The 288,358-nt window shown below is 35.1% G+C and overlaps 3 protein-coding genes across 3 annotated transcripts in view; 2 read left to right on the forward strand and 1 right to left on the reverse strand.

The window, feature by feature from the left end:
- The first annotated feature begins 83,104 nt into the window (after window positions 1–83,104).
- On the forward strand, window positions 83,105–208,464 carry LOC148952675 (uncharacterized). Its single transcript, XM_089087351.1, has 6 exons — window positions 83,105–83,244; window positions 88,491–88,708; window positions 97,421–97,550; window positions 127,623–127,774; window positions 192,205–192,439; window positions 207,906–208,464. The coding sequence occupies exons 1-6, from the start codon at window positions 83,160–83,162 to the stop codon at window positions 207,974–207,976; spliced, it is 891 nt and encodes a 296-aa protein (XP_088943477.1). The 5' UTR covers window positions 83,105–83,159; the 3' UTR covers window positions 207,977–208,464.
- Window positions 208,465–251,031: 42,567 nt separating this feature from the next.
- On the reverse strand, window positions 251,032–251,868 carry LOC148952676 (protein CFDP2-like). Its single transcript, XM_089087335.1, has one exon. The coding sequence runs from the start codon at window positions 251,866–251,868 to the stop codon at window positions 251,032–251,034; it is 837 nt and encodes a 278-aa protein (XP_088943461.1).
- A 15-nt stretch (window positions 251,869–251,883) lies between these two features.
- LOC148952677 (small integral membrane protein 8) overlaps window positions 251,884–288,358 on the forward strand; it is a 51,520-nt gene continuing 15,045 nt past the window's right edge. Inside the window, exon 1 of the mRNA XM_089087336.1 lies at window positions 251,884–251,913. Within this exon, the coding sequence (XP_088943462.1) occupies window positions 251,884–251,913 (30 nt within the window). The remainder of the gene's footprint in view (window positions 251,914–288,358) is intronic.

The following is a 288,358-nucleotide window of genomic DNA, read 5'->3' on the forward strand; positions in this document are numbered from 1 at the left end:
CACCCCAGATATGCAAACAAGTAGAATCAGACATGCAAACAGAGAAAGATAGGCACTTTAGATATACAAACCAACAAAGACAAATACTTGGACTTGCAAACACGAACCCAGACATGCAAACATATAGAATCAGACATGCAAACAGAGAAACATAGGCACTTTAGATATACAAATCAAAAAAGACAAATAATTGGACTTGAAAACCCCAACCCAGGCATGCAAACAATCACAATCAAACACACAAACACAGAAACACATTCACTTTAGATAAACAAAGCAATAAAGACTGATACTTGGACTTGCAAACACCAACCCAGACATGCAAACAAATAGAATCAGACATGCTAACAGAGAAAGATAGGTACTTTAGATATACAAACCAACAAAAACAGATACTTGGACTTGCAAACAACAACCCAGACATGCAAACAAAAAAATGCGGGGGCCCAGGGGCACTTGGGGCGGGGGGGTGATGGTCATTTGGGGGTTTTGGGGCATTTGGGTGGGTTGGGGGCCTTTGAGGGCTCGGGGGCCCTTTGGGGTTGGGGTAGGGAGGCCCTTTGGGGTTGGGGTAGAGGACCTCACAACACTGTTCAAATGGAACTTGTGTATTATAACGACCACAGAGTTTCACCCTCAAATCATCTTCTAAATCATCTTCTAAAATCATCTTCTAAAATACATCAAACGGTTCCGCTTAAATCATCTTCTAAAATGTCTCAGAAGGGTTTGGCCCAAATAATCCCTAAACGTAATTTCTGCGTGTTTCTTTTGTTTTGGCATCCCTAAGCTGTCACATTTGAAATTCCTAAGAAACCCTTTCCCGCGTTAATCTCTTCATCTCTAAGATCAAAACATTCTTCCCACCATTAATATGCATGTGCAAACTTCACCCGGAGACAATTCTCCTGGACGAACACCAACAAATCAATCAACCTTGACATTATCCATCATACATTAATAAACTTCGCCCGGAGACAATTCTCCTGGATGAACACCAACAAATCAATCGACCTTGATAGCATCCATCGGACATTAATAAACTTTGCCCGGAGACAATTCTCCTAGACGAACACCAACAAATCAATCAACCTTGACATCATCCATCAAACATTAATAAACTTCGCCCGGAGACAATTCTCCTGGACGAACACCAATAAATCTATTTCTCAGAAATCCATTTCCCCTAGGGAGTCTATGCCCATATATGGTGTTCGTTCCGGAACTCATGAGGTTAGGTTAGGTCATGCAATCAATTTCTCGGAAATTTAGTTCCCCTAGGGATTCTATGCCCATATATGGAGTCCCGTTCGGAGATATTAGGTTAGGTTAGGTTACGCAATCAATTTCTCGGAAATCCATTTCCCCTAGGGAGTCTATTCCCACATATGGAGCCCCGTTCAGAGATATTAGGTTAGGTTAGGTTGCGCAATCAATTTCTCGGAAATTTAGTTCTCCTTCAATTACGCAATCATTTTCTTGGAAATCCATTTCCCCTAGGGATTCTATGCCCATATATGGTGTTTGTTCCGGAACTCATGAGGTTAGGTTAGGTAACGCAATCATTTTGTCGGAAATCCATTTCACCTAGGGAGTCTATGCCCATATATGGTGTTCGTTCCGGAACTCATGAGGTTAAGTTAGGTTACACAATAAATTTCTTGGAAATTTAGTTCCGCTAGGGAGTCTATGCCCATATATGTAGGTTAGGTTAGGTTACGCAATCAATTTCTCGGAAATCCATTTCTCCTAGGGAGTCTATGCATATACATGGGTGTGGAGTCAGAGTTAGACTAAATTATAGATGGCAGCACGCAGTGTAACCAGGAGATATTAGGTCATCCCTACTCATTAGAAGTTTCAGTTTCCGTTGGAATAAGCCCTCTCTCAATATTATAGGACCACTGGGTCGATAAAATCACCCCTGGGAAAAAACAAATCAACACGCATTCGTGATGTTTCTTATGGTAAAAAATTAAAAATTCTACATTTTTCTATATAGGAGGTTGAAACCTTCATAACAAGGTTCTCTGATATGCTGAATATGATGGTGTGGCTTTCATTAGGATTCTTCGACTTTTACGGGGTGTTTTACCCCTTTTTCGAAAATAAGATAGATTTTCTCAGGCTTGTTGCCTTTGATGGGTAATACTAAATTTAATGAAACTTATCTATTTTGAATCAGCATAATAAACCAATTTTTTATATATCTATTTGTATCAAAATGCCTTTTTTTTAGAGTTTTGGTCACCAAGAACTTCTTGAAGCTTTATGAGCAGTTTCAAAATTAGTACATTTATAGATCTAGGATCAGCAAATAAATAGAAGATTTTGTTGTTGGATATATTATTAAAATTTAGTTTTTAGAGTTTCAGTTTCTATTGAGAAGGGTAATTTTTCCCTTTCAGTTTATTACCACGAGCAACTTGATCCAAGACTCTCTTAAATGTGAGGGAGGCTACTTCATTACCTCGTTATTGACCCCATCCCTCCATAAACCCCGTTTAATAAATTTACCTTTAATATTCCCATAACAAAGCTTTAAGAATAACGAATTCAAAATCAAATTTCAAAATTCTAAATTTATCAAAATTCAAATTTCATTGAAAATAAAGCTTCTGGTAGTTGCCCCCCCCCCCTCCTGAGAAGTTGCCCGGCGCAGCTCATGATGCCCCCAATCTACCGACCTTTTGTTTTGATAAGCGTAGGAATGTAGCCTTTCGTGTAACACATAGTATTTTTCTGCAATACAAGGGGAGCAATCACCCAACAGCTGCATGCTACAGGATCAGCCAAGGAATAATACCGGGAAAGAAGGGACATTCAATATTAATTTAAACCCAGCCTCATTCTTCTTAATTTACTCACCAAGATTTAGACATTTTCGGCAAAAAGCGCAATTTAAGATTCAAGTACACTACCTCCATCCCTCCCTCCCACCTCCCCTATCTCCGCAAAAATTTACTGGTCCTCCTAATGTCTGATCGCTGTACATATTTGAAACATATCTTGATTTAATCAACTTAGTTAAATGAAACTCTAAAATAAATGTCTTTTTTGACCGTCTATTTTATATGAAAAAACTGTTAGGAATAAATACAGAGCGACGTTTATGCCTTTGAAACTTGGAAGCTTGTTATATGAAATTTTTGGTTGTCTTTTATCTATTTGTTATCTTAAAACTTGTTTTTTTTTGCCACCTTTGGGGCGAAGTTGCTGGTTTTGCTACACTATAAGGGAAAATGACTTTCCCGTGATACAATCTCTTTTGTTACTGAAAATGAGCACAAACCTTTAATTTTTATTTCAATGAGTCTCCTCCCGATTTTCTAGGATTATCTGTTCAATACAATCACACTTGGGAAAAAAAATAAATGAACACATATCTTGGGTCATTTTTTGGAAAGGTTACAAAATTTTTTATTTGATCATGGGGGACTGAAACCTCTGCAATAGGCTTCTTCGATACGCTTAACGAGATAGTTTAATTTTCATAAAGCTTACTCACCCTTTTGGGCTGTATTGTCCCTTTTTAAAGATCATCAGAAATCAGGCATATATTCTCAGGCTCTTAACTTTTTCTGGTATCTTTAAACTTAGTTTAAAGATAGTCTTATATATTTGGATTCACCATAGTTCTTCTGATACGCGGATAAAAACTTTTTTTAGAACTTAGGTTACTATCGGCACCAGTCACTCCTCATTTACAGTTCATTACGAATAACTTCTTGATAAACTGAATCAACGTCTTGGGCTGGACATAAAGAAGGCATGCATAAGCTTAATACTGATGTGTATTCAACGAACAAATCTTAGGGATATTTGAAAAAAATTAAAATGGCAAATTTGACTCACCCTATCAGAAACCAATTGTTACCAGCTATGGGCTTACGGTTCTGGAAAAGTCTTGGATAAAACTAGTTTAGGGGTTAATAACAGTTCAATGTTGACAAATAGGATGTAATACGCCATTTAGACGCCCTTGATGTGGTTTTGCCTTGAACTCTTCATGTCAATCATAAAAAAAAAGGAAAAATAATGGGACCGACAGTGTATCTTTTCCCTTAAAAAGGCGTCGATTCTTGAGTTTGACTGGGAACCTTTAGTGATGCTCGGAATAGAACAAGCGAAGCGTGTGCGCATGCACTGGCCTCGAGTGCGTTGGTGTAGCGATGATTTGGTAGCGGTATTAACAGTCTGAGCTTAATGATTGTACATAATTCAAATTACATTTACCAGAAATTTTAACTTGAATCAGTGACAGAAATATGTGATTTTTAAATCAATGAAAGTCCCTTAATAGCAGTCCTGAAAGTTAAACTTTTTTGGAAAGTTGAGTCGCGGATGAAATTCTGATTTTTAGACGTGACTTATCTAACTAGATTTGTGGAAAAATCTCCGCTCTGTCGAGTAAGCAAAGGGATGAAATTAAAAGTGAAATCATAGCCTAGAAATCGAGTTTGCTACAGAAATGTAATTTCCAGGATTTGAATTTCTTTACCGTGCTGTCTTCCCAGAATAAATCAATATAAACTTCTGTACATCTCACCTCTTGCAAAACTTCAGTATAAGGTGCTCTTAAGAATTACTAGAAACATTACTAGGAATACGAAAACTTCTAGGGACTATCACCACTATAAGGAAACCTTTGTTTCTTATTTGCATGTGTCCCAAGAGGCTTAGAATTTACAAAATGGTCGATAAAGCAAGATTATTTTGAAAGATAGTAGACTCCTAACCAAGAACCTTGATTATGGGAGGGGGTTTCATCAGAAAGAAACAGATGAGCTACTTGTAAACTGTCTTTTGACTCAAAAACTGTGTATTTACTGCGAAGGAACACAGGATAACAAATCAAGTAGTAAAAAGACTAGGTTATTTGAATCTCCTTTTCCAACATGCACTGCACTTCTAGTGGCTAAAAGAGTGGTCACGACGAGTGGCAACCGATCTTGGGCCATGCACCACTTAGGCATTTTCTAAAATGCCTCCCTCATAATATTGAAATCTTGCTATTCAACGTGTACGTGTATTCACCAGAAGGAAGCTTAAAAGGCCATTAACTTTTTTTGGTATCTTTTCTGGGGTCGTCTTCGAGGCATATTTCATATTAGTGAAAAATATTGTCAAAATACAACACCTTTTATGCAATGTATAAGATCATTGTCATACTATCATGTATCTTTTTTATCCTTTAAATACATTTGAGTGTGAATGTCCTGGCCATGACGCACCAAAATATCGCTCTGCCCCCCCCCCCACGATTGGAATTACATAGCCTACGATGAAGGCTTTTATATATTGACTTTTATTGTCACTTGTCTTCTTACCGAGGCTGTTGTCCCAGTGGATCAGCAGGTTAATTTACATCATCATCCACTTCTCGCATTTTCATGCAATCTATGCCATACTTGTTTGTTTATAGCAGTATTTTTTCCAAGAGACACGTTAGATTACGAGAGATCCCATAGTTTACAGGATGTGTAAAGCGTTCTTCAACAGCTTCATTGGGGTCTAAAATGTACGTTTGGCATTATGAAGGTGGTCCAAAATCATATTAAGGGGTTTGTGATGGTTGTGCCGCTAAATTGTTTTAATGAGAAATTGTTCCAGCTTCTTAGAAGCCGAAAACATTACGACTATCAATGGTTCGATTATTACTTACGTTGAATGAAGCCAAAGTAAAACTTGATTTCATATTATATATATATATATATATATATATATATATATATATATATATATATATATATATATATATATATATATATATTATTAACCCAAGTTCAAAAAAAAGTTTTTATCCGCGCATCAGAAGAACTATGGTGAATCCAAATAAATAAAACTTCTTAAGTTTAAAGATACCAGAAAAAGTTACGAGCCTGAGAATATTTGCCTGATTTCTGATGATCTTTAAAAAGGGACAATACAGCCCAAAAGGGTGAGTAACCCTTATGAAAAATTAAATTATCTAGTTAAGCGTATCGAAGAAGCCTATTGCAGAGGTTTCAGTCCCCCATGATCAAATAAATTTTTTTGTAACCTTTCCAAAAAATGACCCAAGATATGTGTTCGTTTATTTTTTATTCCCAAGTGTGATTGTATTGAACAGATAATCCTAGAAAATCGGGAGGGGACTCATTGAAATGAAAATTTAAAGGTTTGTGCCCATTTTACGTAACAAAAGAGATTGTATCACGGGAAAGTCATTTTACCTTATAACCAGCAACTTCGCCCCAAAGGTGGCCAAAATAACAAGTTTTAAGATAACAAATAGATAAAAGACAACCAAAAATTTCATATAACAAGCTTCCCAGTTTCAAAGGCATAAACGTCGCTCTGTAGTGTATTTATTCCTAACACTTTTTTCATATAAAATGAACGGTCAAAAATACATTTATTTTAGAGTTTCATTTAACTAAGTTGATTAAATCGAGATATGTTTCAAATATGTACAGCAATCAGACATTAGGAGGGCCAGTAAATTGTTGCGGAGATAAAGGAGGTGGGAGGGAGGGATGGAGGTAGTGCGCTTGAAGCTTAAATTTCGCTTTTTGCTGAAAATTTCTAAATCATGGTGAGTAAATTAAGAAGAATGAGACTGGGTTTAAATTAATATCGAATGTTCCTTCTTTCCCGGTATTATTCCTGGGCTGATCATGTAGCATGCAGCTGTTGGGTGATTGCTCCCCTTGTATTGCAGAAAAATAATATGTTACACGAAAGACTACATTCCTAAGCATATCGAAACAAAAGGTCGGTAGATTGGGGGCATCTTGAGCTGCGCCGGGTAACTTCTGAGGAGGGGGGGGCAACTACCAGAAGCTTTATTTTCAATGAAATTTGAATTTTGATAAATTGATAATTTTGAAATTTGATTTGGAATTTGTTATGGGAATATTAAACGTAGATTTATTACACGGGGTTGATGGAGGGATGGGGTCAGTAAAAAACAAGGAAAAAGGGCAAAAATTAAAAAAATCAAGGGGGAGATTTTTTGTTTACTTGAACTTCACGTCTGATCTTTTTCTGCGCGGAGAAATCGAAAAAAGAAAGCTATGTTGTTTTATCGCTGGACATGGTTCTATTTTCCACTTTAGCGGGGGAGGGGAAAACGGGATCCTCGAGAGTTGTGCGATATGGCTGGTCAAAATGCTACCCCCAAAGTTTTTTGACTCGATGAAATCAAAAAACATGGCAGTGTTTTCACCGTAGGGGAGACTCGAATCACATTTGATTCGTTGCATCTGCAACGAATTACATTTAGTAGATGAGGCGGAGTAGGTCAAATGTCTGTCATGATCGGAGTGAGGCGGCCGTCACGTAATCACGTAATTACCAACCCCAGTCTTTCGGGTTGAGATCTGACGCAGTATTATGCCATCCTACTACCTGATAGAAGACGCTGTAACGATGAAATTTCACAGCCGATGGCTGTTCAGATTTTCAAGAATTACCCTGTACTTAGCTTTGCTGAGGCCCTCTCCTTTCTTAGCCTTGTAGAAACACAGAAAAAGATTTTTACCGGCTTGCTGGACTTCTTCCTTCGTAGAGTGCGGATTAAGGAATATTTCACAGTTATTTCTAAATTCTTCATGGCTTTTTAGAACCAGCTGGACATCCGGCTTTCCTATTCCAAAGAAAAAACGGGACGACGTGTCGCAACCAAGAAGAGCATGTCCAAAAAGAATATAGTGACAGACCTATCCCAGTGATCTTTTGATAAAGTTGATGTGCCAGTATTTACTTGACAGCGCTCTTGAGTTGGTACTGGTTTCGAAGTAGAGATCCCTGGCTTCCGGAGGCAGGTGATGGAGGAGAAGGATCAATAAATCAATGTCGTTTCTGACTTCTGCGGTTACCCTTTCCTTGGCCGCTTAATACTTTTCAATGAAATCAGAACGTCCGCATCTCTCTCTGCATGAAGGACAGTGAGAACAGCTTGGACAAGCTTCTTACCAATAGCTCAAATAATGCTCTGCTTATTGTTGAGATTCTGCAAGAATTCCTCCTTCTTCTTTGTAGTTTCATGCTCAGTGTAAAATTTACGGTTGGACACTGGATGCCTTTCGTTCGTCTAACCTGGGTGACATCTTTGGTAGACGGACCTGAAGTGTAACCATCAAAAACGACGGAAGCATTTGAATACTTGTGTGTCACGATTGAAACGTAACTGTAGCAAATCTGTTCGGAATTATTTCCTGTTTTCCATGGAATATGCTGGAGCAGCCATACGGCATCGATTATGTAGTTTTCCGGCTCTTTTGATAGGACGTTCACAGGTTCTGCCTTTGTTCCAAATAGCTTTGCTAGCTCCGCTTTATCTGGCTGTCGCGGAAGACTTGACGATTCGAAAAGGGTAGTCGGATAGCTTGGGGGTTCGAATTTGTGAGTTTCTTCCATATTCCCTCCGGCTGTAATTGCCGCTGCTGCAAGATGTTGGAACAGAAGACTTGTGTCAATTTGTATGTCTTTACAGTCAGCTTCGGAAATGTTGCCATGATAGGCCATCGTAATCGCTTTGTTTTTACGTTTGAAGAAGTAGCAATCGGTATCAGCGTCGTATATTAACTTCAGAATTTCTTTTCCTATCATATTTGCTGCATCCGCGTTGACATCCCTTGCTGCTGTCATACCTTTAGATATGATGAGCAATTGAGTGCAGTTGTCGTACGGACAGGACTGTACAAAAAATGCTACTAAAGCCTTTACGTCCTTTCTATTTCTTTCAATCCGAGCTGATCTTGCTGAAACTCGCTGGTTAGATGACACGTACTCAACGCCGGTGAGTGACTGCATAAGCTAATTAATTTCAGCTTGCACTGGCATTGACATTGTCCAGATCTACCTTTGTGTCTCACTCATTCCATTTCCTCTCGTGAGTCCCCCGCTGGTTTTAAATGACCTCATCAGTACTTGCTCAACTACTAAGTCGGGAGAGAGCCCATCCCAACATCTATCGTTTCTTCGAAGGACAAACATCCCATCGGCGATTATCTTTATATAGCTTCTGGTTACTTTCTTTCAGCTCTTCCATTTGCTAAAGAAATATTATATAGGGATCATATAGGGATTATAGGGATCATAGGCAGAAAAATAATCGACAAAGCGATTTTGTCTGACCCATGGTGAATTGCTTGCATGAATCCAGTCTATCCAACCCGTTTTATGTCATGTATCCAGCTTGCATACCATAGTAGGTCCATACAATTAATCTTGTCGTCGAAGGTAATGGTCGGGAGGGGTTTTACACCAGACTGTTTTCCTATAGGCTTCTGTTGTAGAAGAAGAAATGCATTTGTCCAATCTGCTGGAGTACTTCAAGGTTTACAACTAATCTTGGGATTATGATTGGAAATTTGGGTAGCCTTTATGTAGTAGCAGCTAGCATACCCATCCTATGGAACGTACCTTTTCCGTCGATAGTGCAAATGTCGTGGTTGACATTGTCGCCAATGAACTGTATGAGAGTTCTAGAAGTCATCCCTGGAAATCCTGTACCATGAGTTACTACGGCAGAACGCTCGAATCGAAGCACTTCAGAATAAGAAGTAGAAAAACCTAGCCTATTCAGCTGGTCGATGAGAAAACGTGAGCCAGACAGGTGTTGTAGCTGGACTCCAAGGTATACTTGTAAAGGAGCAAGCAAAGATCAGGAACAACAAGCCTGCATTATTGGTTGGCCAATTGAACCTACCAATAGGTCCTTGTCTGATCCCACGATTAGCAGAGAAAGAAGGAGCCTCAGAGATTGTGGCAAGAAGTTCACAACTATTTTCCTTTTCTTCTATACTGCTCAGGCTCTGGTAATCAGAGTCTGTCCACTGCACTAATTTAATATAATTCGTAATTAATTTGGCCACTGTCTCCATCATGAACTTCAGCTGATCTTCTTCAGTCGGGTGTGGATTTCTGTACAAATCACGAAGGATCTCATGCGCTGTTTGTCGGAAAGTCACAACACAAATCTGTCGGCCTATGTCAGTTATAACAATGTTGTCATCGTAGGTTTCATTAAGGAGTCGTTTTATATGTTTTGTGGTGTTAGGTGACTGGTCTGGTCCAAGAAAAGGCCTCATCTTTTCTGCAATATCTTTCACTGTAAACTGTTCATCTTCGAGTTCTTCGAAATAATTAACAGCTTCAATGAATGCATCTCAATTTCTACTCTCCTGTGGCCTTCTAGCAGCTTCCACCGGATCAGTTGTACTAGAGTACCGCTTTGGAGTCTCTCTTAGAGTTTCGAAGTTACTCTAAGAGAGATTCCTTAGAGTTTCGAAATTAGATGATACACTGCATCAGCTGCATGCAAATCCAAGCTAATAGAATTCAGCCAGCCGCAGATAGCGTTAGCCCAATCGTCCTTTTATCTTGAATCACAGCACTGAAGAATCGAATTTTTCACTTCAATTATGGTAACTTTTTGGCACTCGTCATTTGTGGCTTTCTTTTGTCTCAGACGGAAGGACTAGCTTCGTATTTCAAAAGATACAGTTTGACTGCACATCGTTTTCGTCTTGACTAGATCTAGTGGATCTGTTTAGAGAAACTTCAGTATCATCGGAATCGTCATTCTTTCTTTTTACGAGACAAGCTACTGACGTCGGACGGTAATAGTCTTTTCTGCACTGACTGTGTACTTTTCCCCCGTCTTCAACCGTTATCTCTTCACCCCGTTGAACTGGCCTTGTTGATCTGAAGAGCTACTTTGTTTGTGATTCTGACACTTTTGCCACCGGTAGAGATGCTGAGACTACACAGCTTGCAGCGTTCATCTTCTTCCTCCGTGAATAGGGTGTCATATGAAAACTGCAACCAAAAATATATTAGGCAAGAAAGAGGAGCTTTTTGCACGAACCACATTGTAGTCACACTTGTGGCTAAACTCAAACCTAAGCCCTGTTTCGGATACGAAAACAATCTACAAAGTGAATCTGTCCATAAGATTTGTGAGTAAGACACCTCTAATCAGCCTCAAGCCAGGAGGGGAAGTTAAGAATTTTGACCAATTAAGTGGCGCTCAGACATAGGACGTAAAGTGAGGAAAAAAGGTACCTTAAGTTGCAGGCAAGGTTTACCGCTCGTTAACACGTAAAAATAGAATTTAGGAACTATACAGCCAACGTCTTCAGTATGACACGTCGCACTTTCCAAGTAAAACAAATTATTTCCTTCTATTTCTGCTCTACCTCACAACATAAAACATTTGAAAACAGCTTGAGCTATAAGGAAAGCTGCCGATTTTCACTAGAGTTTGAATTCATTTTACGATCTTAACGACCACTTTAGATCAATGCGGGAATGTACTTTAAACATTATAACCGGTCGTAAAGTGGACTTAAAGTACTTTGAGTCCTGCGTCTGAGCGCCGTTTTAGAGAAATCTTTGAAGGGAGGGGCTAGCGCAAATTTCAAAAAATAGGTCACTAGTCTGAAGTTGTATTCGTATCCAAGGCACTGGATATTTTTATTTCAGATATTGTAAATTTTTACTTTATATCTCCCCCCTGGCATAGTAATGGTAAGATAATTCATAAGTTTGATGTCCCTGATATAACTGCAAAGTTGGCCGTGCTGCATGTAAGGTTGTCGGAATTAGGAATCCTTTGGTCCGTCTGTTCGGTTAATCTCATTGTAGTGTCTTTTTTATATATAGTGTATTTTATTTGCAGTGTATTTCATTTTATTTTTTTTCCCTTGTGTTACTTTACAAGTGCCATAATTTGTTTTGATGTGGGTTATAAATAAGTTTTTATTATTATTATTATTATCTGTATTGGGTTTAGCCACAAAAGTGACTATAATGTTGCTCGGGTGTTAGTCCATTAGCCATCTCATGGTATAATGCAAATCATCGTCTTAATGACGAAGAATCTCAGTACCATCTACCAAAAGCATTGTATTTTTTCACCTCATGCCGCTAGATTTAGCTGCAAAATTAGGTAAAGGAAAACCCTGTTACTGACTTTGTCTGCGTATTTGGAACTCTCTTCCCACAAACCTTCCCTTTTCTTTCTTTGAACCTTCACTTTCTTCCGGAAGTTCTCGTTGATAATTATAAAAACAAACTTGTCTTACCTTTATGATCAGTAAAATGTGTCCAATGCTTAAGTCAAAGCTTTCACTAGGTGGCAGCATGTGTATGCACTTAGACTTATGGCGCATTCACACATAGCGGAAATCCTAGCAGATTGTGAAACAAAGCCAATTTTCCGACCGGGTTTTTGCTTGAAATTTTTCTGTAGCTTTGGGCTAGAAAAAATTTCAAGTACAAAACCGGTAAGAAAATTGGCTCGGTTTTCACAATCCGCTCGGATTTCCACTATGTGTAAATGCACCATTAGTGAATTTCCAGCAAAAAGGAAAAGAGAAGCACTAGGGAAAATGATATTAAACTCTCGTCAAAACATTGCTAGAGGGTTTTAAAACCGAGTTGATAGACCTTTGTCTCCTCTCCAAGTTCTGTAGAGCCGTTTGAATATCTTTCTTCTTTAGAGAATATCTTGATTTCCCCCTCATTTACCATGTAGCTGGAAAACAGAGGAAAGGCTAATAGCAGAGCAATTAAAGTAACATATTTATTCTTCTCGTACAGGGAAACAACAGAAAACAAGTCTTGCAGAATCCTATACAGGATCTTTATTTCCCCCTCTTTTACCCCTGTAAGTGGGAAAGCGAGGGAACGACTTCTTACACAGCATTAAAAAAACGCATATTTGATCTTTTTGGACCCAAGAGCATCAGGAATACTATTCTCAGCATCAAAAACTACCGGTCATAGATTTTAAAGTTTTCCCCCGGAGTTTCTCCTTTCTCCTCTTTTTTTACCTTGTTCTGCCACAGTGATTGTTGGGAACTTTTAGCATGTTGTACAAATTTTTTCTCTACAAAATGGTTTAAAAATCATTTATATTCTAACTTTGTACCAGATGGTCGATTTTTTCCGTAGATTTACTGGACTAGTATTACTTCTCTCTGACTTTCCTGTTGTCTTAGTTTGATTGGAATCTGCTAAGCTGTCAGGAGTGATCTAGCAGTCCTCGTAGCATTTTTCTTACTTCTTCTTCTCTGATAAAGTAAAATTCAAATCAATTAGTAGTCTTCATTAGAATAAATTTGAAAATGGACATTTTCAGTGAGCGGTTGTTGTAGATAGAATTGCTTATTGCCATCAAGTTTTACACTGGCATCTACACTTTCTACGTTGAAAAGACTTAGAGATGAGGTGACTGAAGGGCGAGATTCTTTATGTGGTAGATAAGCCATCTTAGGAAAAAAAATCCTTTTTTGGATCTTTTTATTTTCTTTGATGCTTTACGCTCCCCGACTGATTTGAGACGGATGAGTGATGAGATCTCTCTCCCTCTTTTTAAACCTTTCCCCCATTGTTTCAATCGCTTGCCGAGGGATCGTGCGCTCGGCCTGAGATTTTGCGATACACTTTCTTGAATATGTTTCTCAGAGCCCCAATCATGTAATGTAGAGGACGCAAAATCCGCTGCAACCTTTACAATATATTTTATAGCCAAGGGTAGCGCAGAGCGAAAAAGCTTAAAGAACGAACTGCCGAGACCGTACCCGGACATTGACGAAAGACCCCTATAATAGTCAATTCCATGCCCCAACTGGCGTTGTCCAAGATTAGCAACAAAGCCATCTATATCAGGACATACAAACTGAGTTCTATTAGCCATTTCACTGAATGGGTCGAAAATGACATGTAATACCAGCCAAACCTTTTTTTATTGCGAGAGGATCACCCAATTTGCTTCTTGATGTTAACTGACAGAGCTCCAATTACGAAGTGTTGATTGGAACGTATTGAAAGTACTTTATATTGTAGTGATGAATATGGTCATTAGAGGTTTTTCGTTCAAGAACACGTAGGAGGGGGACATCGGTGTTACCAACTCTTGATCCCTCGATAAAGGATGCATAAAGAAATATACAACTGTCCGAAGAGAAGGTGGGTGCATAGTCTGCATAGATAACATGGTCATTGCCAGTGAAATTTTCTGTCTTAATAATACGGTTGTTAAAACCAAGAACCTCACTTAAATTCTCATTGAGTCAAATTCTTTCATTCTCAAATGGATTGGTCATATTAATTCTCCTTTGTCCCGTCGAATAATTGAATTTAAAGGCACCATTTTTACGAGCGGAAAATTTTTTGTTGATAGCACGACACAGCTCGTGCATATTATTGTATTCCCTGTTGGGTATGGTAGCAATAGGGTAATCGTTAGAGTACTAAGTTGCCATTGCACCTTCATCACCGAATTCAAAAGGTCGTATTTTATTATTATGTGTACGATCCTCTTTTAGGATATCATATATGTTTTTAAGAATACAATCTACAATAGCCACTTCATATCTTCCCTCAAATTTAATGGCCGGGAAAAGTTTTGTCCAAAAATCGCTAGTCTTATTCAAATTGGCATATAGAGGATCAGAAACATTGGACATGAATGTCACATAAGAACCTTCAGACATTATGAACGTCTTCAGGAGGTATCCACGAATCAAAATCAGAGCTGTATCCTAGCACGCGAACAACCAACTGTCACGTACCCTTGCGTGTACGAGTCTTTAATACCTTTTCAATTTGACCCATTCCACTATTTCAATTTTTTGTGATTCATAATCAAAAGAACCGCCAAGAATCTCTTCAATTTTCATATAACGAACACGATATGTCGTAGGTTTAGTATCTAGGATTTTTGACACTTTAAAAAGTTCAGTAGACCACAAGTAGTTTCCCTTTTTTCTAAAACATTTTTTGTACAATTGGTTCGAACAGAATCACCAACATTAAATTTATTCTTTCCTGCTTTTTCATTAGAATATTGTTTAAGGAAGTGTGTACTCTCACTATAATGAACTTCCTGAAGGCTAGTACTGAACAAGGACCGAATAGGACGTTGATTGTGTATTTGCATGATTTTATCTAAATCATGAATAAATGCAGCTGTATTTTTCAATGTACAATACCTTGAAATTAAAAGTCGAATTGTTTGTATTAAACGTTCTGCCATTACCGCTTTTATAGGACTATGATTATGATATATGAGTATTGACTATGAGTATTGTATTATGTTTCATTAGTACTTTTTAGACATATGGATTAACAAATTCACTTCCACGGTCTGTTTGAATATTTTTCGATGAGGACGTTGGTTGTATATTTGCATGATTCTATCTAAATAACGAATAAATGCAGCTTAATTTCTCAATGTACAATACCCTGAAATTAAAAGTCAAATAGTTCGTATTAAACGTTCTGCCAATGCTGCCTTTATAGGACTATGACTATAATAGAGTATTATATTTCATTAGTACTTTTTGACATGTCGATTAACAAATTCACTTCTACGGTCTGTTTGAATTTTTTTATATGAATTTTGTTCAAAGATGGATTCAAGGGATGTAGCAACTTCATTACCTCTCTTTGACTGCAATGGAACTGCATATGTATACCAAATAAACACACTTATTATGAGTAAAAGATACTTGTACGGTTTATTATGACGTCTTTGAATCACGTCTAGAGTCAAAAGATCTGCTTGTAGTATATGCCGAGGGTAAAAGGCTTTAGTTTTTCGATAGCCACGACCCCTACTTCTATGATTCCGATGAAGAGTAAAACTGGATTCCTTTTGCAAATAATCTTTTGCTAGCTTCTTTTTAATCTCGGTAACCTGTGTAAGTGTAGTGGGGAAACTTAAACTTCTTGTTTCTCCAATGTTTTCATAAGCACCTTTTAAATCTTGATCCATATTGATCGTAACCGTCCGCTAGCCTTGTGTTTACTACCGGGTGAATCAATATGTCTTCGCTTTTGTCTAGTTACCGGTTTCAAATCTCCACTAGATGAGTATTCCAAGAAAGATTTAAAATCATCTTCTACCTTTAATGGACTATGTTCTCTTAGTTTCTTTAGAATTTGCTTATTACCAATAAGACTTTTAGGAAAACTTGATGGCTTTAAAAAATTATATAAATGCTCGTCAAAGGATTTGACTCTTTTGCGATTTGCAATCAGGTCAGAAAAAAAATCAATTAAAATGTATGGCTTGCCCTGGATTAAAACTTCATTCTTTTTCTCATCAATTTGTTCATTTTCAGCGAGATACGTCAAGAGTCTTTTACTTTCTTCACGATAGGATTGAGGCAACAAGTCTACAACACTTGTTAATAAATCTTCCTTTATGGTGTTTCACTGTTTTCAGAAGGTTGATCAATGACATTGACTTTGAGCGGTTTTTCACGATAAGGTTTTTGTTTGTTGACATGACAAAGGGCACTTCGAAGCAAAATTAGTTTTTCATCATTAGCGATTGTTTCATTGTTAAGAAATTTATCAAGATTACCTTCAAAGTGCTCTTTGGGTGACAGAGCAAGTTCAATCGGTGTCAACATATAGGGTTTGGCCATTTCTGAATTATAAGAATTATAAGAGAACTGTTTAGAATTATAAGAGAACTTGAATCGCGAATAACTCTATAGATGATATAGAAGGTACAATTCCAAGCAAGAGTTCACCTACATTTACTCTGATGAAAAAGATTATGAAGAATGATAGTTACAGAAATTTTGTCGTGATGAGACCGAACAGTAAACAATTGTAACATTTTCCACGACCATTCTTCAATAGATTCAGCTAAATCGTCAATAATTAGCCACGAGTTTGGCGCGATACTAGTAGAGACGCCAAGTCTTTGTATAAACTTTATGCTTGGATCAATCCTCTTTATTTTATCATAAGATTCTTGCCATATACTATAGCAATAATAGATATTTTTGGGGTTCTCTAAAAACATTTTGTCACGGTTTTGAATGATTTTTGTTAAAAGTGTCGTTTTGTCAGAAATGGACGGTCCGCAAACAAATGATCTGAAGGGTGTTTTAAATTGACACATACTCTTCCAGTGCCAAAATGAAACTAACCTATCATAACCTCAATCTGTTGAATAAATATTCAAGAGGAAAAAGAATACATGGTTTCTTTAATTCACATAAAAATATATACAACATTTACAACATAAACGTTTTATCATGACCGGAGGACGATCAACGATAACGGTGGTCGGACCGGCACCCGTTGCGGCAAGTGGAGGGTACCCGCGACGGTCGAAAGGTTCCGCGGTGGGTTAGTAATAAGCGCTTAAAAATACAACACAAAATAAACACTTCAAAATTACTGCTTTGCGCAATGACTAGATAAAAAAGGGCAGTGCCGAGCTTGTGACGGAAAAATGACTAGATAAAAAAGGCAGTGTTGAGCTGTTGACGGAAAAGGCCCTCCCTCCCCCCTCCCGCTAAACAATAGAGCTTTCTCTAGACCGAGTTACCTTCTAAAATCTACCCATTCAACTCGATGTTAAGTAAGGTAGTAGCCATGTGATAGTACTTTCACACCGCTCTTGAGTACATAGACTTTGTCCGATATGGTGGAGTTTTTGTATTTTAAAGAGTGAATGGCCTTCACAATCGCTCTTGGAACTAAATTTTGTTGTATACAGTTCCTATAAACACTATTGTTGGAATTTTCTTTTACGTAGTTTGATGGCACCCCTTTGCAGACTTGTTTGGTAGTCTCATTGTGCGTTTCCATACAGTACACCTTCGGACCGGGAAATACACCATGCGATACCAAATCACTTCTTGTTTCTGATTTTAATTTTAACAATGGATTTGGGGCCTGGGTTTTCACCAGCTCCGGATAGCGGGACTCATCCCAGTTCTTGTAGTCCATCCGAGAGCAAATGAACTCTTTATTTTCCAAATTTTCGAATAAATTATTAGTTTTGACTTTTAACAATAAAAAATCGGTATCTCCATAAAAAACGTGTCCCTTACTCGGCCACTGGCGCTTACATACATTGTAATAAAACTCCAACATTAGTTTCTTTTAAATTTCTAAAATGGCACTGCCAGGGGCAATTTTTTATTTAACATTACGTATCTTTTCTTCTTATGTAAAAGGACCATATTGGAGTCTATGATCGTGAATGATGTGAGGTTTGGATCCACAATGATTCGGGAATATTCTTTTTGGTTGGTTACAATGCCACAACGACTCCTGTTTCGCACACTCTCACACATCTTACCAAAGGCCAAATTTAAAATGAGCTTAGAATTTTTTTTCGACCTTTGTTTTTGCTTCAGAGTGTTTGTTGACAAAAGTATCAGCAAACATCTTCATGTAAGGTTTTTGGTCGAATTGGAGGGGTCTATGAATCCTTATGACATTCAAACCTTTGGCAAGCATCCTCCGCAAAAGAACGTGATGTACAACAAAATTCGGTTTCGGCTCTAGGTCGGCAATAAGCTTTTAATTTGAAGGTGTCCAATGCGTGCGTTTATTGTCTAATAATGATAAGTTGTAGGGACTCAGCGAGTCCCTATGCACCGGTCTATTAATGCAAGGGAAAACAAAGTCTTTTACCGAGTCATGAAGTTCCAGAAGAATTTCACAATCAATCTCGAAAAAACATCCTTGTGGTCCATTTTCCTTAACAGTGTGAATATTGGGCAAATCAGGAGGAGAAGGATTGTCAAGCCATTAATAATAATGCACGGCAAATAAAAGTGAGACATTGCGGACGGATAAAGGAAATTCATATCCAAGAAAACGGCATCCGACTTTTCACCGGTGCGTTGTCCAGTCGGGTCAGTTTCAAGGATACGATCCCCGTTAAAAAGATACCCTCCCTTCATAGATCTTTCTACAAACAGGTGCTGATCCACGTTGGCGATCAGACCTATTTTTGCTCCACTGATCTTAATAACTAAATCCATCACCAAATGAGTAGTGGAAAAATAATATCCCAAGTCCAACCCAAATTCTTCATGAATTTTTTCCGTTTTTTTTTTACAGACAAAATCCAACAACGTAAATATATTACTTGTCTGTTGCATTTAATAAGAATCCCACCCATTTTCACATCCTCCTTTTTCCAAAACACTATTTGCAAATTCGTAATTGGCAGTGGTGCATTGACGATAGCGAAGTCAATCATAAAACTCTGCGATGAGCGGTAATTTTTCTCCACCTTCGAGGCAGAGCTGTAGTACTCGTACGGGTATATGCCCTTACACGTTAATAAATTATACATTTCTTCATCTGGAAAGTGCTGTTTAAGAAGGGGGAAACTGTTAAAATCGTCGCTTTTTTGTACTTGAATGAGCTGACTTAGGGATTTAGGGAAGAAACTAAAAGAATCAAGGAAACAGATTTTATTCCAACTCGCATTGCCATTTTCAATTGTTTGCCATTTAAATTCTAAGACTAACAACTTTTCAGATGATTTTGATATGATGTTATATGAATAAGAACCATCTACCCATGCGCTAAATTCAACTTCACCTTTCTGCAATCGTGCCAACGCTGGTAATATGAATTTAAAATCACAGTCGGAATTGTGCATGTAAACCGGTAAAAGTATTGTTGCCTAACATTGAAATTACACAATTTATGAGGGACCCCCGAAAGTTACTTCCCCTTGATGAAATCTCTTTGTTTATAGGATCATGATCGCGGGTTTTTTAATTGCCAACTTGTCCTCTGGTGATAGATTTATTGGATAGTGTGTATGACGCAGCCGTTAATTCGCCTCATTTGCTGTTTTAATGAGAGTAACCATGGCTGTGCCAAAACAATCTTTTCCACCCAACGTCTCACAAAAATCTACCAATTGCATGGTATTACTTGAATCTCCCCGCGGTTGCGCAAAAGAGATCGCAATAGCTTCATGTTTTTTCACATGATTCGAATTTGACGGATACGACACGTCCATTAGAGCAGCCTCAATGTCCAATGATACCTTGTTGCTCTACAACAGTGTGTTCTGAAAGCTTTTGAACCGCAAGATAGCGTAGTAATTTGAAACCGTTTCCACAGACTGGTAACCATGACGCTTGCAGTGTCTCAAATGATTATTTAATTTTAATTCACTGTGAAATCCATATAGACACATTCGGCAGTAATGGCAGGTACCCTTCCCCCTTTTACCTTCACTTAAAATCCTGCTAATATGTGGAATTGGAAAGAAATGTTCAATTGATTCAGGATCTTTGGCAGGCTCGTATAGAAGCCATACCCAGTGTTTCACTGAGTCAACGGACATTGCCCTTACAGAATAAATTACCCCTCTTGTATCACTTAATTCCCCGTCTTCAAATTCTTCGTCAAACTGTAAAATTGTTACCCCATCTCTTAGGTCTTCATTGGCCCTTTCGAAAATATCAATCCCTTTAAGCGTTACTAGATAGTGCCCTCTTAAACAATTAAGATCTACTTTTGGAAAATCAGAACCCTCCTCGCCGCCATTTACCGCCCAATCGTCTAACATTGTCTTACTGACATTATCTCTCTCGGGCTTATGACCGGCGACAAGGACGGAATATTTGAAATACTCCAAGCCTGTTTCAAAACTAGTGTCGTACACCTTTAGTAGCTTTTAAATTACTATTATATTTTTAAAGTTAGGTTTTCCGCTCCCCCTCCCACCCTTTAAAGCACGTTCGCTTTTAAATTTAGGGATATTGAATTCTAATTTTTCTAAATATAATATTGGTAGCCCACTCCCATTCTCATTATACCCCTCCATCCTATTAAAAATTTCACCCACCAAATCTGAAATCACACCCTCAAAATTGTGCAGGTCTGGGTCTAGTGTCTGCATTCTTGTTTAAATATGATGATCGTACAAAACACCAAAATTTGCATAAAAAATAATTTTAAACACCATGGATGCTTTTAAAGAATCCCGCCCTCCCGCTTCTCTTAAATGTTTTTCGAGAAGTGCCCGAATCATGCTGACGTAAAGGTGGGCGGTTTCTATTGCTTTTCAAAACATTTGGACTGGAAAGTTCTTGTTTAAACCAAATTTGCATTGTCGAAACCTTTATTCTTGAAGTATCGTGATAAGAAAAAAGTGTTTTGGTAGATAAAACTTTGAGATTTAATGTTCGTATGAGGAAAACCTAGCCTGCCAGACTGAAGTATTTATTCTTAGGCATTGAAAAAACAATAAACTTTACAGTAAAGAGTAGATCATTCTGAGAGACGGAAACCCCCTCTGTTACCTATAGGAAGCTTTCCAGTAATTCTGGATCAAATTTAATTTGGAAAACAGATTTGTTTGCATTTACAGAGTTTTCGTCTGAACATGAAATATAGGTCTAAAAGTTGTTGTTAGACAGTGCTAGAGATATATTAGCAATTCGACCTCTTTTCTTGAAGTAAGTTGGTAATTAAATATTGAGCCTGAAAATAAATAATATAATATAAATTTGTAGAGACTTGTTAATACAATTTAATTTAAAGAGGCTACTGGATATGCTTCTTAGGCAGAGTCTAAGGAAAATTAATCAAAATTCAAAACTTTTAACTACCCAAATTTGTTAAACTTTGTAGTTTCAGTTATATTGGCTTATCTAGAAAATAGTTACGTCAACAGGCCAAGGAAAAGACTAAAATATAAATTAAGTTTGTTCAGTTTGTAAATTGAACAAAATTGAAAGACAATATGTAAAAAAAAACTTACAATTACCAGCAAGTCTTATATATGTGTATACTGTCTTTAAAAACGAGGAATAATTGTATATATATATATATATATATATTTATATATATATATATATATATATATATATATATATATATATATATATATATATTATTTATATATATATATATATATATATATATATATATATATATATATATATATATATATATATATATATATATATATTATTATTATTATTATTTTATTACCCATTATTAAACATACAAAATGTTGTAAATGGAGTAAAAGAAAAAACAGTAACATCAAAAAACAACAAAATATCTGAAGAAAACTCAACTACATAAAAACAAGATTAAGAACATTCCTACGACAAACAAAAAAGACAAATTTAAGTTATTGCGACATATAATAAAGAGAGGCTTGGTTCAAACGCCTTTGCAAATCGAACACGGCGATTCAGATATATTCGAATTCCTCATCCAAACTGAAAGACGAAGCGGATACTTGCCATAGCTGTAGAAAACAGAACCGAATATTGCGGCGATCAGACGAGGTAAATATTTTCCAAAACGGAGATAGGGTTAGCACATGTGGCAAAACAAAAGCATTATACACCGTTGCAAGTAGAAAACGGTTAAAGTGGCACTTCATTGAAATTAGAATTCCATAAGAACTGCGTGTCTTTACAGCGAACAACGAATCAAGGCAATCGCGGGTTTCTTTAAGATCGTTACAAATTGGAACCCCAAGGTACATAATCTTAGGCGAAGACTTAATCGTATAAATTCCGAAAATAACATCAACTGGTACACTATCTTTAACGCGGCTATTAATTACGAGAACTTCACTCTTCTGGGGATTGAAAGAAAGACCTATGTTACCATACTCCTTACTCAAAACACGGAATTTCTCTTTGATGCCTATAAGTGTTCTACTCGCGTGCAAAATGTCGTCGGCATAATCGATCAGCGAAACATTGAGACCTCTAAAGATACATGTAGACTGAACCGGTTCTTGCGATGAAATAATACTATTATTGAATAGCGATGGTGAAGTAAGTGCTCCTTGGTGAATTCCCTTCTCTACGGGTATAAGACTAGAAGATAGGGTTAAAGCATTAACACAAGGTACATTTACATACGCTTTTAAATTACTATACATATTCCTCAGTGCACGTATAATAGACTTATCCACGCCACGTTTTCAGGCCGACAACAATATCTGAGGGTGCAAACCGGAGTCAAATGCGTGGTTGACATTGTGACCGGCAAAATACAAAGTCTCATTTGAATCATCGGCGTCAATCAACAAATTAGCAATCAAATAATGCGCGTGTTCTCTACTCATTTCCTTCTAGAAACCAAATTGGTTATCCGGCGTGTTATATGTAGTACTAAGCCTATTTACAACAAGCAATTCAAATAACTTGCACAGTATAGGCGCGACAGTTATCGGGCGGTAAGAAGAACACTGCCCCCCGTCTTTTCCCTTTTTTAATACACTAGTAATTATACCCGTGCACAATAGGTCTGGAACAACCCTAGCATTAAAAATCATTTGGTACAGTAGACAAAGGTGCTCGACAAGGTTCAGACTTTCCGCTTGCAGATGCAATCCGCATAGGTTATCTAACCCCCTCGACAACTTCTTCTTCAGTTTCGAGAGTGCTTCACTGACTGACGAATTAGACACAACAAAAACAACTTCCCGTTCACATTCCGCAAGACTCGCATCGAGCTCAATCGAAAATTTATTTTCCAGATCAGCATTAGGTGATGAAAACTCGTGCATAAAATATTTAACCCACTTACTCTCACTGGGCAGAACATCAACTGACTCTTTACGTTTCTTCTTTCTTAGGAATTTCCACTTGCGATCAGGCTCTTGCTTTATATATTTACTATCATATTCAATAATCATAGCACGATATATAGCAAGCGTTTTTTGCGAACCTTCGCTTAATATATAATCGGATGGAGTTCACTATACCATGCCTTGGTCGGTCATTATCTATCCATATTCTTAACTAGAATTTCACGTCCGCACAAGCATTTACAAGATCCGAATTATCGGACCAGTGGGGTATTTTTGAGCCAATCCGAACACGACAAATCGGTACTGCAGCCTTTTACGCACACTGCAGAGCATGAACTATTTTGCTGCGGTATATATTGACCAGTACTTGTTTATCACTTACTGCAACTGAAGAAAATTTATGAAGTAGATTGTAAGGGACGTGAATTCTTGCTAAAATATCGTCACATACCTTCTGGTACAAAGGGGTGTTAATTTTATCCCACATAACTTTCTGCTGTCATTTTGTTCCACTGGGTAGATCAGGGTTGTAGTTCAAAGATGTACTAGGAGGGAAAACATAACTTAATGGTAAGTGGTCAGATGCGCTGATAGACATATCCACATGTGACTGGCAAAGGGGAACTGGTTGATGAGAACACATTATAAAATCAAGAGATGAAGTTGCCCCAGAGTTTGAACATACGTGAAATCGAGATCATTTTCTATTATGTTTAGACCAGCGCATGTAGTCGAGAGTACTTGGGATCTAGGGATTTCCGGATTCAACAAATCAACATTCATATCTCCGGCAACAATATACGACAAATCTTGGGTGCGACAATTTGTAATAGCGTTTGCTAATTTCCGACAAGCACTAACGAACTTGGAATATGATCCTTATTATTTGTAGTCCGTTGGCATATAAACTAAGAAGATTATTGTCCGTTCAACCTTGATAGCAATAAAATTATCGGAAACTTGGAAAACTGTCGCGCGTAAAGACTTTGAAGCAAGGATTGCGATACCACCTGACGGCCGACCACTACCAATCGATTTCGCACCAACAGCAAAAAGATCGATTGAATCACCCATATTTAAAAGTTCAGTCCCTTCATTAATCAGGAAATGTTCCTGGAGACAAACAATGTTATGATTGCGAATTGGGTTTTTGAGGATAGGCAGTTTGTTGATTACACTTCCATTAATGTTCCAAGTAATCAGATTTAATTCGCGATTCATTTCTTAACTGCAAGTAACTTTTGCGCTTCCAGACAGCTGAAACTGTAACAAGGATGCTTGTCCGAACCACAGAGTGCACATTTGATCGGTTTGCTGCAAGGGTTGTCCTTAGTGCTACTGTTGTTATCCCCACATCTAGAACACTTGGCTTCGTTCTTGCAGAATTTGGCCGCTTGACCAAATGCTTGACAATTGAAACATCTCATTGGAAGAAACAGAAATTCAGAGATTGGGATGCGTTCGTAATGAATCACTGGAGGTGTTTTACAGGCATTTTCAAGGTCCAGTTTGGAAGAGAACTGAAGTTTAAACGACCTAGAATTACCCAATTGCAAAGCTCTCAATTAGTTTGGATTAATCTCGCAGAGTTATTCATCGCTCATATCTGCAGGAACGTGGCGTGCTATTATGGTTGTTTTACTTTTGCCTCGACAGATCTATCGTTAGCACATAACGCCAGCGCAACTGCATTGGCAGACTTCTTATCGGCTAGGACCACGCGCCACCCACTTTTCAACGCTCGGAGATCAACAATGCTAGAGGAATTGTGACCACTTACCTTATCCATGTATTCCTTTCTCATTTCTGGGTTCCTCAAGTATTGAGAGGGGTTCTTTAGAACAACTCCGTAGGTCGGCTGGGGTGTGGGGGAAGGCCCCTGAAACGAGGATCCAGGTCCGCTGAGCGGCCGCTGAGCAGGGGGACGATCACGCTCGATAAAACTCTCTGGCTTGGAACACATTTCGTTTACTTTCCTAGTAATAACAGCGCTTACTTCCCCAGGAACAATGGGTACTTCATTTGGCTCATCGATGATGTATTTAGGCAGGGTAATTTTCTTTTCGTCGCAATATTTGAGCAATTTCAGAATGTCAGAGATATTTTCAGTCATAATAACTTTCATGCTCATACGAGTACTAATATCAGAATCCCTCCATATTAATTCTTTCGCCACTTGCATTTCATCTTTCTTGAATAATTCTGCCGCTGTTTTCGCAATCTCATCAGACCGATTACCATATTTCAAAGCACGAGAAACAAAATTCAGTAGCGGGTTAAGGACAAGCTTATTACCTACCATCACTTGTGGTTATGTTCGTGGATGCGCTCATGCGGGCCGTAACATCAGGTTTTTTACGCCGAGGAAAAACGAGGGAAGCGTAGATCCCCGCTACATATTCCCCGCAATTAAAGGGTAAAAGGACCCAGCAGGTACCTCTACGGCCGTTGCAACAGGTGCCCTCCCCTCTTCTGCTCGTTTTCCTCCCAAAAATAGATATGCGTGAATATCGCAGAAAATGTGCAAAAACGGCTGAGACAAAAGGATCTGTGGCAATGAAATTTAGCGTCTGGCAACTGTGCGCTATTGATAACTGCTAATTTGGAAGAAACAGAGTCACTTTGAATATAGCCTGTTAATTGTGCAACAAGAACAGCAATAGAGCAACGGCAACACTTTAAGAAATTTACAAATAAATTTCTTGTGAATTATTATCTCGATTTATCAGTAGTTGTACCGAACCAATCGTGCTCAAAATCCTCCCCAGGGCCATACTGTGGTGTTTCTTTTGTGGATGGTGAAGTTTTTCCCCACAGTAGAGTGCAGATGGTCTGTTATCATAGTAATATCCTTTCTTGTTTAGATTAAAGCTTATTCCAATAGGCAATGCATAGAACTCCCCCTAAAAAAATTCCCCCCAGATCCCACCCCAAATACTAATGAAATTGATCCCCATCTTCGCTAGTCAAGCTCAATATTACAAAGCTCACATAATAGCTCTAATTCTGAGAATAGGTCAATGATCAGTATAGGGGCTAATATCACTATAAATGATGATAATGGGTTTCAAGAGGTCCTTTCTAGAAGCTCCAAAAAAAGGAAAAAATCTCCCCAATCAAAATTATTCCCCCACCCCCTGCCAAAGATTCTCCCTTCCAAAACTTAGGAATTTACCTCAAAATTTCTCCTAATACCCCCTTTGAAATAAAAAAGATTACTGCAATAAGAGTTGCAATTTTCAAATTGTTCAAATCAATGTTCTCTCTTAACATTCACCTTGATGGATCTTTGCTAATAGCTGTCCAAGATCAGAGATCAGCAGATACAATAATTAATCTAAAATCTCTTCTGATTACCCAATTAATACATCTAAATGGAACCCAAAACAATCCCCAACAAAAATAGTAGTTTATAATGTTCCCCCAGAAATACCAATTCAGGATTTAAAAGAAGGGCTCTCAGATAGGGCTGGAAACACAATCCTAGTTTAAGATATTACCCAACTTGGTAACCCTAGCTCTAATGGCCTTGGATCAAGTAGATCATTCTTATTTATACTGAAGGGAAAAATTAATATCCCAGAAAAGTCATTCCTATTTGGGCAAATCAAACCGCACAAGGAATACAAACCAAAGCCTATCCAGTGTCAGAAGTGTCTCAAACTAGGACACACAACAAACAAATGCAATAAAATTCTCCTATTCTGTAGTAATTGTGAAGCATCCCATCCTAAAGAGTTGACAAATTGCAACAACACTCAGCCTACATGTATCAATTGCAAAGACCCACATGAATCTACCAATAAATCACTATGCCCTGCATATAAGAAAGAAACACTAACACTCCAAATAGGAACAGAGAAGGCCATTCCATACCCCTTTGCAGCTATGGAAGCAAATGCTGCCCAACCATACCCAATAAAGCCCATAATGAAACCAACCAAAACTCCCAAGTCAAACACTCCCAATGCATCAAGTACCCCTTATAAAATACCATCCTTTAAGCCCCCTAGCTCACATCCCTATCATTAAGAATCACCAAGTCAACAAGCCTCCTTGTCCAGTGAGATGTGGTCAGCCTGGCCCCCCTCCCAAGAAGAAACAAACCAGAAACCCTACCAGGAATTAATCCCTTAACTGACAAACAGGATGCACAACTAAACATGCAATCCCCAAATATATGCTTATTCATTCTAAACTGTAATGCAGTTCAGGCCATGAATATACATCAACTACAGAAAACAAAAATCATTGAAGAATTAGCAAAAATCTACATCCCTGATCATATGCTCATTCAAGAAAAAAAGATCTTGCTTTACTATTAACAAAGCTAAACATTGATACACAGTCACATGAAAAATAAATCAACAACACAACACATATCAATACTCCAGTGGAACGTAAGATCACTCACAGAAAATAAGTTAAATGAACTAATATCTTGTATGAATAATAAATCCATCAATATTTCTTGCCTCCAGGAAACTCATCTAACCCAAAATCAACAAATTAAGTCTCTGGATATACTATCCTGAAAAAGGATAGATCATCAGAGAGAAAAGGAGGTGGAGTAGCTTTAATAGTTAGAAATAATATAAAAGTATGTGACATCAACTTTCCAGATTTTATAAATGATGTTGATGCAGTTTGTATCAGTGTTTGGATGAATAATACAAAAGCTTACATAATAAGCTTTTATAACCCTAATGGGTCAACTACATATGCCATGGATTTCTTCAGCTATATAAATAATTCTAATATGTTGAAAAATGTCATTATTTGTGGAGAATTCAATGCTCACAGCCTTTTGTGGGGGAATAAACAAGAAAATAAAGCCTGTAAGTTCATTGAGCGTATGACTTCAAATAATATTGAATTAGCTGCTGCTACCCCTCCAAACCTGAATACATATTTCAACCTCAAAAGCTGCAGTTTCTCTACAATTGACCTACAAATTGTGTAATTAAATATTTTGAATAAAATTTATATAAATCAAATTGATAGTCTATGTACTGACCACTTTTCCATAGTTTGCTCCTAAACGAACCTGCTGAAACCCTATCACATACCTCCAAATATATAAACACTAAATCAAATTGGCGTATGTTCCAAAATAAGCTAAATGATGAAATTACAAGTTTCACCCAAAATTCATGCATTTCAAACGCAACAGCTGACACACATGCTGAAGTTTTGGCATCTTTACTAATAAATACAGCTAATCATGCTATCCCCAGGACAACACCCATGAAAACCTTCCCTAAACACATTCCCAAAGCATGGTGGACAAACGAGTGCCAAAATAAATGGAGAACAAAAAAGGCAGCTAGGAGAACATTCTTAAAAAAACCATCACCTACTTCATATTTAAAAAAATTACAAGCAGAATCTAATCTAAAAAGGACCATAATAAATGCTAAATATAACTACTGGAATAAATTTGCAAATAATCTCTCCAGAGAAACACATGAGCCAATTATCCATAAAGTCATAAGCCACATCTGTGGGAAAAAGACTTCCCCCAACCCACTCCTGTATGAGCTTATACATAATAATACCCATTATGACAAGGATAATGAAAAAGCTAAGCTATTTGCCACTCTCTTTGTTAATAAGCTAACATCAAATAATTGTAGCAAAATGTCCCCGATACCTATGAACCCAAGTTACCAACCTCGCCCAGGATCCGACTATATAACTGGCCCATTTTCAATCCAGGAAATGAATAATGCAATACATCATATTAGGACCAAAACTAGCGGCAGCTATGACAATATACACCCTACATGGATAAAGAATCTCACCCCTTCATATAAACAGGAACTTCTTAATTGTTATAATCATGCTTGGAATTCATCTATAATCCCCAATATCTGGAAATGTTCGTCCCTCCTACCAATCCAAGAAAAATAAACCCAAAAAAACCCTGAGTCTTATAGGCCCATAATGATTACTCCTGTGATGGGGAAAATAATGGAGAAATATGATCTATTACCGACTCCTCTGGTTTGTTGAAAAGTATAATATAATCCCTCAAACTCAAACTGGTTTCAGGAAACACCACTCCTCAACAGATGCTTTCATATTGGTAACAAATGCAATAAATGAATCATTCTCAAAAAATAATGTCCTAGTTGCAGCTTTCCTAGATTTTGAAGGGGCATATGACAATGTGAACCACCAAACCCCTTTGAATAAACTTTCAAACCTTGGACTACCCCCCAAGCTAGTATCTTTTATAAAATCTTTCATAGAATTGCGAAGTTTCATTGTTTGTGTAGGTTCAGCCTCTTCACCCTAAAAGACAACAGCCAAAGGCCTTCCTCGGGGAGCAGTCCTCAGCTGCCTTCTCTTTGCCCAATATCTTTGAGACATGAACCTCCCCCACCCGAATCTAAAATATGCTGATGATCTGGTACTATGTTCATCTTTCAACACCTTTGAGATTGCACAGTCAAAGCTGAAAAAGTCACTTTTCCAATTTGAAAATTTTTCTCAACATTCAGATTTACCCATTGCAACTACAAAGTCAAAAGTAATACAATTTCACCGAAAGCGAGATCATGTTAATGCGAGACTAACTCTAAATGGAACAACTAATCCAGAAGATAATCATATTAATTACCTAGGTCTCATGCTTGACCAAAAACTTAACTTCCACCTCCACATTTCAAACACAATAAAAAAATGCTATAGAAAAATGAGTATACTAAAAAGACTTCTTTCCACACCCTGGGGTTGTAAGGAGAAAACCTTACTCCAGTTTTACAAATCACATATAAGACCCCATATTGACTATGGGCTTATCGTCTGTGGTGCATGTGCAAAGACCCAGATGCAAAAAATTGAAACAATACAAAATGATATAATACGTCTCATATTTGGTCTTAGGAAACCCACAAGCACCAAGTTTCTGAATATGGACAGTGGATTAACAACAATAAGGGAGAGACGTAGCTGTCTCTTGATAAAACATCTTTCAAAAATTGAATCAAATAGCTCACATACCCTACATAATTGGTTAAGAAATCCAGCCATGTATAGAGGCATTGCAGATGAGTATGCCAATATTCAGAAGAAGTTCACTGTACTAGCAAAGTCCAATGCACCTACTTTCCCCCAATCCCCTCCATTGAATTGGTCAATCCCCATAATAAATACTGATTACTCAAAGTGGAATAAAGATTTAACCCCCATTGCTTTTGTCCAGAAAAAATTTGCTGAACTTAATACAATTACTTATAAAAACCATTTCCAATTCTTTGTTGATGGGTCCAAAATGAATGAGAAGGTAGCAATTGGTGCTTTCCTTCATCACCTGAGGAAGGACGTGGCATAAGAACTGATCTTCAGTATATTCCTAGCCACTCTGGTATAAGTGGTAATCATCAGGTTGATGAAATAGCAAAAAATGCTATAAATATTGACCAGTCAAGTGGGAGACCAATCCCAATTAGAGATATTTACCAATGGAGACTATCAGATATTATGTTTAATAAGAATAATCCTATTCTTTCCCCCTTTCCCAATAAGTATTTTTCTAAAATTTATCATAGAATTCGTTCTGGAACAAATGGACTAAATTTTCTTGCATTATCGTACCAGTTTCCTAATTCAAGTGGTTCAGTTCCCCTGTCACCTCTTTGCAGGTATTGTAATATGAATAATGAAACAATTGACCACTGCCTATTTGATTGTAATATGCTGACGTCTGCATAACATACCTTGCTTTGTGAACTGTTAAAATGCTTCAAACACCGCAAAATCTCACTATCAGCCAAGAGCCTAGCCAACTATACCAGCACACAGAGCATAGAAATTGACCCCTATCATCTTATATTTGAACTCCTTGAGTCGAAAGATCTACTGAAAGATATCCGAGAATATCTAATAAATAAGAGGCAACCAAGCCAGTAGCTCTGTAACCCACAGAGTGAAGCAAAACGAAAAGGGCTAAATAGTAACTACTGAAAAGCCCGCCTGCTGTGAAATAGAAGAAGAAGAAGAATTGTGTTTACAAACAAAAACAGCTGTTTTTTATTTGTTTGAATTAGAATTGAACACAAAAGGCATTTAATGGATAGTACTTAAGAAGCAAACATTAATTTAAAAGCAGTAGTCTTTTACTTAAAATTGTAAATTCATGACATTTACATAGTTTCTTTGACAATGAGTTTTTCTTTTTTTTTGCCCGGGATTAACAGTTAACGAGTAGAGCGAAACTCGGAAAGCATGTTTCACCTACAAAACCTATTTTTTTCAAATTATGAGGAACTTGAATCCTGTTAAAAAAAAGAAATAATAATGACATCAGCAGGAAAACCATCAACCGTGAAATTTCCATCTTAATTACGAGGCAAGCATACTTAAGTGGAATGAAGCACGGCCAGCCTTTGGTACTTTTTCACCCTGGCGAGAAGCGGAAATACAGCCCCCGTAGTCATTGAAGTATTAATACAATCTTACTTAAAACTTGAACAAACATATGATCGTTTGCAGATGTGGTATTATTATTTACCTTTCCATAAATTATATTTAATTTCTCTGATGAGAAGGTTATATGCCTTCTCTTCAAACAAACAAAACAAGAGAAAGAGATAAAAAAGAAAAAAGATAAAGATAAAACTAGAAAAACTCATAAGAAGATAAAACCAATCAAGGGTGATCTTCAGGCAGTGCAAAAAAAAAATATAAAGAATATGTCTTAACAAAGATTCCACTAAGACTAGTAATCGTATGAAGTTATTAACTAGACAAATCTAAAAATGAAGGTTGTAAATTTTTTTACTTAGCGTAAGTACTGAAACTCGATTGCTTTGATTTGGGAAAACACAAAAGTTATCTCACCTAAAACTCAACTAAATTGTAAAGTCTAAGTTTTCAATAATTGACGACAGTAATCTGAACTGTCGTCATAGACTTCTCCGAATGGGGTTTTGTTAAAATATGATGAAAACCAAATGGGGTTTTCCTAAAGACATAGTATCCTACTATGAAGAAAACCTTAGGTGAATTCACCTTGCAAGTAAGATTTACTATCCTCTCCTCAAAAGCCAAATTGGTGCAACTGAAAACATTAACATGCTTGATACAAGACCTAATTTTTTTGAGATAACAAAAGTTATCTTCGGTTTGTCTAGTATTATTATTTATTTGCCGATATATCAGCCCAAGCTCAGAATGGAGCTTTCATTCTGACATAGCTAATGGGCATAAAATGATTGTTTCTTCATAGTAGGATACTATGTCTTTAGGTTTAGGTATGTCTTTAGGAAATAGATCTATGGATTACTTTATGACTGTAGTGGGAAATATTTGAATGGTTCTTCATTCTAATAACCGAATAACCATATATATACCCATATCCTCAAATATATCTAATAACCATATATCCCCAAGTGAAAGTTTATGTTGTTTACGAGTGTCAACATGCTTACTTTTGTGTTTTCACAAGGCGTAACAATAATATTGCTAAATCTAATCTGGTAATGGGATTTCCGAAAAAAAGAAAATAAGAAATGGATAGCTATATATATAAAAAAAATAGCTTTATAAAAATAAAAAAAATAAAAAAGTTTCTGCTTCAGGCCCCTCGGTGGGTCAAGAATAGGTACATCGTTTACCGTTTTGGTGTGGTGGAACCGATTTAGGCCGGGGATGAACAGCTTCAGAAACTGAACAGTTAAATAACTTTTAATGAAAAGAAATAAACGAATGAAAATAAAAATTGAAACCAACAGAAATTTTCTTGAGTACTAAGCCCCATTCATATTAATATATTGCTAATACCGAGATTCAGCTAGCGCCAACTTGAGCCAATGAGAATTTTCCAACCAATCATAAAATTCTATTAAAAATCGGATTGACTCAAATTAGCGCTAGCTGAATCACGGTATTAGTGAAATCGCTTTGTGAATACGGCTTTGGGATAACTAACATCATATAAACCTTCAGCTTCTCATGCTGAAGTGACATTGTTTTCTACATCTTCGAAATGCTCTTTTACAAAAGAAGTGTAACAAAGAAGAAAAAGAAAAAATATAATAAATGACCAATAAAAAGGATATTTACTATTTACTTACGTAACTCATCACTAGTTATATATATATATATATATATATATATATATATATATATATATATATATATATATATATATATATATATGATATAAATGAATGCTATTTATTACCCATCTATAAAAAAAAAAAAAAAAAAAAAATGGAGTGCAATAACAGAAAGAAAAACAAAACAAACATGTCATAAAGATGTCATATATATATATATATATATATATATATATATATATATATATATATATATATATATATATATATATATATATATATATATATATATATATATATATATATTATATATATATATATATATATATATATATATATATATATATGTATATATATATATATATATATATATATATATATATATATATATATATATATATATATATATATATATATATATATATATATATATATATATATATATATATATATATATATATATATATATATATATATATATATATATATATATATATATATATATATATATATATATATATATATATATATATATATATATATATATATATATATATAGCTCGTGGTCATGTATTATGTTTTTTTCTTTTCTTCTTTGTTGTACTTCTTTTGTAAAAGAACATTTCGAAAATGTAGAATATAAAGTCACTTCAGCGTGAGAAGCTGGAGGTTTATATGATGTTAGTTCCCCTAAAGGTGTACTCACAAAACGATTTCACTAATACCATGATACAGCAAGCGCTAATTTGAGTCAATCAGATTTTTCATAGAATTTTCTGATTAGTGGGTAAATTCTCATTGGCTCAAATTGGTGCTAGCTGAATCTCGGTATTAGCAATATATTAATGTGACTGTTAGTGCTCAAGACAATTTCTGTTGGTTTCAATTTTGATTTTCATTCGTTTATTTCTTTTCATTAAAAGCTATTTAATTTTGGTAGAGTGATTCCCATGCAGGCTCAATTCTCACAAAATTATCAAAGAATCACTATCAAAAAGTTCTCTTAGAAACACTGTCTTTCCTTCAGGAAAGATATATTTCTTAGTATATAACTCCTTTCCTATACCAATACCAATGGTAACCGTTTAATTCTTTTCAGAATGTATGAGTAGTAATGTATCTAAAGCTTTGACACCTACAATACCATGTATCTAATGCTTTGACACCTACAAGACCATGCATCTAAAGCTTTGACACCTACAAGACCATGTATCTATATATTTGACACCTACAAGACCATGCATCTATATATTTGAACCCTACAAGAATATGCTCAAAAGTGTAATAGATACGAACCCTACATTCAAGCGTACATTAGCGCCTACAAGAATATGCTCAAAAGTGTAATAGATATGAAGCGTACAAGAAACTGGTTTTTTGTTATTGATAAGAATTGCACAAGGAGTTGTACTTCAGTTTGACGTAGACATTTTTTTTTAAAGCTGGCACGGTATAAAGTGGTCCAACATGTTATGGGAGTATAGTCGAAATTATATAACTCAACCAGACCATTTTTATAGCCAACATCCATTTTTTAAGAACCAATCAGAGACATCGGTGGTTGCTCAATATACGATAACTCGAGTGGTGATTGGTTATAAATAAAAGGACTGATTTTTTATTCGTCCTTGAGATTTTGTATAAAATGCTCTTACCTTACGATTTAATTTTCATAATGATTTAACATATCAGAGATAGTACACTAAGTATTATTAACTTTAAAACAATGGATTCCTCAATTTTCAATGTGAGCACAGTTTACTGAATTTCTTAATTTATTTCCAAATAAAATCATCCCACTAGTAAATTCAAATTTCAGGGGCATAGGCCCCCTCCCCTCCAACAATACAAATCCTACTATATGATGAGTATACTCGCTAGAAAACCCAAAGTACGCTCTTTTTCCACTATGTAAATAAAAACCCTCCCCCACTGCTCTGTTTACGAGCTTATTTCATAAGTTTTAGTTATTTCGTTCAAAATGTCCTTTTCACAATTATAAAAAATAGAGTTTCCGGTCTAAAAAAGGCATCTGTGTCTTATCCTTGTTAGCAAGAGTGACAATTTCCAAACAACCTTTTACATGTTGATTATCTGGAATTATTATTAATACCACATGTTTAAGGACAGTGCCAATGGTTTCCTTGAGAAATAGATTCTTTTGTTGGTCAAATTAGGCGTGAGTAAAGCCTTTGAAATGCGATGCTTGAGTGATATTTGAACAATGTTTTCTATTTAAAATAGAGTCTGGCGTTATGGTATACTAAAATATCGATACTAAAATTATTAATTAAAGAATGCTATACTAAATCCAGAATTAATTTTAGGGGGGTATTTTATATCACGGAAAGATGTTGTTGAAATCCCCCTTCCCCCCAAACTCAAAATTTTCCAAAATTTTACTTTAGAAGCTTTTTTTTAAATATTTCTAAAGTGCTAAGAAATAGTGCATTATAAACATCAGAATCGACTTTAGGGGGCAAATTACATCAGGGAGAGTTTTTTTTTAAATATCCCTCCCACCTAAATTCAAATTTTCACAAAATTTACTCTAGCCGCTTTTTTGAAATATTTTTGAAGTGATATGACATAGACTATAAAAAGCTTTAGAGTAAAGGTTAAAAGACACAATATATTATGACAGGATGTGTTTCAAATCTCCTATCCACCACAATTCAAAATTTCCACAATATGTACTTTAGAAGCTTTTTTGAAATATTTCTAAATCGCTAAAACACAGAGCGCAAAAAAAATTAGAATCAACTTTAGAAGACACATTATGTTATGGCAAGATGTTTTGAAATCCCCCTTCCCCCCAAACTCAAAAAATTTTCCAAAATTTTACTTTAGAGAAAACTTTTTTCAAATATTTCTAAAGTGCTAAGAAAGTAGAGCGCACTACAAACATCAGAATAAACTTTAGGAGGGCAATTTATCTGTAAAGAGGGAGTTATTATTTCCTTACTAAATTTTTCTATCTCTTTTAAGGAGGAGGTGGATCCATACAATTACTCTCCCCCGAAAAGAGACCAAGATGAAACGATATCACATCGATGCACGCTGCAGGGCCATCCATTACAAGTTCTCTGGACCAGCCAAGGCCCTCTCGTGCCAGTTTAAGCTCTGCAGTTACCTCTACGCAATCTGGTAGAAAAGTTCAAAGCGAATTAATACTTTTTCATAATGCATCGGTCTTGTCTACTCAAGATCGTGAGAGGGTCCCCCTTCATGCTTTGTCAGGTCCTTCGGAAACACAAGTGCAGTCTCATTTTGGAAATATAGATATTTTATCTCTACCCTATGCACGATTATTTACTTAAAAATACTATGAGGAGAAGGAATTGAGATTTCTCGGTGGTGTATAAAATTGGTAAGTATTAAATATTCGGGTAAAAATACAACTATAAAAATGTTTCACTATAAATAAGGCTATTGTGTCTTTCTGAGCTATCTGTGGGAGGTGGGGGTAAGTATTTACTTTAAATAATTCTAGGAGGAATTGAGTTTTGTGGGTGGTGCAGAAAAATGGTACGTATTAAATATTCGGGTAAACATACGACTAGAAAAACGCTTCACTATAAATAAGGCTATTACATATTTCTGAACTTTCAAAAGGGAGGTGGGGGTAAGTATTTAGTTTAAATAATTCTAGGACGAATTGAGTTTTGTGGGTGGTGCGAAAAAATGGTACGTGTTAAATATTCGGGTAAAAATACAAGTAGAAAAATGTTTCACTACAAATAAGGCTATTGTGTTCTTCTGAACTTCCTGTGGGAGCTGGGGGTAACTATTTAGTTTAAATAATTATAGGAGGAATTGAGTTTTGTGGGTGGTGAGGATAAATTATATATATTAAATATTCGGGTAAACATACGACTAAAAAATGCTTCACTTCAAATAAAGCTATTGTGTTTTTCTGAAATTCCAGTGGAAGCTGGGGGTAACTATTTAGTTTAAATAATTCTAGGAGGAATTGAGTTTTGTGGTAGGTGTGGAAAAATGGTATGTATTAAATATTCGGGTAAACATACGACTAGAAAAAATGCTTCACTATAAATAAGGCTATTGTGTTTTTCTGAACTTTCAGTGGGAGGTGGGGGTAAGTATTTAGTTTAAATAATTCTAGGAGGAATTGAGTTTTGTGGCTGATGCGGAAAAATGGTAGTTGTCAAAAATTCAGGTAAACAAACGACTAGAAATAAAAATGATTTTCCAACTTGATGAAATAATAGTTATTGCACATCGATAATACACCTTTTTTCAATATACTACTGAAAAATCAGTGCCATCATCATTGACCCATGAATCATCAAAATATACTGAACCTGAACAAATTTTGACATCATAACTTAAGTTTCAAGACGAACCTACATTATTTCTGGACAACAAGGAGTGACATAGGGGTTTCCTCAACGATTGTTTCGGAGACATGGTCAGCCTAGATGATTTAACTAGTGACATTGACAAGATGCAGGAACTGGAATGGGTAGAAAGATTAATGCGTGAACATTTAGGGGGTGTTAGTAGTGCATCTAAACCTGGTCCTCATATAGAAATTACGTCACGGGATAACACGGGATGACTTGATCAGCTATCCCTAAACACATTGGAATACGTACTAACAGGCCTAGGGGACTTCATGCCATCTCAATCCATTGCAAATGAACAGACTGGGGGTGGTGCTATTGACAATTCTATGTCACCCCCACCATTCCACTTAATGATACACCTAGTGGTAGTAATAGTAGTAGTAGTAATACAGCAACAACAACATCAGTACCCCCTCGTCCAGATTTTTTTATTTCCAACTCTGCCTTACACCGCACAAAGGTCTAGAGCGCCAAATTCGGTGACCCCTTTAACTCTCTAGTGGCGAGGTATATAATAACCGATCCCTCGGCTATTACACATTTAGATACTAATAATATTCGAGCCATTCTTGAACAACAGATGGGGGTATGGGGGGTGGGGGTCAGTTTAAAAGCATCAATAGCACTAAAAATATTTTTTTAAATGAAAATGTGGGCGAGGTGTATTCAAAATACTTGCACACAGAGATGTTGGCAATTCGCCCGCATTTATCAAATTATGGGGAGGTTTTTCTAAATTGGGCTAATAGCATTCAAAGTAAGTGGGAAAATTATAACGAGGGGGGTAGTGGGTCGGTGGTTTTATCTATTGAAAGTTTAAACGTTAATATTTGTAGATTTAAAAGGATTTTATTTTAAGAGGTGGGCATGGGAAGAGGGCAATTGAATTAAAATATCATTCAGATTTAGAGGGATGTAGGGGGGTACAAGAAATCTGTTTTCGATATGAGGCTACAGTGTTTCAAGTATGCATTTTTAATTGCTGCATACAGACCTCTTCGAAAAAATGTATCTAAGAAAAAGTTGGATAAAATGGCAGTTAATGGTAGGGAGGGTTCAAAGTTCCCCAAAGTAGATTTTAATTGTTTAAATGGTCAATTTCCCGTGACACTAAAAGGAATAGATATTTTCGAGCGGGCTAATGCAAATTTAAATATTGGTGTCACGGTGTTACAGTATGGAACAGAATTTGAGGAGGGTCACCATTCTGATAAGAAGGGGTATTATTTCCAGTGCGGGCTCCTTCAATTGAATCAGTGGAACATTGGGTGTGGCTTCTATACACGCCACCCACAGAACCCGATTCAATTGGTCATTTTAATCCAATTACGGATATTAGTAGGGTTCTAAGTGAGGGTAAACATTGGAATGTACGTTATTACTGTCCAACATGCCTCTCAAGATTTTGGAGTGATTTAAAGTTAAAATATCACATGGAATCCTGCAAACATCGTGAATACCTAGCTTTGGAGATGATAAGTAGGGATAGAGAAACATTACGTTAAAATTTTCAAAACAAACTCCTAACGAGAAATAGGATCTTTTTGGACTGCAAAGCAAACTCAGGGAAGTGTACGATCCGTCAAATTTAAATTTTGTTAAAATACATGAATCCATAGGGGTCCCTTACGCTCCCGCGGAACGAGATTCCAATAATACCATGCAAGTGTTGTATGTAGTTGAGAAATTTGTTGACAGTGAATAATGCCTATACTTGGAAATGGTCAGTCTAATTAACACAGCGAACGCAGCATCTTCATATCTTCATTACATAGATTATCCTGTGTTCCTATCAGAAGGTTATGTAGCAACCATTAAAATAGTTACATGTCAGAGGGTTGCAAAAAGGAATTTATGTAGTACTGTGGATCTAGAAGATGGACAACATGGATCGACCTTGATCTTTTGAGGAAGGAGATTATATCAGAAGGGAGTAACTTTAGGGGGGTTACACATAAGTCGTGCATTTTAAACATTAGACAGCAATATTTCTTGGCTATTTTTATACACAATTACAATTACGACTTAAATTTTGTTCTACCGGCATTGTCCCACATTGCCAAGGGTGGAGTTGTAGATGACGCATGGATAGATGGTTCTTTTTCATATAATATCATACCCAAATCATCGGAGAAGCTACTACTGCTAGAATTCATGTGGAAAACAGTTGACAAGGGTAACACGTGCCTGAATAAAATCCGTTTTTTAGACTCTTTCAGCTTCTTCCCCAAATCTTTAAGTCAATTGATTCAGGTACAGAAAAGTGACAATTTTGATAGCCTCCCTCTCCTCAAACAGCGCTTCCCCGATGATGAAATATATGATTTATTAACATGTAAGGGTATATATCCATAGGACTATTACAACTCTGGCTCGAGGCTAGATGAGGTGTCACTACCGCCCATTGAAGCTTTTAACAATTCTCTTCCCGAGAGTGAGTGCATCACTAGTGACTACGAATTTGCTAAGAGGGTTTGGGCAAAGGGCGGATGTAAAAAAGGGTGGGATTATTGTAAACTATACTTGGCCAGTGACGTACTCACTCTTCTGGACATTGTTGACAAAAATACGGATAAAATCTATGAGGAATTTGGGTTGGATTTAGGTTACTATTTTTCCACTCCTCATCTGGTAATGGACTTGATACTTGTAATCAGCACAGAAGAAATAGGTACGATCGCCGATGTGGATAGGCATATGTTTTTGGAGAGATGAATGAGGGGTGAGTGTTTTTTTTACGGGGATCGTATCATGAAAACTGATCTGACCATAAAGTCCACCGATAAAAAGTCGGACACAGTTTTTTTAAATATGAATTCTCTTTAACCGTCGGCAATTTATCACTACTGTTTGCCATTTGGCAAATACAAAAGGCTTGGCAATCCGTGTGCTTTGAATGTTCCCGACATTGCTAGCGTTGAGGAGAATGGTGCACAGGGAGGGTTTTTTGAAATTGACGATGAAATACCCATGGATATCCATGACTCGGTAAAAGACTTTGTTTTTCCTTGCATAAATAGACCGATGGGTAGGGACTCTCTGAGTCCCTGCAATTTATCATTAGTAGAGGATGGGAGTATGCACTGGGTACCTTCAAAACAAAAACTAATTGCCGACCTCAAACCGAAACAGAATATCGTTGTTCATCACGTGCTATTGAAATGGATGCTGTCCAATGGTTTCAAGGTCGCAAAGATTCATAGAGCCCTCCAATTTGATCAAAAGCCTTACATAAAAACGTTTATTGACAGCTTTGTCAGTAAGCGTTCACAAGCGAAAACGAAAGTTAAACTAGAAGTATATAAACTCATTTAGAAATCAGCTTCCGGTAAAAATGGCCAGTGCATACGAAGCAGAATACGATGCGACATTCTAACCATCTCCAAAAATTTTGCTCGAATCCTTATAGACCCAAACTTCACATCGTTCACAATCACTGACTTTAATATAGTGCTCCTGCACCGTCAGAAAAGAAGCATGGTTTTAAAAAAAAATGTTTCAGGGGGGAGTGCAATTACTGAAATATCTAAGAAAACCATGGTGTCATTTTATAACATGGTATGCAAGTTACAATAGCAAATTGAGGGACACGTTCAAGTGTATTGTGTGGACACTGAATCATTCCTGTTATAAGTCAACACTGAAAACCTATTGAATGATTTGGAAAATAGTGAGTAAATTAGCTCACGAATAGACTACACTAATTGGGATGAATCTTTCTACACAGAGCTAGTGAAACGCCAGGCTCCAAATCAATTGTTAATTTTACAATCTTAAACGTGTAGCGATCTGATATCTCGTGGTGTGGTTCCTGGTCCGAAGGTATACTCCGTGAAAACACACAACAAAGGTAAAAAGCAAGTTTTCAAGGGGGCACCTACCCATTGTCTAAAAACTTATTTTGACATTAGTGCTCGTAGAAACTGTGTGGAACGTAGTTTTGTCCCAAGAGTGAAAGTAATGGCAATTTACCTTTTACAATTTCAAAACTACACAGTTAAAGTTGAGAAAAAGGCCATGTCAACCATATTAGAAAAATTTCATTTAATTGTGGTGGGCTTTTTATTACTACCTCATGTTAATTATTTAATTTCAGACCGATTTTAATTTATATATTACATAAAACAAATTGGTATTAAAGAGGTTGCTTAAATTCATTAAAAAAAAAGTACAATTTAGATTGGAGGGGTTTTTGGGTAATGGGTGTTTTTTTAAATTCTTTTTTTTTCTATATCATAAACAATTCTTCAATGTGTGTGTGCAAGGCAGAGCAATTTCCACCATTTAATGCCCTGGCCCGGGCCCGCCGCAGCGGGCTCCCGCTTCCCGGCCCGCGGCGCTTCCCATGGCACTCCCAGTGCGTCCCAGCGGCCGCAGCGGCCGCGCCCCGAGGGGCTGGGGTGGGGGTTGGGGGGATCCCATATCCAAATGCTGCAAATAAAAGTGTTTGATATTATTTCAAGTGCATTATTCTAATAAATGTTGTATTTTTTCTATAAATAAACAAAAAAAAAGTGTATTTATTTAAGTGTTTTTTCTAGTGTCTATGTAAATGTTGTATTTTTTATCATAAATAAATTTTAAAAAAAGTATTTTTTTCATGTTTAATGTGCTTTTTTCAATGTAATATTTTTTAAGTGTTGTTACTTTTTTATGTTTAATAAAAGAAAATGTGATCCTTTATTCGTCTTCTTCTTATTATTCTTGAACGGAGCAGTAGTAATAGGGAAATTATTTAGTCGTTAGATAGCCATAGCCTACAGTTAGTTGTCTGGGTGAACTATTGAAGGTAACATGTATCAATTTAAAACACCATTCACATGGTTTCTTTGTGGGCCGTCATTGTTAAGCAAAACAACACGCTTAACTAAAGTAATTAAAAATTGCAATAAAATGTTTGTGGAAAAGCCGAAAAAAATCTACTACTATTACAGCATTTGGCAGGAGTCATACAATAAAATAAAAGCAATTGCCACGACGGGATTGGTGCAGATACAATTCATACAGGGACTTGATGTTTTCACCATTATTGAACCAAACTCTTGGCTGATTATTGACGATATGGCTGAATCTATTGAACAATGGTCCCAGGAAATGCTACAACTGTTCACTGTTCGCTCTAATCATGAACAAATTTCCGTTACTCTGGTTCTACACAATCTCTTTCATCAGAGCAAATATATGCGAACAGTTGCATTGAACTGCACCTACTATATCATCTACAGAGTTGTTCGTGATTCTAGCTCGCTAATAACTCTCAATAAACAGATATACCCCGGCGCCCCTAAATTTCTGCTCTCAGCATACAATCAGGCAACTAATAAACCCTACGGCTATATCCTATTGGATCTTAATCAAAATACACCCGAGGATCTGCGTGTAGTCACACATATTTTTGACAATGAAATTACAGTATATCTCCCCGTGAACACTAAAAAGACCTATTAGTTGCTATCATGACACTGAAGAATCTACATGAAAATAGACATCTGTTTTCAGTTCTTAGCACTTCAAAACCCTCGCTTAGGAAAGCTATACTCGAACATGGTATTGACAATGATTTCATTAATATAATATCTGAACTTTCTTTAAATTTGACCGAGGGTAATGTTCAACTGCCAGAAGTAGCTAAGCAACAGGCAAAGCAACATCGTTCCTTTGTACGTAAATTGGCCTCTAAAATTAAAGGAAAGAATTTTAAAAATAAACGACTTCTTCAGGCGGGGGGTAGCTTTTTCACACTTTTACTGCCAATAATTACAGGACTTATAAACAGTTTTCTCTAGAGAATGGCAAAACCCTATAAATTGACTCAAATAGAACTCAGTCTCTCACCCGTGGAACACTTTGAGAACAATCTGAGCAAATTCCTTGACAACGAGAATATTGAGGATGATAAAAAACTACTTTTACTTCAAGATGCACTTCACCGAGGGGACAAAGATAAGCCCTATCGGTCGAAGGCCACTAGTATTGATCACAAAAAAGAATCATCTCCTCAGGATTCTGCTGTTGCTGCTGGAACTCAATTAAAGAAGGAAGAATTGGATTCAATTGTATTGAAAATTGGAAATCTAATGCCCCACTCATTTCGTAAACAAAGTAAACGACTCCTAACCTATCTCATGGAAAGTGGTCAAGATCATATTCAGGTTGATAGCAATGGGAAAGGGATTATAATTCAGGGCAAGATCTATAATTTACTTGATTCAATCTATGATATGGTTACAAATCGTAAAGGACTATTATCATTTGACGGTCATCTATACAACTTTCTAAATACATTAAACTTCCCCAAAAGTTTTATTAGCAATAGACAAATTCTACAAAAATTAAATGAACATGCACCATCATTATCATCATCATCATCAAAAACACCATTAAAACATGAAGAAGAAGACGAAGAAGAAGAAGATTTTAATTCAATCTTGGATAATACTAGCACACCTAGTGGAAACTTGAGAATGGTGGCGAGGAAAAAGCGAAAACGTATCATGTCACCATCACCAACCACAACTAGTATACAAAAGGGTAGCGGACGTTACACAACGTGTTTACGTTCAAAATAGTTGAAGTTCTGAAAGGTGTTTATGGAAATATTGGTGAGGCGGGGAGTTTAAGTTCCCCCACCACTCTTTCCAAAGTCACTGGTGTTCCCACTAAAACTGTACAAGACTATCTCCAAAATGAAACAAGTTACACTCTGCATAGAAATAATAGACTTCGTGCTAATCAATATCGAAAAACTAAAGCCTTTTTCCAATTGCATATAATGAAAGCAGATCTCCTAACTCTAGATGAGATTCAACGACGTCAAAATACACCGTACAAGTACATTCTACTTGCAATCAGTATTTATAGTCGTTATGCATATGCAATTCCATTACGGTCAAAGAGAGGTGTTGAAGTTGCTCAAGTCGTTGAATGTATTCTTGAAAAGGATTCATATAAGAAAATTTCAACGGATCTTGGTAGGGAATTTATAAATACCCAAGTCGCATAACTACTAGCAAAATATAGTACATTGCTTTATCAGAGTCAGGGTCCTATAAAGGCTGCATTGGCCGAACGATTGATAATAACTATTCGACTTTTAATTTCATGTTATTGTACATTGAAAAATACACCTGCTTTTATTCGTGATTTTTAGATAAAATGATATTGATTTATAATCAACGACCCCATCGATCATTGTTCAACTCAACCCCAACGGAACTTCATCATTCTGATCATGATGCAATTGACACTTTTCTTAAACAATATTCCAATGAAACGATTGTGAAGAAAAAAAATCAATTCAATGTTGGTGATACTGTTCGAATTAATGGAACAACTAATGTTTTTGAAAAGGGGAATTACTTGTGGTCCACAGAACTTTTTAAAGTGGCAAAAATCCTAGACACTATACCCATAACTTATCGCCTGCGCGATACCAAAGATGAAGAGATTCTCGGCGGCTTTTATGAATATTAACTACAAAAAGTTAAAAATAATAGTGAAATCTATCAAATTGAAAAGATATTAAAGACACGTACTCGCAGGGGTAAGAAACAGTTACTTGTTCGGCGGCTAGAATACATCTCTGATTTTGATTCTTGGATCGGTGTTGAAGATATTGACAATGCCCAATGATTTCTATGTAACGTTTATGTCCAATGTTTCCGATCCTCTCTACAACGACTTGAATACGACAAGTGATTTTTGGACAAAACTCTCTCCCTCCATCAAATTTGACGGTGCGTATGCAGTGGCTCTTTTCGACTGTGTTCTCAAAAATACCTATGTCATCCTTAGAAAGGATTGTGTGTACGATATGAAAGTTATACCATTCGACTGGTCACTCTTTGTCGACTATGAATGGGTTAAAGCACTTAAATCTAGTGAATATCCACATGCCAAATTGAAATATATTGAATACGATAATATGACAGATTTGTGTCGTACAATCAATAGAAAAATCTCATATCATAGGAATGGTAAATTCCATTTTAATTATTCATTGGAACACGATAGGATTTACATTACCTCACCTGTTGACACTGAAATCCTTATTCTCAATTATAATCTGAGAGACGTTCTTGCCCTTAAACAGAATATAATCAATGGGGAAAATGCTGGTACCGTTTACGGGAAGAACCAAGTTATTTTTGCTGATTATCCACCTGGTTTCGCCTCAGAATCTTGCATATTTCTCTATGTATCCTTTGTGGAAACATCGAGAGTGGGTAATTCGAATGTACCCCTCCTACGTGTTCTTGAACGAAAAACATCTCATGAACTTGTTCATCGCTATAATATAAAGCATCTTCAGTATGTTCCTGTAAATACTTCGTATTTGGAACTCTGTCAGTTAACACTAAGAAGTGAAGTGGGTGATCCTCTAGCAATAACAAAAGGCTTAGCAGTGATTACATGTCATTTTCGACCAATTTACGGCAACATCACAATCACCTAAAATGAAAAATATAAAAATTTTATTTTTCAGTCCCGATATTTATTGTTATGCTGCTGCTCTCAGTCCAAATCAAATAGGCAATGGATTGAACTACTAAAAGGAATGTACTACAATGTCTGGCTTGGTCTTGGTAGCTGGTTTGCTACGCTATTTTGTTCTGCACTACCCCTTGCCAGAAAATATCTTGTACCTGCTGCATCAAATTTTGCTGCCTCCACATTACAGGACTGGGGGTTGGGCAAGAAGTTCAAGGATAGTTTTAAGGAAAATATTAGATCTTCAGCAAGAGCCGTTGGTGAGCACCTAAAATCTCGATAAAATGGGGAGGGATTAAAAAGGATCCGTGCGCGTCATTCACTCATCAGTCTACATCCAGGCGGGAGGCGAAGGACATCAACAAGGATTTTGAGGAATAAACCAAGGAAGACCGATAAGAAGAGGAGGAAGAAGAAGAAAAAAATTGTTAGATCAAAGGAGGACTTCTTCTCTTAAGATTACTTATCTCCACCACAAGGAATCATATCCATCAATTAGTTCCTCATTGAATCTATTCAATGCTGAAAATGTTGATGTCAGTGTAAAGTATGGCTACTATGAGCAATTTCACCCCCAACAACCCCTCTCGGAAAATATACAATTCAAATATTTTCGAATGAAGACTATTTCATTGATTTGTCATCAACATTTATTGATTTAAATGTTTCGGTGAAGAAAAAGTCTGATAATGCTAATACAAATTTTGCTAATGGTCTCACCTTTGAGAACTGTATTCTGCACAACCTGTTTAAACAAATTAAAGTATTTATTAATGGTACACTGGTGAGCACTATCAATAATTTATCAAACTATGCAAGCTACATACAATCTATGATGATGACACCAAAGGCATACAAGGAGTTGAGAGGACAATCATTGGGCTATGAATATCGATCAGTTGTTGACACTGATGGCGAGTTGACTACTGCAGTGACCCAGGAGTATCATCTGGTTGGAAAATTAAATCATGAGATATTCAATATATCCCAATGGCTACCCCCAATTTTCAAGATTGTCATAAAGTTACAACTGGCCCCATCAAATTTCATTTTGAGAAAAACACTTCCTGCAGCACCCGATGCAAATGTCATTATCACATCGGCAATTCTCCACGTCCGAAAACAACAGGTTATGAGCCCTGTTGCATTTGCAGTGAAAAAGCTAAGAGCCAATGGTAACAACATTAAACTTCTTGTCCCCCATACAATCACCAATCAACGTCAAATTGCCACCGGCTCTCGTAGCTATAGCGATTCATCATTAATTAATGGAGAAATCCCATCAAAATTGGCTTTGGCCTTTGTGAAGAGTGGCAGTGCCATTGGGTCCTGGACTGAATCCCCCAATGATTTTCATTTTTTTTGTCTATCTAGCCTTGTTTGCAAGGTTAATGGTATTCCACTATACACTCTATCATTTCACAAAAAATCCTATAGAACTCTGTACGAGTTGACCATGCAATCCCTAGATCATGACTCTCAGTTATTTGAAAATGGAATAGCCGATTCAATGTTTTCAAAAAATCATGGGGTAATTGTTTTGGACTTGTCAGGGACTCAGGATATGAGTAAAGTACAAACAGGGAATGTACGTTTAGAGTGTACATTTGCCGATGCTTTGACTGAGAGTATCACGCTAATATCACTGAGTCAATTTGAAACCCATTGGGAAATCACACCCGACGGCAGTGTTCTACTAGACCTAGCACCATGAACACAAACCAAATAATCAACGTATTTAGTATGGATCCATACATGTCCCAGTACAAGTCCTATTGTATACCATCGGACTTCATTGAAAAAATTCTAAGTGTTAACAATACCTTGATCGTTGTTAAAAGCAGTCCATCGACTTTGAAGAATGGCAATTGGCTATGCATCTTTCAAACAGCGAAGAATATTGAATTTTTTTATCCTCTTGGCCTATCGTATAAATTCTACACGCCATATATCAGCAACTTTATTGAAAGCAGTGGGAAAACCATAATTCAAAATCAACGAAGAGTACAGGATTAGAGACTAAGACATGTGGCTTTCATGCACTACTCTTTTTCATATTCAGATGTTGTGGTCATACCTACAACCAGTTTCTCGACATATAGGTTGACTTACCTCGATTGAACAACTTTCTAGTGGAGAATATACTTACAAGCTTATTTAATATTTATTTTAGTGCCATACTAATTAAATTTTCTAAAATTTTATGTTAAATTTTTTATTAATAAATGATAAAAATTTATATACACGATAAAACACGACTTTTCTACTCTTTAGATTTCATCTACTACTAGGTATTTCTATTTGTCGACAACAACTAGTGCAGGTAGATTATCTGAATTCATGGTATATTGATCCTGATGTACTGCAATGTCAGGGTCACATTTTCTACAGTAGAGTGTAACTTCACTCTTGTCATATCTCTTTGTATAGTCAACGATACTATTCTCATTCATTCTATAGAAATCACATGTTTCAATTTGCTTATTTGAAGCAATTTCACAAACAGTATCCTCAAGTGTCGAATCACATTCCGCCACAGCCAAATAAAAATCAGTGGGCTTATAATCATAACACCCATTGTCTTCACAACGATGACGTAGAAACCTTATTCTTTTGATGTTCCAACAGTTGAATCGCTGACCCGGCTCCTCATCCTAGAACAATCTAAAACCACGACGATACCAATCTCGTAGCAATAAACTAAAATCACGCTTAGGATTCTTTCCAATCATACCGGGATATGTATTCTCCCACTGATTACATTTATCATAGTGACAATTGGAGCATAGGTGGCCTCTAGGATGAGATTCGCAGACCTCTTCAAGACAGGAATTAGAACCTTTAATTTGTACAGCACATCCTCTGTGCAATTTACACGGGTTGCATAATCTACACTTTTCATCATACTCATCAATCATTGTGCAATTCTCACATGATGACCAGCTGCCCAGTGTGTACATACATAGCGGACATGTATGGAACATTTTTTCATGTGTTGATACTCTCACTGCCACAATGAAACTGAGCTAGCAACAACAAAAAATTGTCTGAGATAAAGAGAGAGGAATAAATCATCCTTGAATGCCATCTTTCTCATGAAAAAAAGTCCTAAATTTCTAAACTAATGTTTAAAAGCATATCCACAATATCATTTTGCTGTGTCGTGATCAATATATCAATAAATTGTGTAAATGCATTTGGACCACGATGTAGAAGCTTCATACAATAGTCTAATGATGGAGAATCAGTTTTCATTATATTGACAAGCATTCCCCGAGAAAATATCTTCCTTTGAATAGACAGCTCTAGAAAATTGTCATCTAGAATCAAACGTTTTTCCATAAGCACTAGATTCCCCATGATTCGCTCTTTCTGAAATCTATCCATTTTTTAGAGTCCTAATTCTCTCACAACCATCTTCAGACTAACCAGAATTTTTTTCTACTCTAAATAATATATGCTAGTCTACTATAGAAAAAAAAATACCATTGATTTAGAAACAATTCTATTGAGCATAGTTACAACAATACTATTCACTGATGCATTTTGCTCTAATCAATGTATTTCGATAGCCCATCTAATGCTGACCGAAGTTTATTTATATGCACAATATTCAGTTTCGCAGCAAAACATAGTTGTTCCTTCTGCTTAAATTTACTTAATGATATTACGTATCTAGCATACATATCGTCCCATTCAAGGCATAGTCTACAGCCACCGGTTATTTCCACAGCCACATTGGGTACTCGTATATCATTGCTGCTGCCGGCTCTATCATCAATCTCCAATAATGTAAATGCACCACTCATTTTCTCTACTAATATCCTCTCAAATAAACTATTCTCTCTGAATTCAATTCTCTTACTAATATGAATTGTAATGAAAACCATTCCTTTTATTCAAATCCAATCACCAATCAATCACACAATCACACAATCAATCGTATATTGAGCAACCATCCCTGTCTCTGATTGGCTCCTAAAAAATGTCTACGTCAAACGGTACAATCTTGTGCAATTTATATCAATAACAAAAACCACTCACTTTGCCAACTTTTTAAAATGTTCACGTGTAACTGTAGTGCCTCAGGCGTGGTTTTTTTTGTAGGGATCAAATATATAGATGCATGGTCTTGTAGGTGTCAAAGCTTTAGATACATGGTCTTGTAGGTGTCAAAGCCTTAGATACATGGTCTTGTAGGTGTCAAAGCTTTAGATACAGGGTCTTGTAGGTGTCAAAGCTTTAGATACATTACTACTTGTATGCTTTGTTCTTAAAATCTTTTAACTTAAACAAATAACTATACATGTTATTAATTTATAGAAGAATTTAACGCATCAAAGTGGGATATAATTTTTCTCTTGAAAAATTTTTTTAATGAAAATATCATTGCACCTTCCGTGGTTATTTGTGCCAGAGCCACACTTAAGGTACCAAAGAGCCACATGCGGCTCTAGAGCCACACTTTTTCGACCACTGGCTTAGATGACATATCTCATTAGTTTAAGCTGAACTGAGGAGGGTTATCTCGGATTCTTATGTTAAGTATCTAGTCTAGAAAATAGTTTCACTCATTTGTTGGATGATAATTTGTTTTAATTCTCCAAATTGCAGTAAGCTGTTCTCAAAAGGATGATCCACGGGCTAATATATGCTCATTCTGACTAAGAATATATGACTAAAAAAAATATATCTTATCGGTCATAGCACCAATTGGTATCATAGCACCGAAATGGAGCTTCAGCCCAAAATCAACAGTTCAGATTACTGTCGTCAATTATTGAAAACTTAAACTTTGCAATTTAGTTGAGTTTTAGGTGAGATAACTTTTGTGTTTTCCCAAATCTAAGCAATCGAGGTTCAGTACTACGCTAAGTAAAAAATTTACAACCTTCATTTTTATATTTGTCTAGTTAATAACTTCATACGACTACTAGTCTTAGTGGAATCTTTGTTAAGACATATTCTTTATCATTTTTTTTTTGCACTGGCTGAAGATCACCCTTGATTGGTTTTATCTTCTTATGAGTTTTTCTAGTTTTATCTTTATCTTTTTTCTTTTTTATCTCTTTCTCTTGTTTTGTTTGTTTGAAGAGAAGGCATATAACCTTCTCATCAGAGAAATTAAATATAATTTATGGAAAGGTAAATAATAATACCACATCTGCAAACGATTATATGTTTGTTCAAGTTTTAAGTAAAATTGTATTAGTGCTTTAATGACTATAGGGGCTGTATTTCCGCTTCTCACCAGGGTGAAAAAGTATGAAAGGCTGGCCGTGCTTCATTCCACTTAAGTATGCTTGCCTCGTAATTAAGATGGAAAATTTCAAGGTTGAGGGTTTTCCTGCCGATGTCATTATTATTTCTTTTTTTTAAAGCAGGATTCAAGTTCCTCATAAATTTGAAAAAAATTAGGTTTTGTAGGTGAAATATGCTTTCCAAGTTTCTCTCTACTCGTTAACTGTTAACCTCGGGCAAAATAAAAAAATTACAAAAACTCATTGTCCAAGAAACTATTTAAAAGTCATGAATTTACAATTTTTAAGTTAAAGACTACTGCTTTTAAATTAATATTTGCTTCTTAAGGCATGTTTAAGTAAGTACCGTTTTGCGATTCCGCCGCCACAGCGCTAAGGTCATCGTTCTGCGCATGCACGCTGGTTACCTACATCTCTTGTCTACGCACTGACGCCATTACAGTCTGATTCTTAATTGTATATGTTGTTTACTGAGTGTTTAAGATGCCTCCGACAATAGTGAGTCCCGCCGATTGTGAAGTACGGGCGGTTATACGATTTCTTAGTGCTAAAGGCGTAAAACCGATTGATATTCATCATGAGATCTGTGAAGTTTACGGACAAAACATTATGAGTGATGGAATGGTAAGGAAATGGGTGAGAGCATTTAAAGATGGCCGCACAAATGTGCAAGATGAAGAACGGAGTGGGCGTCCTTCGGTCTTTAATGAAGATTTGGTGCAAAAAGTGGAAGAAAAAGTGAGAGAAAACAGTCGCTTTACAATTTCATCAATGTGCGACTGGTTTCATCAATATTCTCGTAGTGTTTTGTATCGCAGTGTGACTGAGAACTTGAATGGCTGGGAAGTGTATTCAGTTTGGGTTCCGAATATGTTGATGAATTTACTCAGAATCCCACCTTTAGGTAGGGCACTGACTTTCCTTGAGCGATACCATAATGAAGGTGAAAATGTTTAAGACCAAATTTTTACTGGTGACGAAACATGGGGGGCCTACGTCACACCAGAATCAAAACAACAATCCATGGAATGGCGACATTCATCATCACCCAAAAAATTGAAATTTAAGCAAACAATTTCTGCCCGGAAAATCATGTGCACAGTTTTTTGGGACAAAAAAGGAGTATTACTAGTAGACTTTCTGCCTCGTAATAAGACAATCAATGCAGCGTCTTATTGTGAGACATTGAACAATCTGCGTCGTGCAATCCAGAACAAAAGACGTGGCAAGTTGAGTAAGCGCATCATTTTGCTGCATGACAATGCCCGTCCACATGTGGCTAATCGGACCAAAGATCTCATCAAATCTTTTAAATGGGAAGCTCTAGATCATCCTCCATAGAGCCCTGATCTGGCACCCAGTGACTACCATTTGTTCCTGCCCTTGAAGAAACACCTGTGCGGTCAGCGTCTTCAAGACGATAACGAAGTCAAAACAGTTGTGATACAGTGGTTAAGAATTCAGGCGGGAGAATTCTATTAGGAGGGTATTCAAAAACAAGTGCCTCAATATTCACGGAAATTATGTAGAAAAGTAGATTAAGGTACAGGCTTTCATGTAAAAATAAAATTATTGCGATATCTTTGCACGTCTTTTTTTAATTCCAAAACGGTACTTACTTAAAAAACAACCCTCGTACTATCCACTAAATGCCAGACCTTTCACATCATAATGCATAACTTTTGATCCGTACCTTATTAGGACGCATGTATTTGGACTAAGCATAGAATATGGGTGCTGAGAAGGGGTCGTACAACTCTTCTTTTACTACGGTAATAATTTTTTGCTAGAAATAAACAAATTTGATATAAGAAAATTACAAAAAAATTTGGAATTATGCCAAAAGAAATTTCTTACCTCATGTTTAGAAGAATTTTTTTTAGTGGGCAAAATGAACATGCGAAAATCAGTCCTTATTCTCGGAACATTTCTATGCAAAATTTGAACTTAAGCATGTAGGGCGTGGCCTTTAGAATATACATCACTTCAACTTTTCAGGTTTCTGAATATTGAGTTAAAAATGGTAAAAATTGAATAACTTTTAATAAAAAAATATAAACAAATGACACAAAAAATTGAAACCTACTGAAATTGTCTTGCGTATTAAGGGCCATTCACATTAATATTTTACTAATACCAAGATTCAGCTTGCGCCAATTTGAGCCAATGAGAATTTTCCAACCAATCAGAAAATTGTATTAAAAATCTGATTGACTCAAATTAGCGCTAGCTAAATCATGGTATTAGTGAAATATATTTGTGAATACGGCTATAGGATAACTAACATCAATTAAACCTCTACCTCCTTACGCTGAAGTGATTTTGTTTTCTACTTCTTCGAGAATAAATGCTCTTTTACAAAAGAAGTGTAACAAAGAAGAAAAAGGAAAACATAATACGAGACCAATAAAAAGGATAATTACTAGTTACTAACGTAATTAATTACTAGTTATATAATATGGGTACTTGTGCATTATATATCAGCCACTGCTATATACTGTACAAGGAACTACTACAGGAAACCAGACAAACGGGTACTTGCTAGATAAATGGATGGCAAAGCGTGATTTAAAATTGCGTTTACAGTATTTAAACTGTTTTTTGGGTGGTTTAGGGGGGAAAAGGTACCTAGGTTCGGTATTTCATATATGCTATGCATTACAACCCCCCCCCCCAAAATGTAAAAATATATAGCCCAAATTGGTTTCTAAACTGTTATATATTCATCCTATTTTATTTTATTTCATTAGCATTAACCAGGCTTGACTTGCTTCGTGGGTACCGTATAATGCATAAGTACCTATTTATATATATATATATATATATATATATATATATATATATATATATATATATATATATATATATATATATATATATATATATATTTTTATATATATATATATATATATATATATATATATATATATATATATATATATATATATATATATATATATATATATATATATATATATATATATATACAATTATTGCTCGTTTATAAAGACAGTATATACACATATAAGACTTGCTGGTAATTGTAAGTTTTTGTTTACATATTGCCTTTCAATTTTGTTCAATTTACCAACTGAACAAACTTAATTTACATTTCAGTCTTTTTCCTTGGCCTGTTTAAGTTACTATTTTCTAGATAATCCAATATAATAGTTGTTTCTAGAAATTGAAACTGCAAAGTTTAACAAATTTAGGTAGTTAAAAGTTATGAATTTTGATTAATTTTCCTTAGACTCTGCCTAACAGGAATATCCAGTAGCCACTTTCAATTAAATTGTATTAACAAGTCTCTGCAAATTTCTGTTACATTAATTGTTTTCAGGCTCAAGATTTAATTACCAACTTCCTTCAAGAAATGAGGTAAAATTGCTAATATATCTCTAGCACTGTCTAACAACATATTTTAGATCTATATTTCATGTTCAGACGAAAACTCTGTAAATGCAAACAAGTCTGTTTTCCAAATGAAAGTTGAGGCAGAATTATTAGAAAGTTTCCTATAGGTAAGGGAGGGGGCTTCCGTCTCCAGAATGATCTACTCTTTACTGTAAAGTTTGATATTTTTTCAATGCCTAAGAATAAATACTTCAGCCTGGCAAGTTAGGTTTTCCTCAAACGAAGATTAAACCTCAAAGTTTTATCTATCAGAACACTTTTTTCTTTTCACAATACTTCAAGAATAAAGGTTTCAGCAATGCAAATTTGGTTTAAACAAGAACTTTCCAGTCCAAATGTTTTGAAAAGCAAATGGTAAATTAAAAATTACAATTACCTGTTTCTTCGTATATATATATATATATATATATATATATATATATATATATATATATATATATATATATATATATATATATATATATATATATATATATAGCTCCAAATTGCTCATTATTTTATTATACCGATAGTAAGCTATAATATGTTATTGAATATCCTTCATCTTTTATTTTTTGCATAGGCTTGCATAGCGGGGTATCCAAACTCTTTACCTTGGGGTTCTTGGTATGGGAAAAACATTTATTTGTTTTATTTTTGTTTAAGTATTATTTGGCTCATATCAGCCTAAACGATACAAAAAAAACAAAAAAACAATACAAACTATACTTCTGAAGACTCCCTTGACAAAAAAAGACATTTCTTCATTTTAAACTTAAGGGACGCGAATAGAACAGATTCTTAAATTTGTTCTGGTATCCAAATGTGAACACCAAACTCTATGTGTCCAAATGTAGCCAAACTCTTGTTTGTATATTTTTCAATTTGACTTGTGTTTTAATTTAAATTTTTACTCGTTTTAAAATTTATTTATTCATATATATCTGTATGTGTTGTCTTTATACTTGATGTGATTATTATTTTAATAACTGTTTGTTTTAGGTATATTCTTTGATAATAATTTCTGGTCTTTAAAGTTATAATTATTATAGGATTTTATTTCTGCTCATCCAAAATTTTAAGCGTCCAAAGCTTTAAGCGAGCAGCATATAATATAAGTTAGCAGCATTCATAAAAACAACAAAGCATCATCCTAAGCGATACAAAAAAAAAAATAATACAAATTATACTTCTGAAGACTCCCTTGACCTCTATTATAAAAAATCCTTATTATAGAACCCTTATTATAAAATCTAAAGAAACCTTATTATAACCCTTTTTGTATGGCAGTGTTCAAGCACCAGCGAATTGCTCAGTTCAGAAGAAGTAAAATAATGACAATAATCTGTTGAGCAAAAAAGTAGATGCAAAATGAACTGGTCCTTTGGTGAAAGGTCATTCACAATCTTAAAAAGAAAAGAAAAATCTCTTGGGTCATGAGGGATTTTATGTCCAGGAATTTCCCTCTTCTCAAAGATTTCTCTGTGGAATAAATATCAAAAATAAAGCTTAACTACTCTATTTTTAATTGTCTTGTAATTTTTTTATATTTTACACCTAAATGAGCTTGCCCAAAGATGACATCCATCTTTAATACAACTCTCGAATAAAAGCAAAATTATAATATTTAGATATTTATGTGGAGCAAAATTTTTTATCCTAAAAAAAAAGACCTACACCTCTCAAAATTTTGACTGATAAAGCTTTTTCATGCTGCTTCCAAGACAGGGACTAATCTGAAACCCTGTCAAGGTACTGAAACTGACTAAATCATTCAACTTAAATAATATTAAGCTTTCAAGTATATCCTGAAAAAGAATTTAAATTTTGAAATCTTATGTACGTTGTTTCAGAAATACGGAAAGAAAGACAATTGCATTCAGATAGAGAAAGATGGTTGCATTTCAAAGAACACCCTCCATCAGACTGTAAAGTCAGGCTATCAAAAAAGCACGAAAAAGAAGAATCATATAATCAGGATAACTTGTTAAACTGCAATTTGTTTGAATCCCCAACATCGGAGACGTAAATAAGAAGAAAAAGTGGCCTTACTGTTGATCCCTGAGGGGCTCCTCAAGTTATTTAACATTTTTAATCTAAGATTGAAACTCTGTGACCTCCCATTTAAATGTGAATAAATCCATCGTGTGATGAAGGGAATAAATTTATTTTTTTCAATTTATGGAGCAAAATTTTGTGGTTAACAATAAAAAACAGTCCACAAAAAACGCAGATGGCAAAAGGCCTTGATCTGAAAACTCCTTAATTTTAATAACTAGATGGGGAATGGCATATTCATTTAAATGATCTTTCCTAAGACCAAACTGACCTAAAGACAATGATTCTTTTTTTACCTATAAATTCTGACGTTTTTTATGAATTCATTTTTTCAATTTTTTTGTAGAATATTACTAGAACAAAAAGTAGTCTATATATATTCAGAGATGTTTTTTCTCCTTTAAATAATTGTATCACACGACCTTTCTCGCCAAGGGACTATACAGGTGGGAAAATGACATGTAAAATGACCATGAGCACTGACTTTAGATCTCACTTCAGAATTTGGTCAGTTTCTATAGCCTCAAAGCAGATCGAAACCTGATATGATCTAGCAGAGCCATCATCTGGCTCCAGCTGCTTAGCAGAATCTTCTAAAAAATTCATAATAATGGCAGGCTGCTGCACACCCAATTATTTCAAAATATTAGAAGCTATTTCAAAGAAACATTTACAAAAAAACTATTTGCTATCAGAAAATCCAACTGATGACCTTCTTTATTTTTCATGATATTTGGTACAATGTTTTGCTATGAGTCTTATGACGTGAAAGTATTGTGTTAATTATTCTCTATGCTTGTCTTGTATAATTTTTTTGCGAGGTTAGCAGTTGAAACTAATATTTTGTTTTCCTTTGCCTTTATCGTCCGTTACTAAACAATGATTTGATTCATATAACTTATTAAACTCATTAGATGGGTGTTTTAATTTTATTTGTATACAGCTTGTTCTTAATCTTCAGCATATTTCTCAATTCACTAATTCAGCCAATATGCGTCTATTCTTTTACGGTGATTACCTTCCCAATAACTTCTGCAACATGCATTTGAACCCGCAATTATATGCCTTATAAAAGTTGAAAATCCATTTTCAAAAATCCTCTGACTCATAAACAACATCCAATAAACAGATCAAAGAAAAAAAAATCTTTTGGTTATTTTTTTTTGGAAAATTCAAATGGGTTAAGTTATTCTACTTTAGTTATTCTTTGACGCCTTGAAATTTAGAGTAACCTCTTTCTTTAATATTTAAAGTCAGAAAAACAAAGAAATGATCAGAGCCAGGTGCTCCGAAAATTCCAGAAGACTTAGAAACTGCATAAAATATTCCAGGGGCAAAAACGTTACCAATTAGCGTTACCGCAGTTAAAGTTAAACGCGAATATACATTTAGTCGGTGACAATCATGTGGCAACATTAGGTTTAAAATATTTAGTTTTGGATCCTCTTCAAATGTCAGACAATGAAAATTAAAATATACAGAGACAATACACGGAACAATCTAACGTTTCTAAAATGGGCATACTAAGCGGTTTATAAACACATGTAAAAAAAATTTTAAGATCATCGTTGGAACTTTAAGTAACTAGGTACTAGAAACTTCCTCGCAACAAACACCGAAATGTGTTTCACCCTTATTAGAAAAATTCCCCTTTACACAGGTAGCTAGACCTCATCGCTAAAGATCAATTAAGTTCTGAAGACAATTCAGTTCTATAAAAAATCCCTATTTCAAACTGAGACAGAATCAGAGAGAGAATCAGTGTCAAATCAAACAGTAAAGTGTCAAACTCATCAGAACAAAAATCCGACTCCTTCAAAGGCTAAAATAGCGCATCAAATGCAGACTGCAATCCCTGAAAGTTATATCAAGCAAAAGCAAAACTTAAAGCTAGGTGGTATACCTTTAGTTCGCTTGGACATTTGTATTTAGAATTAGAGATGGTAGATGGTAACAAATAGCTAAAATCGACACAACGACAGATCTATGTGGAATTGTTAGGCTGATTACAGTTCGATTACATCAGGATGGTCTTTAGTGGTAGAACCTTAGCCTTGTCTTTGACCAGTACAATCTCTTCACCAACTTTTATAAAACTCTACCTTAGCTGAACCAGGGATTTCTTACACTGCCACTGTTCTTAGAACCGTTCGGCAACTGTTGCCGTTTTCTTGTAAAACGTTCATTATCTAAACAGAGGGTTTTCCTGAGTTTTAAGGATATATTTAAGATTACAGGAGCACCAACAGAGGTCCTAAGACAGCTTTAAGGGGTAGCATATGACTGGAAATGGCCTTACCTAGAATTTTCACGTCAGCGATGTCATTGGACGAAGTAATCAGAAGACCGAGAGCACCAGTGAGTAAAGTAACTAAATTATCTCGCTGGATTCTGACATTCAGAGAAACTTATTGGTTTTATTGGTTACAAAATGTAGCAAGTTGTCCTTTATTCCTTTTCTGGTTTTCATATCCCCATAAAAAAAGATAAGGAACTTCTACCCAGTAGTTAATTCACTCAACAGTCATACAATTCATCAAGGCAAATTTACGTATTTCGCCAGAGCAAAGTTGCCAGGCTTCATTTCCAGTGTGAATCATACTTGATACTTGAATCCAGAAATATACGCTAGAAGCGCTCTTGTAATTCCTCACAGTGAGCGATAAATAATATCCGAGAGAGTAGCTGTAATTTATATGTGCACATATGCTACGCTTTTTGTTCTTTAATTCGAATTCATGAACAAGCTAATCAATTGTATGTTGGCATTTTTTCTGGTGAAAAACAAGTCCGAATCTGTCTTATCTTCATAAAAGCTCTGAATAGAATATAATCTGAAAATAATATTAATCTATTTCTAACTCACTAGGGAAGCAAAAGTGCGGTAAAGAAGCACCTTTTGGCTAGTTCTATGATATATGAAAAAAATCTATGCTCAATCAAGTTTCTCGTTTCATGTGTTTTTCTCCACATTAATTGTGTAGTCATTTTGATCGAGTCTTCCTTTCTGGAGTCACTAAAAACTTATGGCAGCTCGCATCACCGGGAGTCAGTATCTGTTAAGTTTTTACACTTGTTCATTGAATACTTTTCCTTTCGGTTCCTGGAGTCATCTCGACATTTAAAAACCGAAGAGACTTTAAAAAGGATCACCGTCTTTACAACCATCATCGCAATTTCTTCGATAACCTTTGGTTTCTCGGCTGTAGCAGTAGTAGCAGCAGCAGCAACAGCAGCAGCACATAGATGGACCGAATGGCAAATGCTTTCCAAAAGCTTTAAGTTTGTTTATTTTTGATGTTATGTTATAAGTTGTTTTACATTTCCTTAGGTTATACTACGATTATGCTATCTTAAGGAGGATTATGCTTGGATGCTTTTGTTTCCTAATTTTGCTACGTTCAGCATAATTATACTACATCTGGGAACACTGGACTTGATTCAAAAGATGGGCGTAAGTGGACTATCTGATATCCTTAATAGTACATAGCGTGCGGATCATTTCAAGTAGATAGCAGGTAAATCAATCAAAATTGCAGGTACAAATGACGCAGCGAATATTGGGGGGAATGGAATAGATGGCGAGCATTTGTTTTTTGTTTTACTTGAAAATGGCCATTATGATGCTTTTGGAGGAATTGGATAAAATACTGGAGTCAATAGTTCCTTTGACACTAGTCCAATGCGAGTTTTAACTAGCAGCATGTAAATCTGCCCCTTTAATCAACTAATTTATTCCTGGTGAGGAAGTTCACACATTCACTAATCTGAAGGGTATTACAGTTTATTAATAAAGGATAGAAAAACTGTTTAAAGTCTACTTTGTTTTAAGTAACACGCAAATGACACTCATTTATGGGATTTGTGAGAGCAGTAGCCTCAAGAACATAAATTGAAAGTATAACTACATCAGAAATAACAAGTATTACCGTAAATAATAAGATGAAACCTAAACCAAAGAGAAAACAAAATAACCAAATATGTAAAACTTAAAATTAACACATACTTCTATGAGACCTAAGTGAAAATGAATGAGAACGAATAACGAATTAAGACATAAAATGAACCGAAACTACAATGCATGAATATATGAAATGTGGGAGGCTTTGAATAGATCAAGCGGCATGGTGCTGCAGTGAGTTGTTATTAGTAGTAGTAGTTAGTAGAAAGCTATCTTATAGTCGTGACAGCACACCATATATGGGCATATTGTCTCTAGGGAGATGGTTTTCTCACTGAGAATGAAAAAACAGGATTTTTCTCACTTGAAAAACAGGAATTTTCTCACTTTTATGGATGTTTCTTGGACGGTTATGAGTGTCGGTCAATTTATTTGATGTTTTTCATGAATGTCAACCTCAATTTATGTCTGTTTTATGGTTTTTGTCAGTGAGAATGGAAAAACAGTATTTTTCTCACTTTGATGGATGTTTTCTGGATTATTGAGTCTAACGGGGACAGAGTCAATGACCTCTTCTTTCAAGGTCAATTGATTGTTGTTGTTGTTGTTGTTGTAAGTGTATGCTCGGGGCGAAGCTTAAGAGTTTCAAGGAATTAGGAAACAGTTAGATCACGTGTTTCCTTCTCAGCCAATCAGAGACTCGGTTACATATTAGCGGCGGAGGATTGCAGAGAATATGAAGAAAGGATTTTTACTATAGTTTTATTAGTCTCTGAAGTGAATTCAAAGGGGTGAGAAGAGGAACAGTGAGAAGAAGTTTTGACTTTACTAATACTGATATATATTTGTGTTGATGAGTGGAATGTTTAACTTATTAGAAGTGGACAGTGGAGTTGATGGCAATAATACACGAGCACCTAACATTGTGGTAGAAATCGCAAAAGGATTACGACTTCGCCTGGAATTTGATAAAGGATGTTCAAGACCTACAATATCGTTGTACAAACTTAAAACAAAAGGACATTTATGTTCCACCTCTAAGGTTGATATAGGGAATGTAAACAGAATTCAACATGCTCTTAGTGTATTAATGACACTTATTGAAGACAATAAACACCATCACTAATTGTACATGCTTAGTATTATTGTTGTAATTATTCAATAAAATTGTTTCGAAATCGAAAATGTTCCCTTTCTTCTCTGGTCAGGTTAGGCTATGGGCTAAAGAATCAGGGTCAGTCTAGAGTCAGTAGTCAGAGTGAAAGGATGTAAAAATGAATAAATTTGAGAAAGAGAGAATTAGATCAAATCTAGTGTATATGGAAAAACATTTGATTTTGGATGATGATTTTCTCGAGTTATCTCTTCAACGCAGGATATTCTCTCGGGGAACACTTGATAATATAATGAGGACTGATTCTCCCCCATTGGACTATTGTATGAAACTTTTAAAATGTGACTCAAGTGCTTATACTCATTTTATTGATATATTAATTGGATCAAAGCAGAATCATATCGTGGATATACTTTTGAAAACATTGCCAATGGATTCAATGTAGATGGCTCCACCATTCGAAAGAGGTAACGTCACAGAGCTACTCCTCTCAACATTCCTCCACCTTGAATTTATCTTTTGCAAGGATGATCAGTTCCATTTTAGCCGTGAGAGAGTGGATATTGGAAACCTATTATGCTCTATACATGTCCATTGTGCATGTAAACACTTGGCAGTCGGAATCAATGTAAGAATTGTAAAATTATTGATGACCATAGTAAAAAGAGTAAAATATGTAATCCTTGTAAATTACATTTAGGCTATGCAGTACATATTAAAGGATGTAATTCATGTCTTGAGAAGGTGTGTGACTCTCACCCTAGAGGGCACCTGTGCTCCAATTGTCACTTTGATAAATGTGATCAGTGGGAGAATACTTACCCCGCTATGATTGGAAAGAATCCCAAACGTGATTTTAGTTTATTTCTACGAGATTGGTATCGTCGTGGATTTAAATTATTCTGGGAAGAGGAATCTGATCTACGATTCAACTGTTGGGGTAACAAGACAATTTGGTTTCTATCTCATCGTTTTGACGACACAGCCTATTATGACTATAAACCAAAGGATTTTTATTTGGCAGTTACCGAATGTGATTCATGATTTGAAAACACTATATGTGGATATTGCTTCAGATAGACAGATTGAAACTCGTAAATTTCATAATATGAATGCAAATAGTATCATTGACTATACAAAGAAATATGACAAGAGTGAAGTTACATTGTACTGTAGAAAATGTGACCCTGACTTTGCAGTGAATCAAGATCAATATACAGTGAATCCAAATGATTTACCGGCATTAGTGGTTCACGACAGTTGCCTATACATCGAAGAAGAAGAAGAAATCTAAAGTGCAGACTTAAAGACATTGTTGTATGTATATATATATATATATATATATATATATATATATATATATATATATATATATATATATATATATATATATATATATATATATATATGCATTTTATTAATAAACAAATTCACAAACATTTTTTAAGCACTTTACTCTTAGGGCACTGAAATCAATACTGAATAGGTCTGAGAGGATATTTTCCACTAGAAAGTCCTTCAGACGAGGATTGTCACTATAAATGTGGAGAAACTGCTTTTAAGTATAGCCGCGACATCGGAACACAAAATATAGTAGTGCATGGAAGCCACAGCTTTTAGTCGTTAGATCCTTCACCCTCTTCTGATTCTGAATAATAGTTTTCCCACTGCTCTCAATATAGTTGCTGATGTGGGGTGTGTAGAATGTGTAGGGTAGACCAAGAGGATCAAAAAATTCAATCGTCTTCATTGTTTGAAAGATGCACAGGCTTTGACCCGTCAGCACAGTCGACGGACTGCTATTAACAATAATCAGGGTATTGTTGACACTTTGAATTTTTCCGAGAAAGTCCGAGGGCAGACAATAGGATTTGTACTGGGACATGTAGGGGTCCATATTAAATACATTGATTATTTGACTGGTGTTCATGGCGCCAAGTCTAGTAGAACACTGTCTTCGGGAGTGATTTCCCAATAGGTTTCATGCAATTCGCTCTCTACAGTATAGAAATTATACTGTGAGAGTGGAAAAAAATGCAATGTCATGTATATCTGACAAAGTCTATGTGCTCAAGAATGGTGTGAGTGTCCTGCCTCATGGCCACTATCGTATTTCAGACCGAGTTGAATGCATAGACTTTCGCAATCAACTTGGTCTGGATAAATTAACCTAATCTGACTAACCAACTAACTACTCAACCCGCTAATAAATTAACTAACCACCCAACCCGTTCATAAATTAACTAACCATCATAAGTAACTCAACCACTAACCTGTAGCAGTGACAACAACTATTGTTGTACAGTTTTTTTCCACCGCGGTTCCTGGGGGGTGGGGGCCCTTCCCGCGGCCGGCTCCGGGGGGTGGGGGGGTGGGGTGGGGGGTTCCCACCCGCGGCCGATCCCGGGGGTGGGGGGTCCCGCCCGCGGCCGGCCGGCCTTGGGCTCCGCGGCCCTGGGGGGGACCCCACTTTTTTAAATTCATAATGTTCAACTGTGCTAGTTCAATTTTCAAGTGTTTTTCAAGTGTTTTTGTTGTTGTATAGAAAAGTGTGTGTTTGCTACTAATGTACATAAAGTGTTGTTGTTGCTCTTGTTCATGTTGATGGACAAAAAGTGTTTAAAGACAATAAGTGTTGTTCATGTTGATTGACAAAAAGTTTTTAAAGACAATAAGTGTTGTTCTTGCTGTTGATGGACAAAAAGTGTTTTTTTTATGTTGTACATAAAGTGTAATTTTTATCGTTGTTCATGTTCATGTTGAACAAATAGAATTTTCATGTTGCCAAAATAAATGATCATGAAATATTGTTGTCAGGTTCTTGTTGAACATAAAGTGTTATTTTTAGCATTGTTCATGTTGAACAAATAGACGTTTTCATGTTGTCGAAATAAATGCTGCCATGAAATATTGTTTTTTGTTGTTGTTCTTGTTAACGTACTAGACAGATCTATGGGAAAAATATTGCTACTACTACTTATTCATTAGACACATATGATTTACAGTTAGTTATAGTCCAACTGTTGTCAGCAGCAGCAGCAGCATGTATCAATTTAAAACACCCTTCAGATCGTTTCTGTGTGGTCCCTCAATGTCGGGCAAAACAACACTTTTAGCTAAAATAATTCAAAATTGTAAGAAAATGTTTTTGGAAAGACCGAAAAAAATCTGTTATTGCTATAATATTTGGAATGAGTCCTATGATCAAATAAAAGCTATTGCCACAACCATAGCAATACAATTCATACGGGGACTTGATGTTTTCAATAGTATTGAACCGAACTCATGGTTGATTATCGATGATTGGGCTGAATCCATTGAACAGTTCTCACAGGAAATGCTACAACTGTTCACTGTTCGCTCCCACCATGAACACATTTCCATAACCCTAGTTCTACACAATCTGTTTCATCAGAGCAAATGTATGCGAACCCTTGCTTTGAATTGCACTATCTATATTATCTATCGAGTTGTTCGTGATTCTAGCTCGCTCATAACTCTCAATAAAGAGATATACCCCGGCACTCGAAAATTTTTGTTGTCAGCGTATACTCAGATGACTAACAAGCCCTACAGTTAAATTTTGCTGGATCTTAATCAGAGCATACCCGAGGACATACGTGTAGTCACCGACATTTTCGATAATGAAATTACAGTATATCTACCGGTGAATAGTAGAAAAGGCTATTAGTTGCCATTATGACACTGAAGAAACTACACGAACAACGGCATTTATTTTCCGTGTTAAGCACTTCAAAACCCTTGCTTAGGAAGGCGATACTCAAACATGGTGTTGACAATGATTTCATTAATCTCATATCTGAACTTTCTTTAAATTAAACTGAGGGTAATGTTCAACTGCCAGAAGATTTTATACAACAGACAAAGCAACATCGGTTCATTAAACGCGCCTTGCAATTTAAAAACATGGGAAAATTTTTTTAAAGAATATGCCCCCTTCAAGCGGCTGGTTGCCTTTCCAAACTTTTACTGCCAATAATTGCAGGACTTGTTAACAGTTTTCTCTAGAGAATGGCTTAACCCTATAAACTGACACCATTTGAACTTGTCCTCTCGCCCGTCAAACATTTTGAATACAATCTAAGCAAATTCATTAATGATGAGAATATTGCCGATGATAAAAAACTGCTTTCACTTCAAGATGCATTGCGACGTGTGGACAAGCATAAACCTTATCGTGAGAGACCCACCGTCGCTGTCGCTGATCCCTCTAAACAGGAAACGTCTCCTCAAGATTCTGCACAGCATCAAAGGAAAAGGAATTGAATTCAATTGTATTGAAAATTGGGAACCTATTGCCACTGACCTATCACGAACAGAGTAAAACAGTATTATCTTATCTCATGTTGGAAACTGGTGGTGATCAAGTTCAAGTCGACAGCACAGGGAAACGAATTATAATTCAGGGAAAAAGTTATAATCTAGTTGATTTAATTTGCGATATGGTGACGAATCGTAAAGGACTTTTATCCTTTGACAATAATCTATACACCTTTCTAAGTGTATCAAACTTCCCAAAAGGTCTTATTGGCAATAAAAAAATTCTAAAGAAACTAAGAGAATATAGTCCTCCAACAGCACCAGCGCCAACACCAACACCATTTACAAAAGAAGAAGAAGATTCAATATTGGAAAATACTAGCAACAGCAGCAATGATTTTACAACACCTGTGGCTGCTAGTCAAAAGCGAAGACGAATTGATTCACCCTCCAGTGTGCAAATGGGGAGTGGACATTACACTACCTGTTTATGCTCAAAATGGATGAAGTTCTGAAAGGTGTCTATGAAAATATTGGTGAAGCGGGAAGTTTAAGTTCTCCCAAAACGCTGTCTAAAGTTGTCTCTGATACCAAATTTAAAAAAGCAAAAGAGTATCTAGAGAATGAACCGAGTTAAACATTTCACCGGAATCACAGGCTTCGTGGCAAGCAAAATCGGAAAACTAAAGCCTTTTCCCCTCTGCATATAATGTAAAAGGATCTTTTAACTTTAGACGCATTTCAACGACGTCACAATGCACCAAACAAATATATTATGTTGGTAATTAGTGTCTTTAGTCACTATGCCTATGCCATTCCATTGCGGTCAAAGAGAGGTGTTGAAGTTGATCAGGCCATTGAAAGTATTCTTGAACAGGATTCGTATAGGAAAATTCAATCGGATAGTGGCAGTGAATTTGTTAATCCCTATATGCAAAAGGTTCTATTGAAATATAATACAACACTATATCATAGTCACAGCCCGATAAAGGCTGCATTGGCAAAACGATTAATAAGAACGATTTGTCTATTAATTTCAAGATAATGTACACTGAAAAATACACCGGCTTTTATTCATGATTTAGATAAAATCATGCAGATATACAACCATCGACCTCATCGATCTCTGTCCAACTCAAGCCCTCGGGATGTTCACTGAAGTGAAAATACAATTGATGCTTTTTTAAAGCAATACTCCAATGGCGAAAAAGAAAAAAAAATGTGAAGAAGAAATTCAACTTTGGTGATACTGTTCGAATTAATAAAACCACCAATAGTTTTGAAAAAGGGAATTGTTTATGGAGCACTGAATTTTTTAAAGTTTCCAAAATCCTAGACATCGAACCCACGACATATTGTCTGTGAGACACTAAAGATTATGAAATTCTCGGTGGTTTTTATGAATATGAACTGCAAAAAGTTAGAAACACTAGTGAAATTTATCAAATTGAAAAGATATTAAAGAGTCGTACTCGTAGGGGCAAGAGACTGAATATGAACTGCAAAAAGTTAGAAACACTAGTGAAATGTATCAAATTGAAAAGATATTAAAGAGTCGTACACGCCATGGTAAGAAACAGTTGCTTGTTCGCTGGCTAGGATACAACTCAGATTTTGATTCTTGGGTCAGTGCTCAAGATATTAACAATGCCAAATGATTTCTATGTGACTTTCATGTCCAATGTATCTGATCCTCTCTACAATGAATTGAATAGAATAAGTGATTTTTGGACAAAACTATCCCCCACCATCAAATTCGACGGGAGTGGAAAGTATGAAGTGGATTTTGTCGACTGTATTCTCAAAAATACCTATGACATCCTGAGAAAAGATCGTAAATATGAAATAAAAATTAGACCCTATGATTGGCTGCCACCATCCTCAGGTGATCAAGAACAAAATTCAAAAAAACAAATGGATGGATTATCCATATATTGAATTACCCTACGAGGAACTCACCTGTATGAATGATTTATGTCGTTCTAAAAATAAAAGAATTTCCGCTCGTAAAAAAGGAGATTTTCATTTCAAATGTTCAATGGAGGAGGGCAAGATCTACATTAGTTCACCTATTGCCAGCGAAAAGGTTTTTCTCAATGATAACCTAAAGGATGTTCTTGGCTTTAAGCTCAATATAATCAATGGTAAAAGTGCCGGAAACACTAATTTCATTTTTGCTGACTACCCACCTGCCTTCTCCACAGACACTTGTATATTTCTCTACGCTTCATTTTGGAAACATCTTGGGTTGGTAATTCAAATGTTCCCCTCCTATAAGTTCTTGAACGAAAAACCAATCAAGAGCATATTCACCTCTACAATATAAAGCATCTTCAGTATATTCCCGTAAACACTTCCTATTTAGAACTCTGTCAGTTAACACTAAGAACTGAATTGGGTGATCCCATAGCAATTTCGAAAGGTTTGGCTGTGATTACATGCCATTTTCGTCCCATCGTTCAACAGCAAGATGTCTAATAAAAAAGTGGTATTCACTTGTCCTGATATTGACTGCTATGTTAATACTCTAGGCCCAAGACAACAGGGCAAAGGAATGGACTGTTGCAAGGGGCGCTCGTCGATGTCTAGCTCTGATCTTGGTAACTGGTTTGTTAACATCTTTCGGTCTCAATTTCCTCTCCCTAGAAAATATAACGTACTGCCTGTAATAGATTTTACGGTCTTTACACTCTGAGAGTGGAGTTCTGGCAATGATTTAAAAAAAAATGCTTTGGAAAATCTTAGGTCCATTGCGCGAACCCTTGGCGAGAAATTAAAACAAAATGAAAAAGGTTTAAAAAGGTTGAGAAAGCAATGCATCACTCATCAGTCTCCACTCAGGTCGGAAGCGAAAGACATCATCCCTCTTGTCAAAGAAAAGAAGGAAAAAGCCGACACGTAGTGTAAACAGAAGAAGCCCCAGGAAGAGAATGTTAGATAAAAACTAGATTTCTTCTCTTAAGATGTCCTACCTACCGCATAAGGATTCTCAACCTTCAATCACCGCCTCATTGAATCTATTCAATGCTGAAAATGTTGATGTGAGTGTCAAGCATGGGTTACTATGAACAATTTTATCCACAACAACCCCTCTCTGATAATATCCACTTTCAAATATATTCCAATGAAGACTACTTTATGGACATGTCTTCAACATTTATAGATTTACAAATGAAAGTCCGGAAATCCGATAGTACAATGCCAATTCGGGCCGATGGAATATCCTATGAAAATTGTATTTTACATAATCTATTTCGTCAAATCAGTGTCTACATCATTGGCACACTGGTAAGCACAAGCAATAATCTCTCAAATTATACAAGCTATACGCAGTTTATGTTGATGAGACCCAAGTCATACAAGGAATTGAGCGGTACCTCCAATGGATATGAATATATTACTGATACCGATAGTACAGATGCACTAAAAATGCTACAACTAGTGAATTACATCTAGTTGGAAAAATATATAATGAAATATTTAATATACCCCAATGGCTGCCGCCCAATGTTAAAGTGGATATAAAACTGACGCTTGCACCCTCCAATTTCATATTGAGAAAAGAACTTGCTGCCAATTCTGATGTAAATCTCTCCCTCACCTTGGCAATACTTCATGTACGCAAACAACAGGTCATGAGTTCTGTTGCTTTGGCAGTGGAAAAACTGAGAGCCAATGGAAATAATATTAAACTACTTGTTCCTCATACAATCACCAATCAACGTCTTATTGCAATGGGCTCACGCACCGTCAAAACTCTCTTTGGCACTTTTAAAATGCGCCAGTGCAATAGGTTCGTGGACTGGATGCCCACATAAATTCGAGATGTTTGGAATTTCATCTCTTGTGTGAAAAGTAGACGACTTCCCACTCTACAATCTATCTTTTGATAAATCCTATAGAACATTGTATCAGTTGACCATGCAAACCTTAGATGATGATTCGCAACTATTTGAAAATGGTATAACCGAAGAAAAGTTTGCTAAAACACATGGTATCATTGCATTGGATTTGTCTGGCACACAGGATATGAGTATAGTACGTACGGGGATTGTGCGTCTAGAGTGTACATTTGCCGACCCATTGGCTGAGAGTATTGCAGTAATGTCACTAAATCAATATGAAACCTATTGAGAAATCACTCCCGAAGGCAGTGTTCTACTAGACTTGGCACCATGAACACCAGTCAAATAATCAATGTATTTAATATGGACCCCTACGTGTCCCAGTACAAATCCTATTGTCTGCCCTCGGACTTTCTCGGAAAAATTCAAAGTGTCAACAATACCCTGATTATTGTTAATAGCAGTCCGTCGACTGTGCTGACGGGTCATTGGCTGTGCATCTTTCAAACAATGAAGACACTTGAATTTTCTGATCCTCTTGGTCTACCCTACACATTCTACACACCCCACATCAGCAACTATATTGAGAGCAGTGGTTAAACTATTATTCAAAATCGGAAGAGGGTGCAGGATCTAACGACTAAAAGCTGTGGCTTCCATGCACTACTATATTTTGTGTTACGATGTCATGGCTATACTTACAAGCAGTTTCTCCACATTTATGGTCACAATCTACGTCTGAATGACTTTCTAGTGGAAAATATCCTCTCAGACCTATACAGTATTGATTTCAGTGCCCTAAGAGTAAAGTGCTTAAAAATTGTTCGTGAATTTGTTTATTAATAAAATGCATATATATATATATATATATATATATATATATATATATATATATATATATATATATATATATATATATATATATATATATATATATACAACAATGTCTTTAAATCTATACTTTAGATTTCTTCTTCTTCTTCGATGTATAGGCAACTGTCATGAACCACTAATGCCGGTAAATCATTTGGATTCACTGTATATTGATCTTGATTGACTGCAAAGTCAGGGTTACATTTTCTACAGTACAATGTAACTTCACTCTTGTCATATCTCTTTGTATAGTCAATGATACTATTCGCATTCATATTATGAAATTCACGAGTTTCAATCTGTCTATTTGAAGCAATATCACATACAGTGTTTTCAAATTGTGAATCACATTCGGTAACTGCCAAATAAAATTCACTTGGTTTATAATCATAATAGACAGTGTCGTCACAATGATGACGTAGAAACTAAATTGTCTTGTTACCCCAACAGTTGAATCGCAGACCAGATTCCTCGTCCCAGAATAATTTAAATCCACGACGATACCAATCTCGTAGAAATAAACTAAAATCACGTTTGGGATTCTTTCCAATCATAGCGGGGTAAGTATTCTCCCACTGATCACATTTATCAATTTACAATTGGAGCATAGGTGCCCTCTAGGGTGAGAGTCACAAATCTCTTCAAGACATGAATTACATCCTTTAATTTGTACTGCATAGCCTCTATGTAATTTACAAGGATTTCATAATTTATACTTTTCACTATAGTCATCAATAATTGTACAATTCTCACATTGAGTCCAAATGCCAAGAGTGTACATGCACAATGGACATGTATAGAACATTTTTTCGGTTTCCGATGTCACCTCACTCACAGCTAAAACGAAACTGATCGTCCCTGCCGAAGATAAATTCAATGTGGGGGAATGGTGAGAGGAGTAACTCTGTGAAATTACTTTGCTCAAAGAAGGAGACATCTACACTGAATCTATTGGTAGTGATTTCAAAAGTATATCCACAATATTATTCTAATTTGATCAAATTAATATATCAATAAATTGACTCTAAACACTTGAGTCAAATCTTAAAAGTTTCACACAATAGTCCAATAGGGGAGACTTACTCCTCATTAAATTATCATGTGCTCGCCGAGAGAATTTCCTGTGTTGAAGAGATAACTCAAGAAAATCGTCATCAAAAATAAAATGTTTTTCTATTGACACTAGATTTGATCCTATTCTCTCTTTCTAAAATTAATTCATTTTTTAATCCTTTCACTCTGAATACTGACTCTAGACTGACCCTGATTCGTTAGCCCCTAGCCTAACCTCACCAGAGAAGAAAGGGAACATTTTCGATTTCGAAACAATTTTATTGAATAATTACAACAATAATACTAATCATGTACAATTAGCGATACAGTTTATTGTCTTCGATATGTTTCACTAATGCACTTAAAGCACATTGAAGTCTATTCACATGTGCTATATCAACTTTTGCGGCGAAACATAATTGATCCTCCATTTTAAATTTGATCAAGGATATCACATATCTTGCATATACTTCATCCCATTCCAGACAAAGCCGTGATCCTCTCGTGATTTCCAACGCAATGTTTGGTGCTCTTGTATTATTACCATCAACTCCACTATGAACTTCTAAGACGGTAAACATTCCACTCATCAACACACAAATATATATCCAAATGAGTAAAGTCAAACTGTTCTTCTTCTTACTCCTTTGAATTCTATTCAGAGACTAATAAAACTATAGCAAAAATCCTTTCCTCATATTCTCTGCGATCCTCCGCCGCTAATATGTAACCAAGTCTCTGATTGGCTGAGAAGGAAACACGTGATCTAACTGTTTCCTAATTCCTTGAAACTCTTAAGCTTCGCCCCGAGCATGCACTTACAACAACAACAACAACAACAATCAATTGACCTTGAAAGAAGAGGTCATTGACTCTGTCCCCGTTAGACTCAATAATCCAGAAAACACCCATCAAAGTGAGAAAAATACTGTTTTTCCATTCTCACTGACATAAACCATAAAACAGACATAAATTGATGTTGACATCCATGAAAAACATCAAATAAATTGACCATATATGGGCATAGAGTCCCTAGGGAGATGGTTTTCTCACTGAGAATTAAAAACAGGATTTTTCTCACTTGAAAAACAGGAATTTTCTCACTTTTGTGGATGTTTCTTGGAGGGTTATGAGTGTCGGTCAATTTATTTGATATTTTTCATGGATGTCAACATCAATTTATGTCTGTTTTATGGTGTTTGTCAGTGAGAATGGAAAAACAGTATTTTTCTCCCTTTGATGGATGTTTTCTGGATTATTGAGTCTAACGGAGACAGAGTCAATGACCTGTTCTTTCAAGATCAATTGATTGTTGTTGTTGTTGTTGTTGTTGTAAGTGCATGCTCGGGGCGAATGTTAAGAGTTTCCAGGAATTAGGAAACAGTTAGATCACGTGTTTCCTTCTCAGCCAATCAGCGAGTCGGTTACATCTCCTTTCTCAGCCAATCAGAGGCTTGCTTACATATGGTTTTCCCCGTTACATAACAATTCACCCTTGAGATTTCGTATATAACGGACATGCATAATGATTAAATTATCAGAAAGTTTTGTGACACAGTTGAAAGAACTAGAATGGATATTATTGATGAGCTTGAAGCCTTGGCAGCCACAATTAGCAATGTGAGTACATTTTCATTTTTATTTTCAAATAAAATTACTTTTCTTGGTCACCCTCCAGTATATTTAGGTAAGTCCCCCCTCCCCCCTCCCTCCAAAACACCACCGTGCTATTTTTATACTCACTAGAAAACATAAAATATGTTCTTTTTACCACATAAACCTAACCCTCCCCCATTGTTTTACAATGATAATTCTCGCAATAGAAATAATTCTCTTTTTCGATAAATTTTGGCTTTTCTGTATTGTAATCTTTTCTCTACCTGAGACATCCATCGCTCTGTTGTTATTAAGCCGCTCTGGTTTTGACATAAGGCTCTCTAACGCGAGGTTAAAATTAGCTGTCACCCTTTTTAAAGCACTTCCTGTGAAAGGTTTCACACATCCAAAAGGATTGTTCCTCCCGTCAAATTAAAAATAGTTTCGAGCAAAAAAAAGATTGCGATAATTAAGCTAGGCAAACGCAACTTGTATTTGGAGAACCGGTGAAACGAGTTATTTTCAAATTAAGGTCTAACAATATTTTTTAGGACATTGCTGAAAGGGTGGGGGGGCATGCCTCAATTCTATCGCCATCATTGTAAAATGAAAACAAACTGTTTCTTCGCATGAAAAGTAAGGGGGGATTCGTTGTGTAGACATGTACACCCTTTGACAAAAAAACTTATTTTTAAATATATGCGTTGCGTCTCCAGGCATGTTTCTAATCTATTTCAAGCTTTCTTTCGATAAAGTTTCTTTTATATTCCCAGGAGGGGTGCGTGAAAACTATGGTTTTTAACTTGGATAGTGCAAGGCTAGAAAGAAAAGTCTTTAGGAGTTGCATGAAGCTTATATTATGCGTAAATTGAATAGCATTTAACCTATGTTTGAAAAATTTAGGCCTATAGGCTGCTGGGTTAACGATATTTTTTTATCTAATTTAAAGCCTATAGACTGGAACATTTAATTTTTTTCTAAATGGTAAAAATAGAAACATTGATTTCTATCCTAAGGCTATAGACTACTGATTGTCATGATTTTTTTTTCACAAGTTGTGTAATAAAAACGTTTGATTTCTGAGTTTAGTATATTTTTACTTTTTGCTTTACTGAAAATGCTGGGGGGAGGGTTTCTTAGTGATAAATGCTTTTCTAGACAAAATTATGTGGATGAGGGTACTAATTTTCTTTCTGTAAAAAAAGGGGGAAATTATTTTCCAAACTAACTTTTTTCTCTTCTTTAAGGCAAATTGTGAAGAATGCCCTCTGCCACCAAGTAAGAGAGCCAGGGGTAAGGCAAATTGTGAAGAATGCCCGCCGCCACCCAGTAAGAGAGCAAGGGGTAATAATGCGCCCCCTGCGAAGGCGACAGTTGTCTAATATGGTCGCTGGACGAAGCCTCATAAACAAGTGTTACCTGCCCAAGCCGCAGCCCAATCTGCGCAGGATTGTGACATTGCTGGTCCATCCACTAGCAGGAAATTCAAAAGTGAATGGGCAGCTTCCTACATGATGGCGAGTCCCGCTCCAGGTAAAGTCAATGCCCCACCAACACAAGGTCCGCCGATGGTACAGTATGCTTCGCCTGGGACTTCGGACAGACATATACACCCAGAATTTGTGAATGTGAGCATTTTTTCCTACCTATCTTATAGAAATATCTAAATACAAAACTATTTTTCAACCTAATATAAACTTGTCTCAGAGATATTAAAATATTAACCCCTCGCCCCCAACCATTGTTTTAAATTTCTCTGCTCCCCCCCCCCCCCCCCTTTCAGCAATGTCGTAAAAAATATTGTTAGACCTTAATTTGAAAATAACTCGTTTCACCGGTTCTCCAAATACAAGTTGCGTTTGCCTAGCTTAATTATCGCAATCTCTTTTTGCTCGAAACTATTTTTAATTTGACGGGAGGAACAATCCTTTTGGATGTGTGAAACCTTTTACAGGAAGTGCTTTAAAAAGGGTGACAGCTAATTTTAACCTCGCGCTAGAGAGGCTTATGTCAAAACCAGAGCGGCTTAATAACAACAGAGCGATGGATGTCTCAGGTAGAGAAAAGATTACAATACAGAAAAGCCAAAATTTATCGAAAAAGAGAATTATTTCTATTGCGAGAATTATCGTTGTAAAACAATGGGGGATGGGTTAGGTTTATGTGGTAAAAAGAAAATATTTTATGTTTTCTAGTGAGTATAAAAATAGCACGGTGGTGTTTTGGAGGGGGGGGGGGAGGGGGGACTTACCTAAATATACTGGAGGGTGACGAAGGAAAGTAATTTTATTTGAAAATGAAAATGTACTCATATTGCTAACTGTGGCTGCCAAGGCTTCAAGCTCATCAATAATATCCATTCTAGTTCTTTCAACTGTGTCACAAAACTTTCTGATAATTTAATCATTATGCATGTCCGTTATATACGAAATCTCAAGGGTGAATTGTTATGTAACGGGGAAAACCATATGTAAGCAAGCCTCTGATTGGCTGAGAAAGAAGATGTAGTCGACTCGCTGATTGGCTGAGAAGGAAACACGTGATCTAACTGTTTCCTAATTCCTGGAAACTCTTAACATTCGCCCCGAGCATGCACTTACAACAACAACAACAACAATCAATTGATCTTGAAAGAAGAGGTCATTGACTCTGTCCCCGTTAGACTCAATAATCCAGGAAACATCCATCAAAGTGAGAAAAATACTGTTTTTCCATTCTCACTGACAAAAACCATAAAACAGACATAAATTGATGTTGACATCCATGAAAAGCATTAAATAAATTGACCGACACTCATAACCGTCCAAGAAACATCCATAAAAGTGAAAAAATTCCTGTTTTTCAAGTGAGAAAAATCCTGTTTTTTCATTCTCAGTGAGAAAACCATCTCCCTGGGGACTCTATGCCCATATATGGTGTGCTGTCACGACTATAAGATAGCTTTCTACTGTAGTTTGGTAGAAACCGAACTTGGTTTTGGTGCTGCGGTGAGTTATTAGTGTTAGTAGTAGTAGTAGTAGTTGTATCGGTGTGTAAAAGTCACATTTTAATTAAAAAGTTGAAGAGTGAGAGGTTGGTAGTCCCCTTCATATCTAGGATAATCCTGAACATGGTACTGAAATATCACAAATTAAATAAAAAAAACACTGTTTATGAATAAAGTAAAGAGTGACATTAAAACTTAAAACAAACAAAAAATATCCTGCATAAGGGAGGGACTCCTCCCCCTTGGCTTTCCACTTTTTAAGCTAAATTTTAACTTTTTTCTTAATATTTTAAGAAGGAACGCTCTAGCACAAGTTTGATGGCAATAGAAGTGAACACACATGTAACAAAACCAAAAGAATGGAAGGGGTTACTGATTCACATTTGATTTGAACAATAAAACGCTCGGCTCTAATTTTCGGAAAGAGTAAATAAAGTAAAAAACTTGGAATAAATGACTGCCTTCACTCGTGGGACTGAAAATACTTTTAGTAAAGCTCTCGTAAAACCTTAGCATAAACAGCAGGGAATTGTGGGGGGAGGGCATATAGATAATAATTTCTGTTCATTTTAAGTTTCAATTTTGCTCTTTGCAGTCATCTGAAAAAATATATAATTGAATCCCAACACTAGAGGGGCATAGGTGACAGTTTTCAAAAAGGACAACTAAAGGAAAATTACGAAAAACAAAGCTCCCAGATAGTATAAGCTCCACCTCCATTTTACATATATTTTTTCCAACTTTTCTTTCTTTAAATTCCTCAACCTTCACTCTCTAAAACACTCCCTCTGTAGTGCATCGCCACATGTACATACTTCTCAAAATTCCCGTCCAATCCTGATCCGTACACCTTAATGGAAAACTAATCTTATATCCTATGCTTGAAGCTTTGCCCTCCTCATTGATTTGATGTAATCTCATTTGCTATCTAGAAAAGTTATTTAAACTTTTAATTTTGTTTTTAAGAACCCTCTCTCTATGATCTAGGACTACTAGTTTGATATGATCACCAATGTAAAAAAATCAAATAAACACACATCCGTTACCATGTCTCTCTAAAAAGAATTACAAAATTTCATACTTTTTAAAGAAGGCTTCACATTCCTGGAATAACTAAATTTGTTAAATTTGCTAAACCTACTAAATTTGATGGTGTGGATTTAAAATGGTTTGCAAATTCAATTTCCATGCGTCTTCACTTTCAGTCGACATAATTGCTAAACTATTTAATCTATCCTTATTCATTGTCAATTTCAGACAGTTTTTTTTTATTAGTTTTAGCATGGAAAACTATCTCCCTACAGAAGCAACGCTTACTGGAATTGTCAAGAATATTCTGAGAGCAAAAAACAAATTTGGAAGTGCTATTGCTCGACATTATACGATAAAAATTTGAACATTTTAAATGGATTTTCAAAAATTTCTCAAGGAAATATACATTTCAAAGCTGCTACTTCTTCAACAAATATTTTTACGTCATTATCTCCTATCGTTAATAGCAATTTGCTTTCAATTTCGATTATTTTTTTCATTTTGTTGGTAACACGAGGTCCCTTTCAAATGCGGAGCCTGATTGGGCCCGCATCACCCTTTTTCCGGACCTGGTTACTATTGAGCCGTGTCGCTCCTTACCTATAGTTTGTTGCCACGAACTATTTAATTCCAAATATATAAAATTCATTAAGTATAGTGTTACCCGTAGAAAAGCTACATGCCTGAGAAAATTTATCTTATTTTCTAGAAAGGGGGGAAACACCCCCAAAATGTAAAGCGCAGATTCAGCATAGAAGACAACCTTATAGTATATCTTAGAAGCTCCTCTCTACAAAAATGTGGAATTTTGTATTTTTTTTTCAAAAAAAAAATATCAGGCATACTTGTTTATGTGTTCGCTTTTTTTTCTCCAGGGGTTATCGTATCGCACCAATGATCATAGAAGATTGAAAGAAGACTCATTTGAATGGAAACTAATAGTTATAGTGTCCTTTTTAATTGACAAAAAAATTAGAGTGCAACTAGCCCTTTTCCCACTCCCTTTTCCGTCACTGATATCTGATTAATTAAAAAAACTTTTTCCACAAAGAAAACTAAAGAACTCCATTAAACAAAAAATGAGCAAAAATAAAATCAAATAATCTACCAAGCGTGAAGCTACCACAAATCAGCATCGATAAGTAAATAAAAACCAAAAAGAACAGAAGTTTCAATAAATAACCGAGTCAAACTAAAAAAGAGGAGAAATTAACCTAAGTTGGGTGCAAAACCCCTATGCCTTTCCAAGGCCAGAACAAAATTTGCACTTTACTAAAAAAATATAAATGTTCTTGCTTTTAGAGCTTTAATAAATCAAATAAAATTAGCATTTTGATTACTAGATATCAGTATATGTATATTAAACTGACAATGCACATTCATTTGTATTTTTTCAGTAAAGTGCAAATTTTGTTCTGGCCTTGGGAAGGCATAGGGGTTTTGCGCGCAACTTATATAAATTTCTGCTCGTTTTGAGTTTGACTCGGTTATTTATTGTAATTTCTGTTCGTTTTGGGTTTCATTTATTTATCGATGCTAATTTGTGGTAGTTTCACGCTTGGTAGATTATTTGATCCATTTTTTGTTTAATGGAGTTCTTTAATTTTCTTTGAGAAACTTATTTTGTGGAAAATTTTTTTTTAATCAAATTTTGTTCGTTTTATATTGATATAGTCTTTTCAGGGAAAAAGAAAACAATACTTTAAATCTTTTCGGTTTTTAAGACTTTGTAGTTTGGCCTGTTATTTGTATGCTGGAGAAAAATTTGTATGCTGGAGAAAAATTGGCCTGTTATTTGTATGCTGGAGAAAAAGTAGCCCCAAAGGTTTGAACATAATACCGTCAGTCATTCTTGGGATACTGCTGATATGCCTTATTGGGAATTAGCATTATCACAGTGCATTTTGATTTAATCTTATGGCAACATTTAGATTTTAAACATAATGGGCAAATGGAAGGGGGGCGTTTGAGGGTGGGAGTGGAAGAGGGATTAGTTGCCCTTCAATCACTTTCGACTATTAAAAAGGGAATCAGCCCTTTCTATTTTCAATCGAATGAGTCCTTTTCGAAGTTCCCAGGACAACTCCTTCGATACGAAGTGCCCTGGTCTAAAAAAAAAAAAAAAAAAAAAAAAAAAAATCACTAATCACTTTTGACTATTAAAAAGGGTACTATCCCCTTGAATTTCAAATCGAATAGGCCCTTTTTCTAGTTTCTACGACAAAAATTTCAATAAAAACCTAATATATCCCCAGGGCATAACTCAAACTCCTTGCACTGAGGGCTGCGGGGGATTAACCTCCTCAAAAACATATTTTCTGTCTGGAAATCAACTACGTTGAACAAAATGGATGTATCAACATTTTTATTGGATATGTTTGGGGGAATGATGGGCGGGGGGGGGCTAGTTTCCTTCCAATCACTTTCAACTATTAAAAAGGGCACTAGCCCTTTGAATTTCTAATCGAATGAGCTTTTTTTGAAGTTTATACTACAACGCCTTCTATAAAAACCTTATATGCCCTCAGTGCATAGCTTAAAACCCTTGCCCTTAGGGTTGTGGGGGAGTATCCACCTCAAATACATATTTTCTATTTGGAAATCAAGTACGCTGAACAAGATGGCTATCACAAAATTTTGATTGGATGTGTTTGGGGGAATGATGGGCGTCGGGGGGGGGGCTATATGCCCTTCAACCACTTTCGACTATTAAAAAGGGCACTAGCCCTTTGAATTTCCAAGCAAAAGAGCCTGTTTTGAAGTTTTTACGACAACATCTTCTATAAAAACCTTATATGCCTCCATGGCATAACTTAAAATCCTTGTCCTGAGGGTTGTGAGAGAGTGTCCTTCTCAAAAACATATTTTCTATTTGGAAATCTACTATGCTGAACAAAATGGCTATCTCAAAATTTTGATTGGATGTGTTTGGGGGAATGATGGGCGTGGGGGGGGGGGCTAGTTGCCCTCCAATCACTTTCAACTATTAAAAAGGGCACTAACCCTTTGAATTTCAAATCGAATGAGCCTGTTTTTCAAGTGTTTATGACAAAGCCTTCTATAAAAACCTTATATGCCCCCAGGGCATAACTTAAAACCCTTGCTCTGAGGCTTGTGGGGGAGTGTCCTCCTAGAAATATTATCTATCTGGAAACCAACTAAGCTGAACAAAATGACTGTTTCAAAATTTTGATTGGATGTGTTTGGGGAATGATGGGTGTGGGGGGGGGGCTGGTTGCCCACCAATCATTTTCGACTATTAAAAAGGGTATTAGCCCTTTGAATTTCCAATTGAATGAGCCTGTTTTGAAGTTTCTATGACAACACCTTCTATAAAAACTTGTATGCCCCCAAGGCGTAACTTAAAACCCTTGCCCTGAGGGTTGTGAGGGAGTGTCCTCCTCAAAAACATATTTTCTATTTGGAAATCTACTACGCTGAACAAAATGGTTATCTCAAACTTTTGATTGGATATGTTTGGGTGATCGATGGGCGTGAGAGGGGGGGAGCTTGTTGTCCTCCAATCACTTTCGACTATTAAAAAGGGAACTAGCCACTCCAATTTCCTATCGAATGAGGCCTTTTCGAAGTTCCTACGACAACTCCTTCGATACGAAGTGCCCGGGTATGGAGGAAAAAAAAAATAAATTGTACCCACATCGTTCTTTACTTAGGCAGCGCTATCGCGCTGCCTATGATCACAATTTTGAGAAAACCATTTCATTTAGTAGAGTCGGTAGGTCCAATAACTATGCCTTTGGGTATGACACGATCCCTCAGAGTCCCCTGGGAAAGGGCTGCAAGTTATGCCATTTACTCATTTTTTACATGTACTATCTGTGATTATGAAATACACAGGCATTTTTTTGGGGAATTTTCTGCGGGGAGGGGAAATTTCGCACGGTGAGATTTTCCTATGGAGAGAAACGTTTCTGGGGGAATTTTGTGGTGAAAAGTTTATATCGGGGGGAGGCAGTAAGCTATGCAATTCGCCCCTTGTTTTACTTATATTATTTTATATTGGGAAATATAAGATTTTTTTAGAGGAAATTTCCATTGGGGGAATTATATGGGGGAAATTCTCCGCGGAGACAGGCGGATCTCTGTCTTGATCCGAAAAACCATCTACTACTATTACTAATATTACTAACAACTCACCGCACCACCAAGCCGCCTGAGGACAACACAGCCACGCACGCTCCTCCTCCATCCCAATCAATTCAAAGCCTACCTTTTCACATCCTCCCAGGAAGTTCCTATTTCCTTATAAATCTTTCTTTATGGCGTCTTCTCACCCCAGACGACGACGACCTACTTTCCGTTTAACCCTAGATGGTAGGCCGAAAAGGACAATCTTTGGCAATCTGTCATACTTCATTCGCACAACGTGCCCTAGAAGCCTCAACCTTTCTTTCATTATAGCCCTAGAAAGAAGGATTGAACCACATTTTTCGTATATCCTACTGTTTGAAATACGGTCAGTCAGCCGGCGACCCAAAACAATCTGGAGTACCATTTCTCTGGAAAACATTTAGCAAATCTTTATCCGCTTTTCGGAGCGCCCATGCTTCAGAGCCATACTTGACCTTGACCTCTTTCATAACTGTAGCTTCTAATATTCTAATTTTGGTTTGCAGACTTATCTTCCTACAATAATCAGAAATCAATTAAAAACACAAGTTTTTTCAGCTGAAACTGAGGAGCAGCACTGAAACTTAAAACTAACAGACAATATTCCATATAAGGGGGCTGCCCCTTCCTCAGTCAATCACTCTTTATGCTGAAGTTTCTCTTTTTCCCAAATTCTTTAAGAAGAGCTCCTGAGAAACAAGGGCTGTAAAAGAGTCTTCAAGAAGCTTTCTTAAACTACTAACAAACTTTAGCGTAAAGAGTGAGGAATTTAGGAGGGTGCAGCACCTCCTCTTATATGGAATAATTTATGTTTGTATTAAGTTTCAATGTTGCTCCTTACTTTCAATCGAATTTTTTTTTCATGTAATACCCATAAAAACATTCTTCGACGAATAAGTTGATATTCCTTAAGATTTTTCTAAAGGATCTTATCTGTAATTCTACTTCGTTTATCCATCTCATAATGTAACTAAGAAAATTATTTTGATAAACGTCTCTAGAACACTGAAATACCCTCTTCTGCTTGCACCCCCTAATGTAAGTTCCTCTCTTAGACGCTTGAGCTTGATTTATTTTCTATACTTTAGATGCATTAGCTTAATAAGAAGTAAGATACTATTACTTCATAATAATATAATGAGAACCGAGTCTTGTTCACACACTTCACTACGGCTGTCAACACTTGGAGGAGTTGCTTTTACTTTTGAAATTCATCGGAGCTGATGCGCATCTGATTTAGACTCAAAGGCATGATTCTACTCCAATATATTTCAATTTCTTGTTTCATTTCGGAGCTGTTCAGTTCCAAAATCCCTTGGAAAAGAAGAGAGAGTACGAGAGTGATATGTATCAACTAGATGAGAGTTTATATTTATACTAGGATTAATATGATTTCTAAAAAAGTGATAATTAGCAGTTGGTGTTTCCTCTTCTTTAGTTTTGGTAAGCTAAGAAGTCTGGTTATTAAAATTATTTACTGAAGCCTTACTTTAGTTATTTACTTTAATTAGTTACGTCAAATATATTTTTTTTTCTACTTAATAAGAAAAGTAGCACATTAAACCAGCCACAACCAGCCACAACTGGAAGTGCAACATTTTGTGTCGTAGGAGTTTATGAGGGGTCAGCAGGTTAGGATCCTCAAAGGTCGGAAAATTTTTCATATAAACGAAAATAACATAAAAACAAACAATAACAATAAAAAATAATACTTAGCAATTAAATCGTTTCCTTTTTAAATTATACTTGACTTGCTCACACGACAGTTTGACTCCGCTTATGACTGTATGGAAGATTGCCCGATGCCTCGTATGTAAAAATTTAAAGAAAAAAAATTAGAAAATTAAAACAGGACTAGCTTTACTTATATGTGCTGTGTTTCAGAATTTGACAATATTCACTTGAAAAATACACTTGATATTTTATGATAGTTATACGTTATCATACTCCTTTATATTCACACTTTTCCCTAGACTTCAAGCCTGGAACTGAAGTCCCAAATTGTTTGGGAAAATAAAAATAGTAACCCAAATTAGCCTTGAACTAGATTATAAAACTGAATGAATTTGTAAGGGATAAAGGGGAGAAGTCGAAAGTAGAAGTTTTGAAAGAATTAAGATGAACAAGGAGTATTCACCACTTATTCAGGCAAAATAAAGTTTTTTTTCAACGTCATATTGTCAAGCGGCTTAACATAGTTCTAAGTTGTAATATATTGTATTTCGTGGAGTTTATGTAGCTCCACATTGAATAAAATCTGCAATGACTGAAACGGAATTTAAATAGTTAAAACATAACTAATAGCCTAGGAAATAGTATCAGATCACAGGTAGGTTTACCTTCCATTTAAGACTACTAGAAAAAATTAATTGTCCTCGTTTTCTTCCTTTCTTCGCGTTTTTTTTATTTTATAAGATTACTAGAAAGTTTTATTTCAGCTTTTAAGTCTCTGTTGGTGCGGCTTGCCATCCTACCTATGGTTATACAAACAACACAATTAATCGGCTTATACAGTACGTGCATACTTTTCTATGCGAAGTGTTAAGTAACGTCGCGTTAAGTGTAAACATTCGCAGTTAGATAAGTCCTTTCACGCTCTTATAAGAATTATAATTATCGTCTAAAGTCATCATAATCATAAGTAAACTATTAAAAATCAAAAATGTGTAATAACGGACATTCAAGCTCCGATGAAGCGTGAAAGACATTATAGGGAAATTAAGCTTTTAATTAAGTTAGTAATTAACTAAAAAAATTTTAAATGCTCAAGATTTTGTTGCTGCTATGTTAACGTTTCCATAGAGCAACATAAACCTACCTAATTAAGAATTTTATGTAAGTTTAAGTCTATTTGGATCTGCCTCAGTTATGGAAAAAAATTGTTCCGTAAGATTGAATAACATGACATAAAGTCACAAGTTATGCAAGTATAAAAGCCTCTACGATATGGTCTGAAAAACATTAAATCTACAAAGATTTGGTTCATTTTGTGTCTGACTCGGTCTTAATTTTTTTTTTTACTTTTTATCACTTTTTTTTGTTCATTATTTCTTTTCTTTTCTTAATTCATTTTGTTTTTCTCGGTAGTTTATAGTAGGCTTATTTTAGGGAAATACTCTTTTTGTAACTTTTGTTGCTCAGTAAATCATTATACATTCCTTCTATCCAAAATTGCCAGTTCTTATTAAAATTTGTGTAATACATATTAAAAAACACGAAAGACAAACTTATGTTTAAAAAATAGCTTGAATTATTTGTTATGCAAAGTTGATTAACTATATTTACGATAAGGCAACAATTATATTTTCAAGAATACTTAATTTCAGCATTAGCGATTAAGATAGACGGAATTACAGTACCTGATTTAGCACTTGTTGAGGCTAATACACAGCTCTTATTGATATTAAATAAAACATTACTACTACTACCACTAATAAATCACCGCAGCACCCAGCCGCCTGAGGCCAACACAGCTAAATACGCTCCTCCTCCATCCCAATATATTTAAAGTTTCCCTCTTTACACCCTCCCAGGAAGGTCCTATTTACTTTGAATCTTTTCTTATGACATCCCCCAACCCCAGCCGAAAGCAACCTGTCATCCTTCATCCTTCATCCTTCAACTTTTCTCTCATTATAGTCGTAGAAAGCAAAATTAAACAACACTTTCCAAAGCCTATTGTTTGAGATTCAATAAAAAAGCAAGTTTTTTCAACTAAAAATAAGAAGTAACATTAAAAATTAAAACGAAGTGAAGTTATTACGCATTTGAAAGGGGTCACCCTCTCCTCAATACCTCGCTCTTTACGCTAATGTTTAATTTTTTGTTCCAGCTATTTAAGAATGACTCCTGAATTACAAATGCCGTTTAATTATAATATTAAGCTTTTTTAAAAGTTCCAAGAAAAAATTTAGCGTAAAGAGCAAGGTATTGAGCAGAGGGTGACCCCCTTTATATACGTATTAATTTCTGTTCGTTTTAAGTTTTAATGTTGCTTCTTACCTTTAGTTGATAAAACTTGTTTTTTATTTGATTTTTGGTCATTTTTCAAATAGTGCTGGGAAGTCTGGCTTCCTCTCCATGTAAAATACCCTTCCCCCGTCGAAAATTTGTCCATGGAAAGATCCCCCTTGTACCCTTAACCCCTCCAACAGAAAAGTACCCCCTGAAAAACGTCTGTATACTTCCCAAAAACCAACACTCTATGTAAACAATGGGCCAAGTTCCTAGCTTGCAGCCTTTTCCGCGGAGACTTTGGTAGGGCGGGGGGGGGGGGGTAAAGTCATTCTAAAAGACATAGTTCTTAGATTTTTGGACTATGCTGAAAAATAACTATTTCAATATTTTCATCGGGTGACTTAGGGGAACAAATGAGCGTAGGAGGGGGCTAGCTGCCTTCCAAAATTTTTGGTCATTTAGAAATGGCACTAGAGCTTTTGACTTCCAATCAAACGAGCCCCCTCCCAATCTTCTACGATCACTCGTTCGATGCGATTATCCTTAAAAAAAAAAAACAACAAACAAACGAATAAACACGCATCCATGATTTTTCTTCCAGCAAAAAATACGAAATTTCACGTTTTTGTACATAGGAACTTGAAACCTCTACAGTAGGGTTACCTGATATGCTGAATCTGATGGTGTCATATTTATAATAATCATTTGATGTTTTGAGGGTGTTTTCCCCCTTTTTGAGAAACTGGGCAACTTGTCTCGGGCTTGTAACTTCTTATGGGTTCGATTAAATTTGATGAGTTTTAAATAATTTGAATAAGCATCAAAATGTGATTCTTTTGATGTATCCATTGTTATAAAGGCTTTGTTTCTTATTGTTTAGTTTACTATTGAACCGCATCGTTCCTTACTTGAAGTTCGTTGCCATGAACCACAGTTCATGTAATTATCCAGTAAGGTTATCGCAGATCATTTCTGGTCTTCGTTCTCGGTGCGAACAAAAAGCTCCTCCCACTTATTTCTGCATTAGCGGGAATGCAGGTTAGTCTGTTTCCGATTGTTTCCAACAAAGTGCATTATTCGTAATAGCGGGTTTCCACTTGTTTCCAATTAGATCACAGTCTGACTTGTCTACCCATGAAAAGATCTGACTTCGCTTATGTTTATATCTGCAAAAACGTTCTCCGGAGCACTCGCACCCCGGTCCGGGTTTTTATAATGGGTGAGATAGAGAATGATCATACTAGATAATTATATGAACTGTACCATGAACTGTTTGATACGGTCAGTCCATCAGTCGGGTACCCAAAACAATCCGTAGGCAATTTATCTGGAAAATATCTAGCAAATCTTCATCTGATTTTCGGGGTATATCCGTTTTTGGTATAAAAACTATGTTTTTTAGATATCCAATTTCTACTGAAAAAGGTTGCAGTTTACTGACGGTTTCCTGTACCACGAGCCTTTCGTCAAAGGCTCTTATAAATAAGAAGAAGCCTACTATTTCCCCTCCAATTCACGTCTTTTAAAGTTATTTTTAATGTTCGTATAACAGTGCTTTGATAATGATAATCATCCCTAAAAGAATACACCCTTCCAAATATTAATTAGGACGGAGTCTGAAATACAAAAATAACCAAAGGATCATTATTCCTGTGGTGTGCAGGGCGGGTTCTTCTAAGAATATTTTCATAGGGATATTTCCCATGGAGACCAGCAGGGGGACAGGAGAGCATTGGCGCCCTTAAGCTGAATTTTAGGGTGGGCTTAGTTGGTCTAATCGGCACTTTTAATGTTGTATAATAGAAATCTCAAAACAAACATACAAAAATATAAGGCAGCATCATTCAGCCAAGGGGGGATGGATCTCCCTCTGTCCCCCCCATATGGGTTTCCATTCAGGAGAGCAAGCCCCAAGGAACAGAAAAACATTAAATTTATTTAAACAAAAAGATACAATATTCTCACGTATGTCTCGGTGAAAACAAAGCTCCTAGTGGGACCCCCTGGAAATTTCCTATGGCACTCATAATACCCTACTTCTTCAACTCCCTATCTTTTGTAAGGGAAACATGTTAATGTAATCTTTTACCTTATACAAAAATATATTTTCTGCAACAAAAGGGGTGCTATCAACCTGTAGCACCCATATTACATATATAGTCTAAAAGCGTTCCAGAAATCAAATTTAGCAGAGTTTAAATTCTACAGCCTCACCTCCCTCCATAAAAAACATTCTTCTATATCTATCTGAAAGCCCAAAGAGAGCTAGGAAATTTGCGCATAAAACCACACTTTTTGAGGCTTCAAATATACTCCCTCCTCCGGTGCTCCTTAATGGTGGCTGATGCACAGGTTTACACCGCGGTACACAATTTTATGAAACTCCAAACGAATCAACTAAGCTAAATAAAGCTTTAAAACAAATGTATGTTTTTTAGACTACATGCATCATTAGGAATGAATGTCCCGTTCCGCGGCATTACTACTTCTGAAACGGGAAAGCAAAACTTATAGTTTTTGGACAGTTTCAAGTCGATTGACTATCTCAAAATGCTTCCCGATATGTGTCTGTAACCCTTTGAGACATAAATATCACAAAATTGGGCAAAAAAACAGGCAGAAAGCAACTTATGAAGGACACTAGAACTTTCAAATTTCTTTCTAATAACCCTTCTCCCGAAGCTCCAGAGCTATATGTAGTACTTAATATTTTTACTTATACATTCTTTTAGCATCAGCTGTTAGGATAGACAGAATTGAAGTGCCTGACGCAGCACTTGTTGACACTGATGTGCAACTAAGATGCCACTACAGTTTGCCTAAGGCAAATGATAGATCTGGGAGACTCTATGCCGTGAACTGGTACAAGGGTCAACTTGAGTTTTACAGCTACAAGCCTGGCCGAGTCCCTCCTGTACAACTGCATCCCTGGGCTGGCCTGGAGATTGAAGTAAGTCTGTTGCTGTTATCCACCGTTATTTTTCAAGTCTATTTATCTTATCTTTTTCTTTAATTTAAGACGAAACGTCATTGAATTATTTTCATCATCTCGGTACATAAAAAATAAAAGTTTTGGGTGACCTTAAGCAAGAAAATAACTTACTTTATTTTCCAGTAGTTAGAAAATTGCCCATTCTGTAGTCTTTTCCGAATTTCAGTTTTCTAATAGACAAAAAGTAAAACATCCAGTCAATAGATGTCTTTTCCAGGTACACACTGTTAGAACTAACAATTCTGTTACCTCAGGAGAGGATTATGTTATAGGCCTTCTAGTTCCAAAAATTTTTCCGCATTTTATAAAAAGGATAATTGGGTTACTAATTCTATCTAAATACAAAAAATGTATATAATTTATTATTACAATATCAAACAGCTCGTCGTAACGAACTGTAAGTAAGGAGCGACCCGGCATAATAGTAACCGAAACTCTAAAAAACGGGATTTTGATACCAATAGATACCTCAAAAGTATTAGATTTTAATACTGATTTCAAATATATAAATTTTATCAAGTTTAGTCCTACCCATCAAAAGTTACGCGCCTGAGAAAATTTGGTTGATTTTCGAAAAAAGAGGGAAAGACCCCCTAAAAGCTTTAGTACCTTAATGAAAATCACACCATCAGATTCAGAGTTTCAGTGAACCCTACTGTAGAGGTTTCAAGCTCCTATCTGCAAAAATGTAGAATTTTGTATTTTTTACCAGAAGAAAGATTATGGATGCGTGTTTATTTGTTTGTTTTTTTTTCCCAGGGGTGATCGACCCAATGGTCCTAGAATATCGTGGGAAGATTCATTTGAACAGAAATTAAAAGTTCTAGTGCCCTATTGGGAAGTATACGGACATTTTCAAGGGGTATTTTTTCTGGTAGTGGGAGGGGGGCAGGGGTTATGTGGGAGGATCTTTCCAAGGAGGAAGTTTTCACGGGGGAAGGGGCATTGCTAGGAAGGTGGCGCCAGATTTCCCAGCATTATTTAAAAAAACGATCAGAAATTAAATAAAAAAATAAACAAGTTTTCCAACTGAAAGTAAGGAGCAACATCAAAACTGAAAACAAACAGAAATTATTAAGTATACGATTGGGTTCGCCACCTAGTCAATACTTCGCTATTTAAGCCAAAGATTTCTTAGTGCTTTCAAAGGAGCTATTTATTCTAATTAACGGCCTTTGTGATTAAGGGGTCATTTTTAAAGACCTTAGACCCTTAGACCTTAGATCCACCTGTGCCTCTAGAGGCACCCAGGGCATCAAGAGGGAGCCGCCAATATTCCCGCCGGTTTGTTTCTGCAAGTATGTCCTCCCACTGAGGGTGGATTGATGCGTCTAGGATACAGAGATATGTCTGGTACTTTGAACGTAGGGTGTCTCTTGGTCTATCCCTGTAGCGTTGACCCGATGGCTACCACTAGAATACTGCATTTGGTAGTCGGAAATTGTCCATACGTAGTACGTGGCCAAGGTATCTCCATCGGCGGACTCTTATAATATGTGTCACAAGAGGCTGGCCAGTCTTGTCACGGATGGATTGGTTTGTTATTCTCTGCTGCCAACGGATGTTGAGAATTCTTCTGAGACATGTATTTTCGAAAGAAAGTATTCTTAGTTCTTGTTCCTGGTTCAGGTGCCAGGTTTCGGCAGCGTAAAGCAGCTCTGGCATAACATTGCTATTGAAGAGTCGTAGCTTTAGCCGTATAGAGAAGCTTTGGGACCGCCACACTTTCCGTAATCTATTGAAGGCCCCATTGGCTTGGCCGATTCTTGTGAGCACTTCTTTTGTGGTCGATCCGGTACTTTCTATTATGCTTCCCAAGTATTTGAAATGGACAACTTGCTCTATGTGTTGGTCTCCGCAAGTGATGCTCTGGGGTGAATCTGTGGTAGCCATGCATTTTGTTTTCTCATTATTTATTTTTAGGCCGACTCTCTCCCTCACTTTGTCAAGGAGTTCTTGGAGTCTTTGCTTGCATGATTCTAGGACGGCGATGTCGTCAGCGAAGTCTACATCACTGAGGCGTGTTTCTGGATTTAGCTGGATTCCGTCTGTGCTTGTACTTCGCAGTATGTAATCAATGACAATTACGAATAGTAGTGGTGACAAGACGCAACCATGCTTAACTCCTGACATAATGCAGAAGGAACGGGTTTGGCCATCTGGTGTCTTTACACAGCACTCGCTATCTTCATAAAACTCAAAAATCAGTGAAACTATCTTTTCAGGGATTCCGTAATGCAGTAGGATCTTCCACAGACTTTGGCGGTCTACTGAGTCAAATGCCTTCTCAAAATCAATGAATATCATATAGATTTTGGAGTGCCATTCTCTGCTTTCTTCCGTCAGTAGCCGTAGGGTAAATATCAAGTCTGCACATGGACGGTTCGGTCTGAATCCATGTTGCTCGTCGCGAAGATGTCTGTCGAGCTGCGAGCTGATTCTCGGCAATAAAATGTGCGTCAGCAATTTGCTAGGTATGGACAGCATGCAGATTCCTCGCCAGTTGCCTGGGAAGGACGTATCGCCTTTCTTAAAGATAAAAAGAATTGGAAGAAAATTCGAACTTTAGCGTAAAGAGCGAGGTATTGACAAGGGGGTGAACCTCCTAATATACGTTTTAAAAATATATGGATATAAAAGTTCGTTGCGTAAGTTAATTCGTAAGTTACGTATATTTATTTACTAATAAAAACGTTCGTAAATAAAATTAAACAACTTTCGAGAAACCCATTTAACCAAATAAAAGTAAAATTAATATGCACATTTTTTTTTTAAATATTCATGTACAGTGGACCAAAATCCAAACCTCCATTAATTCAAAAACGTTCAAAAATTAAATAAAAAAAACAAGTTTTTTTTAACTGAAAGTAAGGAGCAACATTAAAACTTGAAACGAATAGAAATTATTCCGTATATGAAATGGACTGTCCCCTCCCTAACGCCTCGCTCTTTACGCTAAAGTTAGACTCTTTCTCACAACTCTATTTTTTAAAGCTATAAAAATTTTTAGCGTAAAGAGTGAGGCGTTGCGGAGGGGACGGCCCCTTTCATATACGGAATAATTTCTGTTCGCTGTAAGTTTTAATGTTGATCCTTACTTTCAGTTAAAAAAAACTTGTTTTTTTAAATTTAAATATGTTATTAAAAGTGATGAACAGTCAGGCTTACAAATTGGTCGAGATGATCACTATATATTAAAAATGAGGGAAAAAAGTGGCATTCTTATATACTGCTTATTAAAACATACTGCATACTCTTAACTAATACTCTTAACTTTTTTCAAGTCTAAGTAAAAAAAAAATATGTAATTTTAGTTCTTATTTTGTAAATTTAAATTGTGTAAAAATTGTAAGGTTAATGCCACCTTTTATTTAATCGATCTTCAGAAATTTCACGAGTATAGGCGAACAAATTTACATATAGAATTCTTTCTTTTTGTTGACGTTATATCTTTTGAATCTTCTGAAAAATATCCCTATTTGGAATCTTAGTAACTAACTATGATGAATTTGTTAAATTTTTGCTGACAAATTTGCCCAATTCAACATTATTAGTTTTTTTTTGTAACTGCAGGAATATGCCTTCTAGGTAAGCTCCGCAAAAAAACTGAAACAGCCTTGCGCTTCTGTGTCGGACTCCGGTAACTCTGTACGGCCCTGAGTTGTTATTTTTCTGCAAGTGACTAAAGCATTATTTACTTTAATAGTAAAGAAAAATAGAAAGAAAAAAAGGAGAAAAATTAAAGTGAGGAGTTGTGTTAGAGCATAACTCAGTGCTAAATTATCACATATAAGAAAGAGGATGCTTCCGCTAATCATTATGTTGAACTTTAACTTGGGCTTTATAGAAATTAAATAAAAAGAACAAGTTTTTTAAACTGAAAGTAAGGAGCGACATTAAAACTTAAAACGAACAGAAATTATTCCGTATATGAAAGGGGATGTCCCCTCCTCACCGCCTTGCTCTTTACGCTAAAGTTTTTTATTGTTTTAAAAAATAAAGTTGTGAAACAGACCCAAACTTTAGCGTAAAGAGCAAGGCGTTGAGGAGGGGTCAGCCCGTTTCATATACGGAATAATTTCTGTTTGTTTTAAGTTTTAATGTCGCTCCTTACTTTCAGTTTAAAAAACTTGTTTTTTTTATTTAATTTCTGATCGTTTTTTAGTTAATGCAGCTTTTATTTGCATACAAATTTTACTTTTCTTTTGCTAAATGGATGTCTTTACAAATTAACTTACGTAACTAACTTCTATATTCGTATATTTTTCTTCTGGCAAAAAATACAGAGTTGCAGATTTTTGCAGATATGAGCTTAAAACCTATGTAATAGGGTTTTCTGATACGCTGAATCTGACGGTGTGATTTTCATTAAAATTCTTTCACTTGTAGGGGATGTTTCCCCCTCTTTAAAAAATCGAGTAAATTTTCTCAGGCTCGTAGCCTTTGATGAGTAATACTAAACTTAATAAAATTTATATATTTAGGATCAGCATTATAAACACATTCTTTTGATACATTTATTGACATCAAAATTCCGTTTTTAAAAGTTTCGCTTAGCATTGAGCAGTATCGCTTGTTTTTTATTGTTTTTTTTATTACGTATACGTTATTACGAATATGAAGGGGTTTTCCCCTTAGTCAATACGACGCTCTGTACTTTAAAAGTTAAAAAAAATTTCTTATAAACAAACCCCTGAATAAAAATGTCCTGTTATCTAGAATATATAGATCTTTTGAAAGCACAAAAAAAAACTGTAGCGTAAAGATCGTGTTATTGACTTGGGGGAGAACCCCCTCATATACGTTATAATTTCTGTTCGTTTTAACTTCTAATATTCCTTCTTACATTTCAGTTGAAAAAACTTGTTTTTTTTTCATTTAATTTCTGATCGTTTTTAAATAATGCTTGGAAATCCGGCACCCCCTTCATAGAAATGTCTCTTACCCCAAGGAAACATCCTCCATGGAAATATTCTCCAGAGTAACCCCCTCCTCTAGCCCCCCCCCGCCAGAAAAAATCCTTCCTGAAAATTGTTGTATACTTCCCAATAACCAATAAATAATGCTTGCAAGTCCGGCGCCCCCTTCTTGGAAATTTCCCTTCCCCCATGAAAACTTCATTCATGAACAGATCCTCCAAAATAACCACCGACCCACCCTTCCCTCCCACTACCATAAAAAAAACCTCCTGAAAACTTCTGTATACTTCCCAATAACCAATACTATATGTTAACATTGGGTAAAGTTCATAACTTTTAGCCCTCCCTCTGGGAACTTCGGGGATTAAGTCATCCTAAAAGACATATTTATCATATTTTCGACCATGCTGAACAAAATCGTTATCTCAAAATTTTGATCGGGTGACTTTGGGAAAAAAAGCGTGGGAGGGGGCCTAGCTGCCCTCCATTTTTTTTGGTCACTTAAAAAGGGCACTAGAACTTTTAATTTCAGATCCAATGAGTCCTCCTAAGATATTCTAGGACCACTGGGTCGATACGATCACCCCTGGGAAAAAAAAAACAAAAAAAACAAACAAAAAAAAAAAAAAAACATAAACACTCATCCGTGGCCTTTCTTCTGGCAAAAAATGTAAAATTCCATATTTTTGTAGATAAGAGATTGACACGTCCACAGTAGGGTTCTCTAATATGACGAATATGATGGTGTGATTTTTATTACGGTTTTATAACTTTTAGGGGGTATTCCCCCTTTTTTTTAAAATCAGCCAAATTTTCTCAGGCGCGTAACTTTTGATGGGTGGCACTAAACTGATGAAAGTTATATATTTGAAATCAGCATTGAAATCTGATTTTATTGATATATCTATTGGTATCAAAAATCCGTTTTCTAGAGTTTCGGTTACCATTGAGCCGGGTCGCTCCTTACTTACAGTTCGTTACCACGAACTGTTTGAAAAATGATAATTTCTATAATCAGCGTTGTGAGTAGGGGACTTATAAGGTGGCAGACCCACTCATTCATGAGATAGCTTTTCTTTGTTTTAAATAATAACGTCACCAATTACTTTTCTTTTGAAGAAATTGTTTTCTTATTCAATTTTAGTCTTATTTTAATATCATGTTCAGTGAATACTTAATACGAGGCTTAAAATACAAAGAAAAAAGAAACATGTTTTTAAAATGATGGTTACCTTTAAAAAAGCTGCACTCTTAAATTTTGCGCGATTGGAGAGGTAGGCCTACTCTACAATTGCGAAAATGATCTTTTTGGTCGTTGCTTCTAAATACATCAAGGGAGGGAGAGAGTATATTTGACTAACATAACTCCTGACTAACATTAAGTTAATTCTTGGAGGTATATAAGGTTCTTACGGAATCTGTGGTCGTATTAAATTCAGATAGGTCCCATTTGATTTTAAATTGGAAGTTATAGTGTTCTTTTTAAGAGTCAAAGTGATTTGAGCTAGTTGCCCTCTAATCTTTTTGGTCACTTAAACAAGGCACTAGAACTTTTATTTCCATTCAAATGAGCCTCCTCCCAATGTTATAGGACCTTTGTTATAGGAACGATGTTATAGGACCGATTTTATAGTAGTAAGAATACTTTGATGAAATCGTCCATTTATTTATTTATTTGCGTCCTCGTCATAAAAATACACAAGACGGAGCAAAATAAAAGAGAAATAGGAAAAAAAAAGAAAAGTTAACATATATGAAAAAATATAAGACATAGAAAAGACCACAGAGATGAATGAAACAAATTGCCGTTTTAATACTCGCACCCACTCGTTTTGGCGAACTTCCACTTTGCGATTATGTTCCTCAATTCAGCTAAGAACTGAGACTTTGGAATCTACTACTTTGAATTTAGTTACAATTTGTGAGTCCCTCTACCACGGAGGCAGGCAAATTAGACAGCGTACTTCGCAAATCGGAAGAACATCAAACCTATTTTGAGCTGATCAGTTTTTGTTAGCAGTTTACAAAACGGACTGGCGTACAGAATGTGAGGAAGCTCAATGGAATAATAAAAGCTAGCAACAGCGCTGTTGACATGGAACAATTGTACAGTTTTTGGTACAATTAATAAAGAAAATTCCAATGTAAGTAAGGAGTAATATTCAAACGAATAGAAGTTAATACATATATGAAGAGGGTCGCCCCGTCCTCGATGTCTCGCTCTTTACGCTAAAGTTTGACTTTGTGTTCCAATTATTTAAGAAAGACTCCTGAAATAAAAGGCCGTTTAGTTAGAATAATAAGGTTTTTTAAAAGTTCTAAAAAAAACTTTAGCGTAAAGGGCGAGGTATTGAGGAGAAGGTGTACCTCCTCAAATACGTAATAGTTTATGCGAATTAAGCAAATATCATACTTTAGCCCCTAGAACTAATCGATTTACTTTAGATGAGTCAAGAGGGTGACATTTAAAATTGAACAAAGGGAGCAGATACATCCTGCATGATAAGGGTTTCATGACTTCTTCCTCCCAATACCCAAACTTAAATTCACCGATTGTCTTTAAAAATATCTGAACTGAACTGTTTTACTGTTAAAGCAATTTCGGGTAGATAAGCCCTTCTATTCTCTAGGTGTCTTCTGAAACATGGATAAGCGAATAAACCGATCGTCATAAAGTAAGGGGAGTGGGCCCTCTTATACAGAAATTAGGAATTCTAATCTTGTTTTTAGGAATTGGAAGTGATTGGATGGCTTAAAGGCTCGTCTTGCCCTTATCACCCGTGCCCCTCTCTGGCATAACATTATGGTGAGATCGGAAGTCAAAATAGTTCTTTCAATGATACAAATTGAAATATACAATATTTTCTTCTTGAAGCGAACACTTCGCATTACTTTCTATTTATTTCAAAGTATTTTGAATTATACAAATACAAACAGAAATCACCGAAAATATATTTTTTTTTCGAATAAAAGCAAAAACAGACATAAAAACTGAAAACAAGCCAAAATCATACTAATATGTGGGGTGGGCTGCGCCTCTCCTCAACTTCTTACTCTTTACACTAAAGTTTGACTTTTTTCAGGAATGGTTCCGAAACAAGTTCTTTAGATGCAAAAACTGTCTGATAAAAGTTTTTTATAATGCCTAGAGAATAGAAGGGCTTATCTACCAGAAATTGCTTTAACAGTAAAACAGTTCAGTTCAGATATTTTTAAAGACAATCGGTGAATTTAAGTTTGTAGTCACCAACAGCCTTTATTTTTCACGTTATATTTCTTTCAGTTGATCACTAATTTAACTGTAGGGCAAAAGTAAAGGACTGGAAAGGGGATTTAATGTCACCCTAAATTTTATAATTATTTTTGTTGATTTTATTTGCAAAAAGTACCACAAATTGGTATACTTCACCAAGCAAATAGGGGCATTAATTAACAAATGTGCAGGGTGGGGGATGTGCTAGTATTAAAAAAATTATTTTTAATGAAAGTAAAAAGTGGTGTTTTTTAATATCAGGTGGAGGAATAATTTTTTCGCGTTTCTTTTAACAAATATACCAAAAACTTATTTTGCATAATTTAGGGGGTGGGACTCTCACCGTGGGAGCCATTGTATTTTCCGCAATTTGAGAGCCTGAATGCAAACTAATAGGTTCAGTGTTTACCACGCGAGGTTAAAAAAAACCCTGAAAAATACTAGAACATTAGAAAGATGGAAACCCAATAAAAGATTAACTCAGTTTTTTGCTCTCAGGCTGATGGATTAACTCCTGGGAGTGTAAGAGTGAAACGGATTACAACAGATGCAGGAGGTGTATACAAATGCGAAGTTCTCTCTGAAACCTACACAATGGATATGGTGGAAAAGAATATGACCGTTGTTGGTAAGCTGCTTTACTGTATGGATTATATTTTAAAAGTTATCCTTTAAATCACACAAAAAGGGAGAGTTTACGATTAGAAAATGATATGACTAAAAAAGATTTCAATCTCTTTACTTGTTTAAAATTTCATTGAAAAGAACCAATAAGGTGTCGAGTTCCTTTTACCGGACGGAAATTTCACGTAGCAATAACGGGTACACAATAACGCAGTAGCAATAATGTATCAATAAAACAAAAAAAGGGTAAAGATGACAGGGTTATTTCGTTTCTCTTTTTGATATGCACATATGGAATAATGTGAATGTAATCCTATTATTAGAAACAACGCTGTAGCGTTGCCTATAGTAAAGGGTCATAAGGGTTCAATGTATTTTTATGATATATTATTCCCAGAGACACTTCAAATGGAAGTGGTAGTCGAATAAATTTTGGAGGAGGCTCATTCGATTGGAAGTCAAAAATTCTAGATACCTATTTAAAAGTAAAAAAGTGATTATAGGGCAACCAACCCCCTCCCTCGGTTTTAAGTCCAAGAACCTCAGACAAAAATTTCAAGATAGCCATTATGTTACAATAGCCCCATGGTTAAATAACCATACTTTTGGGATTGAAATTACCTTTCCCCCTACTACCCCTGGGACAAGGGCTGTTAGATATGCATATTGCCCGGTATTTCAATTTAAGTTTTTTCATTGGGGATAAAGATTGATCTTGGGTTCCAAAAAAGGCCTTGGGTATTAAGGTAAAACCTTAAAAAAATGTTGAGAGGGGTGTCGAAAAAAATCAAAATACACTTTATGTGAGCTGGCTGTCAAAAGGGAGTATCAGCAATATCTAAGGGTCGGCTGAGGGTGTTAAGTTGAGACGTTCATGGCATGTTTAGGGGACGATGAAAAGTGATCAGAGGGTAAAGCCCCCTTGCTTTTTTCAGATGCCACCTCTCCTCAACACTAATCTACGTTTTTAAAAAGCTATTTTTTTTTCAAAATACTCAAGAGGTCTAATAGCTATGCCTCCAGTGATACAATGCCCCATACAGCCTCCAGGGTGAGAATTTGCTGATTGTTTTCATTCAGAATTTTTCATGGGGGAAATGTTTTATTTTGTGTGTGTCCGAAAAGACTAAGGGTATTAAGGTGAAGCTTAGGGGAATGTTGAGGAATATGTTGAGCTAAAAGGAAAAACCCTATCTGCATACAGTTTTTCACAAGGTGTATCTGCAATATCCTGAGAAGGGCTGAGGATATTAAGTTGAAAATTTCACATTGAGGAGGATGTTAAAAAATAGTCGGAGCCTAACCGGTCCCTACAATGTGATTTTTAGCTGCCTCCCAAAGATATTCGATAAATATTTTGAAATAGTCATCTTGCTAAGAATTGTCTAGAAGTCAAATAGCTATGTTTCCGCGGATGATACAATTCGCCACAACCCCTGGAGTAAGAGCCTTAAGATACGCTAATTGCCCATTCTTTATATAAGGTTTGTTATTAAGAACGGGGGTTTGTCTGATCCTGGGTCTCTAAAAAGGCTTAGGCTGTTAAAGTAAAGCTTTCATGAAATTTTTAGGGTATGTTGAACATAATCAAAACACATTTTCAGGATGGTTGTAAAAAGGGAACATCAGCAATATGTAAGGAACGACTGAGGATATTAAGTCGAAAGTCTCAGGGTATATTGAGGGGGACGAAGAAGAGTAAAAGGAGAACAACCAGCCCCCTTGCCCTTTTTGATTGCTCCCCTCTCAACAATAATCGAAATTTTGAAAAATAATTTTGTTGAAAATAATCTAAAGATTTAACTATTATGCCTCTAAGGATACCACATCCTTCAAAGCCCCCGGAGCAAGAAATGTAAATTGTACGATTTGTCCATTTTTATCACGCAGGATTTATCATAGGGAAAGAAGGAAGATTTGATGCTGAGTGTGTCGGGAAAGGCTAAGATTATTGAGGTGAAATTCCGGGAATATTGAGAAACCTGTTGAACTAATTCAAAAGATTTTATGTACATCCAAGTTATATAAAAGGCGTATCAGCTACATCTTAGGAATTGGTGAGGGTATTAGCGACAAACTTTATAGGGCCATTACTGCTGCTACTACTGCTATGACTGCAACTTTGACTGCTACTGCAACCACTTGCGACCCCAACTAAGACCACTTGTGAAGGTCAAGACTTACAACTGAAACATACTTGCGAGTTTGACTGCAGCTGCTTACGACTGCGACGGCAACTACACGCTACTGTGACTGCAACTACGTGTGACTTCTACTACCTTTGCTTGCGACTACTTTTGTGACTGTTTTTATATGTTTAATAAAAACGAATCGAAAAAATGGTTTTTGAAACAGTGTCCCTAAGAAAATAAAATCAAATTAGAAGTAAAAAATGTAATTGTTTTGATAAACATTTTTTTTCCTGTAATCAAACAGTTCGTGGTAACGAACTGTAAGTAAGGAACGACCCGGCTCAATGGTAACTGAAACTCTAGAAAACGGGTTTTTGATAACAATAGATATATCAAAAGAATCAGATTTCAATGCTAATTTCAAATTTATAACTTTCATCAAGTTTAGTGCTACCTATCAAAAGTTACACGCCTGAGAAAATTTGGCTGATTTTCAAAAAAGGAAGAAAGACCCCCTAAATGTAATAGAATCTTAATGAAAATCAGACCATCAGATGCAGCGTATTAGAGAATCCTACTGTAGAGTTCTCAAGCTCCTTTCTGCAAAAATTTGGAATTATTTTAGCCAGAAGAAAGATCACGGATGCGTGTTTATTTTTATTTTTTATTCTTCCCAGGGGTGATCGTATCGACCCAGTGGTCCTAGAATATCGTGGGAGGGCTCATTCGAACGGAAATTAAAAGTTCTAGTGCCCTTTTTAAGTGACCAAAAAAAATGGAGGGCAACTAGGCCCCCTCCCACGCTTATTTTTTCCCAAAGTCACCCGATCAAAATTTTGAGATAGCCATTTTGTTCAGCATGGTCGAAAATATGATAAATATGTCTTTTAGGGTGACTTAATCCCCTGAAATTCCCAGAGGAAGGGCTAAAAGTTATGAACTTTACCCAATGTTAACATATATTATTGGTTATTGGGAAGTATACCTAAGTTTTCAGGAGTTTTTTTTTATGGTAGTGGGCGGGAAGGTTAGGTCGGGAAGTATGTTGGAGGATCTTTTAATTATGGAATTTTTCATTGGGGAAGGGAAATCTCCATGAAGGGGGCGCCAGACTTGCCAGCATTATTTATTGGTTATTGGGAAGTATACAACCATTTTCAGGAAGGATTTTTTCTGGAGGGGGGGGGCTAGAGGAGGGGGTTACTCTGGAGAATATTTCTGTGGAGGATGTTTCTTTGGTGTAAGGGACATTTCTATGAAGGGGGTTCCGGATTTTCAAGCATTATTTAAAAAACGATCAGAAATTAAATAAAAAACAAGTTTTTTCAACTGAAATGTAAGAAGGAATATTAGAACTTAAAACGAACAGAAATTATAACGTATGTGAGGGGGTTCTCCCCAAGTCAATACCTCGCTCTTTACGCTACAGTTTTTTTTTAGTGCTTTCAAAAGAGCTAATCTATTCTAATTAAACGACTTTTGTTATTCTGGGTTTTTTGAATCAATTTTTTTTAAATTTTTATTGTAAATTGCGTGGTATTGCCTACGTGAAGAACCCCCCTCGTATACGCAATAGCACATACGTAATAAAAAAAAACAATAAAAAAACAAGCGATACGGCTTACTAGTAATAAAAACTTTTAAAAACGGAATTTTGATGTCAATAAATATATCAAAAGAATGGGTTTATAATGCTGATTCTAAATATAGAAATTTTATTAAGTTTAGTATTAGTCATCACAGGCTACGAGCCTGAGAAAATTTACTCGATTTTTTAAAGAGGGGGGAAACATCCCCTACAAGTGAAAGAATTTTAATGAAAATCACACCGTCAGATTCAGCGTATCAGCAAACCCTATTACATAGGTTTCAAGCTCATATCTGCAAAGATCTGCAACTTTGTATTTTTTGCCAGAAGAAAAATATACGAATATATAATTTATTTACTTAATTTAATTTGTAAATACATCCATTTAGACAAAGAAAAGTAAAATTTTTATTTAAATAAAAGCTGCATTAACTAAAAAACGATCAGAAATTAAATAAAAAAACAAGATTTTTTAACTGAAACTAAGGAGTGACATTAAAATTTAAAACGAACAGAAATTATTCCATATATGAAAGGGGCTGTCCCCTCCTCAATGCCTCGCTCGTTTCGCTAAAGTTTAACTCTGTCTCACAACTTTATTTTTTAAAACAATAAAAAACTTTAGCGTAAAGAGTGAGGCGTTGAGGAGGGGACAGCCCCTTTCATATACGGAATAATTAAATTTCAACTGAAATGTAATAAGGAATATTAGAACTTAAAACGAACAGAAATTATAACGTATGTGAGGGGGTTCTCCCCCAAGTCAATGCCTCGCTCTTTACGCTACAGTTTTTTTAGTGCTTTCAAAAGAGCTATCTATTCTAATTAAACAGCCTTTGTGATTCAGGGGTTTGGGGCTGTCCCCTCCTCAACGCCTCGCTCTTTACGCTAAAGTTTGACTCTGTCTCACAACTTTATTTTTTAAAACAATAAAGAAATTTAGCGTAAAGAACGAGGCGTTGTGGAGGGGACAGCCCCTTTCATATACGGAATAATTGCATTTCAACTGAAATGTAAGAAGGAATATTAGAACATAAAACGAACAGAAATTATAACGTATGTGAGGGGGTTCTCCCCAAAGTCAATACCTCGCTCTTTTTGCTACAGTTTTTTTAGTGCTTTCAAAAGAGCTATCTATTCTAATTAAACGGCCTTTGTGATTCAGGGGTTTGTGAATCAAATTTTTTTTTAACTTTTAACGTAAAGAGCGTGGTATTGACTAAAGGGAGAACCCCCTCATATACGTAATAACATATACGTAATAAAAAAAACAATAAAAAAACAAGCGATACGGCTCAATAGTAATCGAAACTTTTAAAAACGGAATTTTGATCTCAATAAATGTATAAAAATAATGTGTTTTTCGTGTCTATTCAAAATATATAAATCTGATTTATATTAGTAAAGCTCATCAATGACTACGATCCTCGGAAACTGTATTCTATCTTTTAAAGAGTTGGGGACTATCGCCTCCACTTAAATTAAATTTAATTATAATCCCGACATCAGATTCAGCGTATCAGCAAACCATATTACCTATGTTTCCAGGTCATATCTGCAAAAATCTGCAACTCTGTATTTTTTGCCAGAAGAAAAATATAGGAATATAGAAGTTAGTTACGTAAGTTAATTTGTAAAGACATCGATTTAGCAAAAGAAAAGTAAAATTTTTATGCAAATAAAAGCTGCATTAACTAAAAAACGATCAGAAATTAAATAAAAAAAAACAAGTTTTTTAAACTGAAAGTAAGGAGCGACATTAAAACTTAAAACGAACAGAAATTATTCCGTATATGAAAGGGGCTGTCCCCTCCTCAACGCCTCGCTCTTTTCGCTAAAGTTTGACTCTGTCTCACAACTTTATTTTTTAAAACAATAAAAAACTTTAGCGTAAAGAGCGAGGCGTTGAGGAGGGGAGCGCCCCTTTCCTATACGGACTCATTTCTGGGCGTGTTAAGTTTTAATGTCGCTCCTTACTTTCAGTTTAAAAAACTTGTTTTTTTTTATTCTAGATTAGGATCGTGATTTACTTCTTCCTATTTTTAATATTAATCTAAACATACTGTGTTCAGTAAAGTACAAAATATACAAAAGACTCTTAGTGGGTTTGAGAGTATGAAAAAAAAATACTCCCTCTAGGTAGCTTTGTAAATGTCGATTGGCATTGTGATTATATTTCTTAGCTGTGTTGTTCTCATGGGCGTAGGCAGCATTAGGCTGCATATTATCTAGGGGGGAGTCGATAGTGTGAAGGAGTTTTATCAACTGCTTTTTCCAAACCATCTGCTTTTTCAGCCATATCTACTGTGAATGTGAAGGTCTAGGGGGCCGCTGCCCCCCTGCCCCCCCTACACCCATGGTTGTTCTTGATATTATCAAAAACAAAACATACACTACTTGAAACGCAAAATATTTCAGCAAATTACAAATGACACCCTAGCCTTCAGAGAGTTAAAGGGTACACCCCTTAACTCTTAACCACTCATATTTGTGACAATTCCTGTTTGTTTTAAATTTTATCACTACTTTTACTTTCTATCCCTTTATGTTTCATCTTTTCATCCGTGGTTGTATCTGTAATTCTAGGTTTGATGTGATTATTCATTTTATTTTCCAATATCCAAAATTTGATGGTATACTTATTTTAATCGAGAAAATCTTTTGGGGGGCGTTTTGTCACTTTTTCTAAAGTCTGGCATCTTAGGCTCGCAACTCCTCGCAGGTAGATTATACCTTATCGATTCTTGCATGTTTTTGGATTACCATAAAAAGCCAATTCTTTATGTGTCTTTATTGCTATCAAATCTCTATTTAGTGGAGTTCCTATTTACCACTAGCACTATTTGCTCCTTACTTACTAGCTGTTCCACGAAAAGTTTGATTTACAATCTTGAAAGAAACCAAAAATCTCTCAAATAATCTATAGAATACCGTGAAACCAGTAATTTTAAAGTTTTTCATCATATACTAGATTCAATTATGACTCTAGCCGTGGAAGAAAGAAACTTGTCCATGTGGAAACATTGAAAGCTAGGAGACAGCCGCTAAAACGGAAGTCTAAGGGATATTTTAGTTGGATTTTGATAGATCGTAAAACCACACATTATACTAGGCTGATTGGCTGGGTAATCGAAAGCTATCTTTTCCTTCATTGTGTTTGCAAATAGAAATTAATTTTTGATATATTTTTGTCGTGCCTGAACCTATATAACTGACAAAACGATTTATTGTAAAAATATTGTGGTTAAGACCCAAAGTATTCCAGGGCCTTGCTAATCCTTTGCAGAGTTGGAATTGGACTGTATTATACAAAACGAACAAAATAAATACAAGAAGAATGTATTTGATCATTAAACATAGTTTTTCTTTTTCTGGTTCACAAAAGACATGATAGGTTTTCCACTCTGGGGCACAACCCCTTTAATATTTTTGTTATTTCACATTTTTATTATATTTTAATGTTTGTTTATATGTTAAAAAAACTTAAATTTACATTGGATCACTTTTTCAATTTTCAAAAGATCTGTCTTATACAGGTAAGAAGATTTGGGTGTAGTGTTTGTGTTAGGCTACACGTGTCGTGTTGTTTTCAGCAAAGTGATGCCGAGGGCTTGCAAGGTTGTCTTCAGTGCGATTTATGACAATATGGCCCATGATGATAGTTGATAATATGAATATGCGTAGTACCTTTTGATTTAGTTTTACACCCCTCCAGTGTAAACTTAAGAATAAAACATAAGAAAATTTTCTGTTCTGAGACATTGTATCTATGGTACTTTGACAGCCAGGATGCAGTTACACTTTTAGTTTAGTTCAAGCAGTAGTAGCAAGGGTAATAGTACTAGCCCTGAGAGTGTCAACTTAATACCCTAAGCTGTTTCTGAGAAATTGATTTTACTTCCTTTTGACAACTAAGCAAACAGCTGCAGAAATGAGTATTTGTTTTAGTCAAAGTCGTGTGCAGTCGCCATCGTAGTTTCAAGTAGTCACATGCGTTGTCACGAGTAGTTGGTGTCATATTCGCAAGTAGCTGGATTTTTGATTTGTCGCAATTGGAAGTTTTCGCAGTCGCAAGAAGTAAAAAAAACAAGTAGTTACAAGCAATTACAGTAGTAAATAGTTGCAGTAGCGGTAGTAATACAGTAGCATCAGTGATAGTTGTAGCAGTGGTAGAAGTAGTTTCGATAGCACCAGTAGCATCAGTGATAGTTGTAGCAGTAGTAGAGGTAGTACTTGCAGCATCAGTAGTCGTTTTAGTAGCCCAGAAAGATTTAATTTCGTACCCTCTTGTTTCTAAGCTATTGCTAATGCGAGCTTTTTACAGCCTTAAAGCAGTCCCAGTCGTAAGTAGTAACAGTTGCAGTTCCAAATCGCCACATTAGCTCTTATAAGTAGTCGCGATCTCAAATAATCACAATCACTATGTCAAGTATTTGCAGTCAGATTAGCAAGTAGTTGCAGTCACAGTCGTAAGTAACTGCAGACGCAATCAGTGGTGCATGTAGTCATATTTGCAGTTGAAATTAGTCGTAGGCGAAGTCACAAGTAGTTAAAGTTAGAGTCACAACCGTAGTCACAAGTATTCCTAGTAGTAAATAATCACAACTGCAAACAGTCACAAGCAGTGACAGTCGTTAATAGTCACAGTAGAAGTAGCTGCATAAGTAGTGGTTGTAGTATCCCTGATAGCTGCAATTTAACACCCTTTGCCGTTCCCGACATATTGCTGATACGCCTTTTTGACAACCTGTATACATATACTGAGTTATGATTTTGCTCAACAGACATCCCAACATCCACTGAATGTTTCGCTTTAATGCTTTTAGCCGTTTCAGTGATATTACAGATAAGCCCTTCTATCATGCTTAATTAGTTAAACATCCCCCCTTAGCATGCCCTGAAAGTTTAGTCCTAAAACTTTCATACGTTCCTAAGATATCACTAATACTGCGTAATGACTGATTTGGATCGACATAGCGCCCTTTGATTTATATCAGCATCCCTAATAAAATGTTCTGAAAATTGTAACGTAACACACCTAGCTGTTTCTAAGGTATTGCAAATGGGCCCTTTTGACAATATTGATACACATAGTACCTTTTGAATTAAGTTTACTCCTCTCCCCTCCAAATTTCAGTCAATAATTAAGTTCATACCTAATTATGATCCCAAGACATTGTATCAATGCCACTTTGACAACCTGGATGCATTTAAACACTTTCGGTTTATTTCAGTAGTAGTATCAGCCTTAGTAACAGCACTAACACTAAGATTTTCATCTAAATGACCTAAGCCGTTCCTACTATATTGCGTATACATTTTTTTAACAACCAGTCTGCACAGTACTTTCTAATTTATTTTCGTACTAAAATAAACTTTACCTGAAAGTTTCTACTTTAAACCTTAATCCAGTTCTAGGATTTTCCGCCTATGCCATTTTGACAATCGGAGTCAAACTTGTTTCAGCAAAACATCGAAGCAAAAAAAAAAAAAAAATACTTGGTACAAAACACAAAAATTTTAACAACACTCCATATGTTTCTTGTAGAATACAAAAAATTCAAATATATTCCAAAATAATTTCTACAGAACAGAAATAACTTACAAAATACAAACATACTTTAGACCATTCTAAAGTAGTTTTAACAGAACAATAAATAGTTGCTGACGAACACAAAATACTTGCTACAAAACACAAAAATTCAAACAGTATCCCAAATATTTTTTTTAAACACAATAAATTCAAACATAATCCGCAACAATTCCTACGAAACAGAAATGACTCTTACAAAATACAGAAATTACTTCACACAATTCAATAACAGTTCTAACAGAGTGAAAAATACTAGGTGCAGAACAAAAAAGTACTTGCTAAAAAATATGAAAAATTCTAATAATACCCCATATACTTCTTATGGAATACAAAAAAGTTCAAACATAATGTAAAGTAATTCCTAAAAAACAAAAATTATCCTTACAAATTACGAAAATTACTTTGCACAATTCTAAAACAATTCTAAAAGAATGGAAAATAGTTGCTGCAGAACACAAAATACTTGTTACAAAACACAGAAATTCTAAAATTATTCCAAATACTTTTTATAGAATACGAAAAAGCTCAAGCATAATCCAAATAATTCCTACAAAACAGATATAACTCTTAAAATCAAAAATACTTTTAACAATTCTAAATAATACTAACAGAACAAAAAGTGTAGGTCTTGAACACAAAATACCTACAACAAAACACAAAAATACTAACAAAATCCCACAAAATTCTTATTGAATACAAAAAATTTCAAACATAATCCAAAATAATTCCTAAAAAATCAAAAATTATTCTTACAAAATGCAAATTTTTTTTACACAATTCCAGAATATTTCTAACAGTATGAAAAAATAGTTGCTACAGAACACAAAATACTTGCTTCAAAACGAAGGAATTCCAACAACATCCCAAATAATTATTATATAATACGAAAAAGTTCAAGCATAATCCTAATAATTCCTGCAGTACTGAAATAACTCCTACAAAACACAAAAATACTTTACACAAATCATAAATAATTTTAAGAGAAGGAGAAATTGTTGATCTTGAACATAAAATACTTGCTACAAAACAAAAAAATTCGAACAACACCCCCATACCCTATTACAGTAGTAAATAGTTGCAGTAGCGATAGTAGTACAGTAGCATCAGTAATAGATGTAGCAGTAGTAGAGGTAGTACTAGTAGTACCAGTAGTCGTTATAGTAGCCCTGAAAGATTTTATTTCATACCCTCTTGTTCCTAAGCTATTGCTAATGCGCCCATTTTACAGCCTTCAAGCAGTCCCAGTCGTAAGTATTAACAGTTGCAGTTCCAAATCGCCGCAGTAGCTCTCATAAGTGGTCGCGGTCTCAAATAGTCACAATCACTGTGTCAAGTATTCGCAGTCAGATTAGCAAGTAGTTGCAGTCACAGTCGTAAGTAACTGTAGACGCAATCAGTGGTGCATGTAGTCACATTTGCAGTAGAAATTAGTCGTAGGCGAAGTCACAAGTAGTTAAAGTTAGAGTCACAATCGTAGTCACAAGTATTCCTAGTAGTAAATAGTCACAACCGCAAACAGTCACAAGCAGTGACAGTCGTTAATAGTCACAGTAGTAGTAGCTGCATAAGTAGTAGTTGTAGTATCCCTGATAGCTGCAATTTAACACCCTCTGCCTTTCCCGACATATTGCTGATGCGCCTTCTAGACAACCTGCATACATATAGTGAGTTATGATTTTGCTCAACAGACATCCCAACATCCACTGAATGTTTTGCTTTAATGCTTTTAGCCGTTTCAGTGATATTAAAGATACGCCCTTCTAATATCCTTAATTAGTTAAACATCCCCCTTAGTATGCCCTGAAAGTTTAGTCCTAAAACTTTCACCCGTACCTAAGATATCACTAATACTGCTTAATGACTGATTTGTATCGACATAGTGACCTTTGATTTATATCAGCATCCCTAATCAAATGCTCTGAAAACTACAACGTAACACCCCTAGCTATTTCTAAGGTATTCCACATAGGCCCTTTTGACAATATTGATACACATAGTGCCTTTTGATGTAGGATTACTCCTCTCCCCTCCAACTTTCACTCAATAATTTAACTAATACCTAATTATGATCCTGAGACATTGTATAAATGCCACTTTGACAACCTGGATGCATTTTTGACAACACTTTCGGTTTAGTTCATTAGTAGTAGCAGCCGTAGTAACAGCACTAGCACTAAGAGTTTCATCTAAATGACCTAAGCCGTTCCTTATATATTGCTTATAAATTCTTTTAACAACCAGTCTGCACAGTACTTTCTAATTTTTTTTCGTAGTAAAATAAACTTTACCTGAAAGTTTCTACTATAAACCTTAATCCAGTTCTAGGATTTGTCGCCTATGCTGTTTTGACAACCGGAGTCAAATTTGTTTCAGCAAAATATCGAAGCAAAAAAACACCAGTAATAGTAGTGGGGCATAATTTATTTCATGACACACATATCCAGGACTCCCATCACACAGCTGGATTCCCGTGACAAACCCTGGAATCTGGAAGAGACGCCCCTGGATTCCGACGACACCCCTGTTTTAAACAGTCAGCAGGTCTTGGGGGAATCAAGAGACCTAAGTATTAGTTAAGTCAATGTTAAAATTCGGTTGCTACGTAATTAGAGTTGAGGGTAAAGCAATAGTGTGTGAATTTATAGATTTTTTTAATTCACAAAATCTTGTGTGACATGGTAGATTTATTTGGAATAACATAATGACGGTCGACACGAGGGTTTTACGTAATGACGGCACAAACACGAGTGTTACGCAATGGAAACGCGCACATGAGTGTTACGTAACGGCAGCATACATGCGGATGTGATGTAATGGCGGCGCACACTTGGGGTGTCACATAATACCTTTTGAAATTTCATTTTCTTTTAAGACGTAATTTTATTTTCTAAGAGACGTTCAAGGCGTTTTTTCCAAGACGTTCTTCAACATTTGTTTAGTTCTTATGTAATGGTGAATGTTTTAAATGAAGCATTCTAACGTGAACTGTTTCCTCAGAAACCGTGGAAGACCCGATTGTAACAAAGCACCGACACACACGCGGGGGTGTTACCTAATACTTTTTGAGATTTAATTTTTTTTTCTCAGAGGACCATTATATTCTAATGCCTTATGTCCTCATTAGGACTCAAAACGTCATTTCCATCCAATGGAACAGTGCCCCAGACACCCGGGCCAGCAATTTATATCCAATATTCTGTTTCGAGGAATCTAAAAAGACACAGGCCATTGTAAATAAAAGTCTTATTAATTAAATAACAGAAAAAGCAGTTAAAACATCACAAACATAAAAGCAAAACACGAAAAGACCTATTAAGGATAAAAAAGCTTTAAAATACTGAAAAAAGGCATCTAAAACACGAGAAACGAAAACAAAACGTGAAAAAGGACTTATAAAAGGATGAAATATAAGTAAAACATGCGTGAATTAAAGAAAGGCATGGTCCTAGAAATCATTTCTAGAGGATGGGGTTGATATTAGAGTTAAATTTAAGCTCTATTAAGAGCTTTTAACGAAAATGCACCGTTTTTTTTGGGGCAAGACTATGAACACCCCCACCTAGTTGATAAGTGCACATTTGAATAATATTTGAATGCACATTTGAATAATTCTTAAAAATAAAAAATAAATCCTAATAGATCACAAATTCTTCCTAAAAATACGAAGTAATTATTACAAAATAAAACATTGTTCTTATAAAAAAGAATACATTCTAAGAAATCTCAGATTCTTCTTACGAAGCAAAAATAATTACTAGAAAACGAGAAATATTCTCCCAATAATGAGTCTCCTAAGTTGTATAATGAAATGTCTTTATCACATTCCGTTATTAAGAGCTTATCTGATGAAACATTTCCCGAAACAAAAACAGCTTGCACACCAAAATAACTGCGTATTTCTCGAATTTCTTCTTGTACTTTTTGTTTCATAACCATTTTCACTGTATGGCCTTATGATTTCATCATAAAAACCACTTCGATTTATAAAATTCAATGTTCCAAACCATAGTTTTTTTTATTATACTTGACAATATTGTACTTGAGATTCCATTTATAGCTATGAACTTCACAACATTGTTCATCTAACAATTGGAAGCTTCAAAATGACACCACACGAGGAGTGTTTCAATACGATATACTCTGAATTAATTACACCAAACATTATAATATCTCTTGAAAAAAAATGAGTTTTGACAAACTGAACTCATTTCAATACTGAAACATGTAAATCGTAACATCTATCAAATGTTGTCTCCTTGACCTTCAAAACTTGATTTTGCTGGATTACAAAGCTGCCTCAGAACCAACAAAATCGTGCAAGATTACGCCATCATGACCTGTAAATATTAGACCATCTAATCTAACCTGAGATGCCTGCAGTCAACATCCTATCGGATTGAAGTATTCCTCTAGTGGTGTCATTTTTAATGCGGCATTAATATTGTTAGATGGCAATATACAATATAACAGTGTTGTGTAGTTTATAGCTATAAATAAATCAAGTACAATATTGTAAAGTATAATAAAAAACGATGATTGGCAACATTAAATTTTATAAATCAAACTCGCTTTTATGATGAAATCATAAGGCCATACAGTGAAAACGGTTATGAAACAAAAAGTACAAGAAGAAATTCATGAAATACGCAGTTATTTTGGTGTGCAAGCTGTTTTTGTTTCGGGAAATGTTTCATCAGATAAGCTCTTAATAACGGAATGTGATAAAGACATTTCATTATTCAACTTGGAAGACTTCGAGTGTGAAAAATACCTGCACTCAGTTAACCCTGAAGATTAAGTTCATTATTTTGCTAAATGGTTGCCTGAGAAGATACCTCATAAGGAAATATGCATCAAATATCTGAAGACCTAAATTTTTGGTCTTCTATCAGAAAGAATAAAAAAAGTAGTAAAGGCTTAAGTGAATCTAACCTTGACTATCGTACAAACAATACCCAAAAGCCCCCTAAAGGGTAAAAACTGAGTAACACACTAATTGTTTGTTTTGTAGGAATTGTTTTGGGTTGTGTCTGAACTTTTTTTTATTCTCTAAGAAGTATTTAATGTATTGATAACTATTTTTATTCTGTTGGAACTGGTTTAGAATTACGCAAAGTACTTTTGTATTTTATGAGAAATATTTCTGTTTTGTAAGAATTATTTTGGGTTGTGTTTAAGGTTTTTTTTTGTTTTTCAGAAGAAATATTTTGGATGTTATTAGAATTTTGTGTTCTGCACCAACTATTTTTTATTCTGTTAGAACTATTTTAGAATTGTGCAAAGTATTTTTTGCATTTTGTAAGAGATTTTTCTGTTTTTTAGGAATCATTTGTATTATGTATGAACTTTTTGTATTCTGTAAGAGGTATTTGGGATTTTGTTAGAATCTTGTGTTTTGTAGTAAGTATTTTGCGTTAAGCCATAACTATTTTACATTCTGTTAGAACTATTTTAGAATTGTGTAATGTATTTTTGTTTCTTATAAGAATAACTTTTGTTTTGTAGGAATTATTTGGATTATGGTTGAACTTTTGTATTCCATAAGAAGGAATATGGGGTGTTGTTAGGATTTTGTGGTTTGTAGTGAGTATTTTTTTTCTGCACTAACTATTTTCATTCTGTTAGAAGTATTTTAAAATTGTTTGAAGGATTTTGTATTTTGTAAGGATAATATTTTTGTTTTGTAGGAATTATTTGGATTATGTTTGAACTTTTTTGTATCCCATAAGAAGTATATGGGGTGTTTTTAGAATATTTGTGCTTTGTAGCAAGTATTTTATGTTCAAGACCAAAAATTTTCATTCTGTTAAAATTATTTTAGAATTGTGTAAAGTATTTTTGTATTTTGTAAGAGTTAAATCTGTTTTTTAGAAATTATTTAAATTATGTTTGAAATTTTTTGTATTCCATAAGAAGTGTTTGGGATGTTGTTAAAATTCCTGTCTTTTCAGCAAGTATTTTGTTTTCTGCTACAACTATCTTTTCATTCGCTTAGAACTACTTTAGGATTGTTTAAAGTATTTTTATATTTTGTAAGAATAATTATTTGTTTTGTAGGAATTATTTTGGATTATATTTGAACTTTTTTGTATTCAGTAAGAAGTATCTGGGATGTTTTTAGAATTTTTGTGTGTCGTATCAGATCTAAAATATTTCCTTCTGTTAGCATTATTTAGAGTTTTGTAAAGTATTGTCTGTACTTGTAAGAGTTATCTCAATGTTGTAGGAATTATTTGGATTATGTTTGAAATTTTTGTATTCTATAAGAAGTATTTAGGATGATTTTAGAATTTTTGTGTTTTGTAGCAAGAATTTTGTGTACTGCGGCAACTATTTTTTAATCTGTTAGAAGTATTTTAGAACTGTGCAAAGTTTTTTTCGTATTTTGTGGGAATAATTTTTTGTTTTTTACGAATTATTTTGGATTATGTTTGAAATTTTTGCATTCTATCAGATGTATACAGGATGTTTTTAAAATTTTTGTTTTTGGTAGCAAATATTTACAAGTTCTACACCAAGTATTTTCACCCTGTTAGAACTATTTTAGAATTGTGTAAAGTATTTTTTGTATTTTGTAAGAGCTATTTCTGTTTCGTAGGAATTATTTTCGATTATGTTTGAAGTTTTTGAATTTATAAGAAGTATTTGGGATGATGCTAGAATTTTTATGTTGTCTAGCAAGTATTTTGTGTTCTCAAGCAACCATTTTTCATTCTGTTAGAACTACTTTAGAATTGTGTAAAGTATTTTGTGTTTTGTAAGAGTTATTTCTGTTTTGTGAGAATTATTTTACACTATGTTTGAAGTCTTTGTATTCTATAAGAAGTATTTTGGGTGTTGCTGGACTACAACAACTATTTTTTGTTCTGTTAAAACTATTTTAGAATTATGTAAAGTATTTTGAATTTTATAAGAGTAATTGCTATTTTGTGGGAATTATTTTGGACTATGTTTGAATCTTTGTATTCTTTAAGAAGTATTTGGGGTATTTTGAAATTTTATGTGTTTTGCAGCAATTACCTTTTGGTAGGTACTTTTGTTTTGTAAGAAGTATTTCGTATTTTTTTCTGTTTTGTCGGAATTATTTGGATTATGTATGACCCTTTTTATATAATATAAGAAGTTTATGGGGCGTTGTTAGAATTTTGTATTTTGTAGCAAGTATTTTGTGTTAAGTACTAACTATTTATCATTCTGTTAGAATTATTTGAAAATTGTATAAAGTATTTTTATATTTTGTAAGAAATTTGTTTTGTTTTGTAGGAATTATTTTTATTCATCTTTGAACTTTTTTGTATTCCTTATGAAGGTATATGGGGTTTGTTAGAATTTGTGTGTTTTGTAAGAACAATCTCTGATCTTTTAATGTATTTTAAATTATTAAGAATTACTTCGAACGTTTTTCTCTTTTTTAAGATTACTTTCCGTTTAGTAAGAATTATTCTTGCTTCGTAAGAAGAATTTGTGATTTTTTCGGTTGTATTTTGTTTTGTAAGAGTTATGTTTTGTTTTGTAAGAAATATTTTGAGTTTTTTAAGAAAAATTCGTCATCTTTTTGGATGTATTTTTGATTTTTAAGAATTATTTTTTGTTTTGTAATAAGTATTTTGTGTGTTGCAGTAAGAGTTTGTGATTTCTTAGGATGTCCTCTGGAAGTTGTCACAGGGGTGGTAAACTGTGTCACGCTGACCTCGATTGGCAGGAATCATCAGAAGAGACATTATTGAGGGGTTTTCATTAAGTTTAAACGATCGATTCTTGCATAAACGGATATTTTTGCAGGGGTAAATTGCTTTAGGTTGGACAAGCACGCCATATGATTTTGAATTGAAAATGAAGTATTTTGCAGTAGGCATCAAGACATGGCTAATTGTATAAAAAAAGCCAAGACAGATAGTCCAAGTAACTGAGAGGCAAAAATTTTTAAATGGCACGGGTAGGTATGAAACAGGTATGACAAGGCACGCCAGAAGGGGTCACATGCTAGCCATTGAGTGTCATAGCTTGAGAATTGGCACGGAACATTGCAATATAACAATAAATGGTAAGTTCCCGATGTTCAAATAAAGAACAGCGTTCGTTCTTAGATTACTACGGAGGCAACCACATACAAAATCTTGTAATTGGCAGAACTTGGAGTGGTATTGGTGGAATCGGAATTGTGGAATTGGCAGTAGAAGTGGGGAATCCGGAATTGCAACAAGTTCCGTGAATAAAATGAGTTTCGCGAGGAGAACAAATCAACGTACAAGTTTCACGAAGAGATAAATCAGCATGCAGCAAGTTTCATGAACAGAATATTAGCATGCGACAAGATCTGCGGATAAAAATCAGCATGCTTCAAGTTTTATGAAAAATGCTTGGGCCCCGATTAAATTGCTTCGTAGGGTCCTCCAATAGTTAGGTTAGGGCCCTCCGTTGGATTTGCTAGCTAAGTTGCCCCAGTTGAATTAGATGCTTGAGTCATAGTTGAAATGGCCGCCAGGGTCCTGTGGTGTTTAGGTTAGGGGGCCCCCGTTGGAAATTCTCACTAGGAGTTCTGTTGAATTGGAGGCTTAGGTCCTGGTTGAGTTGGTTGCTAGGGTCCTCTGGTTGTTAGGTTAGGGCACCCCCGTTGAAAATTCTCACTCGGGGTCCGGTTGAATTAGAAGTTTGGGTTCCGGTTGAATTGGTTGCTAGGTTCCAGTGGTTGGGTTAGGCAGCCCTGTTGAAATTGCTCTCTAGGGCCTCGGCTGAATTGGATGTCTGGGTACCGGTTGAATTGATTGTTAGGGTTTTCCTGTGGTTAGGTTAGGTGACCCCGTAGGAATTGCTCGACAGGGGCCCGGTTTAATTGGATGCTTGGGTCCCGGATGAATTGGTTGCTAGGCTTCTTCGGTCGTTAATTTAGGGTCCCACGTTGGAATTGGTCGCTGGGGGGCTCCGGTTGAATAGGATGCTTGGGTTCTGCCCGAATCGCTTTCTATGGTCCTCCAGTGGTTAGGCTAGGACCTATCCCGGTGAAATTGCTCTTTAGGGTCCTGGTTAAATTGGATGCACGGCCCCCACTAGTGGGCCATTGAAGGTTTCCCCACATCCTTAGGTTTTTTAAGCATAAAAACCAAGGAAATACTGACAAAAGTCTTGGAATATCTTGAAACATTTTGAAAGACAGATGTATTAGAAAACATCTTGAAATATCTTGAAAAGTCTTGAAACATCTTGTCGGTGAAATTGGTTGCTAGTGGTCCCGTTGGAATTGCTCGCTAGGTCCTCCGTGGGGTGAATATCCATAGTCTTGGCTCAAAGAAACGCAGCGTTTTTCTTAAAGCTCTCAAAGTATTTTAATAGGGATTAGAGTAACCTCTAGCGAGATTATGTTAAATTTGAAGAAAAAATACTATTCAAAGGTGCGCCTGTCAACGCCCTCAGAAATACGCCCTAAGTTAAACGCCCTCAAAAATAGCTCTTAATAGAGGTTTATTTTACCTCTAGCAAGATTACTTGAAATGTAAAGAGAAAATATTATTCAAATGCGCGCTTGTCTATCGAGAATATATTCATCGAAACAGAATATTGGAAATAGATTGCTGGTCCAGGCGTCTGGGATGCTGTTCCATTGGATGGAAATGATCTTTTGAGTCCTAATGAGGTAAAAAATTATTAAAATATAATTTTCCTCTGAGAAAAAAAGAAAATAAAATCTCAAAAAGTATTATGTAACATCCTCATGTGCGTGTCGTGCTCAATTAGAATCAGGTCCCCCACGGGATCTGAAGAAACAAGACACGTTAGAATGCATCATTGGTGAAAATTTTCCGTTACGCAAGAAGTAAAGAAAGCTCTGGAAGAAATGTCCTTGAATGTCTCGAAGAAAGAAACAACGTCTTGAAAAACAAATAAAATCTCTAAACGTAATATTTGACACCCAACGTGTTTGCCACCATAACGTAACTCCCAAATGTGCCCTGTCATTATGTAACACTCACGTGTGCGTTGCCATTAGGTAACATCCATGTGTGGCGCTGTAAAAACGCAACCCCCTCTTATGTGTCATCATTATCATCATCTTATTCCCAATAAATCTACCATGTTAGGCAAGACTGTGTCACCCTAAATAAATCTATCAAGTCCGGCGCGATTGCATTACCCTCAACTCTAATTACTTAGCAACCGAACTTAAGCCTTGACTTAACTAACTCTTGATCCACCCATGACGTAACAAACACCTGCTGACCGTTTAAAACAGGGCTCCCGTGGAATCCTGGGTAGGGCTACCGTGGGAAAAGTAACATTTGCTTTTATGACCGGTCGTATTACGGGACCCCTATTACTTTGCAATCGAAACTAAATATTCTCTAACACCTGCTGACCCTTCAAAACAGGGGTTTCGTCAGAATCCGGGGGCTTGTCTTCCAGAATCTAGGGTTTGTCACGAGAATCCAGGGTCTGTCATGGGAATCTGGGGTATGTGCGTCTGGGAATAGATTAGGCCCCGGAACTAATAGTAAAACAGAAGTTTGAGAGAAAAACGTAAACAGAAAAAATGTATCATAAATCTGAAAAAAGTAGCATAAAACAAATAGCATAATGAAAAATGACACGTAAGAGAATGAATAAGGCTTTTAAACATCTAAGATAAAAATACTGGAAGAAAGAAAAAATGAACTCCCTACCATTGAAAAAAACGGGAAGAAAGCGGAAAAACAAAAACAGAGTTTTTTCTCATTTTACAATGAGAGAAATTACACCATTATCAGAAAAAAGACAGAATCTCTTTCTGTTCTACCTAATTTATTCGTCATTTTGTCATCCTTTTGATTTTCCTGTATAAAAGCCCTAATTTTTTGGAAAATCAATAGTCTTCACTATCTTGAAAAGGAAAATTGACTTGAAAATCTAAAAATGATGACATATTTTCAATAAGAGCAATGATCTCATTCATTATTTTTCTACCAAGTAGATTTGACCTGCTTCCACTTCAAATTACCACTTGAAACTTATGTTACGGGGCTTTCTTTTTCGGACAATTTTATGACTGGGGATTGAGTTTTGCTTACGAAAGATCTTTTATATGGAATGGGGTGCTATCCTAAGCAGTAACTGTTGAGTGGCTCAATATCTTCTTTTTTAACCGTCCCCCTTTAAACTAAAGCGTTACCATTATTATTTTTTTAAGGTTTGAAGGTTAAGCAATTCGATAACGCTAAAGTAAAATATGCGATGCTAAAAGAAAACAGAATATAGTTTGAACACGAATCGTTCTCAGGGTCCCAAATATCCTAGATATGTAAATTTTCACAATTAATCAGGGTCTCCAGTTTTTTTTCTGGCATTGAAAGTTGTCGTACCTTTTTGATCATAGGCAGCGCAATAGCGCTACCTAAGTAAAGAACGATGTTGGCACAATGTATTATTTATTTTTTTGTTTCCATACCTGGGCACTAAGTGTCGAAAGAGTTGTCGTAGAAACTTCGAAAAAGAATCGTTCGATTGGAAATTGGAGTGGCTAGTGCCCTTTTTAATAGTCGAAAAAGATTGCAGGGCAACTAGCCCCCCCCCCACGTCCATCATTCCCCCAAACACATCCAATCAAAATTTTGAGATAGCCGTTTTGTTCAGCGTAGTTGATTACCAGCTAGAAAATATATTTTTGAGGAGGACACTCCCCAACAACCCTCGGAGCAAGGGTTTTAAGTTATGCCCTGAGGGCAAATAAGAATGATTTTGGCACAATGTATTATTTATTATTTTTTTCCTTTAGAGTAGGGCACTTCGTATCTAAGAAGTTGTCGTAGAAACTTTGAATAGGGCTCATTCAATTGGAAATTGGAGTGGCTTGTGCCCTTTGTAATAGTAGAAAGTGATTGGAAGGCAACTACCACCCCTTCCACGCCCACCATTTCCCGACACACATCTAGTCAAAATTTTGAGGTAGCCATTTTGTTATGTGTAGTTGATTTCCAGATAAAAATTATGTTTTTGAGGAGGACACTCCTCCACAACCTTCAGGGTAAGGATTGTAAGTTATGCCCTGAGTGCATATAAGTTTTTTATAGAAGACATTGTCGTAAAAAACTTAAAAAAGGCTCATTCAATTGGAAATTCAAAGGGCTAGTGCCCTTTTTAATAGTCGAAAGTGATTGGAGGGCAACTAGCCCCCCACCCATTATTCCCACAAAAAAATCCAATCAAAATATTGAGATAGCTAGTTTGTTGAGCGTAGTTGATTTCCGGATAGAAAATATGTTTTTGAGAAGGACAAACCCCCAGAGCCTTCAGGGCAAGGGTTGTAAGTTGTGCCCTGGGGGCATATAAGGTTTTTATAGAAGCCGTTGTCGTAGAAACTTCTACAAAGGCACATTTGATTAGAAATTGAATGGGCTAGTTCCCTTATTAATAGTCGAAAGTGATTGGGGGGCAACTATCCCCCCCACGCCCATCATTCCTGCAAACACATTCAATCAAAATTTTGAGATAGCCATTTTTTTCAGAGTAGTTGATTTCCAAATAGAAAGTATATTTTTGAGGAGGACACTGCCCCACAACCCTCGGGGCAAGGGTTTTAAGTTACGCCATGAGGGCATATAAGAACGATGTTGACAAAATGTATTATTTATTATTTTTTTCCTTTGGAGCAGGATGGCTTCGTATCGAAAACGTTGTCGTAAAAACTTTGAAAAGGGCTCATTCAATTGAAAATTGGAGTGATTTGTGCCCTTTTTATAGTCAAAAGTGATCGGAAGTCAACTAACACCCCTTCTACGCTCACCATTTCTCGAAACACATCCAATCAAAATTTTGAGATAGCTATTTTGTTGAGAGTAGTTGATTGCCAGATGGAAAATATATTTTTGAGGAGGACACCTCCCCACAGCCTTCAGGGCATGGGTTGTAAGTTGTGCCGCGGGGGATATATAAGATATTTATAGATGGCGTTGTCATGGAAACTTCAAAAAGGCTCATTTGATTGGAAGTTCAATGGGCTAGTGCTCTATTAATAGTCGAAAGTGATTGGAGGGCAACTAGCCCCCCTACCCACGCCCATCATTCCCCCAAACACATTCAATCAAAATTTTTAGATAGCCATTTTGTTCAGCGTAGTTGATTTCCAGATAGAAAGTATGTTTTTGAAGAGGACACTGCCCCACAACCCTCGGGACAAGGATTTTAAGTTACGCCCTCAGGGCATTTAAGAATGATGTTGGTACAATGTATTATTTATTTTTTTTCTTTAGAGCAGGGCGCTTCGTATCGAAAAAGTCGTCGTAGAAACTTCGAAAAGGGCTCATTCATTTGAAAATTGGAGTGACTTTTGCCCTTTTTAATAGTCAAAAGTGACTGGAAGGCAACTGACACCCGTTCTACACCCACCATTTCAGGAAACACATCCAATAAAACTTTGAGACAGCCATTTTGTTCAACGTTGTTGATTTCCAGATAGAAATTATGTTTTCGAAGAGGACACTCCCCCACAGCCTTCAGGGCAAAGGTTGTAAGTTATGCCCTGGGGGCATTTAAGATTTTTATAGAAGGCGTTGTCGTAGAGACTTAAAAAAAGGCTCAATCGATTGGAAATTGAAAGGGCTAGTGCTGTTTTTTAATAGTCGAATGTGATTGGAGGGAAACTAATCCCCCTCTCACGCCCACCTTTTCCCCAAATACATCCAATCAAAATTTTGAGATAGCCATATTATTCAACGTAGTTTTAAGTTCTTTAAATTAAGTCTTTGAGGATGGCAACCCTCTCAGAGCCCTCAGGGCAAGGGTCGTAAGTAATACCCTGGGGGCATATAAGGTATTTATGGAACACGTTTTTTTTAGATTGCCTTTTTGTTCAGCGCAATTGATTTCCAGATAGAAAATATATTTTTAACATATTTTCTATCTGGAAATCAACTACGCTGAACAAAATGGCTATCTAAAAAAACACGTTTTATAAAAACTTTATATGCCCCCTGGGCATAACTTGTAACCTTTGCCCTAAGGGCTGTGAGGGGGTTGTCCTTCTAAAAGACCTAATTTACAGAACTTAAAACTACGTTGAATAGCCTGACATATAAGAACGAAGTTGGCACAACGTATTATTTTTTTCCCCTTTAGACCAGGGCACTTCATATCGAAAAAGTTGTTGTAGAAACTTCGAAAAGGGCTGATTCAATTGGAAATCAGAGTAGCTTGCGTCCTTTTTAATAGTCGAAAGTGAATGGAAGGCAACCACTTCCACGCCCACCATTTCCCGAAACACATCCAATCAAAATTTTGATATAGCCATTTTGTTTAGCGTAATTTATTTCCAGATAGATAGTATGTTTTTAAGGAGAACACTCCCCAGAGCCCTCAGGGCAAGGGTTTTAAGCTATGCCCTGGGGTTATATAAGGTTTTTATAGAAAGTATTGTCGTAGAAACTTCAAAAAAGGCTCATTTAATTGGAAATTCAAAGGGATAGTTTCCCTTTTTAATAGTCGAAAGTGATTGGAGGGTAGCTAACCCCCGTCTCAAGCCCACCTTTTCCACAAACACATCCAATAAAAATTATGAGATAGCTATTTTAATCAGCGTAATTGATTTCCAGATATTTTGTTTTTGAGGAGGACAACTCCACCACAGCCCTCAGGGCTAGGGTTGTAAGTTATGCCCTGAGGGCATATAAGGTTTTTAAAGAACGCGTTGCCGTAGAAACTTCAAAAAGGGCTCATTCGATTGGAAATTTAAAGGGCTAGTGCCCTTTTTAATAGTCGAAACTGATTGGAAGGCAACTAAAACCCCTTCTACGCCAACCATTTCCCCAAACCCATCCAATCAAAATTTTGAGATGAGCAAAAATAAAATCAAATAATCTACCGAGCGTGAAACTACCACGAATCAACGTCGATAAATAAGTATAAATGTTTTCCCTTTTATAACTTTAATAAATCAAATAATATTAACATTTTGATTAATCAATATCAGTATATGTATATTAAACTGACAATGCACATTCATTTGTATTTTTTAAGTAGATTACAAATTTTTTTCTGGCCTTGGGAAGGCATAGGGGTTTTGCGCCCAATTTATGTTAATTTCCGCTCGTTTTGAGTTTGACTCGGATATTTATTGTAATTTTTGTTCGTTTTGGGTTTCATTTATTTATCGATGCTGATTTGTGGTAGTTTCACGCTCGGTAGATTATTTGATTTTATTTTTGCTCACTTTTTGTTTAATGGAGTTCTTTACTTTTATTTGAAAAACTTATTTTTTGCAAAATTTTTTTTTAATTGATTCCTGTTCGTTTTATATTAACACAGGGAAAAAGAAAATAATACTTTAAATCTTTTCGTTTTTTAAGACTTTATAGTTTGGCCTGCTATTTGTAGGCTGGAGAAAAATTTCCAGCAATTTTTAACAGCATACACCCTTTTAAAATTCTGGACAAAAAGAGTACTGTTTAATTTAGTTTCATACCTCCTATAGTGGACCTGAAATGGAAACCTTGACACCATTCGCAAAAAAATCTGTTTACTTTCTTTGATAGCTTGGATACACTTACGCTATTTTTATTTGGTTAAATTTTAAGAGCAGAAGTAGCCCCGAAAGTTCGAACATAATGCCCTCAGTCGTCCTTGGGATACTGCTGAGATGCCTTATTGGGGATTAGCATTATCACAGTGCATTTTGATTTAATCTTAAGGCAACATTTAGTTTTTAAACATAATGGGCAAATGGGAGGTTGAGCATGGGAGGGTGGGAGTTGGAGGGGGATTAGTTGCCCTCCAATCACTTTCGACTATTAAAAAGGGAATCAGCCCTTTCTATTTTCAATCGAATTAGCCCTTTTTGTAGTTCCCACGACAACTCCTTCGATACGAAGTGCCCTGGGCTAAACAACAACAACAACAAAAAATATTACTAATCACTTTCGTCCATTAAAAAGGGTACTAGCCCTTTGAACTTCAAATCGAATGAGCCTTTTTTCAAGTTTCTACGACAAAGATTTCAATAAAAACCTTATATGCCCCCAGGGCATAACTTATAACCCTTGCCCTGAAGAATGTGGGGGGAGGGTCCTGCTCAAAGGTACAATTTCAAGAACATCGAACTGCGTGGAAGAAAATGGCTATCTCAAAATCTTTATTGGATGTGTTTGGGAAAATGGTGGGCGTGAGAGGGACGTTAGTCGCTCTCCAATCACTTTCTACTATTAAAAAAGGCACTAGATCTTTAAATTTCCAATTGAATGAGCTCTTTTGAAGTTTCAACGCATTCAATAAAACCATTATACGCCCCCAGAGCATAATTTACAACCCTTGCCCTGGGGGCTGTGGGGGGGGGGGTTGTGTCATCCTCAAAGACCTAATTTCCAGAACTTAAAACTACGTTGAATAAAATGCCTATCTCAAAGTGTTGATTAGCATTGTTTGGGGAAAAGGTAGGCATGAGAGCGGGTTAGTTAGTAGCCCTCTAATCACTTTCCACTATTAAAAAGGTCACTAGCCCTTTAAGTTTCCAATCGAATGAGCCTTTTTTAAAGTTTCTACGACAATACCTTCTATAAAAAAAACTTTATATGCTCCAGGGCATAACTTACAACCCTTGCCCTAAGGATTGTGGGGGACTGTCCTCAAGAACATAATTTCTATCTGGAAATCAACTACGCTGAACAAAATGGCTATCCAAAAATTTTAATTGGATGTGTTTCGGGAAATGGTGGGCGTGGAAGGGGTGTTAGTCGCCTTCAAATTATTTTCGAGCATTAAAAAGTGCACAAGCGACTCCAATTTCCAACTGAATGAGCGCTATTCAAAGTTTCTACAACAACTTCTTCGATACGAAGTGCCCTGCTCTAAAGGAAAAAATTAATAAATAATACATTGTGCCAACATCGTTCTTATATGCCCCAGCGCATAACTTAAAACCCTTGCCCTGAGGGTTGTGGGGGAGTGTCCTCCTCTTTACTTAGTCCCCGCTTCTTGTCTCGTTTTCGAGTGTCCCCGTTCTTTACTTAGGCAGCGCGATCGTGCTGCCTATGATTTGTACAACAACTTTCTATATAAACCTTATATGCCCCCAGGGCATAACTTACATCCCTTGCACTGAGGGCTCTAAGGGGGTTATTTTCCTAAAAGAGATAAATTCCAGAACTTTCAACTACGTTGAACAAAATGGACATTTCAAAATTTTGATTGGATGTGTTTTGGAAAATGGTGGGAGTAAGAGGGGCCTTTGTTGCTATCCAATCACTTTCAAATATTAAAAATGGCAATAGCCCTTTCAATTTACAAATGCATGAGTCCTTTTGAAGTTTTTGCGACAACGCTTTCAGTAAAACTTTATATGCCCCACGGAATAACTTACAAGCCTTGCACTGAGGGCTCTGAGGGGTTTATCATCCTAAAGCCAAAATTTCCAGAACTTTCAACTACGTTGAACAAAATCGATATCTCAAAATTTTAATTCAATGTGTTTGAGAAAATGGTGGGCATGAGAGGGGTGTTAGTCGCTATCCAATCACTTTCATCTATTAAAAAAGGCACTAGCCTTTTCAGTTTCCAATTGAATGAGTCCTTTTGAAGTTCCAGGGTATAACTTACAACCCTTGCCCTGAGGGCTGGGGGGAGAAGGGTTGTTATCCTTAAAGACCTAATTTCAAAAACTTTCAACTACGTTGAATAAAATGGCTATCTAAATGATTGTATGTGTTTGGGGGACTGATGGAAGTGGGGGGGGCTAGTTACCTTCCAATTACTTTTGACTATTAAAAAGGGCACTAGGCCTTTGAATTTCCAATCGATTGAGCCCCTTTTGAAGTTTCTACGACAACGCCTTCTATAAAAACCTTATATGCCCCCGGGGCATAACTTAAAATCCTTGCCCTGAGGGCGCTGGGGGAGTGTCCTCCTCAAAAACATGTTTTCTATCTGGAAATCAACTAAGCTGATCAAAATAGCTATCTCAAAATTTTTATTGGATGTGTTTGGGAAAATGATGGGTGGGGGGGGGGGGGCTAGTTGCCCTTCAATCACTTTCGGCTAGTAAAAAGAGTACCAGCCCTTTGAATTTTCGATCGAATGAGCTTTTTTTGAAGTTTCTATGACAACGCCTTATATAAAAACCTTATATGCCCCCAAGGCATAACTTAAAACCCCTTCCCTGAGGGCTGTGGCGGAGTGTCCTCCTCAAAAATACATTTTCTATCTGGAAATCAACTACTCTGAACAAAATGACTATCTCAAAATTTTGATTGGATGTGTTTGGGGGAATGATGGGCGTGGGGGGGGGGGGGGGGCTGGTTGCCTTCCATTCACTTTCGACTATTAAAAAGGGTATTAGCCCTACGAAGTTCCAATAGAATGAGCCTGTTTTGAAGTTTCTACGAAAACACTTACTATAAAAACCTTATATGCCCCCAGGGCATAAATTAAAATCCTTGCCCTGAGGGTTTTGGGGCAGTGTCCTCCTCACAAACATATTTTCTATCTGGAAATGAACTACGCTGAACAAAATGGCTATCTCGAAATTTTGATTGGATGTGTTTGGGGGAATTATGGGCGTGGGGGGGCTAGTTTCCCTCCAATCACTTTTGACTACAAAAAAAGGGCACTAGAACTCTCAATTTCCAATCGAATGAGCCCCTTTTGAAGTTTCTACGACGACCCCTTCCATATGAAGTGTCCTGCTTTAAAGGAAAAAATAATAAATAGTACATTGTGCCACCATCGTTCTTATATGCCCTCAGGGCATAACTTAAAACCCTTACCTGGTGGGTTGTGGGGGAGTGTCCCCCTCAAAAACATATTTTCTATCTGGAAATCAACTACGCTTAACAAAATGGCTATCTTTGCCCTACAATCACCTTTGATTATTAAAAATGGCACTAGCCACTCCAATTTCCAATCGAATGAGCTCTTTTCGAAGTTTTTACGACAACTCCTTCGATACGAAGTGCACATTGTGTCCACATCGTGCAACACATTGTGCCCACATCGTTCTTTATCTAGGTTTCATTTATTTATCGATGCTGATTTGTGGTAGTTTCACGCTTGGTAGATTATTTTAGTTTTATTTTTGATTATTTTTTGTTTAATGGGGTTCTTTACTTTTCTTTGAAAAACTTATTTTGTGGAAAAGTTTTTCAATTAATTGTAATCAAAGGCAGCGCAATTACTCTGCCTAATTAAAGAGTGAGGTGGGCAAGTATTCCTGCCTCCCCACGCTTCTTATAATCCTCGACGACACCCGATAAAAATTTTTGAGCAGCAGTTCCGATAGCTCTGGGGATGACACCCTGACTCACATGTTATTTTAATACAGAATTTGTTATCGGGACAAAGCTTGTTTTACCTCTGGCGTCCAAAAAGACTAAGGATATTTTAATCCAGGTTTCAGGGTATGTTGAGGAGAGGGCACAATGAAATAAAAACAAACAATGTTCATGCAGCTTGTCATAAGACTTTTGTCAGGAATGGCTTAGGACATCAAGTTGGAACTTTTAAGCTGGAACTACTACTACTATTAGGCCAAATACTACTACTACTTCTGCTACTACTACTACTGCTACTACTACTACTGCTACTACTACTGCTTTTACTGCTGCTGTTAGTATTACTGCTACTACTACTACTACTACTACTACTGCTACTACTACTACTACTACTACTACTACTACTAATACTGATTCTACTGCTACTACTACTACTACTACTAATACTACTACTGATTTGTCACTCAGATAATTCAGATGATTTGTCACTCAGATAATTCTTTTGCAAGCCCCTCTTTCTATATATTAAACAAAAAGCTTTTTCACTAATATTCCTAACTGCGCTCCTACCTCTCTTCCCTAAAACAACCATCAGCAACTTCACAAATTGTTTTTCTAAAATTATTCCAACCATCTTCCACATTGTCAAATTTTAAACTCTTAAGTTTAGCATTCAACTGTTTCTAGAAAATTTGTCTCAAATTCTCACCCTGGAGTATACCAGCATCATAACTTCCCGGGAGGTAGTTACCCTTCTTAAGTTTCAGCTTTAAACTAAGCAACTTTCTAATTTTAAAAATATAAGTGGGCGAAACAACTAAAAACAAAAACCAAACGGCAACAAACCGCTTAAGATGACATAGCTTTCTTTTGAAGGTGTAGTTGTCTTTGGAAGTCAACAGATTGTTAGTGTTTGAGTTTTTTTTTACAGATAAGTAGATCTGCTTATTTAGTTTCGTGGCTTAAAGTGACAATGTTGACAGAAATGTTATTTTGCCCTAGAGACTATAAAACGTTGACAGATTCTAAAAGATTGTTTTTAAATTGCAATTTTGAAGTATTAATTGACCCAATATGGTTTCAAGGGGGGGGGAGGGAAAAAATGTTTTGATTCAGTTTCCTTAGTACTTTATGAAAAGATTACATTCAGTTTAATTAAACTGAAGGAAAGTTAATGAGCTTAATATTGTGAAGTAAAGTTAGAAGCTGATCAAATTCAAAGTTTTCCTCGTTGATTTATTTTCTTTGAATTGGGGTGGGGGGGAGTGTTTACTTTCAGGAATCACGTACACGAGTTGAAGCCTGCTAAGCGTGGCAGAAGTGTGCCAAGCGTGGTGAAGACTGTACCAAGAGCGAAGGAATCATTGTTGAGCACGACTGAACCGTGCAGTACATGTGATATTCTGAAATATACACCAGGTGGCAAAAAGTGGCTGCCCCCTGTTTTGAATTTACATACTTTTTTCGTAAAATATACTTAAATTTTTGAAGCTAAACTTAATGTGTAATGAAAGAGAAAATATTTTTATATACATTGTTTCAGTTGCTCCTACCGGAGGACCAATAGTTCAAACTTACAAGCCCCTTGGAATGATAAACCCTGACTATAGAGCCGGTGACATGCTGAGAGCCAATTGTTTACTCCTAAATGCAAAGCCAAAAGCTCACTTAGCGTGGTATATTAATGGAGAAAAGGTATAGTGTGCTTTAATTTTGTTGGTATCTGTTTTTGACGTTTTTTTCAAGCCAATATTGTTGGCATATGGTACATAGATAGATATAGTTATATAGATAGTTATAGAGATAGAGATAGTTATATAGATAGGATTTTATTTTAGAAAGGGGGGCCAAATAACTCCACCTTGTGTTGTTCTCATGTGACCGTGTGAGGAATTAAAAAGCCAAATAAAAGAACAAAATTTTAATACCACCTGAGTGAAATTGAAGCCTTTGATGTGCGGAGAGCCATATTACATCCAAATGGAAAGCTAAAGGCCCCTTTAGCTTTCAAGACCCATCAATATAGAAAAGGTCTAGCACGAATTGCTGAATGTAAAGTTTTGCATGCTCAATCTTTTTTTTGTCAATAATTTTTGGACAGCATGCCAAATATAAATCTATTCATTAGTATAATTTACTTTCTTTTTCTGAGAGAGCAAAGGGACTCAAATAATTGCTTTTGTATTTCTCGTAGAGCAGCCTAATAATTAATGTAAGCTAATTAGTGCAAAATTTTTTTACTGAATGCTAGAGACACAACTCCGGTATTTGTCTTCCATGATACAACAAAGTCAAAACACCGTTAAACCAAAACCAACAAAAGGCAAACAAAACATTTTACCCTTTAAGGCACGGAAGGAATAATACCGATGGAGTAGACTGATCACCATATTGTTCTTTTTGTTCAGCTGACATTTGGCATGTACATAGTAAGCTTAACCAAAATCCAGCTTTGAAATAATTATGTATAATTACACATAGAATCCTCAGTGCCAAATATCATTATCTATTACCAACTCTCAAGTTGTGACCCCCTCTCCCTTGTATAGGAAAAACACAACATATTCTTCAAGCCTTCCAAATAACAAGAATTTGAGCTTGATAATTTGTTTAATGAGCAGATCCTAATTATCTCTGTATTTCTTGATTACTAGGTTGATTGATACGTCTTATAAATTACTAATTTTGTATTTATACATTTGTATATTAACTCGCGAGAAAAATCTCGCTTTATTGAGTTATTTTGATATAACTTTGAAACTTGTATGTTGCCTCTGGACTTCTCAAATTATTTACTTCCAAAGCGTATAATAACTTTCTGAACTATATTTCCTCTTTCTTAGATCTCAAAAACGTTCCCAGTTTCTCCATTTCAATTTTCACCAACTTGTACTTGACTTGAAAAGCGTCATTACTCATTATCACCACTTTTAGTATCTCCGGAGACGAGCTTTTTTTTATTTATTATTTAAACGAATGGTTACTATTGACAGGACGGGTGATACTATTTAAAATCTGGGCTGCGATGTTGTCATCTAAGAGGCTGGCCCAATGAAGTGGAGACGTTAGCCTTAACAAGATATTCTGCTGAAAAAGTCTTTAATATCCCTTCCCACTCAACGCAAGATTACCTAAAACGATTTTTTCTTCCGAAGAGCCCCCATGAGAAACATGAGTTTTGTAACCCTAAAATTAATTTTAACATTTCAAACCCACTCAGAGATATTTTAAGAGGTCCATGGGTATTTCGTAAGGAGCATAAAACAGAAAGCCATTGGAAAGCCTCAATATTTGGAATTTTGTCGAGCAAACGAAAATTGTGGCCAAAATGAACCGATGTTATAGAAAGTTTATCCGGTCAAACTGTATTAAAATAAACCAACTAGTGTCGTGAATATTAGCGATATTTCAGTTTGTGTGAGAGGCAGAGGTACCCGGAGCCTGAAAGACACAATTTTAGACCCACTTTTCAAGTTTTTTACGAGAGTAGTTTCTGGTAAATTAACAGAATTTAATCTTTGCCTTCCCAAAATATGGCCGATGAGAGTTGTTAGTAGAGAAGCCCTAATAACTCGTGACCCCACACCATATATGGGCATAGAATACTGTCAGTACACCAAATATGTGCATAGAGTCATTAGGGAGAACACGTGCTTAATGGGGTCAATGACCTCTTTTTCCAAGGTCGATTTATTTGATGTTTCTATGTGTAATAGCTCCGGGGCGAAGGTTGCACATGTGCATTGAATTCTAACGGGAACAATGTTATTGATCTAGGACTCGAGGGGGAAGTTAATGTCCGAGAACTTTATTGCGTAATCGATCGTGAATGTCATGGTGTCCAGAAATAGTATTTGTTGTTGTTGCTCTCGAGCCAAATGTTATGACTTTCCCGGAAACAGTTAGATCACGTGTTTCCTTCTCAGCCAGTCAGCGAGTCGGATACATCCTCCTTCTCAGCCAATCAGAGGCCTGCTTACATACAGTTTCCCCGTTACATAACAATTCGCCCTTGAGATTTCATATATAACGGACATGCAATGTAATTCAATTATCAGAAAGTATTGTGACACAGTGTAAACAACAATGGATAATATTGATGAATTAGAAGCCGTGTCAACTACAATTTGCAATGTAAGTACATTTTTTATTTTCAAACGAATTTTCCTTGGACATCCTCCAGTATGTTCAGCTAAAACGTAAATATATTCCTTTACCCCAAATCCCCCCCCAAACCATACAAACATCATTATAATCAATGGAATACATAAAATATATTCTTTTACCCTCAAAACCTAACCCCCCCCCACCATTGTTTTACAATCCCAAATTTTCGCAAAAAAAAATAAATATCTTTTCGTTAAAGTTTGACTTTTATCAATTTTAATATTTTCTCTGAGACATCCATCGCTCTGTTGTTATTAGCTTGCTCTGGTTTTGACACAAGGCTCTCTGGTGCGAGGCCTATAATTAGCTATCACCATTTCCGGCTTACAAACGCGGTCAACGGAACTATTCTTCCGTCAAATTAAAACACAATGATTCAATAATTAAGCTAAGACCTAAACAACCTGTGTGGAAGTAGAGAAACAAGTTATTTTCGAATTAGGGTCTAACAATATCCCCATCCCTTCCCCCATTGTCTTACGACCCCAAATTCTCGCAAAAAGAAATACCATTTTGATACATTCCTTCCCTCTCTATTTCCAGCTAAATCCCCCCCGCCTCCCACTCTAATACAAACTCCACTATGCTATCTTTATAGTCGTTAGAAGACTATAAAATATGCTCTGTTTAACCATCTAAATCCACCACTCCTTACGACTTTAATTCTTGCAATAGAAATAATACTCTTTTTATCGATATTTCCAGCTAAAGTGACCGCTGACTTCTGTCAATTTTTAGTGAAAATGCCGTTCTGTTTTGACACAAGACTCCAGTGCGTGGCTAAAATTAGCTGTCACCCCTTTTAAAGCACTTCCTGTAAAAGGCTTCTCAGATCAAAATGGGATGTTTTTCTCCTGTCAAATTAAAGCGGTTTCATGCAGACAATTGCAATTTATTAAGCGCAGGCATATACAATCTCTTTTTGGAGAACCGGTGAAATCTCGTTATTTTCAAATTAAGATCTAACAATATATTTAGGACATTGGTGTTTGGGGCAGGGGACCATGCCTCAATTCAATCGCCATCTTTGTAAGGTGAAAACAAACTGTTTCTTCGCGTCAAAAGTAAGGGGGGTGGGTTTAAGAAAAAGATACATTGCTTTATTATGCATAAATTGAATAGCATTTTTACCATATCTTTCGGTGGACGGAGGGAGTATTTTTCTACGTCTTTTCTCAGGGATATTTTCCGTGGGGGTTCTTTTCCTCGGGGTGTTTTTTTTCTGGAGGTAGGGTAAAATATACAAACTAGGCCGGCTTTTGAATGGCTCAGTGAGTCGTAATTCTCAGATTCAAAAAAGGATGCAATTAGTACATTTCACGAAATTTTTTACGTTGTGCTTTCTTAGTGATAAATGCCTTTTCTAGACAAAATTATAGTTACTAACTTTCTTTCTGTAAAAAAGGGGCAAATTATTTCAATACTAACTTTTTCCCTTCTTTTTAAGGCCAATTATGAAGAATGTATGGCACCGCCGCCCGCTAAGAAAACCAGAGATGACAAGACAGCCCCATCAGTGCCCGCCCCAATGCAGCCTGGGTTTAAGTTAAAGAGAGAGTGGACGGCTTCTTATAATATGGTGAACCCTGCCGAAGCTATGCAAGATCGTGAAATAGCCGGCCCAGTCGTGCAAGAACATAGCGACGACACCCCGTCCACCCACCAACACACTTGACCTGGACCAGGCCCAGTCGCGCAAGAAAATAGCGACGCCACCCCGTCCACCCTCCAACACGCGTTACCTGGACCATCCGGCACCCAAGCTCAGAGGGATTATGCAAATGTGAGCATTTTTTCCTACCTTTCTATTTCTTCTAATGTTTTTTCTTTTTCAATCCCAATATAAACATATCTCTGTGAGATATTAACCCCTAGTACATATCTAAATGTAATTTTTTATACAGAGAAACCGCTCTTTTTCTAATCTTTGCTATCGCTTCGATATCTCATAAGCGAATATTTTTAGGTAATTTCTATTAATAATCACCGCCTTTGAAACTCAAAATGCTATTTTTCTAATCTTTGCTATTTTCTCTATTGCTATCACATATATTTTTAGATACCTTTGAAACTCCGTGAATGCTCTATTTCACATAATTTTGAGAGAGATTATCCCATCTGTCACATATTGTCGTTCTAATTTACCCTGAATATTTCTATTGTGCCATGTTTCGCTCTTACATAGAATAAAAGAACTCCAATGTCCTAAAATATTAATTTTGCAGACAATTTGTTCTCCGCTATTTCAGAAAACACAGAATTACGCAAAGGCCATTGAAACCGTGATTGACTAAAAACCGCTAATGTAAAACAGGGACAGGAGATGCCAAAATTATTTATAGCCTCGCGCAGGGTGCTTTATGTCAAAACATAGCGGTTTAATGCATAAGAAGTGTATGGGGAAAGTGACTTAACAATTCTCAACATTTTGAAGTTCAAACTCGTTCATCTAACCACCATAATTTACAACTCTTGTGTTCACCGAACCTGTAGAACGGAATTAGAAATATTTCAACTTGTTTGAGACATTATGTAAATGCCCGGGACCCGTGGAGCCGGTGGGCCGGGGACGCGTTGGGGGAAGCACTGTGGGTCCAAGAAGCGCCACCGGGGTGCGCTGTGGCTCCGAAAAGCGCCCCGGGTCAGAGAAGCGCCGCGTGGGTGCGCTGGGGCTCCGACCCACACCCCGGGTCTGGGAAGCGTCACAGGGATGCGCCCCGAGTCAGGGACGCAATTGGGGACGCGCCAAGGGCCCGAGACGCGGCTCGGGCCAGCGAAGCAGCGCGGGGAGCGATGCGGGCCCCGAGAAGCTCCACGGGGATGCGCTTTGGCTCCGAAAAGCGCCACGGGCCAGGGAAGCGCCACGGGGGTGCACTGTGGGAAAGTGCCGCGAAAAAAAAAATTTTTTTTTTAACACTTTGAAAATAAACGACCAAATTGTCGCCTTCTATGTCATATCTTAGATTATCTTCAGTTGAATTAACCAAATGTTATTAAGCAATAATAATCCAAATTTTAAAAACAGTAGGGATGATTTAAACACTTTGAAAATAAACTATTTTTTCATTTACAGGTTGTCCTGGTTCCATACTCGCCATCTCCCCCCTGCTCGTCAGTTGGAGAAGGAGAGGAGGCACATGTGGAGCTCCCCAGCAATTCACTATGGGATGATTTACATCAAATTCCAGATAATATTGACGGATTTTTAGGTGATTTTTTAAATTTAGATAATAGCGCAGTTGAGCTGGTAGACTTGAGTCCAAACACATTGCAAATTTTAGACGATTTTACAAGGAACCCTCCAGCCTCCGATACCCTATCGACTCCACTTCGAACAACTGAAGTGGAGCATTCGCCAGATATTGTTGAACAGCTTGGGGGAGGGGATAATATACAAGCGGGGGCGGGGGGTACAACTCTCCCAGACTTTCAGCTGTCCAACAAAATTTTAAATAATATAGCTGTTTTCACTGCAATGTTCGGTGACCCTTTTAAGTCGCTTTTGTGTGATAATTTTTTTTTTGACACGATAGAAACTGTGCACGCCTATGTAGAAAATATTAGTGCACTACTGGAGAACCAGATTCAATTGTGGGGGAGGGAGTCAATTAAGGTTTCCATTGTTCTAACGGTGTTTTATTTAAATGAGGGGAAAAGCGAAGTTTATTATCATTTTGTACATTCCGAGATGCGTTTGGTTTATCCAAATTTATAAAATTTTGAGGGAGCTTTCACGGATTGGGTCGATCAAATTATAACACATCTCGAGAACTTTAATGAAAACAGTAGTGGGTCTCTAGTTCTTTTTGTTTAAAATTTAAGCGTAAATATATGTAAATTTAAGAAAGATTTTATTTTAAGAGGGGGGCATGGGGGGGGAGGGCAGTAGAATTAAAATATAATCCAGATCTAGAAGGTTGTAAAGGTGTCCAGCGGATTTGTTTTGAAACAGGTCAAATGTGTTTCAGATATGCTTTCCTCATCTCAGCATTCGAGCCTCTAGCTCGGGATGCTACTAAGACGAATTTAGACATCTGGGCTATACATGGGAAGGAAGGGTCCACTTTCCCCATTGTAGATTTTTCTTGCCTAGAAGGAAAATATCCAGTGACGCTTCGAGCCATTGACATGTTTGAAATGGCTAATGCCCACTTAAATATCGGCGTTACTGTGGTCCAATACGAAACAGAATTTGAAGATGGGGTTCGCTCTAAAAAGAAGGGGGTGGTCTTCACTGTAAGAGGCCCCTCAGTTGATTTGGTTAAACACTGGGTTTGGTTGTTATACACACCACCTAGACAACCTAACGTATTCGGCAATTTACCCCCTCTCACTGACATTCGGCTAGTGCGGGGAGCCGTTACCCCGGGACAGGGGGTACGTGTGTACTGTCCGAGATACCTCTCTAGAGACTGTAGTGATATAAAACTACGGGGTCATATAAAGCATTGTAGCCACTACGGATACCAGACATTGGAAACGGTTTCAGGGGATAGGGCCATTCTACGCTTCAAAAATTTTCAAAATACCCTTCTCCAGTGCAACAAAATATCTTTGGACTGTGAGGCTAAGCTGGTGGAGGTGAATGACCCCAAATTTCCAAACCGAGTCAAAGAACATCAGGCTAATGCAGTGTCCTACGCCCAAGCACAAAGAGACAGTTCTAACACCATGCGGTTGTTAGAAATAGTTGAAACATTGGATGAGCGGGAGTGCATGGACAAGGCATTGACTAAACTGATTGGCACGGCTAATGGTGCTATATCTCGTTTGATAAAAACCCTTTATCATATGGTGTTGTATGCAGAGGATCTAATTGCTATTAAAAATCAACACAGATGTTGGGTTTGTTAGGGGTAGTTTGTAGTGAGGGGGACTACCGGCAAGCGTGGGGGGAGGGGGACAGTCAGAGACCATGACCAGGTGGGGCAGAAACGAGCCGCGGGGGGGAGTAATTTGAGAGGAGTTGCTCATCAATCGTGTAATTTAAATGTTAGCCAGCAGTTTTTTATCCCTGTTTTTATTCATAATTCCAATTATGGCTTAAAATTTATTTTACAGGCACTGGCACGTATGCATAGGGAGGGAGGGGGAGTAGATTGTCCATGGGTAAATAGTTCATTTACCTACAACATAATTCCCAAATCAGCTGACAAGTTATTGCTTCTCGAACTGAAATGGCAGGCAGTGGATAATGGGCATACGTGTTGGAATAAAATAAGGTTTTTAGATTCCTTTAGTTTTTTCCCCAAGGCATGGAGTCAATTGATTCAAGTGCAAAAAAGCGACAATTTTGATAGCTTTCCCTTGCTTAAACAGCACTTTCCAGACAGTGAAATGTATGACCTGTTGACCTGCAAAGGTATAAATTCATACGATTATTACTGTTCTGGCGCACGCTTAAGTGAGGAGAAACTACCTCCAATTGAAGCTTTTTACAATTCACTGGCCAACAGTGAATGCACAGCCGAGGAGTATGAGTTTGCCAAGAAGGTGTGGTCCAAGGGGGATTGTAAAAATGGGTGGGATTATTGTAGATTGTACTTGGCCAGTGACGTTCTAACTCTGTTGGATATAATCTGTAAGAACACAGACCAGATCTATTCAGAGTTCGGGTTAGATATAGGCTATTATTTTTCTACACCCCATTTAGTGATGGATTTAATTTTAAAAATTAGCAGGGAGGAAATAGGCCTAATCACCGATGTAGATCAGCACCTTTTTGTAGAGCGTTCAATGCGGGGAGGGTATGTTTTTCATGGGGACCGTGTCTTATCAACCGATCCGAGCGGACAAAGCACCGGTGCAAAGTCAAATGCAGTGTTCTTTGACATGAACTCATTGTATCCCTCGGCAATGTCACACTACTCTTTGCCGTGTGGGAACTATCAATGGCTTGAGAATCCTTGTGAGTTCCCCGACATTACCACCGTCGAAGACAACGGGCCACAAGGATGGTTCTTTGAAGTTGACAGTCACATTCCGCTGGCGCTTCACGACTCAGTCAAAGATTTTGTCTTTCCCTGTATCAATCGGCCCGTGAGCAGGGACTCTCTGAGCCCCTACAATCGTTCATTGGTTGAGGATATGGGGATGCACTGGACCCCCTCCAAACAGAAACTTATCGCTGATTTAGACCCTAAGGACAATATCGTTGTTCACCATATGCTTTTGCATTGGATGGTGAGCACCGGTTTCAAGATCACTAAAATACACAGGGTCCTGCAGTTCAATCAGCGACCCTACTTGAAAACGTTTATCGACACCTTTGTCGATAAACGCTCTAAAGCAAATTCAAAGGTGGTGAAGGACTTGTATAAGCTCATTCTAAATTCAGCGTTTGGCAAATTGTGTGAGAGCTTACGTAATAGATCTCGCTGTGACGTCGTGACTGACCCTCTAGAGTGTGCACGAATTATTGCCAAACCCAATTTTACATCATTCACGAGCATAGAGGCCGGCATGGTTCTTCTACACAGACGAAAGCGAAATGTAGTACTGAACAAGAATATCGCAGGCGGTAGTTCAGTACTAGAAATTTAAAAAAAGCTCATGTTGTCGTTCTTTTACAATGTGTGCAAGGTGCAATGGCCACGGGAGGGGGAGGTTCAAGTTTACTATGGTGATACAGATTCTCTGCTGTTAAAGGTAAATGGGACTGAATTGGATTTATTTGGTGATTTGCAAAATGGGGTGCACATCAGCTCGCGGATGGATTTCACCAACTGGAATCCATCCCTCTACCCCGAGTTGGTGAAACGTCAAGCCCCAAACCAACTATTAAAATTAAAATCAGAGACGGGGAGTGATTTGATATCCAGGGGGTGTTCCCGGGCCCCAAAGTCTATTGCGTGGAAACTCATAGTGGGGATGAAAAGCAGGCGTGTAAAAGGGTGCCTACACACTTTTTAAAGAGCAATTTCAACATGATTGTGTACAGAGACTGTGTAGAAAGTAGCGTAGTGCCAAGAGCACAAGTGCTTGCAATTCGCTCTCTACAGTATAGAAATTATACTGTAAGAGTGGAGAAGAATGCAATGTCATGTATATCCGACAAGGTCTATGTGCTCAAGAATGGTGTGAGTGTCCTACCCCACGGCCACTACCGTATTTCAGACCGAGTTGAATGCATAGACTATCGCAATCAACTTGGTCTGGATAAATTAACCTAATCTGACTAACCACCACCCAACCTGTACATAAATTAACTAACCTGACAATCTAACCACCTTAACCACCACCACCACTAACCTGCAGTGAAGACAACTATTTTTTTTTCCATTGCGGTCCCCGGGGGGGGGGTCCCCTCCCGCGGCAGCCCAGGGGGGGGGTCCCTGCCGCGGCCGGCCTTCGGCCCCGCGGCCCCCGGGGGGGGGGGGACCCACACCTTTAAATTCACCCTAATCAAGTTCAACTGTGCTACTAGTTCCCGTGTGTGTCTGTATTTTTTGTTGTACAAAAAGTGTTATTGGATAGAAAAGTGTTGTACAAAGATGTTGTATAGAAAAGTGTTGTACAGAAAAGTGTTTAAGTTGACAATAAGTGCTTATTTATAAAGTGTTGTACAGAAAAGTGTTTAAAGACAAAAAGTGCTGCTTATGGACAAAAAGTGTTTTATTATAAAGTGTTATCGTTGTTCATGTTGAACAAATAGAGTTTTCATTTTGACCACTATGAAATTTTGTTAATGTGTTGTTATTTTTATCGTTGTTCATGTTGACTGCAAGTGTTTTCATGCAGTGCCGAAATAAATACTGCCATGAAATATTGTTTTTTTTGTTGTTCTTGAATAGATAGATCCATGGGGAAAATTACTGCTACTTATTCATTGAGCACATATGATTTAGAGTTAGTTGCAGTCCAACTGTTGTCAGCAGCATGTATCAATTTAAAACACCATTCAGATCGTTTCTGTGTGGACTGTCAATGTCAGGGAAAACAACGCTTTTAGCTAGAATAATTCAAAATTGCGATAAAATGTTTTTTGAAAAACTGAAAAAAATTTATTATTGCTATAGTATTTGACAGGAGTCCTATGATAAAATAAAAGCTCTTGCCACATCCATACCAATACAATTCATACGAGGACTTGATGTTTTCAATAGTAGTTAATCGAACTCGTGGCTGATTATTGATGATTTGGCTGAATCCATTGAACAGTTGTCACAGGAAATGCTACAACTGTTCACTGTTCGGTCTCATCATGAACACATTTTCATTATTCTAGTTCTACAAAATCTGTTTCATCAGAGCAAATGTGTGCAAACCCTTGCTTTGAATTGTACTGTCTAGATGATAGATCAATATATCAGTGAATATATATCGTAACAAAAACTGCCTCAACCGATATACACTCTTGCACCAACCATTAGATTGCACGCATCACATCACGCACATAGCCAGACCAATCTTTAACTTTTGTTGCCTATCTATAAGAGCACGCCCGAGGATCTACGTGTAGTCACCGACATTTTCGGCAATGAAATTACAGTATATCTTCCGGTGAACACTCGAAAAGACTATTGGTTGTCATTATGACACTGAATAAACTACATGAACAACGGCATCTGTTTTCCGTTTTAAGCACTTTAAAATCCTTGCTTAGGAAGGACATACTCAAACACGGTTTCGATAATGATTTCATTAATCTAATATCTGAATGGTGTTTGAATTTAATTGAGGGAAATTTTCAACTGCCATAAGGTTTTAGAAAACATAAAACGAAACATGTTTCCACTTTACGCGCTTTGGCTTGAAAAAACAAGTTAAAAAATTTTAAAAGAAAACGACTCCTTCAAGCAGGTGGTAGCTTTTTCACACTTTTACTACCGATAATTGCAGGACTTGTAAACAGTTTTCTCTAGATGGCAAAACCCTATAAATTGACACCATTTGAACTTGTCCTCTCGCACGTCAAACATTTTGAAGAAAATCTAAGCAAATTCATTAACGATGTGAATATTGCCGATGACAAAAAGCTGATTTTACTTCAAGATGCATTGATACGTGCGGACAAACAGAAACCCTATCGGGAGAGACCCACCGTCACTAATCCCCCTAAACAGGAAACATCTCCTCAAGATTCTGTACAATTAAGGGAGAAGGACTTGAATTCAATTGTATTGAAAATTGGAAACCTATTGCCAGTGACCTATCGAGAACAGAGTAAAACAGTATTATCTTATCTCATGTTGGAAACTGGCGATCAGGTTCAAGTCGAGAGCACAGGGAAACGAATTACAATTCAGGGAAAAAGTTATAATCTAGTTGATTTAATTTGTGATATGGTGACGAATCGTAAAGGACTCTTATCCTTTGACGATAATCTATGCACCTTTCTGTATGTATCAAACTTCCCCAAAAGTCTTATTGACAATAAGCAAATTCTAAAGAAACTAAGAGAATATAGTTCACCAACAACACGATTTAAAAAAGAAGAAGATTCAATATTTGAAGATTCTAGGAGCGTCATTGATTTTACAACACCTGTGGCTGCTAGTCAAAAGCGAAGACGAATTGATTCGCCTGCCAGTGTGCAAAAGGGGAGTGGTCATTACACTACATGTCTACTCTCGAAATGGATGAAGTTCTGAAAGGTGTTTATGAAAATTTTGGCGAAGCGGGGAGTTTAAGTTCCCCCAAAACACTTTCCAAAGTCTCTGGCACCACCAAATTGAAACGTGCAATAAAGTATCTAGAGAATGAATCGAGTTACACACTACATCGAAATCACAGGCTTCGCAACAAACAATATCGACAAACTAAAGCCTTTTTCCCTCTGCATATAATGCAAACGGATCTTTTAACTCTAGACGCAATTCAACAACGTCACAATGCGCCCTACAAATATATTCTAGTGGCAATCAGTATCTCTAGTCGCTATGCCTATGCCATTCCACTGCGGTCAAAGAGAGGTGATGAAGTTGCTTGGGGCATTGAAAGTATTCTAGAACAGGATTCATATAGAAAAATTCAATCCGATCGTGGCAGTGAATTTGTTAATCCCCATGTGCAAAAGGTTTTTTTGAAATACAATACAATACTTTATCATAGTCGCAGTGCGAAAAAGGCTGCATTGGCTGAACGATTAATAAGAATAATTCGTCTATTAATTTCAAGATATTGTACATTGAAAAATACACTGGCTTCTATTCATGATTTAGATAAAATCATGTTGATTTATAATCAACGACCCCATCGATCTCTGTCCAACTCTACACCAACGGATGTTCATTATAGTGAAAATACATTTGATGCTTTTCTAAAGCAATACTCCAAGGGTGAAAAAGAGAAAAAGAAGAAGAAATTCAATGTTGGTGATACTGTTTGAATTAATAGAACCACCAATATTTTTGAAAAGGGGAATTATTTATGGAGAATCGAACTTTTCAAGGTGTCCAAAATCCTAGACACCATACCCATAACTTATCAACTGAGAGACACCAAAGATTATGAAATTCTCGGTTGTTTTTATGACTATGAACTGCAAAAAGTTAGAAACACTAGTGAAAGTTATCAAATTGAAAAGATATTAAAGAGACGTACACGCCATGGTAAGAAACAGTTGCTTGTTCGCTGGCTAGGATACAACTCGGATTTTGATTCTTGGGTCAGTGCTGAAGATATTAACAATGCCCAATGATTTCTATGTGACTTTAATGTCCAATTTTTCTGATCCTCTCTACAATGATCTGAATAGAACAAGTGATTTTTGGACGAAACTCTCCCCCGCCATCAATTTCGACGAAAAGTATGAAGTGGCTCTTGTCGAATGTATTCTCAAAAATACCTACAACATCCTGAGAAAGGATCGTAAATATGAAATAAAAATTAAAACCTATTATTGGCCGCCACCACCAGGTGATTAACAACAAATTCAAAAAATCAATTGGTTGGATTATCCATATATTGAATTACCCTACGAGGAACTCACCTGTATGAATGATTTATGTCGTTCTATTAATACAAGAATTTCCGCTCGTAAAAAGGGAGCTTTTCATTTCAACTATTCGAAGGAGGAGGGCAAGATCTACATTAGTTCACCTATTGCCAGTGAAAAGGTTATTCTCAATGATAATCTAAAGGACGTTCTTGGCTTTAAGCTCAATATAATAAACGGTAAAAGTGCCGGAAACACTAATTTCATTTTCGCTGACTACCCGCCTGCCTTCTCCACAGACACTTGTATATTTCTCTACGCATCATTTGTGGAAACATCTCGAGTTGGTAATTCAAATGTTCCCCTCCTACGAGTTCTTGAACGAAAAACCAATCAAGAACATATTCATCACTACAATATAAAGCATCTTCAGTATATTCCAGTAAACACTTCCTATTTGGAACTCTGTCAGTTAACACTAAGAACTGAATTGGGTGATCCAATAGCAATTTCAAAAGGTTTGGCTGTGATTACATGCCATTTTCGACCCATCGTTCAACAACAAGATGTCTAATAAAAAAGTGGTATTCACTTGTCCTGATATTGACTGCTATGTTAATACTCTTGACCCAAGACAACAGGGCAATGGAATGGACTATTACAAGGGGCGTACTACAATGTCTGGCTACGGTCTTGGAAGCTGGTTTGCTAAGCTGTTTCGCTCTTCGCTACCACTGGCTAGAAAATATCTTGTACCGGCTGCGACAGATTTTGCATCCTCTACACTATACGATTGGGGCTCTGGCAAGGATTTTAAAAAAAGTGCTACGGAAAATCTTAGGTCCAGTGCGCGAACCCTTGGCGAGAGATTAAAACAAACTGGTAAAGGCTTAAAAAGGTCAAGAAACCATACACCACACATCAGTCTACACTCAGGTCGGAAACGAAAGACATTCCTTTTGTCAAAGAAAAGAAGGAAAAAGCCGACACGTAGTGTAAACGGAAGCCCCAGGAAGAAGAAAATTGTTAGATCGAAACTAGATTTCTTCTCCTAAAATGTCCTACCTGCCGCATAAGGATTCTCAACCTTCAATCACCACCTCATTGAATCTATTCAATGCCGAAAATGTCGATGTGAGTGTCAAGCATGGATACTATGAACAATTTTATCCACAACAACCCCTCTCCGATAATATCCACTTTCAAATTTATTCCAATGAAGACTACTTTATGGACTTGTCTTCAACTTTAATAGATTTGCAAATTAAATTCCGGACAACTAATAATTCAATGCTGATTCGGGGCGATGGGATATCCTATGAAAATTGTATATTACATAATTTATTTTGTCAAATTAGTGTCTACATCAATGGCACGCTGGTGAGCACAAGCACCAATCTCTCAAATTATACAAGCTATATGCAATTCATGCTGATGACACCCAAGTCATACAAGGATTTGAGAGGCACATCCAATGGATATGAATACATTACTAATACTGATAGTACAGATGCACTTAAAAATGCTACAACTACCGAATTACATCTAGTCGGAAAAATATATCATAAAATATTGAATATACCCCAATGGTTGCCGCCCAATGTTAAAGTGGATATAAAACTAACGCTTGCACCCTCCAATTTCATATTGAGAAAAGAACTTGCTGCCAATCCTAATGTAAATCTCTCCCTCACCTCAACAATACTTCATGTACGCAAACAACAGGTCATGAGTTCTGTTGCTTTGGCCGTGGAAAAACTGAGAGCCAATGGCAACAATATTAAACTACTTGTTCCTCATAGAATCACCAATCAGCGTCATATTGTAATGGGCTCACGCACCTTCACTGATTTAAGAGACATTGCAATAGGATCATGGACTGAATTTCCACATAAATTCGAGATGTTTGGACTTTCATCTCTTGTGTGCAAAGTAAACTGCATCCCACTCTACAATCTATCATTTGATAAATCCTATAGAACATTGTACGAGTTGACCATGCAAACCCTAGATCATGATTCGCAACTATTTGAAAATGGTATAACCGAAGATAAGTTTGCTAAAACACACGGTATCATTGTACTGGATTTGTTGGGTACACAGGATATGAGTATAGTAGGTACGGGGAGTGTGCGTTTAGACTGTACATTTGCCGACCCATTGGCAGAGAGTATTGCACTAATCTCACTAAATCAATATGAAACCTATTGGGAAATCACTCCCGAAGGCAGTGTTCTACTAGACTTGGCGCCATGAACACCGGTCAAATAGTCAATTTAATCAATATGGACCCCTACATTTCTCAGTACAAATCTTTTCGTCTACCTTCGGACTATCTTGGAAATATTCCAAGTGTCAACAATATCTTAATTATTGTTAATAGCAGTCCGTCGACTGTGCTGACGGGTCATTTGCTGTGCATCTTTCAAACAATGAAGACGATTGAATTTTTTGATCCTCTTGGTCTAACCTATACATTCTACACACCCCACATCAGCAACTATATTGAGAGCAGTGGGAAAACTATTATTCAAAATCGGAAGAGGGTGCAGGATCTAACGACTAAAAGCTGCGGCTTCCATGCACTACTATATTTTGTGTTCCGATGTCGCGGCTATACTTAAATGAAGTTTCTCCCCATTGATGGAGACAATCCCCATCTGAATGACTTTCTAGTGGAAAATATCCTCTCAGACCTATACAGCATTGATTTTAGTGTCCTAAGAGTAAAGTGCTTAAAAAATGTATGTGAGTTTGTTTATTAATAAAATGCATATATATATAACAATGTCTTTAAATCTACACTTTAGATTTCTACATCTTTGATGTATAGGCAACTTTCGTGAACCACTAATGCTGGTAAATCATTTGGATTCACTGTATATTGATCTTGATTGACTGCAAAGTCAGGGTCACATTTTGTACAGTACAATGTAACTTCACTCTTGTCATATCTCTTTGTATAGTCAATTATACTATTTGCATTCATATTATGAAATTCAAAAGTTTCAATATGTCTATTTGAAGCAATATCACATACAGTTTTTCCAAATGGTGAATCACATTCGGTAACTGCCAAATAAAAATCACTTGGTTTATAGTCCTAGCAGGTGGTGTCATCACAACGATGACGTAGAAACCAAATTGTCTTGTTACCCCAACAGTTGAATCGTAGACCAGATTCCTCTTCCCAGAATAATTTAACTCTGCGACGATACCAATCTCATAGAAATAAACTGAAATCACGTTTGGGATTCTTTCCAATCATAGCGGGGTAAGTATTCTCCCACTGATCACATTTATCATAGTGACAATTGGAGCACAGGTGCCCTCTAGGATGTGAGTCACACACCTCCTCAAGACATGAATTACATCCTTTAATTTGTACTGCATAGCCTCTATGTAATTTACAAGGATTACATAATTTACACTTTTCACTATAGTCATCAATAATTGTACAATTATCACATTGATTCCAACTGCCAAGAGTGTACATGCACAATGGACATATATAGAACATTTTTCGGTTTCCGATGTCAACTCACTCACAGCCAAAACGAAACTGATCCTCTTCGTTCGATAAATTCAACGAGAGGGAAATGAGGGAGAGAGGAGTAGCTCTGTGACGTTACCTCTTTCGAATGATGGGGGAGCCATCTACATTGAATCCATTGGCAATGTTTTCAATAGTATATCCACAATATGATTCTGCCTTGTTCCAATTAATATATCAATAAATTGAGTATAAGCATTTGAATCACATTTTAAAAGTTTCATACAATAGTCCAATGGGGGAGAATCACTACTCATTATATTGTCAAGTGTTCCCTGACAAGAGAATATCCTGCGTTTAAGATATAATTCGAGAAAATCGTCATCCAATATCAAATGTTTTTCCATAAACACTATATTTGATCTAATTCTCTCTTTCTCAAATTTATTCATTTTTCAATCCTTTCACTCTGACTGTTGACTCCGGACTAACCCTGATTCGTCAGCTCTAACCAGAAAAGCATGTACAATTAGTGATAGAGTTTATTGTCTTCGACATGTTTCACTAATGTACTTCAAGCACATTGAAGTCTATTCACATGTGCTATATCAACTTTTGCAGCGAAACATAATTGATCCTCCATTTTAAATTTGCTCAAGGATATCACATATCTTGCATATACTGCATCCCATTCCAGACAAATCCACGATCCTTTCGTGATTTCCACCGCAATGTTTGGTGCACTTTTACTATTATCATCAACTCCACTATCAACTTCTAATACCGTAAACATTCCACTCATCGCCATCAACACAAATATATATCCAACTGAGTAAAGTCAAAACAGTTCTCACTCCATTGAATTCTATTCACAGACTAATAAAACTATAGCAAAAAAAACCCGTTCCCTATAGTCACACCACAACTAATATGTAAACAAGCCCTCTGTTTGGCTGAGAAGGAGGATATATCCGACTCGATGATTGGCAGAGAAGGAAACACGTGATCTAACTGTTTCCGGGAATGTCATAACATTTGGTTTGAGCAACAACAACAAATACTATTTCTGGACACCATGACATTCACGATCGATTACACAATCAAGTTCTCGGACATTCACTTCCCCCTCGAGTCCTAGATCAATAACATTGTTCCCGTTAGAATTCAATGCACATGTGCAACCTTCGCCCCGGAGCTATTACACATAGAAACATCAAATAAATCGACCTTGGAAAAAGAGGTCATTGACCCCATTAACCACGTGTTCTCCCTAATGACTCTATGCCCATATTTGGTGTACTGTCAGTATTCTATGCCCATATATGGTGTGGGGTCACGAGTTATTAGGGCTTCTCTACTGTTGTTGGCTCACTTCTTCCTGCAGAACATTTAATTTTTAACATTAAAATTATTTTTTACACTCCGAGCGAAAAGTTGCAATCAAATATATTTAACATAATATACATTTGTTTTTTATTAATATGTTACCTATGTTACCAATTTTTTTAACACTATTTAAAAGTATGTTTTTAACATAGAAACATTTTAACAGTTGATTTATAATACAATTTTGCTATCATTTAATAAAAGTGAATAACTTTCAAATCCCAATTTATTTCTTTTGAATTTTTATTTTAGATTGTGAAATATGTTGAAAAAACTGATGAAACATGAGAAAATTAGAAAATAGGACCCGTTATTTAAGCCTCACGCCTTACTTTCCTGTCTTGCTTTTGACCATTCTCCATTAAAAAGTCTAAGCAATATCAAAATTCTGGTTTGCTGAATGATAGAATGTAACTAATAGATCAAATGATATGTAGTACTTTCAATATACTTTATACCTGCAAGGTTGTCGCAAAATCACAGGGAACAAAACGTAAGTGTAAAGTTTGGGTTTTGGAGGTAGCCTTTCTTGTTATTAAAAAAATTATTTTATTTGAACAAAAAATACTTCGAAAAAACCCTTTTTCTTGATGCTTTGTGAGTCAACATTAAAACTAAAATCTAAAGGTCAGAAGACCGAGATTATCGCTGCCCTTCTCCTCATATTTACGATAAAACTGAAACTTCTATTTAAAAAAATAGAAAATAAATACCCAATCTTTTCAAATGAAAATTAGAAGTGGCATTGGAAATTAAATGAAAAAAAATTGTTTGCAGAGGGGAAGGGCTGCCCCCCCCCCCCTATTCAGCCTATTTTCGTTTTGCCTTGGTTAATTTTCCCAGAATACCTTAAGAGCGAATGCCCCAACTCAAGGACAATGTGACGTAAATGCTAAACGTTTCATACCCGATTCTTCCAGAATGTAAGGGCTCGCCTATTTACTTTAAACAAATAAATATTTTAGTCTAAATGATCTGAGAAGCAATCAGTAAATGATACACTTGCAATTACTTACTGGCTGTGTTGTCCTTTACAGCATTTTCAGTAAATCACTAGCTGCAATTGAGAGAAGGGGGCTGAAGGGGTGCCAGCCCTCTCATTTAATGAATAATTTCTGATTGTTTAAAGTTAAATGTTACTTTTAATTTCAATGGATTTGTTTTACCATAATTAAGTAAAAAGTGAGTATTTATTTAGTTATTTACTAAGTTTCTTCTGGAGGTTATTCTAACAAAGACCGAGGGGGAGGTAATAGACAGTACTTTCCCAATATTGTGCTATTCATACCCCTCTCTATGCTGTACTTTACCAGTGCGCGTAATGTTGTATAGTTGATATGGTACTGTTTGCTCCTTTGCAAATATAGTTATCTTGTATATTCATAAATGCGATCATGTTACTATAATACCACTTGATGCCACTTACTAGTTAGGATCTTTTCGAAATCAGTCGCATAGAAATATATTCTGATAAATGCTTTTTTTTAATAGCGTTAGCCTTGATTGTAAGAAATAAGGTATTTACAACAAAAGGCCAAGAATATACCAATTTTCTAATAATTTTCCTGCAGAAAATAACCAGTCCTTTTCCGTGTGACAGACTGCGCATATAACACTAGATTTACTGAAGAAATAGACAAAAAGTTAAAAAAAAAATGAAAGACAGTGGAAATAAAATAAAAAAGAATGGACAAAAACGTGAGATGACTGTCACAAAACTTAAAATGAAATATGTTTGCAAACTGTAATCTAGAAAAAAACAGCACTATTGTTTAGCCGTATTTTATGGAATAACCTTATCTCTGAAGAACATTTATTACTGATTACGCCGTGAAGCAGAAACATTTCCGTCTTCATCTTTCCACTAGAGATCATTAAATAGAAAAAGAGTGACTGCCCTTATGTTCTTATGATCTACTTTCTATTTGATGAGGAAGTAGCATAGACAAAATTCATATACATTCTTAAAAAAAAGAGTCAAAGATGACAAAAGAGACTTTCAAACAGGGAATTCCGTTTTCATTAGATTGTATTTCTACATATTTTGAATTTAGAAAAAAAATCAAAGGATCGGAATAAATAGGCCTAGTTGTAATGCGTAGTTTTGTAGTTATGAGCAGCTAGCCGAAAATTTATTGATTTTTAGGTTCTGTTTTTCAATTTCCTTTAAAATCTATCTCTAAATAATGCAGAAGAAAGAGTTTTGAAGTCTGAATTCATGAGCCATTTTGCACCAGTTTTTTTTACATTTCTGCTTCTGACTATAATTCCTCCAAGAAAAAAACAAATCCAATTATTACACAAGTATACACTGAATGTTCTACATTTTATATTAGTTATAAGAAATTATTGATTAATCATTAATTAATTATTAATTGTAGACATTAATTAATTATTAATTGAAGACAACATAAATTTGGATTATAATTGGTTAAAATAGTTATGAAAATGGCTTGACTGTTACGCAATTATATTAAAAAGGGGACAAGCCACTCCAATTTCCGATTGAATGATTCCTTTTCGAAGTTTCTATGACAACTTCTTCGATACGAAGTGCCCTGCTCCAAAGGAAAAAAATAATAAATGATACATTGTCCCAACATCGTTCTTATATGCCCTCAGGGCATAACTTAAAACCCTTGCCCCGAGGGTTGTGGGGGAGTGTCCTCCTCAAAAACACGTTTTCTATCTGGAAATCAACTAAGCCTGAACAAAATAGCTGTCTCAAAATTTTGATTGGATGTGTTTGGGGGAATGATGGGCGTGGGGGGCTAGTTGCCCTTCAATCACTTTCGACTATTAAAAAGGGCACTAGCCCTTTGAATTTCCAATCGAATGAGCCTTTTTTGAAGTTTCTACGACAACACCTTCTATAGAAAACTGATATACCCCCAGGGCCTAACTTACAAACATTGCCCTGAACGCTGTGGGGGAGTGTCCTCTTTAAAAACACAATTTATATCTGGAAATCAACTACACTGAACAAAATAGCTATCTCAAAATGTTGATCGGATGTGTTTTGGGAAATGGTGGGCGTGGAAGGGGTGCTAGTTGCCTTCCAATCACTTTCGACTATTAAAAAGGGGACAAGCCACTCCAATTTCCAGTTGAATGAGCCCTTTTCAAAGTTTCTACGACAAGCCTGTTACAAAGTGCCCTGTTCTAAAAACAAAAAAAAATGATACATTGTGCCAACATCGTTCTTATATGCCCTCAGGGCATAAATTAAAACCCTTACCCTGAGGGGTGTGGGGGAGTGTCCTCCTCAAAAATATATTTTCTATCTGGAAATCAACTACGCTGAACAAAATGGCTATCTCAAAATTTGATTGGATGTGTTTGGGAGAATGATTGGCGTGAAGGGGGGGGGGGCTAGTTGCCCTCCAATCACATTCGACTATTAAAAAGGGCACTAGTCACTCCAATTTCCAATAGAATGAGCCCTTTTTGAAGTTTTTACGACAACTCCTTCGATACGAAGTGCCCAGGTATGGAGGGAAAAAAATAATACATTGTGCCAACATCGTTCTTTACTTAGGCAGCGCTATTGCGCTGCCAATGATTCCAAATATAAGTTTCATTACGTTTAGTGTTACCCATCAAAGGAAGACTGAGAAAATATGCCTTACTTAAAAAAGGGGGGAAACATTATCAAAAGTCAGAGAATCTTAATGAAAATCACACCATCAGATTCAGCATATCAGAGAACCTTTTTGTAGAGGTTTGAACTTCCTATCTGCAAAAATGCAAAGTTTTCTATTTTTTACCTGAAGAAAGATCATAGATGCATGTTTATTTTTTTACTATTTTTTCCCCAGGGGTGATCATATTGGCCCAGTGGTCCTAGAATATTGGGAGAGGGCTCATTTGAACATAAATTAAAGTTTCAGTTCCCTTTTTGTGTGACCAAAAAGATTTGAGGGTAATAAGGCCCCCTCCTCTGCCCTTTTTTCTAAAATCGTCCGATCAAATTTTGAAGTAGGCATTTCATTTACCATAGTTGAAAGGCCCAGTAACTATGCCTTTGGATATAATATGAACCCCACCCCCTCCCCCGATGCTCTAGAGGAAAGGTCATTAAGTCAAACATTTCGTGATAACGAGCTGTAAGTAAGGAGCGACCCGGCTCAATGGTAACCGAAACTCTAAAAAACGGAATTTTGATATCAATAGATACATCAAAAGAATTCGATTTTAATTGTGATTTCAAATATATAAGTTTCATCAAGTTTAATTTTACCTATCAAAAGTAAAGCGCCTGAGAAAATTTGGCTGATTTTCGAAAAAACGGGGAAAGACCCCCTAAAAATTATAGAACCTTAATGAAAATCACACCATCAAATTCAGAGTATCAGAGAACCCTACTGTAGAGATTTCAAGCTCCTATCTACAAAAATCTGGAATTTTCCATTTTTTGCCAGAAGAAAGATCACGGATGCGTGTTTATTTGTTTTTTTTTGGTTTTTTTTTGTGTTTTTTTTCCAGGGGTGATACTATCGAAGCAGTGGTCCTAGAATATCGTGGGAGGGCTCATTGGAACGGAAATTAAAAGTTCTAGTGCCCTTTTTAGTGACCAAAAAAATGGAGGGCAACTAGGCCCCCTCCCACACACATTTTTTTCCCAAAGTCATCTGATCAAAATTTTGAGATAGCCATTTTGTTCAGCTTGGTCGAAAATATTATAACTATGTCTTTTGGGATGACTTAATCCTTCAAAGACCCCAGGAGGAGGGCTGAAAGTTATGAACTTTACCCAATGTTAACATATAGAATTGGCTATTGGGACCCGGCTCAATGGTAACCGAAACTCTAGAAAACGGTATGTTGATACATATAGATACATCAAAAGAATCGAATTTTAATGCTGATCTCAAATATATAAGTTTCATCAAGTTTAATCCTACCCATCAAAAGTTACACTTCTGAGAAAATTTGGCTGATTTTCGAAAAAAGGGGGAAAGATCGCTTAAAATATATAGAACCTTAATGAAAATCACACCATCATATTCTGCGTGTCAGAGAACCCTACTGTAGAGGTTTCAAGCTCCTATCTACAAAAATGTGGCATTTTGCATTTTTCACCAGAAGAAAGATCACGGATGGGTGTTTATTTTTTTTTTCCCAGAGGTAATCGTATCGACCCAGTGGTCCTAGAATATTGTGGGAGTGCTCATTGGAATGGAAATCAAAAGTTCTAGAGCCCTTTTTAATTGACCAATAAAAAATGGAGGGCAACAAGGCCCCCTACCGCGCTCATTGTTTTCCCAAAGTCATCTGATCAAAATTTTAAGATAACCATTTTGTTCAACATATTCGAAAATTTTAAAATTATGGCTGTTAGGATGACTTAATCCCTCAAATTTCCCGGGAGGAGGGATAAAAGTTATGAACTTTACCCAATGTTAACGTATAGTAGTAGAAGGCTATCTTATACTCCGAACAGCACACCAAATATGGGCATAGAGTCATTAGGGAGAACACGTGGTTAATGGGGTCAATGACCTAAAGTCAGTCATTAATCAAATTGTTTCCGGGCAAAGTTTAATAATGTCTGACAGGTACTGTCAATCATTAATCAAATTGTTTCCAGGAGAAGTTTAATAATATCTGACAGGTGAAATCAAGATTAATTGATATGTCACGAAAGGGGAATTAATTTGTTTTTTCTAAGGGGAATTATTGATTCAAGAAAGGGGAATTAATTTATTGTTTCTAATGGAAATTATTGATTCACGAAAGGGGAATTATTTGTTGTTTCTAAGGGGAATTATTGATACAAGAAAGGGGAATTAATTTGTTGTTTCTAAGGTGAAGGTGGGGAAGAGATATATTGATTGCGTAATCAAAAGGAGAGAATTCCCGAGAAATTGATTAAATAATCGGTAAAACCCTATAAGGAGCTCGTGACGGGAATCCATTTATGGGCATCGAATGACGTAATCAACTAGGACAAATGGATTTCTGAGAAATTGATTACATAATCGGTAGAACCCTATCAGAAGGTCATGACGGGAATCCATTTATGGGCATAGAATGACGTAATCAACTAGGACAAATGGATTTCTGAGAAATTGATTACATAATCGGTAGAACCCTATCAGAAGGTCATGACGTGAATACATTTATGGGCATAGAATGAAGTAATCAACTAAGACAATTGGATGTCTGAGAAATTGATAACATACTCTGTAGAACCCTATCAGTAGGTCCAGACGGGACTCCATTTATGGGCATAGAATGACGTAATCAACTAGGACAAATAGATTTTTGAGAAATTGATTACATAATCGGTAGAACCCTATCAGAAGGTCATGACGGGACTTCATTTATGGGCATAGAATGACGTAATCGACTAAGACAAGCAAGTTACTTTCTTAATGTCCCTCCTAAACCTATTTTCTAACTTGAAGTACTTATCATTTTCATCCACAACAATACTTGACAGCTTTTTGGTTACCTCAACACCAAGAAATACTTTTCAAATACAAATTCAGAGCAAGTTATTTTCTTAAAGTCCCTCCTAAACCCATTTTGCAAATTTAAGTACTTATCTTTTTCACCCACAACTATACTTTACAGCTTTTTGGATACCTCAACACCAAGAAATACATTTCAAAGACCATTTCAGAGCAAGTTACTTCCTTAATGTCCCTGCTAAACCTATTTTCCAACTTGAAGTACTTATCTTTTTCATCCACAACTATATTTTACAGCTTTTTGGTTACCTCAACACCAAGAAATACATTTCAGAAGGCATTTCAGAGTAAGTTACTTTCTTAATATCCCTCCTAAACCCAGTTTCCAACTTGGATTACCTATCTTTTTCACCCACAACTATACTTTACAGCTGTTCGAATACTTCAAAACCAATAAATACTTTTCAAAGAACTTTTCAGAGCAAGTTTTTTTTTTAATTTCCCTCCTAAACCCATTTTGAGACTTGCAGTACTTATCTTTTTCACCCACAACTATACTTTACAGCTTTTTGGATACCTCAACACCAAGAAATACCTTTCAAAAGGCATTTCAGAGCAAGTTACTTTCTGAATGTCCCTCTTAAACCCATTTTCCAACTTGAAGTACTTATCTTTTTCATCCACAACTATACTTTACAGCTTTTTGGATACCTCAACCCCAAGAAATACTTTTCAAAGACCATTTCAGAGCAAGTTACTTTCTTAATGTCCCTCCTAAACCCATTTTGCAACTTGAAGTACTTATCTTTTTCACCCACAACTATACTTTACAGCTCTTTGAGTGTCCCAACACCAAGAAATACTTTTCAAAGACCATTTCAAAGCAAGTTACTTTCTTTATGTGCCTCCTAAACTCATTTTCCAACTTAAACAACTTATCTTTTTAATCCTAAACTATACTTTAGAGTTTGTTGGATACCTCAACACCAATAAATATTTATCAAAGACAATTTCAGAGCTAGTTACTTTCTTAATGTCCCTCCTAAACCAATTTTACAACTTGAAGTACTTATCTTTTTCACCCACAAATGTACTATACTGCTTTTTGGATACCTCAACACCAAGAAATACCTTTGAAAGACCATTTCAGAGCAAGTTACTTTCTTAAGGTCCCTCTTAAACCCATTTTCCAACTTGAAGTACTTATCTTTTTCACCCACAACTATACTTTACAGCTTTTTGGATACCTCAACACCAAGAAATACTTTTCAAAGACCGTTTCAGAGCAAATTACTTTCTTAATATGCTTCTTAAACCAATTTTACAAGTTGAAGTTCCCATCCTTTTCACCCGCAACTTTACTTTACAGCTTTTTGAATGCCCCAACTCCAAGCAATACTTTTCAAAAGGCATTTCAGAACAAGTTATTTTCTTAATGTCCCTTCTAAACCTATTTTCAACTTTAAGTACCCATCCTTCTCACCCACAACTTTACTTTACAACTTTTGAATGCTCCAACACCAAGAAATACTTTTCAAATGACATTTCAGAACCAGTTCTTTTCTTAATGTACCTCCTAAACCCATTTTACAAGTTGAAGTACCCATCTTTTTCACCCACAACTTTACTTTACAGATTTTTGGTTACCTCAACACCAAGAAATACTTTTCAAAGACCATTTCAGAGCAAGTTTCTTTCTTAGTGACCATCCCAAACTCATTTACAAATTGAAGTACCCATCCTTTTAGCTTAGAGTTTTAGTTTGGTTTAGTTTTAGTTAAAAGTTTAGATTTTTTAGCTTAGAGTCTTAGATTAGAGTCTTTGTTAGAGATCTAGTTTTTTTGCGTTTTAGTTAAGAGTTTATAGTTTTTAGCTTAGATTCTTAGCTTAGAGTTTTATTCAGAGTTCTAATTTAGTTTAGTTTAGTTACAGTTAAGAATTAAGAATTTTATCTTAGAGTCATAGCTTAGTTTTACTTAATGTTGTAGTTTGTTTAAGTTTTAGTTAGGTTTGATGTTTTAGCTTAGAGTCTTTGCTTAGAGTTTTTGTTGGAGTTCTAGTTTATTTTAGTTTTAGTTAAGAGTTTAGAGTTTTTAGCTTAGAGTCTTAGCGTAGAGTTTTAGTTAGAGTTGAAGTTTAGTTTAGTTACAGATAAGAGTTTGATGTTTTACATTAGAGTCATAGCTTAGAGTTTTAGTTAGAGCTCTAGTTTATTTTATGTTTATTTAATAGTTTAGAGTTTTTATCTTAGAGTATTAACTTAGAATTTTCGTTAGAGTTCTAGTTTATTTTATTTTTATTTTAGAATTTAGAGTTTTTATCTTAGAGTATTAGCTTAGAGTTTTTATTTGAGTTCTAGTTTATTTTAGTTTTAGTTAATAGTTTAGATTTTTTATCTTAGAGTCTTGACTTAGAGTTTTTGTTAGAGTTCTAGTTTAGTTTAGTCTTAACTTAGAGTTTTTTTATAGAGTTCTAGTTTAATTTATTTTTAGTTAAGAGTTTGATGTTTTACCTTTGAGTTTCAATTAGAGTTCTAGTTTAGTTTATTTTTAGTTAAGAGTTTGGTGTTTTACATTAGAGTCTTAGCTTAGAGTTTTAGTTAGAGTTCTAGTTTAGTTTAGTTTTAGTTAAGAGTTTAGAATTTTAGCTTAGAGTTTTAGCTTAGAGTTTTTGTTAGAGTTCAAGTTTATTTTAGTTTTAGTTAAGAGTTTAGAGTCTTTAGCTTAGAGTCTTAGCTTAGAGTTTTAGTTAGAGTTCTAGTTTAGTTTAGTTTTAGTTAAGAGTTTAGAATTTTATTATAGAGTCTTAGCTTAGAGTTTTTGTTAGAGTTCTAGTTTATTTTAGTTTTAGTTAAGAGTTTAGAATTTTTAGCTTAGAGTCTTAGTTTAGAGTTTTGTTGAAATTCTAGTTTAGTTTAGTTATAGTTAAAAGTTTAGAGTTTTTAGCTTAGAGTCTTAGCTTAGAGTTTTTGTTAGAGTTCTAGTTTAGTTTAGTCTTAACTTAGATTTTTTTTATAGAGTTCTAGTTTAGTTTAATTTTAGTTAAGAGTTTGATGTTTTACCTTTGAGTTTCAGTTAGAGTTCTAGTTCAGTTTACTTTTAGTTAAGAGTTTGGTGTTTTACCTTAGAGTCTTATCTTAGAGTTTAAGTTAGATTTCTAGTTTACTTTATTTTTAGTTAATAGTTTAAAATTTTAGCTTAGTTTCGTGGCTTAGATTTTTTGTTAGAGCTCTATTTTATTTTAGTTTTATTTAATAGTTGAGAATTTTTTGCTTAGAGTCTTAGCTTAGAGCATTTTTTGAAGTTCTATGTTAGTTTAGTTTCAGTTAATAGTTTATATATTTAGCTTAGAGTCTTATCTTAGAGTTTTTGTAAGAATTGAAGTTTATTTTAGTAATAGTTAAGAGTTTAGAGTTTTAGCTTAGAGTCATAGATTAGAGTTTTAATTAAAGTTGTAGTTTAGTTAAGTTTTAGTTAAGAGTTTCGAGTTTTAGCTTAGAGACTTAGCTTAGAGTTATAGTTTAGTTTAGTTTTAGTTAAGAGTTTAGAGTTTTTTAGCTTAGAGTCTTAGCTTAGAGTTTTTGTTAGTGTTCTAGTTTAGTTTAGTTATAGTTAAGAATTTAGAGTTTTAGCTTAGAGTTAAAGCTTAGAGTTTTAGTTAAAGTTATAGTTTAGTAAAGTTATAGTTAAGAGTTTAGAGTTTTACCTTAGTGTCATAGCTTAGAGTTTTTGTTAGAGTTCTAGTTCAGTTTAGTTTTAGTTAAGAGTTTCGAGTTTTAGCTGAGTCTTAGCTTAGAGATTTTTGTTAGAGTTCTAGTTTGTTTAAGTTTTATTTAAGAGTTTCGAGTTTTAGCTGAGAGTCGTAGTTTATAGTTTTTGTTGAAGTTCTAGTTTAGTTTAGTTTTATTTTATAGTTTTAGCTTAGACTTAGAGTTTCAATTATAGTTCTATCTTTGTTTAGTTTTAATTAAGTGTTTAGAGTTTTTATCTTAGAGTCTTAGCTTAGTTTTAGTTAGAGTTCTAGTTTAATTTAGTTTTAGTTAAGAGTTTTATAGTTTTACCATAGAGCCTTAGCTTAGAGTTTTAGTTAGAGTTAAAGTTTACTTTAGTTATAGTTAAGAATTTAGATTTTTAGCTTAGAGTTATAGCTTAGAGTTTTACTTAAAGTTATAGTTTGGTTAAGTTTTAGTTAAGAGTTTCGATTTTTAGCTTAGAGTCTTAGCTTAGAGTTTTATTTAGAGTTTTAGTTTAGTTTTAGTTAAGATTATGGAAGTTTATCTTGGAGTATTAGCTTAAATTTTCTGTTAGATTTCTAATTAAAATTAATTTTGGTTTAGAATTTTATGTTTTACAACTAAGTTTGACTCAGAGTCCCAGGTTTGTTTAGATTTATTTATTTTTTTTTTGTTTTTCCACATCCTTTAAGATTAGTTTTATTTTTATTTCTATTTTAGTTTGATTTTATTTACGAGTTTAGAGTTTTTAACTTATATTCTTACATTTGAGTTTTTTTGATGGATTTATAATTTAGTTCACTTTTATTTAAGAATTTGATGTTTTACATTTGAGTTTCAGTTAGAGTTCTTGTTTAGTTTACTTTTAGTTAAGAGCTTAGTGTTTTACCTTAGACTCTTAGCTTAGAATTTTAGTTATAGTTATAGTTTAGTTTAGTTTTATTTAAGAGTTTATATTTTTATCTTATAGTCTTATCTTAGAGTTTTTGTTAGAGTTCTAGTTTAGTTTAGTTTTAGTTAAGAGTTTATAGTTTTTAGCTTAGAGTCTTAGCTTATAGTTTTTGTTGAAGTTCTAGTTTAGTTTAGTTTTAGTTAATAGTTTAGAGTCTTAGCTTAGAGTTTTTGTTACAGTTGAAGTTTAGTTTAGTAATAGTTAAGAGTTTAGAGTTTTTTGCTTAGAGTCTTAGCTTAGAGTTTTTGTTAGAGTTGAAGTTTAGTTTAGTAAAAGTTAAGAGTTTAGAGTTTTAGCTTAGAGTCTTAGCTTAGAGTTATAGTTAGAGTTAAAGTTTAGTTTAGTTAAAGTTAAGAATTTAGAGTTTTAGCTTAGGGTCATAGCTTAGATTTTTACTTAAAGTTTTAGTTTGGTTAAGTTTTCGTTAAGTGTTTAGAGTTTTAGCTGAGTCTTAGCTTAGAGTTTTTGTTAGAGTTCTAGTTTAGTTTAGTTTTAGTTAAGAGTTTAGAGTTTTACCTTAGAGTCTTAGCTTAGAGTTTTTGTTAGAGTTGAAGTTTAGTTTAGTTATAATTAAGAATTTAGAGTTTTTAGCTTAGAGTCGTAGTTTAGAGTTTTTGTTAGAGTTCTAGTTTAGTTTAGTTATGAGTTTAGAGTTTTATCATATAGTCATAGCTTAGAGTTTTTGTTGAAGTTGAAGTTTAGTTTAGTCACAGTTAAGAATTTAGAGTTTTTAGCTTAGAGTCTTAGCTTAAAGTTTTACTTAGAGTTCTAGTTTAGTTTAGTTTTAGTTAAGAGTTTAGAGTTTTATCTTAGAGTCTTAGCTCAGATTTTTTGTTGAAGTTCTAGTTTAGTTTAGTTAATAGTTTAGAGTTCTAACTTAGAGTTTTAGCTTAGAGTTTTACTTAGAGTTGAAGTTTATTTTAGTTATAGTTAAGGGTTTAGAGTTTTAGCTTGGAGTCTTAGCTTAGAGTTTTAGTTAGAGTTCTAGCTTAGTTTAGTTTTAGTTAAGAGTTTAGAGTTTTACCTTAAAGTCTTAGCTTAGAGTTTTAGTTAGAGTTCTAGTTTAGTTTAGTTTTAGTTAAGAGTTTTAAGTTTTACCTTAAAGTCTTAGATTAGAGTTTTAGTTAGGGTTGAAGTTTCATTTAGTTTAGTTATAGTTAAGAGTTTATAGTTTTAGCTTAGAGTCGTAGTTTAGAGTTTTATTTAGATTTATTGTTTAGTTTAGTTTTAGTTAAGAGTTATAGATTAGAGGTTTAGCCTAGAATCTTAGCTTAGAGATTTAGTTAGAGTTGAAGTTTAGTCTAAACTAGCATAACCACAAAATTCCACAATATTGCATAGAAATACCAAAACCATAGGTTAGGTTAGGTTAGAGGTTAGGTTTCTCCACGTTTAAGTTAGAGGTTAGGTTTCTCCATGTTTAAGTTAGGTTAGGTTAGGTTAGCTTATCATGAGCACTCATGATAATCTAACCTAATCTAACTGGTACAAGGTCAAAATGGGGGGATAGATAGCTTTTTGCACCGCGGGACCCAGGAAACACTGGTGGGCACGGGAAGCACCATGGGACGCGCCGCGAAAGTAGGTTAGGTTAAGTCAGGTTAGGTAAGTTAGGTTACGTTAGCTAAGTTAGGTTAGGTTAGGTTAGCTAGTAAACATCTCTCCATGTTTAAGTTAGGTTAGGTTAGGTTATGCTAGATTAAGTTATGTTAGGTTAGGTTAAGTTAGGTTAGGTTAGCCTACGTACGCGCGCGTACGTAGGCTAACCTACTAACCTAACTTAACCTAACCTAACATAACTTAATCTAGCATAACCTCTAACCTAACCTAACTTAAACATGGAGAGATGTTTACTAGCTAACCTAACCTAACCTAACTTAGCTAACCTAACCTAACTTACCTAACCTGACTTAACCTAACCTAATCTCGTAGCGCGACCCACGGTGCTTCCCGTGCCCACCAGTGCTTCCTGGGTCCCGCGGTGCAAAAAGCTATCTATCCCCCCATGTTGACCTTGTACCAGTTAGATTAGGTTAGATTATCATGAGTGCTCATGATAAGCTAACCTAATCTAACCTAACTTAAACATGGAGAAACCTAACCTCTAACTTAAACGTGGAGATACCTAACCTCTAACCTAGCCTAACCTAGCCTAACCTATGGTTTTGGTATTTCAATGTAATATTGTGTAATTTTGTGGTTATGCTAGTTTAGACTAAACTTCATCTGTAACTAAATCTCTAAGCGAAGATTCTAGGGTAAACCTCTAAACTATAACTCTTAACTAAAACTAAACTAAACAATAACTCTAACTAAAACTCTAAACTACGACTCTAAGCTAAAACTATAAAATCTTAACTATAACTAAACTAAATGAAACTTCAACCCTAACTAAAACTCTAATCTAAGACTTTAAGGTAAAACTTAAAACTCTTAACTAAAACTAAACTAAACTAGAACTCTAACTAAAACTGTAGGCTAAGACTTTAAGGTAAAACTCTAAACTCTTAACTAAAACTAAACTAATCTAGAACTCTAACTAAAACTCTAATCTAAGACTCCAAGCTAAAACTCTAAACCCTTAACTATAAATAAAATAAACTTCAACTCTAAGTAAACTCTAAGCAATGACTCTAAGGTAGAACTCTAAAATCTTAACTAAACTAAACTAGAACTTCAACAAAAACTCTGAGCTAAGACTCTAAGATAAAACTCTAAACTCTTAACTAAAACTAAACTAAACTAGAGCTCGAAGTAAAACTCTAAGCTAAGAATATAATCTAAAAACTCTAAATTATTAACTGTTACTAAAATAAACTTCAACTTCAACAAAAACTCTAAGGTATGACTCCATGATAAAACTCTAAACTCTTAACTAAACTAAACTAGAACTCCAACAAAAACTCTAAACTACGACTCTAAGCTAAAAACTAAATTCTTAATTATAACTAAACTAAACTTCAACTCTAAAAAAAACTATAATCTAAGACTCTAAGTTAAAAATCTAAACTCTTAACTAAAACTAAACTAAACTAGAACTCTAACAAAAACTCTAAGCTAAGACTCAGCTAAAACTCTAAACACTTAACGAAAACTTAACCAAACTAAAACTTTAAGTAAAAATCTAAGCTATGACCCTAAGCTAAAACTCTAAATTCTTAACTTTAACTAAACTAAACTTTAACTCTAACTATAACTCTAAGCTAAGACTCTAAGCTAAAACTCTAAACTCTTAAATATTACTAAACTAAACTTCAACTCTAAAAAAAAATCTAAGCTAAGACTCTAAGCAAAAAACTCTAAACTCTTAACTATTACTAAACTAAACTTCAACTCTAACAGAAACTCTAAGCTAAGACTCTAAACTCTAAACTAAAACTAAACTAAACTAGAATTTCAACATAAACTCTAAGCTAAGACTCTAATATACACACAATAAAATATTAAATAAAACTAAACTGAACTAGAACTCCAACAAAAACTCTGATATATTACTATATTCTATAACTAAAAAATATTAAATAAAAATAAACTAAAATAGAAGTCTAACAAAAATTCTTAGCTAAGACTCTAATGTAAAAAATTAAACTCTTAAATAAATGTAAAATAGACTATAACCCTAACTTAAACTCAAAGGCAAAGCATAAAATTCTTAACTAAAATTAAAATAAACTAGAACTATAAAAAAAACTCTAAGCTAAGACTCTAAGGTAAAACTCCAAATTCTTAACTAAAACTAAACTAAACTAGAACTAAAACAAAAACTCTAAGCTATAAGTCTAAGGTAAAACACTAAACTCTTAACTAAAAGTAAACTAAACTAAAACTCTAACTGAAACTCAAAGGTAAAACATCAAATTCTTAACTAAAACTAAACTAAACTAGAACTCTAACAAACACTCTAAGCTAAGACTCAGCTAAAAATCTAAACTCTTAACTAAAACTTAACCAAACTATAACTTTAAGTAAAACTCAAAGCTAAGACTCTAAGCTAAAAATCTAAATTCTTAACTGTAACTAAAGTAAACTTTAACTCTAAGTAAAATTATAAGCTAAGACTCTATGGTAAAACTCTAAATTCTTAACTAAAACTAAATTAAACTAGAACTCTAAATAAAACTAAGCTAAGACTCTAAGCTAAAAACTCTAAACACTTAACTAAAACTAAACCAAACTAGAACTCTAATTGAAACTCTAAGTCTTAAGCTAAAACTCTAAACTAAAACTAAGATAAACTAGAACTTCAACAAAAACTATAAACTAAGACTCTAAGCTAAAACTCTAAACTATTAACTAAAACTAAACTAAACTAGGACTCTAACAAAAACTCTAAGCTAAGACTCAGTTAAAACTCAAAACTCTTAACTAAAACTAAACTGAACTAGAACTCTAACTAAAACTATAAGCTATGACTCTAAGGTAAAACTCTAAAATATTAACTATAACTTTAATAAACTATAACTTTAACTAAAACTCTAATATATGACTCTTATCTAAAAATCTAAATTCTTAACTATAAATAAACTAAACTAGAACTCTAAAAAAAACTCTAAGCTAAGACTCTAAGCTAATAAACTCTAAACTCTTAACTAAAACTAAACTAAACTATAACTCTAAGCTAAGTCTCTAAGCTAAAACTTGAAACTATTAGCTAAAACTTAACTAAACTACAACTTTAAGTAAAACTCTAAGCTATGAGTCTAAGCTAAAACTCTAAACTCTTAACTATTACTAAACTAAACTTCAAGTCTAACAAAAACTCTAAGCTAAGACTCTAAGCTAAAACTCTAAACTATTAACTAAAATTAAACTAAGCTAGAACTTCAACAAAAACTCTAAGCTAAGACTCTAAGCTAAAAACTCTAAACTCTTAACTAAAACTAAATTAAACTAGAACTCTAAATAAAACTAAGCTAAGACTCTAAGCTAAAAACTCTAAACTCTTAACTAAAAATAAACCAAACTAGAACTCTAATTGAAACTCTAAGTCTTAGCTAAAACTCTAAAATAAAACTAAACTAAACTATAACTTCAAAAAAAACTCTAAACTAAGACTCTAATCTAAAACTCTAAACTCTTAACTAAAACTAAAATAAACTAGGACTCTAACAAAAACTCAAAGCTAAGATCATCTAAAACTAGAAACTCTTAACTATAACTTAACTGAACTAGAACTCTAACAAAAACTCTAAGCTATGACACTAAGGTAAAACTCTAAACTCTTAACTATAACTTTACTAAACTATAACTTTAGCTAAAACTCTAAGCTTTAACTCTAAGCTAAAACTCTAAATTCTTAACTATAACTAAACTAAACTAGAACACTAACAAAAACTCTAAGCTAAGACTCTAAGCTAAAAAACTCTAAACTCTTAACTAAAACTAAACTAAACTATAACTCTAAGCTAAGTCTCTAAGCTAAAACTCGAAACTCTTAGCTAAAACTTAACTAAACTACAACTTTAAGTAAAACTCTAAGCTATGAGTCTAAGCTAAAACTCTAAACTCTTAACTATTACTGAACTAAACTTCAAGTCTAACAAAAACTCTAAGCTAAGACTGTAAGCTAAAACTCTAAACTATTAACTAAAATTAAACTAAACTAGAACTTCAAAAAAAACTATAAGCTAAAACTCTCAGGTAAAAACAATAAACTCTTAACTAAAACTAAAATGTACTATAACTCTAACAAAAACTCTAAGCTATAACTCTAAGCTAAAACTCTAAACTCTTAACAAAAACTAAAATAAACTAGAATTTTAACAAAAGCTCTAAGCTATGACTCTAAGGTAAAACAATAAACTCTTAAATAAAACTAAAATAAACTATAAGTCTAACTGAAACTCAAATTTAAAACATCAAAATATTAATTAAAATTAAAATAAACTAGAACTCTATAAAAAAAAAAAATCTAAGTTAAGACTAAACTAAACTAGAACTCTAACAAAAACTCTGAGCTAAGACTCTAAGCTTAAAACTCTAAACTTTTAACTAAAACTAAACTGAACTAGAACTTCAACAAAAACTCTAAACTAAGACTCTAATCTAAAAATTCTAAACTCTTAACTAAAACTAAAATAAACTAGAACTCTAACAAAAACTCTAAGCTAAGACTCTATGATAAAATTCTAAACTCTTAACTAAAACTAAACTAAACTAGAACTCTAACTAAAACTCTAAGCTAAGACTCTAAGCTAAAAACTCTAAACTCTTAACTAAAACTAAAATAAACTTGAACTCTAACAAAAACTCTAAGCTAAAACTCTAAGCTAAAATTCTACACTATTAACTAACAATAAACTGAAATAGAATTATAACAAAAGCTATAAGCTAAGACTCTAATGTAAAACACTAAACTCTTAACTAAAACTAAACTAAACTAGAACTCTTAATTGAAACTCAAAGGTAAAACACTAAATTCTTAACTAAAACTAAACTAAACTAGAACTCTATAAAAAAACTCTAAGTTAAGACTAAACTAAACTAGAACTCTAACAAAAACTCTAAGCCAAGACTCTAAGCTAAAAAATCTAAACTTTTAACTAAAACTAAAATAAACTAGAACTTTAATAAAAACTCTAAGCTAAGACTCTAAGCTAAAAACTCTAAACTCTTAACTAAAACTAAAATAAACTATAACTCTAACGAAAATTCTAAGTTAAGACTCTAAGCTAAAATTCTAAACTCTTAACTAAACCTAAACTAAACAAGAAATCTAAGTAAAACTCTAAGCTATGACTCTAATGTAAAACATCAAACTATTAGCTGTAAATAAACTAAACTTCAACTCTAACTAAAACTCTAAGCTAAGACTCTAAGATAAAAACTCTAAACTCTTAACTAAAACTAAACTAAACTATAACTCTAACAAAAACTCTAAGCGAAGACTCTAAGCTAAAACACGAAACTCTTAACTAAAACTTAACCAAACTATAAATTTAAGTAAAATTCTAAGCTATGACACTAAGGTAAAAATCTAAATTATTAAATTTAACTAAAATAAACTAAACTAGAACTCTAAATAAAACTCTAAGCTAAGATTCTAAGATAAAAACTCTAAACTCTTAAATAAAACTAAACAAAACCAGAGCTCTAACAAAAACTCTAAGCTAAGACTCTAAGCTAAAAACTCTAAACTTTTAACTAAAACTAAACCAAACTAAAACTCTAAGCTAAAAGGATGGGTACTTCAATTTGTAAATGAGTTTGGGATGGTCACTAAGAAAGAAACTTGCTCTGAAATGGTCTTTGAAAAGTATTTCTTGGTGTTGAGGTAACCAAAAAGCTGTAAAGTACAGTTTTAGGTGAAAAAGATGGGTACTTCAACTTGTAAAATGGGTTTAGGAGGGACATTAAGAAAAGAACTGGTTCTGAAATGTCATTTGAAAAGTATTGCTTGGTGTTGGAGCATTCAAAAGCTGTAAAGTAAAATTGTTTGTAAGAAGGATGGGTACTTCAAGTTGGAAAATAGGTTTAGAAGGGACATTAAGAAAATAACTTGTTCTGAAATGCCTTTTGAAAAGTATTGCTTGGTGTTGTGGCCTTCAAGAGCTGTAAAGTACTGTTGTGGTTGAAAAGTATGGGTACTTCAACTTGTAAAATGGGTTTGGGAGGGACATTAAGAAAATAAGTGGTTCTGAAATGCCTTTTGAAAAGTATTTCTTGGTGTTGGTGCATTCAAAAGCTGTAAAGTAAAGTTGTGGGTGAGAAGGATGGGTACTTCAAGTTGGAAAATAGGTTTAGAAGGGACATTAAGAAAATAACTTGCTCTGAAATGCCTTTTGAAAAGTATTGCTTGGAGTTGGGGCATTCAAAAAGCTGTAAAGTAAAGTTGCGGGTGAAAAGGATGGGAACTTCAACTTGTAAAATTGGTTTAAGAAGCATATTAAGAAAGTAACTTGCTTTGAAATGGTCTTTGAAAAGTATTTCTTGATACAAAAGTCTCCAAAAAGAGGGAATGTATAGTTGTGGGTTATAGTCATATGGACTTCCAGTTGGAAAATGAGTGCATGATGATTGATAATAAAATTGCTTGTTATCAACAGTCACATCAAAAGTATTTCTTGGCGTTAATTCATCATGTATGCTGTACAGAATACTTGTGGGTGAATAACGTGAGTACTTCAAGTTGTAAAATGGGTTCAGGAGGGACATTAAGAAAGTAACTTGCTCTGAAATAGTCTTTGAAATGTATTTCTTGTTGTTGAGATATCTAAAAAGCTGTAAAGTAAAGTTGTGGGTGAAAAAGATAAGTACTTCAAGTTGGAAAATGGGTTTAGGAGGAAAATTAAGAAAGTAAGTTGCTTTGAAATGGTCTTTGAAAAGTATTTCTCGGTGTTGGGACACTCAAAAAGATGTAAAGTATAGTTGTGGGTGAAAAAGATAAGTATTTCCGGTTTCAAAATTGGTTTAGGATGGACATTAAGAAAGTAACTTGCTCTGAAATGGTCTTTGAAAGGTATTTCTTGGTGTTGAGACATCCAAAAAGCTGTAAAGTATAGTTGTGGATGAAAAAGATAAGTACTTCAAGTTGGAAAATGGGTTTAAGAGGGACATTCAGAAAGTAACTTGCTCCGAAATGCCTTTTGAAAGGTATTTCTTGGTGTTGAGGTATCCAAAAAGCTGTAAAGTATAGTTGTGGGTGAAAAAGATAAGTACTTAAAGTTGCAAAATGGGTCTAGGAGGGACATTAAGAAAATAACTTGCTCTGAAATGGTCTTTGAAAAGTATTTCTTGGTGTTGAGGTATCCAAAAAGCTGTAAAGTATAGTTGTGGGTGAAAAAGATAAGTACTGAAATTTGCAAAATGGGTTTAGGAGGGACTTTAAGAAAGTAACTTGCTCTGAAATGGTCTTTGAAAAGTATTTCTTGTTGTTGAGGTATCCAAAAAGCTGTATAGTATAGTTGTGAGTGAAAAAGATAAGTACTTCAAGTTTGAAAATAGGTTTAGGAGGGACATTAAGAAAGTAACTTGCTTGTCTTAGTCGATTACGTCATTTTATGCCCATAAATGAATTCCCGTCATGACCTTCTGATAGGGTTCTACCGATTATGTAATCAATTTCTCAAAAATCTATTTGTCCTAGTTGATTACGTCATTCTATGCCCATAAATGGATTCCCGTCTGGACCTCCTGATAGGGTTCTACAGATTATGTAATCAATTTCTCAGAAATCCAATTGTCTTAGTTGATTACTTCATTCTATGCCCATAAATGAATTCCCGTCATGACCTTCTGATAGGGTTCTACCGATTATGTAATCAATTTCTCAGAAATCCATTTGTCCTAGTTGATTACGTCATTCTATGCCCAGAAATGGATTCCCGTCATGACCTTCTGATAGGGTTCTACCGATTATATAATCAATTTCTCAGAAATCCATTTGTCCTAGTTGATTACGTCATTCTGTGCCCATAAATGGATTCCCGTCACGAGCTCCTTATAGGGTTCTACCGATTATGTAATCAATTTCTCGGGAATTCTCTCCTTTCGATTACGCAATCAATATATCTCTTCCCCACCTTTCCCTTAAAAACCACAAATTAAGTCTCCTTTCTTGTATCAATAATTCCCCTTAAAAACAACAATTAATTCCCTTTCGTGAATCAATAATTCCCATTAGAAACAACAAATTAACTCCCCTTTCTTGAATCAATAATTAACCTTAGAATCAACAAATTAATTCCCCTTTCGTGACATATCAATCAGTCTTGACATCACCTGTCAGACATTATTAAACTTCGCCTGGAAACAATTTGATTAATGATTGACAGTACCTGTCAGACATTATTAAACTTTTGCCGGAAACAATTTGATTAATGACTGAATTTAGGTCATTGACCCCATTAACCACGTGTTCTCCCTAATGACTCTATGCCCATATTTGGTGTGCTGTTCGGAGTATAAGATAGCCTTCTACTTATAGTATTGGTTATTGGGAATTATACAGTACAAACGTTTTCAGGGGAGATTTTTCCTGGTAGTGGGGGGGGGGTTGGTTGGTCAGGGAAGTACGCAGGGGGGGGGCCTCCAACACCCCCCCCCCGAAATCTCACGATTTTTTTCATTTTCCCATAATTTTCTGATTTTTTTCACAGAATAATGGGTTTGAAGGATTTGCCCCCCCCCCCGAAAAAAATTCTTGCGAACGTGCCTGAGGTCGGGGGTTATATAGGAGGATCTTTACATGAAGGAAGTTTTCACGGGGGAAGGGAAATTGTTATGAAGGGGACACCGGACTTCCCAGCATTATTTAAAAAAAGATCAGAAATTAAATACAAAAAACCAGTTTTTCAACTGCAACAGCAGCAACATCAAAACTTTAAACGAACATAAAATATTACATATATGGTTGGGTTCACCCCCTAGTCAATACCATACTCTTTAAGCCAGAGATTTTTTAGTACTTTCATAAGAGCTATTTATTCTAATTAACGGCCTTTGTGATTAAGCGGTCATTTTTAAAGAATTGGAACAAAATTTGAACTTTCGCTTAAAGAGCAAGGTATTGACTAGGGGGCGAACCCCCTAGTATGTGTATTAAAAATATATGAATATAGAAGTTCGTTACATAAGTTAATTCGTAAGTTACGTATATTTATTACTAATAAAAACGTTCGTAAATAAAATGTAACAAGTTTCGAGAAAGGAATTTAACAATATAAAAGTAAATTGATGTGAAAATTTAGTTTTAATTGTGCATGTGCTGTGAGCGAAGATCAAAACCTGCATTAATTCGAAAACGTTCAAAAATTAAATAAAAAAAAACAAGTTTTTTCAACTGAAAGTAAGAAGCGACATTAAAACTTAAAACGAACAGAAATTATTCCGTATATGAAAGGGGCTGTCTCCTCCTCAACGCCTTGCTCTTTACGCTAAATTTTGACTTTCTCACAACTCTTTTTTTTTTAAACAAAAAAAAACTTTAGCGTAAAGAGCGAGGCGTTGAGGAGGGGACAGCCCCTTTCATATACGGAATAATTTCTGTTCGTTTTAAGGTTTTAATGTCGCTCCTTACTTTCAGTTAAAAAAACTTGTTTTTTTTAATTTAATTATAAAATACGTCCATTGTTTACGCATAGTATTTGTTATTGGGAAGTATGTGTACATTTACGGGGGGGGGGGGACAAATTTTCTGCTATTTATTTTTTTGAACCGGGGAATTTTCAATGGAAAGGGAAGTTTCCAGGGGGTTCACTTTTCAGGGGAAGTTTTACAGCACATTTTATAGACAGTAAGCTTATCGCAGATCATTTCTGTTCTTCGGTCTCGGTGCGAACAAAAAAGCTCCTCCCACTTATTTCTGCCTTAGCGGATTAGTCTGTTATCGTCAATCACTGAGAAATGGTTACCAAGTGCATTATTCGTAATTGCGACAGCAGAAAAAAACTTGGCGAGCCAGCCAAGTGGTTTGCAAGTGTCCCATCTCACAGGTATGAATTAATTGATATACAAATTATGACTTAATCTATTATTTACGTGGACTCAACTGATCGGCCTATGTAGGATTCTATAAGAAAGGGGGGGGGTTGATTAAATTTGTGAAAATAAGGAATTTTTTCTTGTTCTAATAACTGGTGAAGTAGGTGTGATGGTTTCAGAGGCGGATCCAGGATTTTTTTAGGGGGGGGGGAGGGTGCAAAATAGGTTGATCCGACAAACTCACGTTAGGAGCAAGTTTAATTAATGCAAACTTTGTTATGTAAGGTGTTAAGAGGAATTAAGAATTATTGAACTAGGAATTCTGTCACCTCAGAGCTTTGTTTCCACAGCACGATCAGATCTGATTTAAGAGATACGAATTCTTATAGGCTAACAGGGGTTAGAAACATTTTTCTAAGCTGTGGAGATAACGACTTTTGGTGTTTGTAGGGATGAAATAATGTGGCCTCTTCTTTCTCGAGCTATCTGGAGATCAGATTCCTTTGGGAGCATTTACCTTGGAGACTTACGAACTAATTACCTATTATTGGGCTAGACGCAGACATATAAATGAAATAAACACAGATAAAGAGGACAATAGATCTATTGAACTTACATACTTAGTTGCACAGCAACGGGTCACTTCAATGACAATAATGGTGACCGAGATGAAAGAGTTAAAACTTCTATCTCAATGGATCTTCTCAAATCTGACTTAAGATTCGTTTCAAATCTGACTTATGATTAAAATTAAAAAACACATCTATCCCACTACCAAACGCAGTTCTTTCGTCCTGCGCTGTAAGGACTGCTCGCCATTGGCTCAAGAGAACCAAGGATGTAAATCTTTCGTCCAATGAGTTCTTTTATATGTTTTTGATGATTCGAGCATTCACATGGTTTTTTTTGCCATTTAAACTTCCTTAGAAATATTGTGCATAGCATTTTTTCTGCTACTAATTATCTTAGCGAAATTAGAACGACTAGGGTCGTTGTTTGACTGAAGCTAGAAATGCAATTTATCTTTTTTTTGATTAAAAATCTAGACTCTTGGACGCGGTATTTTAACTCAATTAGGGGATGTTTAATTTCTGCCCGAATCATCTTTAGAAGGAAAGAATCCTGTATTTTAAATATACTCATGATACACACCACGCTTCTCATCAATTAATGACGCCCCGTCATTAGTAACTGCTCATTAGGAGTGCTAAACATTTTCTCCATTATATTTCTTATTTTATTCTACATCCCTATCTAAAATGCATCTACTGGACTAAGATTATTCATGGTTCTAGGTTAGCTACTATACTAAGGATTTTTTTTTCTATATCTAACACTGATTACTTTTACATTTACAACAAGGTTGGGGCTATTCTACCTTTACATAAGTTTTTTTTTTAATTCAATTTTTTTTTGTCTATGTGGCATACTACATTCTGTCTACACTACATTAAATGAATAGCTTGACAACGCTACACATAACTATCTGGATATCTAATACTACATACAAAAATGATTTAAAACACACAATATTGTGTTTGCCACGTTCACTGGTATTTTTAAAATACTTTCACTATTTGGATTTTTGAAATGTTAAAGTTATTAGGAAGTAATACATGAAGCTTCACATCTCTTACTGACCTTCGAGTCCTTAGTGTACTACCCCCTTCAGTGATAAAATACTGTTCTTCCCTCTTTTTGTCTTGGCAAAAATTTTGAAGCATTTACGTTATGGTTTCTTCATGGTCTAGTTGTCTTTACACGACAAGTTTTCCCTAATAGTCAACTGGAAAATGACCGTTAAATATCGTTCTAATAGTCAACTGGGAAATGATGCTTCCCACTACAGGTGTTGTTGTTTTTTCTTCTCAGCATATCATTTTTGGATTTTTTGAGGTACATAGAGGATGTATTCTCCGGTAAAATAGTTCATTTTTGCTTTTTGAAACGGTTTGTCGTCATGCTATAGTGACTCTTTGAATATAGTGTCTTTAAATTCAACTTCAAACATCTTCAAATATCGTTTAACTTTAAATATCGTCGAATATCATTTATCTTGTACTGCCCGATGGTGATCTCAGGATTAAACTTCAAATTGTCTCTAATTTCCGCTTCAAATACCTTCAAATGTCTTTAAATATCATTTAACTTCAAATATCGTTTATCGTGTGCTGATTGATGGGGTTCTAAGAATTAAACTTCAAATTGTCTATAATTTCAGCTTCAAATATCTTCAAATTTCTTTAAGTGTCATTTAAATTCAAATATCGTTAAAAATCGTTTATCGTGTGCTGATCGATGGTGTTCTCAGAGTTAAAGTTCAAATTGTCTTTAATTTCTGCTTCAAATCTTCAAATGTCTTTAAATATCATTTAACTTCAAATATCGTTAAATATCGTTTAGCTTTAAATATCATCACTATAATGTCAAATTATTCTGGGGTCCATAGTGAGTATCAACAGCGATATCTACGTATTTATATCTTGTACTGACCGATGGGTTTCTCAGCGTTTATGTGATTATATAGTTCGTTAAAGTACTTGATACTGAGGTTCAAATATAGTGTTACCTGATACGTAATATGGTTCATGGTCGAAGAAGTGACGATCGAAGGTAACTGTTGTTTTCGTAGACGAAGCTGGGATGAAAATTGCCTGGAGTCTATGGTGAGTACTCTTCGTTGGTTGAGATATGATGAAAATAGATGATACTCGGTTGTATCTGTACTGGGCAGCTCATTGTAATGCTCGATAACCAATTTGCCATTTACTTCCTGTGATAAAAATAGCGAGGCAGAATCACACGTTCTTTGAAGTAAATACTCATACAATAATTCACTCATTAATCGGATTATACTAGAACACTATAGTTCCCATTGTGGAATTCAATACATAGAAGTTTCTTATAAAATATTAATTCTTCAACTTTAAGTATGGTCTCTTATTATACTTTCTAATATATACTACTACATTCACTTTATTTTAACTTCTTTTAACAATTAGTTAATTTCACAATAGATTTAAAATAATCATTTAAACAGAGTTTATGCTACATGGTTAATTTTTGAGGTCTAATTTTACAACTTATTTCATGCCTGCATTGTTCACGCAAGTCCGTGCTGTTGAAGAAACGCATGTTGCAGCGTCATAACCACACAGTTTTACGTAAATGATACTACAATGAGGGAACAAGACATAACGAGGACGAATGGAGACCTCTCTACCCGCTCGTTTTCTAATGTCTTCCCTATTTCTTGGCTCAGGCGTTGTCATGGGGCTTCGGGTTTAACCTCTGTTGAAATGCAGAGGTTCTGCTGCTGTTTCCCCGTGTTCTTCTCTTGGTTTTCGCCTTATAGTCTCAGGATTTTTCCGTAATTACAAGTCAACATTTGTGCCTCATATTCGCCTTTCGAATAAGGTAATTAGATGCAGGGTTCCAAGCCTGCCCGCGTAGATTCCAGTTGATGCTTGGCAAAGAATATAAGCGTAATGAAGAATTGACATCAATATCTTTTTAGGAGGCTATTGTTTCAATAAATCCTTCAGAACTAAATAAATAAATTAATATTAAAGTCTTATTAGATTCCGTTAAGAGAGAAACGCCTTCACATTAATGGGGAATTCCTTGTGGGTTTTACTTAGTTGGCATTTGACACACACAGGGTTTCAATCTACGTATCTTAACTGATCAAATGGTTTTAAAATTTTACATATTATTATTGAGATATAATTCCACATCCGCCGTGAAATTCTACATATAAACGTACCGATAGCCAACTATAGATAAAGTTCGGATCGGATTTTTTTTTTGATAATATCCATCTTGGTTAGGACATGGGTCGATTTTTAATAGAAAATCCGAGGGAGACCTGAGTCAGTATAAGTAAGATATAACGTGACTGACTTGCGAAAATATGTCACAAACACTAGAGCACTAGATATTTCGTAGATAAACCGATGGAATTAAAGAATATTTTTGTCAACGATCTATAGAACGGTGATTTCTTTGTTTTTGTATGCGTCATAACTATAAACTAATGAAATTAAATTTTTTCGTTAAGGATCTACAGGAAATTAATGCATTTGTTTCTCTTTGGAAGTAATGTTTAACATAGAGCTGTAGGACAGCATACGTCATAGGTATAATATAATGAAATTAAAAATGTTTTTGTTTTTTTTTCTTTTTTTTTTGCCTCGGAGCTATAAGAAAGTGAACTCTCTGTTTCTCTTTCAAAGCATTCTGATCCAAAAAACGAAAACTTAAATAGCTCACAGAAGTTTCTATTCAACCTTTAAGTATTGTTTTGACTGGCCCTGATTGGCATAAAAATACTAATTTCTTACACTTGAAGGACTGAGAAATATCCCTTCCTACGGTCGTTAAAAAAAAAACTACAAAAAACAATCATGGGCCTTGAGTTCCTACCCAGGCTTCCCACAAGACGTGGTCTAACACCATTTGTCGTTCTCAGTCGACCACGAGCTTCCTACCTTTGGTTATTTTCTGTTCCAACCATTCTCTCTGATCATCAGTGTTTTGAAATTACTCGTATTATTTTTTTTTCATTAATATTGACTTGGTTAACTTTACTTGCACACTTTCAAATTTATTATGGTGTTAAATTTAACATATTTGAAATTTGTCGTTACATTAATTAGGGATATTTCCATCTGTCAGGTTTTTTAACCGTTCTGCCTGACTGTGTCGTTATTTTCTCCTCTGTTTCTTGCGGTTTTTTCTTTTTCGGTTTTCTAGCGAAATAAGGTCAAACTTTTTGTATTCTTTTTTCAAAAATTCTTTCCCTTTTAATTTCGTTTTTTTCCCGTGTTTGGCTGATGAGGTCGGCCTTGATTTCCCTATTTCTTAGACTACTGTTTGATCTGATTCACCATCAGACTCTTTGGAACCAGTTTCCGACGAATCCGGATTAGAACTTTTAGAGGTGGCACTTTTTGTGGTGTCACCTGCCCTTCCTTCGTAAATTTCTACTCCCCTGGAAGTAGAAGGTTTATTCCCTAAGTCCTCGTCTTGAGTTTTCAACTCGGGGGATTTGAAAGATTCTTGAGAGCTTTGGGAGGAGTCAATAGTTTTTGCGGTGTTCCTCCATTGTTTGAAGGCCATGTCTTCAAGGGGATGGAGCATTCTTTGCACAAAGGTTTCCCTCCATGAAGTCCACTTTTTAGGTTTGACCTTGGACACAGTTATATCATGATGTTGACCTTGCTGGTCATCCGTTGGAGTTTTATTCCCGGGCAATGTACTTTGACTCGTTTTTATGGGAAAATTTATTAAATCCATAGCCTCTCGCAGGTTTGTTTTAGTTAAAGCTTTGGGAGGAGTTTTCTTCAGAGTAATACCGGGGGTTTCTACAGCTCTGTTTAATTTTTCTTATAAAGATATGGTCTTTCTATTGGTGTTGCAGGGGAAACCTTATCGTCTGGAAATCTTTGGGGGGACATGGGGTCGAGATTATATTGGGTAAAAACTTGGTTTTTGGAGATATTGTATAATCTAAATCTCTTGCACTCGCCAATGAATAACTTTTTGGACTTTTTGGCGTTCTTATTCTTACTGGTATTAGGGATTTTTTCTTAGGAACAACTAGATTTTCCATTGCTAAAAATTCTTCAAAGTTTCCCTGGTCACTGTCATTCTCAAAATAGTCTTGCTTGAAATTAAAGGGTTTTAGCTCTGCCAATCTTGACCTAGGGGGCTCACTTTCCGAATCTGACGAATCAGTAGAAGAGGGATGTGATACCCATCTCTCTCGAAATTTGGCTCTTTTTATTCGGCTAACATGCGCCTTTTAAGTTCTTCCACTATCTGGGTTTTCCATTTTAAAGGTATATTCATTATCGTACTTTTTGATTATTCTCTACGGTCCAGAATATTTGTTGGAAAGTTTTTTTTCCTTCCGTTTTTGCTTCGTTCTTTAGGTAAAAGAAGTATTCTACTTTTACATTTATATTACTCTTCACTTTGAGTTGGCTTTTAAGCTCTTGAATTATTTTACATTTGTCCAACTCTTGCCTAGCTATTTTATAAATTTTCCTCATCCTATTCATGAATTCTTGTTTATAATCTTCTGAGTTGTTATAATACTGCCGAGATTCAATAATCTCATTATACGGGATTCTGAAATCACTACCAAAAAGTAAATAAGATGGATTGTCTTTGGTTGCTTCGGAATAAGCAGTGTTGATTACGTTAGTTAAATAAGGTAAGAATTTATCCCAGTCACTCCTCTCGTCTTTTGTATAAATACTTAATACGTTCGAAAATATTTTATTCCTGTTTTCTATTTTTCCATTAGCTTGTGGATGCTACGGCGCTGTCACCATTTTCTCTATATTGAGAAAACTCATTAAATCTTTTGTTACTTTTGAAACGAAATTGCTCCCGTTGTACCTCAAAATTTTATTAAGAATGCCAAATTTCAGAAATAATTTTGCTAATGCCTTATTTGTGGCATAAGCACCTTGATTTTTTAATGTTTTTACAAAAGTAAATCCTGAAAAATGATCTATAACCGAAAGAATACAAGTATGGCCTCTGCTAGACACAGGTAGGCCTCCGCTTGTACCGTATAGGTCAAATGAGATAATATCGAAGGGGTACTTTGCTACCGGGACCCTTCCCATTGGATGATTTGGATAAGCTGGGGAGATTTTTCTCAAATTACATGCTTTGCATGTACTTACAAATTCTTTAAGTTTTGTCAGTGCAGATTGTACGTAAAAGTATTGTTTTAACTTATGGAACGTTTTCATAACTCCTAAATGTCCACCTGTGTCCGAATGAAAATATTCCAATGCAGGCCCTATCAAGTTTTGTGGTAACACATGTATTATCGAGGTTTGGTTTCTATTTGTCTCAGCAGTCACAATTCTACACAGTATTTCTTCATTGAGGTCGTAGTAAAAATTATCTATCTCTTTTCTAAGAGTTTTGAATTTATCCGGTAAAGCCTCATCATTCAAAAAATAATCAATTATTGCTACACACATTTCATCCTTTTTTTGCTTTCTTTTTGTATTTTCCAAAGACAAGGGACAATAGTTAATCTTATTTTCTTTTACTGCGTCTTTGACTTTATTTTTCTCACATCCATGATTGCTCTTGGCAATTATGGCGTCAACTTCATTTTCTTCAGCTTCCGAGGGAATATTTTCTCGATATCTACTTAAAAAGTCACTAGCTGCGTTTTGTTTTTCCTTTAAGTGTTCAAATTCATAATCTAGGTCTTGGATTTTCATAATCCATCTAGCTAGAATGCCCGTGGGGTTTTTAAATGTGCGCAGGTACTGCAAGCTTTTATTGTCTGATCTTAATATAAAGTTTCTTCCAATTAAATAATGTCTAAATTTGTCCAAGTGGCATATAATAGATAGCAATTCTATGTTTGTGGTTGAAAAACTGCTTTCGCCTTTTGATAAAGTTTTAATTGAATAGAATATAACTGTTACTATTTGTTTGGGCGTTCCCTATGGTCGGTTATGGTTTTTTATTGGCATTTTTTGCGAAAAGATGGTGCATATGCCTTTTTACCGAGCATCCGGGGTAACGATGAACTTTCTGATTTTAAAATCATGGAGCACTAAAATAGGTTCGGAAGTGAGCGCTTTTTTCAAAAGGTCTAGGGAAGTTTGAGCTTCCTGGGACCAGGTAACATTATGGGAGTTCCCTTTAGTTAATTCCGTGAGGGGTTTCGCAATTTGGGCGTAATTGCGTACGAATTTCCTGAAGTAGACAGTAAGGCCTAAAATTCCCCTTAATTGTTTCATAGTTCTGGGGGGATTGAGGTTTTCAACACATTTTATTTTATCAGGGTCTGGGGATATCTCTCCCTGGGTTACTACTACTCCTAAAAATTTAATTTTAGTTTGAAATAAATTTACTTTCTCAGGCCGGCATTTTAAATTGCCTTGCCTGAACTTCTCGAACATCTTAGCTAATGTTGCTAAGTGTTGTTCAGTTTTTTTCCCCACGCATATAATATCATCAACAAAATGAATTATATAATTTAATCCTCTTAAAAGGTGCAATAGGGGTCTACATAGCGCGCTTGAACTTGTTTTAAGCCCAAATTGTACCCTTAAGTATTCATAAGATCCGGATTCGGATGCTGAAAATGCAGTTTTATGGACATCCTTTTCGTCTATTTTCACTTGGTGGTAGCCTTGGGTACGGCCTAAAGAGGTAAATATTTGGTTTTGGCTTGAAATAGAGTCAAGAATATCATCTATTCTTGGTAGAGGAAATTTATCGCTAACTACTTGTTTGCTGAGAGCCCTATAATCTATTACGAGTCTAAGATCTCCATTCTTTTTTTGGTACTAAGATCACTGGTGCGCTATACGGACTTATACTTGGGCGTATAATTTTGTTTTTTTCTAATTCATGGATTTTATTTTTTAACCACTCTTTGTGCTTATATGGCAGACGGTATGGCTGCTTTGCTACGGGATTACCGGTCGTTAAAATTTAATGTTGGTAAAATGGGATTATCCCTATGTAATCTTCAGATGCAGAAAATACATCTTTAAAATTCCATAGTAATTCACACGTTTTTTTCTTAAGTTCCAAGTCCGTAATATGATCCATATTAAATTTGTTTAAAAATTTTGATTTTGTGAGAGGGTATTTGTTGTTTGAAGTTTTAATGCTATTGACTAGGTTTCTATTAGAAAATTCCCATGAATATGAATCATTCTCAGTTAAAACTTGGACTTGAACTAGAGACGTCACCTTTTTAGTTATATTTGCATCATTTTAGTGATTATTTATTACACAGATAAAAGCTTTATCTTTGTCATATAATATGTTATCTTCCTTACATAACAGATTTTCGGGTATTTCAGACGGTGTTGCAAACCATATTTCTGATTTGCTAACCACTGGCTCGATCATCTGTGATATTTGAATTTTTTGCATCGTTTTGGGAGGGACTTTTGTCTTCCTTATTGCAAATCCGTAGTATTGCTCTTCATCTTCCTTGTTTATCAGAATCATGCTGGTTCGATGCTGCGCCAATGCGGCATCTTGCGGCGTCAAGTTGGGTTTTACTATATTTTTCCATAATCCTGCTATTTTCTTAATTTCATTTGATCTGTACTGTCGCATATCTCCTGTTTTTATTTTCGCAGATTCAATAGTGTTATTATTTAAATTTACTTCGTTTCTGCAATATCTCTCAGGATAATTGAACAAATTTTCCAATTATGCCATGTCTTTGCGAGACATGAGGTTCAAAATATTTCGACATTATACCACTAGAAATTTTGTTTACTGTTATGTTGTCTTCGTAACCTCTGTTACGATTTGTTAAGGTAGAAATTTCTTCCTCTACCTTAGCTGAGTTGACAAGCTTCTCGTTAGCTACGTCTAATAGTATTCTATTAGACCTTAGAAAGTTTGCCCCTATAATAGCTTCATATGGGAAATTATCACATATAATAAAATTTGTCATGAATGTTCTATTGTCTCTTTTTACGTTTAGGCAAATTGACCCTTTTCCATTTAATTTATGACCTGTAACACTTGTTAAATTGGGATTATTAGGGTTCCTTTGTTACCTAACTTGCAGAGGCAACATATTAAATATGCAAGAGTTTATGATATTAACAGTAGCTCCGCTGTCAACTAAGGCCGTAAAGTAAACGTTTTCTACACAAAAATCATTAAATATAGGTAACTTGTTAATAATATCACTACAAGAAGGCACTAATATTGTTTTGGACCTATTAAATATTCCTGTCACCCTCTGGGTCCAATTTATGTTTCTAAGGGGCCTGAAACGTTTCCCTGGGGATTTATTTCATGCGTTTGTTCCCCTAATAGGTGTTCACACATATTAGGTTCCGTAGGCATATTTGAAGGGCTTAATTATGCCTGTCTTTTCCAAGCATTATCATGGTAACGTGGATATCGCGTTTCGGTGACATTGGCTTGCACTGACGGTCCGTGACAGTGGTCTACAAAGTTTTAGTTCCTTGTTGGCAAATTTTCGTGATTTCTATATTGCAGTCTCGCATTATATTGGCTTTGGCGAGTATTTGGGTTTTCAAATCGGTAATTAATTTGCCTGTTGGGTGGAGGGTTATAAAAATTTGGTTGGTACGCATTATAAGGTACTGATTGGCGCAATCCCCCCTGGCTATGGCCTATTGCACGACCGGTGCTAAAATTTGTTCTTCCGAACAAATTGTTACTGTAATTTTGCGTATTACCGACAGCATTTCTTGGTACGGGATTGGGGACATAGTGGCACGCTCTCGCTATGTGGCCAAGACGATTACAATTATTGATTACAAAATATGGCCAACACCTTATTATTGTAAAGTTAATGGGCTGAAAACGTACTGTTTTCTGGCTAGTGGGTTCTGGCGTTTTGCTTCTATGTGCCACTGGGGAACTATCCCTTGAAAAGATATTGGGTAATGCCTGATCGCCTTTGAAGATTATGTTCGCGTTTGAATCGCCTAGGCTATTTATTTTTGCTTTACTATGATTAGCAACCATTGTATCAACTTCGACTAATCGCTCTACCTCCTGAACTGCAAGATCCAACGTCTGAATATTTTTGGATATTACTACTCTATATAGTTTTGGGGGTAGCCCTTGCAAAAAGGTATTTAGTATGACTTTTTCGTACAGTTGCCCAGAACCACTTCCGTATTTTGCTTCTACAGAAATGCGTATATTATCCAGGTATTCTCGTATATTCTGTGAAAAATCAAAGTTCACTACTCCGTGTTTTTATTTATTTATTGAACTGGTTTCTATAAATCTCTCTTTGAATGCTTTTAACAAGTCGTCAACCGTATTTATTGGCAAGTTGGCGTTATTGCCTATGGTCTGTTCGATCTGTTTTAGAAAAGTTAAGGCCTGGCCTTTTAATCGTAGTAGTAGCATGTCTTTTAACGCTCCAACGTCTGTTTTTGTTAGTTGTACAAATTGGGTCAATTGGATATTAAATTCGTCAATATCTGACTGACCATTGTACTCTGGTATAGATTTTGCTATCTCTATATTTTTCGCGACTAACTTTTGCACTATTAATTAATCGTTCAGTTCTTCCATTTTTTTTTTGAATCGATTGAAAATAAATTTATTTTTAGTTAATCTATTTTGGACGATGCTACTATCTCCTATGAGATATAAGGGTTTTCCTATCGTAGCTTAGCGGCAATAGGCCTAATCACTTTTTTTATATGTCTGTATCGTTCCCAATAATTAAATTCAAATTACAAAGTTTCATAGCCTAATTAGTTCGCAAGTTTTTCTCCAATTTCCGACTCACGCCATTTGTTATGTAATGTATTAAGAGGAATTAAGAATTATCGAACTCAGAATTCTGTCACCTCAGAGCTTTGTTTCCACAGCACGATCAGATCTGATTTAAGAGACACGAATTCTTATAGGCTAACAGGGGTTAGAAACATTTTTCTAAGCTGTGGAGATAACGACTTTTGGTGTTTGTAGGGATGAAATAATGTGGCCTCTTCTTTCTCGAGCTATCTGGAGATCAGATTCCTTTGGGAGCATTTACCTTGGAGACTTACGAACTAATTACCTATTATTGGGCTAGACGCAGACATATAAATGAAATAAACACAGATAAAAAAGACAATAGATTTATTGAACTTACATACTTAGTTGCACAGCAACGGGTCACTTCAATGACAATAATGGTGACCGAGATGAAAGAGTTAAAACTTCTATCTCAAATGGATCTTCTCAAATCTGTCTTACGAATCGTTTCAAATCTGACTTACGATTAAAATTAAAAAACACATCTATCCCACTACCAAAAGCAGTTCTTTCGTCCTGCGCTGTAAGGACTGCTCACCATTGGCCCAAGAGGACCAAGGATGTAAATATTTCGTCGAATGAATTCTTTTAAATGTTTTTGATGATTCAAGCATGCACACGGTTTTTTGCCATTTAAACTTGCTTAGAAATATTGTGCATAGTATTTTTTCTGCTACTAATTATCTTAGCGAAATTCGAACGACTAGCGTCGTTGTTTGACTGAAGCTAGAATGCATTTTCTCTTTTTTTTGATTAAGAATTTAGACTCTTGGAAGCGGTATTTGAACTCAATTAGGGGACGTTTAATTTCTGCCCGAATCATCTTTAGAAGGAAAGAATCCTGTATTTTAAATATATCATGGTAAAACTTGCGTTAATTAGTTAAATTACACTACTTTAGACTACTTTACGGGGGTAACCCTCGCCCCCCTCTGGATCCGCAACTGGATAGTTTATCATTTTTTCTTCACGTTGTGATATTTATTTTTCAGATAATAATCTCAGATCATAATCAAATGTCATCGCTTTATGGCATTGTTCAAATAAAACTTATTTTTTACTTGATTATCGTCGTAAATTTATTCCTTGTCTTTCTTTCCATTCTTAAACCAATGTTATATTTAACATTTGCATTATTACAGCCCACTATACATACATTCATATAAATTTATATGCAGTTTTACCTTCATACCAATTATTCTCCTTTCCTTTTTTATTCTTTAATAATAATTTCTGGTCGTTTTGAGTTTGAATTATTGTAAGCTTCTATTTCTACTCATCTTAAGTTTAATATGGCCTTTACTTTTTTTAAAAAAAAACTTTCGTAGTATATATATATATATATATATATATATATATATATATATATATATATATATATATATATATATATATATATATATATATATATATATATATATATATATATATATATATTTATATATATATATATTTTTATATATATATATTTATATATATATATATATATATATTTTTTTTCTGGTCGTTTTGAGTTTGAATTATTGTAAGCTTCTATTTCTACTCATCTTAAGTTTAATATTGCCTTTACTTTTTTTAAAAAAAACTTTCGTAGTATATATATATATATATATATATATATATATATATATATATATATATATATATATATATATATATATACATATATATATATATATATATATAAATATATATATATATATATATATATATATATATATATATATATATATATATATATATATATATATATATATATATATATATATATATATATATATATATATATATATATATATATATATATATATATATTTATATCGGTGCGTACAAACAGCTCCTCTCATTTGATCTGCCATCAGCGGTCCAATTACCCTGGAACACGTATTTTGGCAGAAACTTTCTCAAAATGCCTTTGAAACCAACTTGAGACTTCGCAACCTATTTTTAATTCCTAAAAACATCTAATAATAACATTACACTACTAACTACCGGTTTTCATGTATGTAATGGAATAAATTAATTTAAAATTAGTTTCTTCAGAATTAGTGTTCCAACGTTGAAGCCAAGTTTCGCGTCCAAGACAAATCTGACTTGTCTACCCGTGAAAAGATCTGATATCGCCTATGTTTATATCTGCCAAAACGTTCTCCGGAGCACTCGCACCCCGGTCCGGGTTTTTATAATGGGTGAGATAGAGAATGATCATACTGCTAATTATATAAACTGTGTTTTACAGTGAGGGGAATTTGCCATAATTCTTGTACAAAACTGTGTTTGTGTCTTGTTTTCTCTTTTCCGTCTCGATTTTACGTGCGTAGATGTCAAGGATAAATGTCCGGGGTAAATTCTCACTGGGATTGAATTATCTAGAGGATGATTCCATGGGGAGGGGTATTTCTCCATGGAATTGCAGCCAGATTTCCTGGCATTATTTGAAAACAGTCAGAAATTGAACTAAAAGAAAAAAATTTCAACTGAAAGTAAAGAGCAACATTAAAATTTAAAACGAACAGAAATTACTACGCATATAAAGAAGGCTGCCCCCTCCTCAACACCTCGTTCTTTACATTGAAGTTTGACTTTTTGTCCCAATTCTTTAAGAAAGACTCCTGAAAGACAGGGGTCATTTAATTAATTAGAACAATAAGAAGCTTTTTAAAAATACTAAAATGCTTTAGTGTAAAGAGCAAGGTGTTGAAGAGGCGTCAACCCCCTTCATATACGTAGTAATTTCTGTTTGTTTTAAGATCTAATGCTGCTCATTACTTTCAGTTTTTTTTAGATTTAATTATTCTCAAAGTTCAATTGACATGCTCTGTAAACATACAAGGTTCAATTGACTTACAAGGCGAATGGTTAATTAAACTTTCGCTGTGTACGAATTCGAAACAAATTCGTAGGAGAAACTACAATGGAAAACTAACTCAGTTCAAAACTTTTAATAATAGTAATGATGTGATTGATATTCACTCACCGGTATTCAACTGTCAAGCTTCATTTTACAATTGTTTTCTCCTGGAGTTTGGGTCTCTAATTTCAGTTAGCAATGGATTTGAGAATCAGTTGTGTCGCTTGGCGGACAAAGGGGGCAGTTACTCCCCCAATAACTCCGAAAAATATATTATAAAGCCCATGCCCCATTGACTATCCGGATATGAATATATCCAGGATCTTGCCCCCCCCCCCAAGTAAAAATACTGAACATTCGCTCCCGTCAAGAAAAATGTATTGAAGGGTTTTTAATATCTTAAAGGATCACCCCATCTCATTCATTATAAGCTTTGTTTATGTTGCCAAACTGTTTAACATTGATTGGGCAATCCTGCCATAATTTACAGAGCTTGAATAAGAGATCTGAATAAACGGTAAAAACTAAAAGCAATCACCTAATTTACCAGAAATCTTAGAAATACGATTTAACTTCTCTGGTTTTTGCCGAAGGTACTTATATTCAGTATATATGAAACTTACACCCTTAGAAGTGTAAAAAAAGAGACACATTTTAAGGGACTTTTGAAAAATAGCCTGGAATCCAAGGCCGTATCCAGGGGGGGGGGGGTTACTCGGTTTGAACCCCCCCCAAAAATTTTTCACCGACTCGAAAATAAGTCGAAAATTAGTAAAACCTTGGTAAAAATCAGTAAAATTAGTCGAAAACTGAGTCAAAAATTAGTAAACCCCCCCAAAAAAAGTCAAAAGTTAGTAAAACCCCCCTTGAACAAAAATCCTGGATACGGCCCTGCTGGAATCCCATAAAAATGGTGCCGGATCAGAATGAATTGTAAACTGTTGGAATTACCATATCCGAAAACATTATTCATGAAACTTGCAGTGAATTTAAGATTAATAAAAAATCTTAGAAATAAGGTTTAACTTCTCTGGTTTTTGCCGGAGGTACGTAAATTCCGTATAAATGAAACTTACACCCTCAGAGAGTGTGAATTTAAGATTAATAAAAATCTTAGAAATACGATTTAACTTCTCTGGTTTTTGCCGGAGGTACGTATATTCCGTATAAATGAAACTTACACCCTCAGAAAGCGTGAATTTAAGATTAATAGAAATCTTTGAAATACGATTTAACTTCCCTGGTTTTTGCCGGGGGTCAGAAAAAGGCAGTCCGTAAAAATGTTTTAACATACCTTCTAGTAAAACGCTAAAATTCAGCTCATAGGCAATATCATAATAGTAATTTGGAAGCGTTGGGATTCCCTTTGGTTCTACACGCTTTAACTGAAAACCTTTAAGACACAGGGGACGTAAAACTTCATGGTATTTCCATTCAAATTTCATAGTAAAGCCACAAATTCTCAATGGTGGTCGATGGTAGTAAGTCTCCGGGGAGAATTTGCTAATGGATCCTTTGTCTTTGCGAGGGTCAGTCGATGCTGAGGTTCGCAAAATAATTTAAGATACCGGAACCCATTAAGGGTGCAGGGAGGGGAAAACTAATTTTTCAGAAGTAACCTATCTGGATTGTTTTTCACAATAGAAAATGTTAGTATACCATATCTCAGAAAAAAAAAATCACTGTGCCTTTATCAAGGAAAACAAATATACATACATTATTCGTTTATTAGATATAAGATAATGTAGCAAAAATGTATATTATAAAATTAATAAAGTGACACATTATAACTAATTGATCATTTGAATTAATGTTTTTTTTTGTCCTAATTTTCAGTTTAAGTTATAAGCCTTGATTCCTAAACTATTTTGCAGCAGCTGGTATTTTTGGTGCTTATCTGTTTTTGAATAATTATGAAGATTACACATTTTGATTATGATTGGCTCAAATACATTGCTTTTTGGCTAAGTCACTCCACAATGGTGTTTTATCTATGCTAGTTAGTCTAGTATTTCAAGATCGATGGATGACAATTATTGGCAAGCTATTGTGATCTTAGTTTGAGTTATTTATCAAAAAGTTTGTGGTAACGAACTGTAAGTAAGGAGAAACCCGGCTCAATAGTAACAAAGACTCTAAAAAACAGAATTTTGATACCAATAGATACATCAAAGAATCGTATTTTTTGATAATTTTAAATATATAAGTTTCATCAAGTTTAGCCTTATCCATCAAAAGTTACAAGCCTGAAAAATTTCTATTATTTTCGAAAAAAGGGGGAAACTGTAAGTAAGGTAAACTACAGTAAACTATAAGTAACTGTAAGTAAGGAGAAACGTGGCTCAATAGTAACTGAAACTCTAAAAAACAGAATTTTGATACCAATAGATACATCAAAAGAATTGGAATCTTATGCTGATTTTAAATATATAAGTTTCATCTAGTTTAGCTTTACCCATCAAAATTTCTGACCCTGAGAAAATTTCGATTATTTTCGAAAAAAGGGGGAAACGCCCCCTAAAGTTGTAGAATCTTAATGTAGAACCCTAAAGTTGTAGAATCTTAAATCACATCTTCAGATTTAGTGCATCAGAGAACCCTACTGTAGAGGTTTCAAGCTCCTATCTGCAAAAATGTGGAATTTCGCATTTTTTTTTTACCAGAAGAAAGATCACGGATGTATGTTTATTTGTTTTTCCGTTTTTTTCCCCGGGGGTGACCGTATAGATCCAGTAGTCCTAGAACGCCGCGAGAAGGTTCATTCGACCGAAAATTACAAGTTGTAGTGCCCTTTTTAAGTAAAAAAAAATTTGAGGGCAACTAGGTCCCCACCCATGCTTATTTTCTCCCAAAGTCACTGGATCAAATTTTCGAGATTGGCATTTTGTTCAGCACAGTCGAATAATTTAATAAATTTGTCTTTGAGGGCGACTGAATCCCCCAGAGTCCCTGGCGGAAGGTCTGCAAGTTATAAAATTTGCCATTTTTTACATATAGTATTGATTATAGGTGTTTTCAGGGGGGGGGGGGTTCTGGCGTGGATGGGGTAGGTCAGGAGGAGGGGTTCAAGTGGGAGGTTCTTTCCATGTAGGAATTTTTCATGGGGGAAGAGAATTTCTATGAAAGGGGCTGTGGATTTCCCAGAATTATTTAAAAAATAATCAGAAATTAAATAAAAAATAACTCAGATGAAAGTAAGGAGTAACAGTAAGACTTAAACGAACATAAATTCTTATGTATAAGAGGGGGTTTGTCCCCAAATCAATACTTTGCTCTTCACGCTAAAGTATTTTTAATAATTTCAAAAGAGCTATTTATTCTAATTAAACGGCCTTTGTGATTCAGGGGTCATTCTTAAAGAATTGGAACAGAATTTGAGCTTTAGCGTAAAGACCGTGGTAATGACGAGGGGGCTAACCCCCTCATATACGTAATAGAATTATACGAATATAGAAGTTTTTTAACGTAAGTTAATTCGTAAGTTACGTATATTTATTACCAATAGAAACGTTCGTAAATAAAATTAAAAGCCTTAGTGCCCTTTTTAAGTATCCAAAGAAATTAGAGGGAAACCAGACTCCCTCCTCCGCCCCTGATTTCTCAAAATCCTCCGATAATAATTTTGAGAAACCTATTTAGCCAAAAAAAGTAAAATTAATATGAAAATTTCGTTTTAATTATTCATTTACGGTGAGTTAAAATTAAAACCCGTATTAATTAAAATTAAAAAAAGAAGTTTTTTAAAACGGAAAGTAAGGAGAGAAACTAGTAAGGTAAGAAGCGACTTAAGGAGCGCAAGTAGGGAGCGACTCAAAAACGAGCAGAAATTATTCCCTCTAAGAAAGAGGCTGTCTCCTCCTCAACGCCCCGCTCATTACGCTAGAGTTTTTTTTTTATTGTTTTAAACTGGTACAAAAAAACTATGCGTGGACAATCCTTTGGGTAACATTTAACAAATCCTCCTCCGTTTTTCGAAGCGTCCACGCTTCAGGACCGTACTTGACCGCTCTCATCACTGTAGTCTCCAACGAATTGTCCATGGTTTGCAGACTTGTCTGTCTATTTATCCAGACTTCTTTCAACTCTGGAAAAACACTTTAAACCACTAAAAAGTCATGCAGAATTGGCCAACTTCACCCCTCTTCACCCCTCCTTTTTCTCCTTATGTTGTTTGTCCAGTTGGAAAGACAAATAGTTAGGTACAAATACTGACGGAGACGATACAGCACTTTATTTCTATACCTGACTACTTTTGAGAAACTCTCTCTCGTTTTGCTCCTTATCCTTTCATTTGTCCAGTTGAAGAGATCAATTATTAAGCACAAATAACAATGGAAACAACACCACACTTCCTTTCTATGGTGAACAAAAGAATTAAAATTCCAGACAATGGGGGATATTTTTCCAAGGACGGGAGAAGGAGAAAATAAAATTAACAGCGGAATATTTTAAGCAAATATCCTATTTTGGCCACAATTGCACATTTATCTTTACAGAGCTAGTTCATTTATCTCTCTGCTTATCATTAATAAAACAAGACTTTTTAAAAGAAACGAAAAAGTAAATTTAAAACCTAATATAGTGTAATTCCTAAAAGGAATTACACTATATTTGAGTTGGGCTGCCATCTCTTGAGCATATCTCCTTTGTGCTAGAGATTCACGGAGTTTTTTTTTGCGAAGGCTTTTGATGTAAACCAGATACAGTTAGTCGGTAGTTTAAAGTGTTTTATTTTAATCATTAGATTTAAAATTGTATGTAGTGAAAATCTTGTTGATAAAGCAAATTGAATTAAATGAATCCCTTCATTACGTTGTGACTAGAAAATTAAAAGTTTTTATTGGATTAATCAAGTGCTGAACTATCATTCTTGAAGAATCTAGACCAAGGAGTCAAACATTCCTTTTCACTAAAAGGCCCTTTGGTAACCAAAGGGCCTTCGGTAACCGGGTCGGGACATCGTAGCAAGGTAGCCACGATGGTCAGTTCGTAAAGCCCTAAAATTGTCCAACGTTTTTTGCTACACAGCGATTTTCGGTGTTTCAGTCAAAAATAATTCTACGTGTCGCGGCTTTTGTCGTGACATGGTCCATTTAAGTGTACTTAGATTAGTTTTTATGTAAATTTTAAAATCTTTTCTAATTTAGAGGAATAAAAATGCATCCATAAAAATGCAATATGCACATACGATATCCCATATTGAATTGTATTTAGATTACTGTTATGCATAAAAAACACTCTAACATATACTTTGATGTGAGCCACATCCTGCAATTACATTTTATGTGTATGTGTTTATGTGTTAAGAGAAAAAGGGTTATATTCAATATAGCCCGTACTACACTGCTACAAATGATGAAATAGTGCTAAAATAGCATTTTGTGCTACAGGTGACAACCCTGCACCTTAGGCTTTAAACTGGCAGTGGCAGTTTGGTATTTTTGGAACTCGAAGGCATCTGGAGTAGGGCTAGTAGCTTGCTAATTCAGATACTCTTTAATTAAACCTACTCAATAGAGAAGCCAAGAATATTTTCTAGCAAAAATAAATATTTAATTTTTATGATTTTATATTTTTGATACTGGAGGAAAGAGGGTGGAAGCAATACATTAGTGGAATCTTTTCTCCTATTTTCTTCCTTTATACACTATTCGATTAGTGTCTTATAGCTTAACGGTTTAACAAGTAATGATCCCACTGGTATACTGCGTACATTAAGGCATGGTACCCTGTGTGCATCATGCGATTTAATGTATACATGCTATTTAATTATTGAATCTCTGACCAGAGGAATAAGCTACTGGCATCCCCGTTTTACATGCCTATGTTAAATCGAGCGTTAATTAAGTCAATCTTTTTTCATCTTTATTTATAAAGTTTATCACCAGCTGCCACTTTAACAAGTAAATTTTCTTGGTATGGCGTCCTTGATTTTTCATGGAAAACACACTGGTTGGGAAGGTTCGATAAGTGTTGAAAAAGGTGTTGAATTTCCACTTAATTGTGTAGTTTAATCAGTTAAGATGTGGTAGTATTCTAGTGATTATTTTGCTATTAGTACTATCTTTTTTATATCCTTTTATTCTTTGCGCTCTTAGTACATTTATATTTGTACACAAAGTTGAAATAAATCCTATTCATAACAATGTTTTTTTTTTCATTTTAAGGTTTAAGGTCACTTTCGACTCTAATCTGAAAAAAATGTATTTTTAATCTTATTAATGTAGTATTGAAATTTAGTCTAGAGATGAAGAGGGTTTCCGCCCCCTGCAAACCCCTCTTGGCACTACGGTTTAACTTTCGTTTAGCAGTGCTTCATAAATAAAGGCGGATTTGGTAAAATGGGTTTTCTACAATAAAACAAGGGTTTCCTAAACGTGATGAAGGCTCCCACGTTCATTTTCTTTCACAATGATTATACTATTGAAAACTATTATTTCAACTAAACTTATGGAGATGACACCCTAAAATTAGCTATACACCATGAAATTACAGAGCTAGTTAAAAAGCTAGTACACCCTAATTAAATTAAAACCTAAAATTAAAATTAAAAAACCTAAAATTAAAAAATAAAATTAAAATTAAAAACATAAAATTAAAAAGCTAGTACACCCTGAAATCAGCTGTGCTCTTAATCCACTCTCTATATCGTGAAAGCTTTTGATAGGTTCTGCCAAAAAGCACTGTTGAAAAAACTCCAAGCACACAGAATTTGTGGTTATTATAGTAAGGTTCTCCAGAATTTTTAAAGAAACCATAGTCATGGATGGGTTTACTTCCAGTCCATATCTAGCAAAGGTAATCCTCAGAAAAGCAACTTGCGACCAACCGACAATTATTCTCGCGTTTATCGATGAGAAGGCCGTATCTAGTGGGGAGGGTTACGTGGCTTAACCCCCACTGAAATTTTTGTTTGACTCGTAAAAACGTATGAAAAATGCATACAAACAAATTTTTATGAGCCATTTAAATATTTTTTTGCCTCCCCAATTCCTGTCAAAAATATCCCGCCCCTCAAACAAAAACCCTGGATAGTCTCTTGATCAACGAGGTATGCGACAATTCCATTATTCCTCTACACCATTTTGCGGATTATAGAACGGTCTATGTAGCTATCCATATATATGATATCCCTGCAAAAACTCTCCTCTTCCTCAAGTTGCATCTCTTAGAAATAAAAAAGAAGTCTGATGTCACAGTGCCCAATTTCAGTATATCCTGGACCAAGGAGTCGCCTTTTATCGGAAGGAAGGTTTCACCTTGACATCTCGGCCTTTTCTTCAATTATGAGGCTATCAATAGGATTGATTTACATTGCCTTTTGATAATTCGTATCTCCTCAGAACTCTCTTTTTTTGCACACATCCTGATTGGATCCGATTTTTCTGTGCAAGAAAGCTGGGTATGACTCTTTGGTTTAAAAATGTGTTACCATCCAGCTCGATTATCTCTCTGTACAAGTCACTCGTTAATACTTTCGCCGATCCTGGATGCCCACTGTTTATGTCAGCTCCTAAAACGCTACGGGCACCATTCCAAAGGACCTTAAGGGCTGTTTTCCATAAGTACAGCAACCATTTTCAACCGTTTTGATTGCAATCTCTTCCTCCAGCCAGCTATCTCTACTTGAACTACCTTTTGCCAAGCTCATGCAGCAAACACGCAGAAGCAGTTTACGATATGATTGTGATCTCCACTACTGTGGAGAACGTTTCACATCCATTTGGAATGGTCTCCCGAAATCCCAAAAAATGTTTGTTGACTTTTTAAAAGGAAGTTAAGGAGACACAACTAAAGAGAAAAAATTATGTAAATGAGTGACTGCGTGGCATAGAAAACAAAAAGATAATAGTTACTCCCGTAAGACAATCAGAAGCTCTTATCGATCTGAAATCATTTTTTAGGTGAAATGAAAAACAAGACACAGAAAGAAACAACAGACCAACAAACAAATATTGAAAAAAGTTGAAGCAAATCTATAATTCATAAAAATAGTTAATAAACAAATAAAAACTAAATGGTAAAATAAACGCACAAAAATAAAATAAGAGGAAAGAATGATTCACTACTTCAATAATTTACATTCAGAGGGGAGATAAGTAAAATTTATATAAAAATGAGAAAAGATGTGTTGCAAAGAAGCTAAATTTTGAAGTCGTTAAAATATCTACTCTTCCATTGAAAAAAGTGGCTGGGGGTTAAATTTCCCTTAACTTAAGATTATAACTTGACATTTCTGTTCAAAATAGAGCCGTTTGATATTTCATTACCAACGAATTGATTATATAAGCCTTTGAAAGAGAAAAAGAACATTTTCTCTCATGCGAACCTCCTTTTCAAGGATTGAGACCTTGAACCTTCCGCTTTTAGAGTTCCAAAACATGACAGATTTGATAATATAATTTTATTCATAATTGATCTTTTTTGGTGGAGATCTCCTTTTTCAAAGATTAGAAAATTTTCTTATGCAAAAAACGCTTTCGAACGGTAATTAATTTTTGAACCATAAAAAGGAGATACCTTTTGTCTTTGTTAGATAAAATAAACAAGTTTTTTGTTTACTGAAAGTAAAGAGCAACGTTAAAACTGAAAAAGAACACAAATTATTTTGGAGATGAGGGAGGGGGATGCCTCCTCCTCAATCCCTTGCTCTTAACACTAAACATCAACATTTTGTCCTAACTCCTTATGAACGACTGCTGAAAAAGAAACACCGTTGAATCGGAATAGGAAGCTTTTAAAAGCAACTAAAAAAAAAAGAAAAAAAGAAGAAAAAAATCTCGCAACGAGTGGAGAAATGAAGACCACAGAATAATTTCTGTTAGTTTTAGGTTTTAATATCGCTCCTTACTTTCAGTTGAAAGATAAATTGTATTGTTTTATATTTAATGTCCGATCCTTAGTCGGATCTTACAGGGAAATTCCCATTAGTTAGAGTTTTTTTCTCCAAAAAATTCCCCCTAAGAAATTTATCCCATAGAAAATCCCCCCAAGGAAAATTACTCCCGTGTCAAAATTCCGCCCGAGCAATCCCCTCCTCAATGAAAATGACCCCCCAAAAATATCATCTACCCCCCACCCCCCTCTCGCGAAAAATTCACCCTGGAAATTCAACCGCAGAAAATTCACCCTGCGGAGAAATTCTCCATGGATAATATATGCCCCCCCCCCCAAAAAAAAAAAACCTGGACAATTCTCCTCCAAAATACTTTGTTATAAGCTTATAGATCACTGTATTATGTGTAAATATGATTATCATTAATGATGGTTGCTAATTCATCCTGAATGTGATTGTCATTATGTCATGGAAATCTTAAAAACAGTTTACAAGAAATTCTTTTCTAGTCAATTAATTTTGTTATTGAATTTTATATATTCTCAGTTCAAACTTCATTTTATGATTTAGCTATTATCATCTACTAGGCTTATTAGCCTCTTTATTGCTGTGTTCACAGTCATGTAGGCAATACTCAATTATTCTACTCTATTTGAAGCTACATTTGATCATTTCTAGGCCCCAAGCACTTATACTGGAAATGCAAAAAATGAGCCTTCCATTGAAGGGTTTGAAAATAATGAACTGCCTCTTCAGTTTGTCATTTTGAAAAGTCATTTCAAGGATGGAAGAATGGACTTGGATTGCTCAGCAGTAATTGGAAATGTTTATAAGAAAACTTCCAACATGAGAATTTATGAGGCACCTCCTAGGTCAGCAAAGAATTCTCCGCAGTTAATGCCAAAAAACAGTGGTAAGTCTTTACTGAAATATTTTGACACTTGGTATGAATATGACAAAGTGAATATAGGAATAGCCATTATAAAGGCAAAGGCTGGTGGTCATAACCATTTATAACCTATAATATATAGGATAATTTCTTTTTGTAGTATACAAAATAATTCCTAGTTTTGAAGTCCTAAGCTTGTGCTTATTTACCGATTTTAAAGAAAATGGAGTACTGTTTGTGAAACACCAATTTTGTTCTTTTGTATTTTGGAGGTTGTACTTCAATCCTAAACAACAGAGATTGAAGACAAAGTTTTCTCACTTTCAGCCAAAAGAGGTTGAAAGTCGAGCGTTTACACTTTTGGCCAATTTGGGCTAGTGATGGAGTGTAAGGATGAGTGCCCAAAGTGGATCACAGACAGAGCATATAAACTACTAACCAAAAGGGGTTTGAGACAAATCATGAGCACTGTTTAAAAAAGGGCTTAAACAAAAAGCGAACTCGCCGTATACTAAATGAAACAAGATACGGAGCGCAAGAGTGCATATTGTTGAAAAGGGGGTTAACAAAAAGTTTAATCACCGTTGTCCCCAGGGGTTGAGGCATGAAGTGTATGTATTATCCGGGTTGCAGTGGTAACTAGCAACCTAGTCAAACCAAAACAAGAAGTACGCTATTAGAACTGCCTTGTCCGAAACCCCTATATAAGAAACTTACCCTCCCTTGGCTTTAGCAACAAGGAAAACACATTGGCTTGAAAATCAAGAAAATTGGCTGCAACCACGATATTCAGCATATACGGCATCTTTTTTTTCTTTTCCTCAGATCAACACGGCACTATAACATCCCAGAGATTTTTTTTTATTGGCTCATTTTAAAGGAAATCTCCACATCTAGTGCATTTTATAATTGAATTTTTTTTTAATATAATCAATTTTGTACGAGAAAATGCCTTTTCCTATAGCACTGTAGTAACTTATGTTATTATAATATCAGGAATTTGTCACATCTACGGGCTTTTGTAATTAAAAAAAAAAAAAAACCATTTAAAACAAAACCAATATTTTAAAAACAAGTGCATTTTCATATACTAGGTAATAAATGTCGTCATAGTTTTATTAGAACCATGTATGACGTAAATAGAAAAACACTATATTATGACCTTAGCTCTGATGATCTGGAATGAATCCCTTAATAAAAACTTGAATAACCCATAAGTTCTAAAAATAGTGTCACATCTGAACCAGAAATTAACTATTAGAACCTCCTTGTCCAAAACCCCTATATAAAAACCTTACCGTGTCTTGGCTTGAACAACAACGAAAACCAATTGGCTTGAAAATCAAGAAAAGTGGCGGCAGTCACATACGGCATCTTTTTTTCTGTTTTTACTCAGATAGCTTGGCACTAGAGCATTCTTGACGGTAATTAAATGGCTCATTTTAAAGAAAATTTATGACCTTAAAATAAAATTAATCTTAAAATTAAAATCATTTTTTTACGAAAAACTGCATTTTTCATGTACAAAATTGATCAACGATATCATAATCGTAGGTTGTAGCCAAGTCGTCTCAAACTACTCCAATTAAGAAAGGGCCATAGGCTTTTTCCTGTTTGTATTTTCACAGCATCTAGAAAATCATAGGCAGCACAATAGTGCTGCCTAAATAAAGAACAATGTTGGCACAATGTATTATTTATTTATTTTTGTTATTTTTTTTTCCAGACCAGGGCACTTCGTATCGAAGGAGTTGTCGTAAAAAATTCGAAAAGGATTCATTCGATTGGAAATTGGAATGGCTAGTGCCCTTTTTACCATTCGAAAGTGATTAGAAGGCAACTAATACTCCTTCTACGCCCACCATTTCTCGAAACACATCCAATTTGGTTAAACGTAGTTGCTTTCCAGATATAAATTATGTTTTTGAGGAGAAAACTCCCTCCACATTCCTCAGGACAAGGGCTGCAAATTATGCCCTGGGGCATATAAGGTTCTTATAGAAAGATTTGTCGTAGAAACTTCAAAAAGGGCTCATTCGATTGGAAATTCAAAGGGCTAGTGCAGTTTTTAATAGTCGAAAGTGATTGGAGGGCCACTAAACCCCCTCACATACCCACCTTTCCCCCAAAAATACCCAATAAAAATTTTAGATTTATTTTCATCTAAAATTAAAATAAAAATTTTATAAAATAGAAATCTAAAATAAAATAAAATAAAAATTTAAAAATTTTAGATTTCAACGTAGTTGAATGTTCTGAGAATTAGGTCTTTGAGGATGACAACCCACGAAAAGTCCTCAGGGCAAGGGTTATAGTTTATGCCCTGGGGGCATATAATGCTTTCATAGAAAGAGTTGTCCTAAAAACTTTAAAAAGAGCTCATTGGGAGACCACGGAATCAAATGGGGAGGAAAAAGTCTCCCGGACGTGGATTATGCTGACGATTTAAACCTCCTAGATGGAAGTGTGAGCAAACTAAGTGAAGTTTTAGAGGTTTTGCGAGTTCAGGGTGCTAGAATTAGATTGGAAATTAAGGTGAAGAAGACTAAATAGCTATGGCTAGGAATAAGTGAAGATGAAAAGGTGACGTTGGGTAATGAAAAGATTGATAAGGTGGGCTGCTTCACTTACCTTGGTAGCGTTATTAGTAAAGATGGTGGGAGCAGTGAAGATGTTAAAAATAGAATAGCCAAGACTCAGGGTGTTTTTTCTCAGTTAAAAAAAGTCTGGAAGAATAGGAAGATAAGTCTGCAAACCAAGATTAGAATCTTAGAAAATACTGTGATGACAGTGGTCAAATATAGCTCTGAAGCATGGGCGCTCCGAAAAGCAGACGAAGATTTGGTAGATGTTTTCCAGAGAAATTGCTTAAGGATTGTTTTGGGTACCCGGATGACTGACCGTATGTCAAACAATAGGCTGTACAAAAAATGTGGTTCAATACCGCTCTCTAGGTCTATAATGAAAGAAAGGTTGAGGTGGTTAGGGCATGTTGTGCGGATGAAGGATGACAGATTGCCGAAGATTGTTCTTTTCGGCCAACCATCTAGGGCTAAACGGAAAGCAGGTCGTCCCCGTCTAGGGTGGGAGGCCGTCATAAAGAAAGATTTAAAGGAAATGGGAACTTCGTGTGCGGGTGTAAAAAGGGAGGCTTTGAATCGATTGGGGTGGAGGAGGAGCGTGCATAGCTGTGTTGGCCTCAGGCGGCTTGGTCCTGCGATGAGTTGCTAGTAGTAGTAGTAGTATAAGTTATAGCCTATGGGCATATAAGGTTTTTAATGAAAGCTTTGTCGTAAAATCTTGAAAAAGGGCTCATTCGATTGGAAATTCAAAGGGCTAGTGCCCTTTTTAATAGTCGGAAATGACTGGAGGGCAAATAACCCCCTCCCCCTCTCTCACGCCCAACCTTTCCCCAAACACATCCAATCAAAATTTTTACATAGCCATTTTTTTAGAGTAGTTGAAAGTTTTGGAAATTAAGTATTTAAGGATGACAACCCCGCCCAGAGCCCTTAGGGCAAGGGTTTTAAGTTATGACCTGGGGGCATATAAGGTTTTTATAGAAAGAACTGTTTTAGAATCATCAGAAAAGGCTTATTTGATTGGAAGTCAAAATGGCTAGTGCCCTTTTTAATAGTCAAAAGTAATTGGAGGGCAACTAATCCCCCTCTCACGCCCACCACTTCCATAAACACATACCATAAAAATTTCAAGATAGCAATTTTTTTCAAAATAGTTAAAATTTCTGGAAACTAGGTCTTTGAGGATGACAACCCCTTTTCCAGAGCCTTCAGGGCAAGGGTTGTTAGTTATACCCTGGGGGCATATGAGGTTTTTATTGAAAGAGTTGTCGTAGAAATTTCAAGAACGGCGGATTCGATTAGAAATTGAAAGGACTGGAGCCCTTTTTAATAATCGGAAGTGATTGAGAAACAACTTACCCCCCTCTCACGCCCACCATTTCCCCAACGACATCCAATCAAAATTTTGACATATTTATTTTTTCCAGCGTAGTTGAAAGTTCTGGAAATTAGGTCTTTGGGGATGACTACTCACCCCCCCCCCACAACTCTCAGGGCAAGGGTTGTAAGGCTTGCCCTGGGGACATATAATGTTTTTATAGAAATTTTGATCGTAAAAACGTCAAAAAGGACTCATTTGATTTGAAATTGAAAGGGCTAGTGCCCTTTTTAATAGTCAAAAACAAATCAAGAGCAACTAACCCCCCTCTCATGCCCACCTTTTCCCCTAACACATTCAATCAAAGTTTTGAGATAGCCATTTTATTCATTGTAGTTGAAAGTTCTGGGAATTATGTATTTGAAGATGACAAACCCCCCAGAGGCCTTAGGACAAATGTTGTAAGTTATACCCTGTGGGCATATAAGGTTCTTATAGATGGTGATGTCGTAGAAACTTATAGAGGGTTATTCCAGTTTCTTTGTCGTAGAAACTGGAAAAAGGGTTCATTCGATTGGAAGTTCAAAGGGCTAGTGCTCTTTTTAATAGTAAAAAGTGATTGGAGGGCAACTAACACGTTACAGTTAGCATAACTAAAATAAAAAATTCCAGTGTTCGAACCTTTTCAATTGTAGAAAGTGATTGGAAGGCAACTAACGCCCCTCTCACGCCCACCATTTCCCCAAACACATCCAATCTAAATTTTGAGATAGACATTTTGTTCAACGTAGTAGAAAGTTCTGGAAATTAGGTCTTTTCCAGCGTTGTCGTAGAAACTTCTAAAGGAATTCTTTCAAATGTTAATTGAAAGGGCTAGTGTCTTTAATAATAGTAAAAAGTGATCAGATGGTGAATGCCCCCCCTACTGCCCAAGATTTCCCCAAACACTTCCGATCAACCTGTTGATATAGCTATTTTGTTGAATGTAGTCGAAGGGTCCGGAAATTATGTTTTTCAGTATGACAACCCCCTCAAAGCCTTTCAAACCCTATGCTTTTAAAGTCAAACTCAAAAAGAGCAGAAATTAATCTGAATAGGGTTCTCAAACCTATAATTTCTAAAAGCTAGAATATAATTTGTGCTTTGCTGAAAAAAATTCAAATTAATTTACTGAAAAGTGTGCACTGTCAGTTTAATATATATATATATATATATATATATATATATATATATATATATATATATATATATATATATATATATATATATATATATATATATATATATATATATATATATATATATATATATATATATATATATATATATATATATATATATGCTGATATTTATACCTTTAAATCTTAATTAATTTTTTATTTCTTAAAGTTTTGAAAGCGAAAACATTTAAAGAACTTTTTCAGTAAAGTAAAAATTATATTATTTGAACACACGAGATAAGATCTATTCATAAAATTGAAATGTTACAGAATTTGCATTATACGTCAGATACGTCGGATAACATTGAAAGAATCTAAGTATCAGAGTGAACAAACTCTTTATTAACATGTTTTGTCAGATACGTCGGATAACATTAACAAAATCTAAGTAACAGAGTGAATAAATTTCTTATCAACATTCTTTATCGACATCATTTGTCGGACACGTCAGGTAACATAGACAAAATATAAGTATCAGGGTGAGTAAATTCTTTATCAACATCTTTTGTCGGATAACATTGACAAAATCTAAGTATCAGCGTGAATAAATTCCTTATCAACATTTTTTGTCGGACAGGTCGGATAACATTTACAAAATCTAAGTATCAGAGTCAACGAATTATTTAGCAACATCTTTTCTCCGATATGTCGGATAACATTTACAAAATCTAAGTATCAGCGTGAATAAATTATTTATCAACATCTTTTGTCGGATAGGTCAGATAGCATTAACAATATCTTAGTATCAGATTGAATAAATTCTTGGTCAGCATCATTTGTTGGATATGTTGGTTTGATTATAAGCATTGGTAGGATAAATCAGATAACATTGAAAAAATCATAGTATCAGAGTGAATAAATTCTTTATCAACATTTTTTGTCAAATAAGTTTGATAAAATTGACAAAATCAAAGTATCAGAGTGAATAAGTTTTTTATCAACATTTTTTGTCGGATACGTCGGATGATAATAAAAAAATATAAGAATCACATTGGATAAATTCTTTATCAACATCGTTTTCAGATACGTTTGATAAAAATGACAAAAATCAAAGTATCAGAGGAATAAATTCTTTATCAACATCTGTTGTTGGTTACGTCGGAAAAGAATAAAAGAATCGAAGTATCAGATTGGATAAATTCTCAATCAAAATCTTTTGTTGGATAACATTCACAAAATCTAAGTATAAAAGTGAATAAACTCTTTATCAAAATGTAATGTCGAATACATCGGGTAACATTGTCAGAGTGAATAAATTTTTTATCAACATCTTTTGTCGGGTAGGTTTGATAAAATTGACAAAATCAAAGTATCAGAGTTAATAAATTCTTTATTAATATCTTTTGTCGGATAGGTCTGATAACAATGACAAAATATAAGCATCAGAGTGGATAAATTCTTTATGAACATCTTTTTCAGATAAGTTTGATAGAATTGACAAAAATTGAAGTATCAGAAAGAATAAATTCTTTATCAACATCTGTTTTCGGTTTTGTCGGATAATAATGAAAAAATCGAAGTATAAGAGTGAACAAATTCTTAATCAAAATCTAATGTCAGATACATCGGATAACACTGACAAAATCTTAGTATCAGAGTGAGAAACACTCTTTATCAACATCTTTTGTCAGATACGTTTGATACAATTAAAAAATTGAAGAATCAGATTGAGTAAATTCTTTATCAACATCTTTTGTCGGATACGTCAGATAACAATGACAAAATATAAGTATCAGATTAAATAAATTCCTTATCAAAATCTTTTGTCGTATACGTCGGATAACATTGACAAAATATAAGTATAAGAGTGAATAAATTCTTTATCAAAATCTATTATCAAATACATCGGATAACAGTACGACAATAGATTCGACAATTTTTGTTATACGACGTATCTGATAATAGATGTTTGTAAAGAATTTATTCAGTCGGATACTAAGATTTAGTCAATGTTATCTGACTTATCCGACAAAAATCTTAATAAGGAATTTATTCACCCTGATACTTAGATTTTGTCAATGTTATCTGACGTACCTGACAAAAGATGTTGACAAGGAATTTATTCACTTTGATACTTAGATTTTGTCAATGATATCATACGCATCCGACTAAAGATGTTGATAAAGAATTTATTCACTCAGATGCTTATATTTTGTCAATGTTATCCTTGCTATCCGACAAAAATTGTTGATAAAGAATTTTTTCACTCTGATAATTAGATTTTGTCTATGTTATATGACGTATCCAACAAAAGATGTTGATAAAGAATTTATTCAATTGGATGCTTAGATTTTGTCAATGTTATTGAACGTATCCGACAAAAGATGTTGATAAAGAATTTATTCAATCTGATACATAACAACTATCAATGTTATCCTTGGTATCCGAGAAAAGTTTTTGGTAAAGAATTTATTCACTCTGATACTAAGATTTGTCAATGTTATCGTTCGTATTCGACAAAAAATTTTGATAAAGAATTTATTCCAGCTGATAATTATAAGTTTGTCAAATTTTATCCAACGTATCTTACAAAAGATGTTGATAAAGACTTTATTCACTCTGATACTTAAATTTTTCAATTTTATCTGATGTACCTGACAAAAAATGCCGATAAAGATTTTATTCACTCTGGTACTTAGAATTTGTCAATGTTATCCGATAAAAGATGTTAATAAAGAATTTATTTCAGTTTGACACTTAGATTTTGTCAATGTTATAAGACGTATCCGACGAAAATAGTTGATTAAGATTTTATTCAAGCTGATACATAGATTTTGTCAATGTTATCAGACGAACCTGATAAAAGATGATGATAAAGAATTTATTCACTCTGATACTTAGATTTTGTCTATCTTATTGAACGTATTCGACAAAAGATTTTGATAAAGAATTTATTCAATCTGATACCTACTAAATATTGGTAGTCGTATTAATTTAGTCGTATCCGACTAAATATGTTGATAAGAATGTTGATAAAGATTTTATTCCCTCTGATACTAAGATTTTGTCAATGTTCTTCGACGTATCCGACAAAAGAGGTTGATAAAGAATTTATTCACTCTAATACTTATATTTCATCAACGTTATACTATGTACTTAGATTTTGTTCAGTTTTGTCGACAATTTTTGTTATACGACGTATCTGATAATAGATGTTTGTAAAGAATGTATTCACTCGGATACTAAGATTTAGTCAATGTTATCCGACGTATCCGACAAAAAATTAAAGAATTTATTCACTCTAATACTTAGATTTTGTCAATGGTTTCCAACGTAACTGACAAAAGATGATGATAAAGAATTTATTTACTTTTATAGTTACATTTTGTCAGTGTTATCTGACGTATCCGACAAAAGATAACAATAAAGAATTTATACACTTTGAAGCTTATATTTGGTCAATGTTATCCGACGTATACCCCAAAAGGGAATCCAACGTATCCGAAAAAACTTGTTAATGAAGAATTTATTCACTCTGAGACTAAGACTTTCTTAATGTTATCTGACGTATCTGACAATTGTTGTTGATAAATAATTTCTTCACCCAGATACTTAGATTTTGTTAATTTTATCCGACGCATGCTGACAAAATATGTTGATAAAGAAATTATTCATTCTGATACTTAGGATTTGTAACGTCATCCGACGTTTCCAACAAGATGTTTATAAGGAATGTTGATAAAGAATTTATTGACACTGATACTTAGATTTTGTCAACGTTATCCGACGTATCCAACAAAAGATGTTGATAAAGAATTTATTCAATCAGATGCTTGCACTTTGTCAATGTTATTCAACGTATCTGACAAAAGATATTGATAAAGAATTTATTCAATCTGATACATAGATTCTGTCAATGTTATCCCTGGTATCTGACAGTAGTTTCTGATAAAGAATATACTCACTCTGATACTAAGATTTTGTCAATATTATCCGACGTATCTGACAAAAGATAATGATAATAAATTTATTCACTCTGATACTTAGATTTTCCCAATGTAATTCGATGTATCTGACAAAAGATGTTGATAAAGAATTTAATCAATCTGATACTTAAATTTTATCAATATTATCCAACGTATCCGACAAAAGATGCTGATAAAGAATTCATTCACTCTGATACTTAGATTTTGTCAAAGTCATCTGACGTATTCGACATAATATGTTGATTAAGAATGTTGATAAAGAATTTATTCACTCTGATACTTAGATTTTGTCAATGTTATCCGACTAAATATGTTGATAAAGAATGTTGATAAGGAATTTATTCACTCTGACACTTAGATTTTGTCAGCGTTATCTGACGTTCCCTACAGAAGATGTTGATAAAGAATTTATTCAATCTGATACTTAGATTTTGTCAATTTTAATTGACTTATCTGACAAAAGATGTTGATAAAGAATTTATTCAATCTAATACTTAAATTTTGTAAATGTCATCCTACTCATCCGACAAATGATGTTGATAAAGAATTTTTTCAATCTGATGCTTAGATTTGGTCAATGTCATCCGACGTATCGGACAAAAGATGTTGATAAAGAATTTATTCAGTGTGATACTTAGATTTTTCCAATGTTTTACGACGTATGTGACAAAAGATGTTGATTAAATAATTTATTCACTCTGAAACTTAGATTTTGTCATTGTCATCCAAGGTATCCGACAAAACATGTTAATAAAAATTTATTCACTCTGATACTAAAATTTTGAAAAGGTTATTGGGCGTATCCGAAAAAATATGTTGATAAAGAATTTATTCACTCTAATACTTATATTTAATCAATGTTATACGACGTACTTAGATTTATTCAATTTTGTTCGACGTATTCGACGAAAGATGTTGATAAGGAATTTATTCACTCTGATGCTTAGATTTTGTCAATGTTATCCGATGTTAGATTCTGACAATATTGATAAAGAATATTTATAAAGAATTTGTTCACTCTGATACTTATATTTTGTCAATGTTATCCGACGTATCCAAAAAAGATGTCGATAAACAATTTATTCACTCTTTTACTTAGATTTTGTCAATGTCACCTGACGTATCCGACAAAAGATGTGGATAAAGAATGTTGATAAGGAATTTATTCTCTCTGACACTTATATTTTGTCAATGTTATCCGACTTATCCGACAAAAGATGTTGACGAAGTATTTATTCAATCTGATATTTAGATTTTGTCAATTTTATTCGACGTAACCGAAAAGGGATGTTGATAAAGAATGTTGATATATAATTTATTCACTCTGATGCTTAGATTTTTTCAATGTCATCCAACGTATCCGACAAAAGATGTTGTTGAAGAATATATTCACTCTGATACTTAAAATTTGTAAATGTTATCATTTGCATCTGACAAATGATTTTGATGAACCATTTTTTGAATATTATACTTAGATTTTGTCAACGTAATCAGAGGTACCCAACAAAAGATGTTGAAAAAGAACTTATTCTCTTTTTTGTCAATGTTATCTGACATATCCGACAAAAGATTCTGCTACATTAATTCATATATGAAATGGTTAAGAAACCGTGATACTTGTTCCCAACAAGTCTTTTTCTCAGCAAGACGCTTGACAGATTTCAATTTGTTCAAATGCATTCCTGAATTAATCCTCTTCTTATCTAGAACATTTGTTCAGTATAATTTTTTTTAAATTTCGATCCTTATATCGGTTCTGGGTGCTCTTATTGGTTGTTAATTTTATTCTCAGCTTCTTTTAATATAATTTCCCGCTTCTATTTTCAGTGCCTTTTTCGTAAGCAGTGCAATCGCGCTGCCTAAGTAAAGAACGATGTTGGCACAATGTATTATTATTATTATTATTTTTTCCATACCAGGGCACTTCTTATCAAAGGATTTGTCGTAAAAACTTTGAAAAGTGCTCATTTGATCGGAAATTGGAGTGGCTAGTGCCCTTTTTAATAGCCGAAATTGATTGGGAGGCAACTAATACCCCTTCCATGCCCTCCATTTCCCCAAACATATCTAGTCAAAATTTTGAGATAGCCATTTTGTTCAGCGTTGTTGATTTCAAGATAGAAAATATGTTTTGAGGAGGACACTCCCCAACAATCCTCAGGGCAAGGGTTTTAAGTTATTTTCTGGGGGCATATAGAACGATGTTGGCACAATGTATTATTTTTTTTTTCATTTAGACCAGGGCACTTCGTATCGAAGAAGTTGTCGTAGAAACTTCGAAAAGGGCTCATTCAGTTGGAAGTTGGAGTGACTTGTGCCCTTTTTAATAGTCGAAATTGATTGGAATGCAACTAACACCCCTTTCACGCCCAACATTTCCTGAAACACATCCAACTAAAATTTTGAGATAGCCATTTTGTTCAGCGTAGTTAATTTCCAGATAGAAATTATGTTTTTGAGGAGGACAATCCCCCACAGCCCTCCGGGCAAGGGTTGTAAGCTATGTCCTAGGGGATTATAAGGTTTATATAGAAGGTGTTGTCGTAGAAACTTCAAAAGGGGTTAATTCGACTGGAAATTCAAAGGGCTAGTTCCTTTTTTAAAAGTCGAAAGTGGTTGGAGGGCAACTAACCCCCCTCTAACGCCCATCTTTTCCCCAAACACATCCAATCAAAATTTTGAGATACCCATTTTATTCAATGTAGTTTTAAGTTCTTGACATTAGGCTTTTAAAGATAACAACCCCCCCCCCCCACAGCCCTCAGGGCAAGGGTTGTAAGCTATGGCCTGGGGTCATATAAGGTTCTTATAGAAAGCGTTGTCGTAGGAAATTCAAAAATGACTAATTCGATTGAAAATTAAAATGGCTAGTGCCATTTTTAATAGTCGAAAGTAATTGGAAGGCAACTAACACCCCTTCCACGCCCATCATTTCCCCAAACACATCCAATCAAAATTTTGAGATGGCCATTTTGTTCCAAGCATTTAGTTCAGGAAATTATGCCTTTGAGCAGGACACTCCCCCCACAGTCTTCAGGGCAAGGGTTATAAGTTATGCTCTTGGGGCATATAAGGTTTTTATTGAAATCTTTGTTGTAGAAACTTGAAAAAGGGCTCATTCGATTCGAAATTCAAAGGGCTAGTGCCTTTTTTAATAGTCAAAAGTGATTGGAGGGCAACTAATCCCCCTCTCAAGTCCACCTTTTCTCCAAAAACATCCAATCAAAATTTTTATATAGCCCTTTTTTCAATGTAGCTGAAAGTTTTGGAAATTAGCTCTTTAAGGATGCTACCCCCACCCACAACCCTCAGGGAAAGGGTTGTAAGTTATGCCCTGGGGGCATATTAGGTTTTTATAGAAAGCAATGTTGCAGAAACTTCAGCAAAGGCTCATTCAATCTGAAAATTGAAAGGGCTAGTGCCCTTTTTAATAGTCGAAAGTGATTGAAGCGCTGGAAACACCCCTTCCCATAGCCACCATTTCCCAAACACATTTAATCAAAGTTTTTAGGTAGTCAATTTGTGCAACGTAGTTGAAAGTTCTGGAAATTATGTCTTTTAGGATGATAACCCCCTCAGAGCCCTCAGTGCAAGGGGTGTAAGTTATGCCCTGGGAGCATATAAGGTCTATATAGAAAGTTTTTGTAGAAATTTCAAAAAGGGTTCATTTGACTGGGAATTTAAATTATCCTTTTTAATTGTCAAAAGTGAGCGGAGAGTAATTAACCCCCCTCTCACGCCCACAATTTCCCCAAAAACATTCAATCAAAGTTAAGAGATAGCCATTTTGTTCAACGTAGTTGAAATTTCTAGAAATTTTGTAGCTGAGAATGACAAACCCCCGAGAGCCCACAGAGCAATGGTTGTAAGTTAAGCCTAGGGGGTATATAATGTTTTTATAGATAGAGTTGTCGTAAAACTTCAAAAGGGTCTCATTAAATTGGAAATTGAGAGGGCTAGTGCCCTTTTTAATAGTCGAAAGTGATTGGAGGGTTACTAACCCTCCTCTCAAGCCCACCATTCCTCCAAACATATCCAATAAAAATTTTTAGATAGTCATTTTGTTCAACGTAGTAGAAAGTTCTGGAAATTAGTTTTTTGAGAACGACACCCCCCAGCCCTCAGGGCAAGGGTTGTAAGTTATGCTCTGTGGGGCATATAAGGTTTTTATTGTAGGTTTTGTCGTAGAAACTTCAAAAGGGCTTATGTTATTGGAAATTGAAAGGGCTAGTGCCATTTAAAATAGTTGAAAGTGATTGGAGAGTGACTAATGTCCCTGTCACGCCCACCATTTCCCCAAACACATCCCATCATAATTTTGAGATAACTATTTTGTTTAACGTAGTTGAAAGTTCTGGAAATTAGGTCTTAGAGGATGACAACCACCCTAACAGCCCTTAGGGTAAGGGTTGTAATTTATGCACTAAGGGCATATAAGATGTTTATAGAAATCATTATCGTAGAAACTTCAAAGGGGCTCATTCGATTAGAAATCGAAAGGCCTAGTGCCCTTTTAATATTCGAAAGTGATTGGAAGGCTTGACATTTTTATAGTAAAGATTGATGTGGGTATAATGTATTATTTTTGTTGTTCTTGTTGCTTAGATCAGGGAACTTCGTATCGAAGGAGTTGTTGTGGGAACTTTGAATAGGGCTTATTCAATTGAAAATAGAAAGGGCTGATGCCCTTTTAAATAGTCGAAACTGATTTGAGGGTAACTAATCCCCCTCTCACGCCCAGCCTCCCATTTGCCCATAATGTTTAAAAACTAAATATTGCCTTAAGATTAAATCAAAATGCACTGTGTTAATGCTAATTCTTAATAAGGCGTCTCAGCAGTATCCCAAGAAAGACTGAGGGTATTATGTTCAAACTTTTGGGGTTACCTCTCTTCTTAAAATTTAACCAAATCAAAATTGCGTAAGTGTATTCTTGCTATCAAAAGAAAGTGAACAGATTTTGCGAATGGTATCACATTTTCTATTTCAGGTCAACTGGAGGAGGTATGAAACCTAAATTAAAAGCTACTATTTGTGTCCAGATTTTTAAAAGAATGTATGTTGTTAAAAATTGCTGAAAGTTTTTCTCCAGCAAACAAATGGCAGGCCAAACTATAAAGTCTTAAAAAAACGAAAAAACTTAAAGTATTATTTTTTTCCCTGAAAAGACTATGTCAATATAAAACGAACAGAAATTAATTAAAAAACTTTCCACAAAAAAAGTTTTTCAAAGAAAAGTAAAGAACTCCATTAAAAAAAATTATCAAAAATAAAATCAAATAATATACTAAGCGCGAAACTACCACAAATCATTTTCGATAAATAAATGAAACCCAAAACGAACAGATATTACAATAAATAGCCGAGTCAAACTCAAAACGAGCAGAAATTAACGTATGTTGGGCTCCAAACCCCATGCCTTCCCAAGGCCAGAACACAATTTGCACTTTACTGAAAAAAATAGAAATGAATGTGCATTGTCAGTTTTTAATATGCATATACTGATATTTAGTAATCAAAAAGTTAATATTACTTGATTTATTAAGGTTAGAACAGTAAAAAAATTAATATTTTTTCAGTAAAGTATTAATTATGGTCTGGCCTTGGGATAGCAAAGGTGTTTTGAGTTCTACGCATGCTAATTTCTGCTCGTTTTAATTTTGACTCGGTTATTTATTGTAATTTCTGTTGGTTTTGGGTTTCATGTATTTATCGATGCTGGTTTGTGGTAGTTCACACTTTGTAAATTATTTGATTTTTTTCTCATTTTTTGTTTAATGGAGTTCTTTACTTTTATTTCAAAAAATAATTTTGTGGAAATTTTTTTTTAATTAATTATTTAAAATAGCCGCTTTAAATTCACTTAATGTAGATTTCCTATAAATATCTATAAATTCAAGAACTCCAATTTCAAATCAAATTAAAAAGGGTTAACTTAATTGATCATCGCCTTTATGTACTTGAATTAATTGACTTCTGAAGGTTGAATATATGTAAATCATATTCTGACAGGTATCGTAGAGTTTCTAATTCAAATTCTATAAAGTTTAAATACTAAGAAGAGTTGTTATCTCGTGCGTTCAAATAGCATGAATAACATAGAATCCAAAGTATTCACGGATACCTGTCTATAAGTAGGTCGAATTCCTGTCTCTATATAAATTGGTCCTTATGTTGTAGTACTGGCAAGGATTAGTGTCCCAGATATGGGTGCTCGTCCACTTGTTCGTCCAGGACCTTTATATAGTCCACTTCTGGCATCTACGATACGGCTATCTCGTTGGTCCGTAGCAACAATTTGTTGTTGATTTTGTTGTAATTCAGATAAAAATTTAATGTAATCAGATTGTCCTTTATTTACAATAATACAGTACCTTTTTTGCAGTTTGTTTTTTATTGATCCATTTAAAATATTTGATTCTGACATATTTCTTTCTCTTTTAGGTAGTTCAGATTTGAATCCCTTGTTAATTCTGTACTTTGTCGTGATCAAAACGATATTCAGTCTGCAATAATCGTATAATTGCTCCTCTTTCTGAAGACTAGATTTTCATCTAAGGAACAGCACAGTTAAAGAACACAGAAGAATACTGTATTGTAAGGAAAGGACACAGTCTTTGGAATTCTATAACGAAGAATTCTATGACAGACGTTGAACTATATATAAGGAAAATCCGTGCAGTTTTACAAAAAGGGTCCCAAAATGTCATTATAAAAGTTATTCTTCTTATCTTGCGACATTAGGCTTAAAAATATTATACGGGACGAAGAAATTTAACCCTTTGCTACTGGCTTCCTTGACAAGTGTTCGATGTTTAACATGTCCATACAATTAAAAATAAAAAGAAGGAAATGAAGCCACGCTAAACAATCTAATACAAGATCTGTTTACTACTGGCGAAAAAGAGTCAGTGACTGGTAAAACAGCCGTTTCTCATAGCCGAACTAAAGAATTTGCAGTATATCCAGTTTTATAAAATTGTGAGTGTAAATAAATTTGTAACCAAAGAGGTGGTTTCACTATATAGTTTAGGGAAAATAAATATTGAACACTTGAAGAGAGGATAGCAGAGATTAGCTGCAACAATGGCTTAGTCTCTCATATCACAGTTTATTTGTGTGGGCTGCACAGCAACGGGAGATCATTTGAATCTATCCCTGTACAGGCTTGACAGTACAAGTTTGGAAAAGGCAGGGGTTTGTCAGTATAAAAGATTATGGGGAATAGTTAACACTTAGGATAAGAAGGAAGTATTTAGGGAGGCAAAAGCAGGATGGCTATTACTTTTGACCGATGTGTAGAAGGATGGATGAGGGTGTGTGTCATGTGAATTGTGAAAATTGAGTGAGCTGAGAAATGGAGTGCAAGGAGAGTGTAGATTTGATGAAAGATTGGCCGGTAAATGTAATGAGCGATATATTTCTTGCAACCACTAAAAATTTAGACGATTTCCCAAGCTGGCAATGGAGCACAGTAAATTTTTTGATTTTTGTTTGTCTTTGTTTATGTAATGTTCATTGTTTAGAAGTGAATTTTTTTTACTACCATGGCCCTCGGGCTTTTAGCAAAATGAAACTTCTTATTGTTATTATTATTATCATTCTTACTTTTATTATTATTATTATCATTATTTTTGACTTTAAGATTTTAACAATTAAGATTTTTCACTTTTGTTTCTAGGACCAATTTGTGGGTCAAAGAAATGTTTGTTACTGCTGTAGGAGGAATGAAACCTGCCTTGTTTAAGCCTGCCTTGTGTTTAATTGTTTAGATTTGGATATTGCTTAAAACGCCTTAGTAGTGGGGGCTTACTACTTTCTACCGAGGCCCACCCCAGATTTCTACCGGAGTCCTCTGACGTCACGCTAACCAAAGGGAAAATAACATTGGATTTCTACCGGAGCCCTCTGACGTCACGCGGCAAACATATTTTGAGGTGAAATTCCTGCCAGGCAAGATTTGGCATGATCAGGTGTCACAATTTTCGGTAAAATTCCCAGGTGTTTCAACTACTCGGGATGTGGTCTGCATAATACACAAGTTTTAATGATAAGCTCCTATCCCCTTACACCTGTTTCTAGGCGAGATTCCCGCCCAGGCAAGATTTGGCATGTCCATGCAAGATTAGGCATGTCCAGGCAAGATTAGGCATGTCCAGGCACGATTATGCAGGTGCATGCAAGATTCGGCATTTCGGCCAAGATTTCAAGGACATACCCTTTTCCCTGTTGCTAGGCGAAATTGTATTTCTAGGCCAAATCATGTCTACAAATGTTCCCAGGTGGCTGAACTTCCCGGTGTTGTTTTTAGACATAATTCCCAGGTGGCAGAAATCCCCTATGATGCTTTTCCAGACACGCCCCCAGCTAGCAAAATTTCCCCAAGTTGTTATTAGACAAAATTCCCAGGTGTTTCAAATCCCCTGTATTGTTTCTATGCAAAATCATGTCTAGAAAAAAATCCCAGGTGGCTGAAATCCCCCACAAAGTTTTTCTATTAAAAGCCATAGGGAACTCCCCTGCGTTGTAACTAGGCAAAATCCTGTCTAGACACACCCCCTGGTGGTTGAGATCCCCTACGATGTTTTCCAGACAAAATTTCTAGCTAGCAAAACTTCTCCCAAGGTGGTCTCCCAAGGTGGTTGAACTCCCTCGCTGTTTTTAGACAAAATTCCCAAGTGACTGAAATCCCCTGCGATATTTTTACAGACACACCCCAGCTAGCAAGACCCCCCCCCTGTGATTTTTTCTAGGCAAAATTCTCAGGGGGCTGAAATCCCCTACGATGCCTTTCCAGACACATCCCCCAGCTAACAAAACTCCCCCACGATGTTACTAGACAAAGTTCACAGGTAGGAAAAAAGTAAAAGATGAAAATGTCATATTATCATATCAGAGGCAACGCTGTAGCGTTGCCTATAGTAAAGGCAAAACGGCTCCAACGTTTTATTATTGATTTATTATTATTATTATTATTTTTTTTCCCCCAGAGGCACTTCATATGGAAGGGGTCGTCGTAGAAGCTTCAAAGGAGGATCATTCAATTGTAAATCCAGCGTTCTAGGGCCCTTTTTCAATATGCGAAAGTTACGTGAAGGGAACTAGCCCCCCCCCCCACGCCTATACTTCCCCCCACCACCTCGACAAAACATGTTGAGGTAACTATTTGGTTAAGTGTAGTTGATTTCCAAATATAAAATACACTTTTGAGGGGGATACTCCCCACAACCCTCAGGGCAAGGGTTTTAAGTTATGCCCTGGGGGAATATAAGGTTTTTATAGAAGGTGTTGTCGTAGAAAATTTAAAACAGGCTCATTCAATAGGAAATTCAAAGAGCTAGTGCCCTTTTTAATAGTCGAAAGTGACTGGAGGGCGACTTGCCATCCCCCTCCCCACGCCCATCATTTTCCCAAACACATCCAATAAAAATTTTGAGATAGCTGTTTTGTTCAGCGTAGCTAATTTTCAGATAGGAAATATGTTTTTGAGGAGGAAACTCCACCACAACCCTCAGGGCAAGGGTTTTAATTTATGCCCTGGGGAAATATAAGGTTTTTATAGAAGGCGTTGTCGTAGAAACTTCAAAAAAGGCTCATTCGATTGGAAATTCAAAGAGATAGTGTTCTCTTTAATAGTCGAAAGTGATTGGAGGGCAACAAGCCCCCCATCCCCATGCTCATCATTCCCCCAAACACATCCAATCAAAATTTTGAGATAGCCATTTTGTTCAGCGTATTTTATTTCCAGATAGAAAATATGTTTTTGAGTATGAAACTCCCCCACAACCCTCAGGGCAAGGGTTTTAATTTATGCCCTGGGGGCATATAAGGCTTTTATAGAAGGCGTTGTCGTAGAAACTTCAAAAAAGGCTCATTCAATTAGAAATTCAAAGGGCTAACGCCATTTTTAGTAGTAAAAAGTGATTGGAGGGCAACTAGCCCCCCCACTCCCATCATTCCCCCAAACTCATCCCATCAAAATTTCCAGATAGTCATTTTGTTCAGCGTAGTTGATTTCCAGATAGAAAATATGTTTTTGAGGAGGACACTCCCCCACAACCCTTAGGGCAAGGGTTTTAAGTTATGACCTAGTGGGATATAAGGTTTTTATAGAAGGCATTGTCGTAGAAACTACAAAAAAGGTTCATTCAATTGGAAATTAAAAGGCCTAGTGCCTTTTTAATAGTCGAAAGTGATTTGAGGGCATCTAGCCCCCCCCCCACGCCCAGCATTATCCCAAACACATCCAATCAAAGTTTTGAGATAACCATGTTATTCAACGAAGTTTTAAATTCTGGAAATCAGGCTTTTGAGGATGACAACTTCCCCACAGCCCTCAGGGCAAGGGTTGTAAGTTATACCATGGGGGCATATAAGGTTTTATATAGACAACGTAGTCGTAGAAACTTCAGAAAGGGCTCATTCAATTGGAAATTTAAATGGCTAGTTCCCTTTTTAATAGTCGAAAGTGATTCTAAGGCAAGTGACACCCCTTCCTCGCCCACCATTTCCCCAAACACATCCAATCAAAATTTTGATATAACCATTTTGTTCAACGTAGATGAAAGTTCTGGAAATTATATGTTTGAGCAGGACACTCCCCCAACAGTCTTCAGGAGCAAGGGTTATAATTTATGCCCTGGGGACATATATGGTTCTTATGGAAGGAATGCTCGCATAAACTTCAGAGAGGACTCATTTGATTGGAAATTGAAAATTTTAGTTAACTTTTTAAGTGTCAAAAGATATTGGAGGCTAAGCAGCTCCCCCCCCTAACCCTTTTTTCCCAAATGCATCCAATAGAAATTTTAAGATATATATTTTGTTAAAAATAGTTCAAACATCATATAACAAAATTAAGGTGTCGACACAACCCACCAGGGCCCAGGGGCAGGCATTCTAAGTTATGACCTGGGGGCATATATGGGTCTTATGGAAGGGATGCTCGTACTAATTTCAAAGAGGGCTAATTTGATTGGGAATTGAAAGTTCTAGTTCACTTTTTAAGAGTCAAAGGAGATTGGAGGGCACCTAGCACCCCCCCCCCTCCACGCCTTTTTTCCTCAAACCCATCCGATAAGACCTTTGAGATAGCTTTTGCTTATATAGTTCAAAGACCATATAAAGAAAACTCAGGGGTCAACACAGCCCCCCAGAACCCGAGGGCAGGTGTTGTGAGTTATTCTTTGGGAGAATATATGGTTCTTATTGAAGGGATGCTCGTAAAAAATTCAGAGATGGCTCATTTGATTGGAAATTTAAAGTTCTAGTTCAGTTTTTTTTAGTTAAAAGAGATTGGAGGGCAACTAGCCCCCCCCATGCACCTTTTCCCCCAAATGTATCCGATGAAAATTTTGAGGTAACCATTAAGTTAAAAATTGGTCAAAAGTCAAATAACAAAAACTCAGGTGTCGTCACAACCCCCATGGGCCCAGGGGCCGGCGTTGTAAGTTATGCGCTGGGGCATATATTGTTCGTATGAAAGGGATGCTCGTATAAACTTCAGAGTGGGCTCATTTGATTTGATATTTAAACTTCGAGCTCACTTTTTAATTCTCAAATGAGATCCGAGAACAGCTATCCCCCCACACCTTCTTTTTCAAAACTCATCTGATGAAAATTTTGAGATAGACATTTTGTTTAAATAGTTCAAAGGTCGGATAAGAAAAAATCTGGTTTCAATAGAACCCCCCAGGGCACAGGAGAAGGCGTACTAAGTTATGCCCTAAGGGCATGTATGGTTCTTATGAAAAGGATAAACGTATAAACTTCATAGAGGGCTCATTTGATTGGAAATTGAAAGTTCTAGTTCACTTTTTAAGAGTCAAGAGAGTTAAATTATCCCTCCTCCACGCTGTTTTTTCCACAAACCTGTCCGCTACACATTTTGAGATAGCCAGTATATTGGAAATTGTTCAAAAATGAGATAAAAACGCCCCCCAAGTCCATCCGATAAAATTTTTATAATACCCATTTCATTAAAAATAGTTCAAAGGTCAGATAAGAAAAATTTATGTGTCGACAGAACCCGCCAGGACCCGGAGGCAGGCATTATGAGTAAAGCTCTAGAGGCATATATAGTTCTTATGGAAGGGATGCTCGTATAAACTTCGGAGAGGGTTCATTTGATTGGAAATTGAAAGTTCTCGTTCACTTTTTAAGAGTCAAAAGAGATCAGAGGGCAACTAGCCCCCTCCTCCACGCCCTAAATGCATCAGATAAAAATTTTGAGACAGACTTTTTGTTAAAAATAGTTCAAAGTTCGGATAACAAAAAACTCCGGTGTCGACACAGCCCCCCAGGGCCCGGGGGTAGGTGTTGTAAATTATGCCCTGGGGACATATATGGCTGTTATGGAAGGGATGCTAGTATAAACTTCCTAGAGGGCTCATTTGATTGGAAATTGAAAGTTGTAATTCACTTTTTACTCCAGGGCTGACATTATCCCCCAGGGCCCAAGGACAGGCGTTGTAAATTATACTCAGGGGATATATATGTTTCTTATAGAAAGGATACTCAGATAAACTTCAGAGAGGGCTTATTTGATTGAAAATAGAAAGTTCTAGTTCACTTTTAAAGAGTCAAAACAGACCAAAGCTTAATCTAGTCCCCCCACGCCCCGTTTCCCCAAACCCATCCGATAAAAATTTTAGATGGCAATTTTGTGAAAAACAGTTCAAACATCAGATAATAAAAAGTCCGAGGTTGACCATAACCCATTTTTTCCCTTTGATATTGTTACTTTAATATCAGTTTTGATACTTTGATGAATATTTTATTTTTTTTAAAGTTTGATTTTGAAATAAAGAATTTTTAAAAACTTGAAATTTTTTGCAATAAAAAACGAACAAAAATTAATTAAAAAAAACTTTCCGAAAATAAGTTTTTAAACGAAAATTAAAGGCTATTTTAAACTTAAGCTCAGCAGATACAAATACCTTTTAAAATTCAAACTCAAAACGACCAGAAATTACAATTAAAGAATAAATGAAACCCAAAACGAGCAGAAATTAAATAAACAGTTATAGCAAAAACATACAACAAGTAATAATATAAATGAATAAATAAATCTTAAAATGTGTAATGTTTAGATTGAATATGAAATTCCAGCTTAAAACGAAAAAAAATATTTTCCTATTGAAGTATAAATGAAAGTTAAAACGAACAGAAATTAAATAAACAATCAATGCAAACAAACATACAATAGATATTAATGTAAATTAATAAATAAATCTTAAAACAAGTGAAACTTAAATCGAGTATGCAAATCAAGCTTGAAACGAACAAAAATCACCCACAAACAAGAGTTTGGGTATGACCTCCTTCTCTCACTGTAAAAGTCTAAAACCTACTGCGTCATTAGCGCTTTACTGAAAACCAATTTTATGACAAATATTTTCTTTTTTACTTAATATTGAAAATAAACATTAAAATTATAGTAAAATTTTGAACTGACGAGCTTTCAGCAATTAATATCATTATACATCAAATATTCAGTTTAATATATTAGCTCTTTTTAAAGTTGTTAAAGACGAATATAGCTTCCCTACAAACAAGTGATTGGAAACTGCCTCCTTTCCTAACTGTAAATAAAATCAAAAGCCTACTGCGTCATTGGCGCTTAACTGAAAACGAATTATATTACAAATACTTTCTTTTCCAGTTCTTACAGCATTGAAAATGTAAATACAATTACAGTGAAATAAATTCTTGAACTGATGGATCTTTCAAGAATTAATATCATTATACATCAAATGTTCAATTTGATGTTGTTTATACTTTCCAAGATTATTCAAGACGCATACAGTTTTAAGTAAAGCGCCAATGACGCAGTAGGTCTTAGACTTTTAGAGGGAGAGAAGGAAGTCATACCCAAACTCTTGTTTGTGATGATTTTTTTCGTTTCAAGCTTGATTTGCATATTCAATTTAAGTTTCACTCGTTTTAAGATATATTTATCAATTTACATTAATATCTATTGTATGTTTGTTTGCATTGCTTGTTTATTTAATTTCTGTTCGTTTTAAGTTTCATTTATACTTCAATAGGAAAATATTTTTTTCGTTTTAAGCTTGATTCTCATATTCAATCTAAGCATTACTCCCTTTAAGATTTATTTATTCATTTATATTATTACTTGTTGTATGTTTTTTTTATGATTGTTTATTTAATTTCTGTTCGTTTTGGGTATCATTTATTCATTAATAGTAAATTTCGGTCGTTTTGAGTTTCAATTTTAAAATGTATTTTTATCTGCTGTGCTTAAGTTTAAAATGACCTTTATATTTCTTTGCAAAACTTATTTTTCGAAAGTTTTTTTTTAATTAATACGCAAAAGAGAACCATTTTTTATAGAAAACGGGGGAGGGGGGAGTTCTAGCCTACAACTCCCAGAGACTAGGGGAGCCCCCCCCCACGACATCGCTACACCCCCAAGAAATATTTCAGGCATTTCCTAATAAAAATTATGGTTCTAAATTCCGTGATTCAATTTTTTGCACCCCAAGCCAATCATAACGCCCCCACAAAATATTTACTAATAAAATTTAGGGTTCTGAATCCCATGATTCAAGTTTTTTGAACCCCAAGCCAATCATAACACCCCCACAAAATACCCCAGACCACCAGAGTATTCCACCCATGTGACACCCCCCCCCCACGGGGAACCTATATTAGGGAGATTCCCAATTTTGTTTTGGCAGTCGTTAGAACAGGGTGTTTACTGCCAAATTTGATACACTCCGGGGGAGTATTTGCTTTCAAGATATTAATAAAGGGAAAATGCGTGTCTTACTCGTCCCAAACAATAAATCTTAAAAACACAGACAATGAGAATAAAAACAAATTGACAAGCAATAAAACATAAAAAACAGCTAAAAAACACGACGAAAAATAAAAGATGAAAATTTCATATTGTAATATACGCAAAACAATCAACTGTTATAGAAAACCGGGGCTTTTACCCTGCAAGCCCGGAGGGTAGGGGAGAGCGTGATATTAGATGGAATTTAAGACATATTAAGAGCTTTTAAGGAAATACCCCTTTTTCATTAAGATAAATTCATGGTTATTTCTCATTATCCTAACAATATTTTCCAGCTTGCATCTAGTAGCCATCATTTTCAGTGGGAGCATTGATAATATATGTAGTTTTTAGGCGTTATTGTACCTTTAAAATGATAAAGAATAACGTGCCAAATTTAAGGAAAGACGAAAGGGAGGGGACTCCGGGGGAGAGGAACCGTTTTCTCCTTCACCAGCTCAACACTGTTTTTTTTATCGTTACTTAAAGCGGTAATTTTCAAGGGTACATTTATGGTTATCCTGCCTCCCTCCACTAAGGAACCGACCTGTTATCTGGTCGCCTCCGAGGAAGTGTCCAGTACCCCCGAGTGGTTTCTCTTAGCCCAGGTTACATTTTTACCAAAATATCAAAACATACAGAGGAAGGGAAATTATATTTCGATAAAATTCTTGTTACCATCCACCCCTTGCACTGTGGGGAAGTTTGGTCTGCGTCTAATCTTTTTGGGGGACAGAATCCGGCCATCCTACGCGCAGTGGGGGAGTTTTGTCTATCTCTACTCATTCCTGGGACGGAATCCGGGCTTTGGCTAGGTGATAAAAGAGGCTAAAAATGGTCTTGCTCGACATAATTTAAAGGTAGTAATAATAGGAAAATTATCATATAACTTGTACAGCAACCCTCTTTGTTTCAGATTTTGATAACAACTTTTCTGACAGAAGTAGAAAGTTTTCCTTAACACTAACAAATTGTCTCATTGAAGTAACGACATTCTTGCTTAATTCTAACACACTTTTACTTAACATTAAATTTCTCCTAGAAATAACAAGTATTTTCTGAACAGTAACAATTTTTTCTAATACCTCCAACTTATCCATCGAAGATTTCTCTACGTTTAAGTTAGGTTCATTTATTTTAGATTATCATGAGCGCTCATAATAATCTAAGTCAATTGAACCTAACTTAAACATAGAGAAACCTAACTTTTGTCTAAATTTAATGTTAAGTAAAAGTTTGTTAGTATTAAGGAAGAATATTGTTACTTGAATGACACAATTTGTTAGTGTTAACGAAAACTTGGTACTTCAGTTAGAAAAGTTGTTATCACAATCACAAGTTGTTACTTCAGTAGAAAGCTATCTTATACTCCCACGCCCACACCATATATGGGCATAAAGTCCCTAGGGAGATGGTTTTCTCACTGAGAATGAAAAAACAGGATTTTTCTCACTTGAAAAAAAAGGAATTTCCTCACTTTTATGGTTGTTTCTTGGACAGTTATGAGTGTTGGTCAATTTATTTAATTTTTTTCACAGATGTCAACAACATTTTATGTCTGTTTTATGGTTTTTGTCAGTGAGAATGAGAAAACATTATTTTTCTCAATTTGATGGATGTTTTCTGGATTATTGATTAATGTCCGACAGGTGTTGTCAAGATTGATTGATTTATCATGAAAAAAGAATGGCTGATGCTTATTAATGTCTTAGATGTATCTCCAAGCGAATTGTTTCCGGGGCAAAGTTTATTAATATATTTGGAGTTCAACCAGTAGATTTGTTTCCGGGGCAAAGTTTTTTAATGTCTGACAGATGATGTCATGGTTGATTGATCTGTCAAGAAAGGGAAATTAATTTGTTGTTTCTAAGGGAAATTATTGATTCACAAAAGGGTTTCTTAGTAATTTGAAATGTGACAGCGCAGGGATGCCAAAAACAAAAGGAACACGCATAAATTACGTTTAGGGGTTATTTGGGCGAAACCATTTTAGACATTTTAGGGAATTATTTCGGCGAAACAGTTAGAGACATTTTAAAAGATGATTTTAGAAGAGGTTTTAGAAGAGAATTTGAGGGTGAAACTCTGTGGTCGTTATAATAAACAAGTTCCATTTGAACAGTGTCGTGAGGTCCTCTACCCCAACCCCAAAGGGTTTCGATGCCCCATCCCCACCCCCAAGGAAGCCCCCGGTCCTCAAAGGTCCCTCCGCACCCCCCACGGCCCCCTGAGCCACCAATTCTTAATACTTTTTTAATGCTTTATTATATATTTTCAGAACAAGTTATTTTCTTAATGTCCATCCTAAACCCATTTTACAAGTTGAAGTACCCATCCTCTTCGACCACAACTTTACTTTACAGCCTTTTGAATGCTCCAACACCAAGCAATACTTTTCAAAGGGCATTTCCGAACAAGATATTTTCTTAATGTCCTTCCTAAACCCATTTTACAGGTTGAAGTTTCCATCCTTTTCACCCACAACTTTACTTTACAGCTTTTTGAATGCCCCAACACCAGGCAATACTTTTCAAAAGGCATTTCAGAACAAGTTCTTTACATAATGTCCATCCTAATCCCATTTTGCAAATTGAAGTACCCATCCTTTTCACACACAACTTTACTTTACAGCTTTTTGAATGCGCCAACACCAAGCAATGCTTTTCAAGAGCATTTCAGAACAAGTTCTTTTCTTAATGTCCCTCCTAAACCCATTTTACAAATTGAAGTAACCCATCCTTTACACTCACAACTTTACTTTACAGCTTTTTGAATGTTCCAACACCAAGCAATACTTTTCAAAGACGTTTCAGAACAAGTTTTTTACTTAGTGACCGTCCTAAATCCATTTTAAAAACTGAATTACCCATCCTTTTTTCCAACAACTTTACTATACTGCTTTTTTGAATGCTCCAATGCCAAGCAATATTTTTCAACGGCATTTCAGAACAAGTTCTTTTCTTAATGTCCCTCCTAAACCCATTTTACAAGTTGAAGTACCCATCCTTTACACCCACAACTTTACTGTACAGCTTTTTGAATGCTCCAACATCAAGCAATACTTTTCAAAGGGCATTTCACAACAAGTTCTTTTCTTAATGTCCCTCCTAAGCCCATTTTACAAGTTCAAGTTCCCATCCTTTTCACCCACAACTTTACTATACAGCTTTTTGAATGCTCCAACATCAAGAAATACTTTTCAAAGGGCATTTCACAACAATTTCTTTTCTTAATGTCCCTCCTAAACCCATTTTACAAATTGAAGTACCCATCCCTTTCACCCACAACTTTACTTTACAGCTTTTTGAATGCCCAACACCAAGCAATACTTTTCAAAAGGCATTTCAGAACAAGTTCTTTTCTTAATGTCCGTCCTAAACCCATTTTACAAATTGAAGTACCCATCCTTATCACCAACAGCTTAGCTATAGGCAAGAGTTTGAAGTTTTACCTTAGAGACTTAGCTTAGAGTTTTAGTATGGTTTAGTTTTAGTTAAAAGTTTAGAGTTTTTAGCCTAGAGTCTTAGCTTAGAGTTTTTGATAGAGTTCTAGTTTAGTTTAGTTTTAGTTAAGAGTTTAGAGTTTTTAGCTTAGAGTCTTAGCTTAGAGTTTTATTTAGAGTTCTAGTTTAGTTTAGTTACAGTTAAGAATTTAGAGTTTTAGCTTAGAGTCATAGCTTAGAATTTTACTTAAAGTTATAGTTTGGTTAAGTTTTAGTTAAGAGTTTCGAGTTTTAGCTTAGAGTCATAGCTTAGAGTTTTAGTTCGAGTTCTAGTTTAGTTTAGTTTTAGTTAAGAGTTTAGAATTTTAGCTTAGAGTCTTAGCTTAGAGTTTTTGTTAGAGTTCTAGTTTATTTTAGTTTTAGTTAAGAGTTTAGAGTTTTTAGCTTAGAGTCTTAGCTTAGAGTTTTTGTTGAAGTTGTAGTTTATTTTAGTTATAGTTAATAGTTAAGAGTCTTAGCTTTGAGTCTTAGCTTAGAGTTTTTGTTAAAGTTGAAGTTTAGTTTATTAATAGTTAAGAGTTTAGAGTTTTAGCTTAGAGTCTTAGCTTAGAGTTTTTGTTAGAGTTCTAGTTTAGTTTAGTTTTAGTTAAGAGTCTAGAGTTTTTACTAGAACTCTAACAAAAACTCTAAACTACGACTATAAGCTAAAAAACTCTAAATTCTTAACTATAACTAAACTAAACTTCAACTCTAACTTTAACTCTAAGCTAAGACTCTAAGCTAAAACTCTAAACTCTTAAATAAAACTAAACTAAAATAAAAATATAAAAAAAAATCTAAGCTATGAATCTAAGATAAAAATATAAAATCTTAAATAAAAAAAAAATAGACTAGAGATTCAACAAAAACTCTAAGCTAAGACTCTAAGCTAAAAACTCTATCCTCTTAACTAAAACTAAACTAAACTAGAACTCTAACTAAAACTCTAAGCTATGACTCTAAGGTAAAACACCAAACTCTTAACTAAAACTAAACCAAACTAGAACTCTAAAAAAAACTTTAAGCTAAGATTCTAAGCTAAAAAACTCTAAACTCTTAACTAAAAATAAACTAAACTAAAACTCTAAGCTAAGTCTCGAAGGTACAACTCCAGACTCTTAAATATGTCTAAAATAAACTAGAATTCTAAAAAAAAATATAAGATAAGACCCTAAGATAAAACTCTAAATTCTAAACTATTAATAAACTAAAATAAAACTTTAAAAAAAACTATAATATAAAAATATAAAATATTAAATAAAACTAAACTAAACTAAAACTTCAACAAAAACTCTAAGCTAAGACTCTAAGCTAAAACTCTAAACTCTTAACTATAACTAAAATAAACTATAACTCTAACAGAAACTCTAAGCTAAGACTCTAAGCTAAAACTCTAAACTCTTAACTATTGATAAACTAAACATTAACTTTAACAAAAACTCTAAGCTAAGACTCTAAGGTAAAACACTAAACTCTTAACTAAAAGTAAACTAAACTAGAACTCTAACAAAAATTCTAAGCTAAGACTCAGCTAAAACTCGAAACTCTTAACTAAAACTTAATCAAACTATAACTTTAAGTAAAACTCTAAGCTATGACTCTAAGCTAAAACTCTAAATTCTTAACTTTAACTAAACTAAACTTTAACTACAACTAAAACTCTAAGCTAAGACTCTATGGTAAAAACTCTAAACTCTTAACTAAAACTAAAATAAACTAGAACTCTAACAAAAACTCTAAGCTAAAACTCTAAACTCTTAAGTAAAACTAACCTTCAACAAAAATTCTAAGCTAAGACTCTATTGTAAAAACTCTAAACTCTTAACTAAAACTAAAATAAACTAGAACTCTAACAAAAACTCTAAGATAAAACTCTAAACTCTTAAGTAAAACTAACATTTAACAAAAATTCTAAGCTAAGACTCTAAGGTAAAACTATAAACTCTTAACTAAAACTAAACTAAACTTCAACTCTAACAAAAACTCTAAGCTAAGACTCTAAGCTAAAACTTTAAACTCTTAACTAAAACTAAACTAGAACTCTAATTAAAACTCTAAGTCTAAGCTAAAACTTTAAACTAAACTAAAACTTCAACAAAAACTCTAAGCTAAGACTCTAAGGTAAAAACTCTAAAATCTTAACTAAAACTAAAATAAACTAGAACTCTAACAAAAACTATAAGCTAAAACTATAAACTCTTAAATAAAACTAAACTTTAACAAAAACTCCAAGCTAAGACTCTAATGTAAAGCTCTAAACTCTTAACTATAACTAAACTAAAATTAAACTTTAAAAAAAACTATAAGCTAAGACTCTAAGCTAAAAGACTAAACTCTGAACTAAAACTAAACTAGAAATCTAATAAAAACTCTAAGTCTAAGCTAAAACTCTAAACTAAACTAGAACTTCAACAAAAAACTCTAAACTAAGACTCTAATCTAAAAACTCTAAACTCTTAACTAAAACTTAACTAAACTACAACTTTAAGTAAAACTCTAAGCTATGACTCTAAGCTAAAACTCTAAATTCTTAACTGTAACTAAACTAAACTTGAGCTCTAACTAGAACTCTAAGCTAAGACTCTATGCTAAAACTCTAAACTCTTAGCTATAACTAAACTAAACTAGAATTATAATAAAAACTCAAAGCTAAGGATCTAAGCTAAAAACTCTAAACTATTAACTACAACGAAACTAAACTAGAACTCTAACTAAAGCTCTAAGCTAAGACTCTATGGTAAAAACTCTAAAATCTTAACTAAAACTAAACTATAATAGAACTCTAACTAAGACTATAATATAAAAATATAAACAATAGATTAAAAATAAAATTTGAAAAAAATTCTAAGATAATAATCTAAGTTAAAGCTCTAAACTCTTAACTAAAAATATACTAAACTTAAAGCTTAACAAAAACTATACTATAAGAATATCGGCTAAAACACTCATATATAGAATATAACTAAACTAAAATCTAATTATAACTCTTATAATAATATAAAACATTAAGCTAAACTATAACATCAACAAAAAACTCTAAAATAAGACCCAGCTAAAAACTCTCAAATCTTAACTAAAACTAAACTAAACTAGAACTTTAAGTAAAACTCTAAGCTAGGACTCTAAGCTAAAACTCTAAATTCTTAACTGTAACTAAACTAAACTTCAACTCTAACTAGAAGTCTAAGCTAAGACTCTACGGTAAAACTCTAAACTCTTAACTAAAACTAAACTAAACTAGAATTCTAATTAAAACTCTAAGCTAAGACTCTAAGCTAAGAACTCTAAACTCTTAACTAAAACTAAATTAAACTAGAACTCTAACAAAAACTCTAACGTAAGACTCTAAGCTAAAACTCGAAACTCTTAACTAAAACTTAACTAAACTACAACTTTAAGTAAAACTCTAAGCTAGGACTCTAAGCTAAAACTCTAAATTCTTAACTTTAACTAAACTAAACTTCAACTCTAGCTAAAACTCTAAGCTAAGACTCTCTGGTAAAACTCTAAACTCTTAACTAAAACTAAACTAAACTAGAACTCTAACAAACACTCTAAGCTAAAACTCTAAGCTAAAAACTCTAAACTCTTAACTAAACTAAACTAGAACTCTAACATAAACTCTAAGCTAAAACTCTAAACTCTTAACTATAACTAAACTAAACTAAAACTCTAAGCTAAGACTCTAAGCTAAAACTCTAAACTCTTAACTATTAATAAACTAAACTTCAACTCTAACTAAAACTCTAAGCTAAGACTCTAAGCTAAAACTCTAAACTCTTAACTATTACTAAACTAAATTTCAACTCAAAAATAAACTCTAAGCTAAGATTCTAAGCTAAAACTCAAAAAACAATTATCTAAAACTAAATTAGAACTTCAACAAAAACGCTAAGCTAAGACTATAAGCTAAAAACTCTAAAATCTTACCTACAACTAAACTATAACTCTAACTAAAACTATAAGATAAAACTCTAAAATATTAATTAAAACTAAACTTAAACAAAAACTCCAATCTAAGACTCTAATATAAAGCTCTAAACTTTTAAAAATAACTACACTAAACTTCAACTTTAACAAAAATTATAAGCTAAGACTCTAAGCTAAAAGTCGAAACTCTGAAATAAAACTAAAATAGAACTCTAATAAAAACTCTAAGTCTAAGCTAAAACTCTAAACTAAACTAGAACTTCAACAAAAAACTCTAAACTAAGACTCTAATCTAAAAACTCTAAACTCTTAACTAAAACTTAACTAAACTACAACTTTAAGTAAAACTCTAAGCTAGGACTCTAAGCTAAAACTCTAAATTCTTAACTGTAACTAAACTAAACTTCAACTCTAACTAGAACTCTAAGCTAACACTCTATGCTAAAACTCTAAACTCTTAGCTATAACTAAACTAAACTAGAATTATAATAAAAACTCAAAGCTAAGGATCTAAGCTAAGAACTCTAAACTATTAACTACAAAGAAGCTAAAATAGAACTCTAACTACAGATATAATCTAAGACTATAATGTAAAAACTCTAAACTATTACCTATAACTAAACTATATTAGAACTCTAAGAAAGACTATAACCTAAAAATCTAAACTCTTAAGTAAAACTAAAATCTAAAAAAAATTCCAATCTAAGACTCTAAGCTAAAACTCTAAAATATTAACTAAGAATAAACTAAACTTCAGGTTTAACAAAGACTATATGATAACACTATAATATAAAACTCGAAACTATTAAATAAAACTAAACTATAACTCTAATTAAAACTATTATTCTAAGCTAAAACTTTAAGCTAAACTATAACTTAAACAAAAAAATCTAAACTAATACCCAGCTAAAAAATCTAAAAACTTAAATAAAACTAAACTAAACTAGAACTTTAAGTAAAACTCTAAGCTAGGACTCTAAGCTAAAACTCTAAATTCTTAACTGTAACTAAACTAAACTTCAACTCTAACTAAAACTCTAAGCTAAGACTCTATGGTAAAACTCTAAACTCTTAACTAAAACTAAACTAAACTAGAACTCTGACTAAAACTCTAAGCTAAGACTCTAAGCTAAGAACTCTAAATTCTTAACTATAACTAAACTAAACTAGAACTCTAAGAAAAACTCTAACCTAAGACTCTAAGCTAAAACTCTAAACTCTTAACTAAAACTGAACTAAACTACAACTTTAAGTAAAACTCTAAGCTAGGACTCTAAGCTAAAACTCTAAATCCATAACTGTAACTGAACTAAACTTCAAACCTAACTAGAACTATAATAGAAGACTATAAGGTAAAACTCAAAAATATTAAATAAACTAGAACCATAAGATAGGACTCTAAGGTAAAACTATAAACTATAAACTAAACTAAACTAGAACTCTCACAAAAACTCTAAACTAAAACTCTAAACTCTTAACAAAAACTTAACTAAACTAAAACTCTAAGCTAGGACTCTAAGCTAAAACTCTAAACTCTTAATTATTACTAAACTAAACTTCAACTTTAACAAAAACTCTAAGCTAAGACTCTAAGCTAAAACTCTAAACTCTTAACTATTACTAAACTAAACTTCAACTTTAACAAAAACTCTAAGCTAAGATTCTAAGATAAAACTCTAAACAATTAACTAAAACTAAACTAGAACTTAAACAAAAACGCTAAGCTAAGATTCTAATCTAAAAACTATAAACTCTTAACTAAAACTAAAATAAACTAGAACTATAACAAAATCTTTAAGCTAAGACTCTAAGCTAAAATTCTAAACTCTTAACTAAAACTAAACTAAACAAGAACTCTAACTAAAACTCTAAGCTATGACTCTAAGGTAAAACTCTAAACTCTTAACTAAAACTAAACTAAACTAGAACTCTAACAAAAACTCTAAGCTAAGACTCTAAGCTAAAACTCGAAACTCTTAACTAAAACTTAACCAAACTATAACTTTAAGTAAAATTCTAAGCTATGACTCTAAGCTAAAACTCTAAATTCTTAACTCTAACTAAACTAAACTAAACAAGAACTCAAAATAAAACTCTAAACTAAGACTCTAAGCTAAAAACTCTAGACTCTTAACTAAAACTAAACTAAACTAGAACTCTATCAAAAACTCTAAGCTAAGACTCTAAGCTAAAAACTCTAAACTTTTAACTAAAACTAAACCAAACTAAAACTCTAAGTGAATTTTCTAAGGTAAAACTTCAAACTCTTACTTATACCTAAGTTGTGGGTGAAAGGGATGGGTCCTTCAGTTTGTAAAATGGGTTTAGGAGGGACGGTAAGAAAAGAACTTGTTCTGAAATGCCTTTTGAAAAGTATTGCTTAGTGTTGGGCATTCAAAAAGCTGTAAAGTAGAGTTGTGGGTGAAAAGGATGGGTACTTCGACTTGTAAAATGGGTTTAGGAGGGACATTAAGAAAAGAAATTGTTGTGAAATGCCCTTTGAAAAGTATTTCTTGGTGTTGGAGCATTCAAAAAGCTGTATAGTAAAGTTGTGGGTGAAAATGATGGGAACTTCAACTTGTAAAATGGGTTTAGGAGGGACATTAAGAAAAGAACTTGTTGTGAAATGCCCTTTGAAAAGTATTGCTTGGTGTTGGAGCATTCAAAAAGCTGTAAAGTAAAGTTGTGGGTGTAAAGGATGAGTACTTCAACTTGTAAAATGGGTTTAGGAGGGACATTAAGAAAAGAACTTGATCTTAAATGCCCTTTAAAAATATTGATTTGGGTTGCAGCATTCTAAAAAGCAGTATAGTAAAGTTGTGGGTGTCAAGGATGGCTATTTCAATTTGTAAAATGGGTTTAGGACGGTCACTAAGTAAAGAACTTGTTCTGAAATGCCTTTGAAAAGTATTGCTTGGTGTTGGAACATTCAAATAGCTGTAAAGTAAAGTTGTGAGTGAAAAGGATGGGATACTCCAATTTGTAAAATGGGTTTAGGAGGGACATTAAGAAAAGAACTTGTTCTGAAATGCTATTGAAAAGTATTGCTTGGTGTTGGCGCATTCAAAAAGCTGTATAGTAAAGTTGTGTGTGAAAAGGATGGGTACTTCAATTTGTAAAATGGGTTTAGGATGGACATTATGAAAAGAACTTGTTCTGAAATGCCTTTTGAAAAGTATTGCTTGGTGTTGGGGCATTCAAAAAGCTGTAAAGTAAAGTTGTGGGTGAAAAGGATGGGAACTTCAACTTGTAAAATGGGTTTAGGAAGGACATTAAGAAAATAACTTGTTCGGAAATGCCCTTTGAAAAGTATTGCTTGGTGTTGGAGCATTCAAAAGGCTGTAAAGTAAAGTTGTGGGTGAAAAGGATGAGCGCTCAGAATAATCTGAGCGATCATGCGATCAAAAGTGATCATGAGCGCTCATAATAATCTAAGTCAATTGAACCTAACTTAAACATAGAGAAACCTAACTTTTGTCTAAATTTAATGTTAAGTAAAAGTTTGTTAGTATTAAGGAAGAATGTTGTTACTTGAATGACACAATTTGTTAGTGTTAACGAAAACTTGGTACTTCAGTTAGAAAAGTTGTTATCACAATCACAAGTTGTTACTTCAGTAGAAAGCTATCTTATACTCCCACGCCCACACCATATATGGGCATAGAGTCCCTAGGGAGATGGTTTTCTCACTGAGAATGAAAAAACAGGATTTTTCTCACTTGAAAAAACAGGAATTTTCTCACTTTTATGGATGTTTCTTGGACGGTTATGTGTGTTGGTTAATTTATTTGATGTTTTTCATGGATGTTAACATCAATTTATGTCTGTTTTATGGTTTTTGTCAGTGAGAATGAAAAAATAGTATTTTTCACACTTTGATGGATGTTTTCTGGATTATTGATTAATTTCTGACAGGTGATGTCAAGATTGATTGATTTGTCATGAAAAAGGAATGGGTGAAGTTTATTAATGTATTTGATGTATTTCCAAGAGAAATGTTTCCGGAGCAAAGTTTATTAATATCTTTGGAGTTCGACCAGTAGAATTGTTTCCGGGGCGAAGTTTTTTAATGTCTGACAGATGATGTCATGGTTGATTGATTTGTCAAGAAAGGGGAATTAATTTGTTGTTTCTAAGGGGAATTATTGATTCACGAAAGGGTTTCTTAGTAATTTGAAATGTGACAGCGCAGGGATGCCAAAAACAAAAGAAACACGCAGAAATTACGTTTAGGGGTTATTTGGGCGAAACCGTTTTAGACATTTTAGGGAATTATTTCGGTGAAACAGTAAGAGACATTTTAAAAGATGATTTTAGAAGAGGTTTTAGAAGAGAATTTGAGGGTGAAACTCTGTGGTCGTTATATTACACAAGTTCCATTTGAACAGTGTCGTGAGGTCCTCTATCCCAACCCCAAAGGGTTCCGATCCCCCCTCCTAACCCCGAAGGAAGCCCCAAGTCCTCAAAGGTCCCCCGGCACCCCAAAGGGCCCCCTGAGCCACGATTTTTTAATACTTTTTTAAGGCTTTATTATAAGTTTTCAGAACAAGTTATTTTCTTAATGTCCATCCTAAACCCATTTTACAAGTTGAAGTACCCATCCTTTTCACCCACAACTTTACTTTACAGCCTTTTGAATGCTCCAACACCAAGCAATACTTTTCAAAGGGCATTTCCGAACAAGTTCTTTTCATAATGTCCATCCTAATCCCATTTTACAAATTGAAGTACCCATGCTTTTCACAAACAACTTTACTATACAGCTTTTTGAATGCGCCAACACCAAGCAATACTTTTCAAGAGCATTTCAGAACAAGTTCTTTTCTTAATGTCCCTCCTAAACCCATTTTACAAATTGAAGTATCCCATCCTTTACACCCACAACTTTACTTTACAGCTTTTTGAATGTTCCAACACCAAGCAATACTTTTCAAAGGCAGTTCAGAACAAGTCCTTTACTTAGTGACCGTCCTAAACCCATTTTACAAATTAAAGAACCCATCCTTTTCACCCACAACTTTATTATACTGCTTTTTTGAATGCTCCAACACCAAGCAATATTTTTCAAAGGCATTTCAGAACAAGTTCTTTTCTTAATATCCCTCCTAAACCCATCTTACAAGTTGAAGTACTCATCCTTTACACCCACAACTTTACTATACAGCTTTTTGAATGCTGCAACACCAAGCAATACTTTTCAAAGGGCATTTCAGAACAAGTTCTTTTCATAATGTCCCTCCTAAACCCATTTTACAAATTGAAGTACCCATCCCTTTCACCCACAACTTTACTTTACAGCTTTTTGAATGCCCAACAGCAAGCAATACTTTTCAAAAGGCATTTCAGAACAAGTTCTTTTCTTAAGGTCCGTCCTAAACCCATTTTACAAATTGAAGTACCCATCCTTATCACCCACAACTTAGTTATAGGTAAGAGTTTGAAGTTTTACTTTAGAGTTTTTAGCTTAGAGTCTTAGCTTAGAATTTTTGTTAGAGTTCTAGTTTAGTTTAGTTTTAGTTAAGAGTTTAGAGTTTTTAGCTTAGAGTCTTAGCTTAGAGTTTTATTTAGAGTTGTAGTTTAGTTTAGTTACAGTTAAGAATTTAGAGTTTTAGCTTAGAGTCATAGCTTAGAATTTTACTTAAAGTTATAGTTTGGTTAAGTTTTAGTTAAGAGTTTCGAGTTTTAGCTTAGAATCATAGCTTAGAGTTTTTGTTCGAGTTCTAGTTTAGTTTAGTTTTAGTTAAGAGTTTAGAATTTTAGCTTAGAGTCTTAGCTTAGAGTTTTTGTTAGAGTTCTAGTTTATTTTAGTTTTAGTTCAGATTTTAGATTTTGTATATTATATTAATAGATTAGAGTTTTTGTCTAATTTATAGTTTAGTTTAGTTTTATTTAAGTTTTTTGATTTTTAGATTATATTATTTGATTAGATTTTTTTTTGGAGTTTTAGTTTAGTTTATTAATTTTTAAGAGTTTATAGTTTTAGCTTTGAGTCTTAGCTTAGAGTTTTTGTTAGAGTTCTAGTTTAGTTTAGTTTTAGTTAAGAGTTTAGAGTTTTTAGCTTAGAGTCTTAGCTTAGAGTTTTTGTTGAAGTTCTAGTTTAGTTTAGTAATAGTTAAGAGTTTAGAGTTTTAGATTAGAGTCTTAGCTTAGAGTTTTTGTTAAAGTTGAAGTTTAGTTTAGTAATTGTTAAGAGTTTAGAGTTTTAGCTTATAGTCTTAGATTAGAGTTTTTGTTAAAGTTGTAGTTTTGTTTAGTAATAGTTAATAGTTTAGAGTTTTAGCTTAGAGTCTTAGCTTAGAGTTTTAGTTTAGTTTAGTTTTAGTTAAGAGTTTAGAGTTTTTTAGCTTAGAGTCTTAGCTTAGAGTTTTTGTTAGATTTCTAGTTTGGCTTAGTTTTAGTTAAGAGTTTAGAGTTTTTAGCTTAGATTCTTAGCTTAGAGTTTTATTTAGAGTTCTAGTTTAGTTTTAGTTAAGAGTTTAGAGTTTTACCATAGAGTCTTAGCTTAGAGTTCTAGTTAGAGTTGAAGTTTAGCTTAGTTACAGTTAAGAATTTAGAGTTTTAGTTTAGAGACATAGCTTAGAGTTTTACTTAAAGTTGTAGTTTAGTTAAGTTTCAGTTAAGAGTTTCAAGTTTTAGCTTAGAGTCTTACCTTAGAGTTTTTGTTAGAGTTCTAGTTTAGTTTAGTTTTAGTTAAGAGTTTAGAGTTTTACCTTAGAGTCTTAGCTTAGAGTTTTAGTTAGAGTTGTAGTTTAGTTTAGTTATAGATAAGAATTTATAGTTTTAAATTGTAGAATTATCTTAGAGTTTTAGTTTAGTTTAGTTTGAGTTAAGAGTTTAGAATTTTAGCTTAGAGTCTTTTCTTAGAGTTTTTGTTAGAGTTCTAGTTTGGTTTAGTTTTAGTTAAGAGTTTAGAGTTTTTAGATTAGAGTCTGAGTTTAGAGTTTTTTTGTTGAAGTTCTAGTTTAGTTTAGAGTTTTGAGCTTAGACTTAGAGTTTTAATTAGAGTTCTAGTTTAGTTTAGTTTTAGTTAAGAGTTTAGAGTTTTAGCTTAGAGTCTTAGCTTAGAGTTTTTGTTAGAGTTCTAGTTTAGTTTAGTTTCAGTTAAGAGTTTAGAGTTTTAGGTTAGAGTCTTAGCTTAGAGTTTTTGTTAAAGTTGAAGTTTAGTTTAGTTATAGTTAAGAGTTTAGAGTTTTAGCTTAGAGTCTTAGCTTAGAGTTTTTGTTAAAGTTGAAGTTTAGTTTAGTTATAGTTAAGAGTTTAGAGTTTTAGCTTAGAGTCTTAGCTTATAGTTTTTGTTAAAGTTTAGTTTTACTTAAGAGTTTAGAGTTTTAGCTTAGACTCTTAGCTTAGAGTTTTAGTTAGAGTTCTAGTTTAGTTTAGTTACAGTTAAGAATTTAAAGTTTTAGCTTAGAGTCATAGCTTAGAGTTTTACTTAAAGTTCTAGTTTAGTTAAGTTTTAGTTAAGAGTTTAGAGTTTTACCTTAGAGTCTTAGCTTAGAGTTTTTGTTAGAGTTCTAATTTAGTTTAGTTTTTGTTAATATTTTAGAGTTTTTAGCTTAGATTCTTAGCTTAGAGTATTTGTTGAAGTTCTAGTTTAGTTTAATTTTAGTTAAAAATTTGATGTTTTACCTTTGAGTTTCAGTTAGAGTTCTTATTTAGTTTACTTTTAGTTAAGAGTTTAGTGTTTTACCTTGGAGTCTTAGCTTAGAGTTTTTGTTACAGTTGAAGTTTAGTTTAGTAATAGTTAAGAGTTTAGAGTTTTAGCTTTGAGTCTTAGCTTAGAGTTTTTGTTAGAGTTCTAGTTTATTTTAGTTTTAGTTAAGAGTTTAGAGTTTTTAGCTTAGAGTCTTAGCTTAGAGTTTTTGTTGAAGTTCTAGTTCTAGTTGAAGTTCTAACCTAACTTAATCTAGTCTAACCTAACCTAACCTAACCATACTCGCCGGAAAATCCCCCTATGTCGGCTTTGTACCAGTTAGATTAGGTTAGCTTATCATGATCGCTCATGATAAGCTAACCTAATCTAACCTAACTTAAACGTGCAGAAACCTAACCTCTAACCTAACCTAATCTAAGCTATGGTTTTGGTGTTTCTATGCAATATTGTGTAATTTTGTGGTTATGCTAGTTTAGACTAAACTTCAACTCTAACAAAAACTCTAAGCTAAGATTCTAGGCTAAACCTCTAAGCTATAACCCTTAACTAAAACTAAAATAAACAATAACTCTAACTAAAACTCTAAGCTAAGACTCTAAGCTAAAACTATAAACTCTTAACTATAAATAAACTAAACGAAACTTCAACCCTAACTAAAACTCTAATCTAAGACTTTAAGGTAAAACTCAAAACTCTTAACTAAAACTAAACTAAACTAGAACTCTAAATAAAACTCTAAGCTATGACTTTAAGGTAAAACTTTAAACTCTTAACTATAACTAAACTAAGATAGAACTCTAACTAAAACTCTAAGCTAAGACTCCAAGCTAAAACTCTAAACCTTTAACTATAGCTAAACTAAAATTCAACTCTAAGTTAAACTCTATGCTAAGACTATAAGTTAGAACTCTAAACTCTCAACTAAACTAAACTAGAACTTCAACAAAAACTCTAATCTAAGACTCTAAGATAAAACTCTAAACTCTTAACTAAAACTATACTAAACTAGAACTCTAATTAAAACTCTAAGCTAAGACTCTAAGCTAAAAACTCTAAATTCTTAACTATGACTAAACTAAACTTCTACTTCAGCAAAAACTCTAATCTATGGCTCTATTATATAAATATAAACTATGAACTAAACTAAAATAGAACTCTAAAAAAAAATATAAACTACGAATATAAGCTAAAAAACTCTAAAATCTTAACTAAAACTGTACACAATGTCAACTATAACTATAACTCTAATATAAGATAAAAAGTTAAAACAATAAACTCTTAACTAAAACTAAACTAAACTAAAAATCTAAAAAAAACTCTAAGCTATGACTCTAAGCTAAAACTATAAACTCTTAACTAAAACTAAACTAAACTAGAGCTTCAACAAAACTCTAAGCTAAGACTCTAAGCTAAAAACTCTATCCTCTTAACTAAAACTAAACTAAACTAGAACTCTAACAAAAACTCTAAGCTAAGACTCTAGGCTAAAATTCTAAAATTTTAACTAAAACTAAACTAAACTAGAACTCTAACTAAAACTCTAATCTATGAATCTAAGGTAAAACACCAACTCTTAACTAAAACTAAACTAGAACTCTAACAAAAACTTTAAGCTAAGACTCTAAGATAAAAAACTCGAAACTCTTAATTAAAACTAACCTAAACTAAAACTCTAAGCTAAGTCTCGAAGGTAAAACTCCAAACGCTTAAATATATCTAAACTAAACTAGAATTCTAACAAAAACTCTAAGATAATACTCTAAACTAAAACTCTAAACTCTAAAATATTACTAAACTAAACTTCAACTTTAAAAAAAACTCTAAGATAAAACTATAAAATATTAACGAAAACGAAACTAAACTACAACTTCAACAAAAACTCTAAGCTAAGACTCTAAGCTAAAACTCTAAACTCTTAACTAAAACTAAACTAATCTAGAACTCTAACAGAAACTCTAAGCTAAGACTCTAAGATAAAACTCTAAACTCTTAACTATTAATAAACTAAACTTTAACTTTAACAAAAACTCTAAGCTAAGACTCTAAGGTAAAACTCTAAACTCTTAACTAAAAGTAAACTTAACTATAACTCTAACTGAAACTCAAAGGTAAAATAAAAAATTCTTAACTAAAATTAAACTAAACTAGAACTATAACAAAAATCTAAGCTAAGACTCTAAGGTAAAACTCTTAACTCTTAACTAAAACTAAACTAAACTTGAACTCTAACAAAAACTCTAAGCTAAGACTCAGCTAAAACTCGAAACTCTTAACTAAAACTTAATCAAACTATAACTTTCAGTAAAACTCTAAGCTATGACTCTAAGCTAAAACTCTAAATTCTTAACTGTAACTAAACTAAACTTTAACTCTAACTAAAGCTCTAAGCTAAGACTCTATGGCAAAACTCTAAACTCTTAAGTAAAACTAAACTTTAAAAAAAACTCTAATATAAGCATCTAATATAAAATTATAAGCTATAAAATGATAAAAAACCATAATAGAACTTTTACACAAACTATAAAATGAGAGTATAAGCTAAAATTCTAAACTCTTAAGTCTAACTAAACTAAACTAAAACTCTAAGATATTATTCCAGGCTAAAACTCCAAACTCGTATCTAAAACTAAACTAAACTACAACTCTAACTAAAACTCTAAGCTAAGACTCTAAGGTAAAACTCTAAACTCTTAACTAAAACTTAACTAAACTACAACTTTAAGTAAAACTCTAAGCTATAAATATAAGCTAAAACTCTAATTTATTAACTGTATCTAAACTAAACTTAAGCTCTAACTAGAACTCTGAGCTAAGACTCTATGGTAAAACTCTAAACTCTTAACTAAAACTAAAGTAAACTAGAACTCTAACAAAAACTCTAAGCTAAGACTCTAAGCTAAAAGCTCTAAACTCTTAACTAAAACTAAACTAAACTAGAACTCTAACAAAAACTCTAAGCTAAGACTCTAAGCTAAAAAACTCTAAACTCTTAACTAAAACTAAACTAAACTAAAACTCTAAGCTGAGACTCTAAGCTAAAACTCTAAACTCTTAACTATTACTAAACTAAACTTCAACTTTAACAAAAACTCTAAGCTAAGACTCTAAGCTAAAACTCGAGAGTCTCAACTATTACTAAACTAAACTTCAAGTCTAACAAAAACTCTAAGCTAAGACTCTAAGCTAAAAAACTCTAAAATCTTAACTAAAACTAAAATAAACTAGAACTCTAACAAAAACTCTAAGCTAAAACTCTAAACTCTTAAGTAAAACTAAAATTTAACAAAAACTCTAAGCTAAGACTCTAAGCTAAAACTCTAAACTCTTAACTATAACTAAACTAAACTTCAACTTTAACAAAAACTCTACGCTAAGACTCTAAGATAAAACTATAAAATCTTAACTAAAACTAAACTAGAACTCTAATTAAAACTCTAAGACTAAGCTAAAACTCTAAACTAAACTAGAACTTCAACAAAAAACTCTAAACTAAGACTCTAAGCTAAAAACTCGAAACTCTTAACTAAAACTGAACTAAACTACAACTTTAATTAAAACTATAAGCTATGACTCTAAGCTAAAACTCTAAATTCTCAACTATAACTGAACTAAACTTCAACTCTAGCTAAAACTCTAACCTAAGACTCTCTGGTAAAACTCTAAACTATTAACTAAAAATAAACTAAACTAGAACTCTAACTAAAACTCTAAGCTAAGACTCTAAGCTAAAAACTCTAAACTCTTAATTAAAACTAAACTAAACTAGAACTCTAACAAAAACTCTAAGCTAAAAAACTCTAAACTCTTAACTAAAACTAAACTAAACTAGAACTCTAAGAAAAACTCTAAGGTAAGACTCTAAGCTAAAACTCGAAACTCTTAACTAAAACTTAACCAAACTACAACTTTAACTAAAACTCTAAGCTATGACTCTAAAATAAAACTCTTAATTCTTAACTATAACTAAACTAAAACTTCAAATCTAACTAGAACTCTAAGCTAAGACTCTATGGTAAAACTCTTAACTCTTAACTATAACTAAACTAAACTACAACTCTAACTAAAACTCTAAGCTATGACTCTAAGGTAAAACTCTAAACTCTTAACTAAAAATAAACTGAATTAAAACTCTAACAAAAACTCTAAGCTAAAAAACTCTAAACTCTTAACTAAAACTAAACTAAACTAGAACTCTAACAAAAACTCTAATCTAAGACTCTAAGGTAAAAATCGAAACTCTTAACTAAAACTAAACTAAACTAGAATTCTAAGTAAAACTATAAGCTAGGACTCTAAGCTAAAACTCTAAATCCTTAACTGTAACTAAACTAAACTTCAACTCTAACTAAAACTCTAATCTAAGACTCTATGGTAAAACTCTAAACTCTTAACTAAAACTAAACTAAACTATAACTCTAACAAAAACTCTAAGCTAAGACTAAGCTAAAAACTCTAAACTCTTGACTAAAAATAAACAAAAATAGAGCTCTAACATAAAACCATACGCTAAAACTCTAAGCTCTTAACAATTACTAAACTAAACTTCAACTTTAACAAAAACTCTAAGCTAAGACTCTAAGCTAAAATTCTAAACTCTTAACTATTAGTAAACTAAACTTCAACTTTAACAAAAACTCTAAGCTAAGACTCTAATCTAAAACTCTAAAATCTTAACTATTACTAAACTAAACTATAACTTAAACAAAAACTCTAAACTAAGACTCTAAGCTAAAAACTATAAACTCTTAACTAAAACTAAAATAAACTAGAACTATAATAAAAACTCTAAGCTAAGACTCTAAGCTAAAACTCTAAACTCTTAACTATTACTAAACTAAACTTCAACTTTAACAAAAACTCTAAGCTAAGATTCTGATCAAAAACTCTAAACTATTAACTAAAACTAAACTAGAACTTCAACAAAAACTCTAAGCTAAGACTCTAAGCTAAAAACTCTAAACTCTTAACTAAAACTAAAATAAACTAGAACTCTAACAAAAACTCTAAGCTATGACTCTAAGCTAAAATTCTAAACTCTTAACTAAAACTAAACTAAACTAGAACTCTAACAAAAACTCTAAGCTATGACTCTAAGGTAAAACTCTAAACTCATAACTAAAATTAAACTAAACTAGAACTCTAACAAAACTCTAAGCTAAGACTCTAAGCTAAAACTCGAAACTCTTAACTAAAACTTAACCAAACTATAACTTTAAGTAAAATTCTAAGCTATGACTCTAAGCTAAAACTCTAAATTCTTAACTGTAACTAAACTAAACTAAACAAGAACTCTAAATAAAACTCTAAGCTAAGACTCTAAGCTAAAAACCCTAAACTCTTAACTAAAACTAAACTAAACTAGAACTCTATCAAAAACTCTAAGCTAAGACTCTAAGCTAAAAACTCTAAACTTTTAACTAAAACTAAACCAAACTAAAACTCTAAGCTAAGTTTCTAAGGTAAAACTTCAAACTCTTACCTATAACTAAGTTGTGGGTGAAAAGGATGGGTACTTCAATTTGTTAAATGGGTTTAGGAGGGACATTAAGAAAAGAACTTGTTCTGAAATGCCTTTTGAAAAGTATTGCTTAGTGTTGGGCATTCAAAGACTTGTAAAGTAAAGTTGTGGGTGAAAAGGATGGGTACTTCGACTTGTAAAATGGGTTTAGGAGGGACATTAAGAAAAGAAATTGTTGTGAAATGCCCTTTGAAAAGTATTGCTTGGTGTTGGAGCATTCAAAAAGCTGTATAGTAAAGTTGTGGGTGAAAAGGATGGGAACTTCAACTTGTAAAATGGGTTTAGGAGGGACATTAAGAAAAGAACTTGCTGTAAAATGCCATTTGAAAAGTATTGCTTGATGTTGGAGCATTCAAAAAGCTGTAAAGTAAAGTTGTGTGTGAAAAGGATGGGTACTTCAACTTCTAAAATGGGCTTAGGAAGGACATTAAGAAAAGAAATTGTTCTGAAATGCCTTTGAAAAGTATTGCTTGGTGTTGAAGCATTCAAAAAAGCAGTATAGTAAAGTTGTGGGTGACAAGGATGGGTACTTCAATTTGTAAAATGGGTTTAGGACGGTCACTAAGTAAAGAACTTGTTCTGAAATGCCTTTGAAAAGTATTGCTTGGTGTTGGAACATTCAAATAGCTGTAAAGTAAAGTTGTGGGTGTAAAGGATGGGATACTTCAATTTGTAAAATGGGTTTAGGAGGGACATTAAGAAAAGAACTTGTTCTGAAATGCTCTTGAAAAGTATTGCTTGGTGTTGGCGCATTCAAAAAGCTGTATAGTAAAGTTGTGGGTGAAAAGCATGGGTACTTCAATTTGTAAATTGGGTTTAGGAGGGACATTATGAAAAGAACTTGTTCTGAAATGCCTTTTGAAAAGTATTGCTTGGTGTTGGGGCATTCAAAAAGCTGTAAAGTAAAGTTGTGGGTGAAAAGGATGTGAAATTCAACTTGTAAAACGGGTTTAGGAAGGACATTAAGAAAATAACTTGTTCGGAAATGCCCTTTGAAAAGTATTGCTTGGTGTTGGAGCATTCAATAGGCTGTAAAGTAAAGTTGTGGGTGAAAAGGATGGGTACTTCAACTTGTAAAATGGGGTTAGAAAGGACATTAAGAAAATAACTTGTTCTTAAAATATATCATAACTCCTTAAAAAAGAATTAAAAATTGGGGGCTCAGGGGGCCCTTTGGGGTGGCGAGGGACCTTTGAGGACCGGGAGTTTCCTTTGGGGTTGGGATAGGGGATCGGAACCCTTTGGGGTGTGGGGTAGAGGACCTCACGACACTGTTCAAATGGAACTTGTATATTATAACGACCACAGAGTTTCACCCTCAAATTCTCTTCTAAAACCTCTTCTAAATTCATCTTTTAAAATGTCTCTAACTGTTTCGCCGAAATAATTCCCTAAAATTTCTAAAACGATGTCGCCCAAATAACCCCTAAACGTAATTTCTGCGTGTTCCTTTTGTTTTTGGCATCCCTGCGCTGTCACATTTCAAATTACTAAGAAACCCTTTCGTGAATCAATAATTCCCCTTAGAAACAACAATTAATTCCCCCTTCTTGACAAATCAATCAACCAAGACATCGATAATTTCGGAGACCACACTGCCTTTCCATGACGATAAATAAAAGTTCAAATAGGGATAAAATCCTTTTAATAGACAGTGATGATAGAAATTCACAAAAATACCAGATATTTCGGTCACATATACAGTGACCGTCATCAGTAGTAAAACTAAAATAAAACAATTTAAAACAAAAGTTTATATACTAAATCAAATAACACTACATATTGTTTGAATCTCTAATTCTTTTCAAAGCAAAGGCGGAAGCTATTCTCTTTGACCTTCTTGGATTCGGTTCATTAGCGTTCAATGATATAACATTTGGACAAAGGTCAACTACATTGGTTGAATTGAACTTTACTCTGTCAGATTTTAATAAATTATCATAGATAGAGTTTAGCCCATATTTACCTGTATTTCGATTCAAAGCAATACTCTTGAATAAGATTTTCTTTATTTCAAGAATTTCACGAAAATTTTGCTTTAAACCCCTATCTCTAGAAATCATAGAGATATTCTCGAACAAAATAAAATGGTCTGGAAAATTAAAATTATATTCAGAAAGGGCTGAAGTGAAATCTTCAGACTTAGAAACTTGCTTTAAAGCCGAAGAAATAGAATCTTTGTGTTGTAATAATCTCATTTCCAAACTCTGGTTAGTACGTCCCACATATGAGCTTCCACAAGTACATGGGATCTGATAAACCCCACTTTGCTGCCCCAATGAAGGTAGATCCTTCCCAGAATTTAGAAAACTACCCAAAGTATTATTACTCTTTAAAGCTACCCTTAGACCATTGCTTTGTAAAATTCTTTTAAGTTTTTCACTTAGCCCGGGTACATATGGTAAGGAACTAAAAAACTCCTTTTCCCGAGTTGTCTCAAAGACTTCCTTAGAAATCTCTAGAAACGTTTTTCTTCTTTTTGAAAAAGTCTGGTTAATTAACCATTCTGGATACATGTTACTTATTAGTATTTTCCTTAGAAAAGACAACTCCTCCTCAACAAATTTTGGAGAGCAAATACTAAAAATCCGATCAGTTAAAGAAATGATCGAACCAATTTTTACTTGGCGAGCGTGACCGGAACTATAAGACAAAAATCTATTGTTATTTGTCGGTATTCTGTAAATTTTAAAATCCAGACTATTTTGATTTTTCAAAAGAAGAACATCAAGGAAAGGAAGTTTCCAATTCTCTTCAAATTCAACAGTAAACTTTAACTCCTCCCCCAAACAATTAAAATGTTCCAAAAATCCTTTTAATTCCTACTCCCCATAATCCCATACTAAAATAATAACGTCCATATACCAGCCACAGAAAACATGTTTTAAAAAATATTAATCCAACGCAAATTGTTACAATATTCCACTCAAAAATATTACCTAATAAAGGGGATAAAGAGGCTCCCATAGGTATATAATTTATTTGTTCGAAATACTTCCCTCTGAATTGAAAAAAATAAGAGAACTTATTGCACAACCTTACTAAATTCATAATTATAGAAACTTCCAAATCTGTTTTGCCACTAATCAAATCCAAATTTCTTAAGAGCTTTCCTTCTAGAAGAGTTTCGGCTGCTTCTACATCAGTATTTGTGTACATTGATACAATGTCGAAGCTTAAAAGCAAAAAACTTGAAGAAATTTCTACTTTTTCAGTTTTTCAACTAAATTCGAAGACTTCTTAATGTACGAAATTTGTGTAGACAAAAGTGGTTTACAGATTGACACTAACCACATGCTCAAAACACTTGTTGATGACCTTGTACTTGACAAAATTGGTCGTAATGGTAGGTTAGGCTTATGAATTTTGGGAAGTCCATATAACTTAGGGCACAAGGAACTGCGTAGCAGGCATTTGTAATAAAGTTGAGGTGTAATTTTTCCTTCATCCTTTAAAGATTTCCCTGGAAAATCTTATATCAAAAAAGGTTAGTGTAAGTGACTTTTGTTTTATTCAACAAACAGGAAAAAATCACTTCAATCATGACTTTCGCCTTTCCAGATAAAGATTGCTAAAAAAGTTTTCGAAATTATCAACAAATAATGCGGTAATACCTTCGTCAATTCTTGGACCAGGTGTGGTTAATTTTTCATCAAGAACTTTAGCGATGCAAGAACAATCAGTGCTTAAAAAGCGTCCAAAATTTTGTTTTAAACCGGATAAAGTCCTCGTGGAAGACATTATCTCTTCAATAGAAACATCTTTGCTTAAAAATGCAAATTTAATAAAAAGATGTTAGCTTAGTAAGAGCTTCTACTGTAAAAACCCTGTCTAATTTTGTATTGAAACCGAATTGTCCGAGTACGACCATCAAAGACATAAGAATTCTTAAAAACTTGAAAAAGGATAGTTCAATTACCATTACAAAAGCAGATAAGAGTAACACTTTAGTTGTGATGAATACTGAGGACTACGAATCAAAATTAAGAAGTTTACTAGAGGATGAAAAAACATACAAGAAGCTATCGTTTAATCCAACAGACTCTTTTACAAATAAGTTTAAGAACGAATTGAATTGCTTAAAGGATGAAGAAAAATTACACCTCAACTTTAATATAAATGCCTTCCACGCAGTTCCTTGTGCCCTAAATTATATGTATTTCCCAAAATTCATAAGCCTAACCTACCATTACGAACAAGTACAAGGTCACCAACAAGTGTTTTGAGCAAATGGTTAGTGTCAATCTGTAAACCACTTTTGTCTACACAAATTTTGTTTATTAAAAAATCTTCGAATTTGGTTGAAAAACTGAAAAAAGTAGAAATTTCTTCGAATTCTTTGCTTTCAAGCTTCGACATTGTATCAATATACACAAATATTGATGTAGAAGCAGCCGAAACTCTTCTAGAAGGAAATCTCTTAAGAAATTTGGATTTGATTAGTGGCAAAACAGATTTGGAAGTTTCTGTAATTATGAATTTAGTAAGGTTGTGCAATAAGTTCTCTTATTTTTTTCAATTCAGAGGGAAGTATTTCGAACAAATAAATGGTTTACCGATTGGTGCCTCTTTATCCCCTTTATTATCTAATATTTTTGTGGAGAATATTGTAAAAATTGCGTTAGATTCATATTTTTTAAAATATGTTTTCTGTGGCTGGTCTATGGATGTCATTATTTCAGTATGGGATTAAGGGGAGAAGGACCTAAAAGGATTTTTGGAACGTCTTAATTTTTTGTAAGGAGATTTAAAGTTTACTGTTGAATTTGAAGAGAATGTGAAACTTCATTTCCTTGATGTTCTTCTTTTGAAAAATCAAAATAGTCTGGATTTTAAAATTTACAGAAAACCGACAAATAACAATAGATTTTTGTCTTATAGTTCCGGTCACGCTCGCCAAGTAAAAATTGGTTTGATCATTTCTATAACTCATCGGATCTTTAATCTTTGCTCTCCAAAATTTGTTGAGGAGGAGTTGTCTTTTCTAAGGAAAATACTAATAAGTAACATGTATCCAGAATGGTTAATTAACCAGACTTTTTCAAAAAGAAGAAAAAGGTTTCTAGAGATTTCTAAGGAAGTCTTTGAGACAACTTGAGAGAAGGATTTTTTTAGATCCTTACCATATGTACCCGGGCTAAGTGAAAAACTTAAAAGAATTTTACAAAGCAATGGTCTAAGGATAGCTTTAAAGAGTAATAATACTTTGGGTAGTTTTCTAAATTCTGGGAAGGATCTACCTTCATTGGGGCAACAAAGTGGGGTTTATCAGATCCCATGTACTTGTGAAAGCTCATATGTGGGACGTACTAACCAGAGTTTGGAAATGAGATTATTACAACATAAAGATTCTATTTCTTCGGCTTTAAAGCAAGATTCTAAGTCTGAAGATTTCACTTCAGCCCTTTCGGAACATATTTTTAATTTTCCAGACCATTTTATTTTGTTCGAGAATGTCTCTTTGATTTCTAGGGATCGGGGTTTAAAGCAAAATTTTCGTGAAATTCTTGAAATAAAAAAAATCTTATTCAAGAATATTGCTTTGAATTGGGATACAGGTGAATATGGGCTGAACTCTATCTATGATAATTTATTAAAATCTGACAGAGTAAAGTTCAAGTTACCCAATGTAGTTGACCTTTGTCCAAATGTTATATCATTGAACGCTAATGAACCGAATCCAAGAAGGTCAAAGAGAATAGCTTCCGCCTTTGGTTTGAAAAAAATAAGGGATTTAAATAATATGTAGTTTTATTTTATTTAGTATATGAACTTTTGCTTTATATTGTTTTATTTTAGTTTTACTACTGATGACGGTCACTGTATATGTGACCGAAATATCTGTTTTTTTTATGAAGTTATATCAATTACTGTCTATTTAAATGATTTTATCCCTTTTTGAACTTTTATTTATAGCCAAGACATCATCTGTCAGACATTAAAAAACTTCGCCCCGGAAACAATTCTACTGGTCGAACTTCAAAGATATTAATAAACTTTGCCCCGGAAAAAATTCTCTTGGAAATACATCAAAGGCATTAATAAACTTCACCCATTCCTTTTTCATGACAAATCAATCAATCTTGACATCACCTGTCGGACATTAATCAATAATCCAGAAAACATCCATCAAAGTGAGAAAAATACTGTTTTTTCATTCTCACTGACAAAAACCATAAAACAGACATAAATTGATGTTGACATCCATGAAAAACATCAAATAAATTAACCAACACACATAACCGTTCAAGAAACGTGTCCATAAAAGTGGGAAAATTCATGTTTTTTCAAGTGAGAAAAATCCTGTTTTTTCATTCTCAGTGAGAAAACCATCTCCCTAGGGACTCTATGCCCATATATGGTGTGGGCGTGGGAGTATAAGATAGCTTTCTACTTACTTCTAAGAAAAATTTGCTATCTTTCTCAGAAAAATTGCTAATTCGAACATATTTGACTGTGTTAAGACTGTTAAGTAAAAGTATGTTAGTATTAAGGAAAAAACTTGATGCTTCGAAGGGAAATTCTTTTAGTGTTAAGTAAAAGTTTGGTAGTATTAAGGAAGAATTTTGTTACTTTGAAGGGAAGATTTGTTAGTGTTAAGGGAAACTTGCTAGTTCTGACAGAAAAGTTGTTATCACAATCAAAAAATTTTTACTTCTGAGAAAAATTTGTATCTTTGGCAGAAAACTTGCTAGTTCGAACAGAAAACGTGTTATCACTGACGAAAAATATTATTTCTAAGAGAAATTTGAGTGTGTTAATTAAAAGTTTGTTAGTTTTAAGGAAAAAAATTGATACTTCGAAAGGAAAATATGTTATTTTTAAGGAAAACATGCTACTTCTGGCAGAAAACTTGTTATCATAACGAAAAATTGTTAATTCTAAGAAAAATTTGGTATCTTTGACAGAAAATTTGCTTTTTCGAACAGGAAACGTACTATTAGTGACTAAAAATATTATTTCTAAGAGAAATTTGCGTGTGTTAAGTAAAAGTATGTTAGTATTAAGGAAAAAGTTGATGCTTCGAAGAGAAAATCTGTTAGTGTGAAGTAAAATTTTGGTAGTATTAAGGAAGAATGTGGTTACTTTGAAGAAAAGATTTGTTAGTGTTAAGCAAAACATGCTACTTCTGACAGAAAAGTTGTTATCACAAACAAAAAAATTTTACTTCTAAGAAAAATTTGGTATCTTTGACAGAAAATTTGCTAGTTCGAACAAAAAACGTGTTATCACTGACGGAAAATATTATTTCGAAGAGAAATTTGGGTGCGTTAGGTAAAAGTATGTTATTATTGAGGAAGAATTTTGTTACATCGAAGAGACAATTTGTTAGTGTTAAGGAAAACTTGGTACTTCTGACAGAAAAATCGTTATCATAGCGAAAAATTGCTACTTCTAAGGAAAATTGTGTATGTTTAACAGAAAGTTTGTTATTTCTAACAGTTCTAACATATAAGTAGTCATCATAACAAAAAAAATGCTACTTCTAAGAAAGTGTCAAGGAAAATTGTGTATGTTTGACAGAAAGTTTGTTACTTCTTACAGATAAGTAGTCATCATAACAAAAAAATGCTACTTCTAAGAAAGTGTCTGTGATTTGGGGGATGTGGTGATGGCAGAGGGGTGTCTTAGAGTAGTTATAGTGAAAAATTGCGTTATCATAGCGAAAAATTGTTACTTCTAAAGAAAATTGTGTATGTTTGACAGAAAGTTTGTTACTTCTTACAGCTAAGTAGTCATCACAACGAAAAAACGCTACTTCTAAGAAAGTGTCTGTGATTGGGGGATGTGGTGATGGCAGAGGGGTGTCTTAGAGTAGTTATAGTGCTGCACTGTGGGCTGAATTGCTTGCGAAAGCCCGAATGAATGACTAGAAAATACAATTTTTAGCGAGAAATGTCTGAAAAGTGTTTGGGGAGATGGGGTGATGAGAAGGGATGTCATAGAGTAGCTATAGTGCAACATTATGAGGTGAAATTCTTAGAGTATCTAACACTAGTAAAGAAAAAAAGGGGGAGGGCTTCTCTGTTTTCAAAGGGGGGGAGTGTCGTGTGGAGAGCTGGCACTAGTGTGAAAACAGTGTAGTAGCGCCATTCCGCTCTGGACCATAAGTATACTTTTTTACCAGTTTGGACTTCTACTCTTCTCGCACAGGGATGCTCTGACGTTAGAGGGTTGCTGTAGAAATTATATGATAATTTCCCTATTATTAATACCTTTAAATTATCCCGAGCGAGACCGTTTCTTAGCCACTTTTATCACCTAGTCGAAGCCCGTATTCCGTCCCAGGCATGAGTAGATATAGATCAAACTTCCCCACTGCACGTAGGAAGGCCAGATTCCGTCCCTCAAAAAGAGTAGACACAGACCAAACTCCCCCACAGCGCACTGGGCGGATGGTAACAAGAATTTCTCGAAATAGAATTTCCCTTCCTTTTTATGTTTTGATATTTTGGTAAAAACGTACCCTAGGCTAAGAGAAACTGCTCGGGTGGGGGGGGACTGGATACTTCCTCGGAGGTGACCAGGGAACAGGTCGGTACCTTAGTGGAGGGAGGTAGGATGAACATAAATGTACGCCTGGAAATTAGCGCTTTTCGTAACGATAAAAAAATAAAACAGTGTTTAGCTGGTGACGAGAAAACGGTTGCTCTCCCTCGGAGTCCTCTCCCTTTCGTCTTACCTTAAATTTGGCATGTCATTATTTTTCGTTACAGAGGTACAATAATGGCTAAAAACTACATATATTATCAATGTTCCCTCTGAACATGATGGCCACTAGGTGCGAGCTGGAAAATATTGCAAGGATAATGTGAAGTAACCATGAATTTATCTTAATAAAAAGGGGTATTTCCTTAACAGCTCTTAATATGTCTTAAGTTTCGTCTAATATCATTCCCCCCTCCCCTACCCTCTTGACTTGCAGGCCAGAAGCCCCGGTTTTCTATAATAGATGGTTCTTTTGCGTATATTATAATATGACATTTTCATCTTTTATTTTTTTCGTGTTTTTTAGTTGTCTTTTTCATGTTTTATTGCTTATTAATTTGTTTTCATTTACAGTATCTGTGTTTTTAGGACGTAGTCTTTAGGAAGAGTAAGACACGCATTTCCCCTTTATTAATATCTTGAAAGCAAATACCCCCCGGAGTGTATCAAATTTGGCAGTAAACATGTCGTTCTAACTTCTGCCAAAAAATGGGAAATCTCACAAATATTAGGTCACTGATGGGATGGGGGAGGAGGCGGTGTCGCCTGGGTGAAATTCCATGGCAGGGTCGTGTGTTTTGTGGGGCGTTATGATTGGCTTTGGGTGCAAGAAACTTGAATGATGGGATTCAGAACCATAGTTTATATTAGGAAATGCCTGAAAGATTTCCCGGGGGTAGCGATGTTGGTGGGTGGGGGTTTTGTTTAATATCATCCATAATTTACCAATGTGGTATGCAATGTTATTGACTAAAATAGTCTAGAGCTCAAAGATAAGTCAGGAGGTGGACCTATTGTTAGGATATTTTTTAATATTCATAAATTTATTTTAATGAAAAAGGGGTATTTCCTTTAAAGCTTCTAATATGGTTTAAATTGCATCTAATATCACTCCCTCTCCCCTACTCCCCGGGGTTGCAGGCTAGAAGCCCCCCCGTTTTCTATAATAGATGGTTCTTTTTTGCGTATACGATAATATGACATTTTTCGTGTTTTTTGCTGTCTTTTTTTATGTTTTATTGCTTGTAAATTTGTTTTTATTTTCATTGTCTGTGTTTTTAAGATTTATTGTTTGGGACGAGTAAGAAACGCATTTCCCCTTTATTAATATCTTGAAAGAAAATACTCCCCCGGAGTGTATCAAACTTTTCCAGTAAACACACTGTTCTAACGACTGCCAAAAAAATGAGGAATCTCACTAATATAGGTTACCCATGGGGTTGGGGAGGGAGCGGTGTCACATGGGTGAAATTCTCTGGTAGTGTCGGGTATTTTTTGGGGGCATTATGATTAGCTTGGGGTGCAAAAGGCTTGAATCATGGGATTTAGAACCATAATTTTTATTAGAAAATACTTTGTAGGGGTGTTATGATTGGCTTGGGGTGCAAAAAACTTGAATCACGGGACTCAGAATCAAAATTTTTATTAGGAAATATTTTGTGGGGCGTTATGATTGGCTTGGGATGCAAAAAAATTGAATCACGGGATTCAGAGCCATAATGTTTATTAGGAAATGCCTGAAAGATTTCTTGGGGGAGGGGAGATGTAGCGATGTCGTGGGTTGGGGGCCTTCCCCTAGTATCGGGGGGGTTGTAGGCTAGAAGCACCCCTCCCCCCCGGTTTCCATAAGAGATGGTTCTCTTTTGTGTATATGATAATATGACATTTTCATCTTTTATTTTTTGTCGTACCTGTGAATTTTGTCTAGTAGCAACGTGGGGGAGTTTAGCTGGGGGTGTGTCTGGAAAGGCATCGTAGGGGTTTTTCGCCTAGAAAATGTCGAAAGGGGGAGTTTTGCTAGCTGGGGGTTTGTCTGGAAAAACATCGCAGGGTATTTCAGTCACCTGGGAATTTTGTCTAGAAACAACGCGGGAGTTCAACCACCTTTGGAGACATGTTTTTGTCTAGAAAAGCATTGCAGGAGAGTTTTTCTAGCTAGGAATTTTGTCTGGAAAAACATCGCAGGGGATTTCAACCACCTGGGTGTGTGTCTAGACAGGATTTTGCCTAGTAACAACGCAGGGGAGTTTCCTATGGCTTTTAATAGAAAAGCCTTGTGGGGGATTTCAGCCACTTAGGAATTTCTTCTAGACATGATTTTACATAGAAATAACACAGGGAATTTCAAACGCCTGGGAAATTTGTCTAGTAACAACGTGGGGGAGTTTTGCTAGCTGGGGATGTGTCTGGAAAAACATCATAGGGGATTTCTGCCATCTGGGAATTTTGTCTAAAAACTACGCCGGGGAGGTCAGCCACCTGGGAACATGTCTCGACATGATTTTGCCTAGAAACACAATTTTGCATAGTAAAAGGGTAAAGAAAGTGTCCTTTAAATCTAACATGCCGAATCTTGCCTGCACCTGCATAATCTTGCCTGGACATGTCTAATCTTGCCTGGACACGCCTAATCTTGCCTGGGCGGGAATTTTGCCTAGAAACAGGTGTAAGGAGCTAGGGGCTTATTATTAAAACTTGTGCATTATACGGACCTCATTCAGAGTAGTTGAAACACCTGGGAATTTTACCTAAAATTGTGACACCTGATCTTGCCAAATCTTGCCTGGGCGGGAATTTCACCTAGAAACAGGATGTGCCGCGTGAAGTCAGAGGGCTCCAGTAGAAATCCAATGTTATTTTCCCTATGGTTGCCGTGACGTCAGAGGGCTTTGGTAGAAACATGGGTTGGGCCTCAGTAGAAAGTAGTAGGCCCCCACTACTCGCCCTATAAGGTAAGATACAGGAAGCACAAACATTATATCTTGTACTGATAATTTGCCCTTAGGATAGGCTTCACCAACTGTTGTTCTTACAAGAATTATTTGTTTTGGGGTTCAAATGCAGAGTTATCCATAATTTTGGCTAAGAGACACAAACTGGGTTAAACTTAACCTTGAAAGTTAGAAAAATAGCAACGTTCAGTTTAAGATTAGTAGATTACTTGTCGGAAAAAATATGTCAGACAAGTACCTTTAAAAAAAATCAACACAGCTTGATAAGTAAATGTATATGAGATAAAGAGAATAGAATGCCAATTAAATGAATATATAACAGTTTCGAAAATAATCAAAACAAGCACCTTAGAATTCAAGATTTAATTTTTTTTTTAGTCCACACCTTGTAAATAATTTGCTTTGGTCTTCTAATTTGAAGTCTAATCAGCTAATTCAATCAGGTCACGTTCATTTCTATAGTTCTATACTCGTGACTTACTTGACTGACTTATGTCCCATCCGTCCTTGAAGGTCGTTTTGGGGCCTCTTATTTAACCAGTTCATTGATATGCATCCTGTAGGTGCTTCTGTTGTCGGCCATGCAGCAGAGTTGTGGTAGGTTATAGGTTGAGAAGTTCTCTTTCCATCTCTTTGGAGGGAGACCTCTGGGGCGAGAACCGTGTACTCGTCCATCGAAGGTTATCTTCGGGAGACGAGTGCTAGCCATGCGTCGGGTATGTCCAAGCCATTTGAGTGGTTGTAGTTTTATTTTTTCCAGTTTTGTAAATTTGACTTTCAGAATATGGAGAAATTTGTGGTTGGAGATTCTGTCGTAGTAAGTGATACCAGCGATGCATCGTAGGGACTTGGTTTCAAAGGCAGCTGGGCGGCATTGATAGTCTGTTTTAAGCGTCCTAGATTCACAGGCATAGATAGCGATCGGAATAATGAGGGAGTACAAGAGTCTCGTTTTGAGAGTTGTTGTTAAGTTCTTATTCCTCCAGATGGGCATCCGAGCTTTAAAACCAGGGATCGCAAATGTCAGGCGTCTCTTAACGTCTTTGAGCTGGTTGTTATTAGAAGTAAGTAAGCTCCCAAGGTAAGTGAAGCCTTCCACCCACTGAACGGTATATCCACGATGCTGAAAACTAAAATTTACCTGTGAATCGAACTTGCGTGAGAAGCGCATGGCTTTCGTTTATGAGGTGTTGATGGCCATACCGAAGGGGTTGGTGGAAGAGTGAACGCTATTAGCCTCAGATTGTAGATTTTGAAGGGACTCGGCTATTAGGTCTATGTCATCAGCATATGCTAGTTTTTCTATCACCACTTCTCCGACAAGGGCGCCGGGTGGGTTATCTATGAGTGAAAGGGCTGCAGTTAAGAAGAGATTGAGCAGCTCCAGTGATATTAGGCAACCTTGAAGTACTCCGGTAGATGTTTTAAAGCTCTCGGTAAGTCCTTCTCCAGTCATGACGCGGCTTACTGAACTTCTTATACATGTCTTTGATCAGTGAGATCAGGCTGGATGGGATGCCAAAGTGAAGAAAATGTGCCATAGACCTTTTCTCCATATCTGATCGAAAGCTTGTTTAAAGTCTATGAAAAGGTGGTAGATACTGCGGCCAAGTTCACTATACTTTTCCAGTGATCTGCCGAACAGTAAATATCTGATCAATTATTGATCTATTAGGTAGGAAGCAGGCTTGGTATTCCAGAATGACCATTGAGGAAATGGCTCGTATACGCCCGAGCATGACTCTTGTGAGGATTTTTGCTGCATCGCTGGTAAGACCAATTGAGCGCTAGTTGTCGCAGACAGCTTTAGAATCTTTCTTATGCAGGGGGATTATCGTGGCTTCGCACCAGGGTGAGGGGAGGTGACATTTTTCCCAAGCAGCTGTGGTAATTTTGTGGTAAAGGTCAAAGAGTTGTTTGCAGTTTACTTTCAGTAGTTTGGGCTGGATTCCATCGGGGCCGCTTTGTTTGTTCTCAAGTCTCTGATAGGTGCTTTTATTTCAGGGCGAAGAGGGGGAGGACTTGGATCTGTAGAGGTTATGGGGAAAGTGCCGAGAATTGTTGGGTCTGGGTGGATGTCCAGATTCAGTTTTTTTTAAAATGGTCTTCCCATCGAGAGTGGATTCCGTCTTTGTATTGTATTTGGTTTCCATGTTCGTCGAGAAGGGAACACGCTTTGATGTCCTTCTTTTTGGCCAATTCCCGCACTCTTCTATACTTGTAGTAGGGGTCTCCTTTCTTGAAGGCCGATTCACATTGATCATACGTTTATTTAATAAAAGCACGATGAGCACGTCTGATGATTTGCTCAACAGCTCGTTTGAGTTGCTCGTATCGGTCCCTACTTTCTTTATCCTGCTTGTCCGTGAGTTGGCGCTTTTCGTCGCAGAGGGAGATGATCTCGTCTGTTATCCAAGGTTTCTGAATGAATTTTTTGGGGACCCATTGTGGAATGAGCGACATCACATATGATATTTCTGCTGCTAGTCACCAGGTTGTCAATATCTTCCTGAGAGAGGACAGGTGGAGAGCTCGACGTCAGTTCCGAATTTTTTTCGGATAGAATGGCGATATAGGTCGTAGTTGTGTTCTCGTCTTACAGTAGATCTACTCGAAATTTGGTGGTTTTCTTAGATAACTTTGATGCTGTTTTAAGTCTTGTTTTGAACCTAGACAAGACAAGCGAGTGGTTGCTGTCAAAGTCGCCACCAGCTAGTATGACTGTGCTTAGGAGGGACGTTTTCTAACGTCTAGACACGAGGATGTAGTCTATTAAGTTTTTAGCTTTTCCACCCGGTGGGGACCAGGATGTCTTACGGCGAGGTCTGTGCTTGAACAGTGTGTTTGTAATGACTAAATCGCTGTCTCTGGAGAATTCGATAAGGCGTTGTCCTCTTCTGTTCATTTTTCCATGTCCAAATTTACCCATTACATTTTCGTGTGCTGTGTGGTTGTTTCCAACGATAGCGTTGAAGTCACCAATGACAAAGATTATGTCCTTTTTAGGGACAGAATCAACTAGACTCTGAAGCTGGAGATAGAAGTTTTCAGACTCTTCGTCGTCTCTGCTGGAATCCGGAGCGTATGCTTGTATAATTGTGAGGTTGGTGAGTGAACCTTTCAGGCGGATCATGATGATCCGTTCCATGAGGGGGGTTTCGAAGATAAAGGATTTTCTGGCTTTATTAGACAGTAAGAAACCTAAACCTTGTCGATGTTTCCCATCATTACGTCCTGAAAGTAGAAGGGTAAAATCTCCATGTTTTTCTTCACCAGTGACTGGAAGATGGGTTTCAGCGAGACCGATAGCGTCCAAGCTGTACCGTTTTATCTCTCTTAGGAGTAGGTCTATTTTTCCTTGTTTAGCGAGGGTTCTAGTGTTGAGGGTACCTATTAACATAGTTATTTTTGGAGAAACAATAGCCTCCAGGGCTGGAGTTTTCAACGTAGATGTATCCGCGCGATTACCGGTTGTCGAGTCGTCGGCTGCCCCAGACGCGGTAGCTCGTAACGCATTATCGTCGGTTACACCGGACGCGGTAGCACTGGTTTTCGCATTTGATCTCTTATTCACATTCATTATTAAAGTTATAGAATGGGTTTCTTGGCTGGCTTCGGGACAGCGGTAAGCCACTCCTCTCTGTCCCTAGCAGGGGCAGAATGTATCTATTACCGATAGTGCACCCTTTTGGTGTCCTGCAACGCCAGCAATTTAACCCATTGCTGGGGGAAGATTTGTGACTGACGGGACGTATCCATACGCCGATGGGCCCTGCCCAGTGCACACTAGAGGGGTCATCCTACTACTCCGTCTGAATTTAAGGCCCCCAGACAAGGGTGCTCTAGCTATGTTATAAAAAGACTTATATAAAATTAATAGCAGATTAACATTTACTTATGAATCCCCTAATAAAAAATGTAACGGAATTCCCCTGGGCCATTTGTGCTTCACTGATCATTCATTATTTAACCAACGAATCCCCTAACCCATCGGTCCGATCACAGCTGGCTTCGAACCCCAGGCTCCTATTGTCGAGCACATATCAATCCAATGTGCAAACCAATGGAGAATGTAAGAAACCTAACTAAATTATTTGATTTTAAATCCCCTTTCTTTTTGTTTATTTGTATTTAATAGCTTAGAGTATGTTTTTTCCAAAATTATTTTTCTCGCACAAAAAAAGTAGCTTGCGTTACGGTTTTCAGCAATGTGCAGCATATGAGAATAGAAAATATTACGCCAAAACGTTTTGATACCTATAATACTTTTTTAAAGATTTCGCGTTTATTGTAAATGAATACTTTCTTAAATATAATTCTAAAATTTAATTTTTAAAAAGAGGTTCAGTGTTATAAAACTTAAAAATAACTTCAGGCAAATTGTCTTTTGGACTAGTAATACGTTGACATAGCTAATTCTAAAATTCTGAATAGATGGGCACTTCGATATGAACTCTATCTAAGAACCGTCTAGAAACTTTTACGATATAAAGAATCATTGGCGGATCTAAAGCAAATCTTATGGAGAGGTGTTGGGGATAATATAATAGGGGCGCCAACAATTGACCATATTGAAAAGTATATTTTAGAAAAAGAGAAAAAACAAAGGAAGGAGCCATTAAAATCTTGGGGTTGGGGGTGCAGTCTCCACCGGAGCCCCAGGAACCACCCCTGTAAGGAAGAAAAGGAAAGGGTTTGTACCTTGACGTACCTCCAAATAGTGGGAGCATTTCATGTCCAATGACGCCATGTCCATCTGGTGGGATTCCAAGCTCATGTCGGTCTTCTCCTGGCCAGGTGTAACATTGATTATGCAAAAACCGCAGAAGAAATATTTATTTTTGAGACAAAATAGCTCTAAGTGTATTTCTACCGATAAAGACTAAGGGATGCATAAATTGTGTGAACACCTTGATCACGCTAAACAATAAATCTTAAAAACACAGAATTTGTAAATAAAAGTTTTATAATTTCAAATAAATTTACATACAATGTAAAAACCATGAAAAAAAATTATCGCATTATATACAAAAAAATAACCGTGTATATAAAAGTCGGGGATCCTAGCAAGCAATACCAGGGATATGGCTGATATTAGATGCAAATTTTGCTTCTTTGAGTGTGATGTTAGATTTAGCACCATCGTGGAAATATGCCCCAACCCTAGCAATGATTTCCAGAGGGCGTGTTGATGTTAGAGCTAAATATAAGCCATATTAAGAACTATTAACGAAAGAGCAACATTTTGTTTCAGCTAAGTTTATGAATATTCACCCACTTTGACATTACGCAAGCCAAACCTCTCATGATGCTCCAAAAAGCACCCCTACAACCCCATGGTATTACGTTCCTGTCCCAAGACCATCTACGTTCCCCCCCTCGCTTTTTGGTGGCACACTCGTATAGTCCTGTGACATCATACTGATCAAAAGGCCTACTTTTATTAATTACGAACAATTTCTTTTTTCATTAACCGTGTTTTCATATTTTGTACGCTTCTGTAACACCGTATTGATCAAAAACCCTAATTTTATAAATTTCAAACAAACTCTCTTTTCATTAACATTGTTTTTTATATGTTCGTATACTTCTGTAGCATCTTATTAATCAAAAGCCCTAATTTTATTAATTTAGACCAATTTTTCCTTTCATTAACATTGTTTTTTTTACATTATCGTAAACTCCTGCAACAACTTATTGATTAAAAGGATTAATTTTATTGGTATTGAACAATTTTTTCTTTCATTAAACCGTGGGTTTATATTTTGCTACGCTCCTGTAACACCATATTGATCCAAACTCTTAATTTTATTAATTTTGAACAACTACATATCATTGCTCATCCACCTTTCCTTTTCATTTTTGGTCACTCCTGCAACATCATATTGATCAAAACGTTTTATCTTATTAATTTCGAAAAAGTTCAACTTTTATTAACCCTGTTTTTTGCGTCTTCGTACACTCCTGTAACACCATATTGATCAAAAGGCTTTATGTATTTTTGTCGAACAAGTTCTTCTATTGTTAACAATGTTTTTATATTTTCCGACGCCCCTTGAACATCATATTGATCAAAAGGCTTGATTTTATTGATTTTGACCAAGTTCTTTTTATTGCTTCTTAACTTTGTTTTTTACATTTTCATAAATCCTATAACACCATATTGATTAAAACGCTTAATTTTATTAACTCTTAACACTTAATTTAACTTATATTTTGTACATGGATCGGCTTTGTCTCTCCTTGCCTTGTAAAGACGTCAGAGATTATAACTTTTCTTAAGACACCAGCCTTTCATGGCTTTAGTATTTCTTGGCAATAGGGCTTTCTCTCGTTTTGAGGAGGTAAATGAATACTAAAACTTATATTCTGTATACGAGTTTGCTTTGTCTCTCCTTGCTCTGTAAAGACGTCATGGTTATGAGTTTTCTTACAACGCCAGCCTTTCTTGGCTTCAATATTTCTTTGCTATTGGGCTTTCTCGCGTTTTGAGGAGGGAAAAAAAGGTGTTTCTTCTTACTTTTTAAAAACGTCGGGAATTATGATTTTTCCTGTAACGCCAGCCTTTCTTAGCTTTAATATTTCTTGGCCATAGGGCTTTATCACGTCTTGAGCAGATAATAGAAGACTAAAACTTATATTCTGTACACAAGTCGGCTTTTTCTCTCCTTGCTTTGTATACACGTCGGGGATTATGACCTTTTTTTAGGACGCCAGCCTTTCTTGGGTTTATTGTTTCTCGGCGATAAGGCATAATCGCGTTTTGTGGAGGTTAAACAAGACTAAAACTTATATTCTCTACATGAGTTGGCTTTGTCTCTCCTTGCTATGTATAGATATCAGGGATTATGACTTTTCTTAGGACTCCAGCCTTTATTGGCTTTAATATTTCTTGGCGACTGGGCTTTATCACGTTTTGAGGAGATAAAAGAAGACTAAAACTTATATTCTATACTCGAGTTGGCTTTGTTTCTTCTTGCTTTGTATAGACATCCGGGATTATGACTTTTTCTTAGGACGCATGCCTTTCTTTGGTTTAATGTTTCTCGGCGATAAGGCATAATTGCGTTTTGTGGAGGTTAAACAAGATTAAAACTTATATTCTGTACACGAGTCAGCTTTGTCTCTCCTTGCTATGTATAGTCGTCCGGGATTATGTATTTTTTTTAAGACGCCTGCCTTTCTTAGCTTTAATATTTCTTGGTGATAGGGCTTTTATAACGTTTTGAGGAGGGAAAAGCGGACTAAAACTAATATTCTGTACACAAGTCGGTTTTGTCTCTTCTTAATTTGTAAAAACGTCAGGAATTATGATGTTTCCTGCAACGCCTGCCTTTCTTAGCTTTAATATTTCTTGGCGATAGGGCTTTATCGCGTTTTGAGGAGGTTAAAGAAGATTAGAACTTATATTCTGTACACGAGTCCATTTTGTCTCTTCTTGCTTTGTATACACGTCCGGGATTATGACCTTTTTTTAGGACGCCAGCCTTTCATGGGTTTAATGTTTCTCGGCGATAAGGTATAATCGCGTTTTGTGGAGGTTAAACAAGACTAAAACTTATATTCTCTACATGAGTTGGCTTTGTCTCTTCTTGCTTTTTAAAAACGTCAGGAGTCATGATTTTTCCTGTAACGCCAGCCTTTCTTAGCCTTAATATTTCTGGCGATAGGGCTTTATTGAGTTTTGCGGAGGTAAAAGACGACTAAAACTTATATTCTGTACACTAGTCGGCTTTGTATCTCCCTGCTTTATAAAGACGTCAGGGATAATGAGTTTTCCTGGAACGCCAGCCTTTCTTTGCTTTAATATTTCTGGCGCTAGGGCTTTATTACGTTTTGAGGAGGTAAAAGACGACTAAAACTTATATTCTGTAGAATAGTCGGCTTTGTATCTCCCTGCTTTATAAAGACGTCAGGGATTATGACTTTTCCTGGAACGCCAGCCTTTATTTGCTTTAATATTTCTTGGCGATAAAGCATACTCACGATTTTTTGTGGCGGAAAAGGAAGACTAAAACTCATATTCTGTACACTGGTCGGCTTACTCTCTTCTTGCTTTGAAAAACGTCAGGGATTATGATTTTTCCTAGAACGCAAGCCTTTCTTGGCTATAATATTTCTCGGCGATAAGGAATAATCTTGTTTTGTGGAGGTAAAGGAAGACTGAATCTTATACTCTGTACCCGAAAAATCATAATTTTTTGGGCTCTTCTTACTTTGTAAAAACGTCAAGGTATATGATTTTTCTTGAAACTCCTGCCTTTCTAGGCTTTAATATTTCTTGGTGATAAGGAATACTCTTGTTTTGTGGAGGTAAAAAAAACTAAAACTTATATTCTGGACATGATGCGGTTTAATCTCAGGTTAATTTGTAAAAACGTCAAAAACTATGATTTTACCTGGAACGCCAGCCTTTCTTGGCCTTAATACTTCTTGACGATAAGGAATAATCGCGTTTTTTGGAGGTTAAGGAAGACTGAAACTTATACTCTGCACATGAATTGGCTTTGTCTCTTCTTACTTTGTAAAAAAACGTCAAGAATTAAGATTTTTCTTGAAAGGCCGGACATTTTTGGCTCTAATATTTCTTGGTGATAAGGCATACTCGCTTTTCGTGTTGGTAAAGGAAGACTAGAATTTATATTCTGTATATGAATCAGTTTAATCTCTTCTTGCTTTGCAGAAGCGTCAAAAATTATGATTTTTCCTCGAACAACTACCTTTTTAATTTAATATCTTTAGCGATAAGGCATAATCGCGTTTGTGGAGGTAAAAGAAGACTAAACATATATGTTGTACACGAGTCGCCTTTCTATCTTCTTGCCTTGTAAAAACTTCAGTTCGATTGGACGCGAGCCATTCCGCGAGCCCGATTCTTGGAACGCGAGCCATTCCTTGCTTTAATATTTCTTGCCAATAAGGCATAATCGCGTTTTGTGAAGGTTAAACAAGACTAAAACTTATATTCTGTACACGAGTCGGCTTTCCAGCCTTTCTTGGCTTTAATATTTCTTGGCGATACGGATTTCTCGCGTTTTGAGGAGGGAAAAGAGGACTAAAACTAATATTCTGTACACAAGTCGGTTTTGTCTCTTCTTGCTTTGTAAAAACGTCAGGAATTATGATGTTTCCTGCAACGACTGCCTTTCTTAGCTTTAATATTTCTTGGCGATAGGGCTTTATCGCGTTTTGAGGAGGTTAAAGAAGATTAGAACTTATATTCTGTACACGAGTCGGCTCTGTCTCTTCTTGCTTTGTATAGGCGTCCGGGATTATGAGTTTTTTAGGACCTTCTTGGCTTTAATATTTCTTGGCGATAGAGCTTTCTCACATTTTGAGGAGGGAAAGAAAATACTAAAATTTATATTTTCTACACGAGTCGGCTTTGTCTCTTCTTGCTTTGTAAATAAGTCAGAGATTATGACTTTTCTTGGGACGGCAGCCTTTCTTGGGTTTAATATTTCTCAGCGATAAGGCATAATCGTGTTTTGTCGAAGTTAAACAAGACTAAAACTTATATTCTGTACACGAGTCGGCTTTGTCTCTTCTTACTTTGTAAAAACGTCAGGAATTATGATTTTTCCTGTAACGCCAGCCTTACTTAGCTTTAATATTTATTGGCGACAGGGCTTTATCACGTTTTGAGCAGATAAAAGAAGACTAAAACTTATATCCTTTACACGGGTTGGCTTTGTCTCTCCTTGCTTTGTAAATACGTCCACGATTATAACTTTTCTTAGGACACCAGCCTTTCCTGGGTTTAATGTTTCTTGGCGATAAGGCATAATCGCGTTTTGTGGAGGTTAAACAAGACTAAAACTTATATTCTGTACACAAGTCGGTTTTGTCTCTTCTTGCTTTGTAAAGACGTCAGGAATTATGTAATTTTTTTCGGACGCCTGCCTTTCTTAGCTTTAATATTTCTTGGCGATAGGGCTTTTAAACGTTTTGAGGAGGGAAAAGAGGACTAAAACTAATATTCTGTACACAAGTCGGTTTTTTCTCTTCTTGCTTTGTATAGAGGTCCGGGATTATGACTTTTCCTGGAACGCCAGCCTTTCTTTGCTCTAATATTTCTTGGCGATAAGGCATACTCACGATTTTTTGTGGCGGTAAAGGAAGAATAAAGCTCATATTCTGTTTACTGGTCGGCTTTCTCTCTTCTTGCTTTGAAAACGTCAGGGATTATGATTTTTCCTGGAACGCAAGCCTTTCTTGGCTATAATATTTCTCAACGATAAGGAATAATCTTGTTTTGTGGAGGTAAAGGAAGACTGAATCTTATACTCTGTACCCAAGTTGGCTTTGTCTCTTCTTACTTTGTAAAAACCTCAGGAATTATGATTTTTCTTGAAATGCCTGCCTTTCTAGGCTATAATATTTCTTGGTGATAAGGAATACTCTTGTTTTGTGGAGGTAAAAAAAAAAATTAAACTTATATTCTGGACATGACGCGGTTTAATCTCAGCTTAATTTGTAAAAACTTCAGAAACTATGATTTTACCTGAAATGCCAGCCTTTCTTGGCCTTAATACTTCTTGACGATAATGAATAATTGCGTTTTGTGGAGGTTAAGGAAGACTGAAACTTATACTCTGCACATGAATTGGCTTTGTCTCTTCTTACTTTGTAAAAAACGTCAGGAATTATGATTTTTCTTAAAATGCCTGACTTTCTAATATTTCTTGGTGATAAGGCATAGTCGCGTTTTGTGGGGGTAAAGGAAGAATAGAACGTATTTTCTGTACATGAATCAGTTTAATCTCTTCTTGCTTTGCAAAAGCGTCACAAATTATGATTTTTCCTCGAACATCTACCTTTTTGATTTAATATCTTCGGCGATAAGGCATAATGGCGTTTGTGGAGGTAAAAGAAGACTAAACTTATATTTTCTACACGAGCTGCCTTTCTCTCTTCTTGCCTTATAAAAAATTCAGTTTGATTTTTCTTGGAACGCGAGCCATTCCTTGCTTTAACATTTCTTGGCAATAAGGCATAATCGCGTTTTGTGGAGGTTAAACAAGACTAAAACTTATATTCTGTACACGAGTTGGCTTTGTCTCCCCTTGCTTTGTAAAGACGTCAGGATTATGAGTTTTCTTAGGATGCCAGCCTTTCTTGGCTTTAATATTTATTGGCGATAGGGATTTCTCGCGCTTTGAGGAGGGAAAAGAGGACTAAAACTTATATTCTGTACACGAGTGGGTGTGTCTCTTCTTACTTTGTAAAAACGTCAGGAATTATGATTTTTCCTGTAACGCCACCCTTACTTAGCTTTCATATTTCTTGGCGATAGCGCTTTATCACGTTTTGAGCAGATAAAAGAAGACTAAAACTTATATTCTTTATACGGGTCGGCTTTGTCTCTCCTTGCTTTGTATAGACGTCCGGGATTATGACTTTTTTTTTACGACGCCAGCCTTTCATGTTTTTAATGTTTCTCGGCAATAAGGCATAATTGCGTTTTGTGGAGGTTAAACAAGACTAAAACTTATATTCTGTACGCGAGTCAGCTTTGTCTCTCCTTGCTATGTATAGTCGTCCGGGATTATGTATTTTTTTTAGGACGCCTGCCTTTCTTAGCTTTAATATTTCTTGGCGATAGGGTTTTATCACGTTTTGAGGAGGGAATAGAGGACTAAAACTAATTATTCTGTACACAAGTCGGTTTTGTCTCTTCTTGCTTTGTAAAAACGTCAGGAATTATGATTTTTCTGCAACGCCGGCCTTTCTTGGGTTTAATGTTTCTCGGCGATAAGGTATAATCGCGTTTTGTGGAGGTTAAACAAGACTAAAACTTATATTCTCTACATGACTCAGCTTTGTCTCTTCTTGCTTTTTAAAAACGTCAGGAGTTTTGATTTTTCCTGTAACGCCAGCCTTTCTTAGCCTTAATATTTCTGGCGATAGGGCTTTATTGCGTTTTGAGGAGTTAAAAGACGACTAAAACTTATATTCTGTACACTAGTCGGCTTTGTATCTCCCTGCTTTATAAAGACGTCAGGGATAATGACTTTTCCTGGAACTCCAGCCTTTCTTTGCTTTAATATTTCTTGGCGATAAGGCATACTCACGATTTTTTGTGACGGTAAAGGAAGACTAAAACTCATATTCTGTACACTGGTCGGCTTTCTCTCTTCTTGCTTTGAAAAACGTTAGGGATTATGATTTTTCCTGGAATGCAAGTCTTTCTTGGCTATAATAATTCCCGACGATAAGGAATAATCTTGTTTTGTGGATGTAAAGGAAGACTAAATCTTATACTCTGTACCCGAGTTGGCTTTGTCTCTTCTTACTTTGTAAAAAAGTCAGGAATGACGATTTGTCTTGAAATGCCTGCCTTTCTAGGCTTTAATATTTCTTGGTGATAAAGAATACTCATGTTTTGTAGAGGTAAAAAAAAAAAAAACTTATATTTTGGACATGAATCGATTTAATCTCAGCTTAATTTGTAAAAACGTCAAAAACTATGATTTTACATGGAACGCCAGCCTTTCTTTTCCTTAATACTTCTTGACGATAAGAAATAATTGCGTTTTGTGGAGGTTAAGGAAGACTGAAACTTCTGGAATAATGATTTTTCTTGAAATGCCTGACTTTCTAGGCTCTAATATTTCTTGGTGATAAGGCATACTCGCGTTTTGTGGGGTAAAGGAAGACTAGAATTTATATTCTGAACATGAATCAGTTTAATCTCTTCTTGCTTTGCAAAAGCGACACGAATTATTATTTTTCCTTGAACAACTACCTTTTTGATTTAATATCTTTGGCGATAAGGCATAATCGCGTTTGTGGAGGTAAAAGAAGACTAAACTTATATTTTATACACGAGTCGCCTTTCTCTCTTCTTGCCTTGTAAAAACTTCAGTTTGATTTTTCTTGGAACGCGAGCCATTCCTTGCTTTAATATTTCTTGGCAATAAGGCATATCACGTTTTTGTGAAGGTAGAGGAAGACTAGAATTTATATTCTGTACATGACTGGGCTTTTATCTTTTCGCTTTGTAAAGACTGCAGGGATTTATTGTTTTTCCTGGAACGCCAGCCTTTTTTGGCTTTAATATTTCTTGGCGATAAGGCATAATCATGTTTGGTGGAGGTAAAAGAAGACTAAAACTTATCTCCTGTACACGATTCGGCTTTGTTTCTTCTTGCTTTGTAAAAAAGTCAGGAATAACATTTTTTTTCTGGAATGCCAAACTTTCTTGACTTTAATATTTCTTGACAATAATGAATAATCGCGCTTTGTGGAGGTAAAGGAAGGCCAAACTTGTATTATTTACAAGGACCATCTCTTCTAATAGTAGCAAGTTTTCTGTCAAAAGTAAAAAAAAGTTTCTTAAAAGTAAAAAGTTTTCTGTTAATGGTAAAAAGTTTTTTCTTAGAAGTAGCAAGTTTTTCTTAACGCTAAGAATTTTTTTCTTAGAAGTAACGAGTTTTTCTAAATACAAACAAAAGGTTTACTTAATACTAACAAAATATGTCGTAGAAGTAACGCGTTCTTCTTAATAGTAACATACTTTTTCTTAGAACTAACAGGTTTTTCTTAATAGTAACAAATTTTTTCCAATAATAGCAAGTTTTCTGTCAATGGTAAGAACTCATTTCATGCTTATTATTGTTCATGAAAGTTGTAGCATGTTCTTTTTTATCATTGTTAAACTTGTGCATTTTTTTTCTCCTGGCGAAACTGAATTTGTTTATGGAACTTGTTGGATGATGATCTTAGGTTTTGGAATTTGCTGAGGGATGATCTTTTGTTGGTGAGACTTTTTTTCTCTCCTCCCCAAACTTATACAGTTATTTTTCTAATCGCTATTCAGATTTTGTTCAAGGAACTAATTGTGTGCCAATTTTAGTGCGTGGAACTTGTTTCACGCGTAAAACTTGTACATTAATTTTTATTCTTTTGAAACGTGTTACACGTTGATTTCTATCTCCTTGAAAATGTACAGTGATTCTTTTTTTTTCATTCTGAAACTCGTCAGGCTCCTAAAACTCATTACATACTAATTTTTTATTCGCGTAACTTGTTGCATGTTGATTTTTCTCCTCATGAAACTTGCACATTGACTTTTTATTTTTTTCTCATGATGGAACTTTTTTCTTATCTTTGAGAAAACTCAGAACTTAAGCAGAACTTTTTTCTTCTTTGGGGAAACTTAGAATTAAAGTGTAACTTTCTCTCTTCTTTGGAAAAATTCATAACCGAAGTATAACTTTTTTCTGTTCTATGGAAAAATTCAGAAGAGGGCTTGAACTTTTCATCACTTCTTGGAGAAAACACAGAATTAAAATGGAACTTTAACTCTTCCTTGGAAAAATGCAGAATCGAGGTAGGCTATATCTCTTTCTATCTTCAACAAAAAATCCAGAACAAAACCTGAAATTTTTTCTCTTCATCGAGAAAATTCAGAACTTAAGTGGGACTTTTTGTTTCTCTTTTTCGGGGAAACTCAGAACTTATGTGTAGCTTTTTTCTGTTCTTTGGAAAAATTCAGAAGAGAACTGGAACTTCTCTTCACTTTTTGGAGAAAACTCAGAATTAAAGTGGAACTTCTTCAATTCATTGGACAAATTCGAAATCGAAGTGTGACTTTTTCTCTTCCCTGAGAACATTCAGAAGAGAACTTGAACTTATTTTTCCCTTCTTTGAGAAAATTCGGAACTAAAATATGGCAAATAATTGTTAAGGCCCTCAAGTGCTAGCATATCCTTAGTCAAAATGGCCCTCAGATGTGAATGAAAAACGATATTGCAGTGCCACGCTAATTTCGAGGTTGAATGTTTTCATGCGTTGGATCTATTAAACCCGATGAAATAATGAAAAATATGAAAAAATAGGCTATGTTAGATTAGGTTAGGTTAGATTACGCCTCTCCTAACCTACCTTAGAATGCAAAGAAATGCTGGCGTTCCAGGAAAAATCCTAATTCCTAACGTTTTTACAAAGCAAGAAGAGAGAAAGCCAACTCTTTTACAGAGTATAAGTTTCAGTTATCCTTTACCTCCACAAAACGCAATTATACCTTATCACCAAGAAATATTAAAGCCAAGAAAGGCTGGCGTCCTTAAAAAAAAGTTATAATCCCTGACGTTTTTACAAAGCAAGAAGAGAGAAAGCCAACCTGTGTACTGACTATAAGTTTTAGCAATCCCTTACCTCCACAAACATGATTATGCGTTTTCTCCCAGAAATATTAAAACCAAAAAAGGTGGGCGTTCCAGGAAAATTTATAATCCCTGACGTTTTTACAAAGCAAGAAGAGATTAAACTGACTCGTACACAGAATATAACTTTTAGTCTTCTTTTACCTCCAGAAAACGCGATTGTGCCTTATCACCAAGAAATATTAAAGCCAAGAAAGGCTGGCGTTCTAAGTAAAGTCATAACCCCTTACGTTTTTACAAAGCAAGGAGAGAAAAAGCCAACTCGTGTACAGAGTAAAAGTTTCAGTCTTCCTTTTCCACCAAAAAACACTATTATGCCTTATCGCCAAGAAATATTAAAGCCCGCAAAGGCTGGCCTTGAAAGAAAAATTATAATTTCCGAAGTTTTTACAAAGCAAGAAGAGACAAAGCCGAATCGTTTACAGAATAAAAGTTTTAGTCTTCCTTTACCTCAACGAAACGCGATTATGCCTTATGACCAAGAAATATTAAAGCAAAGAGTCTGGCGTCCTAAGAAAAGTCATAATCCCTGACGTTTTTGCAAAGCAAGGAGAGACATAGCCGACTCGTGCATAAAATACAAGTTTTAGTCTTGTTCTACCTCCACAAAACACGATTTTGCCTTATCATCGAGAAATATTAAAGCCATGAATGGCTGGCCCTCCAAGAAAAATGATAATTCCTGACGTTTTTACAAAGCAAAAAGAAAGAAGGCCGACCCGTGTACAGAATATAAGCTTAGTCTTCTTTTACCTCCACAAAATCGAGATTATTCCTTATCGCCAAGAAATATTAAAGCTAAGAAAGGCTGGCGTTCTAGGAAAAATCACAATTCCTGACGGTTTTACAGGGCAAGAAGAGACAAAGCCTATCCGTGTACAGAATATAAGTTAGATTGTTCCAATTAATCCACAAAAAATGATTATGCATTATCAATTAGATAAAGCGTTTTAATCAATATTTAGTTGCAGGAGTATACAAAAATGTAACAAAAAAAAACAGTGTTAATCAAAGAAGAAAGTTTAATGAGGAATCAAATGAAGTTGTTTTAAATTTATAAAATTAAGCATTTTGACCAATATGGTGTTGCGGGAGTGTACCAAATTGTAAAATAAGGTCAATGAAAGAAGAAATTGGTCAATATCGATAATATAAAGTGTTTAAATCAATATGATGTTGCAGGAATTTACGAAAATGTAAAAAAACAAGGTTAAGGATCAATAAAATTGAGCCTTTTGGTCAATATAACGTTTAAGGAGCTTACGAAAATGTAAAACATTGTTAATTACAGAAGAACTTGTTTGACATAAATAAATAAAGCCTTTTATAGTCTTACAGAGGTGTAATGCAAGACTATAAAAGACTATAATTTATATTCTGTACACGAGTCGGCTTTGTCTCTTCTTGCTTTGTATACACGTCCGGGATTATGACCTTTTTTTAGGACGCCAGCCTTTCTTGGGTTTAATTTTGCTTGGCTATAAGGTATAGTTGCGTTTTGTGGAGGTTAAACAAGACTAAAAACTTATATTCTGTACACGAGTCGGCTTTGTCTCTCCTTGCTATGTATAGACGTCAGGGATTATGACTTTTCTTAGGACTCCAGCCTTTATTGGCTTTAATATTCTTGGCGATAGGGATTACTTGTGTTTTGAGGAGGTAAAAGACGACTAAAACTTATATTCTATACACTAGTCGGCATTGTATCTCCCTGCTTTATAAGGACGCCAGGGATTATTACTTTTCCTGGAACGCCAGCCTTTCTTTGCTTTAATATTTCTTGGCGATAAGGCATACTCCCGTTTTTTTGTGGCGGTAAAGGAAGACTAAAACTTATATTCTGTACACTGGTCGGCTTTCTCTCTTCTTGCTATGAAAAACGTCAGGGATTATGATTTTTCCTGGAACGCAAGCCTTTCTTGGCTTTAATATTCCTCGACGATAAGGAATAATCTTGTTTTGTGGAGGTAAACTAAGACTGAAACTTATATTCTGTACCCTAGTTGGCTTTGTCTCTTATTACTTTGTAAAAACGTCAGGAATTATGATTTTTCTTGAAATGCCTGCCTTTCTAGGCTTTAATATTTCTTGGTTATAAGGAATACTCTTGTTTTGTGGAGGTAAAAAAGAACTAAACTTATATTCTGGACACGACTCGGTTTAATCTCAGCTTAATTTGTAAAAATGTCAGAAACTATGATTTTACCTGAAACGCCAGCCTTTCTTGGCCTTAATACTTATTGACGATAAGAAATAATCGCAATTTGTGGAGGTTATGGAAGACTGAAACTTATACTCTGCACATGAATTGGCTTTGTCTCTTCTTACTTTGTAAAACACGTCAGGAATTAGGATTTTTCTTGAAATACCTGACTTTTTTGGCTCTAATATTTCTTGGTGATAAGGCATACTCGCGTTTCGTGTTGGTAAAGGAAGACTAGAATTTATATTCTGGAAATTAATCAGTTTAGTCTCTTCTTGCTTTGCAAAAGCGTCATGAACTATGATTTTTCCTCGAACAACTACCTTTTTGATTTAATATCTTTGGCGATAAGGCATAATCGCGTTTGTGGAGGTAAAAGAAGACTAAACTTACAGTTTATACACGAGTTGCCTTTCTCTCTTATTGACTTGTAAAAACTTCAGTTGGATTTTTCTTGGAACGCGAGCCATTCCAAGCTTTAATATTTCTTGGCAATAAGGCATATCACGTTTTTGTGAAGGTAGAGGAAGACTAAAACTTCTATTGTGTACATGGCTCGGCATTGTCTCTTCTTGCTTTGTAAAGACGTCAGGGATTTATGATTTTTCCTGGAACATCAGCCTTTTTTGGCTTTAATATTTCTTGGCGATAAGGCATAATCATGTTTGGTTGAGGTAAAAGTAGACTAAAACTTCTATCCTGTACACGATTCAGCTTCGTTCCTTCTTGCTTTGTAAAAAAGTCAGGAATTACATTTTTTCTGGAACGCCAACCTTTCTTGACTTTAATATTTCTTGACGATAATGCATAATCGCTTTTTGTGGAGGTAAAGGAAGACCAAACTTATATTATTTATAAGGACCATTTTTTCTAATAGTATCAAGTTTTCCATCAAAAGTAAAAAAAAAGTTCCTAGAAGTAACGCTTCGAAAAAAAGTTTCACTTCGATTTCGAATTTGTCCAATGAATTGAAGAAGTTCCACTTTAATTCTGAGTTTTCTCCAAAAAGTGAAGAGAAGTTCCAGTTCTCTTCTGAATTTTTCCAAAGAAGAGAAAAAAGCTACACATAAGTTCTGAGTTTGTCCGAAGAAGATAACAAAATTTTCTCGATGAAGAGAAAAAATTTCAGGTGTTGTTCTGAATTTTTTGGTGTGTACTGTCATTAAGTTACAAGTTGGGATTTCCCATAAATCCTTTCGCAAGGTTACATAAAATTGGGTCAAGCACATTACACCTGGCCGTTTAAAACGGGGTAAGTCGTGTGACGTAATCGGAGTGTAGGGGATGTGTCGTGGGGATCCCGCCAGCTGTGTTCTCTATAATAGAACGCATGGGCTAGTAACCCTTATTATCACCACTTGTGTATAATCCCAACCACACTCCAATTAGTCATAAAAAATTATTGGAATTCCGGGAATCACGCCATGGGTGGGAATCTTGTCAAATGACTGCATTGCACAGGTGCGAAGGGCTAGGAGACCCACTTTTACACCTCCTATTATTAGTACTTGTGTATTATCCCGACCACACTCCGATTAATCGCATAAAAAAAATACTGAAACACTTGGAATCCGGAGAATCCTGCTAATACTGAAACAGAACTGCGTCATCTGATCAAGGAAACAGGGATGCTCCGTTAAACCTTTTTCTTGTACCGTTAAGCCATTGGAAGAAAGGAATAGTCCGTATGGGCATCATTGGACCTGAAATGCCCCCACTACTTCTCCAATAATTTGGAGTCTTACCCTTCTTTTCCTTTATATGCATTCTTTTAATTAACAGTAATTTACCATAAATCGTTTTCATCGCACAGAAAAAAATCTTGCATTGAAGGTTTAATCAATATGTATCAAATGAGAATATATTATTTACGTCAAGCAATTTAAACGATATTCCTGTATATTTCGTACGACATGTTTAAAGTGTGGAAAATATCTTTCAAGCTATTGGGAGAATATTGTGACACCTAAGTAGACAGAAATTTTTTAATTGGTTTCGCAAAGCAACTTATTGATGTTTCATAACAGTAATTTTGCCTTCATTGGATAAATCACAAATACTTGGGTTTCAGTTATTTTGTATATCTTAATTTTGAATATATTAAATTTCTCCCCCCCACAAAAAATTGATGACAATAGTTTTCAGAATGGTGTAATACATCTTTTATTCATTTAATTAGCCTCCCCCCATCCTTTTTTCCCCAAGCCCATCCGATAAAATTTTTAAAATAGCCATTTCATTAAAAATAGATCAAAGGTCAGATACGTAAATCTCCTGTGTCGACTTACCCCGCCCCCCAGGCACGGAGGGAGGTTCTGTAAGTAATGCTTTGGGGGTATATATAGTTCTTGTGGAAGGGCAAGTGGGGTTTACAGTTTAATGAAAAAAACTTAAATTGTTTTATCCAAATAAATCCAGTTTTAATTTAGTATGTGACTCTAGCAGGAATTGTCTTTTGTTGAGACAAGAAATATAATCTGACCTTTTATTGAACCACAGAAGGAAAAACTGAGAGGAAGAATGACTTCTGACTAGAGACTCAACAGTTCTACCTTTAAAGTCCATTTGCATGGAATAAATCAACTTCACTTTAGAAGCACTTTTAGCAAAGGAAAGGAAAATAACACCGAGGCTGTAACAGGATATGTCAAGGGAAATTAAACTTCCGAAGTTGAAAGTGATGTAGAACAGATGTATCAAGTTGAAGATACGAATAATAATCAGTATTCTGTAACTTTTAAAACCAAATGTGTTTCAGAAGTAGCCGAGCATCTTGTTTTAACAGAAAAATTCAACAGCTAATAAGTTTATCTAAGAGATGAAGCAGATTGAAGACATACAGATTTTTTTTTATTCTGGCTAAAATACAATTATGAAAATTAGGCATTTTGATTACAAAGGCTTAGTTGTTACTTAAAACTTGAAATACCTAAAGGAAATCTAAACTTAAATTAGTTGGATATAAAAAAATTTAAATCAGTTAAATAAGTAAAATAAGTAAATTTACTCAGATAGAAATTTTTTGCCACTAAAAATGTCCTTATTAGCCAATGATAAGATTCATGTATTTGTTGTTGAAATTATTTTTAAATAGGAATATTTTTAGTGTCTCTTGCAATCCAGATCAAACAATGCAACAGCAAAACTTAATGTTGGACGGAAAGATGCTTGTTTTTGTTATATATATATATATATATATATATATATATATATATATATATATATATATATATATATATATATATATATATATATATATATATATATATATATATATATATAAAAAAAAATATATATATATATATATATATATATATATATATATATATATATATATATATATATATATATATATATATATATATATATATATATATATATATATATATATATATATATATATATATATATATATATATATATATATATATATATATATATATATATATATATATATATATATATATATATATATATATATATATATATATATATATATATATATATATAGCTATTAAGATAACTATTTTGTTAAAAATAGTTCAAAGATCATATAACAAAAATTCCGGTGTCGACACAACCCCCAAGGGCCCGGAGGGAGGCGTTGTAAGTCATGCCCTGGGGGCATATATGGGTCGTATGGAAGGAATGCTCGTATTAACCTCAAAGGCGGCTCATTTGATTGTAAATTAAAAGTTCTAGTTCGCTTTTTAAGAGTCAAAAGAGATTGGAGGCCACCTAGCCCCCCCCCCCCTTCACGCCCTTTTTTCTCAAACCCATTCGATAAGAACTTTTGGATTGTTTTTTTTTAAATAGTTCAAAGACCATATAACAAAAACTCCGGTGTCAACACAGCCCCCCCAGGACCAGAGGGCGGGTGTTGTAAGTAATGCCCTGGAGCAACATAAGAATCTTATTGAAAGGATGCTCTTAAAAAATTCTGAGATGTCTCATGTGATTGAAAATTCAAAGTTCTAGTTCAGTTTCTTAGAGTCAAAAGAGATTGGAGGGCAGCTAGCCCCCACGCCCCTTTTCCCCCAAATACATCCAATAAAAATTTTGAGATAGCCATTAAGTTAAAAATTGCTCAAAAGTCAGATAACAAAAACTCTGTTGCCGTCACAACCCCCCAGGCCCGTGGGCACCCGTTGTAAGCTATGCCCTGGGGCGTATATGGCTCTTATGAAAGGGATGCTCGTATAAACTTCAGAGAGGGATCATTTGATTGGAAATTGAAGGTCCGAGCTCACTTTTTAATAGTCAAAAGAGATCCGAGGGCAGCTAGCCCCCCCCACGTCTTCTTTTTTCAAAACCAACTGATGAAAACTTTGAGATGTACATTTTGTTAAAAATAGGTCAAAGGTCAGATAAGAAAAACTCCGGTGTCAATACAACCCTCCAGGACCCAGGGGTTCTAAGTTATGCCCTAAGGGCCTGTATGGTTCTTATGAAAGGGATGCCCGTATAAACTTCATAGAGGGCTCATGTAATTGGAAGTTGAAAGTTCTAGTTCACTTTTTAAGAGTCAAGAGAGTCAAGAGAGTAGTCCCCCCCACTCTCTTTTTCCCCAAAGCCATCCGCTACAACATTTGAGATAGCCAGTTTTTTGGAAATTGTTCAAAAATTAGATAACAAAAACTCCCCCTAGGGCTCAGGGGATAGGCGTTCTAAGTGTTGTCCTGGGGACGTATATGGTTTTTATGGAAGGGATGCTCGAATAAACTTCAGAGAGCACTTATTTGATTGGAAATTGAAAGTTCTAGTCCAATTTTTAGGAGTAAAAAGATAGCCAAGGGCAACTAGCCCCCCCCCCAAACACTCTTTTTCCCCAAACCCATTAGATAAAATTTTTAAAATAGCCATTACATTGAAAATAGTTCAAAGGTCAGATAAGAGAAAATCCTTTGTCGACGCAACCCCACAGGGCCCAGAGACAGGCATTATGAGTAATGCTCTAGGAGCATATATAGTTCTTATGGAAGAGATGCTCGCATAAACTTCAGAGTGGGCTCATTTGATAGGAAATTGAAAGTTTATTGTTCACTTTTTAAGAGTCAAAAGAGATGGGAGGGCAACTATCCCCCCCCTGCTCCACGTTCTAACTGCATCAGATAAAAATTTTGAGATAGACATTTTATTAAAAATAGTTTAAAGTTCAGATAACAAAAAACCCCGGTGTCGACACAGCCCCCCAGGGCCCGGGGGTAGGCATTGTAAATTAAGCCCAGGGGGCATATATGGTTGCTATGGAAGGGATGCTCGTATAAAAATCATAGAAGGATCATTTGATTGAGAATTGTAAGTTATAATTCAATTTTCAAGAGTCAAAAGTGATTGGAGGACAGCTAGCCTCCCCCCCACACTCCAATTATTTTTTTTCCAGAAGCACTTCATAAAGAAGGGGTTGTCGTATAAACTTCAAAGGGGGCTCATTTGATTGGAAATTGAAAGTTCTAGTGACTTTTTAGGAGTCAAAAGTGATCGGAAGGGAACTTGCCGCCCAAGCCCTTTTCTCCAAATACATCTGATAAAAAAATTTGAGGTAGCTATTTTGTTGAAAATGTTCAAAGATCATATAACAAAAACTCCTTTACGTATGGCCATTTCGTTAAAAATAGTTCAAAGGTCAGACAAGAAAAACTCCTGTGTCAACACAACCCCCCCAGGGCCCGGGGCAGGTGTTGTAAGTATTGCACTGGGGGCACATATGGTTCTTATGGAAGGTATGCTCGTATAAACTTTGGAGAGGGATCATATGATTGGAAATTGAAAGTTCTCGTTAACTTTTTATGAGTCAGAAGAGATCGGAGGGGAACTAATCCCCCTCTCCACGCCCTGTTTTCCTCAAACCTATCCGATAAGAACTTTGAGAGAGCCTTTTTTTCAAAATAGTTCAAAGGTCAGATAACAATAACTCCGGTGTCGACACAACCACCCAGGGCCCGGAGGGCAGGCATTTTAAGCTATGTCCGGGGGCCTTATGTGGTTCTTATGAAAGGAGTGTTCGTAAAAACTTCCAAGATGGTTCATTTGGATGGAAATTAAAAGTTGTAGTTCATTTTCTCAGAGTGAAAAAAGATCGGAGGGTGACTAGCCCCTCCCGCCCTCCACGCCTTTGGGTTTATCGGATGAATAAACCCATCCGATAAGGATTTGAGGTGACCATTTTGTTAAAAATAGTTAAACCATCAGACATTAAAACTCAGGGGTCGACATAACCCTTCAGGGCCCAGGGACAGGCGTTGTAAGTTATACTCTGGGGATATATATGGTTCTTATAGAAGGGATACTCGTATAAACTTCAGAGAGGGCTCATTTTATTGAAAATAGAAAGTTCTAGTTCACTTCTAAAGAGTCAAAAGAGACCGAAGGTTAATTAGCCCCCCACATCCTTTTCCCCCAAACCCATCCGATAAAAATTTTGAGATAGCCATTTTGTTAAAATACACCAACCCTGACATGCAAACAAATAGAATCAGACATGCAAACAGAGAAAGACAGGCATTTTAGATAAACAAACCAACAAAGACAAATACTTGGACTTGCAAACACCAACCCAGACATGCAAACAAATAGAATCAGACTTGCAAATAGAGAAAGACAGGGACTTTAGATATACAAACCAACAAAGACAGATACTTGAACTTGCAAACACCAACAAAGACCTACAAACAAATAGAATCAAACATGCAAACAGAGGAAGACAGGCATTTTAGACATACAAACCAACAAAGACAGATACTTGGACTTGCAAAATCCAACCCTGACATACAAACAAATAGAATATGACATGCAAACAGAGAAAGAGAGGCACTTTAGACATACAAAACAACAAAGACAAATACTTCGACTTGCAAACACCAACCCAGAAATGCAAACAAATAGAATCAGACATGCAAACAGAGAAAGATAGGCACTTTAGATATACAAACCAACAAAAACAGATACTTGGACTTGCAAACACCAATCCAGACATGCAAACAAATAGAATCATCATGCAAACAGAGAAAGACAGGCACTTTAGATATAGAAACCAACAACGACAAATACTTGGACTTGCAAACACCAACCCAGACATGCAAACAAATAGAATTAGACACACAAACAGAGAAAGACAGGCACTTTAGATATACAAAGCAACAGAAACAAATACTTGGACTTGCAAATACCAACCCAGACATGCAAACAAAAAGAATCAGACAATTATACAGATAAATACATGGACTTTAGAGATAAAACGCAACAACGACAACTTCTTGGGATTGAAAACATTCACCCAGACATACATACAAATAGAATCAGACTAGAAAACAGAGAATGATAGTCACTATCGATATATAAAACACCAAAGATAAATACTTGGACTTGCAAACGTCAACCCAGACATGCAAACAAATAGAATCAGACATGCAAACAGAGAAAGACAGGCATTTTAGATATACAAACCAACAAAGACAGATACTTGGACTTGCATACACCAACCCAGTGATGCAAACAAATAAAATCAGACATGCAAACAGAAAAAGACCGGCACTTTAGATATACAAACCAACAAAGACAAATACTTGGACTTGCAAACACCAACCCATACATGCAAACAAATAGAATCAGACATTTAAACAGAGAAAGAGAGACACCTAAGATATACATAGCAACAAAGAAAGATACAATAAGTTTATAAAATCAACCCATATATGTAAACCACGAGACTAATACTTTCAAACTGACACCGACCTGAAATTTAGAGTTACAAACCAACAAAGAAAACTTCCTTGTCGAGCAAACATCAACCCCCACCTTCATAGAGATAAAGTCATACTTGTCAAAACAGTAAGGAATGCATTTTATAGCTAACAACCAGCAAAGACAAATGCTAGGAATTGCAAACATCACCCCAGACATGCAAAAGAAAAGAATCAGACATGCAATTAGAGAAAGACAGGCACTTTAGATATACAAACCGACAAAGACAAATTCTTGGACTTGCAAAATTCAACCCAGAAATGCAAAGAAATAGAATCAGACATGCAAACAGAGAAAGACAGGCACTTTAGATATACAAACCAACAAAGACTAATACCTGGACTTGCAAACACCAACTTAGACATGCAAACAAAAAGAATCAGACATGCAAACAGAGAAAGACAGGCACTTTAGATATACAAACCAACAAAGACAAATACTTGGACTTGCAAACACCAACCCAGACATGCAAACAAATAGAATCAGAAATGCAAACAGAGAAAGACAGGCATTTTAGATATACAAACCAACAAAGACAAATACTTTGACTTGCAAAAACCAACCCAGACATGCAAACAATAGAATCAGACATGCAAACAGAGAAATACAGGCACTTTAGATATAAAAACCAACAACGACAAATACTTGGACATGCAAACACCAACACAGAAATTCAAACAAATGGAATCAGACATGCAAACAGGGAAAGATAGGCACTGTAGATATAAAAACCAACAAATACATATACTTGCACTTGCAAACAACAACCCAGACAAGCGAACAAATAGAATCAGACAGGCAAACAGAGAAAAACAGGAACTTTTGATATACAAACCAACAAATACAAATACTTGGACTTGCAGAATACCGACCCTTACATGCAAACAAATAGAATCAGACATGCAAACAGAGAAAGACAGGCACTTTAGATATACAAACCAACAAAGACAAATACTTGGACTTGCAAATACAAACCCAGACATACAAACTATTAAAATAAGACATGCCAACAGAAAAAGAGAGGCACTTTTGTTATACAAACCGACAAAGAAAAATAATTGGACTTTTAAACAACAACATAGACATGCAAACAATCAAAATCAGCCTTTCAAACAGAGAAATACAGGTACTTTAGATATATAAACCAACAAAGACAAATACATGGACTTGCAAACACCAAACCAGACATGCAAAAAAATAGAATCAGACATGCAAACAGAAAAAGATAGGCACTTTACATATATAAACCAACAAAGACAAATACTTGGACTTGCAAACACCAGCGCAAACATGCAAACATATAGAATCAGACATTCAAACAGAGAACTAAAGGAACTTTAGATATACAAACCAACAAAGACAAATACTTGGACTTGCAAACACCAACCCAGACATGCAAACAAATGGAATCAGACATGCAAACAGAGAAAGACAGGCACTTTAGATATACAAACCAACAACGACAAATACTTGGACTTGCAAACACCAAGCCAGACATGCAAACAAATAGAATTAGACACACAAATAGAGAAAGACAGGCACTTTAGATATACCAAAGCAACAGAAACAAATTCTTGGACTTGCAAACATCAACCCAGACATGCAAACAAATAGAATCAGACATGCAAACAGAGAAAGATAGGCACTATAGATATACAAACCAACAAAGACAAATACTTGCACTTGAAAAAACCAACACAGACATGTACACAAATAGAATCAGACATGCAAACAGAGAAAGATAGGCACTTTAGAAATACAAACCATCAAAAACAGATACTTGGACTTGCCAACACCAAACAAGACATGCAAACAAATAGAATCAGACATGCCAACAGAGAAAGATAGGCACTTTAGATACATAAACCAACAAAGACAAATACTGAGACTTGCAAACACCAACCCAGACATGCAAACAAATAGAATCAGACATGCAAACAGAGAAAGACAGGCACTTTAGATATACAAACCAACAAAGACAGATACTTGGACTTACAAAAACCAACCCAGACATGCAAACAAATAGAATCAGACATGCAAACAGAGAAAGACAGGCACTTTAGATATACAAACCAACAACGACAAATACTGTGACTTGCAAACACCAACCCAGACAAGCAAACAAATAGAATCAGACATGCAAAAAGAGAAAGATAGGCACTTTAGATATACAAACCAACAAAGACAGTTACTTGGACTTGCAAACACCAACCCAGACATGCAAACAAATAGAATCAGACATGCAAACAGAGAAAGACAGGCACTTTAGATATACAAACCAACAAAGACAAATACTTGGACTTGCAGAACACCAACCCAGACATGCAAAAAAATAGAATCATATATTCAAAAAGAGGAATATAAGAATTTTATATAAACTAACCAGCAAAGAGCTATACTTGGAATTGCAAACCCAAACTCAGACATGCAAACAGATAGAATCAAAGATGGACACTTAGAAAGGTTGGTAGTAAAAATACAAAAACATACAAAGTCAACTAATTGTATTTGCAAAACACAAACCCAGACATGCGAACAAATAGAATTAGACATGCAAACAGAAAAAGACAGGCACTTTCGATACACAAACCAACAAAGACAAACACTTGGACTTGCAAACACCAACCCAGACATGCAAACAATTAGAATCAGACATACAAACAGAGAAAGACATGAACTTTAGATATGCAACGCAATAAAGACATGTACCAGCCAAGACATTCTAACGTAAAGAATCAGACATGCAAACAGAGAAAAAAAGGTGCTTTAGATATGCAACCCAACGAAGACAAGTAATTGGACATGCAAACACCAAGCCAGACATGCAAACAAATAGAATTAGACACACAAATAGAGAAAGACAGGCACTTTAGATATACCAAAGCAACAGAAACAAATTCTTGGACTTGCAATTATCAACCCAGACATGCAAACAAATAGAATCAGACATGCAAACAGAGAAAGATAGGCACTTTAGATATACAAACCAACAAAGACTAATACTTGGACTTGCAAACACCAACCCAGACCTGCAAACAAATAGAATCAGACATGCAAACAGAGAAAGATAGGCACTTTAGATAAGCAAACCCACAAAGACAAATACTTGGACTAGCAAAAACCAACCTAGACATGCAAACAAATAGAATCAGACATGCAAACAGAGAAAGATAGGCACTTTAGATATATAAACCAACAACGACAAATACTGTGACTTGCAAACACCAACCCAGACATACAAACAAATAGAATCAGACATGCAAACAGAGAAAGACAGGCACTTTAGATATACAAACCAACAAAGACAGATACTTGGACTTACAAAAACCAACCCAGACATGCAAACAAATAGAATCAGACATACAAACAGAGAAAGACAGGCAGTTTAGATATAAAAACCAACAACGACAAATACTTTGACTTTCAAACACCAACCCAGACATGCAAACAAATAGAATCAGACATGCAAAAAGAGAAAGATAGGCAATTTAGATATACAAATCAACAAACACAGATACTTTGACTTGCAAATATCAACCCAGACATGCAAACAAATAGAATCAGACATGCAAACAGAGAATGACAGGCACTTTATATATACAAACCAACAAAGACAAATACTGGGACTTGCAGAACACCAACCCAGACATGCAAACCAATAGAATCAGACATGCAAAAAAAGAAAGATAAGCATTTTAGATATACAAACCAACAAACAGAGATACTTGGAATTGCAAACACAAACTCAGACATGCAAACAAATATAATCAAACATGGAAACTGAGAAAGATTGGCAATTTATATACACACACCAACAAAGAAAACTTGTTGGACTTGCAAAACACACACCCAGAAATACAAACAAATAGAATCAGAAATGCAAACAGAAAAAGACAGGCACTTTAGATAAACAAACCAACAAAGACAAATACTTGGACTTGCAAACACCAACCCAGACATGCAAACAAATAGAATCAGACACGCAAACAGAGAAATAAAGGCACTTTAGATCTACAAACCAACAAAGACAAATACTTGGACTTGCAAACACCCACCCACACATGCAAACAAATAAAATCAGACATGCAAACACAGAAAGATAGGCACTTTATATATACAAACCAACAACGACAAATAATTGGACTTGCAAACACCAACTCAGACATGCAAACAAATAGAATCATACATTCAAAAAGAGAAATACAAGCAATTTATATATACAAACCATAAAAGAAAAAGACTTGGACTTGGAAACATCAACCCAGACATGCAAAAAAATAGAATCAGACATGCAAACAGAGAAAGACAGGCACTTTAGATATACAAACCAACAAAGAAAAATTCTTGGACTTGCAAACACCAACCCATACATGCAAACAAATAGAATCAGACATGCAAACAGAGAAAGATAGGCACTTTAGATATAGAAACCAACAAAGACAGATACTTGGACTTACAAATACCAACCCAGACATGCAAACAAATAGAATCAGACATCCAAACAGAGAAAGACAGGCACTTTAGATATACAAACCAACAACGACAAATACTTGGACTTGCAAACACCAACCCAGAAATGCAAAAAAAAAGAGTCAAAAATTAAAACATAGAATGACAGGAAATTTAGATATAAAAGACCATAACGAAATATACTTTGAATTGAAAAAATAACCCCAAACCTGCAAATAAATAGAATTAGACTCGAAAACAGAAAAAGACAGTAACTTTAGATATATAAAACAACAAAGACAAATACTTGGATTTGCAAACACCAACGCAGACATGCAAACAAATAGAATCAGACATGCAAACAAATAGAATCAGACATGCAAACAGAGAAAGACAGGTACTTTAGACATACAAACCAACAAAGACAAATAATTGGACTTGCAAACACCAACCCAGACATGCAAACAAATAGAATCAGACATGCAAACAGAGAAAGACAGGCCCTTTATATGTATAAACCAACAAAGACAAATACTTGGACTTGCAAACACCAACCCAGAAATGCAAACAAATAGAATCAGACATGCAAACAGAGAAAGACAGCCACTTTCGATACTCAAACCAACAAAGACAAATGCTTGGACTTGCAAACACCAACCCAGACATGCAAACAATTAGAATCAGACACACAAACAGAGAAAGACAGGCACTTTAGATATACAAACCAACAAAGACAAATACTTGGACTTGCAAATACCACCCCAGACATACAAACTAATAAAATAAGAAATTCCAACAGAAAAAAGATAGGCACTTTTGTTATACAAACCAACAGCGACAAATAATTTGACTTTCAAACAACAACTTAGACATGCAAACAAATAGAATCAGACATGCAAAAAGAGAAAGACAGGCACTTTTGATATACAAACCAACAAAGACAAATACTTGGACTTGCACACACCAACCCAGACATGCAAACAAATAGTATCAGACATGCAAACAGAGAAAGACAGGCACTTTAGATCTACAAACCAACAAAGACAAATACCTGGACTTGCAAACACCAACCCAGACATGCAAACAAATAGAATCAGACATGCGAACAGAAAAATACAGGTACTTTAGATATACAAAACAATAACGACAAAAACTTGGACTTGCAAACACCAACCAAGACTTTCAAAAAAATATAATTATACAAGCTAATAGATACAGATAGTCAATTTAGATATACAAACCAACAACGATACATACTTGCACGTGAAAACACTACCCAAGACATAAAAACATATAAATTAAGACTTGTCAACGGAGACAGACAGTAACTAAAGGTATAGAACACAACAAAGACAAATACTTGGACTTGAAGAACACCAAAACAGACATGCAAACAAATAGAAACAGACATGCAAACAGAGAAAGATAGGCACTTTAGATATACAAACCAACAAAGACAGATACTTGAACTTGCATACACCAACCCAGAAATTAAAACAAATAGAATCAGACATTCAAACAGAGAAAAACAGGCACTTTAGATATACAAACCAAAAACGACAAATACATGGACTTGCAAACACCAACCCAGATATGCAAACAAATAGAATTAGACAAACAAACAGAGAAAGACAGGCAATTTAGATATACAAAGAAAAAGAGACAAATTATTGTATTTTCAAACACCAACCCAGAAATGCAAACAAACAGAATGAGAAAGGCAAACAGAGAAAGACAGGAACTTTTGATATAAAAACCAACAAAGACAAATACTTGGACTTGCAAACACCAACCCTGACATGCAAACAAATAGAATCAGACATGCAAACAGAGAAAGACAGGCACTTTAGATATACAAACCAACAAAGACAAATACTTTGACTTGCAAACACCAACCCAGACATGCAAACAAATAGAATCAGACATGCAAACAGAGAAAGACAGGCACTTTAGATATTCAAACCAACAAAGACAAATACTTGGACTTGCAAACACCCACCCAGACATGCAAACAAATAGAATCAGACATGCCAACAAAGAAAGATAGGCACTTTAGATATATAAACCAACAAAGACAAATACTTGGACTTGCAAACACCAACCCAAACATGCAAACAAATAGAATCAGACATGCAAACAGAGAAAGACAGGCACTTTAGATATACAAACCAACAAAGACAGATACTTGGACTTGCAAACAACAACCCAGACATGCAAACAAATAGAATCAGACATGCAAAGAGAGAAAGATAGGCACTTTAGATATACAAACCAACAAAGACGGATACTTTGATTGGAAAATAACAAAACATGCATTCGAAAAAATTGAATAAGACATACTAAAGTATACTGTCATTCAAGTTAGACAAAAAAAAAAAACAGAAACTTAAAGTATATTTAGTACTAAAGACAACTCCATGCCCATCGTTCTAAACAGATTGGAAAACAGAGGACTATATGCAATTTATATAACATCACAAACAAAGAGAGATACTTGGAATTACACACCCAAACTCAGACAATCAAACAGACAGAATCAGACATGCAAACAGAGAAAGATAGGCACTTTAAATATACAAACCAACAAAGACAAATACTTGGACTTGCAAACACCAACCCAAACATGCACACAAATAGAATCAGACATGCAAACAGAGAAAGACAGGCACTTTCGATACACAAACCAACAAAGACAAATACTTGGACTTGCAAACACCAACCCAGACATGCAAACAAATAGAATTATACGAACAAACAGATAAAAACAGGCACTTTAGATCTGCAAACAAACAAAGAAAAATATTTGGACTTGCAAACACAAACCCAGACATGCAAACTAATATAATAAGACATTCCAACACAGAAAGATAGTCACTTTTTTTATACAAACCGACAAAGACAAATACTTTGACTTTCAAACAACAACTTAGACATGCAAACAAACAGAATCAGACTTGCAAAAAGAGAAATACAGGTACTGTAGGTATATAAACCAACAAAGACAAATACTTGGACTTGCAAAAACCAACCCTGACATGCAAACAAATAGAATCAGACATGCAAACAGAGAAAGACAGGCACTTTAGATATACAAACCAAAAAAGACAAATACTTGGACTGGCAAACACCAGCCCAGACATGCAAACAAATGGAATCAGACATGCAAACAGAGAAAGACAGGCACTTTAGATATACAAACCAACAACGACAAATACTTGGACTTGCAAACACCAACCCAGATATGCAAACAAATAGAATAAGACACACAAACAGAGAAAGACAGGCACTTTAGATATACAAAGCAACAGAGACAAATTATTGGATTTGCAAACATCAACCCAGACATGCAAACAAATAGAATCAGACATACAAACAGAGAAAGATAGGCACTTTAGATATACAAACCAACAAAGACAGATACTTGGACTTGCAAACACCAACCCTGACATGCACACAAATAGAATCAGACATGCAAACAGAGAAAAACAGGCAATTTAGATATACAAACCAACATAGACAAATACTTGCACTCGCAAAAACCAACACAGACATGCAAACAAATAGAATCAGACATGCAAACAGAGAAAGACAGGCACTTTAGAAATACAAACCATCAAATACAGATACCTTAACTTGTCAACAACAACCCAGAAAAACAAACAAGTAGATTCAAAATTGCAAACAGAGAAATAAAGGAACTTTAGATATATAAAACAGCAAAGACAGCTACTTACATATTCTAAAACTAACCCATACAAGCACAAAAATTGAAACAGACACTCACACAGAAGAAGACAGGTACTATATAAAGACAAACCAACAAAGACGGAAACTTGGATTTGCAAAAAACAACCCAGACATGCAAACAATAGAATAAGACATGAAAACAGAAAAAGACAGGCACTTTAGATATAAAAACCAACAAAGATAAATACTTGGAATTGCAAACACCAACGCAGAAATGCAATCAAATAGACTGAGACATGCAAACAGAAATATACAGTTACTTTAGATATACAAACCAATAAAGACAAAAACGTGGACTTGGAAACACCAACCCAGACATGCTAACAAATAGAATTAGACATGCGAACAGAGAAAGACAGGAACTTTAGATATATAAAACAACAAAGACAAATACTTGGACTTGCAAACACCAACGCAGACATGCAAACAAATACAATCAGACATGCAAACCAGAAAGACAGGCACTTTCGATACACAAACCAACAAAGACAAATACTTGGACTTTCAAACACCAACCCAGACATGCAAACAATTAGAATCAGACACACAAACAGAGAAAGACAGGCACTTTAGATATACAAACCAACAAAGACAAATACTTGGACTTGCAAATACCAACCCAGACATGCAAACAAATAAAATCAGACATGCAAACAGAAGAAAGATAGGCACTTTAGATATACAAACCAACAACGACAAATAATTGGACTTGCAAACAACAACTTAGACATGCAAACAAATAGAATCAGACTTGCAAAAAGAGAAAGACAGGTACTTTAGATATACAAACCAACAAAGACAAAGACTTGGACTTGGAAACACCAGCCAAGACATGCAAACAAATAAAATCAGACACGCAAACAGAGAAATACAGGCACTTTAGATATACAAACCAACAAAGACAAATACTTGGACTTGCAAACACCAGCCCAGACATGCAAACAAAAAGAATCAGACATGCAAACAGAGAAATACAGGTGCTTTAGATATACAAACCAACAAAGACAAGTACATGGACTTGAAAAAACCAGCCCAGACATGCTAATGTAAAGAATCAGACATGCAAACAGAGAACTACAGGAGCTTTAGATATGCAACCCAAAAAAGATAAGTAAATGGACTTGCAAACACCAGCCCAGACATGCAAACAATTAGAATCAGACAAGCAAACAGAGAAAAAAAGGCACTCTAGATATACAAACCAATAAAGACAAATACTTTGACTTGCAAACACCAACCCAGACATGCAAACAAATAAAATCAGACATGCAAACAGAGAAAGATAGGCACTTTATATATACAAACCAACAAAGATAAAGACTTTGACTTGCAAACACCAACCCAGACCTGCGAACTATTATAATCAGACAATCAAACAGAGAATAGACAGGAACTTTAGATATACGAACCAATAAAAACAAATACTTGGACTTGCAAACTCCAACCCAGCCATGCTAACAATTAAAGTCAGACATGCAAACAGAGAAATATAGGCACATTAGATATACAAACCAACAGAGACAAATTCTTGAACTTGCAAACATCAACCCAGACATGCAAACAAATAGAATCGGACATGCCAACAGAGAAAGATAGGCACTTTAGATATACCAACCAACAAAGACAGATACTTGGACTTGCAAACACCAACCCAGACATGCAAACAAAAAGAATCAGGCTTGCAAACAGAGAAAGACAGGTACTCTAGATATACAAACCAATAAAGACAAATACTTTGACTTTCAAACACCAGCCCAGACATGCAAACAAGTAGAATCAGAAAGTCAAACAGAGAAAGACAGATACTTTAGAAATACAAACAAACAACGACAAATACTTGGACTTGGAAGAGCCAATCCATACATGCACACAAATAGAATTAGACAAACAAACAGAGAAAGACAGGCACTTTAGATATACAAAGCAACAGAGACAAATTCTTGTACTTGCAAACATCAACCCAGACATGCAAACAAATAGAATCAGACATACAAACAGAGAAAGATAGGCACTTTAGATATACAAACCAACAAAGACAGATACTTGGGCTTGCAAACACCAACCCTGACATGCACACAAATAGAATCAGATATGCAAACAGAGAAAAACAGGCACTTTAGATATACAAACCAACAAAGACAAATACTTGGACTTGCAAACACCAACCCAGACATGCAAACAAATAGAATCAGACATGAAAACAGAGAAAGAAAGGTACTTTAGAAATACAAACCAGCAAAGACAAATACTTGGACTTGCAAACACCAACCTAGACATGCAAAAAAATAGAATCAGACATGCAAACAGAGAAAGATAGGCACTTTAGATATATAAACCAACAAAGACAAATACTTGGACTTGCAAACACCAACACAGACATGGAAACAAATAGAATCAGATACGCAAACAGAGAAAGAAAAGCACTTTAGATATACAAACCAACAAAGACAGATTACTTGGACTTGCAAAAACCAACCCAGACATGCAAACAAATATAATCAGACATGCAAACAGAGAAATGGCAGGAACTTTAGATATATAAACCAACAACGACTATCACTTTGACTTGCAAACACAAACTCAGACCTGCAAACAAATAGAATCTGACATGCAAACAGAGAAAGAAAGGCACTTTAAATATACAAACCAACAAAGACAAATAATTGGAATTGCAAACACCAACACAGACATGCAAAAAAATAGAATCAGATTCAAAAACAAACAAAGACAGGAACTTGAGATATATAAACCAGCGAATATAAATACTTGTATTTGCAAACCCCAACACAGACAAGGAAACAAATAGAATATGAAATACAAAAAGAAAAAGACATGAATTTTAGTTTTAAAAACCAATAAAGACAAAAACGTGTACTTTGACACATCAACCCAGAATTGCTAAAAAGTATAATTAAACATGCAAACAGAAATAGAAAGGCACTTTATATATATAAAACAACAACAAAAAATACTTTAATTTGCAAACACAAACGCATAAATGCAAACATATATAATCAGACATTCAAACAGAAAAAGAAAGCAACTTTAGATACTCAAACCAACAAAGACAAATACTTGGACTTTCAAACACCAACCCAGACATGCAAACAAATAGAATCAGACACCCAAACAGAGAAAGACAGGCACTTTAGATATACAAACCAACAAAGACAAATACTTGGACTTGCAAAGACCAACCCACACATGCAAACAAATAAAATAAGACATGCAAACAGAGAAAGATAGGCACTTTAGTTATACAAACCAACAACGACAAATAATTTGACTTGCAAACACCAACTTAGACATGCAAACAAACAGAATCAGACTTGCAAAAAGAGAAAGACAGGTACTTTAGATATACAAACCAACAAAGACAAATTTTTGGACTTTCAAAAACCAACCCAGACAAGCAAACAAATAGAATCAGACATGCAAACAGAGAAATACAGGAACTTTAGATATACAAACCAACAAAGACAAATACTTGGACTTGCAAACACCAACCCAGACATGCAAACAAATAGAATCAGACATGCAAACAGAGAAATACAGGTACTTTAGATATACAAACCAACAACGAAAAATACTTGGACTTTCAAACACCAACTTAGACTTTAAAAAAAATAGAATAAGAACTTCAATGATATAAAGACAATAAATTTTGAAATACAAACCAAAAACGATAGATTCCTTGAAATGCAAACACCAGCACAGACATGAAAAAAAATTGACACAGATATAATAAAAAAGGCCGATTATCACTTTACAGAAACAAAACAAAAAAGACAGATACTTGGACTGGCAAACACCAACCCGGACATGCAAACAAATGGAATCAGACATGCAAACAGAGAAAGACAGGCACTTTAGATATACAAACCAACAACGACAAATACTTGGACTTGCAAACACCAACCCAGACATGCAAACAAATAGAATTAGACACACAAACAGAGAAAGACAGGCACTTTAGATATACAAAGCAACAGAGACAAATTATTGGATTTGCAAACATCAACCCAGACATGCAAACAAACAGAATCAGACATGCAAACAGAGAAAGTTATGCACTTTAGATATACAAACCAACAAAGACATATACTTGGGCTTGCAAACACCAACCTAGACATGCAAACAAATAGAATCAGACATGCTAACAGAGAAAAAAAGTCACTTTAGATATACAAACCAAAAAAGACATATACTTGGACTTGCAAACACTAACCCAGACATGCAAACAAATAGAATCAGACATGCAAAAAGAGAAAGACAGTCACTTTAGAAATACAAACCAACAAAGACAGATACCTTGACTTGTCAACACCAACCCAAATAAACAAACAAATAGATTAAAAAATGCAAACAAATAAATATAGTAACTTTAGATATATAACCAAGCAAAGACAAATACTTACATATTCTAAAAATATCACAGACCTGCAAAAAATTTTAAAAGGACACGTCAACACAAGAAGATAATCACTATTTATATACAAACCAAAAAAGACGGATACTTGTACTTGCAAAAAACAAACGTGACATGCAAACAAATATAATCTGACAAGAAAACAGAGAAAGGCATGAACTTTAGATATAAAAACCAACAACGACAAATACGTGGAATTGCATACACCAACCCAGACATGCAAACAAATAGAATAAGACATGGAAACAGAGAAAGATAGGCACTTTAGATATACAAACCAACAAAGACAAATACTTGGACTTGCAAACAACAACACAGAACTGAAAAAAAATATAATCATACACGAAAACAAACAAAGACTGTAACTGTAGATATATAAACCAGCGAATATAGATACTTGTACTTGAAAACACCACCCCGTACAAGCACACATATAGAATAAGACATAAACAAAGAAAAATATAGGAACTTTAGATATACAAACCAATAAAGACAAAAACGTGGAATTGGACACATCAACCCAGACATGCTAATAAGTAGAATTAGACTTGCAAATAGAGATAGACAGGCACTTTATATATATAAACAAACAAAGACAAATACTTTAATTTGCAAACTCCAAAGCAGAAATGCAAAAAAATAGAATCAGACATGCAAACAGAAAAAGACAGCAACCTTAGATAATCAAACCAACAAAGACAAATGCTTGGACTTTCAAACACCAACCCAGACATGCAAACAAATAGAATCAGACTAACAAACAGAGAAAGACAGGCACTTTAGATATACAAACCAACAAAGACAAATACTTGGACTTGCAAATACAACCCCACACATGCAAACAAATAAAATCAGACATTCCAACAGAGAAAGAAAGGCACTTTAGATATACAAACCAACAACGAAAAATACTTTGACTTGCAAACACCAACTTAGACATGCAAACAAATAGAATCAGACATGCAAAAGAGAAAGACAGGCACTTTAGATACACAAACCAACAAAGACAAATACCTGGACTTGAAAACACCAACCCAGACATGCAAAAAAATAGAATCAGACAGTCAAACAGAGAAAGACAGGCACTTTAGATATACAAACCAACAAAGACAAATACTTGGACTTGAAAAAACCAGCCCAGACATGCTAACATAGCGAATCAGAATTTAAAAAAGAGAAAGACAGGTACTTTAGATATGCAACACAAAAAAGACAAGTACATTGACTTGAAAAAACCAGCACAGACATGCTAACGTAAAGAATCAGACATGCAAACAGAGAAATACAGGAGCTTTAGATATGCAACCCAACAAAGACAAGAAATTGGACTTGCAAAAACCAGCCCAAACATGTAAACGAATAGAATTAGATATTCAAAGAGAGATAAACAGTCACTCTAGATATAAAAACAAATAAAGACAAATATTTTGACTTGCAAACACAAACCCAGCCATGCAAACAATTAGAATCAGACACGCCAACAGAGCAATATATGCACTTTAGACGTACAAACCAACAAAGACAAATAATTGGACTTGCAAACACCAACCCAGACATGCAAACAATTAGAATCAGACACACAAATAGAGAAAGACAGGCACTTTAGATATACAAACCAATAAAGACAAATACTTGGACTTGCAAACACCAACCCAGACATGCAAACAAATAAAATCAGACATGCAAACAGAGAAAGATAGGCACTTTAGATATACAAAGCAACAGAGACAAATTCTTGAACTTGCAAACATCAACCCAGACATGCAAACAAATAGAATCAGACATGCCAACAGAGAACGATAGGCACTTTAGATATACAAACCAACAAAGACAGATACTTGGACTTGCAAACACCAACCCAGACATGCAAACAAAATGAATCAGACATGCAAACAGAGAAATATAGGCACTTTAGATATACAAACCAACAAAGACAAATAATTGGACTTGCAAACACCAACCCAGACCTGCGAACAATTATAATCAGACACACAAACAGAGACAGACAGTCACTTTAGATATACTAACCAATAAAAACAAATACTTGGACTTGCAAACACCAACCCAGACATGCAAACAAATAAAATCAGACATGCAAACAGAGAAAGATATGCACATTAGATATACAAACCAACAGAGATAAATTCTTGGACTTGCAAACATCAACCCAGACATGCAAACAAATAGAATCAGACATGCCAACAGAGAAAGATAGGCACTTTAGATATACAAACCAACAAAGACAGATACTTGGACTTGCAAAAACCAACCCAGACATGCAAACAAAATGAATCAGGCTTGCAAACAAAGAAAGAAAGGTACTTTACAT

This window comes from Artemia sp. Qi Xiang Cuo, chromosome 4 (assembly GCF_049724085.1).
Source record: "Artemia sp. Qi Xiang Cuo chromosome 4, ASM4972408v1, whole genome shotgun sequence".
Classification (NCBI taxonomy): domain Eukaryota; kingdom Metazoa; phylum Arthropoda; class Branchiopoda; order Anostraca; family Artemiidae; genus Artemia; species Artemia sp. Qi Xiang Cuo.

Excerpts from the sequence above, each read along its gene's own strand:
- LOC148952675 (XM_089087351.1), top strand. The coding sequence starts at position 83,160 with ATGAGAGTTTATATTTATACTAGGATTAATATGATTTCTAAAAAAGTG. Across the intron at positions 83,245-88,490 it reads TTTCCTCTTCTTTAGTTTTG|CATCAGCTGTTAGGATAGAC; the intron begins GTAAGCTAAGAA and ends ACATTCTTTTAG. Across the intron at positions 88,709-97,420 it reads GGGCTGGCCTGGAGATTGAA|GCTGATGGATTAACTCCTGG; the intron begins GTAAGTCTGTTG and ends TTTTGCTCTCAG.
- LOC148952676 (XM_089087335.1), bottom strand. The coding sequence starts at position 251,868 with ATGAATGTGAATAAGAGATCAAATGCGAAAACCAGTGCTACCGCGTCC.